Source organism: Suncus etruscus, chromosome 15, assembly GCF_024139225.1.
Source record: "Suncus etruscus isolate mSunEtr1 chromosome 15, mSunEtr1.pri.cur, whole genome shotgun sequence".
NCBI classification, from domain to species: Eukaryota; Metazoa; Chordata; class Mammalia; order Eulipotyphla; family Soricidae; genus Suncus; species Suncus etruscus.
In genome coordinates this window covers 41,367,719-41,656,076 of record NC_064862.1, presented here as the reverse complement: position 1 = coordinate 41,656,076, position 288,358 = coordinate 41,367,719, and the positions used below count along the sequence as shown (strand labels likewise).

The window sequence follows — 288,358 nt, the reverse complement described above, 5'->3', positions numbered from 1 at the left end:
CCTGAGAAGCCAGGTGGCAGATCCAAGGTCACTGCACCACTCCCACGTGCTAGCATCTTCCCTAGTGTGAACTCTCTTAGCAATTTCCCCTCGCCTCCACTGCAATTGTCCTATGCAAAAGATATTTGTGGTAGGAGGTAGCCCGTCCAGCTCCTCTGACAAGGATGAAAGTTTCATGAGGACAGAACTTGCCTTGTTCACAGATGTATACAGTGGCCAGCATGAAGACCTGAGCACAGTTTCACAGGAATCATTTGTCAAAGAAAGGAGTGAAATAGAAACTCCTGCCCCAAAGCAGAAAAGAAGGCAGAAAGAGTCGTGGCAACCTCAAATGTGCCAAATGAAACAAGATTCCTCTTCAAACCAATGGTGGGCCAGAGAGAGGGCTCAGGTGGTTAAACATAGGTTTAACATAGGTAAGGTTTGATCCCCAGCACCATGTAACCCAGAAAGCACCACTGTATATAATACTAGTGCCCCAGCACCTCCAGACCTGATCAGCACTACATGGCCAAATCCTAGCATGAAGCCTTCAGGCCTGTATTGTCCAGAGGAACATCACCAGAAGTGACCTCAGTTCCCGAGTTTCACTGGGTGTTGTCCCTATAAAAAAGCAAAACCTCAAACTGAGCAGACAGCTTGGTCCGGAGGGCTAGCAGTGAAATGACATCTGAATTTCCTATCAAGGAGAAGTGAATGTCGGGGTTTGTGTCTGCCACACACATAGCAGATGGAACCCTGGCTCCCCTTGGATGGGTACTCAGGAACTACTTACTCCCCTCGGTCACCCCTAGATTAAAGGAGCCATCTTGTTTGCAAAGCAATGGCAAAACTTGAAAAAAAATTCTTCCATTTTGCCTCACAAAGATTATACCCAGCTCCACAATTTAGGAGTCTGGACACTTAAATAGATTCCTTTCTCCCACCTGGCTTTCTGGCTCTCCTCCAAGATCCCAAGGTAGCCTCTGAAGACAAGGAGACTGAGGAGAAACAGAAAAAGGAGGGACCAGGGCCAGAGCAATAGCACAGGGGTAGGGCATTTTCCTTTCACACAACCAACCCAGGATCAACCTGGATTCAATTCCCAACATTTCATATGGCCCCCTGAACATTGCCAAGAGTGATTCCTGAGTGCAGAGCCAGGAGTAACCCCTGATCACCCAAAAACCAAAAAACTATATTAAAAAAAAAAAAAGAGGAATTACAAAGAGGTAGAGGGATGGAGAGTGGGGCAGGGGCTTTTCCTGGGCTGCTGACCCCATCTTACTTCAGGCTGATTGTGTTTTCATCTGCACATTTTACCAATCATCCTGATTTTAAGCACAAACCTTTGTAAGCAGTGATCCTGATCCCCACCTTGCCTTCAATTCCAACATTGCTGGGGCAAACCCAGGGCACTGTCCCAGGCAGGTTCTTGTTGTGGCATCTGTGAAAGAAGGTGAGAAAGGAGGCAAGCGGAGTGTCACCCCAGGTTCCACAAACTGGAGGTTTGTCAGGTTGTCACAGCCTCAACCAGGGGCAATTCCTCTCAAGTTCTGACTCTTCTGGGTCAAGGTTTGTGAGAATATCAATCCAGTCATTTCTAGGAGGAAACAAAAAGTACTAATGAAACACCCTTCATGAGACCACACTCTGCTCCCAGGTCACTGAGTAAATGCTAACTCCTCCACTTTGGCCAGCACCAAAGTTTCTGGGTACAAACCAAAGTTTCCTCTGAGAGGTGACCCTCTGGGACCACAACAGAGATATAGTCAAGACAGCTTATGAGCCCCGTGTGCATTGGGCACCAAAGACCCCAAACCTCTTGTGAAGGTACCTTCCCCCACATGCACACTCCCCCAAAGGCCATTTGGCTATCATGTCCCTTAGGAGCTACATTTAACTGACAGCCTGTAACAACAACAATGACTTATGGCCTTCTAAAATTGGCAGCAGAAAAATGAACAGAGGAAGTGATGGAAAAAAAAAAAAAACCAACACCAGTGAAGCAGCTCCATATTATGCACAATTTCTGGTGGGTGGATGTGTGTGTCCGTGTGAGCACACACACATCCTTCCAAACATTCATGTGTGTGTGTGTGTATATGTGTATGGTGATTTCGAATGGCAGAAAACATTTTCCAGATACACTATCCTGGCATTCCCAAGTACATATTTATGCCAAGTTTATAAAAAGCAGTTGCAGACAGAGTTGTCAGAAAGGATGGCCCTGCTGCTGTCTGGCTTCCAGAAAGTGCTTGGGTTCTCAGTCTATGGCCAGGCATGAACTCACGTCCTCAAACTCTCCAGCCTCTGCGTCATGTACCCAGAAGATGACATGTGCCACAGCTTTGGCTCCCAAGCACGATGTTCGCCTCTTGCTCTCCTGTGCTTTCACGTCACACTTTGGACTTGCAAGGTGTTTTGGTGGCATGTGCTACTGTCACTTTTAGTCATTCAACAGCCTCATACAGATATAAAAAGGAAAGTGTTCCGAGATTTATTTCACACATATCTGGATGGCTTGGAGGGACAGAGTGATCCTAGCTTAATTATACCCATTTTCTGAATTATTTAGAAGGTGTAGTGCATGTGGATAAGCCTGGGTTGAGCTTTTTTATGTTTGTTTTTTCATTTTCTCATTCTGAGTTCATTAGCAAGACAACATTTTCCACTGATCTATGGCTCTCCCTTCCCTTCCTTCCATCTCTCCCTGGTCTCCCCCAGCTGTGCCCCATGAAAAGCTACAACCTTATGACTCTGGTACCTTTCTGACTCCTTACCACCTGCTTTTCAGTATCTGGGACATCTTGAGTAGATGCTTCCCTACACCCAAATCCAGACTCTTGCTGGGTCTGGGGAGGAGACACTCCATCACCTCCCTTCCCTACCCCAAACTTTATCAAGACAATAATAAGCTGCTTTGTTGCTCTCTTGGGGGTGACTAATTGCTAAACTTGGGAACACTCTTGGAGACGAAAACCTGGGTGTTACTCATGGAGTTAAAGGCATGTCTCTGCCCCAGTTTGTGCCTGAGTCAGCAGAGATCACTGAGGTGCCACTCAGGGACAGACTTGGCCAACAGGAGAGTTTGAGCACCTAACAAGCACCTATCAAGGAGAAATTCAGAGGCCTGGGCAGCCCATACCATGAGGGTCACTCCAAGTTTGGGGCCTGCTCATTGAAATTTGTATCATTTCACACCCTACAGATAATTTTGCGAGATAGCAGTATTTATTAGAAATTATCAGCCAAGACTGTTTCCTAGTCATTTGTTGGAGAACATGCTTTTCTCACAAGTTAATTCTTCCCAAATGATGGCGTTCAGTCCTTCCTTGGGAGGAAGGGAGACAGGGAAGGCCATCTGGGAGTGGCCGGCTTTCTGTCGGGCCTGAGGTTTCTGGAACAAGGAAAAGACAACTCAGCTGTCTCCCCTCTCCAGTTCCTGGGGCCCCACTCACATCTCCCAGAAAAAGGAAGCAGCAGGCTGGGTTGGGAGCAAAGGCCAAAACAAGCAAGGGGTCCTTGTGACCATGCCCCACCCACCCCTGGTGGGGAGGGGGGCGGGTGCTGTGACCCCAGAGGCAGCTGGGAAGCCAAGAACAGAAAGGCTTTAAGCCATGCAACCTAATGCCAACATTCCTCCAGTTTCCTGCCCTCTCGGCACATTCCTCCAATTCCTCCCAGCGACCCTCTCCATGCTGCCTCTCCACTCTCCCTGTTGCTGTTTTTTTTTTTTCTTCTAGAAAACAAATCAAAGGATTTTGGGTTCTTTGTTTTCTTAGATCCCCAGGGTTTTGTTGAGTGTCTTGTGCCCCTTCTCTTCCTCTGTCTCTCTCTGTCTCTGTCTCTGTCTCTCTGTCTCTGTCTCTCTCTGTCTCTGTCTCTCTCTGTCTCTGTCTCTCTCTCTCTCTCTCTCTCACACACACACACACACACACACACACACACACACACACACACACACACACACACACACACACACACACACACCTGAAAGACAGAAAGGTGGAATGAGAGTAAAAAAGCAGGAAAGAAGCAGGAGAGCAGGAAAGAGAAGCTACTGAATCTTTGATCCCAGCCAGGGGCCAAGCTGCAGGGTTGGGGGACACAGCAGCAGCAGGAGACTTTGAAACGATTTTGTTCTGTTCTGTTTGGTTGGAGGTGGGTGGAAATGACAGTTTGGAGAGGTTCAGAAAGGGGAGAGGGGACTGTTTCAGGGGAAACAGCCTCGTTTCTCCAGTTCTAACAGTGCCATCAAGTGGCTCTAAGAGCAGACGCAGGGTCGGGCCTTCATGCCCAAGACAGAATCAACAGGGCATGGAACTGGAGAGAGTACAGCAGTTACAGCATTTGTCTTGCAGGCAGCCTATCTGAGTTTAACCCCAAGCACTGCAGATGGTCCTCAAGTATATTCAGGATTTATCTCTGAGCCCAGAGCCCAGGAGTGAGCCCTAAGCACTGTCAGTATAGCCAATAAATAAATAAGGTTTTTTGGGGGGCGTCACACTGGCAGATCTGCAATCAGAAGTCGCTCCCGGCTGGCTCAGGGGACCATATGGGGCGCCGAGATTCAAACCGGGGTCTGTTCTGTGTTGGCCACATGTAAGGCAAATGTCTTACTGCTGTGCTATTGCTCTGGCCCTATAAATAACTTTTGTTTTGTTTTGTTTTGGGGTCACACCCGGCAGCGCTCAGGGGTTACTCCTGGCTCTATGCTCAGAAATTGCTCCTGGCAGGCTCAGGGGACCATATGTGATGCCGGGATTCAAACCGATGACCTTCTGCATGCAAGGTAAACGCCTTACCTCCATGCTATCTCTCCAGCTCCAAATAACTCCTTTTAAAAGCCCGCTCTAGAGTGGAAAAAAAAAAGCTCAACCCGAGTTGAATTTATCCCAGCACCCTATATGGTCCCCCAAGCACCTCCAGGAGTGATCCCTAAGCAACAGAGTTAGTAGTAATCTCTGAGCACAGTCTGGTTTTGGCCTCAAAACCAAAAGCAAATAAATATATAAAGTAGGATAAAAGAATTAGATATCAGAGGCTAATAGGGCTTTTTCAGAGCTCCTCCTGCTAAGTGCCAAGTACAAGTTTCTCCTCATTCATCAATATAGCCAAAGTCCTTTTCTCTAGAATGGTCTACAGGATGGGGAAGCCGTCTGCCCCAAGTGTACCTACTAAGTCCTCCATGCTTACAAAGTGCATCTTGCTCACACACAAAGGCATAGCTATGCTATGAGGGCCAATTCCAGGCTGAGATGGATCTGGAGATCAGAGCAGCCTATTTGGTCCTCAGACTCAAAGGAGAACTAAGAATAAAATGAGGGGCCGGGCGGTGGCGCTGGAGGTAAGGTGCCTGCCTTGCCTGCGCTAGCCTAGGACGGACCGCGGTTCGATCCCCCGGCGTCCCATATGGTCCCCCAAGAAGCCAGGAGCAACTTCTGAGCGCATAGCCAGGAGTAACCCCTGAGCGTCACAGGGTGTGGCCCAAAAAACCAAAAAAAAAAAAAAAAAAGAATAAAATGAAAGGTGCAGCACTGGGGTCACTGAGCCACAGACGAACCTGACCCACAAACCTCGAGCTAAATTTCTGGCCTGCATACATCCACCTTTTCGGGTTGAAGCAATATTATAGCAGGTGACCTGGGTTTGATCCCAGCACCCCCATGTGGTCTCTTGAACTCCACCAGGACACTTAGCCCAGAGCCCTGAGCTATAAATATGCCCTGAAAATACCCTGAGCACATGTAGTTGTGGCCCCAAACAAATCATCAACAACACGCTGCTTTTATGCTTAGAACTTAGTGGCTCTCTTTTTTTCAGTGTACTCTAAAAATCAATTCACCTTAAAAATTAAAAATTGGTGTTCTTTCCAAAGAGAAGAATTTAGAAGAAAAAGAATTTTATGCAGCAATTATCTTTAGGTGAACACCTCATTGACAATAATTGAGTCAAAACTATGCTCTGCAGGGTTCAAGGAAGAGATGCCAATTTGGTGGGACTTTCCCAGAACAGCTCTATCTTTATCAATCTTTCATGTTTGGCCTTTAAGTTAGATTTGGGGGTCGGGGGGCACACCTGGCAGCGCTCAGGAGTTACTTTTGGCTCTGCGCTCAGAAATCACTCCTAGTTGGGGCCAGAGAGATAGCGCAGCAGTAGGGCATTTGCCTTGCACGCAGCCGATTCAGGACAGACAGCATTTCGAATCTCGGCATCCCATATGGTCCCGGAGCCTTCAAGGAGCAATTTCTGAGTGCAGAGTCAAAAGTAACCCCTGAGTTATTTATATACCATTACATACTTACATACCACTACATACCACTAGGTATGACCCAAAAATAAAATTAAATTTAAAAAAAGAAATCACTCCTAGCAGGCTCTGGAGACCATATGGCATGCCAGGGATTGAACCCAAGTATGTTATGGGTAGGCCACATACAAGGCAAACACTACTGCTGTGCTATCACTCTGGCCCCAGGTTAGATATTATTCAATTTGCTTTGTTCGGGCCAGGAGATAGACACCTGCTATGAACAGCATTTACTACTGAGTCTGAGTTGTGATGGGATGCCAGAGTTCAAATCTGCAAGGTAAGTGGCTTATCCCTAAGTATTCTCTCCATCCTCAAGATCTTATTTGAACAAAAAGAACTCTTCTTTGTTTTGGTGCCACAATCAGCAGGACTCAGGGCCTACTTACTTCTGGCTTATTGTTCACACAGGAGCCACTTCTACTGATACTCATGGATCATGTGATGCTGGGGACTAAATCTCCAGACCTTTGAGCTATCTCTGCGTTCCACTGCAGTCACATTTTTTGTCTGTTTTTGGGTCACACCTGGCAGTGCTCAGGGGTTACTCTTGGCTCTACTCTCAGAAATAGCTCCTGGCAGGCTCAGGGGACCATATGGGATGTCAGGATTCAAACCACCGTCCTTCTGCATGCAAGGCAAACATTCTGCCTCTATGCTATCTCTCCGGCCCTTCACTGCAGTCGCTTTTGAGGTATCTTCCCAGACTATGATTCACAGAACTGTCTGCTAAAGTGAAGTTGATACCCTAGCACTCTTTTACATCTTGACTGCAAACCCAAGACTACTATTGGCTGTCCAATAGAAGGATACTTGGCCCAAGTGAGTCATGCTGATTCTCCCTCCCCAGGTTCTAAAATTGGGTCAGACTGGGTCCAAATGAGTCTTCTGGGAAAGCCCCACCAGGAGAGCCATCTAGGACTGCCTGCTGGAAGTACCCAGAGCTTCTCACCCTTGAATCCCATGTTTGCCTACCCTAAATTTCCTCTCTTGTTAAAAGCTTTGAAAGGGGACCAGAGAGATAGTACAGCCAATAGGGTGCTTGCCTTACACACGACTGACCTGGATTCAATCCCTAGCATCCAATATGATCCCCCAAGCATCATCAGGAGTAATTCTTTTTTTTGGGGGGGGGGTCACACCCGGCGGTGCTCAGGGGTTACTCCTGGCAGGCTCGGGGGACCATATGGGATGCCAGGATTCAAACCACCGACCTTCTGCATAAAAGGCAAACGCCTTACTTCCATGCTATTTCTCCAAGGAGTAATTCTTTTTTTTTTTTTTTTTTTTTTTTTTTTTTTTGGTTTTTTGGGCCACACCCGTTTGATGCTCAGGGGTTACTCCTGGCTATGTGCTCAGAAATCGCCCCTGGCTTGGGGGGACCATATGGGACGCCGGGGGATCGAACCGCGGTCCTTCCTTGGCTAGCGCTTGCAAGGCAGACACCTTACCTCCAGCGCCACCTACCCGGCCCCTCCAAGGAGTAATTCTTGAGAACAGAGTTAGGAGTAACCCCTGAGACTGCTAGGTGTGGTCCAAAATAAACAAAAATTCTTATTAAATTAAAAAAATATAAAAGCAGGCCCGGAGAGATAGCACAGCAGCGTTTGCCTTGCAAGCAGCTGATCCAGGACCAATGGTGGTTGGTTTGAATCACGGTGTCCCATATGGTCCCCCGTGCCTGCCAGGAGCTATTTCTAAGCAGACAGCCAGGAGTAATCCTTGAGCACTGCCGGGTGTGGCCCAAAAACAAAAAAAAAAAAAGAATTAAAAAATATATAAAAGCGTTGAAAACCATAGCAAGATTATCTAAAAGCTTCTTCCCAGTTTTAAGAAACAATTATAATAGCCAAAATTGTACACCTAATCTACCCAGACCCATGTTCTGTCCTTGAAAATATAAGGATAGGGCCGGGCGGTGGCGCTAAAGGTAAGGTGCCTGCCTTGCCTGCGCTAGCCTTGGATGGACCGCGGTTCGATCCCCCGGTGTCCCATATGGTCCCCCGAGCCAGGAGCAACTTCTGAGCACATAGCCAGGAGTAACCCCTGAGCGTTACCGGGTGTGGCCCAAAAACAAAAAACAAAAAAAAGAAAAAAGAAAATATAAGGATAGTTGGTAGAGGATAATTTTCTTGTGCAGGGGCACACCTGGCAGTGCTCAGTGGTTACTCTTGGCTCCACACTCAGAAATTACTCCTGGTCATGGACAGGGGACCATGTAGGATGCTGTGGATCAAACCCGAGACAGTAGCACACAATGCAAGTGCCCTCAGCTATACTATAGTTATGGCCCCCAAAACAAGCTAGTACAGAAGGTTACACATGGCCAACCCAGGTTTGATCTCCAGAATCTCATATAGTCTCCTGAGCACTGCCCACAGTGATTCTTGAGTGCAGTGCCAGAAATAACCCCTGAGCACTGCCAAATGTGACTCAAAAGAAAAAAACAAATAAAAGATTTTCAGGGGGCCAGAGCAATAGCACAGAAGTAAGGCGTTTGCCTTGCTTGCAGCTGACCTAGGATAGACCTGAGTTCACTCTCCAGCATCCCATATGGTCTCCCCAGCCTGCCAGAAATAATTTCTGAGCACAGAGTCAGGAATAACCCCTGAGCATCACAGGGTGTGGCCCAAAATAAAACCAAAAATAAAATAAAATAAAATAAATAAAAGGTTCTCAGGTTTTCTAGAAAATAGACAACCTAAATTTACAGTCTCATTAAATACAGTACATGTATTTAAATATAAATTTGTAAATATGATTGATTATATTATTTAAATATAATATACTTTATTAATCATATAAGTATAATTTTATATAAATGTAATTTTTTGCCTCCTTATGATTTTGTGTATGTGATGGTGGGAATAGGTGTAATCTAGGATCTCACACATTCAAAATATGCTCAACCACTGAGCCATAACAGCCCTTCCTGATGATTCTCATTATCTTTCTCTAACTTAGATTATTGCAGAATAACTGATATAGGGCCAGAGCAGTGGCGGAAGCGGTAAGGTATCTGTCTTGCACATGCTAGCCTAGGACGGATCGTGGTTTGATCCCTCAGCGTCCCATATGGTCCCCCAAGCCAGGAGCGATTTCTGAGCGCATAGCCAGGAGTAACCCCTGAGCATCACCGAGTGTGGCCAAAAAAAAAGACTACCTGGTATAATTCACATGACATGCAAAATATATGTTCAAAAAATATTTTCATCCTCACTGACACTTTTTAGTCAGCAGATTATTAGTAGTTCAATTTTCAGAAATAAGTCATAGTCTGACTTTCAACTGCACAAAAGATGGGACCCTTAAACACTGAAAGATTCAAGGATCTACTATACCTATTTGTCAAACTCTGTACCACCACCCAAAGAGTGAGCCCTGAAATCAATTTAATAGCTAAGAGCCAGCATTTTAGAATGTCAAGGGATCAAATTATGTCACATACAGTAAGGCTAAGTTGCTGCAAGTGGAACCTGATCTTAGTTCTCTACACACATAGGGTGGGCAGGCTGAAGATGGCAAGCACACCTGTTCATGGGTCTCTGCTGAAATAGGACCTGAAAGCTCCAGCCCAAGTATTCCACCCTCTTTTTTCCTCGCCAAAACTGCCCATGTGCATGTGAATGTTAGCACTCAGGGGCACCCGCACAACCTCAGTATTGTGGCAGAAGAGCGGGAATCTTCATCGCAGAGTGCTACTTCCACCGTCAGACAGTTGTACCACATTGATTCCCAGAATAGATCTGTTTAGCACTCATTTTGGCCTTGGTTTCAGAGAGTGAGAAGCAAGGAGATGCCTAGTACAATCAGCAATGTCCAAGAAAAATTTTGAAAGGTCTGAAACCCCCAGTCACCTCTTTTTTGGGAGGGCAGGTAGAGGCCACACCTGGGGATGTTCTCAAAGTTTATCCTCACTTCAGTGTTCAGGGATCACACTTGGAGGTGCTGGGGATTAAACACTGGTCAGTCATGTGCAAAGCAAGTAACTTATGACTGTACTATCTCTGGCCCAGCCTGCTGGTCATTTTTTGCTAGTCCTCATGCTGCCCCTGGAAGAAAAGAAGAGCCCTTGATTCTGGGCTGGCTGTTCTTCTTTCAGGGAAAGCACAGGGCCAGCCATATCACTGCCTTGAACCCCTGGCAGCACTGCAACACTCTGACAATTACAGCTGTCTCCACACCCCAGCTGGGAATCTTAATTGTGGATAACAGATTTCATATGAAAAAAGTGATATTATTACTTATGGGACACAAAATAACCACTTTTTACCTACTAGATCTTGTATTTCATCCCCATGAGACTTAACCACCACATTAAAATAGGTTGTGCTTTAGGAAGTGAAAGGGATTGTGACTACGGGGGTATATTTTTGTTTTATTTCCTGCATTCAGTCGCAAAGTAAAACAGAGGTCAGTGTGTTTTCAACTAGAGTTCCTGAATCTAAAACCCTAGGAACACCTGATGAAGATGAAGTTGTAAAAGGGCAGGGACATGGTTCAAAGAGCTAGACCACCTGCCATACATGTGGGAGTTCTCGGTTCAATCCTGACCCAGACACTGTCAGAGCAATCCCTGAGCACTGAGCCAGGAGTAGCCACCAGCACTGTCATGTCTAGTTTAGCCGCCATTAGCAGCCCCCAAATAAAAAATAATTGGTTGGACTGAAGAGATAGTATGCAGATAAAATGCTTGTCTTGCACGTGCCCAACCAGGTTTAATCCTTGGCACCACATATGATCCCTGTACCCCACCAGGAGTGATGCCTGAGCACAGAGCAAGAAGTAAGCTCAACGCTGCCCAGTAAGGTCCCCAAAAAAACACTATTTAAAAAATCAAGAATCGGGCCTGGAGAGATAGCACAGTGGCGTTTGCTTTGCAAGCAGCTGATCCAGGACCAAAGGTGGTTGGTTCGAATCCTGGTGTCCCATATGGTCCCCCGTGCCTGCCAGGAGCTATTTATGAGCAGACAGCCAGGAGTAACCCCTGAGCACCGCCGGGAGTGGCCCAAAAACCAAAAAAAAAAAAAAAAAATCAAGAATCAGGATGTATATCTTGCCTTTCTCATTTTTGGACCATCCAAAGCCAAATTGAAAAGTGATGTTCCGGGGCCAGCAAGATAGCATGGAGGTAAGGCATTTGCCTTCCATGCAGAAGGACGGTGGTTTGAATCCCGGCATCCCATATGGTCCTCAATACCTGCTAGGGGCAATTTTTGAGAGTAGATTCAGGAATGATCCGTGAACACTGCAGAGTGTGACCCAAAAAAAAAAAAAAAAAAAGTAATGTTCCAATGTTAAGATTTGGAGCAAAGCAGTGTTTGTATCATTGTTCTAGCTCCAGAAACTCCACAGGTTGCCACTTTCTAAGGAGCACTCTGTGCTCGGAAATAGCCCCAGGAAAGCAACAGATTGGCTCAGATGTCGCCTTCCAAGTCCCAGCAGATTCCACAACAGCCCAGGCTTATCCGCCCCCATTCCATATCCCTGGCACAACCAGGGCTGTATGCTTGCAAAAATAGCACCTTTGGCCAAATGTGAAATCTCAGGCCCACCTAGCAACTGTAAGAAGCCAGTTTTTATGTCCAGGTCTATATCCTCTTCTGAAATAGAAGGCAGCTGTGACAGGAGCCACGATAAGGCAGTAGTATTGTGCCACGGCGTTCCAGAGAAAGATTTGCACAAATAAAGGCTGGGAGCCATTCTCTGATGCTTGGAAAGAACAAAAATGAGGCCCTGGCCTGGTGCAAACGCATGACATTCAAGAAGCGAGTGGCAGCCGGGTGTGGCCTGCTAAAAGACAGGAGACCACCCCACAGGTCCCCCCTAGCTTTGAAGCCATCTCCCCTACAGAGGTGCTAACCCTCTTCATCCCAAACACCCCATCTCCTGGGATTTTCAGCATCCTGAAGCTCAGTAGGTAGCAAAGTCTGTGTTTGTGGCATTTCAGAAGAGGCTTGGAAACTTTGAAATGTCAAGATGAATGATGTGGAAAGATGGAAAGACTTGTGGGAGCAGTGGCAAAGAGGCAGGATCTGAATGGGAAGGCAAGGGCACTGGGGACTGCTGGTTAGCATATCCATGGGGCTCCAGAGCCTTTGAATAAAAGAGAGACTCAGAAGCAGAAAAACATCTTGAGCTGCCACAAGAGCCAGTGATGTGGCAAAAAAATGTGAAGATTAATGTGGTCCCAGCGGGGAAAACTGGGGCACATGTTATTGATTTTATCAAGCTTCTCCTGTCTGTGCAGGGAAGCATTCTATTTGCACAAAGATGTCATAGAGCTGACAGTGCAGTTACTCAGCAAACCCAGCACCAAGCTCGCATCTAAGGATACTTGCAGCTTGACTTGCTGGGAGCAGGAATCCCCAGGGATGTGGACGTTTTCCACACTCAGGACCAGATTTGTCCTTAGACTCTTGCCTCTCAAGAGGAGGATGTCCTGGTGGTGGGAATGTTGCACTGGTGAAGGGGGGGGGGGTGTCCTTTTTATGACTGAAACCCAACTACAAACCTGTTTGTAATCATGGTAACTACAAACCTGTTTGTAATCATGGTGCTTAAATAAAGATATTATTTATTTTGTTGTTGTTTTTGTTTTGGGGCCACATCCGGTGGCGCTCAGGGATTACTCCTGGCTCTGTGCTCAGAAATTGCTCCTTGTGGCCAGAGAGATAGCACAGCAGTAGGGTGTTTGCCTTGCAAGCAGCTGACCAGGACCTATGTTGGTAGAATCCCGGCATCCCATATGATCCCCTGTGCCTGCCAGGAGCAATTTCTGAGCACAGAGCCGGAGTAAGCCCTGAGCACCACCGGGTGTGACAGAAAGAAAAGAGGTGGTTTGAATCCCGGCATCCCATATGGTCCCCTGAGCCTGCCAGGAGTGATTTCTGAGCATAGAGCCAGTAGTAACCCCTGAGCACTGCTGGGTGTGACCCCCCCCCCCAAAAAAAAGAAAAGAAAGGAAAGAAAGAAAGAAAGAAAGAAAGAAAGAAAGAAAGAAAGAAAGAAAGAGAGAGAGAGAGAGAGAGAGAGAGAGAGAGAGAGAAAGAAAGAAAGAAAGAAGAAAGAAAGAAAGAAAGAAAGAAAGAAAGAAAGAAAGGAAAGAAGAAAGAAAGGAAAGAAAGAAAGAAAGAAAGAAAGAAAGAAAGAAAGAAAGAAAGAGGGGCCGGGAAGGTGGCGCTAGAGGTAAGGTGTCTGCCTTGCAAGCGCTAGCTTAGGACGGACCGTGGTTCGATCCCCCGGCATCCCATATGGTCCCCCCAAGCCAGGAGTGACTTCTGAGCGCATAGCCAGGAGTAACCCCTGAGCATCAAGTGGGTGTGGCCCAAAAACCAAAAAAAAAAGAGAAAGAAAGAAAGAAAGAAAGAAAGAAAGAAAGAAAGAAAGAAAGAAAGAAAGAAAGAAAGAAAGAAAGAAAGAAAGAAAGAAAGAAAGAAAGAAAGAAAGAAAGAAAGAAAGAAAGAAAGAAAGAAAGAAAGAAAGAAAGAAGAAGAAGAAGAAAAAGAAAGAAGAAAGAAATCACTCTTGGCAGGCACCTGGGACCATATGGGATGCTGAGATTCGAATGAGTCAGTCACTTGCAAGGCAAATGCCCTTTCCAAAAGGAGGGCTCAGATAGGCCTTCAGTCCTCCTGCAAGAAAAGCTCTAACAATGGAAATGTACTACCCCTAGCCCCATCAAGGAGATTCTGGCAAGTGTTCTATTTTGGACCCTGTGACCTAGGGATATGGCTAAAAAGTAGGAAGGCTACACACAGACCTTGAGCTGAAGAAAACAGAAGCCTACTCAGAGGCCTTTCGTGGGCTTTCTATCCAGGGCAGACCCAACTGGGGAATGTTGGTCTCCTATTCAGCAGCTCCAAGCATTTCTCCCCAGGTCATATTCCAGCAAAGTCATTGAAAAGTCGTCTGATATTGGATTAAAAAAAGAGAGAGAGTTGAGGCTGGCGTGGTGGCACTAGAGGTAAGGTGTCTGCCTTGCCAGTGCTAGCCTAGGACGGACTGCGGTTCGATCCCCCGGGATTCCATATGGTCCCCCAAGCCAGGAGCGACTTCTGAGCGCATAGCCAGGAGGAATCCCTGAGCGTCAACAGGTGTGGCCCCAAAACCATGAGAGAGAGAGAGAGAGAGAGAGAGAGAGAGAGAGAGAGAGAGAGAGAGAGAGAGAGAGAGAGAGAGATCAGTTTTACTCTATTGGATCTGGTTTTTAGCAGGAAAACAGGGGACCATCAGGCTCCAACCTCCAGCTGGGTGTGAGAGCACTGACCTCCTCTTTCGCACCTCTCAGGGTTACCCCTGCTCCTGGAAGTCAAATCTGGGAAGCAGGAGGCAGCACAGTCTTCCTTCACTAGATCTGAAATTCATCAGGTGATTGGCCAAGCCAACCTGCCCCAGAAGGAACAAAGGCTGGCAGAGGACAACAGAATGACCTGTTCCACATATACATCTATGACGGAAGGCAGAGGAGGCTCTTCTCATGATGCCTGAACTCCTACCAGTGGTGAGATGTTGCCAGCAGTGGACAGAGGCGTGAGAAGAGCCTGCCCAGGTTGCTATCCGCTGCTTCATGCTCTGCCCTGCTGAGCCATTCCACAGTTACCCAATTTGGCAAACAGCACCTGACAAGAGTAAAGAGGGCTGGAGAATATGGAAAGCACCCAGAATATACCAGGATATGTGATAGTTACCACTGGCTGTGACTGCTTCTATAAACCAGTACCCACAGCTGGGGCTTTGAAAGAGCACCGAAGAGTCTCAGGGAACCTCTCAGGGCATGTAGTTTCAAAATAGTGTGTGTTGGGCCCGGAGAGATAGCACAGCGGCGTTTGCCTTGCAAGCAGCCGATCCAGGACCAAAGGTGGTTGGTTCGAATCCCGGTGTCCCATAGGGTCCCCCGTGCCTGCCAGGAGCTATTTCTGAGCAGACAGCCAGGAGTAACCCCTGAGCACCGCCGGGTGTGGCCCAAAAACAAAAAAAAAAAAAAAAAAAAAAAATTGTGTGTGTTGCGGCCAAAGCACTAGTATAAGGTGTTTGCCTTCCACAGAGCCAACCCAGGTTTGATCCTTGGCATCACATTTGGTTTCCCAAATCCTGCCAGAAGTGATCCCTAACCACATAGTCAAAAATAAGCCCTGCACATATGTGTGACCCTCACTCCTCCTGCCAAAAGTGTTTAATGGGAGAGAGAGGGAGAAAGAAGAAAAACTGTAAGTTCAGAGATGGGGATCCAATCAGAGAAACAAAGGACCCCAAAGACACCTTATTATTAATCCTCAGAGAGTAGCCCCTCATGTCTACTCACCCCTTTCCAGCAAGACAACTGCTCAGGGGTTGGCGGGGAGGCATGAGGGTTGCTAGGAACTTAAAAGATAGGATCTATTAATCTTTGAAAAATCCTTGCCACTCTCTGGGAAATACAAAGAATTTTCCCTGTGTTCAAATCTGAGCACAGGGCCAAATGACCTGCATTTCCAACAGGTCAAAGCCATACACAACAGGGGCTGGACCAATAACATCACAATAACATCTCCCCTGTGTGTGGCTCACTAGAGTTTGATTCCTGATACTCCATGTGTCTTGAGCCCACTAAGAATGATCCCTGAGTTCAAAGGCAGGAGAAAGCCTTTAGCATTATCTGTCATCACACACAAAAAAACAGAAAGGCCAAATCAAGGCTCCTGGTCTCAGTGCCCTGCTAAGGCTGCTAGAAAGAAGCAGCAGTCACCCCTTTAGATCCACAGCCAACACTGGGCCTACAACATAGTATAGAATGATCCAATGTAAAGACACTTTATTTGTACCTGAGGGTCTTCACATCGCCTGCAAAGCTTTGAGAACTAGCAGGGCCTCAGCAACTATTTGTTGAGTTAATACAAAAGTAAAAATTACACATAAGCATGAAGGTTTACTAATATTATGTGCAGAGAAAATGAACCAGCAATGGCAGTATATGACAGTATAGTAGTGAATGGGAGGATAAGCGTATGCAGTATAGGAATTCGACACTAGATGGCACCCAAGCACAGTAAGAAAATGCTCTCAGGCAAGCCGTGTATGATTTTTGCTTTGTTTTTTGTTTGTTGGTTTATCATAACATCGTGATTTAGCAAGTTGTTCATAATACAGCTGTCTGGGTCGTTAAAAATATTCTAATACCAATCCCACTACTGATGTCCCCACTCTCCTACATAACACCCTAACCTGCCCTCTTGCAGGCACAAACAATTTTACTTCATATTGTTTGTTACAACACAAAAGCAATGCAACTACCAAAACTTAGATCATAAGAATCAATTAGTAGGAGCCGGAGCAGTGGTGCAGGGCATAAGGCGTCTGCCTTTCACGGGCACTAGCCTGTTTCAAAGTTGGCTTATTTCAGAGAGCCAGTTGGCATTTCATACCCTTTCAGGAACCAGAAAGTACTCCCTGACCTCCACCCACCACTGCTACAGCCCTGATTCCTTGCAGGAGACCCCGAGTGCATAGCCAAAAATACATTCCCAAAAGTGAGTCCCTGGTAAAGTGAGTCTCAGGTAATGAGTTCAGGGTAACGAATTCTGAAAGGGGGAACTCCACTGAGAATACTCTAGGAACCCAGAGGTCATTTTGAATCTACAACACTGAAAATTCTGCTACCATCAGTTTTCACACTCAGAGCATACTTTCTGCGACTTCTCTATGATTTAAATTTTCCAGGAAGCAGAGAGATAGGTGAGGGGCTGGAGCTCTTGATTTGCATGTGGGAGGCCCAATATTATGGTAATCTAGAGAACGACTTGCAACACTGCAAGGTATGCCCCCAAAACAAAACAAAGTTTCAATTATACTAGATCAACACTAATAGAACAAGTAGGTACGGTGCTTGCCTTGCATGAGACCCATCCAGGTTCAATCTCCAGCATCCAAAGAGTGATGAGCACAAAGCCTGAGAAAAGAGCCAGGAGTAATCCCTGGGAACTGCTGCATGGGAGTCCAAAATGAAAAAAGTTTCAAACATGTAGAAAGAGTAAAACAAATCATGTAATTGGGCCTGAGCAATAGCACAGCAGACATGGCACTTGTCTGGCACTTGACTGACCTGCCTATGATCCCTGAGCACAAGCAGAAGTAAACCCTGAGAAACAAAAGGTGTGGTTTTTGGAAACAAACGGCTGTGCTATCGCTCTGGCATCATGCTGAAAAAAATTTTAAGTAAATTATGGGGACCAGAGCAATAACACAGTAGGTAAGGTGTTTGTCTTGAATGTTGTCAACCCAGGGCCAGTGAGATGGCATGGATGTAGGTCATTTGTCTTGCATGCAGAAGGATAGTAGTTCCTTAGTCAGAGGCAGGTCCAGGTCTCCAATTCCAGAAACAAAGTTTGTGCCACCACCCATAGTTGTTCTGTTTTTTTGTTTTGTTTTGTTTTGTTTTGTTTTGGTTTGGTTTGGTTTGGTTTTGGGTCACACCTGGCAGCGCTCAGGAGTTACTCCTGGCTCTATGCTCAGAAATTGCCCCTGGCAGGCACAGGGGACCATATGGGATGCCGGGATTTGAACCACCGTCCTTCTGCATGAAAGGCAGGCGCCTTACCTCCATGCTATCTCTCTGGCCCCTGTTCTGTTATTTTTAACACTGATAAAACAGAATTGGAAAGTTAAGAGATTAAATCCCAGACCAGAGAGATAGTACAGAAAACAAGATGCTTGCCTTATACACAGCCAACGGGGGTTCCATCCTTGGGCTGCATATGTTACCCCTGAGCACCAAGAGTAAGCCCTGAGCACTCTGGGTGTGGGAAAGAAGAAAAGAACAGGGCCCGGAGAGATAGCACAGTGGTGTTTGTCTTGCAAGCAGCCGATCTAGGACCAAAGGTGGTTGGTTGAAATCCCAGTGTCCCATATGGTCCCCCGTGCTTGCCAGGAGCTATTTCTGAGCAGACAGCCAGGAGTAACCCCTGAGCACCGCTGGGTGTGGCCCAAAAAAACAAAAAAACAAAAAAAAGAAGAAGAAGAAGGAGGAGGAAGAGGAGGAGGGGGGGGAGGAGGAGGAAGAAGAAGAAGAAGAAGAAGAAGAAGAAGAAGAAGAAGAAGAAGAAGAAGAAGAAGAAGAAGAAGAAGAAGAAGAAGAAGAAGAAGAAGAAGAAGAAGAAGAAGAAGAAGAAGAAGAAAAGAACAAGATAAAGAAAGGAAGGGGGGCAGAGCAGTGGCATTTTGTACGCCATTTGCCTTGCACTTGGCCGTTCTAGGATGGACCTTGGTTCAATCCCCAGGCTCAGGTGAAACCTGAGCGTCACTGGTTGTGGCCCAAAAACAAAAACAAAATGACAACAACAATAACAAAACAAAGAACAAGATAGAGGAGGAAAAAGGGGAGCAAGTCTTAAACCTGCACATTTTATTCTTTGCCTTTAATATAAAGCCTACATTGTTACTTTGAAGAATGTCTGATTAAGCTGGAATTATACCTCTCCTTTGACAACTCAACTGTCCTTCCAACTATTTCTGTATTCTATGCTTGCATTTGACACATTCTCTTGTAAAAATTGATTTTTATGCTGAAGAAATAGTACAGAAGGTAAGACACTTGCCTTGCACGCAATAAACTCCATTTCAATTCCCCAGCACTACATATAGTCCCTTAAATACCACCAGGGGTGGGCCCGGAGAGATAGCACAGCGGCATTTGCCTTGCAAGCAGCCGATCCAGGACCAAAGGTGGTTGGTTCGAATCCTGGTGTCCCATATGGTCCCCCGTGCCTGCCAGGAGCTATCTCTGAGCAGACAGCCAGGAGTAACCCCTGAGCACCGCCGGGTGTGGCCCAAAAACCAAAAAAAAAAAAAAAAAAAAAATACCACTGTAACTTCCTCTGCTCCTGCCCTTTGCTGGGAGAAAATTCCGGCCGGCAGCTTTCTCTCAACCGGGACAGAAGGCAAAAAGCAGCTACAAATAATTCGCGAGTGTTAAGCTCTTTTGTGAACACCTAAAAAATTAAGCTGTAGAAATTAGTAGAATGGCTCCTGGTGACGTAAGCCAGTCAAGAGGTTTATTGAGGGAGAGAGCAGGGCTTTTATGCCCTGCTTCAGTGGGAGGAGCAGCAACATAGGATTGAAACTTAAACCAATCAGATTTGTACAGGTACAACGATTTTAACCAATGGGAGCAAAAACACATTTTGATGGCGGGAAGGATAAAGAGGAACCTGGCAGGATGGGGGGGAGGGGAAGCAAATCCTTAAACAAATAGTTAATAGATCTTTCTTTTGTGCAAGCAATAAGGATTACAGTTTAAACCTTACAAAAACCTATCTATAATTACGTTTTTGAGAGCAGTTACAAAAACAGGTTCCATGGAAAGGTTAAGGAATCTGGTTTAAGCCAGATTCTGTGTGCCGGGCTAAATTTATTTGCAGAGTTTCTTTTTGGCTCGGGGCTAAGCAAACTTATGGCTTGAATCAGGCAGCAGTGAAAAATTCATTCAGAGTTCCATAGAATATGTGGGTGTACGGTCGCCCACATACCACCAGGCGTGACTTCAGAGCACAGACCCAGGATTATGTCCTGAGCATTACCAGTATAGTTCAAAGAAAGAGTAGGCTGGTCCGATGCAGTGGTTTATCAGAACTTATTAATGTTAGTATCACAAAAGTTGGTATATAACCCCCCCCACACACACACACTGCTCAATTTGACTGGCTTTAAAAAAAAGGGTAATTTTGGGAGACTTGAAACAAGACTTCACAGAATGTCAACGTGATATATTTTCCAGAACAAACTTTTTCTCCCTAAAGAAATAAATATTCGTGCTCGCCTCAGCAGCACATATACTAAAATTGGAACAATACAGAGAAGATTAGCATGGCCCCTGCGCAAGGATGACACGCAAATTCGTGAAGTGTTCCATATTTAAAAGAAAAAAGAAAAAAAAGAAAAGAAAGAAGCGTTCAGGGGCCCAAGAGGAGGTAGTACAATGTGCTTTGCATGCAGGATGGCTGGGTTCTATCCCTGATACCTGATGGTCCCTCGCCGCACCCTAGTCCCCAGCATAAAACTGGGAGTGACCCCTGAGCACTGCGGGAGGTGATCCAAAAAAAGAAATACTGAAGTATTTTTACTTTGCTATTAGCAATTTACAAATAATCACATTTTAGTGCTAGAGGACTGCTGAGTCTCTCATCTCTGAGACTCTCATGAATTTGCTCACACTTCACAGGTGTCCAAGTGCCCCACACTCCAACTCCAGGACATATTCAAACTGGGACAAAATCCCTGTTCAGAAAGACAGCTGGGTTCAGGGGCAGAGATGTTGCCACTAGATGGTGCCAGAGTCTTCCTTCCTTTCTGCTTCTTTGTAACGGTGGGAATTCTCAAAAACTTGACTGAAGGTATAAGTATATTATTATAATAAGTATATAGTATACTCTATGTTATATATATATATGTATGTATAGTATATAGTAAGCATATAGTACACTATATAGTGTGTATACATACATGTATGTATGTATTTTTAGTATATAGTAAGTACAGCCACTGTCATTGTTAGGTCTGCTAAGTGACTTGTTGCTAGTTGATTCCCTATTGTTTTGTTTCTGAACATTAGGTGGTTGTGAACCCATGCCAACACTTAAATTGGTGTATTTCTACTGGGATGGTAGTATTGAAAATATTGAGGAGTTGTCATGTGGACCAGGAATTTCAAGCTTGAGCCAATATTTTGGCTTTTGTGGGAGGTAGTTTCAGCTGCCAGAGCTTCCAAAAGTACGACAAAAGGCAGGTAGATAGTGCCTGCACTCACTCCAAAAAGTCCCAGAGATTTCAATCTCAATACTGGCACATCTGGAGTTTTCGTGGGTTTGATACCTCTGCAGAGATCAATGGTTAAGAGGTGAAATTAGGCCACTGGCGAAGCAGCAGTTGGTGGTGATTGGGTGCAGCTAGCATGGCTTCTAAGATTGCCATTTTCATTTATGTGACCTATGTGTTGGTTATCCCAAGAGAGAAGCAGGCAGAATGCATCCCACAATGACTACTATTTCTGAGAAATCACAATAACTATAACAAAGTCATTCTGTATAATAGAAAAATTACCCTATTTCATCTTTGTATTTTTTGCATCTTGCACATAGTAGAGGTCTTCCCAATTAGTTATTGATTAAATTAAAGTGAAAACTATCTTTGAAAATAACTGATATTGGGACCGGAGTGATAGCACAGCAGTAGGGCATTTGCCTTGCACGCAGCTGACTTGGGACGAGCCCAAGTTCAATTGCTGTCATATCATATGATCCCCTGAAGCCTGCCAGGAGTGACTTCTGAGTACCACTGGGTATGGCTTCCCCCCAAAATAATAGATGTGCATAAATTAGGCTCTTGGAATGTTTTACGCAATTTTTTCACAGTTTGGTATATATCTCTTTTGAGAATAGAGTCTATGGAGCTGGCTTTTTGGTTTGTTTGTTTTGTTTTGTTTTTGGGCCACACCCGGCAGTGCTCAGGGGTTACTCCTGGCTATCTGCTCAAAAATAGCTCCTGACAGGCATGGGAGACCACATGGAATGCCGGGATTTGAACCAACCACCTTAGGTCCTAGATCGACTGCTTGCAAGGCAAACACCGCTGTTATCTCTCTAGCCCCTGGGAGCTGGCTTTTTTATATGTGCAAATAATATATAATATATATAATTATATATATAGATTGGTTTGGGGCCACAACCAGCAGCGCTTAGGGGTTACTCCTGGCTCTGCACTCAGAAATTGCTCCTGGCAGGCTCAGGGGGACCATATGAGATGCTGGGAATTGAACCCGGGTCTGTCTGTCCTGGGTCAGCCGAATGCAAGACAAACGCCCTAATGCTGTGCTATCTCTCCGACCCCAATGCTTATACATTTTTAATGTTACTTACACAGCACTGAAAAACATCATAGTACCAAAGAGAGATTGTAAAGGGTTCACCTTGCAAGCAGCTGACTTAGATTGGGTCCCTGACACTGAATATGGTCTCCCAAAGTATAGTACACCTCCCAGAGCAACACATGAGCCCAGCACCAGAAGTAACCCGAGCACTGCTAAATGTGACTCCAACTCACACCCTTCCCTGCAATAACAACAAAAGAGCATAAAGAAGTTAAATTAGGGGGCTGGAGAAACCAGAAATGGTCAAGGAAAAGCAAAGGAAAGGAATTTTGCTGAGCTGAAAATCATATACCAGTGAAAGAAGTTTGCCCAAAAGAAGTTTCATAAAGAAGAAAACTTACAAGAGATAGCATGGAGGCAGGGCATTTGCCTTGCATGCAGGTCAGTGGTTCGAATCCCAGCAACCCATATGGTCCCCGTAGCCTGCCAGGAGCAATTTCTGAGCATAGTGCCAGGAGTAACCCCTGAGTGCTGCCGGGTGTGACCCAAAAGCCAAAAGAAGGAGGAAGAAGGAGGAGGAAGAGGAAGGAGGAGGAGGAAGAGGAGAAAGAAGAAGAGGAGAAGGAAAAGAGGAGAAAGAGAAGAAGAAGAAGAAGAAGAAGAAGAAGAAGAAGAAGAAGAAGAAGAAGAAGAAGAAGAAGAAGAGAAGAAGAAGAGGAGGAGGAGGAGAAGGAGAAGGAGAAGGAGAAGGAGAAGGAGAAGGAGAAGGAGAAGGAGAAGGAGAAGGAGTAGGAGGAGGAGAAGGAGAAGGAGAAGGAGGAGAAGGAGAAGGAGAAGGAGAAGAAGAAGAGAAGAAGAAGAAGAAGAAGAAGAAGAAGAAGAAGAGAAGAAGAAGAAGAAGAAGAAGAAGGAAGAAGAAGAAGAAGAAGAAGAAGAAGAAGAAGAAGAAGAAGAAGAAGAAGAAGAAATAATAAACTTACAAGCACTAGGACTATAGATGACAGAACAGATCAGAATGGTGGATAAAAAAGTTGGCCATACCTGAGAAACCCAAATTGGCACCAGGATCAAAAGTATCAATGCTGTTAACCCCCAAATACGAAAGTTATTGAAGCTTCTCTGCCTGTTCCCACATCTTTTATGGCATCTTTTTTAAGGCCTCAATGAACATGCTGAGAGTTGAAACTATATATGCATGGGGGTACCCAAACCTGAAGCCAGTTAATAACCAATCAACAAATTGTCCTAATAGATAGTTACATTGCTTATTTGTGTAGCAATTCAGCCCCTGAAGAGATTGATTGATCGTGGGATGGAGAATGAGGCCTTTTTCTTCCAGCTCGGAGCACACATCTGCCACCCTGTCTAGCCCACGGTTCTCAGGAGAAACGGCGGGTAAACAGCTCACAGACAGTCAGGCTCGTGGAAATATTCGCTTTATTCGGAGGACAAAACTGAAGTCCAAAGACTCAGCTTCAGTTCCAGCCAGCAAAAGCCCCCACCTTCCACAGACCCTTGCTCTTATACCCCAGAGTCAGGTACCACCCAATGGTGGGATCAGATACCAACCAATGGTGGAAGCAGAATCAGGTCCTACCCTAGGGTGGGGGCAGAATGCCAGGTCACACCCTAGGGTAGGGCACAATCACCTAATCAGTTAATCATGAAATTTTACAAATTAATTTAGTCAAGGTTCACCTGAAAGAGAAATTTCTCATCATATTAATGTTGTTTTTCTTTCTAGGTATACTCATTTAACGACTTTTATCTTTTTATTTTAACATCATTTCTTTATTTCCATCAATTTAGGTTTTAGGACGCTGACATAATGATAATTTTAGGTGGACTTTCTTCACAGTGCTTCTTGCCTATGATTGATTATCATAAAGTTACTGTTATACAATAACTTTGTATATATACTGATATACACTTATAGTAGAGTTTTCCATGTTTGTATTACGCATGAAATTCTCTTTCAGATCTGCTCTGTTCTGCCATAAAAAAAAAATTTTTTTTTGAATTTGAAACAATTGCCGGCTATTACATTTTAAGGCACTTTTAGTTGATTCAGCTGAATTCTCTTTTCTTTTGCTCTATTTTGGATCCTTTCCAACAAATATTTTTTAGTATGAGTGAGTGTTATGGCCATATTTTTTGTGAAGTCTGTATGTGTATGTCTTGTTTAGTGTCTGTCTGTTCTGCATATTTTGTATATAGTTCCCTTTTTCCTAACTTTATCTTCCCCAATTTAGTCTTCCTTATCCTTCCTTCTCTCTTCCTAGTCCTTAACATTTTAATTTTCAGGATTCCCTTCACATGTGCAACTCATCTCCTTCACCCACAACTACAAGCTTCCTGATCTCGGCTGGAAGAAGAAATCCGTGACTGTTGGAGTTTTACACCATATATGCTGCAAACTTGTTGGAAATGAAGCCACCTGGAATTTGTGTCACAATGTAACCCCAGAGAAAAGATCCATGGATAAGATCCACAGTCTCTGGATCCCAGTTAAACTGTGCTATCTGAATTTCTGGTTTTCCATCCACATACACAGTGCTATTGTTGACCATTTCTACAATGGCTACCCCAAGATTGCACCGATCCCAAAGGAAATGCAGAAGCCCAACCAACTCATGATGTAATAATGTAACGCTTGGGGATGCCCCAACACATGGATGACTGTACTGGCCTTCCTTCTTCATTCAGCTTGATGTTATCTCCTGTACAAGGCTTCAACCCGCTTTTCCAGACCCATCAAGTGTCTTCTGCCGGTCTTTTTGGAGTTCCAGACCCCTCATATTTACAGATTGGTATTGAACTCTGTAGAAATTTCATCTGTTGTTTTTCCTATAACTGTAATCCTTTGAAGTTATATTTGGTACTACACTTCTTTTGACTATCGTAATTAATGTTTTTCTATTTTAGTTTTTAATCTTAGGAATCGATGTTGTATTACATTAAGGTTTTGCTTTCTTGACTTTAGGTTTGTGAGTTAGATATTATTGTCTATAATTTCCTAAATATTTTTGTCTGTTCTCAGGGTTTTTTGCGTGGGCGCATCATAGGCAAAATACTAGGTTTATAGAAGGTTCCATCCATTTTGGATGGGCCCTCAAGTTGTTTATTTACACAGGGAGGGTCTCTGCCTTAAACATTTTGTTTTGGTTTGTGACTTAAGCTCCCATCTATAAATAATCGACATCAATTTCAGACATCTTATGAACTTCAGACTGGATTAAGAACTTGGACTAAGTTCAGATACCTATTGATCATCATTGCAGTGGCTCCCCACTGTGCAGAGGGTGTGCCTTTTCTTCCGAAATAAAGGTCTAGTTCATTGACCTCAAAGATGGGCTTTCTGGTCTACCTGAACTTGAATGAAAATGGGGCTGGAGAGATAGCATGGAGGTGAGGCGTTTGCCTTTCATGCAGAAGTTCATTGGTTCAAATGCTGGTATCTGCCAGGAGCGATTTCTGAACGTGGAGTCAGGAGTAACTCCTGAGCACTGCCAGGTGTGATCCAAAACCCAACAACAACAACAAATAAAGAAAAGGTGCTTCTTCTTGCCTGCTACACAACCTTTCTGGTGTCTCTTCGAAAGATCTATGTACGTCTTAGATTTATCTACTCAGGAGCTTGTAGTTGATTCCTTGATACATGTTTCTGGTTTTAGATACCCTGTGCTTAGGTTAGAAGTTTTTTTTTACATTTTCCTGTGATGCGCTTATGCAAACAGCCACTCTTTTATTATTGACTAATTTTTCTTTTAATAATTGTAGACAATATTGTTTGTTTACTAAAAACAAACGGGGGAATTGTTGTGTATGTAAATATTTTGGGGGATTACTATGTTGCTCACCCTAAACTGATTAGGTGATTGTGCCCTACCCTAGGGTGTGACCTGGCATTCTGGCCCCACCCTAGGGTAGGACCTGATTCTGCTTCCACCATTACTTGGTATCTGATCCCACCATTGGGTGGTACCTGACTCTGGGGTATAAGAGCAAGGGTCTGTGGAAGGCGGGGGCTTTTGGCTGGCTGGAACTGAAGCTGAGTCTTTGGACTTCAGTTTTGTCCTCCGAATAAAGCGAATATTTCCACGAGCCTGACTGTCTGTGAGCTGTTTACCAGCCGTTTCTCCTGAGAACCGTGGGCTAGACAGGGTGGCAGATGCGTGCTCCGAGCTGGAAGAAAAAGGCCTCATTCTCCATCCCACGATCAATCAATCTCTTCAGGGGCTGAATTGCTACAATTTGGACCAGACTTTCAATGTAGGGCACTTGCCATACATGCATGGATCCAGGTTCAATCCTCAGCATTCTATGTGATTCCCCTGAACATGATCAGAAATAGTTCCTGAGTATAGAGACAGAAATAATCTCTGGACATCACTGGGTATGGCCCCCAAAATAAAACAACCAAAAAAGGTACATTTTTTATTTAAAAGAAAAGTTATAAAATAATTAGATTCCAAGATTCAATGGGATGGAGTACAATCTTCACATGTGGGAGGCCTGGATTTGATATTCAGCAACTCATGCCAGTAGTCCCCAAATACCTACAATTGTGAAAAACCTCCCACAAAATAGCAACAAAAATTTAAGGCTGTATAGTACAGAAGAAAAATACTTGCTCTGCACAGACAACCCTAGTTCTTTTTTTTTTTTGGTTTTTGGGCCACACCGGTTTGACTCTCAGGGGTTACTCCTGGCTATGGCTATGCACTCAGAAATCGCCCCTGGCCTGGGGGGACCATATGGGATGCCAGGGGATTGAACCTCGGTCCGTCCTAGGCTAGCGCTTGCAAGGCAGACGCCTTACCTCTAGCACCACCTTCCCAGCCCCGACAACCCTAGTTCTATATGTCCCCTCACATTCCCTCTGAGCACCACCAGATTTGATCCCTGATCACAAAGCTAGCTGTAAGCCTCAGCACTGCTGAGTATGGCCCCTGAAACTCACAAAATTTCAAGATTAAGTTCTGGAAATGTGAAATGCATGGTAAGTATAATGTACTACACAGGGGGAACTTATGGACCATTTAAGTATTCTCATCCACACATACAAAAAATAAAAGGATAATCTGTAATAATCACTTCATAATGTATACTTATATCAAAAGACCATTTATAATATACACAACTTTTGTTGTTTGAGGGTCACACCTAAGCAGTGTTCAGAGGACCATACAGTGCCAGGTAGTAAATCTGGATCTCCTGCATGCAAAGCATATGCTCTAGTCCAGGGGTCTCAAACTCAATTTACCTGGGGGCCACAGGAGGCAAAGTCGGGGTGAGGCAGGGCCGCATAAGGGATTTTGCTTACCGAATATTCACAATAAAAAATCGTATTAGTGGTCCCAGAGAGATAGCATAGCGGCCTTTGCCTTGCAAGCAGCCGATCCAGGACCTAAGGTGGTCGGTTCGAATCCCGGTGTCCCATATGATCCCCCGTGCCTGCCAGGAGCTATTTCTGAGCAGACAGCCACGAGTAATCCCTGAGCATCACCGGGTGTGCCCCCCCCCCCAAAAAAAATCGCATTAGTAAGGAAAAAAAACGCAAAAAATCGCATTAAACATTTGCATACCCCGAACGGAACTGCTCGGGGTATGCGAATGTTTAATGCGATTTTTTTCTTACTCATGCGATTATTCGGTAAGCAAATAATCGCGAATACTGCGATATTTGAAGGCCGGCCGTGGGCCACAAAATGTTGTACGGAGGGCCGCAAACAGCCCGCGGGCCGCGAGTTTGAGACCCCTGCTCTAGCCCTTTAAGCTGTCTTCCTAGTCCAATACATACCATTTCTTTTGTTTTGTTTTTTTTGTTTGTTTGTTTTGGTTTTTGGGCCACACCCCGTGACGCTCAGGGGTTACTCCTGACTATGCGCTCAGAAGTCGCTCCTGGCTTGGGGGACCATATGGGACACCGGGGGATCGAACCACGGTCCGTCCTAGGCTAGCGCAGGCAAGGCAGGCACCTTACCTCTAACGCCACTGCCCGGCCTCCAATACATACCATTTGAGTAAATCAGACCTCAATGAGGCTGGAGAAAAAAGATCCTGTGTTTCTCCATTAACCATGCAACACTAGGAAGATTCTTTAAGCTATAAAAGGGTAATAATCAACCTCCAAGATTCTAAGGTGTCGATTAAAACACTTTACCAAGCTCAACAAGTTTGAGCTGTATATAAAATCAAAACAAACAGGGGCCAGAGAGGCAAGTAAGGAGCTTGCCTTGCACCTGGCTCACCTGGAGTGATCGCTGAGCACTGAGAACACCGGGGTGGTTTTACCCCCCAGTCAAACAAAACCAAAAATCAAACAAACAGTAAGTAACAAAGGAAGTGGGAGGGCATTTGGAGATGATTCTCTCATATGGGATAGGTTGAACTATCTAGGGAAACAAAAAATCTCTACTTCTCAGGTAGGGGAGACAGATCAGAGGTTAAGGCACTTGGTTACACATCGTTGACCCTGGTTCAATCTCCAATACTACATGAAACCTCCGCCCAGCACTGGCAGGTGTGACCCTAAAACCAAACAAAGCTTCTTTTTTTTTTTTTTTTTTTTTTTGGTTTTTGGGCCACACCCGTTTGATGCTCAGGGGTTACTCCTGGCTATGTGCTCAGAAATCGCCCCTGGCTTGGGGGGACCATATGGGACGCCGGGGGATCGAACCGTGGTCCGTTCCTTGGCTAGCGCTTGTAAGGCAGACACCTTACCTCTAGCGCCACCTTCCCGGCCCCCAAACAAAGCTTCTAAAATAAAAAAAATTACCAGGGTCAGAGCAATAGCATAGATAGGGCATTTGCCTCGGGTTTGATTCGCAGCATACTATAGGTTCCCCTACCCTGACAAGATTGATTTCAGAGTGCAGAGTGTTTGCCTTGCATGCAGGACGGTGGTTCGAATTCCAGCAACCCATATGCCCCCACCCCCCGCAAGCCTGCGAGGAGCGATTTGAGCATAGAGCCAGGAGTAACCATGACCCTGAGCACTGCTGGCTGTGGCCCAAAACCAACCAAACAAAAAACAACCCATTTAGGGGCCAGCGCCAAGGTGCTAGAGGTAAGGTGCCTGCCTTGCCAGCGCTAGCCTAGGACGGACCGCGGTTCGTCCCATATGGTCCCCCAAGCCAGGAGCGACATCTGAGCGCTTAGCCAGGAGTAACCCGAGCGTCACCGGGTGTGGCCCATAAACCAAACCAAACCAACCAACCCATTAAAATCACTTTCCAGAGCAGCATTCTTCCCATGTATACACTCTTAACATGCACACCTCAACCAGGTTCACATTTTTATTTTTTGGAGGGGGATGCTCACACACTGCAGTGCTGAGATTTGAAACCACGGTCACCTCTGCAGTTTCTGCCCCAACTCCAGGTGTGAAGAGGTCCGTGCAGTGCTGAGGACAGACCAAAGCAAACTCCTGATCCTAGTTTCAGATCAAACGTAAATTCCAGTTTAGTGACATGCTTACAGCACTGTTATAGACGGGTAAGCTATTTTAAATGTTCTTTAAGTACAGAATGTGAGACCAAAAAAACATCTTTGCCCAGGGTCAGATAGCATGGAGGTGGGGCATTTGCCTTGCATGCAGGACTGTGGTTTGAATCCTGGCATCCCACATGGTCACCTGAGCCTGTCAGGAATGATTTCTGAGCATAGAGCCAGGAGTAACCCCTAAGCGCTGCCGGGTATGACCCAAAAACAAAACAAACAAAAACAATCTTTGCCTAAAGAAGCCAGCCATCATGTATGCACTAATACACATACTTCAAGATATTTTCACAAATGTGTCCATGGTAAACAAAAATATGGCATGTAAGATTAAGATCAAGCTACTCTTGGGTTGGGGTTGCTTTCAAGACAGCCTGGTTTCATTACCAAACTTTAGGAAAGTTGCAGCTATGTGTTGGGGAGCTCTGTGCGTTTAAACACAGTGCAGCTAACTTTCAAAACAAAACCCAGTATCTTAAGTTTAAAGCACTAAAGCTTTAATTTCAGAAAGTGTTCATGATCAGCTTACAAGTGAAGGTACCATTCATTGCCTTGCTAGCAAAGTGGGCCACTGTTCAGTAAGCCATGTGACTCACAGCTGGGACTGTACTAGAGTTCTAAACCCTTACCCAAACTAGAATGACTGAGTCAGACCATAGATGCCTTTTTTTTTTTTTTTTTTTTTTTTTGCTGCTTTGGGGTCACACAAGGTGGTGCATAAGAGTTACTCCTGGCTCTATGCTCAGAAGTTGCTCAGAAGTTGCTCCTGGCAGGTTCGGGGCACCATGAGATTCGAACCACCATTCTTTCATTCTTTCTGTGTTGGCCATGTGCAAGGCACCTTACCACTGTGCTATCACTCCGGTCCCAGACCTTAGATTTGTTGTGTCCAGATATGGTGAAGATCTGAAGACCAGTTCCAGAGATCAATTGAATGCATAAACGGACACAAATTTGACTTGGGATCCTACTGGTCAAATTCAATAGCCCACGTTTGTTTATACTGTTCAGTCCACCCACGTGCAGGAAAGCAGGCTGGGTGTTACCAAATTAAAAAAAAAAAAAAAATCCAACCACCTACTCAATAGTCTCAAAGGTTCCTGAGGAAATCTTTAAACATCAATTGCCTAGTCTGAAAGTCGTTTTTTGTTTGTTTTTTTTTTGGGGGGGGGCACACCGGGCCGGTGCTCAGGAGTTACTCCTGGCTGTCTGCTCAGAAATAGCTCCTCGCAGGCACAGGGGACCATATGGGACGCCAGGATTAGAACCAACCACCTTTGGTCCTGGATCGGCTGCTTGCAAGGCAAACGCCGCTGTGCTATCTCTTCGGGCCCTGAAAGTCTAGTTTTGAAGATAAAATTTAGAAATAGATAAAGTAGGGGCCGGGCGGTGGCGCAAGAGGTAAGGTGCCTGCCTTGCCTGCGCTAGCCTTGGACGGACCGCGGTTCGATCCCCCGGTGTCCCATATGGTCCCCCAAGCCAGGAGCGACTTCTGAGCACATAGCCAGGAGTAACCCCTGAGCGTTACCGGGTGTGGCCCAAAAACCAAAAAAAAAAAAAAAAAAAAAGAAATAGATAAAGTATCTTCCTCAAAAAAATATAAAATGGGGCCGGGCGGTGGCGCTAAAGGTAAGGTGCCTGCCTTGCCTGCGCTAGCCTTGGACGGACCGCGGTTCGATCCCCCGGTGTCCCATATGGTCCCCCAAGCCAGGAGCAACTTCTGAGCACATAGCCAGGAGTAACCCCTGAGCGTTACCGGGTGTGGCCCAAAAACCAAAAAAAAAAAATATATATATATATATATATAAAATGGCTAAAAGGCACATAAAAAAATGCTCAGCACCTGGGCTAGAGAGAGCATAGAGGTAGGGCATTTGCCTTGCATGCAGGACAGGGGTTCAAATCCCGGCATCCCATATAGTCCCCCAAGCCTACCAGGAGTGATTTCTGAGCATAGAGCCAGGAGTAACCCGAGTGCTGCCAGGTATGACCCCAAAACCAAAAAATGCTCAGCATCACTGATCTCCAGAGATGCAAATCCAAACAAGATGTCATCTCATACCAGACTGTCACATCAAAAATCAGAAAAGGGGGGGGGAGGTATAGCATTTATTTGCCTTGCATGTAGTAGACCCAAATTCAACCCCCAGTATTCCCTATGGTCTCCAAGAGTAATTTGAGCATAGTCAGGAGTAACCTGAGCATCACCGGTAGTGTCCCCCATCAACTCAGACTCACAATCAGTGCTGGCATGTTTGCAGGGAGAAAGGGGCTTACTCACTGCTAGTGGGAATGTCAATTAGTCCAGCTTTCTGAAAAATAGTATTTTTAGGGAGGGGGTCACATCCAGCAGTGCTCAGGAGTTACTCCTGGCTCTGCGCCCAGAAGTAGCTCCTAACAGGCACAGGGGACCATATGGGATGCTGGGATTCAAACTAATGTCTGTTCGAATCAGCTTCATGCAAGGCAAACGCCCTACCGCTGTGCTCTCTAGCCCCTGGAAAGCAATATTCTTAAAAAGCCTAGGAAGTGGGGCTGGAGAGTAGTGGGGCCTAGAGGTAGGGCATCTACCTTACATCCAGAATGACAGTGGTTCGAATCCCGGCATCCCATATGGCTCCCCGTGCCTGCCAAGGGCGATTTCTGAGCACACAGCCAGGAGTAACAACAACCCCTGATCGCTGCTGGGTGTGACCCAAAAACAAACAAATAATAATAAAAAAAAAGCCTAGGAAGTGAGCTTTCATTTGACCCAGCAATTCCACTTCTTGAAATATATCCCAAAGGCCAAAAAGACAAATATTTGCACTTGTTTCTTGCAGCATCATCCACAATTGCCAAAATCTGTAAATAACCTTAGTGTCCAAGAATAGGTGACTGGATGAAGAAACTATGGTGTACACACTGAATGGAATACTATTCAGCCATTAGATAGTTATGCAATTTGCTGCTAAATGGAGGGTTCTAGTATTAGCTGAGAAGTCAGTCAGAGGGAAAGACACAGGATGTTGCTCATATGCCAGATATAAAGAAACATAACAGCAGAATAACCAACACCCAAAGACAACGGAAACAAAGGAGAGAATTGGTATTCATTAGGAAATAAACCCCTTGAAAAAAAAAAGGGGGGGGGGGCAGAGATAGCATGGAGGTAGGGCATTTGCTTTGCGTGCAGAAGGACGATGGTTTGAATCCCGGCATCCCATAAGATCCCCCAACCCTGCCAGGAGCGATTTCTGAGTGTAGAACCAGGAGTAATCCCTGAGTGCTGCCGGTGTGACCCAAAAACCAAACCCTGCCCCCAAAAAAAGGGCGGAAATAAAATCCTTGAATGAGCCAAGGTTTCCTGAGCCCTCCAGGAGCAGATTGTGCCCCCCCCCCCAAAAAAAAACAAGCTGCAAATAAGTCAGGCCTTCTCTTCAATCCTGTGTTCTCCTTGTATCCTGCCTGTTTCTTTCAAACTTACACTTTCTCCTCTCACTAGTCTTTCACATTTTTTCCAAATTTCAAGAAAACTACCTTGTTCCACCAAAATCAATGAATAAAAGGTCAAAGCACCGGAAGTCTTTCGAGTCTCCCAAAAGTTTAGTGTTTCATATTGTAAAGTCTAAAAAGAGTAATCTGTGCAATGAGAAATGCTGCTCAATTCAACAGAAGATACTAGAAGGGTCTTTATTCTCAGGTCTGATGCTGAATGTCAGTTGGAGAATCAGAGATCCATTAACTCCGTTCTCTTAAGTCTTCAGCTGCAAGCCTACACCTTGTTCCCATCAACAAGATAAAAGCAACAGAAAAAAAAAAAGATTAAGGAGGTACAGTGAATATAAATGCAAAGAAAAACATTGGTTACAAGTGTTATCATCCCAGTTAACCTAAAGGCAAAGTTCCAGATAAATTTACCAGAAGTTAAGAACCTTATGAACCTTGTACTCTCCCTCTGGCCCCCACTTGTCATACCTTTAAAATTAAGATCAACACAGAAATAGAAATCAGGCAAGTATGCAAGATTCAAAGCATTAAGAAAATGCAAGGCCAGGATGAAGCAGTAGTTCAGTGGGTAGAGTGCTTCCACACAACTGATCTCAGTTCCATCCTGGCATCTCTTATGGTCCCTCAGCACTGCCAGGAATTAATTCCTCAGTGCAGAGCCAAGAATAACCCCACAGCATAGGGAGTATTAAAAAAAAAAAAAGCAACCAAGCAAAACCACCCCTCCAGGACTAACTTCCCAATATGCCCCTTAGGAGAAGGTTGGATTTGAAGATGCCAAAACAGAACCAAATTAGAAATAGAAGCTAAGAGCACTTCTCTGAATCAGACTAATCTCATTTTATAAATGAGAAAAGTGGATAAACAGTAACTAGCAAAGCTCACAAGGCTAGACAGAAAGGTACATCGATCTAATTATAATGCTAATTTTTTAACTACACATATCCACCTAAAATGCAAGGGGATAGATATCCAGACCACTCTAAGAAAAGTCTAGGCCACTGATTTAAAGGAGTGAAGTTATAATCAACACAAGTAGCACACCTCACATATTTCAGAGATTAGATGGAAGAGATGACCTCAAATTTCACTGCTCAGTTCCAACATACCAAGTTCCCATCCATTTTTGGATACAGAGCAGAAAGTACTAGTTTGAAAAATTTGCATTCTTCAGCTTTCCTTTCTATTCTACTTCTTAATTTTCAAAACTAGTTATGCAAGTTATGAGGTTGTATGCGCACCTAATCAGGTATTTTAGGAATAAAGAAAATCCAGGGTTTTTCAGTAACTCATAGTGTATTTATAAAAAGAAAAGCTCTCTATCAAAATACACTTTTCACTGGGAAAAATAAATAAAACAGACAAATGGATCTACACAAAGTAACAATTAACTTTGGTAGATTTCAGTGTATGACAGTCCACAACAAGCTTATTTGCCGTTATTCCCCAGAGCCGTTCATCTTCCAAGTTAAAATTTTAAATTTTTTTAATTGAGATTAATAGTAAGTTGACATTTGTTTCTCATTCCACATCATCTTCAGCCAAGCTCTGAGCACTGACAATTCTCTGTGGAGGAGAAAAAAATAGAATTCATTTTAAAAGTTACCATCAAAGAAAATCAGAATTACAAAATCAACATAAAATTCTTTTCATATTCTGGGGTTGGAGCAAGAGCATAGTTTGCCTAGCACCTGGTCAACACAAGTTTGATCCCCGGTATCCCATATGGTTCTCTGACCCTGCCAGGAGTAATCCTGAACTCAGAGCCAGTAGTAACACTGGAGTACCACCTTATGGAGCCCAGTGGTCCCCACCTCTGGCATTCTTTCTGTATTCTGATCATACTACTGTAATTCCGTGCAAACATTTAATAAAGGAAGCAGAACATTGTGCTACCTGGTAATCAATTACATGTAAACAGTTTTATTATTCCTACATGTAAACTAACATACTGACTACTGGATTTATAATTTATTCATTTAAATAAATCCATGCTCCTTTCTCATTATCCTGGAAAAGCACATAATCATTACACACAAAAAAGAAAATAGTATTTTGAAAACATTTCTGGATAAAAATTGTGACAATTTAACTGAATATGGGGGACCTTTTAGGGGCTAGAGTATTAGTACAATGGGTAGGGTGCTTGCCTTACATACAGCCAACCCAGCATCCCATTTGATTCCCTGAGCTCGCCAGAAGTGATTCGTGAGCACAGAACCAGAAAACAAGCCCAAGCACTGTTCAGGTATGGCGCTCAGGGGTTACTTCTGGCTTGAGACCAGAAATCACTCCTAGCTCAGGGGACCATATAGGATGCAGGCATTTGAACCACCCTTCGCCCTGAACAGGCTACGTGCAAGACAAATACCCTACCACTGTGCTACCACTCCAGCCCTTAGAAAAACTATTTTAAAAGGTAAAAATTGAGCCTGGGGAGTTAAGGGGCTTGCTAGGCACCTTGCTGATCCTGGCCTGAATCCCCTCTATTACATATGGTCCATCAATCATTCCTGAGCACAAAATCAGGAGTCAGGGGCCAGTTAGGTGGCGCTAGAGTTAAGGTTTCTGCCTTGCAAGTGCTAACCAAGGAAGGACCACGGTCCAATCTCCCAGCGTCCCATATGGTTCCCCCAAGCCAGGGGCAATTTCTGAGTGCTTAGCCAGGAGTAACCCCTGAGCATCAAACGGTGTGGCCCAAAAAACCAACCAACCAACCAACAAAAAAACCCCAAAAACCAAACAAAAAAACAAAATCAGGAGTCTGATTGCTGAATATGCGTATTCCTACTCCCAAAGCAATTAAATGCATTTTAATAAGCTCTTTGAGGGTATAATCCAATAGTCCCAAAGAAAATCTATCCCAAAAGGAGTGGTATGGGGATTTTATTTATTTACTTTTGGTTTTGTTATACCTGACTCAGCGCTCAGAAATTACTCCTGGCAGGCTCTGCAGACTCTATGGGAAGCTGGGGATCAAACCTGGGTTGGCCCATGCAAGGCAAGTGCCCTCCCCGCTTTGTTATCACACTGCATCCCCGTCAGGCACGGGGATTTTTTATTTTAACAAGTTTAAATCAAGAAAACTTCTAGAGGGCCAGAGCATAACAAAGGAGTTAGGGTACATTCCATGTCAAGCAGCTGTTTCCAGATAACCTTGATTAAAGTACTGGTATCACACATTGTCCCCTGAGCACCACAAGGATGTAATTCAAAACCTCAAGGAGAACTGGCTCTTTATCACCCTGTTCTCTATTTCTGCTGTCTTGGCCCCTTTATTCTCTGCCTGGTAATGCCATCAAATGTATGTTCTCATAAACAGAAACCAGCTTTAGAAATAACTGGGATTGGAACCAGAGAGATAGCACAGCGGTAGGGTGTTTGCTTTGAACACGGCAACCCAGGATTGACCGTGATTCGATTCCCAGCATCCCACATGGTCCTCGCCCCCCTCCAGAGATAGCATGGAGATAAGGTGTTTGCCTTGCATGCAGAACAACAGTGGTTCGAATCCCAGCATCCCATACGGTCCCCCAAGCCTGCCAGGAGCAATTTCTTTTTTTTTTTGGTTTTTCGTCCTTCTGTATGCAAGGCAAACACCTTACCTCTGATGTTGTAACTCCAGCTACCATTCACATTAAACTAATAATAAAACGTTAAACTAGAGCCGGAGAGATAACATGGAGGTAAGCCGTTTGCCTAGCATGCAGAAGTATGATGGTTTGAATCCTGACATCCCATATGGTTCCCCCAGTCTGCCAGGAGTGATTTTTTTTGGGGGGCCACACCCGTTTGCTGCTCAGGGGTTACTCCTGGCTAAGTGCTCAGAAATCGCCCCTGGCTTGGGGGGACCATATGGGACAACGGGGGATCGAACCGCGGTCCTTCCTTGGCTAGCGCCTGCAAGGCAGACACCTTACCTCTAGCGCCACCTCACTGGCCCCACCAGGAGTGATTTCTGAGTGAAGAGCCAGAAGTAACCCCTGAGCACTGCTGGGTGTGACCAAAAAAAAAAAAAAAAAAAAAAAACCCACACACCCAAGGAGAGATAGCACAGCTGCGTTTGCCTTGCAAGCAGCCGATCCAGGACCAAAGGTGGTTGGTTCGAATCCCGGTGTCCCATATGGTCCCCCGTGCCTGCCAGGAGCTATTTCTGAGCAGCCAGCCAGGAGTGACCCTTGAGCACCGCCGGGTGTGGCCCAAAAACCAAAACCAAAACAAACAAAAAAAACACACCCAAAAGCAGTATACTATCAATAAATCAACAAACTATTGAATTAATAATCAACACATTAATAGATTTTTAGTTTTTTTTTTTTTTTTGGGGGGGGTGTTCACATCCAGCAGTGCTCAGGGGTTACTCCAGGCTCTATGCTCAGAAATATCTCCTGGCAGGCTTGAGGACCATATGGGATACAGGGATTCAAACCATCATCCTTCTGCTTCTAAACGCCCTACCACTGTACCACTGTGCTATCTCAGGCCCCATCAAATTAATAATAGTTAATAAATTCCTGTTATAACTAGTTAGCAGTCTTATCTAGCTTAGGGTTTTTTCAGCAGATTTGTATGCCTAAAATTTGGATGTTAAGAAAATTTCAGGCACTGCTATCTTCATTACTGCTTTTATTTTATGGATTACTTTTACGTTTTTATCATGTTCCCAAAACATGTTAATGTCTTCAAATCTTCAAATCTGAGTCTTCTCAGATTCCACTCATTTTTACTATACAACATTTAAATTCTTACCTGACTAATTGTTGGAAGCTTAGTCAGGAGCATCTGGAACACTGGTGGTGGAAGAGTTTGCTGCAACACTTGCAGTAACTGCTGTGGCTGCCCACACACAGCAATTGCATTTGTCAGATGGTCCACACCCTTCTCATATTCCCCTGTAAGATTTACAACAAAAGAAAATTTTACATCATCGTAAAAGCCTTCAACTCTGCCAACAACCAACTTGTAAGTCACCAGAGTGCCAAATGACACTGACTCAAATGCTATGGGAAAAATATCTGAATATATTCTATAGTATTCATAACTGATCATAAAAGCATTAAAACTAAATCATATTATAGACATCAAGGCATATTGTTTTTTGTTTGTTTTGTTTTGTTTTGGGGTCACATCTGGCAGCGCTCAGGGGTTGCTCCTGGCTCTATGCTCAGAAATCGCTCCTGGCTCAGGGGACTATATGGGATGCCGGGATTTGAACCACCGTCCTTCTGCATACAAGGCAAACACCTTACCTCCATGCTATCTCTTGGGCCCTAGGCATATAATTTTTGAAGTTTTAATTATTGTTGATACTTCTGTTAATACCCAGAACCTACAAAGAACCTTGTAATTATTAATTATCCTGTAGAGAACTTCTTTTTTTTTGGGGGGGGGGGGCACACCCAGTAACGCTCAGGGGTTACTCCTGGCTATGCGCTCAGAAGTTGCTCCTGGCTTGGGGGACCATATGGGACACCGGGGGATCGAACCGCGGTCCGTCCAAGGCTAGCGCAGGCAAGGCAGGCACCTTACCTTTAGCGCCACCGCCCGGCCCCCGTATAGAACTTTTAAGGGCCATGTAAGGGCCAGAGAGCTAGTATGAAGGTAGTATGTTCGCCTTGCATCCAGAAGAAAGGTGGTTCGAATCACGGCATTTCATATGGTCTCCCGAGCCTGGCAGGAGCAATTTCTGAGTGTAGAGCCAGGAGTAACCCCTGAGCGCTGCCGGGTGTGACCCAAACCCAAACCCAAAACCAACCAAACAAACAAACAATTAAAAGACCTTTCCCATGTAAGCAATCCTTTTTTGTTTTGGGGGCCACATATGTGATACCTGGAATTTGACTTAGGTTGGCCAGTAGCTGCTATACTATTTCTCTGGCCCCAGAATAATCCTTTAAAAGATCTGATCAGCGGGACCAAAGTGGTGGCGAAAGCGGTAAGGCGTTTTCCTTAAGTGTGCTAACCTAGGACGGACTACAGTTCAAACCCCTGGTGACCCATATGGTCTGCCAAGCCAGAGCGATTTCTGAGCTCATACAGGAACTCCTGAGCATCACTGAGTGTGCCTCTCCCCCCAAAAAAAAGATATGATCAGGAGCTGGAGAAATAGCACAATCGTAGGGCAGTTTGCCTTGCATGTGGCCGACCTGGGACAGACCAGGTTCGATTCCCGGCATCCCGTGTGGACCCCCAATCTGCCAGGGGTGATTTCTGAGTGCAGAACCCGGAGTAACCCCTGAGCACTGCTGGATGTGGCCCAATAACCAACCAATCAATAATAAATAAAGTTTAAAAACTATAAAATTGGGGCCGGAGCAGTGGTGCAAGTGGTAAGATGTCTGCTTTGCCTGCTAGCCTAGGAAGGACCATGGTTCAATCCATATGATCCCCCAAGCCAGGAGCAATTTCTGAGCACATAGCCAGGAGTAACCCCCAAGCGTCACAGGTGTGGCCCAAAAACAAAAAGAAGAAAAAAAGGGGGGTGGATATAAAATTACAAAAAAAAATCTTATCATAGAGAACCACTGAAAAAGTCACTCTTGGTGACTGGCATGATTTTATTGACAATAATTCTGAGTTAGAATATTTCACTACCAATCCTAACACCACTGTACTTTTGTTTTAATGTAAGCTTTTTTGTTTTCATATAAAAATAAGATCAATCACTTTATCTTTCTCATTCTTCACTAATTTAGATGCCTCAAGAGTCATCTACTATCAAAAGTCACAATTTCATTCTTTAAAAAAATCCAAAGACTGGTATTCATCTGTATGTGTATCTGCAGCCCACTGTATCTTTATATATGTGTGTGCCACTTTTTTTGTTCCACTTATCCATCAAATGGACATGTCTTGACTATAAACAATACTTTAGTGAATGCGAGAATTCAGTTATCTTTTCTAGTTAATGATTATCAGCAAATGTTTGATTTGTCTACCTATTTTATATACTTATAAACAAGGTCATGAGTAGAAAAGTATTCTAAAATAGCCAAAAACTCATTTTCCTCTCCATAGCAATAAAAACAATGAAGATCTCTTATAAAGAGTCACAGACAGACATGGGGGGGCGGTGGAAAAAAGAAAAAAAAAAAAGTCACAGACACACAAAAATAAATAAAATAAAAAAGAGCCACACACATCAGCATGAAGAAACGTATCCAGTTTTCTGAGTCTTGGAAAGACTCTTACCTTGTGCTAGTAACTCTTCACCAAGCTGTATTTCTTCAAGAAAGAATTTCTGAACAGCTTCAGCATCTTTAAGGTCAGGCAACTGTTTGGAAAAAGAATATTCAGTAACTAGTACAAAACTATGCCAGGATACAACGATGCCTCTAATCAAGAAATTAGGGGCCGGAGAGATAGCATGGAGGTAAAGCGTTTGCCTTGCATGCAGAAGGATGGTGGTTCGAATCCCGGCATCCCATATGGTCCCCCGAGCCTGCCAGAGACATTGTCTGAGCGTGGAGCCAGAAGTAACCCCTGAGCACTGCTGGGTTGACCCAAAAACTAAAAAAAAAAAAAAGAAAAAAAAAAAAGAAAGAAAAGAAAAGAAAGAAAAAAAGAAAAGGCTTCCAAAAAGGATCAGAGATATAGTACAGTAGGGAGGGATCTTGCCTTGCATGCAGCCAATCCAAGTTCAATTTCAAATTCAAATACCCCCAAGTCTACCAGGAGTAATTCCTGAGTGCAGTGCCAAAGTAACCTCTCAACACTGCTGAAATGTGGCTCCAAAATCTAAGGCTGCTTAAAACATAACAAATACATTTTAGAAAGATATTGGACCTAAAGTGTGCCTTCTCCCATATTAACTTCATCATGCTAGATATATTCTGCCCTTTAGCTTGTGTTGTTTACTCATCAACTGTTTTAAAATAATATAGGAAACTTTATTTGTGTATTTATTCAGTATCCTTTTTCCTTGTCTCAACTTTCTTTGCAAAGAACCACTATTGATCCAGTAATGGAAATCCTGACAATGGAACTATTTGAATGAAAGTCATATGCACAATGTCAACATTTACTTACTTAATTTACTTACACATCTCACAGAACATTTTTAACCAAGCAGATAAACCTATGTAGTCATTAAAAATAACCATGAACACAGGATCTATAAAAAGAAAAACATGAGTAAAAAGATTTGTATCTAAGTTTGCATAATACAACAAACAACAAAAAAATGTCAGCAGGCTCAGGGATGCTCAGTGATTGAGTACCTGACTTGCAGGCCACATGCTCAATTCCTGGCACCCACCCCACATGCAGAGTGAGATCCCAGCAGCTCTGCTGTGTGATCCTATCGCCAACACAAAGTGTGTGTGATCTGTGATTGCAGGCACACTGAAGCCAACTGCATCTAAGCAAACTGAGTGACTCTTGGCAAGCACCACAGCTGAGTGTGAGAATGGTCATAACTACCACCATAAAAAGGAGGAAATTTTATAAGGTGGAATTCTGGATCAGTAGATGTGTGTGAGTATTATAACTTTTGAAAGAATCTAATGTGGTTCTTATAAAGGAAGTTGGACAAAGGAAAATTAAAAAAAGTATTACTTTAAAGCAGTTGAGAAAGTTTGAACCTTTGAAAACTCATCTAATTACCCCTCAATTACTGTGCATACAATGAGTTACTCCCTGCTTGCAAAACAAAGGAAACCAACCAAGGAATAGACTGTGAATAAAATAAGTTAATTATTACTGAACAAATTGTATTTTAAAGCAGAGAGGTCTGATATAATCTAAACAAAAACATATTACCTTGGAAAGCCCAGCTCTCTCCTTGGCAAGCTTTTGTTTCTTTCTTCCTGAAAGAAATGGAATATTTTCATTTCATCATTACTGAACAGACAAAGGTAGTTAGCTCCAGAGACCATCATTATCAGTTTGCATAACATTGCAGCCCAGACTCTTGGGCTCACAGCTTCTCAGGCACTGATTCAGGGTCACATAAATCATAGACAATGAGGTTTGGGCAACATTTCTGGGCTATTTTTCCTCCCTGTAGAGCACTCAGTGGCAATTTACAGGATGGAAACAATTCCAACAACTGGGTCTCCAGAGAAATGAAATGACCCTAAACCCAGCAAGCTCACCCTCTACCCCTTCCAGCAACACAGGACAAGCACAGGCAAGAAATAAACATAAGGGGTCGAAGACACAGCACAGCGGTAGGGCGTTTTCCTTGCACACAGTTGATCCAGGACAGACGGTAGTTCTTTTTTTTTTTTTTTTTTTTTTTTTTGTGGTTTTTGGGTCACACCCGGCAGTGCTCAGGGGTTATTCCTGGCTCCAGACTCAGAAATTGCTCCTGGCAGGCACGGGAGGACCATATATGGGACGCCGGGATTCGAACCGATGACCTCCTGCATGAGAGGCAAACGCCTTACCTCCATGCTATCTCTCCGGCCCCGACAGACGGTAGTTCTAATCCCGGCATCTCATCTGGTCCCCCGTGACTGCCAGGAACGATTTCTGAGCGCAGAGCCAGAAGTAACCCCTGAGCGCCTTCAGGTGTGACCCAACCCCCCAAAAACAAAATAAACATTGGTGGTGGGGGACACACAGACAGAGGGACATGTGCACTGGTAAAGGATGTTGTACACTGTATGAATGAAATTCAAATCATGAACAACTTTGGATCTCAGTGATTCAAATTTATTTATTAAATAATTACTTTTAAAACTTTTTTTTTTTTTTTTTGGTTTTTGGGCCACACCCGGTGATGCTCTGGGGTTACTCCTTGCGCTCAGAAGTCGCTCCTAGCTTGGGGGACCATATGGGACACCGGGGGATCGAACCGCGGTCCATCCAAGGCTAGCGCAGGAAAGGCAGGCACCTTACTTCTAGCGCCACCACCCGGTCCCAAAACTTTTTTTTTTTTTTTTGGTTTTTGGGTCATACCCAGCAACACTCAGGGGTTACTCCTGGCTCTATGTTCAGAAATCACTCCTGGCAGGCTCAGGGACCATATGGGATGCCAGGATTCGAACCATCGTCCTTCTGCATGCTAGACAAATGCCCTAATACCTTCATGCTATCTCTCGGGCCCTAAATAATTTAAAAAAAAAAAACAAAACACTGTTATAGTTTTATTAACCAAAGTAAATTAAGACCAGGGGCCAGCAAGGTGGCGCTAGAGATAAGGTGTCTGCTTTGCAAGTGCTAGCCAAGGATCAGGACCGCGGTTCGATCCCCCGGTGTCCCTTATGGTCCCCCCAAGCTAGGGGCGACTTCTGAGCGCTTAGCCAGGAGTAACCCCTGAGCATTGAACGGGTGTGGCCCGAAAAACCCAAAGTAAATTAAGACGGGAGAAGGTGAGAAAAGGAGACATCCAGCAGTGTTCAGGGCCTATTTCCAGTTCACAGCTGAAAAATTATGGGGTGCCAGGAATTGAATTCAGGCCCCTGAAGGCAAAGCAAGGCCTCTAGACATCTGAGCTCTCTTTCAGAGACCAACAGGTTATCTTTATTGTGACTGTGGAAAATTAGCTAGGCATTCTTTAGCGTGAAAAAAGAGCCAAAAAAAAAAAAAAAGTTTTCTTTTTAAAAACAGGAAGATACTATTCAGAAATGCACTGCTTATGAACTAGCCTCTGTCTAGTGAAGAAAAAAAAATAAACCCATTTTGATCTGGTCACTAAAAGCACCAATGATTTGAATAACCAAGTGGTATAAACAAGAATAGTAAAAATCCAGGGCCGGAGAGATAGCATGGAGGTAAGGCGTTTGCCTTGTATGCAGAAGGATGGTGGCTCGAATCCCAGCATCCCCCATGGTTCTCCCGACCCTGACAGGAGCAATTTCTGAGCATAGAGCCAGGAGTAACCCCTGAACACTGCCGGGTGTGACCCAAAAACCCAACCCCCCCAAAAAAGAATAGTAAAAATCCAATATTCATTACTAAGGTAACCTTAGCAAATCTCTCATCTCTCAAAAAAATGCTTAATTTTATTATGGGAAATAAAAGCTATAATACAAGAAAATGTTCTCTGGGAACCTTAAAAACAAATGCAAGACTTCATAAAATAATTACAGGGGATGGAGTGATAGTACAGTGGCTAGGGTTGCTTGCTTTACATGCAGCCAACCTCGGTGCGGCCCCAGGATCTCATAAGATTACTCCAATCCCACCAGTAAGCCATGGGCACATATGGATGTGGCAAAAAAATAAGACCACCCAACAAAAAAATAAAACTCACCCAGTTACAGATGGAGGGAAGCAGAAATTTTGGTGAAGAGTGTGGTGTTGGAATGTTGTATGAGGGCCTATTTAAGAGTACTGTAAGTTAGTACTTTAAAAAATTGGAGATAGCAGTGATTTAGGGGCTTGCTCTGAACCCAATCAGCCCTGATTAGATCATCAAGATACATGAAACAAGGGCTGTCAAGATTACATTAGATATTAAGATTTTTAAAAACTCAAATGCTGGGGCAGAGCAATAGTACAAAGGGCGGGGTGTTTGCCTTGCATGCGGCAAACCTGGGTAAGATCCCCGGCATCCAGTATAGCCTTCCAGGAGTAATTTCTGAGCACAGTCAAGCAAGAGTAACCCTGAGGTTTGAGTCACACCCAGTGTGTTCTAGGCTTACTCTTGGTGGGCTCTGGAAACCATATGCAGTATCAGGCACTGACATCAGGTTGGCTGTGTGAAAACCAAGCACTCTGCCCTGTACCTTCTTGTCCCTCACCTAATTATATTTAAACAGAATGAAAATGAGAGCTTAGACTCAGAGGGTCATTCATTCCCTTTTGATAGCCTGTTGATCAGTACTAGGGCACAAGGGATCAAACCTACAGAGTATGCATGGCATGCACCCTACTTACCCTTGTTCTATTCCCCTTGTTCCCTATTTTTAAAGTCTCATTGCTAAAGAAAAAGATCTAGTAATAATTATCTCCATTAAAAAATCTTTAATCTTCATCACCAACCACTTATCATTTCATACCCTTTTATGAGCAGGAAGTTAATATATATTAGATGAAAAAAGGAAAAGCAACAAAATTTTCATTTATTTTCAAGACTTCCAACCAAAAATTCGATTTTTTTTCTCAACATCTTCAACAACAGAACTGCAATGCTTCTCAAAGGTTAATCCTGGGCCACAGTACAGTGGATTCACCTCCAACATCCCTATCGATGTCCTACTCGAGCCCCGCCAGGAGTAACTCAAAGAGCAGATCAATTTATTTTTAATTAAAAAACACGAAAACTGGGGCCGGAGAGTTAGCACAGTGGTGTTTGCCTTGCAAGCAGCCGATCCAGGACCTAAGGTGGTTGGTTCGAATCCCAGTGTCCCATATGGTCCCCCGTGCCTGCCAGGAGCTATTTCTGAGCAGACAGACAGGAGTAACCCCTGAGCACCGCCGGGTGAGCCCCCCCCCAAAAAAATATATATATAGATATATATTTCTATATTCCTTTGCTCCTAAAACATGAGGGAGCTAGAAAGAGATATCACACGTGGATCGCGAGATCCATGCAGTTCAACTTGATAGTCACTAAGTCACGTGGCTACTGAATACCTAAAAAGACTCAAAACCTAAATACTAACAGGAATATCCCTTTATTTGCATTTGGGCTTTTTCCATTAGACATTTTCCCAGTGAATAATCAAGCTGCAAAACAGTATACTTGAAGCAACAAATCATTCTATTCTTGGCAAAAGAGCGTGGTCCGAAACTCAAGAATAGTCATGGTGCTGGGGACACAAACTTCTCCCTTGAAAATCTTCTAAAATAATGTCGCAGGTATGAAATAAGACCGAGCCACAGGAAGAGCAAGGCCCTTTGGACTCCCTTGCGATTTCTATAGCATTCGCTCATATCTTGGGAGCAATGAGAGCCATGCTACCAAGAGGGTTTAAGAATGCACAAACACGGGGCGTTTCGTCTTGCACAAGGCCGACGGGGGTGGGGGTGGGGTGGGGGGTTTGATACCTCGCCATATTCTAGATAAGTCTTCCAAGAGTGATTTCGGGGTACAGAGCCAGGAGTGACCTCCCGAGTGACCCCAAAACAAACAGGCTAAAAAAGAATGCACAACAAGGAGCCAGAGAGATAGCATAGAAATAGGGCATTTGCCCTGCATGCAGAAGGACAGTGGTTCCCGGCATCCCATTGGATCCCCCGAGCCTGCCAGGAGTGATTTCTGAGAGTAGAGCCAAAATCCAAATAAAAAAATTAAAAAAAAAGAAAAGAAAAGAAAAGGGGCCAGAGAGATAGCATGGAGGTAAGGCATTTATTTGCCTTTCATGCAGGAGGTCATCGGTTCGAATCCCGGCGTCCCATATGGTCCCCCCCGTGCCTGCCAGGAGCAATTTCTGAGTCTGGAGCCAGGAATAAACCCTGAGCATTGCCGGGTGTGACCCAAAAACCAAAAAAAAAAAAAAAAGAAGAATGCAAAACAAGCTGGATCGGTGCATGTTGCAAAAAAAGACCCAGTCTCAAAGGGTAGAGGACAACACACCTGAAAATAAGTTAAAATGAGAAAAAATATATAAAACATATATGTAAAAATATAAAATAAAGTAAAAATAAAAATTGTATATAAAATAAAACGAAGAATTAAAAGTAAGCCCCGCGAGGCATTCCCAATCTTAGTCCCACTAAGAACTCTGAGCATGCACAAAGGGGAGGACAGAGCCAAGTGGGAAAAGGAAGGTCCGTTCTTCCAGAATGGAGGGCATTCCGGATTCGGGGACGCGAGGGCCGGGAGGGAGCAAAGAAAGGCGGGGAGCGGCCCGGGGCGCTCATGGCTCGGCTCCCCCCGGCCCAGCCTCCCGCGCCCGGAGACCCGGCCTGGCCTGGCCTGCTCTGCCCTGCTCTGCTCTGCTCTGCTCTGCTCTGCTCTGCTCTGCTGTGCCCCAGGGCCGCGCCGCGGGACCCGGTGCACCGCATGCTGCAAGCCCAGGCTGGAGCTCTGGGGAGGGGGCACACTCACGTTCTCGCAGCCTGTTCTTGAAATCGGGGTCACTCCGGCGCTTGCGGTCGAAGTAGATGCAGTAGCCGATGAACAGGGCTCCGCACACGCCCGCGGCGATGGCGCTGTTGCGACCGACCATCTTCCAGGCCCGTTGGCCGCCAACGCGCAACGCGGGACGAGCGGCCCACACCTCCGGCGCGCCGCTCGGGACGCGGAAAGGCCGCGCGCACGTCACTTCCGGTCCCCGGTAGCTGAGGACACCCCCGAAGGGTGTCCGCGTCGATGCCTGAGCGGGGACGCTCGCGACTCTGCGCCTGCGCAAGGGCTCTTGGAGGTGTGTGGGGGGAGGAGGACGTCGCCGGAGCTCGGCGGGTATTTGTTCCCTGGGTGTCAGGTTACGTGGCATTACATTGTTCCCTACATTAAAGATAGCCTAGGCCCAAGAGGCCCTAGACTAGGGAAAGGGGGAAATAAAAAAAAGAAAAAAAATGGGGAAAAAAATGAAGAAAAAAAAAGAAAACAAGATAAAGATAGCCTAGGGAGGGGAAAAAAAGAGAAATGAAAAAAGGGGAAAAATGGAGGGGAGAAATAAAAGATAGATAGCCTAGGGAGGGCGTTTGTCCTTGCACGCAGCCGACCTGGATTTGTTTCCAGGCATCCTATAACGGTTCCCAGAGCCTGCCAGGAGTAACCTGAGTGCCTCCGGGTGTGGCCCAAAAAAAAACAAAATAAAAAGGCTGCTGAGCCCAGGGGCTGGTGTCAGTCCAGGACAACAAACTCTAGGTGTTAACAAATGTTTCATTGTACTCTCTCGATTGAGTCAGGCGAGCTGACACCGAATTGAACAAATTTTCAAAGAGCACATGCAGACTATTTTGCAGCATGGTCTAGTAGTGATTCCATTGGTACAGTGCCGGATGGTAGAGCGGTTAAGGCCTTGCCCAAGGTCTATCAGGGTTCGATCTCTGGCATCACCTGTGGTTCCCTGCGTAGTACTAGGAGTAATTCCTGGTGCAGAGCCAGGAGTAACTCCTGAGCATCGCTGGGTGGTGGCCCCAAAACGAACAAACAAAACCCTGAAAATTAAAAGATAAAAGGAATGGTGCCAAAGCTAGAGATAGTTCAGTGGACTGAGCACATGCTTTACTTGCAGGATTTCTGGTGGACTCGTCTTTGGGGACACACACCTAGCAGTGCATAGGGATCACATAATTCCTGAAGGAGCAGATAGAAACTTACGAAGTTGGCAGAGTGCAAGGCAAGAACTTAGGGGACTATCACCAACCAGATACCCAGCACATCCTGGAGTAGCCCTGGAGCACCAATATGGCCCCAAAGCATATGCATATACAAATGCAATGATGTAGATAATTAGACGGCATTTGCCTTGCAAACAGCCGATCCAGGACCAAAGGTGGTTGGTTGGAATCCCGGTGTCCCATATGGTACTCCTGGTGCCTGCCAGGAGCTATTTCTGAGCAGACAGCCAGGAGAAACCCCTGAGCACCGCCGGGTGTGACCCAAAAACCAAAAACCAAACAAACAAACAATAAAAGGCCCAGTACTTGCCTTACAGGCCTGGGTTTGTTCCAAGGATCCTCACATGGTTCTGACATCTGTTCTAAGGAATACCAAAGAGCCAAGAGTAACCCGGGTGTAAGCACTGCCGGGTGTAGCCCCATACCAAAGAGCCAAGAGTAACCCGGGTGTAAGCACTGCCGGGTGTAGCCCCAAACACAAAACATAAAAGAAATGTGAGGGCGGGAGCAATAGCACAGCAGTAGGGCATTGGCCTTGCACAAGGCCAACCCCCGAAGGACCCCTGTTCTATTCCAGGTATTCCATGTGGTTCCCTGAGCCTTCCAGGAGCGATTTCTGAGCAGAGATAGGAGTAACCCCTGAGCGCTGCTGGGTGTGATCCAAAAAACCCTAAATAAATATTTAAATGTATTTTCATGGTGGACCCAGGTTTATACCAAAGGCTCGTGATGGGCTGACCAACCATGTGCTTAGATCATTGGCAGTATAATTCAGATGATAGTAGCAGAATTTCTTGAGGGAAAAGCTCTAGAGATTGTTCTTAATGTACCCTAAATGTACCTTTCCCCTTTCTCCTTCCAGTTGTTACTTCAGCAATGTAGTACTCATTTGGGCTGTTTCCAGTACATAGGGTAGCCTTGCATTCACTGACTCAGCCCTCTTTTTAGTTAAGCTCTCAGATGCTAGTCTGAGTTCATAATCCTGGTCCTGCTTCTGCTCATTTGCCAGGGATCATGCTTTAGTTGCTGTTTGCATGCAACTGGCTGTATTGGAGACACACTGTGGCATGTAGGCAATAGAATTCATGCCGCATTGCAAAGCAGAAACATCTAGTCCCACAAGCTAAGAAGCTGATACTGACAGGCAGGATTCCCAGTATATGCTCTACATTCGAGTGCAGCAGGTGATAGGAAGGGCGGAAGAAATGGTATTCTCCCAGTCCACTCCCTCTATGCCCTTATTTTGGGTATGGGAATCTCACAACCTATGACTCTCAGGAAATTATATGGGATGCTGATATCAAACCTGGGTTCTGGGTTGGTGCATGGAAGGCAAGTAGTACTAGTACTGACACCTCTGCATCTCCCTTTAACTTTCTGATTTGTATCCCATTCTAATTTGTCCTTTAATTTTCCTTTTTGAATCACACATGGTGGATGCTCAGAACTTATTTATAGCTGAATTCAGGGATCATTTTTGGTGAGGCTGGGAGGACATATGCAGTGCTGGGGACCGAACCTGATCAGTCACATGCAAGCCAAGGGCCCAATCTCTCCAGCTCCATCCTTTTGCTAAAATAAAATAATAATCATAAAGACGGAATAATCTCACTTGTGGGATATATATATAAAAAGTAGTATGCTAAAATATCCAGAAACAATAGAGATGAGGGCCAGGAGGGCCAGTCCATAGTAGGAAACTTCCCATAAACAGTAAAGCAGTGCAGTTAGGACAGAGAAGCGACCACTATGACAATGATAGTTGAAACGGACCACTCTGGACAAAAAAGAGGTATTGAAAGGGATAAATTTGGTCCCCTGTACCTGCCAGGGGCGACTTCTGAGCATAGAGCCAGGAGTAATCCCTGAGCACTGCCAGGTGTGACCCCCCCCCCCGAAAAAAGGGATAAATTTATATACATGATACATACCCCTTCATTAACAATAGTGCAAATCACTGGGGGAAAATGGGGGGAAAGAAAGAAAAAGTAAAATATCTGCCCAGAGAAAAGCAGATGGGAGGGAGGGAAACTGGGGATATTGGTGGCAGAAAATGTACACCAGTAAAGTGTGGTGGTGTACACAGTATGACTGAAACTCAATTATGAACAATTTCACAACTACAGAACATAAACTGTTTAAAAGAAATATATATATATATATATATATATATATATATAAAACTACATGTGAAAATATGGTTTTTATCATGTGGTTGTCACATCTTAATTGTGCTTGCTAAAAAAATAAAATCATATTTCTTAGCATTTTTGGCTTATGTTTGGGACACACCAGGCAATGTTCAGGGGTTATTTCTGGCTCTACTCCTTGCATTACTCAGGGGATCATCTACGGTGCCAGGGATTGAACCCAGGTTGGTCACATGCAAGTTGGTCACTTACCTTCTGTAGAATTACATGAACCCCTCATAATTTTCCTGGTTATTATAATGATGCAATAAAAACCCATAAACTTCATTTATCATAAATGTAAGGAGAAAAGAAGCAGATGAGCAGTTATTACATAATCTCCCTTAAGCCCTTTCTTTTGTGGCTGGGATGTAGGTCAGTGGTAGAGTGCTTGCTTTGTATGTGTAAGGGAGGCCTTGGTTTAATTCCCAACACATCAAAATTTCATCAAAATTTTCTTCCTGTATTTGAGTTATATCTGATGCTGAATTCTATACCTGCACCAGGCTTGAGGGTTTCTCCCAATGCTATTGGGGGATCGCATAGTGGTGGGACCTTCCCCCCATTCTAAGCAGATGCTCTAGCCCTTTGTGCTATCTTCATCCCAAGACCATCTTCTTAGGAATTATGATTAAACTGCAGGTCACCACTCTCACTTAAGTTGAGATACTTCAGTGTCAGAGCAGTGTTAATATGCTTGTCCTGCATCCCACCAATCCTACTTTGAGTATCCATGGCCATATATGATGCTCTAAACACCAAGCCAGGAAGAACCCCCGAGGTAAGACAGTTATGACCCAGGACTCATCCCCCTGAGTACTCTGTCTAGGTACCTTCTGCATGAAAGGCAAATGCCTTACCTCCATGCTATCTCTTCGGCCCTATTAATTTAGCTTTTACTTCAAGCATTTCTATAAAATGTTACTTATTTCTAACATATAATAAAATAATACAAAACCACTGAAATTCTAATTCACACTGGCCTACAGTCAGACCAAGTATCACCAGGAGTGGACCCCTGAACACTGCTTGTGAAAGGGTTGAAAAATTCTGTTCACTGAAAGTTTAAAATTATCTCAATAGCTTTAGCAGTGTTTTTCTTTTTTTTTAATTTTTTTTGTTGATCACATCTGGCTTCACATCTGGCAGTACTCAGGGATTACTCCTGGTTCTATGCTCAGGGGTTACTATAGGCAGTGCATGGGGAACCAATTGTGATTGAACTCAGGTTGGTCTCATGCCCTACCCATTGAACTATCATTCTAGCCTGCAAAATATTTTATTTAAAGGAATTTAGAGAAATGTGAGGTGAGAGAAAGAGGCAGATACTTGGGTCAAAAAAGAACATAGGGGCCGGAGAGACAGCATGGAGGTAAGGCGTTTGCCTTTCATGCGTGAGGTCATCGGTTCGAATCCTGGCATCCCATATGGTCCCCCGTGCCTGCCAGGAGCAATTTCTGAGCCTGGAGCCAGGAATAACCCCTGAGCACTGCGGGTGTGACCCAAAAACCACCAAAAAAAAAAAAAAAAAAAGAACATAGGGGGCTGGAGCTGTGGCACTAGTGGTAAGGTGTCTGCATTGCCTGCGCTAGCCTAGGACGGACTAAGGTTCGATCCCCCAGGGTCCCATATGGTCCCCCAAGCCAGAAGCGATTTCTGAGTGCATAGCCAGGAGTAACTCCTGAGCATCACCCAAAAGACAAAAAAAAAGAACATAGGCTTCTACAGAGTGGAAAAAAAGCCAACAGGAGGTTTCTAATATTGGTTTCTTGCCAGACCTCCAATAAGTTATTGCAAGTTAACTTACAGTGGTTTTTAGCTCTTGTTCCAATGCCAGTCCAAGGGTTGAAAGCCACTGAGCTATTGCAATCCATCACTACTGATCTGCATACTTTTAATGCTCCAAAAGCAAAGGTACAGTTACAAACTTACAAATTTTTACAGATACTATCCATACAAATTTCTGAAATTCCACACAGGACTTTATACACTTTAATTACTAATACGCAGGATGAAAAACCTTCTGCCTATTTCTGTTTTGACTGTTTCTTAACTTGTCCACTTTTCTTCTGTCCTTTCTTTTTCTTCTTAGTAGGAACAGCTTTTTCTCCAATAAACAAACCTTTAGGGTGTCTCTTATCTTTTGAAGTAAAATTCAAACCCTGCTTAGGTTTACTGACATTTTTCAAATTGTGATTTGAATCTTGTTTTACTTTTTCCTTATTAACAGAACGCATGACTCTGAGTTTTCTTCCCATCAGTTCAGAATTATTTAATTTCAGAGCAAGGTGCACAGCATCTGTATTCTGCAATAGAAATTAGTGTCAATTTTCATGAGAAATATATTTGCATCAACAAATAAAATAGCAAACTTAAAAGATCAGAAGTTTTCGGGAGCCCAGAGAGATAGCATGGAGGTAAGGCATTTGGCTTGCATGCAAAAAAATGGTGGTTCGAATTCCAGCATCCTATATGGTCCCCTGAGCCTGCTGGGGGCGATTTCTTTTTTCTTTTTGGTTTCCGGGTCACATCCGGCAGCACTCAGGGGTCACTCCTGGCTCTACTCAGAAATCGCTCCTTGCAGGCTCGGGAGACCATATGGGATTCAAACCACCAACCTTCTGCATGCAAGGCAAACGCCTTAACACCATGCTATCTCTTCAGCCTGCCAGGGGCAATTTCTGAACATAAGAGCCAGGAGTAACCCCTGAGCACTGCCAGGTGTGGACCCCCCCAAAAAAAAGGATCAGAAGTTTTTAAGCTTGTATGCAGACCTTGTCCATTTCCACAGCCAAAATTTCAAGTCTAAATGTGTCAGCAGCTATGCTTATATTCTAGTTTTATTTTAGTCATGTCCCCAAATGTTTCCCTAGCATGCTAAGCTAATAATCAGATAATCAGATAATCAAATAATCAGATAGATCACAATCCAATAGGCTTTATTTTTCACACTGTAAAATGAGGTTTCGACTAACTGGATTAGTCAAAGGCAATATTTTCTACCTTATTCTCCACTAAGGTTTTTTTGGTTTTTTTTTTGTGGTTTTTGGGTCACACCCGGCAGTGCTCAGGGGTTATTCCTGGCTCCAGGCTCAGAAATTGCTCCTGGCAGGAGGGACCATATGGGGCACCAGGATTCTAACCGATGACCTCCTGCATGAAAGGCAAACGCCTTACCTCCATGCTATCTCTCCGGCCCCTCCACTAAGGTTTTTTTTGCCAATATCCTACTGTACTAGTGAACTGAGAACAAGGAACCTTCTGTTATTGTCCCTGAAACTGCTGGACTGAATACTGTAGGGATTTGATTATATCTCAAATTCTAGTATCCTTTTATTCATATACCGAACTATTAAATACTAATATTCCACAATATTCATGAGCAGTCTGTTAAGGAATTTAACAAATTTATCAAGTTTAACTAATTTATCAAGTAAAGGCCAAAGGAACAGTAAGAGAGCTATAATACAGTAGTGTTGAGGTATCAGGTTCTGTCACCCCTTCTTTACGGCTGTTAGTACATATCAAGTTTGGGGATTTTTATTTGGTTTCTAGGTCACACCCAGCAGTATGTGGGGTTTACTCTTGGCTTTGTGATTCAGTATTATTTCTCACAGAGCTCAAAAGACTACATTCTGGGATTGAATCTAGACTGGCTGTAAGCAAGGCAAGCATCTTAACTAATATATTATCTCTTTAGCCTCCATATGAAGAATTTTAAAAGTTGAGACTGGGGCCCGGAGAGATAGAGCAGAGGCGTTTTCCTTGCAAGCAGCTGATCCAGGACCAAAGGTGGTTGGTTCGAATCCCGGTGTCCCAAATGGTCCTCCGTGCCTGCCAGGAGCTATTTCTGAGCAGACAGCCAGGAGCCAGGAGTAACCCCTGAGCACTGCTAAGTGTGACCCAAAAACCAAAAAAAAAAAAAAAAAAAAAAAAAGTTGAGACTGGAATTAGTAGAGCAGAGTAGAGAACTTCTGCCTTGCACATGGCTGGCCCAGGTTTTACTCAGTACTACATATGTTCCTCTGAGCCTGGTCAGAAGTGATCCCTGAGTGTAGAATACGGAGTAAGCCTGAGCAATGACAGGTGCAACAACATTCAAGTCTTAAGAAAGATCACATTAAAAAATATCACATTAGGGCCCGGAGAGATAGCACAGCGGCGTTTGCCTTGCAAGCAGCCAATCCAGGACCAAAGGTGGTTGGTTCGAATCCCGGTGTCCCACATGGTCCTCCGTGCCTGCCAGGAGCTATTTCTGAACAAGACAGCCAGGAGTAATCCCTGAGCAACGCCGGGTGTGACCCAAAAACAAACAAACAAACGAAAAAACCTAAATGAATAAATGAATGAATAGGGGTTGGACAATATAAATTATTTCGTGCCTGCCAAAGGGAAAGACGTGGGGATGAGTGGGAAAATGGGGACAATGGTGGAGAGAATGCCACACTGGTGGTGCAATTGGTTTTGGGACACTGAATACAAAAACAAGTGGATTTTGTTTTTTTATTTTTTGGTTTTTGGTTTTCGGGCCACACTTGGCCGTACTCAAGGGTTACTTCTGGCTCTGCACTCAGAAATTGCTCCTGGCAGGCTCGTGGAACCATATGGAATACCACATAGCAAATCCGGGTCCTTCAGAATCAGCTACATACAAGGCAAATGCCCTACCACTGTGCTATCACTTTGACCCCAAACTATATTATGAACAACTTTGTAAATCATATTTGAAAATATAATGGTGTTTAAGTAATAAAAAAATACATAATATGGGATCCTTTTCTGGTTCATAAGCATGATGATCGGATTTTCACACGCCTGTGTGATATGTGCCTCCCTTCAACCTTGTTATGACGTCGGCACATGAGCCTTCTGACATGGAAAAAAATATCTATATATATATGTAATATTTATATATTATATAATTATTATATTATACATTATATAATATGTATTATTACATTATATAAATATACATATATAGGGACTTGGAGACACTATCATGGTTAAGGCACATGACTCGCATGTCTCTCTGATCTGGGTTCAACTCCTGGTACCTCATAGTCCCTAACTATTAACTGGATGCAGTCCTGGAGGCTTAGAGTACTGCAGAGTATGAGTTGGGAGGCTCCCGGCACTGCCAAAGTGGCCTGGATATTCCCAGCACTATAAAGGGACAGAGCAGAATTGTATCCTCAGGCTCTTGGATTAAGTCAATGGCCTGGTTGTCCAAAACTCCCAGAGGGGACCCTGAACCTCCTGAGTATCTCATAAACAAACAAACAAACAAATAAATAAATATCAAGGGCCTGAGATAAATATGGAGGTAAGGCACTTGCCTTAGCAGGCTGAAGACTCCCAGCACTACATACGATTCTCAACCACCATGATGGATCACTCTGTAGAGTAGAGCCTACAACTCACATTAATTTAATTTTTGGGTCTTTTTCGGGGGGAAGGCCACACGTGGCTGTGCATAGGGATCATTTCTGGCAGAAGAGACTATCTGGAGGTGACAGTAATCAAAGCCTTACCTATTATACCATCTCTCTAACAACAAAAAAGGTAACATGGGGACAGATACTAGCTGTAATGCATGCTTTGCAACAGGATGCCCAAATTTGATCCCTGGCACATTGTCCCTAGAGTACACCAGGAGGGGTCACCAAAAGCTGAGCAAGGAGTAGCTCTGGGACCTGATGGATGTTACATAAAAAATAAATAAAATGGGGCCGGCGAGGTGGTGCTAGAGGTAAGGTGTCTGCCTTGCAAGCGCTAGCCAAGGAAGGACCGCAGTTTGATTCCCCCGCGTCCCATATGGTCCCCCCAAGCCAGGGGAGATTTCTGAGTGCTTAGCCAGGAGTAACCCCTGAGCATCAAATGGGTGTGGCCCCCCCCCCAAAAAAAAAAAAAAAAACAAAAAACAAAAAATAAAATAAAATAGGGGCTGGAGAGATAGCATGGAGGTAAGGCATTTGCCTTGCATGCAGAAAGACGGTGGTTCAAATCCCGGCATCCCATATAGTCCCCCGAGCCTGCCGGGAGTGATTTCTGAGCATAGTGCCAGGAGTAACCCTTAGGCGCTGCCAGGTGTGACCCAAACATCAAAATAAATAAATAGGGGCCGGGAAGGTGGCGCTAGAGGTAAGGTGTCTGCCTTGCAAGCGCTAGCTGGCATAGGATGGACCGCGGTTCGATCCCCCGGCATCCCATATGGTCCCCCCAAGCCAGGGGCGATTTCTGAGCGCATAGCCAGGAGTAACCCCTGAACGTCACCGGGTGTGGCCCAAAAACCATTAAAAAAAAAAAAGCTTAAAATTCAGTGAATTTGGGGCCGGGCGGTGGCGCTGGAGGTAAGGTGCCTGCCTTGCCTGCGCTAGCCTAGGACGGACCGCGGTTCGATCCCCCGGCGTCCCATATGGTCCCCCAAGAAGCCAGGAGCAACTTCTGAGCGCATAGCCAGGAGTAACCCCTGAGCCTCACAGGGTGTGGCCCAAAAACAAACAAACAAAAAAAAATTCAGTGAATTTAAGATACAAAAACCACCCACTTTCGTGGAAGATACCATTCACCTAATACCCATCAGATAAGGAGCTAATATCTAAGATATACAAGGTACTGACAGAACTAGAAGAAAAGAACTAGCAAGAAAAAAAACATCTAACGCCATCAAAAAATAGGCAGAAGGCCCAAAAAGCAATAAATAAATAAATAAACAAACAAACAAATAAATAAATAAATAGGGAGAAGAAATGAACAGACACTTCCTCAAAGAAGAAATACAAATGGCCAAAAGACACATGAAAAAATACTCCACATCACTAATCATCAGGGAGATGCAAATCAAAACAACAATGAGGTAGTACCGTCTCACACCACAGAGACTGGCACATATCACAAATAACAAGAACAATCAGTGCTGGTGGGGATGTGGAGAGAAAGGAACTCTCATTCACTGCTGGTGGGAATGCTGTCTAGTCCAGCCCTTGTGGAAAACAATATGGAGATTCCTCAAACACTGGAAATTGAGCTCCCATATGATCCAGCTATACCACTCCTAGGAAAACAAAAATGCAATACAAAAATACCTTTCTCACACCTATATTCATTGCAGCGCTGTTTACAATAGCCAGACCCTGGAAACAACCAAGATGGCCTTCAACAGATGAATGGCTAAAGAAACTGTTTCGTATATGTAATATTATGCAGCCATCAGAAGAGATGAAGTCATGAAATTTTCCTATACATGGATGTACATGGAATCTATTATACTGAGTGAAATAAGCTAGAGGAAGAGAGAGAGATACAGAATAGTCTCACTCATCTATCGGTTTTAAAAATAAAAGACATTAGGGGCCTGCAAGATAGCATGGAGGTAAGGCATTTGTCTTCCATGCAGAAGGACAGTGGTTCAAATCCCGGTATCCCATATGGTCTTCTGTGCCTGCCAGGGGCGATTTCTGAGCAAAGAGCCAGGAGTACCCCCTGAGCATGCTGGGTGTGGCCCAAAAAAAAAACAAAAAGAAATAAAAGACATTATTTTAATAATGCCCAAAAATGAAGGCCGTAAGGATCAGCTTACCACAAAGTGGTGAATGCAGTTAGAGAAATAACTACACTAACAACTGCCATGACAATGTTAATGAGTGAGAGAAGTAGAATGCCTGTCTCGAATACAGGCAAGAATACAGGTAGAGGGGGAGAGAGATAGGAGGCATTGGTGGTGGGAATATTGACCTGGTGAAGGGGGGTGTTCTTTTTATGACTGACACCAAACTACAATCATGTTTGTAGTCATGGTGCTTAAATAAAGATATTATTTTAGGGCCCGGAGAGATAGTACAGTGGTGTTTGCCTTGCAAGCAGCCGATCCAGGACCAAAGGTGGTTGGTTCGAATCCCAGTGTCCCATATGGTCCCCTGTGCCTGCCAGGAGCTATTTCTGAGCAGACAGCCAGAAGTAACCCCTGAGCAACGCCGGGTGTGGCCCAAAAACTAAAAAAAAAAAAAAAAAAGATATTATTTAAAAAGGGGGGAGGGGGCGGGGCCGGGCGGTGGCGCTAAAGGTAAGGTGCCTGCCTTGCCAGCGCTAGCCTTGGACGAACCGCGGTTCGATCCCCTGGTGTCCCATATGGTCCTCCAAGCCAGGAGCAACTTCTGAGCGCATAGCCAGGAGTAACCCCTGAGCGTTACTGGGTGTGGCCCAAAAACCAAAAAAAAAAAAAAAGGGGGGGAGGGGCCAGAACGATGGCGTCTGCCTTGCATGAGCTAACCTAGGATGGACCATGGTTCGATCCCCCAAGCCAGGAGCAATTTCTGAGCGCATAGCCAGGAGTAATCCCTGAGCATCACCGGGTGTGCCACCACCCCCCCCCCAAAAAAAAATTGAGTGAACTAAACACAATTTTGCACAATCAAGTCAATTCTTGAAGGAACAGATTCAGAGATTTAACTTTTTTCTAGATTTATCTAGAATATTAGCAATAGTATGAAGAAAGAGAAAGTCAAATTCTGACGAGGTTCAATTAATTACAGGAATGTATTCTATTAAAGCTGATTAAAAATTTATAGTTTGTTTTGTTTTGGGATCACATTTAGCAGGGCTCAAGTGCCTCTCATGGCTGTATGCTTGAGGTCATTACTGGCAGTGTTTACAAATTCTGAGGTGCTGAGGCTAAGCCCTGTCCTCAAGCTTGCATGGCATGCATTCCAGTACATTGAGCTATCTCTCCAGCCCCAAATTTAATTTTCTGAAGGAAAAACTCAAGGGTGTGAGTAAAAATTATGTCTGAATGAGTAACAATGATCAATTCTTCCAGTGTATTTTAAAGGACAATGAGTGCACTTGATTCCCATACCTCAAAGAGCACATAGCCAAACCCTCTGCCGACTCCTGTGACTTTGTCTCTCACGATCCTTACAGCAACAATGCTGCCACAATCCAAAAAGTGCTCTTCAACGGTAGATTCTTCAACTTCTACAAATTCAAGCAAAGTGGAAATAAAGACTTGGAATCACTCTAGAAAACTGGTGATATTTAATAAAATAAGGAGTCTGGCATATCTCTATGAAGATTACCGTATTTTCTAGCATAAAAGACGACTTTTGAAACAAAATGTCTACCAAAAATCGGGGGGGTCGTCTTATACACCGAGTATATCCCGAAAAATGTTTCAATATGCTGCTAAACAAAAATTGTCTGAATATTGACACAAAATGAATTTTCCGGGCCCGGAGAGATAGCACAGCGGCGTTTGCCTTGCAAGTAGCCGATCCAGGACCAAAGGTGGTTGGTTCAAATCCCGGTGTCCCATATGGTCCCCCGTGCCTGCCAGGCACTATTTCTGAGCAGACAGCCAGGAGTAACCCCTGAGCACCACCGGGTGTGGCCCAAAAACCAAAAAAAAAAAAAAAAATGAATTTTCCAACTTGATCCTGCACCAATCACTACAAGGCTGCTCGGACTGCCTCTCTAACTCAGCCAATCCAAGTAGGCTTTTGATGCATGCAAATTAGACAACGTTCTGGACCCGAATCTACACTGTAAAAAGCCTGCTCAAATGGGCCAGAGTCAGAGAGGAAGTCTATTCCAGTAGAACCTTTGAACCTTTACTTGTTGTGATTGGCTCACTGTGGTACATACAGTTGCAACACAGGAACGTTCTGTCTCATACAGCGAATATAGGCCTAAACCTATGTTTTAACTGCAAAATTAGGGGGTCGTCTTATACGCCCAGTCATCTTATACGCCGGAAAATACAGTAGTCAAGTTATGATCAATGATTTTCAAACAGTCTCAAAGCAAATCTTAAATATTCAGTTGGTATTTCCCCATGAGTATAATGAGAAGTACTTGATTAAAATAAACTTACTGTATGGAAGATTCCCCACAAATACTGATCTCTTGTCTCTCTAAAACACAAGGAACATTAATTAAAATTACTGGAGCAGAAAAAAAAAGGTTAGACTAAAAATCAGCCCTTTCCCTCACTCTACTATGCACCAGCATTGTGCTTTCCTTCTAACTCTCCCACTGAAATGAGAGTACCCCAAAAAGGAGGGTTTTTTTTCTCTTCACAGATGGCACTAACACATGGCATGACTTAAGAAAGACAGACAACAGGGCTGAACACAGCAGGTAGGGTGTTTAATTTTCACATGTCTGATCCGAGTTTGATTTCCGGCATCCTATATGATCCCTCAAGTATTGTCAGGAGTAATTCCTGAGTGCAGAGCCAAGAGCAACCCGAGCATTGTTGGATGTCACCCAGAAACAAAAAGAAAAACAGGTCACAGGAACTGTGGCAAAATCTTCGAGCGTGCCAAACAACAAATATTTGAGATTTTGCTTGCCATGTGGTCTCGTTACAACACTTCACCTCTGTGACATGTGTTATAGTACAATAATACATAACCTAGCGGGTACGATTAGAACCAATAAAACTTCATTTATTACATCAGGCGGCCAGTAGATTTGGCCCCCAGGACAGTTTGCTGATTCTGTGCTCACAAGACAACCTAAGCCTGGGCTGCTGATCAGGTCTGTTATTTCTCAATGAGGCTGATGTGACACAGAAAAATGCAGCACTCCATGTGTGTATATTGTGAGTTCTTACAATCCATCCTTCATTGATCTCAGGAGGACCTATTAAAACCATATCTGGTCACATCCCTTAAGCTTATGAAGCAGCTTCTGGAAAAAATTCATATTTAATATGGCAGACCAGGATCTTCATGATTTGGCCTCTATTTCTCCATAGTAAACTTTTCTGTCTCTTGTCACACGATCCCAGTAGCAGCCTTTCAAGTTATTTTGTCCTTCACGAAGCAAAGTCAACCCTCTTCTTAGCTAGGAACTGTTTTTGCCTATGTAACAAATGCATGTCTCTTTATTTCCTTTTTTATATTTATGATTTTGGGTCACATCTGGCAATGTTCAGAGGCTACTCCTGGAACAGTGCTCAGGTGCTGGTGGATCATGTAGCCAGGATCAAACCTAGGCATCCAGCATGTGCACCAACCTCAAGCTATCAATCTAGCCCCCAGACTCATCTTTCAAGTCTGCTTTAGTGTCTGTCTTCTAGGTAACCCTTTGTCCCTTTCTTTTTGCTTTGGAGCTATACTCATTGAACCTCGAACCTTACTCCTGGTTCTGCTCTCAGGAATTATTCCAGTGATGCTCAGAGACCATATGGGAGACTGGAGATTGAATCCAGGCCAGCCGCATGCAAGGCAGGTACACTATCTGCTGTATTATTTCTCCAACCCATACTTTCTTGCTGCCATTTCCCCAGTGCCCTGTTCCTGAGTTGACAAAGGACCTTGGGTATATATGATGGTATTTATCATAAAAATAGTGCAGTGATCAATCCATCTACTCTTACTTAGCTTTACACGGTAAAGTCCTGAAAAACTCAAACTATATATTGGTATTATATTGCCTAACATAGAAAAACTATTTAACAAATAATTTAACTTTTTAATTTTTGAAATTTTATTAAAAGAGATTCTGTGGTTTACAATACTTTTTATAACATATTCCATGTTTAATACTATAATATTACTAATGATTTCTCATACTCTCTAGGAAATTGACCAAAAAGGTATCTTCAATGAGATGAGCATAGAGGCAGACAATAATTTAACTTTCTTGTCCTCAGACCCTAAAATGATCATTACCCCAATAATCTCTAATCTATGTTTCAGCCTAACTCTCCATGATCACTGAACTCAGAGAGAAGACCACATTCATTTTTTGTTTGTTTCTGGGCCATACCAGGCAGTACTCAGGGCTTACTCTAAACTCTATACTCAGAGGTTACCACTGGTGTTGTTTGGGGAGTGATGGGAGGCATGGGGGACAAATATGGGAACATTTGTAGTGCTGGAGATTGAATAGGTTGGCTGCATGCAAGGCAAATGCCTATCCATTATACTATCTCTCCAGCCCTAGAAGGCCATTCTTGAGGTTGATATACACTCCTGAATACAGGAGCAAAGGCAGTTCCTTTTGTGCTTTCTTTCTTTATATTCATCACTAATTTCACTTCTCTCCTAGCAGAATCTCAGAAGAAATATATTTTTCCTACATAACCTTAGTATCTTGAAACAGTTCAAATATTACTCACAGATGAGGTTTCAGATGCTAAATCCACTCTGATACGAAATCCATCTGCAATTTGGGCTCCATTTCTGTTTAAAAATGTGAAGGAAATGGCTATTAAAAATGAGCATGAGTTAACATGACATAACTTATTAACATAATATTTGCTCTGAAGTGAAACACAAAAGCAAAATATTTTTACTTTACACATAATAATAATAAGTATAATAATCTTGTTAAGCCTCAAAAAGAAAATTACCTTTTCAATGCTTTTGCAGCAGAACTCTCATCCTTAAAAACAACATAAGCGTGGATATTTTTCTGATCAGGATGAATTTTACGTCTATGGTCAAAAAAAGTAAGACAGTGTAAAAATAGGTTATTCTTAGAGTGACAAAGTTTCTTTTTATACCCATTCGACATATGTGATAATAAATTCCAGGCCCAATGAGACAGTACAGAAGGAAAGGTGCTTGCCTGTCAAATGCCCACCTGAGTTTGATGCCCAGCACCACATATGGTTCCCAAAACACTACCAGGAGTAACTCTTGAGCACAGAGCTAGTAGAAAGTTTTGAACACATTTGGAATGACCCAAAAACAAAATAAACAAAAGAAATCCTGGGAGAAATGTTTCAGGTTTTTGGTATTTTTTTTAATTATTATTTTGTTGGTTATTGGATTACTTTTGTTTTGGTTGGGGGGCCCACACCCGGTGACGTTCAGGGGTTACTCCTGGCTATGTGCTCAGAAGTTGCTCCTGGTTTGGGGGACCATATGGGATGCCGGGGGATCAAACCGAAGTCCGTCCTAGGCTAGCGCTGGCAAGGCAGATATCTTACCTCTAGTGCCACCGTGCTGGCCCCTATTGGATTACTTTTAGTGGTACTCAGAGATCACATCTAGTGGGGTCAGGGAACCATAATAGGTATGCTGAGAATTGAACCCCAATTGGTGGTATACAAAGCAAATGCCCTACCCATTGTATTATTGCTATTGATAGATGACCCCGAAGTATCATCTTTTTTATACTTAAACATATAAGTACTTATAAGTGTTTCACTATAATACTTTTTTTGAGTTGACAATATATTAAGGACAAAATTAAAATAAATATCACAAGGTACAGATCCCACAAGCTATTGCATTAACATCCAATGAGCTCCAAGGCTGAAAATGTGGTAGCAACAAAGCCAAGTATATAAAATTCCCTTGTCAACACTATACCATCGCCAACAATAACAAAGGGAAGGGGTAGAGAAAACTGAAAAACAAGAGACTACTTTCCTTCTCTCATAAACTTACTTTATTGCTGCCAACTTTTTGGAAATCATTCCCTCTGCTGGAATCTTTTAAGAGTAAAAAAATATTATTTGAAATAACATATCACATTAATTAAACATTATGTAATTCTCTTTTTTGCTTTGTTTTTGGGCCATTCCTGGCAATACTCAGGGCTTACTCAATGCAGGCTTGGGGAATCATGTGGGGTGTTAGAGATTGAACCTGGGTCAGCTGCATATAAGTGCCCTCCCTGCTGTCCTATAGCTCCAGCCCCTAATTAATTGACTTTTATATATCTAACTTTAATATATGACTAAAACATTCTTTTTTTTTTTTTTTGGTTTTTGGGTCACACCCTGTGACGCTCAGGGGTTACTCCTGGCTATGCGCTCAGAAGTTGCTCCTGGCTTCTTGGGGGACCATATGGGACGCCGGGGGATCGAACCGCGGTCCGTCCTAGGCTAGCGCAGGCAAGGCAGGCACCTTACCTCCAGCGCCACCGCCCGGCCCCGACTAAAACATTCTAACACGTTTTTGTTAGTGCTGAAGACTGAACTCTCAAGACCTTACCCAGGCACAGCAAGTGCTCCATCACCGACCTTACCCCCAACATCACTTTGGTCCCAAATAGAGCATCCTTATATTTTAGGAAATACTAGATCAGAAATAACTGTTCTAATACTATGTGACTATAACACAGTGGCTTTGGAAAAAAAACAGGAAATGATCACCAATCTAGACGAAAGTAGACATACTGTCTCCAAATGCAGAACTTGAAACTAGGTCTCTAACCATGAGGGGACACTGAGGATGCCCATGAATGAAAGTACAAAAAACTATTTCATAAAATGAGCAAAAAAATAAAGCAGCATTTATATATAGATACTTAAGAAAATATCCTATTTAAAGTATGATTTACTAGGAGCTGGAAAAAGAATTCAAAGAACTGGAAGACATGCAGGAGCCCAGGTTCATTCCCAAGTCTGATACCCTAAGCACTGCTGTGAGTGGCTTCTGAATACCACCAGGTAGCCCAAACACAAGCATACACAACATATGCACACACAAGCACACAGTTAGGTATAGATAGAAAATTTGATCCATAATAGCCCTTTGTAGGGGTAAGAGTAAGAACTCAGATGAGGGAGGAGGAGGAGGAGAAGAAAAAAAAAAAGAAGTCAAGTGAAACAAAATAAAAAGACAAATTCCAAAGAATAAATTAAGAACTGAAAGCAGGAAGGGATAACAGTAAGTTGCAGGGTCCAAGAAATGAGTCCAAGAATTGCAATCTAGGGAGCATCAATGATACATATCAGGAGGCAACCCAGACTGTGTAAAGAATAGTCACATGCTGAAATTAAGGTACTAACTAGCAAGATGGCAAAGTAAATGTGATGTATAAAGAACAGATCTGGGGGCCGGGCGGTGGCACTAAAGGTAAGGTGCCTGCCTTGCCTGCGCTAGCCTTGGACGGACCGCGGTTCGATTCCCCCGGTGTCCCATATGGTCCCCCAAGCCAGGAGCAACTTCTGAGCACATAGCCAGGAGTAACCCCTGAGCGTTACCGGGTGTGGCCCAAAAACCAAAAAAAAAAAAAAAAAAAAAAAGAACAGATCTGGGGAAAAGGCTGAAGATAGATATACGTGTTAAAAATAGAGAAAACACAATATAAAGAAAATTATTAAGACTGAAAATAATCTTAGAAAATGTGGTGCTGGGCCTGGAGAGATAGCACAGCGGTGTTTGCCTTGCAAGCAGCCGATCCAGGACCTAAGGTGGTCAGTTCGAATCCCGGTGTCCCATATGATCCCCTGCACCTGCCAGGAGCTATTTCTGAGCAGACAGCCAGGAGTAACCACTGAGCACTGTGGGTGTGGCCCAAAAACAAAAAACAAAAACAAAAAAAAACAGAAAATGTGGTGCTTGGGCTCAGATAGCATGGAGGGAGGGCATTTGCCTTGCATGCAGGACGGTGGCTCGAATCCCGGTATCCCATATGGTCCCCTGAGCATAGATCCAGAAGTAACCCCTGAGTGCTGCTGGGTGTGACCCAAAACCCAAAACCTCAAAAAAAAAAAAGAAAAAGAAAAAAAGAAAATGTGGTACTTTTAGAAATGCAACAAATTTTGCCTTTTGGAAATAAGCATATGGCAATGGTTGAAGAGATTTTTTTGTTATTACAACTGGGGAGTGGAGGGTACTATCTGAATCCAGCAGGCAGAGAGCAAGAATGCAACTGAAAACATTCTACAGTGTACAGGGTCTCCTTCAAGGATGTAGACTTATCTAGCACAAAATTTTCCTAGTGGCAAGATTGAAAATTACAATGAACGAACGGTAGGGTGTTCGTTCACCTTGCACGCAGCTGACCCAGGGAGAACCTGGGTTCAAGCCCCGGTGCCCGATATGGTCCCCCAGGCCAGGAGCAATTTCTGAGCTCATAACCAGGAGTAACCCCTGCGCGTCACTGGGTGTGGCCCAAAACCAAAAAACAACAACAAAAGTAATATTAATGATATCAAGGTTGAAAAGCTCCATTTTAGAAACTACTGGATGTGGCCCCCTCAAAATAAAAAAGAATTAAAAAATAAAAATTTTCCATATGCTTGCACATTATTTTACACACACACACACACACACACACACACACACACACACACACACACACACACACACACACACACACACACACCCCTTAGATATTTAAAATACAAATAATGCTGGATCGGCGGGAAAAAAAGATACAAATAATGCTTATTTGTATCAACTTACAGTTGATCTAGATAGTGTTCAGTTTGTGAAATCAGATATTATTTACTTTTATAAAGTTCAGTTATAAGTTAGTTTTGGGCCACACTAGTCGTGCTCAGGGATCACTCCTGGCCATGCTTGGGAAACCATACGGGATGCCGGGGATTCGAAATCTAGGTCACCGCATAAAAGGCATATGCCCTCAAGCTGTACTATTGCTCCAGCCTGATAAATACATTAAGTTTTCCTATGAGATTTTGAAGATGAAGAAAACATAACGTACCAGAGAACGAAATCGTACAGATTCTATTTGTCCATACTCTTTAAAAAGTGACTTCAGCTTCTAAAAGAAGAAAATATATTTTCAGTATAGTGTCAGAACATCAGATATGTACTACAAGTATATAATTGTCTGATAATCTTTTATTGTGAAGTTTAATTTTAGTAATGTTTCAAAAAAATAAACTAAGTCAAAAACAATAGTTAAAACTTGAAATAGGGGCCAGAGAGATAGCACAGTGGTAGGAAATTTGCCTTGCATACAGCCAATTCAGGACAGACAGTGGGTTCGAATCCCAGCATCCATCCCATATGGTCCTGAGTCTGCCAGAAGCAACTTCTGAGCAGAGTCAGGTATAACCCCTTAGCACCGCCAAGTGTGACCCAAAAACAAACAAGCAAAAATACCCTTAAAATAAAATAAACATGATTTAAAAAAAAACATAATCAAGTTCATGTTAAGAATAAGAAAGTGGGGGCCCGGAGGGATAGCACAGCAGCATTTGCCTTGCAAGCAGCCGATCCAGGACCAAAGGTGGTTCAAATCCCGGTGTCCCATATGGTCCCCCGTGTCTGCCAGGAGCTATTTCTGAGCAGACAGCCAGGAGTAACCCCTGAGCAACGCTGGGTGTGGCCCAAAAACCAAAAACCAAAAAAAAAAAAAAAGAATAAGAAAGTGGGGCTGGCTCGGTGGCGCTAGATGTAAGGTGTCTGCCTTGCCAGCGCTAGCCTAGGATGACCCCCAGCGTCCCATATGGTCCTCCAAGCCAGGAGTGACTTCTGAGTGCATAGCCATGAGTAACCCCTGAGCGTTTCTGGGTGTACCCTCCCCAAAATAAGAAAGTACATATTTTTGTAATGCAATCTTCTAATTTTTATCACTTTAAAACTAAAATTATATACCGTATTTTCCGGCGTATAAGACGACTTTTGAAACAAAAAAAAAAAAGTCAACCGAAAATCGGGGATCGTCTTATACACCAAGTATATCCCCAAAAATGTTTCAATATGCCGCTAAACAAAACAAAACAAAACAAAAATCAGGCTGCAGAGTTTCCAAATCTCTTTCTTGGGGGCTCCCAAACAGTACTCAGGAGTTCTGGGGGCCTCTTCTGGCAAAACCCAGCTAACCGTGTTGGTGGTTCAGAGCTAGGGTCCAAGGATGGGGTGTTGTTTGGTTCAAGTAGTGGGGGAGATTAGCTGATGCCACTGGGGAATTGCCAGAAAAGGTGCCTATGATAAGGGACCAATCACTGCAAGGCTGCTCGGACCACCTCTCTAACTCAGCCAATCCAAGCAGGCTTTTAATGCATGCAAATTAGACAATGTTCTGGACCCGAATCTACACTGTCAAAAGCCTGCTCAGATTGGCCAGAGTCAGAGAGGAAGTCTATGACAGTATAACCTTTGCTTGTTGTGATTGGCTCACTGTGGTACATACCGTTGCAGCACAGGAACGTTCTGTCTGATACAGCGAATATAGGCCTAAACCTATGTATTAACTGCAAAATTAGGGGGTCATCTTATACGCCCAGTCGTCTTATACGCCAGAAAATACGGTACCAAAAATCACATTGGCTGAAACCAGAAATAAATTAATCTCTTTTGTTTTGGGGCCACACCTGGTGACGCTCAGGGCTTACTCCTGGCGCTGCACTCAGGAATGGCTCCTAGTGAACTTGGGAGAACCATATGGGGTACTGAGAATTTAACTGGGGTGGGCTGCGTGCAAGGCAAGCCCTACCCACTGTACTACTCTACCCACTATACCCATTATCACTTCAGCCCCAGAAATGAATTTTCAGAGTCCCAGGTGAGAAATATCACAACTGTTCAGAAGGAGAATCATCAGATGGGAGACCAGAGGAAGACTGAAGGGACTTAGCTTGTCTTGGTGTTATGTTAGTATAGCCTTGCATGTGGTTGACCTAGATTCAATCCCTGTTACCCCATATAGTCCCCAATGGCGAGGAGTGAAGCTTGAGCGCAGAGTCAGGAGTAAGCCTGGAATAAGCACAGCCACAATCCATTACAAAATAATTGCTTCCAGGAGCAATTTCTGAGCGCAGAGCCAGGACCAGCCCCATGAGCGCCGCCACGTGTGACCCAAAAACCAAAAAAGTCAAACCCAAAAGAGCACAAGTGCCCAACTAAAAGAGAGCAAACCTCAGGAGGAAGCGTGACTGAGCGTGTGAACGCCACCACCTGATTCGTGATCTACAACCATAACTTAGTACTTAGAGCTCAGTGAGCTTCACTGTAGAGCGCGCGGACCTCACAAGCTAATGTGTAACCCCACACACCTACGTGTGGCAGGCATTACAGCTGAAATAAAACAGACATGGACCACAGCCATGTGTGTACAATTCCCTGGTCTTTGCAATAGCAATGAATGAGAGGGTGGAGGAGGGGGGTAGAAGAAAGAATCAACATCTTGTCTTTGCAACTCAAGAAAAATATATGTCACTTGGAGGTGGGATTTCCTTGGGCTTACCCAGCAATTTTCAGAGGCTCTGTGCTCAGGGGTCCTAGCAGTGCTGGGGAGACAGGGAACACCTTATGTGGTACTGGATACTGAACAAGGACCAATTTCATGCAAGGTAATCACACAAAAGATGGGAATCTCTCTGGCTTTCTTACAAACTATTCTTTTTTTTTTTCCCCTTGGGTTTGGTCCACACCCAGTGATGCTTAGGAGTTACTCCTGGTGCTGCACTCAGGAATTACTCCTGGTGGGCTTCAGAAGACCATAAAGGATGCCAGGGAATTGAACCCAGGTCAGCTGTATGCAAGGAAAGTACTATCAGCTGTGCTATCTTTTCAGTTCCATATTCTGGCTCAAGATGTGAAGATAGTGTTAGAATGAAAGGTAGAATAATAATAATATCCAAGGCAATTCTAACATAGAAATAATTTCTTGGGTAATATACCATATACACTCACTTCCTTTGAAAGAAGTTTATCCTAAAAGATAAATAACCAAAGCTAGCTACAAAATAAAATGACATGTCTTATTCTGCAAAATACACAAATTAAATACTGGGACAAAAGGTAAGGAGAAAACCAGAAAACCTTTGGTATTTTTTTGTTTCAAAGGAATAAAATGTAAAATTTTCATAAAGAGATGGGAAGAATTATGACCCTAAGTACCCTCAACAGTGGGAATACCACATAAATAACATATGTTTTGGGTTTAGTGAACATTAAATAATTGAATAAACTTAAGATGAATTCATAAACAAGTATTTACTGTGCCTGTGCTACAGATTAGGAGGTTTCAGGAATAGAGCAGTAAAAATAAATATTTCTTTACATATAGTGTGCTCTACAGGCATGCAAGGAAAATAAGGCTAAAGAAAATAATCTCAGGTAGGAAATCATGTGCAAAATCCAAAGATTAGCAAAGTCAGAATTAGGGCAGTGACTGATTATAAGAATGGAAAAGAGAGGGGGCGGAGAGATAGCATAGAGGTAGGGCATTTGCTTTGCATGCAGGACAGTAGTTCAAATCCCAGCATCCCAAATGGTCCCCCGAGCCTGCCAGGGGCAATTTCTGAGAGTAGAGCCAGGAGTGATTCCTGAGCACTGCTGGGTGTGACCCAAAAAAAAAAGGGGGGGGGCCGGAGAGATAGCATGGAGGTAAGGCGTTTGCCTTTCATGCAGAAGGTCATAGGTTCAAATCCTGGCGTCCCATATGGTCCCCTGTGCCTGCCAGGAGCAATTTCTGAGCCTGGAGCCAGGAATAACCCCTGAGCACTGCCAGGTGTGACCCAAAAACCACAAAAAAAAAAAAAAAAAAAAAGAATGGAAAAGAGAAAGGGGCCAGAGAGACAGCATGGAGGCAGGGCATTTGCCTTGCATTCAGAAGGACAGTGGTTCAAATCCTGGTATCCCATATGGTCCCCTGAGCCTGCCAGGAGCAATTCCTGAATGTAGAGCCAGGAATGATTCCTGAGCACTGCCGAGAGTGACCCAAAAACAAAAACAAACAAACAAACAAACAAAAAGGATGGAAAAGAGAAAGTAGATACTAAAATTAATTTATAAAGGAATTTATAAGAAATTATGTATTAATAATTTCTTTATTGGATTATTCAATAGATAACAAATCAATAATAAACTTATGAAACAGAAACAAAGTCATGAGTTAAATTCTCTAACTCTTTGCAATACAGTTCACAAACTTACCTTTTTATTAAACGTGACAGGCAAATTTCCAACAAAAATTGTTCTCTCATTCTTTAATTTCTCCTCTTCTTGGTTGATTTTAATTTTCTTTCTTTGATTTACAACTGTTTGCTCTGCATCGTCATGTACCTCTTCATCTGTTACTTTAATACCCGATTGAGAGGTTTTCCTTTTCTGTCCCCTTTTCTGGTTAAATTCTTCTTCTAAATCAGCATTTGCTAGAGCATTTTCTCTTTTTAGGGCAAAGATAAAAAAAATTCAGAAAAATCAGATCTAGTATTTGGCAAAATATTGACTAGAATTATATCTCTCCTACTTTTAGTTTTTCTAAACACAAACTTACATTCATAAATAAACTCAAAATTAAAAAACATTATCAAAAAGTGAATGAGGGGCCGGAGCAGTGGCGTAAGAGGTAAGGTGTCTGCCTTGTGCACACTAGCCTAGGAATAACCACAGTTCGATCCCCCAGCGTCCCATGTGGTCCCCAAGCCAGGATCGATTTCTGAGCACATAGCCAGGAGTGACCCCTGAGTGTCACCGGGTGTGATCCAAAAAACAAAAAAGAAAATAAAACCAATGTGGTCAGTATAAAAATCCACATTTCCTAATTCAATAGTTCTGTCATATTAAGAGGACAGCTTGTGAACAGTACATCCTAAATGGCAAAAGCAATAAAAAATAAATAAATAGAAAACATGGGGCCAGAGTGGTGGTGCAAGCAGTAGGTATTTGCCTTGCACTAACCTAGGACGGACCACAGTCCAGTCCCCTGGTGTTTCATATGGTCCCCAAGCCAGGAGTGATTTCTGAATGCATAGCCAGGAGTGACCCCTAAGCGTCACCAGGTGTGGTCCAAAAAAACTAACTAAATAAATAAATAAACATGATGCAAATGTCTGAGTGATCTCTGAACAGTGATCCAAAAGTAGATGGGCTGGTTTTTTGGTTTTTGGGTCACACCTGGCAGTGCTCAGGGATTACTCCTGGCCGGGTCAGAGAGATAGCATGGAGGTAAGGCATTTGCCTTGCATGTAGAATGTTGGTGGTTCAAATCCCGGCATCCCATATGGTTCCCCGAACCTGCCAGGAGCGATTTCTGAGCATCTGAGTAACCCGAGCCAGGTGTGAGCCAAAAAACAAACAACAAACAAACAAACAAAACAATAAATAAATAAACAAATAAATTTAAAAAAACTCTTCACCATCTCCTAGAATTTAATCATCAAATAACACATTTCTACCAACCTGTTGGCCAATTTTTTGTCTGCATTAGAAAGTTTCTTCTTCACTTTTACTTTCTGGGTAGGTTCCTGCAAATGTGGTTTTTGATTTGGGGATGTATTTTCTTCCTTCTCATCCTGTTTCTTTTGGCAGGTCTTTTCCTTGAAAAGTTCAAAGTCATCTTTGGAAATCCAATCTCATCCGTTTTAATCTAGTCTTCCTAAATTAACACCTCCCCCCCCCCAAATACTGGTATATTCGGTAACAAAAGATGACTTAAAAATGAATCCGATCTTTCCCAATTCAGAATACACAACCTGCAAACAGACCGCTAGGTTTGATTTCTATTTTTGTGGGCGGAGTAGAGATTGCTCAGCCAGGTTGGAAGGCCAAAAGACAGCTTTCAGGAGGCCGGGTTGGATGCCAGTATCTCATCCAGATGCCAGAGCACAGCTGGGAATGGTCCCCATCATCACCATATTATCATGATCAAAGTCATCATCAGAAATCAGGTCAAGGATTTTTTTCCATTTTCCCCATTTTTCTGGACCTATGCAAACAATGGCGATTGCTACTATCACACCTTTACTTTTATTTTTACTTTTATCCTTTAAGGAAAAAAAATACAACTCACTGAGCTTAAAAACAATTGTAGTAGAATGCCTGTCTCGAATACAGGCAGGGGATGGGAAGGGGGAAGGGGGTAATGTTACACTGGTGAAGGGGGGTGTTCTGGTTATGACTGTAACCCAAATATGATCATGTTACTTAAAAAAAAATCATCTGCTGCAGCAGCAATTCAGAACAGAACATAGTGACTTACTTTAGGCACGGGCACGTAAATGGGCTGAAGCTGAGGCTCCCAGCTGCTGAAGAGGGTCGCCAGGCGCCCAGTGCTGCTGCCTTTGGAAGGAGGCTGGCCTGGGAATAAGCTGTCAGCGACTTGTCCCACCAGATAATCCCCGGCCACGTTCTCTCCAAGGCCCTGCTCCGGCTTCTCCCTGGATAACACCAAAGTGGCATCACCAAGCAAGCTCCCCCAAAACCCTGGATCCACCGAGCATTGGGTGCCATTCACTCACCGCTTCTGGGGCCTTTTCTGTTTCTTGCATTTGCCCTTCCCTTCTAAAACCATCTTATTTTTATGATTGGGGGGTTGTTGGGCCACACCAGGGGGTGCTCAGGGGTTACTCCTAGCTCTGCGCTCAGCAATCACTGCAGGCAGGCCCGGGGGATTCCAAAGGCTGCCGAAGCTCGAACACGCGTCAGCCGCGTGCAAGGCCAACACTCTCCCCGCAGTGCTAGCGGCTCGGCCCCCACCCTTGCAAGACCATCTTGGACCCCCAGGTCGCCTGGAGACGCAGCACGTGAGCCCGTTTCCGGATCGCGGCTGCTTCCGCTCCCAAGCCACGCCCCTTCCGCTAGACGCTGATTGGCTGAGTTTGGCTGGCCCTGCATACTTAGTCAAATTTTTTCCTTACGACAGCCGCTGCCCTAGCACAGAGGAGACGGTGTTGGCCTGGACCCGGTGGTCGTGGGTTCGATCTCCGGTATCCCTAGGGTTCCCTCTTCCTCCTCCCCTGGGAGCCTGTCAGGAGTAAGCCTTAGCGTTGCTGGATGTGGCCCCAAAACAGAAATAAATACATAAATAAATAAAATAAATAAGAATGGGAAGAGTTTGGATAAAAAAAATTTTTTTTCTAAGAATTAGAGATACAAAGAATTAGAGATGCATGGTGTTCTTTGCTTGACTGAAACCCAACTACAATCATATTTGTAATCAAGCAGTTTAAATATATATATATATATTAAAAAAAAGAATTAGAGATACAAGGGCCAGAGAGATAGCACAGCAGTAGGGCGTTTGCCTTGCATGCAGAAGGATAGTGTTCAAATCCCGGCATCTCATATGGTCCCCCGAGCCTGCCAGGAGCAATTTCTGAGCATAGAGCCAGGAGTAACCCCTGAGCGCTGCTGGGTGTGACCCAAAAACAACAAACAAACAAACAAAAAAGAAGGTTAAGTAAATTATTACATTTTCAAAGCTAACAAGAAGTGGGGTTAGAAGCTTCACCCTCGAATACTATACTGTATTGTTTGTATACTTCAAAAAGCTTGAATGTCTATCATTTGAGGTCCATGTTGAAACACTTTGCAATGGGAGATTCTGGCCCCAGCATGCTGGTTTAATAAACCTCGCTGTGTGACTTGCATTACTGTGTGCTCTCTGTTTCTTTCCTCCCCCCCCCACCCTACTTTATCTCTTTTTTATTAATTATGTGAACAATGATGCAAAGAAAGAGGACAAGGTAAAGTTACAGTGGAAGGACAATCACCCAAGCTCTCGGATTCTTTTGGGGTAAAGCCAAGATTGAACGCTAACAGAACCATGCCCCGGTTGTAATTTGTTGCCAGGGTAGCACAAAGTTTGCCTTTGGTTCCCTCATTGTCAGGGTGACTTGAAACCTGCCTGTTCTGATGATGGAACTCAAAGTTTGGATGTGTAAGGCCACTCTCAGAGCAACTGAAGCTTAAGTCAAGCCAACATGACAAATGTTAAGGGCTTAGGGCCCACCTGCAACATATATAGTTTGGAGGGGTTTTTTTTTGGGGGGGTGGGGAGCCACACCCAGCTGTGCTCAGGAGTTATTTCTGGCTCTACGCTCAGAAATAGCTTCTGGCAGGCTCAGGGGAACATAGAGGATGGCGGGGATAGAACCTGGGTCTGTCTCAGGTTGGTCGCATGCAAGGCAAACACCCTACCACTGTGTTATTGCTCCAGCCCCAAAGTTTGGAGTTTTTATTCCTGATAGAAAGGAACACCTCTCTTTCTTAAGATATCCCCATTTTACTGGTTCTATGGAAAAAAGAATAAAGGATATAGCCATGAGGTAATATTGAGGCACCAGGGGACTATGCTTATACTATTTATCCGTCAGAAGATTTCATACTCTATAATCCCTGATACATATGTATAATAACACTTTTCTCAGAAAATACATATAAAGAAATACACATATCCCCCTTTTTCTGCTGAACAAGTTCAAAGCAACAACAATGCTCCCCAATAAAGAAATACCATATACATATCCCCTCCAGTCTGTTGATCAAGTCCAAGGTGGATGGGGTCTGAATACTGCTTCAGCTAATGAAGTGATCTGTCAGTTGAAGCCAGGCAGGGAAGTGGTGGATGTGATCTGCAGCTGCTGGGTGGAGACACAGGCTGAGATCAGTCCCTCAGCCAGAGCCCACTTGAAAAGCCAATTTTGGTCGTGGACAGCAATCCACGGTGACACAAGATTGAAAGGGTTTGTGGCTCTATGGTAGTGGGGCGGTACTCCAGAGCATAAGGGGTGCTGAGCTGTAGAGGTAATATGATTTAATAGGGAAAGCAACAAATCTGGGATAGGTAAGCACAGTGAAACATAGGGAAAGTTTGCTGAGTGGCAGGTGTGGAGGGGGAAGGTAGCAGGGCTATGTACAATACAGACATGTTAGTTGACATCAGATATTACCCAAAGCAAAGGCATTCCCCAATTTCCTCTTTCTTTTCACCAAGCCCTTTGACTGGTACAAGTCCACCTGGATAGAACCTTTTGTTTCTCATTCAACCTTCCCCCTCTTGGTGAAATGTATGCTGGTTTAATAAAAAAGGATCAGTCTGGCTTGGTGCACAGAAAGACCATGAGTTGAGAAGCAAACTCACTCCATGATTCTCTTGTGACTGGCTTGGTTTAATAAAAAAGGATCAGTCTGGCTTGGTGCACAGAAAGACCATGAGTTGAGAAGCAAACTCACTCCATGATTCTCTTGTGACTGGCTTGGTTTATTAATTCTTCACGGCTACTCTTCTTCAGACCTGTTCACCTGGGGTTGAAAATATGGTTCGTGGAGTGACTTTACAATGTGGGATGATTTACACAGATGGACATTATGTACAACACAGACTAAGACTAACATAAAGGTGTCTACCACACATACACACATGAACACACATACATAATTAATCGAACAATATGTTACAGCTGTATAAGCCATCTAGGATGGTAAATGGGAATGGTTCAAAGCACTTCAAAAATATAAAGTCGGGGGCCGGAGAGATAGCATGGAGGTAAGGCGTTTGCCTTTCATGCAGGAGGTCATCGGTTTGAATCCCGGCGTCCCATATGGTCCCCCGTGCCTGCCAGGAGCAATTTCTGAGCATGGAGCCAGGAATAACCCCTGAGCACTGCCGGGTATGACCCAAAAACCACAAAATAAATAAATAAATAAATAAATAAATAAATAAATAAAGTCGGGCCCGGAGAGATAGCACAGCGGTGTTTGCCTTGCAAGCAGCCGATCCAGGACCAAAGGTGGTTGGTTCGAATCCCGGTGTCCCATATGGTCCCCCGTGCCTGCCAGGAGCTATTTCTGAGCAGACAGCCAGGAGTAACCCCTGAGCACCGCCGGGTGTGGCCCAAAAACAAAACAAAACAAAACAAAAATATATGTATATATATATATATAAAGTCAGCAATCAAGGTGATAGGAAATGTTAAGCCACTTACTGTAGTAGCTAATTCCTAGGAATCACTAATGAAGGTAGACTTGGCTGTAAATACATCATAGGTTAGATTGTGTATACATAGTTCTCAAACCAATAGGCTTTCCCCTAAACTTCTGTGAACAAAAACATTAGCACATTTCCGCAGATACATTTAAATTGAAAATAAGTTGCTAAGTGGTCAGAGGGATAGCACAGCATGAAGGACATGTTCCTTGTACATGGATGACCTGGGCTTGATCCCCAGCATCCCACATGGTCCCCCAAGCCGGCCAGGAGTGATGTCTGATTCAGGAGTAATCTCTGAACACTGCCAGGTATGGCTCCAAAACCAAGGTGCTTAAATAAATTATTATTAAAAATAATATAAATAGGGGCCCAGAGAGATAGCTCAGTGGCGTTTGCCTTGAAAGCAGCCGATCCAGGACCAAAGGTGGTTGGTTCGAATCCCGGTGTCCCATATGGTCCCCCGAGCCTGCCAGGAGCTATTTCTGAGCAGACAGCCAGGAATAACCCCTGAGCACTGCCGGGTGTGGCCCAAAAACCAAAAAATAATAAATAAATAAAAATAAAAAATAAATAGGGGCCAGAGAGAGAGCACAGCGGTAAAGCATTTGCCTTGCATGTGGCTGACCAAGGACTAACAGTGGTTCGATTCCCAGCATCCCATGTGGTGCCCTGAACCTGCCATGAGCAATTTCTGAGTGCAGAGCCAGGAGTAACTCCTGAGTGCAGCCGGGTATGACCCAAAAACCAAAATATATATATATATATATATATATTATATTATCATATATTATATAAATAAATAAATTTTAATTAATTTTCACTTGTTTTCAAGTGTAAAAAGAAAAACTACAAGGTCAGGGAAGCAAATAGCTAACATTCTAAATTGATAGTGTTATCAGAAACATTAAAGGGGCCAGAGAGATAGCACAGTGGTAGGGCTTTTGCCTTGCATGCAGTCAGTTCAGGACTGACGGTGGTTCAAATTCCTGCATTCCATATGGTCCCTGAGACTGCCAGGAGCGATTTCTGAGTACAGAGCCAGGAGTAATCCCTGAGCGCCACTGGGTGTGATTCAAAAAAGAAAAAAAAAGAAACGATAAAGAAGAAATTTTCCAGGGCCTACCTTTCCTAAAAAAAGAAAAAAGTTACTAAAACTTTCTTTTTTTGTTTTTGGGTCACACCTGGTGGCACTCAGGAGTTACTCTTGGCTCTGTGCTCAGAAGTTGCTCCTGGCAGGCTCGGGGGATCATATGGGATGCTGGGATTTGAACCGGGGTCCATCCTGTGATGGCCACATACAAGGCAAATATCTTACCGCTGTGCTATTACTTCGGCCCCCTAAAACATTCTTATAATGAGCACTATGATGAGTTTAGAGCACTGAACACTAATATGAATCTAAAGTATCCAAGTTCCTTTCCAATAGACTTCTGTGAACAAAAACGTTAGGACATCATTGCAGACATATTTAAATAGAAAATAAATTGCTAAAACAGTTTTATACTGAGCACTGTAATAAGAGTTTGGAGCAATGAGCATTGTAAATCTGAGACTAGAACATCCAAGATCCCTTTTCATGGACATCTGTGAACAAAAACATTAGGACATTTTAAAATAAAAAGCTCATGCCTCATCCTCAAAGTGAGGAATTAAGAGGCAACAATCTCCAGTCCAATGATTTCCTCTGCCACACCTTGGACAAAGTTCAGGTAGTCCCCTAGAAGGGGGAATATTGAGAGAGGCTCTGTATTCCCCGTGGAAATTGCCTGATCTATTCCAATTATCCTTAGCTTGCCTCCATACTGAAAAGGCTTTAATAGCATGAATTTGTGCCTGACCCAATGATTCGACACACTTTCAGTACCCCATGATGTCATCTCTCTCTGATAGGGCGCAAGATCATCTGACAATCTTCATTGACATTCTAAAAGCTAATTGTCTTAATTGGTGCTACTGCGTTTCTTTACCCCCTAATCTGTCTCTGAATTGCATGAATTCGTGCCTGACCCAATGATTCGACACACTTTCAGTACCCCATGATGTCATCTCTCTCTGATAGGGCGCAAGATCATCTGACAATCTTCATTGACATTCTAAAAGCTAATTGTCTTAATTGGTGCTACTGCGTTTCTTTACCCCCTAATCTGTCTCTGAATTGCATCCATCAGAAATTTCACATATGGTTTAGAAACTCCTTAAAAAATCCTTGCATAGGGGCCAGAAAGATAGCATGGAGGTAAGGCATTTGCCTTTCATGCAGGACAGTGGTTCAAATCACAGCATCCCGTATGGTCCCCTGAGCCTGCCAGGAGCGATTTCTGAGCATAGAGCCAGGAGTAACCCCTGAGCACTGCTGGGTGTAAACCCCCCCCCCAAATAATAAAGAAAAAATAAAAAAGAAGAAAAAGAAAAAAGAAAAATTCTTGTATAATTACCTGTATATTCAGCATCAGCATCAATTTTTTCTCAGTGGTGATGGTAGCCACAATGCTACCTCACAGACCTATGCTAAAATAGCATAAGGCAGGGCAGCCTGTAATGGTGTAGGGTATGGAGTTTTGTCTTAGCTTCATCACTAAACTATATTTTCCACTGCATATATTACAAAGGGCTTAGGCTGGTTTAAGCAATCACACGAAAATCCTGAGGAGTCCAAAGTTCCATTCCATTCTGTAAGGTATTCATTACAGTATGGAGATGTTGGTCCATATGAGGCACAGGCCTTTTTAAAGTGTATGTGTAGTTTATATTCAAGATGGAGGATCTTGATTTTAAAGATCGCCTTCCAGATGGGCGAGGAAGGAATGGTGAAGTTCATGGGGGCTAGGTGGTAATGGTGAGCTTTGCCTGCAACTACATCTCGGATGATCTCTATTGATGGGAAAGAGTTGGGGTAAGAGAAAAAGATATTTCTACTGATTCATTTTCAGACTCTGAGAAGAGGTAGTAGCTGCTTGTCATAAGCATCTTTCCCATCTGATGTACTAGGCCTGGCAGATTGATGTCTGTTTTTTTGCCAGTAGTGAATAATAAATTATTGGCCTTGGGATGACTTTTATTTGAACGAGCATCACCACTGGGAAGATGCCTTGCACGGGAGAAATTTCAGAGAGCATAGCATGTATATTTAGTTGCGAGAGATGTGAAAGCACCCGAATAACATAAAGCCACCCAGCATGTATGTTACCACTCAGGTAAAGGACATGGCACTTTCACTCCAGTACAAGGGGAAAGGGGACCATTATGGCCTTAATCCATCAAGGGATCCACTCACTGTTCATGGTGACGATCTGCCAGAGGGTCATGTCCACTCACTGTTTTATTAAGGTCTCTTTTCTCAGGTACCTATTTGGGGCACCAAATAAGGGCTCCACATACTGTAATCCAACCCTGTGAAAAATGTGTCTAGAACAGAGATCACCGCAGGAAATAAATCCCAACAAGCTGAGGAGGGTGAAACATGTGAGGAGAGCATTGCCCACCAAAATCGCATTTTTTGTTTTTTTGGGTCAAACCCAACAGCACAGGGGTTATTTCTGATTCTACGCTCAGAAATCGCTCCTGGCACGCTCAGGGGACCATATGGGATGCCGGGATTCAAATCACCATCCTTCTGCATGCAAGGCAAATGCCCTACTGCTGTGCTATCTCTCCAACCCCAAGAAAATGTTTTTCTTACCCTCACCCCACAGTGCTCACAGGCAATGCAAGGATCTAACCAGTTCGTCCACCTCTTCTCCAAATGGAGTCAATTTCAGAGATTGCTGAGTACTTGCTTTTCCTACGGCAGGCTTGGGCTTGATTTGGGTACCAGTGGTATTCTGAGTATTGCTTGGTATGCTCCTTCTGGAAATATGTGTTTCTATATGGCATTTCAAAAATATATTAATAATAAATTGTCAGGGTATTTCTAGGGACCAGAACATTTACTGTATTGTAAACTTATCATAAATCAACAAAATTTGCTTGAATAATTAGGAGCTCAGAATGTGGCCCAGTGGCAGCACAGTATTTACACATTTGAGGGCTGGGAGAGTGCTCAGTGCCCAGAAGTCATACCTTACATGGACTCAAATGAGTCACAGCATTACATGCACACCCCCACCTTTTCTGGTTTATTTGGGCAATGTCTCCAGGAGTAGTTTCACTCTAGATATGAGTATTGCTTTAGGTCTAAAATGTTTTACAGGACAAATAAAAAGGCCCAGAAAGACAGTACAAGGCTTTCCTTACATGTGGTTATCTAGATTCAATATACGACAACATGGTAACCAAAGACTCACCAGGAACCATCTCTAAGCTGAGCCAAAAACAAGACTTGAGCACCACTGGGTGTGGCCCTCAAACAAAAAAAACAAGCCATAAAAGCAAAACCAAAACAAAACAAAAAGCCAAAAAATATTTTTTATAAAAAAAATATAAAAATAAAAATAAATTTTAGATCTGAGAGATAATCTCAAATAGCTGGACTGCAATGCTTCTTTTTCTCTCTTTCTTATGACCACACCCAGTGGTGCTCAGTGGTTATTCCTTGCTCTGTACTCAGGAATTACTCCTTGAAGTGTTTAGGGACCATAAGGGATGCCAAGGATCAAACTTTTGGCAGGCTTACTGGAGTGCATGCTTAGTTCCTTTGAGTATAGTTAGAAATTTCCCTGAGGCAAAAGTCAGGAATAAATTCCCAAGCATGCTTGATATGGAATCACCCCTCTTCCACCCCCTGCCAGTCCCATAATAAAAGAATTTTCTTTTGGTGGAAAACTCACTACAATGGATACAAAATTGTCATTATTGACTTTAAAGGGTTTGATAAAGCAGTGGTTTTAACCCATATGCAACATATATATGTATATGTATATATGGTTGGAGAAATCATTTTAGAAAATGGTCACTTCTAGGTCAGGAAGTGATTTACTGTAGATAGTCTTTACACACATGAGCCCCTGAATTCAGTTCCTGGCACAGCAAAAATAAGTACAAAATCAAAAACATTAAAAAAAAATTAAACATAAGATTCACCAACTAGGAGAGTGACTATGGTGTAATGGGTAGGGTGACTGCCTTGAATGAGGCTGACCCGAGACAGACAGAGGTTGGAATTCCGACCTCCCACATGGTCCCAGGAGCCTGCCAGGAGGACTTCTGGCTGCAGAACCAGGAGGAACCCCTGAGCGCCGCCTAGTGTGACCCCTAAACAAACAACAAAAAGACAAAAAAAATTTCACCAACTAGGTATTATCCAGATCAGGTGTCCTTAAGGGAAAGGAACTGACCACTATTATTAAAACTGACCACTGTTTAACAATAATGTCCAGATGATTTCAATAATGCATGAAGCAGAGTGCACTAAAAGTATGGGACCACAAAAGTTCAATTAAGACAAAAAAGAAAGAAATGAAGCTGCTGCCATTAATGGTTTCAAGTGTTGTAAAATCAAACTTATTTTTTAGACAAACCCCTCAGTCATAAGTACTCATGCATTCAGGATAAGAAAATTAGTATATGTGAAAAGATAGAAATGCCTAAATTCCTTGTATCTGGTTGAGGCCTTTTAAATTATTACAAGCAGAATATTCCCTTTTTCGTATGTCAATTAACCACTAGTGATAGAACATGCTGGAGATAGATTATGTTCCAGTCAGCCATCACATACAGAAGTGAACTAAAAATTACTTAATCTTTTAGAAACAAAATCAAGGATTCACAAACTATGGCATTTTATTTCAGAGCCTTTGCTTACATTTGTACAATATATTACATAATTCATTGTTTGCAGATCCTAATATATACTTTATAGCTTTTATTCTATAAGCTTTTCTTCAATGTTTTGTTGTCAACAAATCTTTACAATCCTGTACAAATTTGAGTAACTTGAAACCATTTTCAACAAAATTAGTTATCATAAGCACACACTACAAGACTGGAAATGCTTTTCTTAGAAAAGTTGAATGTAAAGGATTCTGACAAGTTAGCATCTACAACAACACGCTTTGAATTTCTCAAGTCGTATTGTCAGAAAACAAATAAAACATGCCAGTCCCATCCAAAAGAACTACACAGAACTACAATTAAAACAGTAAAACAGTCTGTACAGTAAAGTACTGTGTATTAACAGTGCCAGGTATTAAATAGCTTAAATGAACACATCCACAATATACAAATGCCTTACAAAGGTGTAGAATTAAATACAAGTGCCAAACAGAACAGATTGGAATCATACAACATAAAGTCAATACAAGTGAAAACAATTTTGCGTTCATTTTGGATTTTATACAAGGCATTTAATTTATAGGCCTATCACCCCAATTAGCTATTAAAATTTAAAATAACAACCATCCTTTCAGACAGTTCTTATCAACAAACTTGAAGCATACTAATACAGTTTACTTGTTCCTGAAGTCCTCTTGTTGTAGCTCATAATAAAATAAGCAATACAAATGAATTATCTGTAGTTAAGGAAAAAGAAACATTTACAAGAAAACACAAAAATATAACTGTTATAATTCATTATGAATAAATATACACTTTGAACTGGCTAAGTACAATCTTTATACATTGTTTAAGATTTAATACAGTTTTTAGCCATTTTCTTTTTCACACAATGTATATATCAAAATTAAAAAAAAATACTGATTTATAGAAAAATGGCAAAGTACAGTAGTTCCATTCCAATTTGAAGGGGCACGAAAAGCCACTGTAAGACCTTTTAGCCTAATTCAAACCTGTAAACATTTTCAGTCTTTTTTAAAGAGAATCTTTAATATTTGGTTACCAGGACTGATGTCCAATATCCTGTTAACTGCAGGTTTTGAATTTATTACATGTGCTTGACTTATACAATTAAGGCCACCCTAAGGTGACTTGCTTTAAAAAACAATTAGCTTGTACAAATGAAAATAGGTTCATATTTTTTTCATAAATAAATGGAAAAATATCAAATGTTCCAGCTTTAACAAAATACAAGGGAATACATATACAGTAAGTTATCTTAACATGTTCTGGCCCACCCAATAACTATGCTTACTGTATTGTCTTTACAGGCAGTGAAAAGCCTCCGTTTGCCACAGTGGAAGGCCTTCAAGTTACCAGTCACACAATTCCCAGACAAGTTGGAAACAATTATTGCTCGAGGAAAAGCAGTTCATTGTACTTTTTCTTCATAAAAAAAAGTGCACTTAAGTGCCAAGTCAGCTTGTCAAGAAACAACTTTTAAATATAAAATAGTGCTTGTCTGATTTTTTTTTTTGTGCCACTGTGCAGTATAAAAAAAGACGTGGCCCTCAATAGCCATTAAGTGCAAAGTGCTTTAGCAAGTCCTGCTGTCACCTGCACTCAACTGACATTCCATTCTGTGATGCGCTAGACATTGATGGTTCAGCTAAAGTTAACATAACAGCAGCTGTTATGGAACTCGATGAAGGTGAAGACGAGGATGAGGATGTAGCAGCACCTAAGTAACAGAGAAATCAAATCAGTAACAGATTTAAAGTATATCCAACAATAGAAAGAAATAGCACAGTAGTCTCTAAAATTTCTGGGATCCAGAGATATAAGGATTAAGGCTCCTATCTTGCATCCTGCCAATCCTTATTAAAATCCCTTGTACTACATACGGTCCTTTGAGCATCACTAGAGGTCATGTCCAAGCAAAGATCCAGGACTAGCCTAAGCACTGCTAGGTATGGCCCAAAATAAACACAATAAACAAATTCTGAAGCCAGAGTAAGTTGTAGAGCATATGTCTTGGTTTCAACTACCTGTACTAGCATTAGCTTTGACAGTACATTTATCAACCACCTGTACCATCAAAAATTTAAAAAAATTCTCTCCTTTAAGTAATTAATATGCCAAGTTATATAGGTAATGAAAAAGGACAGTTTAAAGGAGTGATTGCAATGTCTGGACTGAGGATTAGTGATGGTTTCAGATATAAAATGATTTTAAAAGCCCAAATTTCATGTAGTAATTAACTGCTGGTCAGGGTTAGTACAAACAGGATGCTTGATCCTTAGAATGTAAAAAAACAACGGGCTAGAGAATACTTCTGCTGCAAGATTTAAAGAGATGAAGAAATGTTGAGCTCAGTATATTCAGAAATGAAAATAAAATAGAATTCTGAAATAAAACAAACATTAAAAAGAGCTTTAGGGATCTGGAGAGATAGCATGGATGTAAGGCATCTGCCTTGCATGCAGAAGGACGGTAGTTCGAATCCCAGTATCCCATATGGTCCCCCCGAGCCTGCCAGGAGAGATTTCTGAGCATAGAGTCAGGAGTAACCCCTGAGTGCTGCCAGGTGTGACCCCAAACCAAAAACCAAAAACCAAACAAACAAAAAAACTTTAAATCCAGTAATAAGAATCTGTAACCCAATGCCCACCGTCTTCCTGGCAAAAAAATGACCCAGTTCCAAGGTCCAAAAGAAAATGGATGCCCATCCTTTCCAAGTAGTCTGGTCCTAGAAGATATCTCTACAACACTCTCAAAGAGAGTGAGACAGATTCCCCTTTCTACACTGTCCTTATGTCACATCCTATATCTTCTGACAGTAATGGCCCAGCTCCATGGCTCAATCTTATCAAATTTCTGAAGTTATCTATAAATCCTGGACACCCTTACATAGTCTTATCAGCTCAGTAGTATCACAGAAATTGGATGGGAAAGTTACATAAAAATCTACCAATCTCAGTGGGCATAAACAGTAACATAGAAGGCTCAACAAGTACCAACCACAGCTCAGTAAGTTATTAAGACATTGAATTTATTAACACCATGAAGAGATACAATAATCACTTCAAATTCACCTGTGGTGATCTAAGTTTTGATAATTTCATTTTCCTTTGCATTGTAACAAGCAATATGAAATAAATTTGTTTGTGCTTGATTGGAGGCAAGCTGTGGTGGGTAAAAAATTGGGGACACTGGTTAAGAGGTCACACTGGTGGTAGTGGGATTAGTGTTTGAACATTTAATATTTGTAATAACTATATTAGAAACAATTTGGTAAATCACAGTGTTATATAAATTAGGGGGAAAAAGACCCTATAACCTATCTAAAGATCTTCTGCTCCCTCCTATTAACCTTTAGTGTTTAGAGTTTCTTTCTTTCTTTCTTTTTTTTTTTTTTTTTTTTTGGGGGGTCACACCCAGCATTGCTCAGGGGTTACTTCTGGCTGTCTGCTCAGAAATAGCTCCTGGCAGGCACGGGGGACCATATGGGACACCGGGATTCGAACCAACCACCTTTGGTCCTGGATCGGCTGCTTGCAAGGCAAACGCCACTGTGCTATCTCTCCGGGCCCGTGCTTGGAGTTTCTAAGGAATTTAAATGATGACGAGATTGGAAGGCTAATTATTTATCTAACTTGGGCGTTTTTAGTATTTGGGTCAAGCCAGCTGTGCTCATGGTTTTGCTCCTCACACTGCATGGGGATCACTCCTGATACTGCTCAGCAGACCATACAGTGCCACAGATTGAACCCTGTTAACTTTATCTCTGTACTATCTCTCCCGTTCCTTTTCTGAAAGATTGAGTAAGAGTCTGCTGACACTCTGACTCCACCATAGCCAAGAGGCCCAGCTCCACAACTCCAGAAACACAGAAACCTGCACAACACCCCACTACTTTAAGTAGGTCAATAGTCTGACAACTCTGGTCTTTTCGAAAGAGAAACAGGTGAACTGCCCTCCCTAGGGCCAGCAGATCCCACACCTGAATTCCACTATAGAAAGGGGCCCTACTCCACAATGCCTAGAGCAGCACAATAACTCACCCTAATTTCTTAGTACTCATAGCACATTAGCATAGTAAACCCAAAGTGAAGATGCACAGAGTCAGCAGTGCAGACAAAAGATAGTGCTAAAACAAAAAAACTATGAAAATGAAGAGCATGGTAGATGATTTAAAACAATATATGCTCAAGAGACTGGAGTAATAGTACTGTAGGTAGGGCGCTTGTCTTGCATGTGAACAATTCAGGTTCTATCCCTGGCACCCCATATGGTCTCCCAACACTGTCAGAGTTGGCCCAAAAGCAAAACCAATGAAAACAGTAGACACTCTCTAACAGAAAAATTAACAATAGTTAAGCAAAGATCAAGAAGCTATAAGATAAAGGAAACTGCTAAATAAACAACAGGAGGTGAAAAATAGTCTAAAAAAGAAATAAACAGCAGGGGTCAGAGAGACAGGACCAGGTAGAATACTTGTCTTGCACAAAGGCAACCTGGATTTGATCCCCAGCATCCCATAAGGATCCAGAGTCTTCCAGGAGTGATTCCTAAGTGCTGAGTCAGGAGTAACCCCTGAGCACCACTGAGTGTTCCCCAAAGCAAAACAAATAAAGAAATGAATATACCAGAGAACTCTAAGATGAGCTCAAGAGGAACAGTATAGGGACTGGTGGGGTTTTTGAAGAACAGTACAGTAAACTCAATGAAAAGTTCTTCCATTGTTATACACTGGGGTTCAAGGAAACTTATTTTGGTGTCACTTCTGGCAAGGTTTTAAATTTTTTTGTTTTGGGGGAGCCACACCCGGTAGTGCTCAGGGGACCATATGGGATGCCAGGAATCAAACTGCATCTGTCCTGGGTTAGCCGCGTGCAAGGCAAACGTTATATCGCTGCGCTACTACTCCAACCCCACATCTGGCAATATTTAGGGGCAATTTCCAACAAGAGGCTGCTACCTGCAAGGCTTGTGGGATCATATGATGCCCAGGAGCAAACCTAGACCTCCTGCATGCAAAACATAAACTCTAACAGATGAGCTATATCCCTGATCCCAGGAATACATTTAAATTTTTTTTCCCTTTTTCTTTTTTTTGGAAGGCCACACTGACTGTGCTCAGGAATCACTCTTGGTGGGTGTGGAAGACCAAATGCAGTGCCTGGGATCAAAGCCCGGTTGCTCATATGCAAGAGAAGCACCTTACTCACTGTACCAATTCTCTGGTTGTTTTTTTGTTTTTGGGTCACACCTGGCAGTTCGTGATACTCCTGGCTCTGTGCTCAGAAATTACTCCTGGCAGGCTCAGGAAACCATTTGGGATGCCAGAGATTGAACCTGGGTCAGGCATGGGAAAACAAATGCCTTACCCACTGTGCTTCAGATCTGGCCTCTCAGGGGATCCTCTTCACTCATGAGTTCAGAAATTTCTCCTGGCAGTGGTTGGGGACCATATAGGATGTCAGGGATTGAACCTAGGTCAGCAGTGTGCAAGACAAGCACCTTCCCATTGTAAGATACCACCAACTTCCTCTATCTCTCCAGCCTCTAATAGACACTACCATTGGCTCTCTACAGTCTGTTTCCACATGGAAGACATCTTTTTTTTTTTTTTTGGGCCACACCTGGTAACACTCAGGGGTTACTCTTGGCTATGCGCTCAGAAGTTGCTCTTGGCTTGGGGGACCATATGGGACACCGGGGATCGAACCGCGGTCCGTCCAAGGCTAGCGCAGGCAAGGCAGGCACCTTACCCCTAGCGCCACCGCCTGGCCCCGGAAGACATCAATCTTATTAAAACTATAAATGGATGATGTCAATTCCCTGTTAAAAATTTAGAAATGGGGCCCGGAGAGATAGCATGAAGGTAGGGCGTTTGCCTTGCATGCAGAAGAACGGTGGTTCGAATTCCGGCATCCCACATGGTCCCCCGAGCCTGCCGGGAGCAATTTCTGAGCATAGAGCCAGGAGTAACCCCTGAGTGCTACCGGGTGTGACCCAAAACCCAAAAACCAAACAAACAAAAACCTTAAAAATGAGGCCGGAGTGGTGGCACAAGTGGTAAGGAATCTGCTTTGCCCACGCTAGCCTAGGAAGGACCCTGGTTCAATCCCCCGGTGTACCACATGTTCCCCCAAGCCAGGAGCGATTTCTGAGCGCATAGCTAGGAATAACCCGAGCATCATGGGGTATGGCCGGAAAACAAAACAAAACAAAAAACAGAACTATGGCTGGATGGTTCAAAGTGTTGGAGTTCATGCTTTGCATGTGGAAGTCCCAGATTTAACTGAGACTAATATTCTTAATACTTTTCCACCACAATTTTATTTCCTGCTTATAAAAGGCACCAAGTGCATTTCAATCTTAAGAAGTAGCTGGGCCAGAGCAATAGCACAGCAGTAGGAAATTGCCTTGCATGCAGCCAACCCGAAACAGATCCATGTTCAATTACTGGGATCCTATATGGTCCCCTGAGCCTGCCAGGAGCAATTCTAAGCACAGAGCTAGGAGTAACCCAAGCACCGAGTGGTCCATAAACGGGGGGAAAAAAAAAGTAGCTACTCTCAATCTAGTGATTTTGCACCTCTATGGGATAGTTAGAAATGTCTGGAATCACTTTAGGTTGTCATAACTAGGATGTGCATTCAGTGGTAAGAGCCAGAAATATTCATTATTTACACATTTGAGAATAGTTCTCTAGAGCAAAGAACTGACCCTAGTTCAAAAGTTTCATTTAGGGGCCGGTGAGGTGGCACTAGAGGTAAGGTGTCTGCCTTGCAAGCACTAGCCAAGGAAGGACCGTGTTTCGATCCACCAGCGTCCCATACGGCACCCCCAAGCCAGGGGCAATTTCTGAACGCTTAGCCAGGAGTAATCCCTGAGCATCAAACGGGTGTGGCCGAAAAAAAATTTTTTTTTCCATTTAAAAAGCTCTATCCTGGGGCTGGAGAGATGGCATGAAGTTAGGGGGTTTGCCTTGCATGCAGAAGAACAGTGGTTCGAATCCCGGCATCCCATATGGTTCCCCGAGCCTGCTAGGAACGATTTCTGAGTGTAGAGCCAGCAGTAACCCCTGAGAGCTGCCGGGTGTGACCCAACTCCCCCCACCCAAATAAAATAAAAAGTTCTATCTTACCAAACTGTCTCTTCAAAATTCTTTGTTGAAGTTCTGAATGCAATGCTATGTATTTGGAGAGGGTTTTTAAGTAGGTAATTAAGTTTAAATGAGATCTATGGATGGGATCCTAATCCAATAGGGACAAATGTCCTTATAAGAAGAGAAAAAAAGACACCAGAGATTCTCTCTTCGGAGAAGAAAGGACACCTAAAGAAGACTGCCAACTAGAACACGAGAAAACAAGCCTCAGAGGAAAGCAAAACCTATCTGCTGCTTAGACTTTGAAACCTTACAAATGTGAGGAAATAACACTTTCATGGTTTTAAATTTCCTACTTGGTAGCATTTTGTTTTTGTAAAAGAAGACTAGAAGTAGTCTCTTTCTTCAAAAATTTTTCTTGCACTATACAATTTTATTACTATTGTGATTTCATCTTCAAAATTTAGGACCTTTGGGGCCAGAGAGATAGCATGGCAACAGGGCATTTGCCTTGCATGCAACTGACCCGGTATCCCATATGATCCTAGAGCTTGCCAGGGGCGATTTCTGAGCGCAGAGCCAGGAGTAATCCCTGAGCGCCAGCAGGTGTAACCCAAAATCAAACAAACATAAAAAAAAAAATTAACTTAGGATCTTTGTTTTGGTCTTTGCTTCTTACATTTCTATATGATCAAAAGAGAGACACAGGCTATTTTAACAACCTTAAAGCAGTCTCTGGGAATGTTACCTACCAAGAGAATATGCAACCAGAATTTCATCCTTTTCTTTAATAAGTTCAAGCAGGGCCGGGAAGGTGGCGCTAGAGGTAAGGTGTCTGCCTTGCAAGCGCTAGCGTAGGACGGACCGCGGTTCGATCCCCCGGTGTCCCATATGGTCCCCCCAAGCCAGGAGTGACTTCTGAGCGTATAGCCAGGAGTAACCCCTGAGCATCAAATGGGTGTGGCCCAAAAACCAAAAATAAATAAATAAATAAATAAGTTCAAGCAGCCATCATTGGGTATAATTTTATTTTCTGGTTGATCTTGTTCACCTGAACTCAGACATACTTCCAAATATCAGAATCTGTCTGTTTGGCCTCAAGTCTAACTTTCTCCAGCACAATGCCCTGTGCATGAGAACTGCCTTGGAAATAGTTGGCTTTGAGGCTACCCAAAGGCACTTTATTGTACTGCTTGATGTACACACTTCTAATATCACAGGAGGCTGTGGGGCTTCCAGGCAGTACAAAAACTAGACACTTACCCATCCTAGTGGCAGAACAGGTCCAAGCAGAAGAGCTCTTGCTTCAAATTATAACTTCTTTTATTAACAATGGTCATTCAAGTCCCAATGAAAATGATCCTCAACCACTTGTAATCAAATATTATCAAATTACCTTTAACTCACTCTACACAATTAACCTCATTGTAATCTCTTCATAGTGTCTTTCACCACCTGACATGTTGATTAGTTTTTTTTTATTCTTTTTTGAATATATTAGAAGCTCTATGAAGATGAGCATTATGATTTCAGATAATTCTTCAGATATGCTAGAAAAAAATTTTTTTTGTTTTTGTTTTTGGGTCATACCCAGCAGCGCTCAGGGGTTACTCCAGGCTCTACACTCAGAAACTGCTCCTGGCAGGCTCGGGGGACCATATGGGATGCTGGGATTCAAACCACTGTCCTTCTGCATGCAAGGCAAATGCCCTATCTCCACGCGATCTCTCCGGTCCCTAGAAATTTTGTTTTTGAGCTACACCCAGCAATGCTACCTCTGTGTTAGGGATAAAACTTGGTGTGGTTTAAAGAACCATGTAGGGTACCAGGGATTGAATTTGAGTTGATCACAATGCAAGGAAAGTATCCTACCTACTGTATTATTTACCTCCCAAGTCTCAAATGTTAAATGTTATAATAAAAATAAAGCAGAGGAATTGAGAGAGAGAGAGAGAGAGAGAGAGAGAGAGAGAGAGAGAGAGAGAGAGAGAGAGAGAGAGAGAGAGAGAGAGAGAGAGAGAGTGTGTGTATGTGTATGTGTATGTGTATGTATTATATATTTTGGGTTTTTTGGGGCCATACCCAGCTGGTACTCAAGAGCTTACTCCTGGTAGGCTTAGGTAATGAGATGGGGCACCTGGGATCTAACCCACATGTAAGGCAAGTGCCCTACCTGCCACACTTATTCCATAAATGCTTTATGCTTAAGTAAAGTAAAAGACTTACTTTCTCTCTCTTTCTTCTTTAAACGCTTTCTCCTCCGGTCAATTGAAGCTACTTCAGATTTTAATGATAGATAATGTTTTCTGATTTCTTGCAATTTTTCTTGAAGAATTGTGATTCGTTCAGCACTTGTCATATTTTCCAGATCCGCTGTGAATTTAAAGCTATCATTATTAACATATTTGGATGAAATGTTAATGCATGAAAGAACTATAGAAATTAAAATTGTTTATTGACTAAGAATATAGAAATAAAGAAAATATGTATGCAAATATCCACATCCACACACAATATCTCCACAGCATATTGTTTAAAAAAATCATACCTAGAAATAAGATCTGAAGGGCACAAAAAGTTATATTATACTTTTTCTTTCTTGGTTTGTTTTTGTGCCACTCTCAGCAGTGCTCAGAGTGTATATTCTTGGCTCTGAACTCAGGGATCACTGTGAGCTCAGGGGACCATAAGGAGTGCTAGAAATCAAAGACAAGTCAGCAGTATGCAAGGCAAACGCCCTACTTACTGAAGCAGCTCTCTGGCCTTAGTGTCTTCATTTTGTTTTTGCTTTTGGGTCACACCCAGTGGCACCAGGGGTTACTCCTGGCTCTGTGCTCAGAAATCACTCCTGGCTTGGGGGACCATATGGGACGCCAGAGGATAGAACCACAGTCCATCCCAGGTTAGTGCGTGCAAAGCAAATGCCCTACTGCTTGCACCACCGCACCTACTCGGAGGCAAATTTTTGTTGTATTTTTTTTGAGGGGGGTCACACCCAGCAGTGCTCAGGTATTATTCCTGGCTTTGTACTCAAGAATCACTCCTGGTGGGCTCAAGGCGCCATATGAGATGCTGGGTATAGAACTAGTTTGGCCACATGCAAGCATTTTATCTACTGTACTCAATCTCAGCATACACCCAACCCCTGTACTACTTCTCTGGCCCCCCCCCTTTTTTTTTTTTATGGTTTTTGGGTCACACCCGGCAGTGCTCAGGGGTTACTCCTGGCTCCATGCTCAGAAATTGCTCCTGGCAGGCACAGGGGACCATATGGAACGCTGGGATTCGAACCGATGACTTCTTGCATGAAAGGCAAACGCCTTACCTCCATGCTATCTCTCCAGCCCCCCCCCCTTTTTTTTTTTTGGTTTTTGGGCCACACCCGTTTGACGCTCAGGGGTTACTCCTGGCTATGAGCTCAGAAATCGCCCCTGGCTTGGGAAGACCATATGGGACGCCGGGGGATCGAACCGCGGTCAGGCCTACGCTAGCGCTTATAAGGCAGACACCTTACCTCTAGCGCCACCTTCCCGGCCCCTCTCTGGCCCCTTTTGAGGCAAGCTTTTGATTTAAAAATATTTTATGAAGGGCTAGCTAGATAGTACAGCAGGCATGGTGCTTACAGATCAGAGATCTATATTGGGCATCCTACATCAAACCCCAAGATCCATCAGAAGTAATCTTGGAGCTCTTTCGCATGTGAACCCAAAAACAAAAGTTTGGGAATTTTCCATGTATACAAAAGTATACATAATTCAGCAATTTATATCATCATTCAGTACCAATAATAATAAAAAATTCTGACAAGTACTGGCTCATATTCTTTACTTTTTTGGGGGGTTTTCGGCCACACGCAGTAACGGGATACTCCTGGCTATATGCTCAGAAATTGCTCCTAGCTTGGAGGACCACATGGGAACCCAGGGGATCAAACTGGAGTCCATTCTAGGCTACCACATGCAAGGCAGACACCTTACAGCTCACACCATTGCTCCGGCTCATATTCTATTCCCATCTACTTTTTATCTAAATCATTATTATTATTTTACTATTTTTGATTCTAAATACAAAATTATTTTAAAGTAATTTTTTCAGGGAGTGGGGATTTTAGCCACACCTGGGATTGCTCAAGGACTCTGCCCAGTATGCTACTTAGGGAATCATCTAGTGCTGTTACTAAACTTTAGGTTTCCAGCAAGCAAAGTATTTAGATTAACCCTTTTAACTCTCTGGCCTCTATATCAATCTCACGCGATCACATCAAGTATATAATCAGGGGCCGGAGAGATAGCATGGAGGTAAGGCATTTGCCTTGCATGCAGAAGGTCGGTGGTTCGAATCCCGGCATCCCATATGGTCCCCCAGCCTGCCAAGAGCGATTTCTGAGCGTAAAGCTAGGAGTAACCCGAGTGCTGCCGGGTGTGACCCAAAATCCAAAAAAAGTATATAATCAGTGCTAAAACTTGCTTAGACTGCCTTAAAAAATTTTTTTAGCACTTTGTTTATTCAAATTAAGATCAAATTAATTCTTGCGCAGGGGCCATGCTAATCTTCTCTGTATCGTTCCAATTTTAGTATATATGCTGCCAAAGCAAGCACAAGATCAAATTAATTCTTTACATAACAATTGGTCATTACAGTAGATCCTTCTTACTGGCAGGAGATATGCGTAAAGATCCGAGAGGATGTTGAACCCGGCATGTTCATTTTTCTACACATTTACTTATAATACCCATATTAAAGCTTAATTTATAAATTAGGCACAGAAAAATAAAATGAGACACTGTCATGAAAATTAATGTGGCATATCTCCCTCAAGGTGTTTTATTATATGTAGTATTTCCTGATTGTAGTTCACTATGGAGAAGATAATAAAAGGATGTCTGTGAACAAGGAGGGTCTCTGGATTTAGGGACTCTTTCAACAATAGCAGCAAGAGCTATTGGAATAGTTTCTATTTAACTATTGACTATATATATATCACTTTTGGAGAAATACTATGTTCACATAAAAAATTTTCAGTCTTTGGGAAAAAAATTTATCACTTACACATCTGAAAACTCCATTTGTAAACTTTGGGTAATCTATTACTGGGTTCCTTGAGATCAGGATCTTTCTCACCATTCTTTCCACATTTTCCTGGAGATTGTGTCCTCGCAGGAGACTTGGTACTGTGAGACTTCATTCCAGTGGAAACTGACTTGACTGGCTGAGTCTTAGTTACACTTTCACCAGCAGAAAGTTCTTCACTATCACTACTGTTTGCTGAAAAAATTTTAATAGAACTAATAAGCATAAAAGTAACAGAAAATTTTCCGTAGTGAAAAATTTTGAATTAATCATTATAGAAGACTTATTTTTCATAACTCCTTTCTAGAAATCTGAAAATCATCACAGACAAATGCAATAGCATCTCAGTTAAAGAAAAATAAAAACAAAAACTCTTATCTGAATTGCCAATTCAGTTATTTTTTTTTAAAACCACATCTAGTTTGGTGTTACTCCTGGTGGGAATTCAGGGACATGGGAATGCTAGGGATAGAATAAAGGTTGGAAACTTGCCTTACCCTCTGTACTATCACTCTGATCACCAATACATTTATTTTTATTTTTTATTTTTGGGCTACACCTGGAGGTGCTTAGGGGGTCATTTCTGGCTCAGTGCTCCCTGCTCAGAAATTACTACTGGCAGGCTCAGGAGACATATGGAACGCTGAGGATCCTGGGTTGGTCTTGTGAAGGCAAACACCTTGTTCAGGGCCCAACCAATAATAGTTTTAAAATGCGACTCAAATTAATCTTCCAGTATATCTTGTAGAATGCCAAATATAGTTATTATTTGAATAGTTTCCTATTATATGTAAATAACTATACAATAGAATATAGAATCTTTAGAAAATTTTAAATTAGTAAGGGGCCGAAGAGATAGCATGGAGGTAGGGTGTTTGCCTTGCATGCAGAAGGACGGTGGTTCGAATCCCGGCATCCCATATGGTCCCCCAAGCCAGCCAGGAGTGGTTTCTGAGCGTAGAGCCAGGAACTCCTGAGCGCTGCTGGGTGTGACCCAAAAACCAACCCTCCCCCAAAAGGGGGGGGCAAAGCGACAGTACAGCAGTAAGGCTTTGCCTTGCACACAGTCAACAACAGGATGGACCCCGGCAACCCATATGGTCCCCTGAGCCTGCCAGGAGTGACATCTGAGCGCAAGTCAGGAGTAACCTGAGAGCCAAGTGTGACTACCCCCAAAACAAAAAATATAGATTAAAATAAATTGGAAAAATTTCAATTTTGGATTACTTACATATTGTGTACATGCAATACATTCCTATCCTTTTGGTCACAGTGATGTATAATCATATAATGAAGTCTTTGAGAATAAACTAAACTTTTATATGTATAACATGTTTCTCAGGGCCAGAAAGATAGCACAGTGGTAGGGTGTTTGCTTTGCAAACCCAGGAAGGACCTGGGTTCGATTCTCGCATTCCATATGGTCTCCCGAGTCTGCAAGGAACGATTTCTGAGCACAGAGCCAGGAGTAACCCGAATGTCACAGGTGTGGCCCAAAAACCAAACCAAAACAAAAAACCAAAAAGACCCCATGTTTCTCCCTAGCATTATAGCTACTTGACTACAATAATTTTGTTCTGTTTTGGGGCAACTCAGGGTCCTCAGGGATTACTCCTGGGATCATCTGGGATGCCATGATAGAATCCAGGTCAGCAGCATGCCCCTACTATCTCTCTGGACCCTAAAATAAATTAATTCTTGCTCATTTTGCAGGACATATGCTCAAAACTTTTTTTGGTCTTTTGATTTTTGTTGTTGTGCCTTAGATCATACTTTGGCTTTCCTTTGGGACTGTTGTTAGTGTGATGCTTGGGGGGAAACATGAAGTGCTGCAGACCATACCCAGAGTCTCATATATTTCATTGAGACACTTTCCCAGCCCCTAAATCATCAATTTATACTGGAAATACATTCAATCAATACTGGTGAAGAAGTCCAAAGCCTATGTGGTAATTATGTTAGATCTGTCTTTACTGATTAAAGCCAGGATTAAAATACTTAAACTTCAAGTTTATCATGAGAATATCATCATATTTCATAAAATATTTAATGGAATATCATGAGAAAATATCATGAATATTTCCAAAAATTACTTCTGTCTATAGTATTCTTTCAGAAATTAGTGCACAGAGGTAGCCACCATGTCTACATTAGGACAACTCCATAGACTCTCTATCCTCAAAAGAGATGTATACCAAGCCATGAAAAATCATGGGTATACTAGCAATGCAGCTGAAAATGGCAATCTCAGGAGAAGACAATGAGCCAGGTCCCTGCCCTGACAAAGCTAGCCCACAACCGCAGCTCCACGACTTAACAACTGATCTCTGTAGAGAATGTCAGACTGACCAAAACTTCAGATATACTAGTACCTGGGCTGACAAGATTTTAAAGAATGAGCACACGCACACTCCCATTCCCTTGTATTTCTGGAAGCCCTGACAGCTGAAACCACACCCCACGAATGCAGTAGCTATGTTTGTGTTTGGCCAGCTCCATAGACACACTCTATTTTCAAAAGAAATGTATACCAACCTGTAAAAAATCATAGGTACAGGGCCGAAGAGATAGCATGGAGGTAAGGCGTTTGCCTTGCCCCCCCCCACCCCAACATAGGTACACTGGCCGACAGCTAAAATGACAATCTTGGGAAAAGAGGGCAGAATAAGCCCTGCCCTTCTAAAGCCACAACCAGCTGCACTCACCACCCATGACTTCCACTTAGCCAATGGCCTAACATCATAACCTAACCACTGATCTCTACAGACACCCAAATCCACCCAAATTCCAGATATGTCAGTATTTGGGCTGACATTACTAGGACATTTTTGGAATGAGTATGGGCATGACCCTGTCCACCTATCAAATTTCTGGAAGCCCAGGGAACCAAACTATGTCCCAAAAAAACCAAAATATCAGCCACAGAGCTTGGAATTCCTGGACCATGTGGCTAAATATGGGACCAGGCAACAATTCCAACTTTTTTCAATACTATCACCCAGTAGGAATACACCAATTTAGATGTCAACATAGATTCAAAGTCACCTTTGAAACAAAACAAAAATATGTTCTTTAAATAAAGCAATTTATAATAAGAGGGAGTTAAAACCAATTAGATTAGATAGTACAGGAATTAAATTGATTGCCTCACATGTGGCAGACCACAGTTTGATTTGTGACACTTAAGATAAGTCAGCAGAAAATTGCTGGGAGCATAGAGCTAGGATTAAACCCTGAGAATTGTTAGACGTAACCCACCCAAAAAAGAATATGAGTTGGGCCCGGAGAGATAGCACAGCGGTGTTTGCCTTGCAAGCAGTCGATCCAGGACCAAAGGTGGTTGGTTCGAATCCCGGTGTCCCATATGGTCCCCCGTGCCTGCCAGGAACTATTTCTGAGCAGACAGCCAGGAGTAACCCCTGAGCATCGCCGGGTGTGGCCCAAAAAAACCCAAACAAACAAACAAACAAAAAATATGAGTTAATCCATTATACTAAATTTTCAGAGAATAGTTTCATTATTCTGATTTACTAATCATAAGCTCAACAATTAAAATAGAGCATTGATAACACTGCATTTCTTTTTTATTCTGTTTTTGTTTTTTTCGGCCACACCCGGTGACATTCAGGGGTTACTCCTGGCTATGTGCTCAGAAATTGCTCCTGGCTTGGGGGACTGTACAGGATGCCAGGGGAGCCAGTCTGTCCTAGGTTAGCGCATGCAAGGCAAATACCCTTCCGCTTGCACCACTTCTCAGGCACCAATATTGCATTTCTAAATTGATTTTGTTTGGTTTCTTTGTTTTTAGGAGCCACACCCAGCGGCACTCAGGGGTTATACTCCTGGCTCTGTGCTCAGAAATCGCTCCTGGAAGGCTGGGGGGACCATATGGATGCTAAGAATCGAATTAGGGTCTGCCCAAGTAAGTCACATGCAAGGCAAAGGACCTATCGCTGTGCTATCTCTCTAGCCCTGTATTTCTAAATTAGGGCCTGAGCCATTACACCACCCCAACCATGGTCAACCTGGGTTCGATCCCTGGCATCCAATGTGGTCCCTGAGACCACCAGGAGTGATTCCTAAGCACAAAGTGAAGAGTAACACCTGAGCATTGCTGGGTGTGACCTCCAAACCTTCCCCCTCTATTTTTTTCTTTTTCTTTCTTTTTGTTTTTTGGGTCACACCCAGCAGTGCTCAGGGGTTACTCCTGGCTCTCCGCTCAGAAATCTCTCCTGGCAGGCTCGGGGGACCATATGGGATGCCGGGATTTGAACCACCGTCCTTATGCATGCAAGGCAAATGACTTACCTCCATCTACCTCTTTGACCCCACCCCCCACCTATTTCTACAGGCTGGAGTGATAGCACAGCTGGTGCTTTCCTTATAAGGGCCAACTAGGACTGATCTGGGTTCGATCATTCCATATGGTTCCTCGAATCAGCCAGGAGCAAATTCTGAGCACAGAGCCAGGAGTAACCCAAGCGCTGCTGGGTGTGGCTCCCCCCAAAAATCGCTTTCTAAATTATGTATATATTAACTAAAAGTAAGAAAATCCACTTAAGGAAATGTCATTCAACTTACTGAGAGAATTGTATTTATTTATTGGAACTTTTGAGGTCAAACTCAATGGTGTTTGGAGGATGCTCCCAGTGGTGTTCAGAGGACCATCACCAATGCTGGAGATCAAAGAGACTCAAATCTTTTATTTTTATTTTTTTGGCTTTTTTTTAGTCACACTCAAGGGTTACTCCTGGCTCTGTACTCAGAAATCGAACCCAGGTCTTTCCAGGGACAGCAGCGTTCAAGGTAAATGCCCTAAAGCTGTGCCATCTCTTCAGCCCCTGAAAGAGACTCAATCTTGCACTTTCTGTCTCGTCCAAATCATTTAAGCTTGGTAAAGTTTTGAAGACATATTATTATTAAATATTACATAGTTCAAGAAAAAAAATTTTTTTGGGTCATGCCTGGTGGTGCTCCACGGTTACTCCCAGCTCTGCATTCAGGAATCATTTCTGACAGTGCTCAGGTACCATATAGGATGCTAGGGATTGAACCCTGGTCAGCCACATGCAAGGAAAGAACCTACCTGCTGTGCTATCACTCTGGGGCCCAAGAAATGTTTTTAGATATCCTGAAGTTATACCAAATAAGTAACCAATTTACTGATTTTTTTTCATTTAATAATTGTTACCCCCATAAAACATATAGACTCTCAAAACCTAAAAAATTACTCCAGGTAAGAAAGATACAGTAAGTCCCTCCACATAGCTATTTCAGGAATAAAAACCTCCAATAATCTTTAATCCATATTATAAATAAATCTCTTTACAGTCCCCCTCCCTGCTGCTCCTGAATCCCTGACAACTACTAGTGAGGCCCCACTGTGATGCAGAGATGTTTGAGAGAGCCAGGCTTTTCATGACGACCTTGCTGAGCAACAGTTGCCCGGGGCCCAAGGGACACCATATTCACCTCCTGGAAGTCATGGGCTCAGCAGAACCTCAGGTAGCTGGCCAAATGACTCTTTTCTGCACTGAAGTGCAGCCAAGTTGGCCGAAAGCAAAGGTCAGGCAGTGGAGGTGGCAGGAGTCTCCTGGAAGAGCAGCAGGAGACCAATGTGGGAAACCTGAAAAAAAATTCTTTACATATTTTCTGCTTCTCACTTTGTCTACAAATGAGAGATAAAATGTGTATCTCTCAGGAGAAATATATATGTAATGTATATACTACAAATTCCAGTAAATATAGAAATATATGTATATATTCCTGCAGATGGGTGAATAGTCATTGCTGAAGTTAAATTTTTAGTTGGTACATACTTAAACAAAATGTTGCTTCTATCAGATCATAGGGTACATATTTTAGTATATTAGATAAGAATTATTGTAAATATAATTCTTAAAAACTTTCATCTTGATTATTTCATTTATTTATTCACTTATTTTTGGGGGTCATATCTGGCAATGCTCAGGGATTATTCCTGTTACCTGGCCTCCGGCATGCAAGGAATGTACTTGCATTTTGAGTTAATCTGACTCTTGTTTAACTTTTCGATAGTAGAGACAAAAATCAAAATAATGAACTATCTCATATCTAATGGTAAAACAAAAATGTATATGGCATTATGTTTACATTTAAAATATTAGAACGTTCAAACTTACTGCCTTTCCCCTTCTTTTTGTTGTTTACCACTGTTGGCTTCTGGCTTCGTTTCTGCTTTTTCGATGAACTTCCTCCTCCCTGAGTTTCTTTCACTCTTTTCTGACCTGTACAGGCTATGATGGGGGAAAAATATTAAGTAACAAAATAAAACCAAGCTTTCCCTCGGTATAAATTAAATATACATTTCAGAAGCATACAATAATTATTAATCTATATATTTTTATTATCATAGAATTTATAATGTATGAAAGTCATTAATGAGTTAAATTATTGAATATGATATTTTTTGGAGGGTGTCTCTGGAATGGGTGATCAAGGGACTTGGAATCATGCAAGAATTCCTCAGCCCTCTAGGCTGGGAGTTCAATAATAAGCAGCTGGCTCAGGATCCGCAATGCATCTCAATTACCTTGCTGCCTGGCAGTGGGGGACCTCCAGGATTAAAATCGTGATGTTCAGGAGACCATGTGGTAAAGAAATTAGAGTTGGCTGTATATGAATTAATGTCTTTAGCACACCCCTTCACTCCTGGAGGGGCTTTAGGGGACCCTAAGAGATACAAGGAATCAAACCCATGTCTGCTGCATACAAGACAAGCACCCTACTATAGTCCAGCACAGGTTTTGTTGCTTTTTATTTTGGTTTTGGGCTACACCCATTTGCATACTCAGAGGTTACTACTGGCTCTGCGCTCAGAAATTACTCCTGGCAAGCACAGGGGACTATATGTGATGCCAGAGTTTGAACCAGGTTGGCCACATGCAAGGCAAATGCCTTATGTTCTATTGCTCCAGCCACCAGTAAATTATTTATTTTTGGTTTTTGGGTCACACCAAGCAGCGCTCAGGTGTTACTCCTGGCTCTACGCTCAGAAATAGCTCCTGGCAGGCTCAGGGGACCATATGGTATGCTGGGATTCAAACCACCATCCTTCATGCAAGGCAAATGCCCTACCTCCATGCTATCTCTACGGCCCTGTAAAGTTTTTTTGTTGTTGTTTTTGGGCCACAACCGGTGATGCTCAGGGTTACTCCTGGCTATGCGCTCAGAAGTCGCTCCTGGCTTGGGGGACCATATGGGACACTGGGGGATTGAACCGCGGTCCGTCCTAGGCTAACACAGGCAAGGCAGGCACCTTACCTCTGGCACCACCGCCCGACCCCGTAAAGTATTTTTTTTAAAAGCAAGTAAGACATCTTTCTTTTAAAAAGTCAGCTATAAATGAAAATATGGTTCTTAGAATTTATGAGAATTGAAAAATGGCAAATGCTGAAAAAAGAAGCAAAACATATCTTTATTGGTTAAAATAGTAATGATATATTCCTATAATTATATTTCTCTCTCTGTTTTTGTTTTGTTTTTGAACCACTCCTAGCAGTGCAGGTTTTGAAAACCAGGTCAGCCATAGGCAAGGCAGCTAAACTATTGTTCTGAACCCATCTATATAATATTAATATAATTTTAAGTGATTTTAATAAGATCAATTTTGGAAGAAATTCAGCTATTTTATCAATTTAGCTCAACAATAATTTAGCATACATGGTACCAATTAATACACGTACCATTTACAAATTGAGCATAAATAACAGGCTTTGTCTCTTTGGGTGGGAGAGTCTTGGACCACACCTGGATTTGCTCAGGGCAACTGTCAGAGCTTCACGGGCCAGATGTGGTGCTGGCATTGAACCCACGTTGCTGGCTACATAACAAGGAAAGTGCTCTACCACTGGCAATCAGCAAATTAGCTTTTTTGATTTGTTTTTAGGCCACACTCAGAGGTGTTCAGGGCTTACTCCTAACTCTGGGTTGAAACATGGCTCCTGGTAGTGTTCAGAGAACCATATGATCTATCAGGGATTGAATTCAGATCAGCCACGTGCACGACATGTGCCTTATTTGTTTTCATATCACTCTAGTCCCCTAGCATATTTATTTGGGGTGGGGGGAGGCACAGCAGGTGGCGCTTATTTATTACTTCTGGATCTGTGCTTAGGATTCACTCTTGGCAGGCTCAGGAAACCATATGGGATGCTAGGGACCTAATCCTGGTCGGCCTGTGCAAGGCAAATGCCCTTATCTACTATGCTATCACTACGGCCCCATCACCTTACCTTTAAGAAATATCATCTTTGTAGAAATTACCTCCCAAATAACAGAGATATTTTCATTTTCTTTATAACTAGCTCAAGTTCAGCCCCTCTCTACTTCCTTTTCTGGGGGAAGGGGAGAGAGACCACACCCAGGGATGCTCGGGCTCTGCACTTACGAATTACTCCTGGTGTTGTTCAGGGGACCTTGCTTATAGGATGCTGAAAATCGAACTTCAGGTAGAAACATGCAAAACAAGCACCTACCTGCTATACTATCTCTCTGACCCATAATATATTTTTCTTTATATATATGTAATATATAGTTTTATATATAAAACATTTATAATATCTAGTTTCCCAAACTATCCCATAAAGTTATTCCTAACCCTGTACTCAGAAATTGCTGCTGGCTTGGGGGACCATATGGACTGCTGGGGATCGAACCCATGTCTGTCCTGGGTCAGCCACTTGCAAGGCAAAGGCCCTACCACTGTGCTACAAATCTGGCCCAATCTTTTTTTTTTGGGGGGGGGGGGGTTTGGGCCACACCCAGCAGCAGCACTCAGGGGTTACTCCTGGCAGGCATGGGGGATCATATGGGATGCCGGGATTCGATCCACCATCAGTCCTGGATTGGCCACTTGCAAGGCAAATAAATGCCCTACCACTGTGCAATCTCTCTGGCTCTGACTCTGGCCCAATCTTAATTAATTCTAAAGTTTGTTTATGCTTTGATAATTCAGTTACATGAGACAGAAAGGTACAAAAATATGATCATAATATCTGGGCATGATTGTAAAAGAAAGAAAACACATTTCCAATTAATTCAACTATTTATATTTTTAAAGATATAATAAGTCGGGGAGAAAAAAGTAAAGATGTAATAAGTCAAGATTTGTGTGACAATGTTATATAAGTTACCTTAATAAAGCTGAAAAAGAAACAAAAAAATTTGAGTGAGAAACCTTAAATTCTGATCTAAAATTTGTATCCCTTAAGTTTAGCTAAAAGCCTAAAACTAGAACAATATAATCAAGTCAGTCATATAAAATATATACTCTATAATACTCTATTTACAAAGGAAAAGTCTGTTTCAAAGCCAAGTGTCAGTCAAGATTATACCAATGTAATATACAGGAATACAGTAGCTTTTAAGAAAAGTTATGACTAAATTATAGCTCTAATAAAAAAGGCGAAAATTAATACTTTTGAAAAGTACTAATTTGAATTTCCACTTTTAATAACTCCACAGAAAATCAAGAAGTATTACTGTAGTTCAAATTATACATTGGTTTGTCAATTTGGAAGCTATGCATCTAAGAAAGCATCAAATTCCTTTACAAACTCACACAAAGTTAGTGAGGCTTGAAAATCTGTTAGACATGATTGTCTGAGGAAAGCAGTGCCTGGACAGTTGGTTGCTCCAAACCCCTACTTACAGTATTTGGTTAAGGTGAAGGGGTCTGTCAACAAATCAAAATGTTTGTGAGAAACTGCACATTACAATAGCAAAAACAATGTTACAGAAATATATTTAATCTGCTCATGCTAGATAGTGAACTGGTGTGTAATTTTCAATAGGTTTGGATTTGGGTCTGGGTACAATGTCTGGCATGTGTTCTGTCTGCTCGAAAAGACGGATGCCTCACATAAAAGAAATTAAAGCCTTTTTAAGCTTTTAAAAATGTGTTTCAGGGCCCAGAGAGATAGCACAGTGGCGTTTGCCTTGCAAGCAGCCAATCCAGGACCAAAGGTGGCTGGTTCGAATTCCGGTGTCCCATATGGTCCCCCGAGCCTGCCAGGAGCTATTTCTGAGCAGACAGCCAGGAGTAATCCCTGAGCACCGCCGGGTGTGGCCCAAAAACCAAAAAAAAAAAAAAAAAAAAAAGTGTTTCAATATTTGTTACTCAAATCATCTTTAAAATTTTAATTTTTCCATGTCCACACAAGTACTTCACTTAAACACCTCATAAGGTAACCAAAGATATTGTGAAACCACTGAATTGTGAGGGGGAAATCCAAAACCACGCAACGTCTATTTTTTACTTCTCACCTTTTTCAAGGTGCTCGGGTTCCGGCTGATTACTGCTGCTGGAACTCACACTTGCATCAAAGCCTGCTGGGGAGCTGTTTCCTTCAGACTGTATGTCTTGGAGTTCCCCTGCAACACTATCCACCTCAATTGTGCTATCAGTCTCACTCTTGATACTTCGCACCTCCTCTTGGTTTGGAGCAAGTGGTTCTGATACTGTGACAGAGGACTGCTGCCGACTGGCTTCTGTTACAGTGACTGAGGAAGGCGATTCAGGTGTAGTAGGGGGGGTATTTAGCACTGAATTACTGCCACTACTTGGGAATTCTGCTTTTTTGTCAATGACTTCCACTGGTTTCTCTTCGGCAGGTTTAATATCGGCACTAGGTGGTGGTATCAGTGTTTCTAGCTCAGCACTAGGAGAGCAGCTTTCCTCCTCTGCCACAGTTTGCAGGGAGCTTTCTGTTGGTCCCTCCTCGGGTGCAGGATGAGGTGGAGAAGTCGCAGCCTCAGTATCTGAGTCTGAGAAAAGCTCCTTCAGCGTTTTTTTAGGCCACTGTCCCTGAATACTTGACCATACATCTTTCCGGTCTTTAGCTCTACTGTTCTGAAGTCTTTCATCAGAGTTATTTAGAAGTTTAATTCTTTTTTCTGCCACTTCGGAAAATCCCGAATAAAAACCAGTTGTCCGTAGAGATTTTCTTTTTTCTTCTAAACCATTGTATTTCTTAGTTGGTGTCATCTTTGCTTTTGACTTTTCTTCATCATCATCTGAAGAACTGTTACTGCTGTTTTCTATACAAAGTGACTCCTTGTTCTTGGCTTTCTCTTCCTTCTTGCCAGGTGACCCTGTTTTTAAACATTCCTCAGTGTTGCAATACCTTCTTTTACCACGCTTTACCTGTGGTTTTGAAGACTTGTCAGTGATGTCCTTCTTGACATCCTTTCTCTTTTTTGTGACTTCATCATCATCTTCATAATCAGTATCTTCAGATAATCCATCTACATCTTTTCTTAACCTTTCAGGAGATTTTGAGACTGTTTTGGATATTACTAAATCTCCATGAACTTTGTTTTCTTCAAGCAAAGAACTATTTTGCTCTTCTTTTGAAATGAGATCGTTCCTTGTATGGGTCAAATGATCAATCTTGGATTCTTCTTTGCCATTATTATCGATGTCTTGAGCACTGGTTTCATCCTCCTGCTCACTGTCTTCAGCAGAACTTTCAGAAGCTAGAAAAGAATAAACACTGAAAGTAAGAACATGAGGTACTGCTTTCTCTTCCCAGACATTTATTTATTAGGCGCTATTTCTTTTTTTTTTTTTGGTTTTTGGGCCACACCCGGTGACGCTCAGGGGTTACTCCTGGCTATGTGCTCAGAAGTCGCTCCTGGCTTGGGGGACCATATGGGACGCCGGGGGATCGAACCGCGGTCCGTCCTAGGCTAGCGCAGGTAAGGCAGGCACCTTACCTTTAGCGCCACCGCCCGGCCCCTGGGCGCTATTTCTTATCCTCATCTAAAAGTTTAATATGCTGGGCTTTGGAAACTTAGGTATCCATCTAATGATGAGTAGTAGTAGTTATGCAACTGTATACACTAGCCAAAAGTGAACTAGTTGTAAATATGAAAGCTATTAATTTATTTTTATTGTTTTTGGACCACACCTGGTGTGTGCCTCCCCCCAAAAAAAAGAAATCGCTCCTGGCAGGCTCAGGGGACCATATGGGATGCCAAGGATCAAATCCAGGTCTGCCCTGGGTTGGTAGCATGCATGGTAAACGGTCTACTGCTGTGCTATCTCTCCGACCAAAAGCTATTGCTACGTGTACTCCTGGTGTGTTTGGGATAACATGTGAAATACCAGGAATCAAACCCAAGTCATATACACAAAAGGAAAGTGCCTTACCTACTATACTATCTCTCCAGGCCCTATTTTTAAAGTGGAAATATGAATATCTTGCATTTGATTTATAAGTCAAAACTAAAACAAAATTCAGATAAAGTATTAAATACGGAAAATGTTAAACATGTGGCAATATGATGCTCACTGCTGAACTATTTGCAGCAGGAATAAAAACACTGAAGGACTCTTTTTCTAGAATCATCTGTCTAAGAAAACATGAACTGGTTGGAGCAATAGACTGGATGCCTTGCATGTGACCAAACTAGATTCATCTCCAGGATCTCATCTGGTTCCCTTAGTACTGGCAAAAGTGATCCCTTAATGCAGAACCAGGAGTAGACCTGGAACACCGCTGGGTGTTCACACCCTAGCACTACAATTAAAAAATAAAGAAAAAGAGGGCCCGGAGAGATAGCACAGTGGTGTTTGCCTTGCAAGCAGCCGATCCAGGACCAAAGGTGGTTGGTTCAAATCCCGGTGTCCCATATGGTCCCCCGTGCCTACCAGGAGCTATTTCTGAGCAGACGGCCAGGAGTAACCGCTGAGCATCGCTGGGTGTGGCCCAAAAACCCAAAAACCCAAAAAAAAAAAAAAAAAATAAAGAAAGAAAGAAAAAGACCTGATAGTGAGGTTTAGAAAGATGGCAGAAAATAAAGATCTTTTAAAAAGTGAAATCATAAAAAAAAGTGAAATCATTTCAGAAGTCAATAACCAATCCAGCAAAAAATTAAACAGTGAAAGATTTAGACTTGTCCATACTTAGGGTTTAGTGATAAAAACATCCATGGAAATATTCGAATTTCAATCCCAGTACCACTCCACATCATCATGTGACCACAGGCTCTTGTGAATAGAATCCTAAGTGCCACAATCAAGAGTACAAAATTTGGGGACGGGCAGTGGCGCTAGAGGTAAGGTGCCTGCCTTGCCTGCACTAGCCTTGGATGGACCACAGTTCGATCCCCCGGTGTCCCATATGGTCCCCCAAGCCAGGAGCAACTTCTGAGTGCATAGCCAGGAGTAACCAGGTGTGGCCCAAAAACCAAAAACCAAAAAAAAAAAAAAAAAAAAGTACAAAATTCAGCATGATGTAATAAAGTGAACAATTACAATACTAGCAAGAAAAAGGAATACAAATGAATACTAAAAAAAAGATAAAGTTGAGATAATTTCTTCTCTTTTTTTTTTTTTTTTGTTTTTCTTTTGGTTTTTGGGCCACACCCTGTGACGCTCAGGGGTTACTCCTGGCTATGCGCTCAGAAGTTGCTCCTGGCTTCTTGGGGGACCATATGGGACGCCGGGGGATCGACCCGCGGTCTGTCCTAGGCTAGCGCAGGCAAGGCAGGCACCTTACCTCCAGCGCCACCGCCCGGCCCCTGTTTTTTGTTTTTCAGCTACACCTGGAAATGATCAGGATTTAATCTTGGCTGGGTAATCCGAGTTCACTCCTGATGGTGCTTGGGAGACCACATGAGGTACCAGAAATCAAACCTGGGTTGACCGCATGCAAAGCAAGCATCCTACCCACTGTTCTATCTCTCCAGCCCCTGAAGTTGAGATAATTTCTAAAACCTACAGGGAAAAGACAAAAAGAGGGCTGAAAAGATAATGCATTTCATATTGTCCCCTAAGTACCACCAGGAGTGATTCCTGAATAGTCAAAATTAAGCCCTGAGCACTGCTGGGTGTGACCCCAAAACAAAACAAAGAAAAACCAAAAGGAATAAAATCATACTGAGTATACTGCAGAAATTAGAATGCTGACATAATGTCAACCCCACAGTCCCAGACCCTATATCCCCAAATCAACAGCAAACTATAGAGGAGGAAATAATAAAACAATCAAGTAATGCTATCCAGAGCCAGATAGCTTAAGGGTCTAGAAAAGATACCAGTCATGAACAATTCTCCAAATTCAATCCCCAATATTCATCCTCTTATTATAGTTCAGATGGCTCCTAGAGTCAAATAGTACTATGTTGCTGGATCTGAGTCCTAAACTGTCAGGCCAGCACAGTCAAGCAGAGCATCACTAGGAGTAGCGTTGTTTTAAGCACTGCTTAGGAAACCCCTTGGGGTCCCCCACAAAAGAGCATTCAGAACAGAAAGCTAGGAGTTTCTAAAATATAAGTACACAAATAGACATAGAACAGGGGGCTTAATCTTCACACATATAAGGAATTTACTCTAACATCTAAATCATCTTTAGTATTTAGTATTTAGTATTCTTTCTTTTCTTTATCCTTTTAATGGGGGATGGACTTAAGGTGAGAGCACTACCAGAGCAGCTCTAGTGGCTACTCTAGGCTTTGTGGTAAGCACTCTGGGGAACATTTGGAGATACAAATCAAGCCCAGACTTACCACATGGAAAGAATACACTGTTATTGAGCCCCCCACTGAGCTGTCTCTATAGAATCTCTCAGGCTCCCACTGAGTTATTTTTTTATAGAATTAAATTTATAAAAAGAAAAACCAAATACTTGCAAGCAAAACAATGTTATGTTTACCTTGAAGTCCATTAAGAATAGAAGTAATTTCTATGGATTTAATATGAGCTGTTTCTGAGATCTTGGCATCAGTGAGATCCAGTTTGGATACCATTTCTGGAGATGGATTAGTCTGAAATGGTGGTTTTGACAAGCGGCGAAGTTTACAGCTTTTAGGAGAATACTTTTCATCTTTGTCTTTTTCTTTGTCTATTTTATGCTAGATTAAGGGAAAGAAAGTGTCTTATTAGCCATTATTAATCAGAAGTTATATATTTATAATACTGTTAATAACTAATTTTTTGGCCACACCCAGTGACACTCAGGGGTTATTCCTGGCTATGCGCTCAGAAATCGCTCCTCACTTGGGGGGCCATATGGGACGCTGAGGATTAAACCGAGGTCTGTTCTGGGTCAGCCATGTGAAAGGCAAAGACCCTACCGCTGCACTATCGCTCTGGCTCTAAAAACTAATTTCCTTTTTCTTTCTTTTTCTTTTTTTTTTTTGGTCACATCTGGCAGCGCTCAGGGGTTACTCCTGGCTCTACGCTCAGAAATCACTCCTAGCACGCACAGGGGACCATATGGGATGCAGGGATTCGAACCACCATCCTTCTGCATGCAAGGCAAATGCGCTACCTCCATGCTATCTCTCCGGTCCCTCTAATAACTAATTTCTTAACACTAAAGTTACAGACTACAATATAAAAATAGCAACTTTGAGGGTCAGAGCGATATATAGCAGGTAGGGTATTTGCCTTACATGTGGCTGACCTAGGTTCAATCCCTGGCATCTCATATGGTCCCCAGAGACTGTCTGGAGTGCTTTCTGAGCACAAAACCATGAACAATTCCTGACAGTAGCAGGTATGCCCTCCCAACCCCCACCAAATAATTTCTCTTTTGGTGGTACAAGAAATAAAATCTATCTATTTAGGGCCTGTGCCATGCAAAACAAGATTAATACTACCAAGCTTTAAGCCCCAATTAAATATTTTAATATAAACTTCTTCCATCCCTACCTTATTATCAACTTTAGATATATTCTAAAACTTGCTTCCAAAACTAGGTGTAGCCTGATTACATTAATTCCATATATACAAAAATTCTAGTAACTATAAAAAATACTAAATCTAGTATGATTTCTGTACTTTCCAAAACAGACTTCAAAGTTAGGGTGAACATGTGCTTGAAAAGTCCTGAGCTGTAAAGGTAACCGACAATGTTACCAACACAATCTTAAAGACATCCTGTTCTATAGAAAGAATAGAATAATCACTATTTGAGCCCACAAAGTTATCATCTCATAGGAATGTAAATCATACCTCCCTTTATATAAAATAAAACATATATACCGGGGCCGGGCGGTGGCGCTGGAGGTAAGGTGCCTGCCTTGCCTGCGCTAACCTAGGACGGACCGCGGTTCGATCCCCCGGCGTCCCATATGGTCCCCCAAGAAGCCAGGAGCAACTTCTGAGCGCATAGCCAGGAGTAACCCCTGAGCGTCACAGGGTGTGGCCCAAAAACCAAAAAAAAAAAAAAAAAAAAAAAAAAAAAAAAAAAAAACATATATACCATTCAAAAAATAAAAATCAATTGAGGAAAATAGTATTCTAAAATTCTATTAATGGTTTACTTCCCAATAAAACAAAATATTAGAACAAAAATAAATTTTTTTTGTTTGTTTTTGGGCCACACCCGGTGGTACTCAGGGGTTACTTCTGGCTGTCTGCCCAGAAATAGCTCCCAGCAGGCACGGGGGACCATAATGGGACGCTGGGATTTTGAACCAACCACTGTAGGTCTTGGATCTTCTGCTTGCAAGGCAAACATCGCTGTGCTATCTCTCCGGCCCCATGAACAAAACTAATTATACATAAAACTAGGACCCGGAGAGATAGCACAGCGGTGTTTGCCTTGCAAGCAGCCGATCCAGGACCAAAGGTGGTTGATTCGAATCCCGGTGTCCCATATGGTCCCCTGTGCCTGCCAGGAGCTATTTCTGAGCAGACAGCCAGGAGTAACCCCTGAGCAAAGCCGGGTGTGGCCCAAAAACAAACAAACAAAAAAAACTAACATTAATTTCCATAGGAATTCATTAATATATCATCCTGACATGTAGCTTGGCAAATAGGATCTTGTAAAAAATATCCTAAGATACTACATACATAATTGGATAAAAAGAAAGAAAAGTTGCAGATAAACAGTTTTTGCTTTCAGATACTTCCCGTTCTTCCTCTATGTAGTTCATAGTTATTGTAATAACTCATGGCCCCCAGCACATCCTTTCTTAACTCCTGAATACCGGAGGATGTGGAATAGTTTGAAATGAGTTAAGTAAAACATAAATAGGGGGTTTTATAAAAAGCCGGAACTAAAAAAAGTCTCAAAGATATTATTTTAAAAAACCTGACAGCTTTCTAACTCTATTAATATTAAAATCCACTTATCAAATCAACTAGGAGGGAACTATTTTTAATTAAGAGTAATGATATATAGCTCCAAAGCATTTACCTTTATTTTCTTCCGATGTTTTATTTTGGGAACATTTTTATCAGCAGGTCTTACTATTTTATCTGCTTTAATCCATTCATCATATCTAAAATTAAAGAAAATCAACATAAATATGCAAATATATACCACAGAAGCAACCACCAATTAAAAAAAATGCTATACTCATTTTAGAATTGGAAAGGGCTTGGAAATTTGAAGTTGGAAAGTTGGATATCCTTTAGTCCAACTTCCTGATTTAATGAAAAGAGCTAGCTACCCATGTTCAAAGAGAAAAAGCTATGAACTTGTCCAAGGAAAGAAGTCAGCTATTGGTTGAGTCAAAATTAAAACAGCAAGTTGGGGCGAGAGTGATGGTGCAGCGGTAGGGTGTTTGCCTTGCACGCAGCTGACCCATGTTCAAACCCATTGCCCCATATGGTCCCCCAACCCAGGAGCAATTTCTGAAAGCACAGCCAGGACTAAACCCTGATCATCACCAGGTGTGGCCCCAAAACAAAACAAAACAAACAAACAAACAAAAAAACAGAATAGCAAGCTCTCTGGAATCCAAAATCAGTACTTTCTATTGAGTAAACTGAAGAGAAATCATGTACAATAACTATTAAAAGAAATACTTTTTTCCATACTTTTCTATACAATGCTCAGGACTTACTTTTAGCTCTGTACTCAGGAATTTGTCCTGGTGGTTCTGGGGGACACTCTGGGATACTGGGGACTGAATCCAGGTTGGCTGCATACAAGGCCAATTCATGTAGTATTTTTTTTCTTTTGGTTTTGGGGTCACACCCAGCAGTGTTCAGGGGTTACTCCGGGCTCTACGTTCAGAAATATTTCCTGGCAGGCTCAGGGGACCATATGGGATACCGGGATTCGAACCACCGACCTTCTGCATGCAAGGCAAAAGCCTTACCTCCATGCTATCTCTCCGGCCCCAATTCATGTTGTATTGCTCCAGTCCCATATTTAGTCTCTATATTTCTAAAATTTACCTTTTGTTAAAAGCTGCCAAGTGTCACTTATTTTCTATAGACCCATTAGGAACTCTAGGTAATAAACATTGATTTTAAGTGGCATTGTATAATATAAAAAAAATAGTATATAACTATGGCAAAAGTGCTTAGAAAAAAAACAATACCTTCACAATACAAAAATAACCATTACAGGACCGGAGTGATATGATAACACAGTGGTAGGGTGTTTGCCTTGCATTGCTGACCCAGAAAGGACCCTAGCATCCCCCAGCCTGCCAGGAATGATTTCTTAGCACAGAGCCAGGAATAACCCGAGCGCCGCTGGGTGTAGCCCAAAAGCCAAAAACAAAACAAAACAAACAAACAAACAAACAAACAAAAAAACCCTCAAAAATAACCATTACAATATCAAGTTTTTCAGTATTCTAAAATATTTCCCCACATGTACACACAGCTGAGAGCAGATGGTTTTGATGGCATTTCTACTTCAACACTGACAAGCTTCCATGATTTTCATGGTCTAATTTACTACGAATGCAATAAAGCTATTCATTTGAGAGAAAAAAAAGACACAATTTATCTTTGTAAAACTCAGCTGGAGGAAACTGAAGCAATAATATAACAAGTATTGTGCTTGCCTTGCAAGTGGCAAAACCAAGTTCAATCCCTGGTATTTCATATGGTCCTCTGAGCATCCACAAGAGTGATTCATGAACAGGGTTCGGAATAACTCCTTAGTATCACCAAGTGTGGAGTGTCACCAAGTGTGACCCCAAAACAAACACTCACCTTAAGAAATACAAAACATAAATTAATGTGTTTTTGTTGTTGTTTTTGTTTTTTTTTTGTTTGGTTTTTGGGTCACACCCAGCGGTGCTCAGGGGTGACTCCTGGCTGTCTGCTCAGAAATAGCTCCTGGCAGGCACGGGGGACCATATGAGACACCGGGATTCGAACCAACCACCTTTGGTCCTGGATCGGCTGCTTGCAAGGCAAACGCTGCTGTGCTATCTCTCCGGGCCCCAAATTAAGTTTTTAATATTGAAAATTTCTATGTACTTATGAAAAATGAAAATTATCTAAAATTTCCACTCTAAAGCAGTGTTTCCCAACTCTTTTCCAACCACGCAAGCCCCTTCCCAGTTTGTTTCTTTCCTATGGGCTCCCTAGTCTTATGTCCTGCCTCTTCCATTGTTACAATTTTCATCTGTGGTCCCACTGTTAATACCCTGAAGACTCACAGGGAATCATATGGCCCCTAGCTGAGAAACAGTGCTAAAGAACATGAATTTAAAAAAAGTTAAATTAAAATAACATTATTAGAGACACTTAATGAATAAAGGCCCTAAGTCAGGAAGTAAATGACCTGGGTTATTACCCTATTATACCATTACCTTAATGTTAACCTTAAAATATGTGACAACTCCTAGGCATAGTGGTACTGCTAGTGTAAACTGGGTGCAGTAAAAGAAAGCTATGGGTTCAATTCCAGGAAAGGGGTTATATCTTTATGGGCTGGATGTTGCTGAAGGCCACCATGATAATTAGAGAAGAGGAAGGAATGGAATGAATTCTAGCAATGTCTTTACACAATCTCAGGTATATGGTTCTACTCAAGTCATTTGCAAACACAGGCTTAGTTTATTCTGTATAAAGACTGCACATCATATTTAGCTTTTTAGGAATTAAGTAACTACTTAAAACGTAAAAAGCAAAAATTCTGCCAAATACATTTTTGAGTATTTATACTGGCACAGTAGGCCAAGATACAGTGTTTTTTCTCCACTAGCAATGAAAACTGCATTCAATTTATATCCTTCCAAAAATGAGGAAATCAACAGAAAATATTTCCATCCTCAATAAAGTTGAATGTGAATCACTAGAAGTTGCTCCTACTATTTGAATAAAAGTCAAATATAAACAGAGAAAATAGATGCTGCTTAAATTCTCTGAGGAACAAAGTACACAGAACAAATGTATACTATCAATGTAACACAAATATACTCAGAAAGATATAAGCTGACATTCACTGCCTGAACAAGTATCACCACCTGGTAAGTACTTTTTCTGTCACTCAATAGTAAAATATGGATGGAGAAAAATGGTTATCAGAAGAACAGAAGTAATGATTTTGAATGGGATGCAGAAAGAATATTGATCAGGCAGATGACAAAATTCTTTGTTTACTATGGCACAACTACATGATAACATGATTTTTATATATATATTGCTTTTTGGGTCACACCTGGCAGCGCTCAGGGTGATCCTGGCTCTACACTCAGAAATTGCCCCCGGCAGGCTTGGGGGACCATACGGAATGCCAAGATTTGAACCACTGACCTTCCGCATGCAAGGCAAACGCCTTACCTCCATGCTATCTCTCTGGCCCTGGATTCTATAATTAGCTAATTTTATAACTTATCATTTGCTTATTTTATTTATTACACTTTTTTTTTTTTGGTGGCTTTTTTTGGGTCACACCCGGCAGTGCTCAGGGGTTACTCCTGGCTCCATGCTCAGAAATTGCTCCTGGCAGGCACAGGGGACCATATGGGACACCGGGATTCGAACCGATGACCTTCTGCATGAAAGGCAAACACCTTACCTCCATGCTATCTCTCCGGCCCCATTTATTACACTTTTTAAGTATTATTAGTTTGCTCAGGTATTCCCTTATTTCATTTTCAGTTTCTTTAAGCATTCTTTTTAGTTCGTTAAAATATTTGAGATATAGAATCCTCTTCATGACCGGGGATGGCCCCTGGCTGGCCAGGCTGGGGAATCAGTTGGCAGATGGATTAAAGTGTTAAAAACTTGAAAAAAGGGCCGGAGAGATAGCATGGAGGTAAGGCGTTTGCCTTTCATGCAGGAGGTCATCGGTTCGAATCCCGGCGCCCCATATGGTCCCCTGTGCCTGCCAGGAGCAATTTCTGAGCCTGGAGCCAGGAATAACCCCTGAGCACTGCCGGGTGTGACCCAAAAACCAAAAAAAAAAAAAAAAAAAACTTGAAAAAAGGGGCTGGAGAGATAGCATGGAGGTAAGGCGTTTGCCTTTCATGCAAGAGGTCATCGGTTCGAATCCCAGCGTCCCATATGGTCCCCCGTGCCTGCCAGGAGCAATTTCTGAGCATGGAGCCAGGAATAACCCCTGAGCACTGCCGGGAGTGACCCAAAAACCACAAAAAAAAAAAAAAAAAAAAAGAAAAACTTGAAAAAAAAAATTTGATAACTTTTAGAAGCAGAATATGTGTAGGACAAGAGAGATTGTACACTGCATTGGGTGTTTGCCCTGCATGAGGCCAACCTGGGTTTGATCCTTGGTACCACATATGGTCCTTGAGCAAACCAGGAGTGATTCCTGAATTCATAAATGCATAGCAAGGACTAGGCCCTGATAACTGCTGGGTGTGAGAAAAAAAAGAATTAGAATATGCATTATACAACTATAAAAATCTATTTCACAAGAGAAACTAAAAACATGGATGCAAACTGGTCTTGCAAGCATCAGTCTTCAGAAATGCACTGTGCATGAATACAGAGTTGAGAGAGATCGTCATAGATGCCATGGCAAGTCTTATTCACAGTGAATAAAGACAAGAGTAACAGACCAACAACTGAAAAACCTCACTGAAAATGCACAATATGAACCAAAGTACAATGAGGCAGAGAATGAGATGTAAAAATTTTGGTGAAGGAAATTTTTTTTTCAAATTATAAGTACTTTACAAAATAAGGTTAGCTGGCTAAAAGTTAACAGCAAAAAGTTACAGAACATGGGGCCATGGAGAAAGTATAGGACATTTCCCTTGCATCCTATACCTAATTCAATCATTGGCATCACATAGTACACTGAACTTTACCAAGAATGACCTGAGCACACAGAGCCATAAGTAACTGTGGAGAGCTGCTAGGTGTGGCCCAACTCCTCTCCCTGATTAATAAAGTTCAAAATAACACTTTAAATTCTGTGATTAATCTTGCAAGAAACAAAAAAAATAGGAAATGAAATGCTGGGGCCAAAGAGATAATATAAAAGGTAAAGCAATTTCCTTGTATGTGGTTGACTTGGTTTCGATACCTGGTAACCATGTGGTGCCCCAAGTTGTACAATGAATGATACCTGAGTGCACAAAGCCAGTAATAATTCATGAGCACAGTCAGGTATGGCCAACCCTTGACCCCAAATAAAACAAACTGACAACTATTAACTAATCACTGCATTTTTTTTGAGAAAGGATTTATACCAAGAGATGCTTAGGGGTAACTCCTGGCTCTACACTCATGAATTACTCTTGGCAGTGCTCAGAGAACCATACAGGATGCCAGTGATAGAAGCCAGGTCATTTACAAGCAGGGCACACATCCTCTTTGCCTTACTATCTCTCCAATGAGGATCACAGCTCTTAAAAATAGAATAGTTTTTCCTTTATGTGTAACTCATGAGAATTTTATTCAAGTGTTCTAATTTCTTTATATTTTGTTTTGGGCCATATACAGTGATGCTCAGAGGTTACTTCTGGCCCTGTACTTATGAATCACTCCCGGTGGTGCTTGGTGGACCAAAGAAGATATTAAGGATTGATCCAGGTCAGCTGTGTATAGGGCAAGCAAGTTTTCTAATTTCTCCAGCCCCAAGGATTCTAGTACTTTCCAAAAAAACAGGAAGAGCAATAATTCATATGAAAATATCCACAATCTTCTGCCCCTTTCCAAATCAGCAAGCTATAAAAAGACAAAGGCCCATTTCATTTTGATTTTACTAACATCATTTGATTTGTGCCCTAAACCTATATATACAAAGGAGTTGAACAAGATAATCCCTAAAATAAAAAATGAAATAAAAGTACATAAGGGGCATACTCCTTTGACAAATAAATACTTCTTATGTACCTATTATGATAAAGAGGCTCAGCACTTGACAGCACTGAAATTCAACAATGAATGTTAATGGCTCCTTACCCCAGGAGATTATAACTTAACAGAGAAGGCAGCATTAAACAGTAATTAAAAAGTGACAGTACAAACCTTTGGACTTTACAGAAAAAAAGTCACGTTTCAATTTTAAAATGTATTTACACAATCTCAAAAAACCATTCAGAGACCATTACATACTTGCTCTCACCAGAGAAAAATTCAGTTCTAAAAGGAAAGCTTTATGGTTTGCTATAAATATGTTGGCAACTCATCTAATAATCATCTAGTAATAAAAAAGGAAAAGAATGTTAGTTAACTAGATAAAATAGACAAGAGATCACTGTGCTTAGTTTAATTCAAATTGATTCTTAAATCCAACTAAGCCCCTTTCAAAAAAAATCTTGGCATGTATTAACATATATGATACAAAATTAGAACTTCAAAATAATTAATGCAGAATAAAACAAAACATATAATTAAAACCTATTGAAAATATGCATATTATAAAAAATAATGAACATTAACTTAATATACTAAATCACTCATATTTCTATAATAAAATTATCTATCAATTGTTGAACAATATGTATTTTATATCTTAATGAATGTCATAGAACTAATCTAATTAAATTTTTTTTCTACCTTTCTTTCCCTTTGTTGTTTCTGTAATGACAGGAGTCATACATTGAGTTGCAGTGCTCACATACTTTCAACTGTGGTGCCTCCTAAACTGCATTCATTCTGCGAGACAGTATCAGAAATAGAATTCATTGGCTCAAACCTAATGGAACTTCTTTTTTTAAATCTTACATACTTTTTAAATTTATATTTATATATTTTATTTCTGTTTTTGGTGGCACTCAAGGGTTACTCCTGGCTTCAAAAGTTACTCTTGGCAGATTCAGGGGACCATAAGTTATGTTAGGGATCGACCCTGGGTTGGCTGTGCGCAAGGCAAATGACATACCCACTGTGCTCTTGCTCTGAGCCAAATTTATATTTTTAAATATCATAATGAGGGAAGAAATGTTTCCCTGTTATTATATTTATATTATTGGGGTTTATTCCACACACATCTGCTCACAGATACTCCATGTTCAGGATACCTGAGTCTCCTGAGGGCTGGCACAATAACTTGCATGCAGTTAATCAAAGTTCAATCCCTAGCATCGCATATGGGCTCCTGAGCCAGCAAATGCAAAGCCAGGAGTGGCCCCAAATAACATCCCCACATACCAAAAAAAGAAAACCCTGAACCTGAGTGACCTGAGAATAAAGCATGTGGTCCAGTCTTTGAACCATCTCCCCAGCTCTACTGTGCCATTTCAAATGAATAAGAAAATATAGAATAAAAAATATGGTACTTTATTAGCTATTAATTTTAAAATGTCATAAGCAATTCTACTGGAACCTACTTTGTAAAATTTCCTTAATAATCTCAATTTATACATTGTATTTATCTAAATAAAAATTCATGAAATGTTCCTAAAACATAACAACATTAGTCATGTACTTAATATAAAACAAAAATATACTGATGAAAATCATAAGAATGCTACATTTTGTATTTTCACTTAAAGTAACACTATTATTTCCAGACATGGGAATGGCATTCGTCATAATAAAGAAAAATACTTAGAAAGATGAATATTACAGCAAATTATTCAAATAACCAAGAAAATGGCCTATCAATAGTAAGTTGCCCCAAATAAGTTAATTCTAAAATGAACCAAACATGTAGATCCATAGGCAGAGGCAATATGTAATATTAAAAACAGTTCCATACAGCAATAATTACCAGGTTTATTAAAGGGTCTCCTACACCAAGGTTCAACAACTTTGGGAGGACACAGTATATTGTGATGCAAATAGTGACTTTAAAAACAATCCTGGAATTGTACTACTGAAACACAATCATGAACACCTTTTTAACTGTATGCCATGGTGATTCAATAAAAAAATTATTAAAAATAAATAATAAAAACGGGCCTGGAGCAATAGTACAGCGGTAAGGCATTTTGCCTTGCATATGACCAAACACAGGACAGACCACAGTTCAAATCCCGACATCCTATATAGTTGCCTTGAGCCTGCCAGAAGCGACTTCTGAGCACAGAGCCAGGAGTAACCCAAGCCCCGCTGGTTGTGACACCCCCCCCCAATAAATAAAAACTTCCCTGGATCCAACCTCTACTTTGCATCAACAGTACCACAGGATGTGGTGCTAATAGACCCCCTTTGCCACCCACTACTCCTAAATGCCCAGTACTGCAAAGCCCAAGCACTGCTAGAATCAATATGCCAGGAATAGACACTGAGAACTACTGGATGACCCCCACCATATGTAAATTAATCCAAAAATTTACTTTACTGATATTTGGTATATTTATAGAAATTAGAAGTATATATTCCACATTCAAAAATATATACTGAGGTACCTGTCAACCTACAGAACTATCAAGTGGAACAGGTTTAAGTTTATATTAAATGTACTAACAATCTATAAAACAACAGAGTGGAATAGGTCCAGTTTAGCAACCATTCTTTTGGAAGGGTGGGGCACACTGGGTGACAGGGGTTACTTCTGGTTCTGCACAGGCTCGAGGGACTATATAGGATGTCGGGGATCAAATCTGGATAGGCCACATGCAAGGCAAATGCTCTACCTGCTGTAAGCCCTAGTTTAGTAAATACTACATTCTTTTTTTGGAGGGAAGGAGGGGCCCACACCCGGTGACGCTCAGGGGTTACTCCTGGCTATGAGCTCAGAAATCGTGCCTAGCTTGGGAGACCATATGGGACGCCGGGGGATCGAACCGCGGTCCGTCCTAGGATAGTGCAGGCACCTTACCTCTAGGCCACCACGCCGGCTCCTAGTAAACATTCTTAAGAGAATATTCAAAGAGACTGGAGAGATGGTATTCAGGGGACCATATGGGATGCTGGGCATCAAACTGGGGATGACAGACAAATGCTCTACCCACTATATACCCACAATCCTTTTAAATATTCTCATAAGAATGCTTACTGTGGGCCCGGAGAGATAGCACAGCGGTGTTTGCCTTGCAAGCAGCCGATCCAGGACCAAAGGTGGTTGGTTCAAATCCCGGTGTCCCACATGGTCCCCCGTGCCTGCCAGGAGCTATTTCTGAGCAGACAGCCAGGAGTAACCCCTGAGCACTGCCTGGTGTGGCCCAAAAACCAAAAAAAAAAAAAAAGAATGCTTACTGTGTCCCCTGAACACCACCAGAAGTAATTCAAATTTTGTGTAAAAATAGTTTACTAATCTTGTCCCCTCATCATTCCCCCCAAAGAAGTATTTGTTTTTGGGCTAGAGAAATAGTACAGTGGGTAGAATACTTCCCTTGCATGCCTCTGACCTGGGATCAATTCATGGCATCACACATGGCCCCCAGAATCATTAGGAGTGATCCTTGAGAAGAGCCAGAGATAAGCCTTATGAATCACACTGGGTGTGCACAGCCCAAAAGCCAGAAACAAAACAAAAATTAAAAATACAGTCAACTTCCTTCTACCCCTTCCTTTTAGTGCTCAGGTCTTGTTAAGCTACTTCAAGCTCTATGCTCAAGGACTGCCCTTGGAGGTGTCCAGAAGAGATTCAGCAGATATAAGAGGGGTAAGTCACATATAAAGTAAGCACTTAACCTCTGCACTATTTCTTCTATCACCCTATTTCCCATCAACCCATCTTTACAAACTTTGTTTTAAATTTCTCATTACAACATAGGATTGTGGGGCCAGATTGATAGTACAGTGGTGGGCCTTGCACACGGAACCTGGGTTTGATTCCTGGCATCCACATGATCCTCTGAGCCTGTCAGGAGTAATTCCTAAGCACAGAGCCAGAAGTAACCCCTTGGGCCCGGAGAGATAGCACAGCGGTGTTTGCCTTGCAAGCAGCCAATCCAGGACCAAAGGTGGTTGGTTCAAATCCCGGTGTCCCATATGGTCCCCCGTGCCTGGCAGGAGTTACTTCTGAGCAGACAGCCAGGAGTAACCCCCGAGCACCGCCAGGTGTGGCCCAAAAACCAAAACCAAAACCAAAAACAAACAAACAAACAAAAAAAAAACAGAAGTAACCCCTTAGCACTGCCAGATGTGGCCCAAATACCAAAAACACAAACAAAACCCAAAACAGGATTGAGAACTGAGATTCAAAGCACTTATGCTGCAGAAGAATTTTTCAGATGAGCTATAACACACAAACATTTTGTTGCCATAGTACCTTTTAATTCTAGTATGATTTATATATTATAAACATTTTATTAATAGCTTGATATAAGAGTTTACGTGGGCAAGTGCTTGAAGATGACGATGAAAAGGTTTCATGAAAAAGAAAATTGCAACAAGAAGAGGCGAATACAGAGGGAACAGAAAGGTTTGGTGAACTAGTCTTGGAAATGTTCACGTTCTTCCCCCTAAAACAAGTATTTACGTGGAAAGTATTATTAAATGGCCTTCTTTTTTTTTTTTTGGTTTTTGGGTCACACCCAGCTGTGCTCAGGGGACCATATGGGATGCCAGGATTCGAACCACCGACCTTCTGCATGCAATGCAAACACTTTACTTCCATGCTATCTCTCCGGCCCCGAAATGGCCTTCATTTATAGTTCAACTTTCACGTAACAGAAATAAAGCAATTTGCTAGAGTACCTTGTTTTTCAATCATCATTAACACAAAGCTCATGGGTAGAAAAATGTCATATTTTGTGTTACTATTTATGATATGACAGCAACCAAATTACATGATATGAAGAAGAAAAAGCAAAGATACAACTCCCTCCCAAAGATATAAGCTAAAAGGTGAGTTTTTTTTTTTTTGTTTTTTTTTTTGGTTTTTGGGCCACACCCGGCAGTGCTCAGGAGTTACTCCTGGCTGTCTGCTCAGAAATAGCTCCTGGCAGGCACGGGGGACCATATGGGACACCGGGATTCGAACCAGCCACCTTTGGTCCTGAATCGGTTGCTTGCAAGGCAAACACCGCTGTGCTATCTCTCCGGGCCCTAAAAGGTGAGTTTTTAAAAAGTACAATAGAGGCCAGAGTGACAGCAGAGGGGAGGGCGTTTGCTTGCACATTGCTGACCTGGATTCTATCCCTGGCATCCCAAATGGAGTGTTTTCTTAGTACAGAGCCAGGACAAATCCCTGAGCGCTTGCCTGGTGAGGCCTTAAAACCAACTAACCAACCAACCAAAAAGTACAAATAGAAAATGCATAATTAAAAAGTTACTGAATATAAACATTTATAATAGGATTCATTCTAATCTCACACACTCTCAACCTCTGTAAGACCCAAAGAAGTCTTAACATTTTTGACTACTGAGGACATGAGGGCAATCTAGCTGTGACATTGGCTACCCCATGATCGCCAGGATTGAGTCAGTTAATCTGGCTAGTGGGATGGTGTCCCCTTCCTCTCTCACTATTCCATGTGCATCCCTCCCAAATTTTCACACTCAAAGAGAACAGATAGATACAAGTGGGACAGCACATACTTAGCAGGTGAGAGATCCTGAGAAAGTACAACATGGAACCTTTAGACTGTTGGGTATAGCTCTGGTGGCCCCAAGCACTAGGGATGGCTTCTGCACCTTTTTAAAAATTGACTATGAGTCACATGAATCAATGAAGTAAAATATTAAAATAACAAAGAGTATAGTTAAAGCCATGAGTCTATAAATACATGGCTGAAATTATTTATAACCTTTGATTTAAAAATATTTTCTAGGGGCCAGAGAGATAGCATGGAGGTAGGGCGTTTGCCTTTCATGCAGAAGGACGGTGGTTTGAATCCCGGCATTCCATATGATCTCCTGTGCCTGCCAGAGGTGATTTCTTTTTTTTCTTCTTTTTTTTTTTTTTTTTTTGGTTTTTGGGCCACACCCGGCGGTACTCAGGGGTTACTCCTGGTTGTCTACTCAGAAATAGCTCCTGGCAGGCACAGGGGAGTAACCCTGGGCACTGCTGGGAGTGACCCCCCCCCCAAAAAAAAAAAAGAAAAAAAAAATTCCCCCTGGCAGTCTTGGGGGAACATATGGCATGCCAGATTCTAACCACCATCCGCCCTGGATTTGCTGTGTGCAAGGCAAATTTCCTACCACTGTGCTATCTCTCCGACCCTAAAAATGGACAAAGTGTTTAAACATGCATCCACCCCCAACACCAATATACAAATGTCCAATAAGTACATGAAATATTCAACAAACACTGTTAAAGAAATACAAATCAAAATCATACAGAGGGCCAGAGAGACAGAACATCAGGTAGGGCATCTTATACATCTTTCATAAGGCACACTGGTGGTCCCTGTACCATCAGGAATAATCTATTTGAGTGTAGAACCCTGCAGGAGTAAGCCCTGAGCACAGATGGTGTGGTTCCCTGACATCACCCTCAGGCAAAAAAAGAGCAAAATAAAACCAAAGAATTGCAAAATCACCGAGTTCACTACTTAATAGATTAACTGTACTAAACTTACTACATTAATTAGAATAAACTTTTCAGTTATTTGATTTTCAAAGAGGATATAAAAAAGATAGGAAGAAATATGAAACTATTATTTTAATGAATGCAAAATGGTCCAGTGTCTGTGGAACATCATTTCACAGAAAATTTAATGAAAGAGTTTCACAGTATCAAAAAAAACTAAAAAGAGATTCCAATAGAGGTCAGACACATCTATCCCACTTGTCCACTACTAACTCATTTGATACAGGTATGACTTTTACAAACCAATTCCTTTTGTTTGGATATCTAGTTCTGCTCTGTTGGGGCCAGAGCACAGTACAATGGACAGGGCATTTGCCTTGCACGTGGCTGACCTGGGCTATATCTCTGGCATACCATATGGTCCTTCAAGTACTGTCAGGAATAATTCCTGAGTACAGAGCCAAGAGTGACCCTGAGCACTGATGGGTGTGCCCCAACACCCTGCTAAAAGAAAACCCCTCTGCTCTGCCTCCATTTTGTTGCCCAAAGTCCCAGTGTAGGGCTGGGTAGATGGTTCAAAGAGCCTTGAGTGTACGCTTTGCATGTGAAATATAATTGCTGAGGTGACATGGTCCCCCCAAAAATCATTATAGTGGGCTGGAGAGATAGTACAGCGGTAGGGCGTTTGCCTTGCAAGTGGCTGACCCAGGACCAAAGTTGGTTCAAATTCCTATATCCCATATGGTCCCCCATGCCTGTCAGGAGTGATTTCTGAGCAGAGAGCTAGGAGTAACCCCTGCGCACTGCCGGGTGTGGCCCCAAAACAAAACGAAACAACAAAAAATAATTATAGTAATGAACTTCAAGCACTGTAGGGTGGGCCTGAGGAGGCCTGAAGAGGCCCACTGTAGTTCTATACTCATTAGTACTTAACATATTATCAAGTATGAAATGTTCTTGATGTTGGAGCCAGAGCAGTATAGCAAAGTGGTAGGGAATTTATTTGTCTGACAAGTGGTCAACCCAGAATGGACCCATCCGGGTTTAATCCCCAGCATCACATATGGTCCCCCAAGCTTGCTAGGAACAACTTCTGAAAGAAGAGCCAGAACTAACCCCTGAGCGACGCCGGGTGAGGCCCAAAAACCAAAACAAAAACAACAAAACGAAAAAGAGATGTTCTTGGGGCTGAAAGATAGCATGAAGGTAAGCCGCTTGCCTTGCATGTAGAAGGGCAGTGGTTTAAATCCTGACATCCCATATGGTCTCCTGAGCCTGCCAGGAGCAATTTCTGAGCATAGAGTCAGGAGTAACCCCTGAGCGCTGCCGGACATGACCCAAAAACCAAAAAAAAAAAAAAAACCAGTTAAATGGAAGGAATAGTCAACTCAGTTAATTGCCACTGAAGGCAAGTAACAAAAGATTGAGAAATAAGAAAGAAATTTCACTATATGAATTTACTGATAATAGTTTGTAGAGTTAAGTCAGGTTGAATTGTTTTTTTTTTTTTTTTTAAAGGCCACACCCAGAAGCGCTTAGGAGTCTCCTGGCTCTACACTCAGAAATCATTCCTGGAAGGTTCGGCGAACCATATGGGATATGGGGATCAAACTTGGATAGACAGCATGCAAGGCAAACACCCTACCCACAATGCTATCATTCTAGTGATTTTTTTTTTTTTTGGTTTCTGGGTCACACCCAGCAGCACTCGGGTTACTCCTGGCTCTACGTTCAGAAATCGCTCCTGGCAGGCTTGAGGGACCATATGGGATGTTAGGATTCGAACCACCATCCTTCTGTATGCAAAACAAATGCCCTACCTCCTTGCTATCTCTCCGCCCCATCCCTATTGAATTCTTAACTAGACATCAAAAAGGTAAAAAAAAAAGTTACATGAAGTATTTTGTAAATAATTGTAAGAGAGACTGGGTAACAAGAGAATGTTAATAATTTTCCTTGGTGGAAATGAAGCAAAGAAATGATACATAAGAGGAAAACTCAAGTGGGCTTTAATATTAGAGTGATAACTACAGGACTACTTAGAGAAAGGGGGAGGGGATTTAATTATTTTGGGCCACACCCGGTGGCTTTCCTAGCTCTGCACTCAGAAACTGCTCCTGGCAGGCTCGGAGGACCTGGGATGCTGGGGATTGAACTCAGGTCTGTCCTGGGTCGGCCACATGCAATACAAAAGCCCTACCGCTGGGCTATCACTCTGGCCCCTGAAGTCAGTAGTATAAACTAATATAAAGAAGGGGGGAAAAAATGAAAGACTTTTAGACAAGGAGAATGGCAATCTGAAGAATGGATTTGCATAGAATCATGCTTATTGATCTGTCTAAAAAAAAGAAGAAAGGAAAGAAAGGAAAGAAAGGAGAGAAAGGGGAGAAAGAGAGAAAGAAAAGAAAGAAAAGAAAGAAAAGAAAGAAAAGAAAGAAAAGAAAGAAAAGAAAGAAGAAAGAAAGAAAGAAAGAAAGAAAGAAAGAAAGAAAGAAAGAAAGAAAGAAAGAAAGAAAGAAAGAAAGAAAGAAAGAAAGAAAGAAAGAAAGAAAGAAAGAAAGAAAGAAAGAAAGAAAGAAAGAAAGAAAGAAAGAAAGAAAGAAAGAAAGAAAGAAAGAAAGAAAGAAAGAAAGAAAGAAAGAAAGAAAGAAAGAAAGAAAGAAAGAAAGAAAGAAAGAAAGAAAGAAAGAAAGAAAGAAAGAAAGAGGTGGTAGATGCAGAGAAGGGAGATTTAAAGGAAGTCTGTTGAGGGGCCGGAGAGATAGCATGGAGGTAAGGCGTTTGCCTTTCTTGCAGAAGGTCATCAGTTCGAATCCGGCTTCCCATATGGTCCCCTGTGCCTGCCAGGAGCTATTTCTGAGCATGGAGCCAGGAGTTTCCTCTGAGCACTGCCGGATGTGACCCAAAAACCACACCAAAAAAAGCAAAACATAAAGGAAGTCTGTTGAAATTATTTTGTTTCATTTGTTCAATGAGATAAGGGCACTAGCTAAAGTGATGGAGGGGGAGAAATTGAGGATATGAAGAGAGAAGAAACATTATAAAATATTATTCTAAGAAAGTAGATGAGTAACCTTACTTTAGCCCTCTTATTAAAGTTTATTCATGAATTTAAAACAAGACCAATTCAATGAGGTTGTAAACTTTTCTGCTGTCAAGATCAGATGCCCAGGTACAGGCAAGGGATACAAGTATTAGGTATTAGCTGAGTCCATTTTTGGTCTTGTTTTGTATAATATTTGACAGGATTCTACAGACCATGTAGAGCAGGGGTCTTCCAATTTTTCAAACAGGGGGCCAGTCACTGTCCCTCAGACAGATGGGGGGGGTTAAACTGTAGTTTAAAAAATATGAACTATAGTGGCACAGGGTTGTAGTCTGAGGGGATGGGAGAGAGGGAGAGGAAAAGGGAAAGAAAAAGGGCAGGAGGGAGGAAGAGAGAGTAAGAGAGAGAGAGAGAGAGAGAAGGGGGGAGGAAGGAAAGAAGGGAAGTAGGGGGAGAGAGAGAGGTAGAGAGAGAATGGACTTTTATAAAGATGGAGAATGCCCCAATATACACCTGAAAGTGAAAACCTGATGTAGAGCAAGAGATTGAGCCAAAGTTTCTTCTCTCCGCAATGCATTCACTCTATTCAGCATCAACTCCCACCCTTAAGTATCCCTCGACCCACCCTATTCTTGTGATTTTTTTGTTTAGCAAGTACTACAAAGCTCTTAAGAGGAGTCCAAGATGTAAAAAAGAAGTGACTACAGCAGTGAGGTAGGAGACAGTACAGGGAGTTAAGTGCTTGCTTTAAAAGTGGCTGACCCAGATTCAATTCCTGACTCTGAACCCCTGATCCCCAATTAACATGACTAAGAAAAATTAAAACAGGGCCTAGTAATAGCACTGTGGGTAGAGGTAGGAATGCATTGGCTGCCCACCTGGGCAACCCATATGGTCCTCCCGCCTGCTAGGAGCAATTTCTGAGTGCAGAGCCAGGGGTTTGAGCGCCGTCAGATGTGGCCCAAAAACAAGCAAAGCAAACAAACAAAAAACAAAACCAAATAACAAAAACCAGTCTAGGGATTGAAGTGATAGTATAGGACTTGGCATCCCATAAGGTTCCTGAGCTCTCGAGGAGTAATCCCAGAGCAGTGCCAGGTAACAAAAACAAAAAAGAGTTTATTAATAAAATACACTGAATTATCACTACAAACTTAAAAGAAATTGGGGAAAAGGGTCATTCCTAGCTCAGTGTTTGAGGTTGACTCCTGGCCAGGAACAAGAGACGATTCAGTATTGGGGATCAAGCAAAAGCATCTTTCATGCTAAGCACACATCCAGCTGACTCAACTCTTTCCATAGTAAAATTTGAGGCTTCCCTCAAAGGTAAATGACACCAGTTTTAATATATGGTCACCATATCTTAACAATGTTGTGGATATAATATATATAATATTTATAAACCATTTTGTAACTTAGGATCAAGAAATTTATTTCCAATAAGTGCTTTAATGGGGAGGGTTTTTCCAATAGTTTACTTGCACTTAGGAATAAAGCAAAATGTAGACAAGAACTTACAAGAAAAATCACTTTGTAACTACAAAAGACATCATCATTATAAGAAAAATTAATTTGCTATTAAATGTTTAGATCAACCAATCAAAAATAGGTCCACACAAAATTTTGTAAAATGCTATAATGAATGATAGCACTGAAGACAAAATTATTTTCATAAACTTTCATATGTAAACCTTCATTTCTAATTTTACATTTAAGTATAAATTGAGAGATTAATAAGCACAGGGTCTCCTAAACAACAGAAACACAGTTGGAAAGCTGATGAGGATACATTGTAATCCTCTTTAGGTTAGCTTCACATAGAAGGAACAGTAAAAGTCATCACTACTGCCTCTTATTCATCAGTAATACAGACTCATCATTATTGCAGAGGAAAATGGAAATATGTTTTGTTGACTACTAGAAAATTAAATGCTTAATTTACAGGAGTTGTTTTCTCTATGATGCTGGAGTGTGTAGAGATCCACCCTATAGGTCTTCATCAAGATGTTAAGTTTTCTTCTTTTGTGAAAGTTCTTATATTAAAACTTGACTTGTCAGGAGTAGATGACATCCTTCTCAGACACATAAGCAAGTCTTGATGAACTAGGTTTCATTTTTCTGTCTATGTTACTTACACTTGAATATTTCACTCTAAAATCTTCCCTTACTATACTTAATCTATCAGAATCAAAGCTAAAATCTAGGTATTCTTTCCACCCTCTAAAATTAAGTGCTCTTAGAATATTACTCACTTTTCCCTTAATCTTTTAATAACACAAAGTATATCTAACTTGCAGAATAATTTTATAAATATCTCAATTCTTACACCTACTAAGAGTCTTTTATCTAATGAGTTTCATTTTGTTAATGTTAATTAGAAAATAATCAAGCTCTGATTATGGGAAAGTTATAGTGAAAATAAAGTTCTACCCTAAGGACAGAATGGGGAAAAACTGCCTTATTATAAACCTAGAAAAATAACAGTGAAGAAAGGAAAGGAAGGTAAAAGATTTGACTGTTTATCGATCTTAATGGTTACTAAGTAAATGATTAAATATCAATGATTAAATGATAAATGATTAAATACTTTTATAGCAGCTATATCAAATATCAAGAACCTTTCTCTGAAGACTATCATTAATAGCCAGGCTTTGAGATTAAAGAAAAGAAAGCCCTAGAGAAGCAACATAAGAACCAATAGCTGAAAGAATAAACAGTATTAAAAGTGATCTGAAAAAGCTTATAATCTAGGAAAACTACCACATCTAAACACTGATGCTAACTGGTATTCTTAAAATCGAAAACCTTGTTAATCTTATTGAACAGTGAGAAATTATAAAGAATGAGTTCAAACAAAACTCAGAATCACCTTACAACTTTAGCTACTAGCTAACATGTACTTTTAAGGAATAGAGAATTTTAAGAAATAGAGAATTTTAGATGTTTTTTAATATCATTTCAAATCTCAGAATACAAAGAATAAGAAATGTAGTCTTCCTTAAAAGATACTAGGCACACATTAGGCATGCTATGAAACAACCACTTAGAACTTCTAACTTCTATAGAAAACTTTTCAAGACCTTCAACTGTAATCAGAGGCTACAATATATAGACTGATGTCTATTCAAATATAGTATCAAATATTCCAAAATGAAATTTTTACTGTTTTAAAAGTTATCTGCCAGTTCAGACAAAATTTAAATATAAAATTTCTTTAGGAAAAAAAAACCATATACAATTGAAATATATTTTAAAAACCCAAATCTTAACTCATTGAACAAACATAAAAACAAACTTTGGCTTTGCCTTTCAGTTCTCAAGTTTGTGCCAGTCACAAAGTAAACTATTTTAGTCAAACTGACTTGCTTGTTTTCAAACATACTGCCTTGAACATACAACCACCCGAGACTTATGAACAAGACTATAATGCAAGGACTGTTGATGAGAAGATGTCTCATCTTGAAAATTCTTGAGAAAACACAACTTAAAAACTGCTGCCTACTGAAGAAACACTTAAGATGACTTAAGAAGATTACAAAGAAGAAGTAATGTCACAAAATAGTTGAAGAGACTAAGAAGCCCAATAATAGGCTTATAGATACCAAGAAGCGCAAATATTTTTACCTTACTTATAATTTTTTCTACCATTTAACCAATAATATTGCCTCTATAAATCTACACGTGATACATAAAATTAAATCACTAGAACTTAAGTTTTCTGGAAACTAAGGAGATCTCTAAGTATTTAAAACAGTTAGGAAGTCACTAAGTGAAGCATTTACATGCTAAAAACTACATATTTTTAATATGGTACTATGACTCAATTAGAACACTAACACGTCTGTTAATTAATTTCAATATAGAAATTATTTTGTAAGTGTGTTCAGGTAGTAATCACTAGCTAAAACTCAAGTTACCTCACATTCCATCCGCAGTAATGCACCAAGTAAAGGACCTCTCCACCTTCGACATCAGAATCTTTAATACTAGCTTCATACATTTTTTGATTTTTCCCTCGTCCATACCGCACTTGGACTTTCATGCCTGGCGGATAGCATTCAAACTCCTCTTCCTCATTGTTGTCATCATCTTCATCCTCCTCTTCCTCCTCCTCCTCTTCTTCTGCTTCTTCATCATCTTCATCTTCCTCTTTATTCGTTTCATCTCTTGAAAGGTTTAAAAAATCGCAGTTAATAAAAGACACTTCATAAGTTTTTCAGTTCCAAACCACATATATTGATAAAAATCGTGGCTGTGATTGTTCCAGGAACAGCAGGTTCCATGTGTAAGAAATTCTGAGTTTCAATTTAGTATTAAAAGCTAAAACTGTATGAGACGACCAAGGTTACAGAAATGAAGACTGAAAAAAGTAAGTGCGTTAAAGGAAATTTTCCAACAGCCAGAAGAACAGACATCATGCTGAATAGCAAGAAACTAGTACGGTCGGCTAATCATTTTCTCATATTTTATTATAGAAATGTTTTACATCTCAGTTGACGCAAACAAAATCATTACAACTTAAAAGCCATTCTGACTATAAATTATTGTCATTCAAATGTTTTCAGTCTAAGGCTTAAAACAAAACACTTTACTATCCAATGACTAGTCTAACTGTACAGTTACTTCAACCAAAATTTCCATAATACTAACTGAAATTACTTTATCTTACATAAAAATATTCTAACAACCATGCCAAATCAAGTTAATTTTTATATCTTTGTACAAATTTATTGAAAATTATCTACTACCAATCCCCTCAAATTTGAAGTTTCAAAGTAATAGGTAAGACAATTCCAAATAGTACAAAATAACAAATCATTCTAGCAGCAACACTGCAACAATTCTAAACTTCACAACTCATGTCCCAGATTAGAGCATTCTATTCAGTTTATATTAGTCACAAATCTATATTCAAGTTAGGGAAAATAATAAATTACAATCATTCCAAGCACTACACTTATAAAAATTACCCTCAACATAAAATTCTCAAGTTTATTTAATTTTTATCTGTTCTACGGTATGTCTATACTATTACAATTGTTTTCTCCCTAAAATAATGAATCATTATACATCTGACAAATGAATATAAAACAGAACCAACTAACATATAATTCTAACATATATAGCTAACATATAATGCTAAAGTTAACGAGTAGGATGTTAACAAAAATGTCTTCCTCTATTGATATCAATTTTACATTTTTATATACAATCTTTTTAGAAATAACATACTTTTCCTATCATTCCCATCATGCAATGATAAGGCAACAAAAAAAAATCAGTAATACAAAGTGTAGTATAGTGCTTTTTTAAACATTCCCCGTTCTCACTATTAAATAGATGAGTGGAAGCAATGAAAGGGAGTTTAATAAATTAGTAGAATTAAGTATGAGAATTCACAAATATATCAATGGAACCAATTTTCTCTGAAATATATCAAAGTGTACAAAGATTCTCAATTATTCCATTTAAATGTATATAATTTACAAAGGAATATGTTCTCAAAAACTAAAAATGACATGAAATCAGCTGTAATCTGATACTTTCAGAAAATATGAACTTTTAGGGGCCAGAGATATAGAACAGGAACTAAGGTGCTTGCCTTCATGTGGCCACCACTGGTTTGATCCCAGGACCCCTAAGCACCACCAAGAACACAAAAAACTTGGAATATCCCTAAACACTGCTGGGTTTGCAGTGCTTTTTATTTTGTTCCAAGAAACCAATAAAGGAAAAAAAAAAAAAAAGAACTTATTGAAAACTTAACTAAATACATAACAAAGAAATAAATGCAAAATAGGTAAGAAACTATCAGAAAGGTTGCTATGGATGCTGAACAAACAATTTAAATGTTATATATAAACAAAGGTTCAGACCTTTAAAAATGTATACTTTTCTAAATCACAAACTTATTAGAAAGGAGAAGTATATTCTGATGGGTACAACAAAAGAGTTATAATACGCCTCAGAATTATCATATATGAGATAAAGAGTAATAATCAAAAAGTTTTTAAAGGAAAATAAATTCTAAACTTAAGATTATATAATGCACTAAAAGCACAACCAGGAAATGGAAATGATATCAAGCATAATTCTGTATAATAGTAGTCAGAGCAAACACATTTAATCAGGAATGAAAAGCTAATATTCTGTATGAGTAAAAACAAAAAAAATGCACTTAATATCAAGCTTAGGCACAAACCATAAAATTCACTTAAATAATGAAGTATAAATTAGTAAATAACAGAGGCCAGAGAGATAGTACAGCAGGTAAGGTGCTTGCCTTGCACACAGCTGACCTGGTTAAATTTTTTGCATTCTATATTGTCCCTAGCACATTGATAGGAGTGATTCCTGAGTGCAGAGCCAAGATTGACCCCCAAAACAAACAAAACAAAAAACAAGAAGCAAACAACAAAATCACTGGCTATTAGACAAAGAAAATATTCCAACTCTCTTCATAAATATGCGGAGATAAAATAGAGGCAATGAACTAAACCAGACAGAACACCAAATGCCAAGAAAGATAACCTCTGAGGGAAAAAGAATTAAGCTAATATCCAACACACACACGTAAACACATGTGCGCACACACACACACACACACACACACAATCATTTTATACTCTCTTAGAAAACTAAATTATGCTAATGTTCATACAATACATAATCATTGTGTTATCTTTCAGAGAACTACATTTTAGGAAATGAATGTATTTGTAAAGATTTTTCATTTGAAACAAATACACGCCAAATTTTCTCAGCTTGATGCCACACTCTTAACAATGAAACAAGCTGATCTAATTGTTTTGTCCTGGACCTGAAACAAGACATGCTACATAAATTATTTTATCTCCTATACTGAAATATAGAAGAACACAAACACAAAAATATTCTTTCTATTAGCTACTTAGAGGAAGTCTAGATACTAAAAACATCTACTTATTATTCTTTGTAATTATAAAATTTTCCTTCTAAATTTTTTCTTTACAATTATAAAATTTTCAACTGAACTTATTTGATAAAATTCAGAGATTAATTTTGGGTATATATAACATATAACACTTCCAAAGAACACCTACAAATTAACCTAGTAACACCAAAAAAAATTTAAGTGTGGTTATGATACATTTATAAATATAATAAATTTAAGAACACATATAGCTGATTAAAGGAATAAATCAACATAATTTACTAAGGTAAATTCTGTATTATAAGCTTAATACTAGCAAAAAGAAATTACAAACTCATCACAGTGCCTTTCATCTGGAACAGATGCTCCAGAAATATCTGTAAATTTAAAAATCAAGTTTTCAGACAAAAAGCTGAATCTTAACTAAGTTTAAGTTGAAACAGTCTAATGTAGCAGCAAGGAATATTTTAACATACAAGCATATGCACATAAAAATAAACAGGTATAATGAACAAACACTTTTACTATTTTATTCCGATTTTTCTTCCAGATTTATCATACACCGTGGTCAAAATTTTCAGACTACGATATTAAATGAACAGAAAATTTGCAAATGCAAATATTTACTAAAGTTGAAAGTCCTTTCAACAGTAAAAAGTACCTGGGATACACAATTGTACACAGATGTGAACAAAAGGGAATAAACACACCTTTTACTCTATTTATGTAAGGATTATTTTCCTCTTCACTGCTTGCCTGCATGCTGTGGCCAAAATTTAGAAAACACTAATATAAAATTTGACTGTACTTATTTTATATGGACCATTAACAATAAAGTGTTTAGGTTTACACATCAATAATCCATAGAATTCAGAGTGGTCTAATGGCAATACATAAAACCCATCATACCAAACTGACCAAAACAAATATATACTACTGTCACATAAAATACAACATAACAACTCTGGCCTTTAAAAAACAATTATTATTACTTTTCCATTCTTATATTTGGTTAAGAAATAAATAAAACTCTCAAAATCTGTATCCAACATAACATTTACAAAATAGAGGCAACCAAATTATATTATCTGGTTGGTTATCAACAAAGAAGTTCTCTTCTCTAACTCAAAATTTTAAATTTCTATGATGAGAGCAAGAAAAATGGATCAAATAAAGATCACTGCTACAAATTAATTTTAGTAGGGTCTCTGAAGGAAGAAAATGCTATTTTCTTAAATTCCAATCATTCCAGTATTCTACACTTTATCAAATTTAGATTTACGTGTACATTAACATAAAAAAGCACGCACAAGAATTAATTTAGTAAAATGCATCTAGACCAAGAACATATTTCTTACCCAGATTTTGCTTTTTCTTCTTCAGCTTCTACCTTTATATTGAGGGATTCATCTATCCTACTTGTCTCATCATCTTTGTCTTGTAGATCTTCATTTTCTTCTGGAGTTTTCATGTTAACTTCTTTTTCCTGATCAGACTGTTTAGGCATAGATTCGATTAAGTTCTTTTTACTTCCCTAGAAAAAGATCAGAGGAACTAAACTAACAAAAGTAAAAATGGCAACCTAAATCCGTAACTTAACCCGCAGGAGTTACTAATCAATACTAAGAAAGTTTTAAGTTATTTTACAAACTACTGGCCAAAGAGAATGAGTATCTTGTATGCACTCATATTCAGCTCCACATGGTTCTGAGTGTTGTAGGAAGCCTCTAGGAAGCATAAAATGTGACTCTAGAGGTCCATGAATACTGTGGTGTGGCCAGGGTAATCCCAGAATTCCAAGATCCTTACAGCAACAAATCTACATTGACTTGCCAGCCCAGTGGTGACCAGTCACTGAGTGGGGCCCCCAAGACTGCTTACAGTTTGGGAGACCCCTTCATCCCCCCACCAAAGTAAAAATCCTGCCATTCCTAAAATTACTAGGATAGTAGATTAACAGCTATTTTAAATAGTAAATATGCATTTAATAAAGAAATAAACTTATAAAATTCTAAAGTGTTTATTATTAGAGGATGTAGAAAATGTACCAAAGCAGCTAAGACCAATAACTAATTTACCATAGAGGGTTTAATATTTTCTTTTCTTTCATTATCATCCTCATTAGGCTTTTCCTCTTTTGGTACTGTGTTCTCTTCTTCTTCATTCTTTATTTCTTTGACCTCTCCTTCATTTTCTTCCTTAACTTTTATTTCTTTTACATTTTCACACTCCTTACATGGCTTGTTAACAACTTTCTCTGGTAATGCCATCTGAAATTCAATATTGGCCGACCTACAGTACTCTTCAAAACCATATAAATATCTGGAAACATGAAGAGAAATTACATTTGGGAAAACAATTCAAAATAGTATCAGTTATAGTTTGTAAATATGTGTTCATTTCTTTTAAGTTATTAGTAAACCATGCTCACGTTTTAATTAACCATAGAGTTCGGTTCTTTTCAATTTTTTAAAACACATAAAAAAGCATTTTCAAACAAAAAATACTTTGGTGAAAAAAATTTAATAATAGTAACTATTAAAAGCACTAAAATTAGCACCTATTTATTGAGCATTTTGGAGGTGAGGGGGTTTTGGTCCACACCTAGTGGCAGTCAGAGGTTACTCCTGGCGGGCTTGGGAGACCATATGGATACTAGGAATCAAACCCAGGACAGCCACATGCAAGGCCAATGCCCTACCTGCTGTGCTATCGCTCAAGCCCCAGAGTGCTTCTTATATGCTAGGATTTGGGGTCTTTTAGTACATGTAAAATCTTACTTAAACATTAGAGCAATCCTCTCAGGATAGTAGAATTACCACATTTATAACTGAAGTTTCAGAGAATAAGTGTACTAAGGACATAAACAGCTAATAACTAAGAAAGTAAGGATTCAAACGTAGGTTTACACGACTTTAAAACTCTTGACATCAGAAGTGATACTTAAGAGCTTACAGGACTAAACTGAGCAGAACTGGAGTTTATTCCCAAAACCTAGAGAAATAACTAAATAAATAAAAAAATAAAACTCATCCATTTTTTTTTTTTTTTTTTTTTTTTGGATTTTGGGCCACACCCGGCGGTGCTCAGGGGTTACTCCTGGCTGTCTGTTCAGAAATAGCTCCTGGCAGGCACAGGGGCCCATACGGGACACCGGGATTCGAACCAACCACCTTTGGTCCTGGATCGGCTGCTTGCAAGGCAAATGCCACTGTGCTATCTCTCCAGGCCCAATAAAACTCATCTTAATCTCTTCACAGAACTTTCTAAGTTTACTTGACTACGAGAATTTTCTTCAATATATCTCACAGGTCTAGTATTAATGGAATGTTCTCTAGAAAAGCTTATTATAAAATGACTGCTCAAATAAAAATGTCCAATTTTGTTCTTGGAAATAATTAACCTCAGTTACAGATAAATTCCAATCTGCTTCTTATTAAATAAAATACTGAACACAACTTTATTAATATGCTAACTTACTTTTTATAAGCACATTTAACATTGTATCCTGCAGCTGAATTTAAGACAGGAATTCCAAGATCTTGGTAGACTTGTTTCCAAACAGCTCCACTTTCAATCTAATGAACGAAAGAAAAATGAAAATTCTAAAACTAAAAGATAGGAATATAATAAAAATTTGACAAGTATAAAATACGTATAAAAGTTTACATTTACAGGCTCAGTCTCTAGGGTGAAAAATATTAATCTCAATAAAGCATGAATAAAAAATTTGGTTTATGGCATATTTTACAGTTAGTACTCTAACAAGACTCAAAAGTTAGCAAATGTTGAAATACTCCTGACTTAAATAAACCTTGTTGTGATATGCAGAAAATACTGAGTTACTTATAATTTTCTTATGACGAAACAAAGATGATTATTTTAAAACATATTGTTTCTCATAAAACTTTAAGATAAGGAGCAGAAATATATTTTAAAAAGCTGTGGGGGCTAGAGTGGTAGCTCAGTGGTAGGGTGTTTGCCTTGCACACGGCTGACCCAAGATAGACACAGGTTCTATCCCCGGCATCCCTTATGGTCCCAAGCCAGGAGTGATTTCTGAGCCAGGAGTAACCCCTGAGCACTGCTGGGTGTGGCTTTAAAAAAAAAAAAAAAAGGCTGTAGTTCTGGAGCCGGAGAGATAGCACAATAGTGGGGCACTTTGGCTTGCACAGAGCCAACCCAGGATGGATAGTGGTTCGAATCCTGACACCCCATAAGGTCCCCCAAGCCAGGAGCAATTTTTGAGTACCGAGTGACTCCTGAGAGCCGTGGGGTGTGACCAAAAAAAAAAAAAAAGCTGTAGTTCTTTTTGCATATGGAGCTCCTGGGTTTGATTCCAGCATAGCAAGATCCTGTGTACTGCCAGCATGGTCCCTAATGGCCACCTTTACTGCTGGTTCTGAGCAACACCAGATGAATATTCTTGTGAATGGTCCCAGAGCACAGAGGTACTGCTTGAGAAACCTAATCTCACACCTCTCCCCACAAAAAGCAAATCAAAATCATGGGCCAAAGTGATAATACAGTGACTATGGTGTTAACCTTGCACGTGGTCAATCCGAGTTCGATTCCTGGCACCCCATATATATAGTCCCCTCAGCACCATCAGGAATAATTCCTGGGCATACAACCAGAAAGCCCTGAACACCACTGGTAAGGCCCCAAAACAAAAACAAGAGGCTAGAGAGAGAGCACAGTGGAAGGGCATTTGCCTTGCTCACACCATCCAGGATGGATGTGGTTTGAGTCCCGGAATCCCATATGGTCCCCCAAGCCTGCCAGGAGCGATTTCTGAGCAGGGCCAGGAGTAACCAGAGCAACACAGGGTGTGACTCAAAAATCAAAACCAAAACCAAACCAAACAAAACCCCCTGAAGAAAATCCCACCAAAAAAATCCCAAAAACAAATCCATGAACCCAGTATAAACACTTAATTCTACAGAACATTCTTTTTTTTTAAATATAGAACGCTTCATAAATTTGCGTGTCATCCTTACGCAGGGGCCATGCTAATCTTCTCTGTAACATTCCAATTTTAGTATATATGCTGCTGAAGCGAGCACCAGAACATTCATTTTTAAAGAAAACTCTAAAATAACCTAATACCTTCAGATCATATAAAGGTCTACATGTGTGTATGTATGAAAGTATTCCTGAGGCCAGAGAGATAACATGGAAGTAAAATGTTTGACTTGGATGCAGGAGGACAGTGGTTCGAATCCCGGCATGTCATATGGTCCCCCCATCCTGCCAGGAGAGATTTCTGAGCAGAGCCAGGAGTGACCCCTGAGCACTGCAGGATGTGACCCAAAAACCAAAAAAAAAAAAAAAAAAAAAGTATTCCTGTGTGGATATATGATTATTTAGAGCACTCAGTCTCAAACAAGAGACAAAGAATTTCTACCAACATGGTTATAGGGTGACTCAATTATATGTGAAATATGTGAAAGTTTAAAAAACTAAGCTAAACACAAAGCTCATTTAAAAAATCTTAACTTGGGGCCGGGCGGTGGCGCTCGAGGTAAGGTGCCTGCCTTACCTGCGCTAGCCTAGGAGACGGACCACGGTTCGATCCCCCGGCGTCCCATATGGTCCCCCAAGCCAGGAGCGACTTCTGAGCGCATAGCCAGGAGTAACCCCTGAGCGTCACCGGGTGTGGCCCAAAAAAAAATCTTAACTTGGGTGGTATAGTGGAAAAGGTGCTTGCCTTCTGAACCGGGTTTAATCCCCAATATTCCATACAGCCTACCACGCCAGGAGTGATTCCTGAGTGCACAGCCAGGAGTAACCTGAGCATAGTTGGCTGTGATTCAAAACTCAAAAATAAATAAGTAGTGCTTGCTTTGGCAGCACATCTACTAAAACTGGAATGATACAGAAAAATAAAAAAATAAAAGTTTTAACTTGGATCTGAAGAAGCTGCTTGTTTCAGTCTTTTTAATTTTTATTTTGATCATATTGGCTTACATATCTTTCACAGTAGTATTTTAGGTACATAATAACATTGAATCAGGAGAATACCCATCACCAAATTTGTCCTCCCCTCCATCCCCATTCCCTTCCTGCAACCCTTATCTCCCACCATCACCCCCCGGGCTACTAGAGTAGGTGGTCCCCTCTTTGTCTAGCTTACTATTAGTGATCATATATCTGTTTGGTCCTGGTACCCTCCCTTGTTTCTCCCTCTATTTTAGAGGTGGAGCTAGATAATTCGAGTTATGTGGTTTTGTTTGAAGGAAAGAAAAGCAACAAAATGGGGTAAATAAATAAATAAATAAAAGATTAAATAAGCTGAAAATGGGTGGAGTCCTGAGGCTTTCAACCTCAGTTTGAGAGAGGACATGAAAAAGGTAATTGAAACACCACAACAATACAGAAAGAAATACCAAATTAAATATCCAGTGAGCACTACAGCAATAAAGACAAACACCACACAATAGTCTCGGTCCTGAAATCAAACCATGGCAGAGTGCAAAAAGAAAGAGAAAGAGAAATTAAAATAAAATGAAATAAAATTGGAGACATCAACTTCAGTATCTATACCAAAATAAAGTAAAAAAAAAAATCAATCGATAAATAAATATATATGTGGATAAAATGATTATTTTGTGCTCTTATTTTTTCCCCCTGAATAGGCACAGTAACTATTGGGGATATTATAGAGGGATTGTTTCAATTTTTTTTTCTTTTCTGTTCATTTCAAAGTCGCCTGAGATAATTTTTTGTTTATTTTCTTTTTTGGTTTTTCGGGCCACACCCGTTTGATAATCAGGGGTTACTCCTGGCTAAGTGCTCAGAAATTGCCCCTGGCTTGGGGGGACCATATGGGACGCCGGGGGATCAAACCGCGGTCGGGATCTTTCCTTGGCTAGCGCTTGCAAGGCAGACACTTTACCTCTAGCACCACCTCGCCAGCCTCACCTTAGATAATTTTTAGAAAATAAAATGTTGGGGCCGACGAGGTGGCGCTAGAGGTAAGGTGTCTGCCTTGCAAGCGCTAGCCAAGGAAAGATCGCGACTGCGGTTTGATCCCCCGGCGTCGCGTCCCATATGGTCCCCCCAAGCCAGGGGCAATTTCTGAGCACTTAGCCAGGAGTAACCCCTGAGCATCAAACGGGTGTGGCCCGAAAAACCAAAAAAAAAAAAAAGAAAAAGAAAAGAAAATGTTACATAAAAATATTTCACTTCTCTGTAACTTTGCATCAATGTTCACATGATTAAAAGTAAAAAATTAAATTAAAAAATTTCACTTCTCAATTATAATACTTACATTATCAAATCCTCCAAGTTTATGTACAAGCCTGAATAACTTAAAGAGATTCAAATTTCGATATCCAAGTACAGGTCGTTTGTTGATAGGTGTACCTTTTAAAAACAAAACATATTAGAACCTGGCAACATTATTTTAATTTTAAAGGTAAAAAAGATTTCAATACCATCAAATAAATATATAATACAAGATATCCATGTATGAGATCTAAAAAAATTGACAAAGAAAAAGCTCACCGCCCCCCCCACCCCACCAAGAAAAAAACAATCTTGGAAGAGAAAGGAGAGATCTTGGGCCAGACCTTTCAGAGCTCAGAAGCTATTCTTTTTTTTTTTTTTTTTTTTTGGTTTTGGTTTTGGTTTTGGTTTTTGGGCCACACCCAGTAGTGTTCAGTGGTTACTCCTGCTCTGTGCTCAGAATCGTTCCTGGCAGGCTCAGGGGGTCTATATAGGATGCCAGGGATGGAACCTGTGTCTGTTCCAGGTCAGCTGCGTGAAAGGCAAATGCCCTACCACTATTACTGCTATTGCTCCAGCCTCTCAGAAGCTATTCTTCTCAGGGGTGCTCAGGGGTTACTCCTGGCTGTCTGCTCAGAAATAGCTCCTGGCAGTCACGGGGGACCATATGGGACACCGGGATTCGAACCAACCACCTTTGGTCCTGGATCGGCTGCTTGCAAGGCAAATGCCGCTGTGCTATCTCTCCGGGACCCCAGAAGCTATTCTTGACTGTGCTCAGGAATAACTTCTGGCAGTGCTTTGGGGAATCACATATGGTACCAGGAATCAAACCAGGGTCAACTTTATCTAAGTCACACTATAGTAGTAGCTATACTACTTCTCTGGCCCCAATCATAAACAATCTTGGTTTTTATTTTGTTTCCAAATGGGATGTTTGCAGGGTGGAGCGGTGGCGCGGAGCGGTTAAGCATCTGCCTTGCTGGCGCTAGCCTAGGATGGACCTCAATTAGATCCCCCGGCGTCCCATATGGTCCCCCCAAGCAGGAGCGATTTCTGAGCACATAGCCAGAGTAACCCCTGAACGTCACCAGGTGTGGCCCAAAAAAAAATAAAAAAAATAAAAATAAATAAAATAAAATAAAATGGGATGTTTCTATTTTGCACTTAGTCAACCTGGGTTTAACCCTAGGTTTAACCTTAGGTCAACCCTAGCATCAGATATGGTAGCTTGAGTCCTGTCAGGAGTAATTCTTTTTTTGTTGTTGTTTTGGGTCACACCCAGCAGAACTCAGGGGTTCCTCATGGCTTTGTGGTCAGAAATCACCCCTGGCAGGCAGGGGGGACCATATGGGATGCCGGGATTCGAACCACCGTCTGTCCTGTGTTGGTCACCCGTGTTGATTGTGTGCAAGGCAAGCGCCTTACCACTGTGCTATCTCTTAGCCCCCAGAAATAATACTTAAGCAGTCAGGAGTAAACCTTGAGCACTGCTGTGTGCCCCCATCCCCAAAAAAACCAAATAAGGCCTGTTTCATTAATTATTTTCTTATGTAAAACATTTTATTTTTGTTTTTGTGTCATACCCGGAAGCATTCAGAAATCACTCCTGGCAGGCACGGGGACCATATGGGATGACACGATTAGAACCACTGTCCAGCATGGGTTGGCTGTGTGCAAGGCAAATGCGCCCTACCACTGTGCTATCTCTCCAGCCCTGTTGCAAGTCAGCCCCTGAAGAGGTTGACTGATGGAGGGATGGAGCTGAGGTCTTTCCCCTCCAGCTCAGAGCATGCGTCTGCCACCCTGTCCAGCCCACGGTTCTGAGGTGAAACGGCAGGTAAACAGCTCGCAGACAGTCAGGCATGTGGAAATACTAGTTTTATTCGGTGGACAAGACTGAAGTCCAAAGCCTCAGCATCAGTTCCAGCCAAAAAGCCCCTCGCCTTCCACAGACCCTTGTTTTTATCCCCCAGAATCAGGTACCACCCAATGGTGGGATCAGATACCACCCAATGGTGGAAGCAGAATCAGGTACCACCCTAGGGTGGGAGCAGAATGCCAGGTCAACCCTAGGGTAGGGCACAATCACCAATCAGGGTAGGGTCAGTACATAATAATCCCATAAAATGTTTACAAACACAACACAGCCCTTTTCTTGATTTTTTTTCCTTTGGGTCATACCTGGCAGTACTCAGGGGTTTACTCCTAGCTCTGTGCTCAGAAATCGCTCTTGGTAGTCACGGGGGCCATATGGGATGCCGGGATTCAAACCACTGTCCCTCCTGGATTGGCTGCATTAAAGGCAAACACCTACCACTGAGCGCAGAGCCAGGAGTAACCCTTGAGCGACACTGGGTGTGGCCCAAAACAAAAACAAAACAGCCTTAAATCTGAAACTTTATTTCATTTTCCAGATAAACTACTAAATAAAGTAAAATTCAAACTAAAAACACACGTTAGAAATTCGGAGCAATAGCACAATGATAGTAGGACATTTTGCCTTGCATGCTGCCAACCCGGGATGGATCTGGGTTCAATCCCTGGCATCCCATATGGCCCCCCAAGCCTGATAGGAAAAATTTCTGAGCGCAGAGCACCACCGGGAGTGGTTCAGCACCCCTGCCCAGAAAATGAAAAATAAAATAATTAAGGAAACTAGATTTGCTACAATGAAATAATTGTTAAACTGATTGAGGGTCAAGTGCTTCATGACACGCTTGAGAGATTGAATCTCCAAGCTACACACAGCAAATTAGATTCTTTATCTACATTAGCAACCTGAAGATTATTTTTGATTAATATTAAAAAAAATAGCAATCTAGAGAGTTTTTATGATGCAATGCTATACATTAATTTTAGAGTAAAGCTACAGTTTAATTTCATTTATTCAGGAGAGTGGAAAGAGTTGATCATATTACCCGAGTGTAATCAGGGCTTATTCGTGGCTCAGCACTCAGGAATCTCTCCTGTCAGGGCTTAGGAACTGATTATATATCTGGAATGCTGGGGACTGAAATTAGGTAAACCACGTGCAAGGCAAATACTTTACCCTCTGTACTGTTTCTAACTCCAGTTTCAACTTAATATGTAAAACATAGAGCAGAGTCACTAATCAAATTACCAAATACTTAGAAAAGGATAGAGAAAATAAAAAGAGAAATAACAGCCAATATAACACATTCCAAAAACTACATGATGGGTGTGATCATCGCACTTTTCTTCTTCTTTTTTTTTTTTTTGGTTTTTGGTTTTTGGTTTTTGGGTCACGCCCGGCAGTGCTCAGTGGTTACTCCTGGCTGTCTGCTCAGAAATAGCTCTTGGCAGGCACGGGGGACCATATGAGACACCGGGATTCGAACCAACCACCTTTGGTCCTGGATCGGCTGCTTGCAAGGCAAACACTGCTGTGCTATCTCTCCGGGCCCCTCATCACACTTTTCTAATAGTAAGTTAAAAAGTGAAAAAAATAAAACCCTATAAATATGTATTATATGAAAATCTAAAAAAAAAAAAATAGCATCTATTTTGTCAGTAAAACAAAGGTTTAAGAAAAATTAATCCCTAGACTATAATGATACTTTCTAAATAGCATTCATTTACTTTACCTTCTTCTTACTACAATTTTTTTCACATCCTTCTACACTCTTTCTAGCAACTTACCAGGAAAAGAGAAACTAAAAGATTAAAAGCAAAAGTAACAAGAGTCATAGGGTAATAGTAACTACAGGTTAGCAATTACTCTTTCTCCCAGAGAAATCAAAGTTCATCTTTTTTTTGGGGGGTTGGGTCACACCCAGCAACGCTCAGGGATTACTCCTGGCTCTACACTTAGATATCGCTCCTGGCAGGCTCAGGGGACCATGTGGGATGCAGGGATTCAAACCACCAGCCTTCTGCATGCAAGACAAACATATTACCTCCATGCTATCTCTCCGGCCTTCAAAGTTCATCTTAATAGTCTGACTTCTCTACTTCTGCCTTACTATAGATGACTTAATTCTCAATTAACCTACAGTACTATGATTGTATCATAAGTTTCTGGTCATTTCATAAATCTGTTGTATATATGTATGCAATTCTCTCACAATCTATTAAACACACCTAAATATAATAGATAATACATCTTATAATTGTATAAAGTAATTCTGGTGAAAGCTTTAACTAGCAACATCTATGTAAGTACCAATAAAATGGTATCATAATTATCACTCTGCTACTGTCCCCTAAGTAATAGGGTTCTCTTTTGGAGGGGGTCCACACTTGGCGATGCTCAGAGGATATTCTGAACTCAGAAATTATTACTCCTGGTGGTCTTGAGTGGTAATATGAGATGCCAGGGATCAAATGCAGGTCAATCGTGGGCAAACACCCTACCTGCTGTGCTACTGCTCTGGTCCCAGTAATAGGGTTCCACTTAGTGTCTTATGGAATGATAAGGGAAATAGGCAGAATAGAAAACACTGTCAAATTCATCATTCCACCTAGTATACAACAAATATGATGCTAAATATTGATGATACTAGCTGTGAAAATAACAGCATTATACAAATGCTTAATCAGACTATATAACTAAACTATTATATATTACATAGATTACATATCAATCATGTTTCTATTCATGTATTTATTTTTTTTAAAAAGTCAGGAATACCAGTAACATGAGTTTAAATAACAGAATACCTGTTTTGTTTTCATTTCTTTTATTTGATCGTACTATTACTGGCTGTGCTCAGAGGTTATTCATCGCTTTGTGCTCAAGAATTACTCCTCGTGTACTTAGTGGCCATAAGGGATGTTGAGGACTGAACCTGGGTAAATTCAATGCATGCAAGGCAAGCACCCTACCCACTGGATTATCATTCCAGCCCCCAGAATCTGTTTGTTAAATATTTTCAATTTACTTTTTATTTTAAAGATGAATAAAGGAAAATAAAATACTCACCTCTATCTTCCATAAATTTGTATAACTGCTGAAGAAAGCTCTCTCTTTCTTCTGGAAATGGTTCTATTTCTTCCTAATTTTAGTCAAAGAAAAGTATTATTTTCACCAGTAAGCATTTAAATAATACAACAAAAATTTCTACCAACAATGAAGATGTATACACTAAATATTCTAGAGGCTTTTTAACAAATATTTCTTAATACTAAGATGTTTCAAACCTTCATTATATATATGAAGTAGCATACTATTTCACAGTGTTTCCTAAAGTGTATTTCAATAATGAAAATTCCTCATATATAAATTTTCATATAACAAATGAGAATACCAAGATAGTCTCTGAATTTTGTTTTATCATATAAGATATCTATATTTAATTCAGGGTCAAAGGATCAAGAAAAGCTAATCTCATGTATCAGACTGGGTCTCAAAATGGACTATTATTGCTCCTCCATGAATTATACAAATTTAGGTCCCATTAGCTATAACTACAAGCATCCTTCATTATATTCAGCCCCACTCTATTGTATATCAAGCTTATAAAAAAACAATGAAGTGGGGAACAAACTTGATCTACAATACCTGAAGATTCAGACTTATGGAAATCTTCAAGTAATAAAATAGTTCCCCGTATTATCAATTACAAGGGAGGGACTAGCTTCTTGCTGCTGTGGCCAAGGGCTGTGGCAGTAGGGAGCTGGTCCTGAAGCAACCTGCAAGGAGCAGGGTAGTGGTGAGATTAAGGAACTATCATCCATTCAACAAGCATTTAATGAGCGCCTATAAATATAAGGCTATTGTATGCTAGGTGCTGAATCAGAAAAAAAAATTAGGAAAAATAAACTTACAAAGCATGCCATTATAGGACATGATTAGGAGTAACTAGTGATTTAAAATGTATCTTTTCACTTTAAAACTTACATGTCTAATACTCTTGAGTGAGATTTGTCCCTATATTTTATTTTTTATAACCATATATTACAGGGGTCATAATCAACAGAGTGTAGCAGGGTATGCTGTACTAGGAATCAAAATTAAGGTCTCAAGATATATGGTCCTGTGCTTTACTACCTGAGCTATCTCCTGAACCCTGGCCCTTTATTTCAAAAGCCATTGGAGGAAAGAAGGCTAAGTTAAAAACAAAAATCAAAATTTCATGTTGATAAACTATTATATATGCAATTTGGAAAAGAAAGAAATGAAAACGATTAAATTGCTGATGCAACATATCTATTTTTTGTTTAACAGTCCACATTGGTGGTTTTTGGAGTTAGATATGGTCTAAGAAAATCTATTTCCCAGATATTATCCTAAAAGACATTATGTTTCCATTTTTTATTTCAATAAACTAAAAAAATATCCGATACAAAAATGTAGCATATATTTAAGAAAATGTTTAAGATGGAAATCAAATCTGGTTCCACAAAAACATTTGTTAAACAAATTTAAGTAACAAAAGTGTGGCTAACTAAAACAGTAATGACCATCTACTACACACATCACACACTGTAACAAACACACTAGAAATGCAAGGAGCTTAAGCTTATACACAATGAATATGTGTCTATAACATACAACAAAAATATGAAACATTAGTAATTTAGATTAGGAGATAGAATGACTAATTTTCCTGAGGCGAGGGAGTATGGAACCATTTATTTTTTCTATAGGTGAGAAATAAGCCTGGTTTTGAAAACTAAACAGAAATGTACACGGGTAAATGGGAGAAAACAGAATGAACCAACAGTCAAAAAGCTAGTGCAGCTGCATGCAAAGCAAGCATCCTGCCCACTGTATTCTCTCCATTCCCCAAAATTCAACTATTAACCCATAAAAATTCACAGGTGGGACCAGACAGATGCTACAGAGAATAGGGCACTTGCCTTGCACATGACCGAGTTCCATCATTGGCTACCCATATGGACCCCCTGAGCACCATCAGGAGTAATCCCTGAGTGCAGAGCCAGGAATAAAGCCCGAGCATCACTGGATATATCCCCTCCAGAAAAAAATTTATATGTCTTCTTAATGATATAATTAGATCTACTCATGTGTACCATAAAATTGAATCAGCACTAAAAACATTCATCTTTACTTATGTCATAATTATTCCTTTGATACTAGAAAAGATATATATTTCAGTATTTTAATAAAATATGCAAATGTAAGCATTTGTATGAAGCAGCCCTTAGCTAGAAGATAGATGGTAGATATCATGTGAAAGCAAAATTTTGCTATAAGGCAGGTATTTTTGTTTCTAGTTTTGCTGTGCAGACAATCCTGTGGGTACATGGAGGTTACTCTCAGATCAGTGAATTGGGTAGAGGGAGTCATTCCCCTCTTCCTAAATTGTACTAGAGATACCATATAGTTTTGGGTCCCAAACGCAATATGCCATCTATCCTCCAGAGTTATCTATCTTTTTTATTCTGAGCAGGTACTTTTAAATCAGATAATAGAACAAAAGCATGTCAAGAATAAGAACATAAAAAGTCGTAATAGGAGCCCGGAGAGATAGCACAGCGGCGTTTGCCTTGCAAGCAGCCGATCCAGGACCAAAGGTGGCTGGTTCGAATCCCGGTGTCCTGTATGGTCCCCCCATGCCTGCCAGGAGCTATTTCTGAGCAGACAGCCAGGAGTAATCCCTGAGCAATGCCGGGTGTGGCCCAAAAACAAAAACAAAAAAAATCTTAATAGAAGAAGTGAACTTAATGTTTTTAATTTCCAAGACTGTATTAGCTTTTACTTTAGAAACACACCAAGGGATTCTTTTTTTTTTTTTTTTTGGTTTTTGGGCCACACCCTGTGACGCTCAGGGGTTACTCCTGGCTATGCGCTCAGAAGTTGCTCCTGGCTTCTTGGGGGACCATATGGGACGCCGGGGGATCGAACCACGGTCCGTCCTAGGCTAGCGCAGGCAAGGCAGGCACCTTACCTCCAGCGCCACCGCCCGCCCCTACCAAGGGATTCTTAAGGGTTACTCCTGGAATGGTTTAGAGGAGGTTATCCTGCAAGTGCCCAGGTGATTCCAGGCATCCCAACTGCAAAGCAAATGGTTCAGTTCTATAAAGCATCCCCCTTGGGAATGGGGGATAGGAGTAATAGCTCAGTGGTAGGGTTTTTGCCTTGAATGCGGCTGATCCAGGACAGACCTGTATTTGATCCCCCGGCGGTCCCATATGGTCCCCCAAGCCAGGAGCAATTTCTGAGTGCACAGCTGGGAGTAGCCCCTGCGTGTCACCGGGTGTGGTCCAAAACAAACAAAGTATAGAACTTGTCTTGCACACAACGGACCTGGTTTCACTCCCCAGCCTTCCATATGGTCCCAAAAGGAACCCCACCTCCCCCAGGAATAAGCCTGAAAATTGTTTTTTATGCTCCTCCTCCCCCTGCTAAAAACAAAACAAAAAATATCTCTATCTGAACCAGTACAGGACACAAAGCATTGACTGGGCCTTGCCTATAGTTGACTACAGTTCAAATCCCATGCACCACTGATCACTCCTGAGCTCCAAGTCTGATTGTAATCAGGGATTGCTCCTGGCTTTGCATTCAGGAAGCTAAATGTGGTGCTTGGGACCAAATCCAGGAAAGCCACCTACAAGCCAAGTAATATCTATCTGTCCCCAGATTATATTTTAATTTGACGGAGGGACACACACAGCAGCGTGCAGGTTCTACTTCCAACTCTACACTCAGAAATTGCTCCTGGCAAGGGCCAGAGCAACAGCACAGTGGTAGGGCCTTTGCCTTGCATGTGGCTGACCCAGAATAAACCTGGGCTCGATCCCCAGTGTCCCATATGGTCCCCAAGCCAGGAGCGATTTCTTAACGCATATCCAGGAGTAACCCCTGAGCTTCACTGGGTGTGGCCCAAAAACAAAACAAAATCCCAGAAATTGTTCCTGGCAGGCTTGGGGAACCATATGGTATACTGGAGATTCAGCCCAGGTCGTGTACAAGGCAAACACCCTACCTGCTATGCTACTGCTCTGACCCAAGACCATATTTTTAAAATAAGCAAACTACAAGATTATGATATCATAAATGCAATTTTAAGGAAAACATATCTCATATAAAACAATTAAGTGAATATGCCAAATAAAATCAATTTAAATGTGATTTTTACTTTAAAAGGCATCACCTGTTTCTACTTACCTCTTCTTCACTATTATCCTCCTTTTCTTTTTCATCATCATCTTCCTCTTCCTCCTCTTCTGCTTCACTGCTGGAACTATCTTCTTTCAATTCAGTCTTCCAGTTAATGGGAATAGTTTTACTTTTGTGAAATTCAAGTGCCTGATCGAAGGCTAGAAAGAGACCAAAAGCAATATGAAGTGAAACTTGACAACTAACTTGTCCAAAAACACAAAACTTTAAGACACCAATGCACTCATTATTCATACCGCTAATATTTTTGAGGTATTTAATACCTGCCAGGCATATATGTGTTAATGCTATTATTTCTGAGCAAAGCCAGGAGTAACCCCTGAGCACCATTGGGTGTATCCCCCCTCAAAAATAAAAATAATAGGCTGGAGGGGGGGGCCATATTAATATAAGAAGACAGATTTCAAGCTCAAAAAGAGAACAGCAAAATACTTAAAACAACCGCTAATAAAAATCAAGGAAGATAATATACATAATAGTAGTTTTCAACACCACTCTTTTTTTGTTGCTGTTGTTGTTATTTTGGGTCACACCCCAGCAGTGCTCAGGCTGCTTCTGGCTGAGTGTAGGCTCAGAAATCACTCCTGACACGCTCAGGGGACCTTATGAGATGCCGGGATTTGAACCACTATCCATCTGCATGCAAGACAAACGCCTTACCTCCATGCTATCTCTCCGGCCCCTCAACACCACTCTTAAGTCTTGAAAGATCAACCAGACTAAAACTTAGAAAGACTTGAAACCAAAATTCAACCCCTAGACCCCAAAAAAGATTCTTGGAAACAAATGTTAATGAGGACATAAGCTTCCAGAGCTGCAGAACACAGCAGAAACACTGTTAAGTGGAAAGCATATAGCTTTGCAAGTATTCATAAGGAAGAAAGAATAAGCACACATAAATGACTTGACTGAACAACTTAAATTAAAAAAATGTCCTACAAAAATAGCTCAAAGCAGGCAGGAGGAAGGAACAAAAAAAAAAATTTTTTTTTAATTTTATTTATTTATTTTTGGTTTTGGGGCCACACCCGGCAGTGCTCAGGGTTTACTCCTGGCTGTCTGCTCAGAAATAGCTCCTGGCAGGCACGGGGGATCATATGGGACACCGGGATTCGAACACACCACCTTTGGTCCTGGATCAGCTGCTTGCAAGGCAAACGCCGCTGTGCTATCTCCCGGGCCCGAACAAAAAAATTTTAGTGAAGGAATTGAAAATTTTTTAATAAACTGAAACCCCCAGAAACACAACCTTAAAGATCAATGAGACTAGGGCAGGAGCAATAGTACAGTGGGTAGGGCGCTTGCCTTGCACAGAGTTGACCTGGGACTGTCCAAGATTCAATTTCTAGCAACCCACAAATACAGGAATTATGACATTCTGGCAAGCATATGTGTGAACACTACAACAACCTGATAAACACAGTCATTAATTTTTTGTGCCCCAAGTGAAGAGTGTGGTATTAGGTAAGTAAGCACATGTTCTTAAAGTACAAAACTTGATAAATACGGAGACCAAGGTGCAAGCAACCTGAATTACAAACTTAAGAGAGCACAACAGCTAAAGAATTATGAGTACTAAAGCCTAGTGCATCTGTTTAACCCACAGTTAAACTGTTTCAACAGTAGTAGGTGTAGCATCCACCTGACATCACTGACAAAGGGAGAGAGAATGACAAAGGAAGAGAGAAGGGAATCTTTTTAAATAAGAGGGGGGCTTGAGAGAATAGCATGCAACTACTCTCCTCCACGCCCATGAGGAGAAAAGGAGGGAGGGAAAGAAGGAGAAAGGAAGAGAGAAACAGAAACAGAAAGAAAAAATGATGTAAAGAATTTTAAAAGGAGAGATTTAAAATTGACAGTTTATTTCAAAATCATTCTTACCTTGTTTTAATATAGCATCAGGTTTTGGTGCAGTATCACTAGTAATTTCGTGGACATCTTTTCTTGGTACTGAAGTACTATAGTTTTTTAATTTTAAAGAAAGAAACACAAACATTGACAAGATGAATCAAGTATAAAGTACAACTATATACAAAGAACATGAGAATACTGATAATTACAATAGAAGAAAATGCACACAGGATTTCAAGACCCTCCAAATAAAGTAGGTATTTACTTATTTATTTTAACTGCTTCAAACAAACCATATCCAGAACTGTTATCAGGTCATAATCTGGACCTCACTTTAATGGTCTTTTGTTTATTTGTTTTGTTTTGTTTTGTTTTGGTTTTTGGTTTTTGGGCCACACCCGGCATTGCTCAGGGGTTACTCCTGGCTGTCTGCTCAGAAATAGCTCCTGGCAGGCACGGGGGACCATATGGGAAACCGAGATTCGAACCAACCACCTTAGGTCCTGGATTGGCTGCTTGCAAGGCAAACACTGCTGTGCTATCTCTCCGGGCCCTCTTTTGTTTATTTTGTTTACAGACAAAACCCACAGTGCTCAGGGGTTACTCCTGGCTGTGTGCTCAAAAATCTCTCCAGGAAAGCTCAGGGGACCCTATGAGATGCAGGGGATCAAGGTCTGTCCTGTGCTGGATCGGCCTGTGCAAGGCAAATGGCCTATCACTGTGCTATCTCTCCAGCACAGGACCCCACTTTAATTAATAGATGAAATTATAGACAAGATGATCTCAAATATGAGTTCCTGCCAATGGAAAAAAACCCACCCCAGAAATAATGAAAATAATAAGATAACTGGTAGGCAGAATACATTAATCAATAATAAAACTGAATTCACATAGTTAGAATCTGCCAATAAATATGCCATTAATCACTGAATGAGAATTGCTGTTTCTATTGTACACCCACTTCCCACCCTGACAAGATTATATTAGAGCATATCTCAAATATCATAAATTTGGGGGCCAGAGAGATAGCATGGAGGTAAGGCGTTTGCCTTGCTTGCAGAAGTTTGGTGGTTCAAATTCCAGCATCCCATATGGTCCCCTGAGCCTGCCAGGAGTGATTTCTGAGCATAGAGCCAGGAGTAACCCCCTAAACACTGCCAGGTGTGACCCAAAAACCAAAAAGAAAAAAAAAAAGCATAAATTTATATCTCATTTTGTATCTTTGAAAACATTAAGATACAATCAATCATATCCAAACATTACTAATTTCACACTATCATAAATCAGTAATCTCAACGCTAAAATTGCCAAGAGCTCCATTTTGATTACTTTTGGTGGGGCTCTTCTGGTTTGTTTTTAGAGTACATCTAACAGTGCTCTGGAACTATACAGTGCTAGGGAATTAACCAATTAACTCAAGCCTACCATATGCAAAGCGTGTACTCCAGCCGGTTAAACTCTCTCCAGCCCTTTTTCTCTCCAAGCCTTTCTAAAAAATGATTCAATTGAAGTGACATATGATTGTCACTTGCTGTTACACTGTGATTCATGGCCCAGTGTGATAATTTGGTATTGTAACCTAGATGTAGTGCTGCTAGGCAGTGCCAACAAGCCACCAGAGCCATAATCAATTATGGGTAATCAGTAGTGCTGGGAATTTAACTCAGCAACTAGTGTTTACAAGACAAGTGCTCTAGCCCCATCCTCTGTGACTAGTCATTTGTTTGGCTTTACTTAAGTTTGGTTTGTAGGCCACATCCCACCATGTTCAATCAGAGGCTACTCTCAGCTTGATGCTCAAGGGTCACCTCTGATGGTGTTCAGGTCAGGGATTAAACAGGAGCCTTCTATATGCAAAGTAGTTAGCTATCTCTCTGGCCCCATATATTGTTTTTTTGTTTGCTTGTTTTTGGGTCACACTCGGAGGAGCTCAGGGAATAATACTCCTGGCTCTGCGCTCAAAAGTCACTCTTGGCAGGATCAGGGGACCATATGGAATGCCAGGATTCAAACCACTGTCCATCCTGGATTGGCTGCGTGAGAGGCAAACACCCTACTACTGTGCTATCTCTCTGGCCCCCATACATTGTTTTTAAAAATTACTTTTAGACCTTGAAAACTAACACCAAACTTTAAATATTTTATTATTTTAAGATAGGGCCGGAGAGATCGTATGGAGGTAGGGCATTTGTCTTGCATGCAGAAGGATGGCGATTCGAATCTTGGCATCTCATAAGGTCCCCAGAGCCTGACAGGAGCGATTTCTGAGCATAGAGCCAGGAGTAACCCTTGAGTGCTGCCTGGTGTGACCCAAAAACCAACCCCCCCCCCCAAAAAAAAAGGATAGTCACACAATTCTATAAGAATACTATCTCGGGGGCCAGGCGGTGGCGCTAGAGGTAAGGTGCCTACCTTGCCTGTGCTAGCCTAGGACGGACCGTGGTTTGATCCCCTGGCATCCCATATGGTCCCCCAAGCCAGGAGCAACTTCTGAGTGCATAGCCAGGAGTAACCTGAGTGTCACCGGGTGTGGCCCAAAAACAAACAAACAAACAAAAAAAAAGAATACTATCTCAGAAGATTACTATCCTTAATGATAAAAAAAATGGTCATACTTTGAAACTTATATAAGGGGAAAAAGTCTAAGTACCTATGGTCAGCAGAATAACCTAAGTTACACTTAGCATCAGATTTAGAAAAAATTTTCCATACCACATGAAGTATACTCACAATTTGCCATCTTTGAAAGAACGAACAAGAATATTGTCTTTTTTGACAGCTATTTCATCATTACAATCAGGACAAACCACCTTTAAAGAAAAGCAAACATTATTATAACTTAAAGCATATAATTTTAATAGTTATTTATCTGCTATTAAAATTCTTTTGTGTGTGTGTGTGTGTGGTTTTTGGGTCACAACCGGCAGTGCTCAGGGGTTACTCCTGGCTCCATGCCCAGAAATTGCTCCTGGCAGGCATGGGGGACCATATGGGATGCTGGGATTCGAACCAATGACCTCCTGCATGAAAGGCAAACGCCTTACCTCCATGCTATCTCTCCAGCCCCGCTATTCAAATTCTTTAAGGAATAGTTGCAGGTTAATTTCAAAAGTAATTTTAGTTTGATAATAAATTAGTATACCTAGAAACATACAAGAAAATTAGAGAAGGGAGGGAGAGAAACAGGTGGATTTGAGGTAGTTCAGGGGCTGAAACTACAAATATTATCAGACCCAGTAGTGTGGGCCCAAGAGTTCCTTGCTTAGGCCTGTGATACAATGCTGCTTGGGCCTGGTGGGCGACACCAGACAGTGTTTAGTTGGTCATGCAGCTCTGGTAACTGAAATAGGAAGTAAGGCATGTGCTACAGTCTTCTGAGCTATCTCCATGACCTATATAGTAATTTCAAATTTATATCCGATGTCTTTCCAAAATCTCTGGATTATGCACATTGCTTTCTGGCACAGTTGAAGGCAGAAGTATGGTTATGAATGTATTGAAATTGTGGCTCAAGCTTTCATCAGGAATAGGAAGAGTTGAAAAAGTAGCTTACCAGAAGGTATACATCTGTTTCTAAACCTTTTTCCAATCATATCCTAATTCTAACCTTTCTACATGCACCTCTCTACTTCCTATTAGTTGGGCCACCAGTCTCATTCCATGCCCCCAACCAATTACACAATTTCAAATGTTCTCTTGAAATATCCCCAGGGCACACACGCCAAATGGTCCCTGATTAAGAAATGCTGGACTACTCCATGACCAAAAGAGGGACAAGGACAAAACTAGAATTAGATAACACAAAATTAACCAGAGCATTTCCTATCTTAAAATGACAAAAATGGGTTTCTATTTAGAATTTGCATTCTTTATAATTCTACCAATCTAAAAAATAAAAATTTAAAAAGGGGTACTTCACTAGTCTGTATAGAATTTATACTTACATTATGAGTCTTATTTAAAGACATTGCAGCTGTGTAAAGAGAGGATAATTGTCTCTTTCCAATATAATGCTCATATAAGATGTCTATGAATTTTTACTATTTTAATTCCAAAAGTCCACAGTGTATGGAAAAGTATAGTTGATTATGTGAGTGCATATATTTAAGATGACCTAAATAAGTATGACAGATATAATTTACTGTTATTTGGTTTGGAGGCCATACCCAGCAGAGTGCAGGGGTCAGCCCCACACAGCTTTGTGCTCTGGGATCACTCCTAGTGGTGACTGTGAGATTATGTCATGCCGGAGACTCAACACATGTAGATCACTGGCATAAAGAGTATTTACACCAGCATGTTGGATTATCTCTCCAGCCCAGGATTATTTGAATTTTCTAAAAAACAACTGGATAGTATATAAAAGCCATAGTTAAGAGATTTGAATCGGTTGGTGTAATTTAATTTGAAACATATTAACATTTCCATAACTACAGTTGCACTGTTTAAATGTTAATGGTATTAAAGTCGTTTTGTAACATGTCTGAAGATCTAAGAAACCTTTACTGTTATTTTAGAAAAAACAAGGTAAATGCTTATTTAGTTTTTCAACCCTTTTATGAAATATTACTTACTACATGAAGATACTCTGAGATGATGGAGAACATCATCTCAAAGAACAGCAAGAAAAAATATCATTTGTTCTCCACTGCAGTCGAAAATGCAAACACTAATAAAGTATGTATCTAACGTTATTGTGTTAGGGCTGAAGTATAATATAGTGGGTAAAACTGTACTACCACTACATAGGGTCAAAACAAAATAAAATTATTAAATTAAAAAACTAAAGAGGGGCCAGAGAGAGAGCACAGTGGTGGGGCATGTACCTTGCATGTGGCCAACCTAGGTGGGACCTGGTTGGATTGCCAGCATCCCATATGGTCCCCCAGCCTGCCAGGAGGCAATTTCGAACCAGGAGTAGCCCGAGCACCGCTGGGTGTGGCCCCAAAACCAATCAATCAATCAATCAAGTTAAAATATTTAAAAAATTTAAATAAATGACATGTGTAAAGTCTGGGATTGCTTTCTTTTTTTTTTTTTTTTTTTTTTTTTTGGTTTTTGGGCCACACCCGGCAGTGCTCAGGGGTTACTCCTGGCTGTCTGCTCAGAAATAGCTCCTGACAGGCACGGGGGACCATATGGGACACCGGGATTCGAACCAACCACCTTTGGTCCTGGATCGGCTGTTTGCAAGGCAAATGCCGCTGTGCTATCTCTCCGGGCCCTGGGATTGCTTTCTTGATACAACTTTTAAGCTCAGTTTTGAAAACTGCATAGGATACATGTATATGTTGAATAGTCTAGCAGGGGTCCTCAAACTTTTTAAACAGGGGGCCAGTTCACTGTCCCTCAGACCACTGGAGGGTCTGACTATAGTAAAAACAAAACTTATGAACGAATTCTTATGCATACTGCATATATCTTATTTTGCAATGAAGAAACAAAACAGATACAAATGCAATATGTGGCCCGCTGGCCATAGTTTGAGGACCACTGGTACAGGATGAACCTGAAAGCAAAGAAATACAATAGAATAGAAAGTACCTAAAAAAGCAAGAGGTAGAACCCATTCCATGAATCAAAAGAATGTCAATGTGATTAAACTTTCTTCTTGAGTTAAATAAGAAGAAAAATCCAGATACAAATAATAACTTTTGAGTGGAGGAGCTGGGAATGTAGGGTAGAAGGGACTAGGGAAAACTTAACTAACTGTGCTTAGGGCTTACTTCTGTTCCGTACATAAGGATTCCCTCTGGCAGTCCTTGGGAGAATTATATGGCATTAGTGATTGACCAGGGACTGCTGTATACAAAGCAATAGCATTAATACCTCTACCTACTGTTTTTCTGGCCCCCAAATTCTAATTTTCCAGTTTTATGTTCAGTTTGGCCATGTTAATTACAGGGGGGAAAATCTAAAATCTTTAATTAAATTTTTATTTTAATATTTATTATATTTATTAATTCATTGCTTTTCTGGCTTAATCCCGGTATTTGGGGATCACTTACTGGCATGTGCTGGGAAACATACGGGGTACTGAGGATGCAACCTGGGTCTGTTGCAGATACAGCAAGCACCCTTCCACCATTTGCTCCAGTCCCTAAAATCTTTTTTGTGGGGTTTTGAGTTACATCTGGTGGCACTTGGGTTACTCCTGGCTCCGCGCTCAGAAATTACTTTGGATGCTGGGAATCAAACCAGGGTCCATCCTGGGTTGACGGCGTGCAAGGCAAACACCCTACTGCTATGTTATCACTTCAGCCCCTAAAATATAACATTTTTAAAGAAAGGGGCTGAAGCTGATAGTGTCATAATAAACCTCTTTAAAATTTCCTTTGGGGACAAGGATTGTGGCTTAGCAGTAGAGCACTTCTTTCCCATATGTGAGGCCCTGGTTTGATTCTCAGAATGGCAAATTTACATAAATAATACTTCAGCTGCTATGAAGAAAATAGACCAGAGAAGGGCAAGTGTTCAAAGAAACTAAATGACGATACCACAGTCAAAAAGTTCACATTTAGGGGCCGGAGAGATAGCATGGTGATAGGGCGTTTGCCTTTCATGCAGAAGGTCATTGGTTCGAATCCCGGCATCCCATATGGTCCCCTGAGCCTGCCAGGAGGTATTTCTGAGCATGGAGCCAGGAGTAATCCCTGAGCGCTGCTGGGTGTGACCCCAAAACCAAAAACCAAAAACCAAAAGCCAAAAAAAAAAAGTTCACATTTAAGCATGAATGAGAAAATAGCTTTAGGGTTATTATGTTTGGAAGTGTCTAATTAAAGACATGTAATTGGGGCCGGGAAGGTGGCGCTAGAGGTAAGGTGTCTACCTTGCAAGCACTAGCGTAGGACGGACCGCGGTTTGATCCCCTGGCATCCCATATGGTCCCCCCCAAGCCAGGGGCGATTTCTTTTTTTTTTTTTTTTTTTGGTTTTTGGGTCACACCCGGCAGTGCTCAGGGGTTATTCCTGGCTCCAGGCTCAGAAATTGCTCCTGGCAGGCACGGGGGACCATATGGGACACCGGAATTCGAACCGATGACCTCCTGCATGAAAGGCAAACGCTTTACCTCCATGCTATCTCTCCGGCCCCAGGGGCGATTTCTGAGCGCATCGTCAGGAGTAACCCCTGAGCCTCAAATGGGTGTGGACCAAAAACCAAAAACCAAAAAAAAAAAAAAAAAAAAAAAAAAAAAGACATGTAATTGGAGATAATGAGTGAAAAGATACACAGGAACTGGAGAGTATAGGTATAAAATCAGAAATTTGAAAGTTCACATTTAGGCATAAATGAGAAAGATTAATTTGGTTTTAGACTTATTATGTTTGGAGGTATTAAAAGACATATAATTGGGGATAACATATCCATCACTTCCTGTAATTTAAAATTTGAGATTTTTTTGTGGTGAGAATGCACATCCAGTAGTGCCTGGAACTTACTCCAGGCTCTGCATTCAGTGTTACTCTTTGTAAGGTTTAGGGTACCAGGGACTAAACCCAGATTGCTTGTGAGCAAGGCAAACAGCCTACCTGCTGTACTACTGCTCCAAGCCTCACACTATTAATTTTTTATTCAAAATAGTTTAGGTGTGGTAACTAGTGGTGCTTTAAGAACAAGTACTGGTAGTAATTGGCAGTACTGGAGTAGTAGAAGGAGAAAGTGGTACCAGGAATCAAACCTAGGGGCTCACACATGCTAGATGTGCACTATTCTTGAAATACATACACAGCTCGCATGTATGTTATCTTGACCTTAAAGGCATCTCAATTTATCTCTGCAAACAATACTCTATCATCCTATAAAGAATATAGACCCAGAAAAATGGTACAGTGGGGAGGGCACTTATTTAACATATGATCCTGAGCACAAAATATGACCCTTGAGCACATTGCCAGGAGTAAATTCTGAGCACAATCAGGGTGTGGCCCAAATGCCAAACATATGTGTATATATAGACACATAAATACCATAAATGGAGAAAGAAGAGAGTGAGAGATAACTGAAAATCAAATGTTCAAAGTTTGGTTAGAGGGGTTGCAGCAAAAGTACAGTGGGCAGTGTATTTGCCTTGCAAATGGCCAACCTGGGTTTGATCCCTGGTATCCCATATGGTCCCTGAGCCCACCAGGAGTAATTCCAGTGCAGAGAAAGGAGTAACCCCTGAGCATTGCTAGGTTTGGCCCCCAAACAACAAAACAAGGTTTGGTGATAGAATAGTGAAAAAAAAAATTTTTTTTTTTCCTTTTTGGTTTTTGGGTCACACCTGCCAGTGCTCAGGGGTTAATTCTGGCTCTAGACTCAGAAATTCCCCCTGGCAGGCACAGGGGACCATATGGGATGCTGGGATTCGAACCACCATCCTTCTGCATGAAAGACAAATGCCTTACCTCCATGCTATCCCTCCAGCCCCGTGAAAAAATTTTAAAATGAAGCTGTGTAGTCATGAAAGCTAAAATCTCCTCTTAAAATGGGAGTGAACAGGGCCTGGAGAGATAGCACAGCAGCGTTTGCCTTGCAAGCAGCCGATCCAGGACCAAAGGTGGTTGGTTGGAATCCAGTGTCCCATATGGTGCCCACCATGCCTGCCAGGAGCTATTTCTGAGCAGACAGCCAGGAGTAACCCCTGAGCACCACCAGGTGTGTCCCAAAAACCAAAAGGAAGTGAATAGCACTAATTTTCTGTCTTAATACTATTGAAATGATGCTGCCTTTTTTTTTTTTTAAACTCCGAATGCTACTTTTTTAAATTAAGAAACACAGTACCTATCTAGGGAGAATGTGCAAGAGTAGTTATTTATGTAGTTTCTAGGAATATGCAATTTTTCTTCTGTTGAGAAAACACCTAAAAAATGTATTGCTTATATGGGACCCGAGTGATAGCACAGTGGGTAGGGTATTTGCCTTGCACATGGCTGATCTGGGTTCAATCCCTGGCAACCTATAGGTCTCTTGAGCATGCCAAGGTATGGGCTCCACTACCCCCCCCCCCCAAATCCTCCTAATGTGTACCAACAGAAACCACTAGTAAGATAATCTATTGTTTTCTTCAAATCAAAGTTCTGTAATACTTTAGGTACTCACCAGTGCAGGAAACCAGAGTGTTTTCTTTTTATCCAGACTAACGTAATCTACACATACAACTTTTCCTAGTAGCTCGTCAATCTGTTTCCTATCATCCTCATCTTCATCACTGGAGGATGAAGAAGATTCTTCCTCTGGTCTAGGAGGGGGGAAAAGATATTTCCATTTATCTTCACCAAGATAAAATTACAAAGTTGATAAATACAGTTATTCTAGAAATGCTATTTCCTTGTTCAAGCTAGCAAAATGACTAGGTCATTTTTTTTTTTTTTTTGCTTTTTGGGCCACACCCGGTGATGCTCAGGGGTTACTCCTGGCTATGTGCTCAGAAGTCGCTCCTGGCTTGGGGGACCATATGGGGCGCCGGGGGATCGAACCACGGTCCGTCCTAGGCTAGTGCAGGCAAGGCAGGCACCTTACCTCTAGCGCCACTGCCCAGCCCCTGCATTCTACATTTCTTTTTTTTTTTTTTTTTTTTTTTTTGGTGGTTTTTGGGTCACATCCGGCAGTGCTCAGGGGTTTTTCCTGGCTCCGTGCTCAGAAATTGCTCCTGGCATGCACGGGGGGACCATATGGGACGCCGGGATTTGAACTGATAACCTTCTGCATGAAAGGTAAACGCCTTACCTCCATGCTATCTCTCCGGCCCCGCATTCTACATTTTTTTTTTTTGGTTTTTGGTTTTTGGGTCACACCCAGCGGTGCTCAGGGGTTACTCCTGGCTTTCTGCTCAGAAATAGCTCCTGGCAGGCACGGGGGACCACATGGGACACCGGGATTCGAACCAACCACCTTTGGTCCTGGATCGGCTGCTTGCAAGGCAAACGCCGCTGTGCTATCTCTCCGGGCCCAAGACAGTAATTTTTTACTTCTGGTACAAAACTAATTTTAAAGGGGGAAGACACTTCTTAACCAAGGACCAACTCTTCTGAGTATCCTTATTAGCAAATAACACATATTCAAATAGCAAACTGAACACCACTCTATGTGGTGAGCTTCACATCTCTATTGTCTCTGGGCATTATTACAATAATGTTCTTAATTTTTCTTAGAACCCATAGATGAGTGAGACTATTCTGTGTCTATCTCTCTCCCTCTGATTTATTTCACTCAGCATAATAGATTCCATGTACATATACATACGAAAGAATTTCATGACTTCATCTCTCCTGATGGCTGCAGAATATTCCATTGTGTGTATATACCAGTTTCTTTAGCCATTCATCTGTTGAAGGGCATCTTGGTTATTTCCAGAGTCTGGCTATTGTAAATAGCAATGCAATGAATAGAGGTGTGAAGAAGGCATTTTTGTATTGTGTTTTTGTGTTCCTAGGGTATATTCCTAAGAGTGGTATAGCTGGATCATATGGGAGCTCCATTTCCAGTCTTTTTTTGTTTTGTTTTGTTTTTGGGTCACACCCAACAACGCTCAGGGGTTACTCCTGGCTCTATGCTCAGAAATCGCTCCTGGCAGGCTCGGGGGACTATATATGAAGCCGGGATTCAAACCGATGACCTTCTGCATGAAAGGCAAATGCCTTACCCTCCATGCTATCTCTCCAGTCTTTTGAGGAATCGCCATATTGTTTTCCATAAAGGCTGGACTAGGTGGCATTCCCACTAACAGTGAATGAGAGTTCCTGTCTCCTCACATCCCCACCAGCACTGATTGTTCTTTTTCTTTCTGATGTGTGCCAGTCTCTGTGGTGTGAGATGTTACCTCAATGTTGTTTTGATTTGCATCTCCCTGATGATTAGTTATGTGGAGCATTTTTTTCATGTGCCTTTTGGCCATTTGTATTTCTTCTTTGACAAAGTATTCATTCCTTCTCCCATTTTTTCTTGTTAAATTCTGTCAGTACCTTGTCTTTTTTCTTTTGTGGGGGGGGGGGCACACCTAGTGAGGCTTAGGGGTTACACTTGGCTATGTGCTCAGAAATCACTCCTGGCTTGGGGGACCATAAGGACTCCAGGGATTGAATCAAAGTCCATCATGGATTAGGTGCGTAAAAGGCAAATGCCCTACCACTGTGCTATCACTCTGGCCCCTGTACCTTGTCTATTTTTGATATTAGCTCTACCTTTATCTGATGGGTTTTGGGTGAAAAGTTTCTCCCATTCTGTGGGTGGCTTTTGTATCCTAGGCATTATTTCCTTTGAGGTGCAGAAGCTCTCAGCTTAATATATTCCCATCAGTTTATTCTGCTTCAATTTGTTTGGAGTTTACTGTTTCCTCCTTGAAGATGTCTTTAGTCTCAATGTCATGGTGTGTGTTACCTATGTGTTGTTCTATATACCTTATGGTTTAGGGCCTGATATCAAGGTCTTTAATTCATTTGGATTTGACCTTTGTATATAGTGGGTTGTTGTTTGTGTGTTTTTTGGGCCACACCCAGCGTCGTTCAGAAATCACTCCAGGCAGGCACATGGGACAAAATGGGATGCCCGGATTCGAATCACCCGCCTAATCACCCTCCATTCTGAATCAGCTAACTTGCAAGGCAAATGCCCTACAGCTGTGCTATCACTGCGGCCCTGTGCACCGTGTTAGATGGAGGTTGGAATTCACTGTTTTGCAAGAGGCTGACCAGTTGTGCCAACACCACTTGTAGAAGAGGCTTTCCTTGCTCCATTTTGTATTTCTTGCCCCTTTATCAAAAATTAACTGATTGTATGTCTGGGGCTACTAAGCTGTATTTTGATAACCTTACTTAGTATTTTATTGTTACAAGAGTATAAAAATAAATTATTTTGTGCCTGCCAAGGAGAAAGATTTGGGGTTGGGTGGAAAAACATGGAAGGAATGTCATACTGGTAGTATTCAAAACATACATACATGTGTTTGAAAAAGTTTTATGTGTTTTTTTTTATTAATTCTAGACCACATCTGACAGTCCTCAGGGAACATTCCTGCCAGTACTCAGGAAATCATATGGGGTGTCAGAGACCAAACCTGCATCAGTTGCATGCAAGGCAAAAGTTCAAATCACTGTCGCTCCAATCTCCAATTACCATTTTTTTGGGGGGGATTGGCTTTTGGGCTATACCCATTAGTATTTATGGCATATTACTGTCTCTGCACTCAGGAATCACTCTGGTGAGCTTGGGGCACCACATAAGATGCTTGGGGATAGAATCCAGATAGGCTGCGTTTGATGTACTATCATTCTGGCCAATGAGAGATTATTTCAAAACTTTTTTATTTTAGGTATCTCCCAAGCCATGATAGTAGGGACAATGGCTGGCAATGATTGGTCAGGAAGTCTATCCCAGAAATCAGTACTTGAGCTGGTGTTGCAGTGATGCCAAAGGTATCAGAGAATGAAAGTATGTATAGAGAGGGGCTGGAGAGATAGCACAGCAGTAGAGCGTTTGCTTTGCATGCAGACAACCTGTGACTGACCCGGGTTTGATCCCCGGCATCCCCATATAGTCCCCCCAACCTGCCAGGATCAATTTCTGAGCACAGAGCAAGGAGTAATTTCTGAAAGTCATCAGGTGTGACCAAAAGCAAAACAAACAAAAAATGTACCGTATTTTCCAACGGATAAGATGATCCCCCTACTTTTACTCTTTTTTTTTTTTTTTTGGTTTTTGGTTTTTGGGCCACACCCGGTAACGCTCAGGGGTTACTCCTGGCTATGTGCTCAGAAGTTGCTCCTGGCTTGGGGGACCATATGGGACACAGGGGGATCGAACCACGGTCCGTCCAAGGCTAGCGCAGGCAAGGCAGGCACCTTACCTTTAGCGCCACCGCCCGGCCCCTACTTTTACTCTTAAAATATAAAGTTCAGGCTATATTCACCATGTAAGACTACCTCTCTTTTAATGTACACCAAATAAAAATAAAAAAAAAAAAACCTACTGACACCCTACAACTGTGCTGACAAGATAGAAATGGGATATAGATAAAAAGCTATTATAGTTGGTTGAATACTCATTCTAAGAAAACCCAGAAGTACAACTATTAAATTCATTTGGCATTTTACAAATTACAATTTAAAAGGAACAATAATAAAAACAATATTAGAAGAAATGAGTTTAGATTCAATTATGAAATGGACTTACATATGATTAGATCTTCTTCCTCTATTTGTTTTCTTTCCTATGACGGGAGTGCCAAAGTGTTCTGGGTTGGTGAGTGGGAGCTGGTCTAATGTCTGTGGATAAGAACAGAAACCCATCAAAAGTTATTATGCTACAGTCTTTTATCCTTTTTAAATCAAATCAGTTTTAAGAATATGTTTAGAGAGAAAAGACTTCCCCAGGAAAATTAAAATAAACTTTACAAAAAAGATTAAAATGAAAGCAGCACTAGTTTACAAGTATATTAGAATAAAGATGTATAAGACCATTATCATCCAAAAAGAGTGGGAAAAATAGCTGTATTCTTCAGGTAATTTTATTATTAATTTGAAATTGACAGTCCTCTAAGAATAATTAAAATATAAAACTGCTCAGGAGAAAATATACTTGAGAAAAATATGGTAAATATCTTTATCATACTTAAAGAACCAACTCTTAGACAAGGGCCAACAATAACAATAATAAAATGATTATTTCTTTTGTTTGTTTTTTTGTTTTTGTTTTTGTTTTGGGGATCAAACCCGGCAGAGCTCAGGGGTTACTCCTGGCTGTCTGCTCAGAAATAGCTCCTGGCAGGCACAGGAGACCATATGGGACACCGGGATTCGAACCAACCACCTTTGGTCCTGGATCGGCTGCTTGCAAGGCAAACGCCACTGTGCTATCTCTCCGGGCCCTAAAATGATTATTAAAAAAATAAAATGCTGGGGCCAGAGAGATAGCATGGAGGTAAGGCGCTTGCCTTTCATGCAGAAGGACGGTGGTACGAATCCCGGCATCCCATATGGTCTCCCGTGCATGCCAGGGGTAATAGTCTGAGCATAGAGCCAGGAGTAACCCGAGCGCTGCCGGATGTGACCCAAAAACAAAAAACAAAACAAAACAAACAAAAAAAAAATGCTGGGGCCGGAAAGATAACATAGAGGTAAAGCATTTGCCTTGCATACAGAAGGATGGTGGTTCGAATCCTGGCATCTTATATGGTCCCCCAAGCTGCCAGAAATGATTTCTGAGCAGAGCCAGGAGTATCCCCTGAATGCTGCTGAATGTGACCCCCCCAAAAAAACAAAACCCCCAAAATAAAAAATTTAAAATAAAATTCTGGGGCCGAAGCGTTGGCGCAAGCGGTAAGACATCTGCCTTGGTTCGATCCCCCAAGTCCCATATGGTCCCCAACCCAGGAGCAATTTCTGAGTGCATAGCCAAGAGTAGCCCCTAAGCATCACCAGATGTGGCCCAAAAACCAAATAATAATAATAATAATAATAATAATAATAATAATAATAAAAAAAAAAAAAATAAAATGCCTAACATCTTCCAAAAGACATGGCCCAGCTTCACATCTGAATACCAAAAATTTGATAAGCAGCAAAATTTTCTGTGATGGGACCAGTTATAGGCTGAAAACTCTGGGAGTATTTTTGGAATGGAAATGAACCAAGTCTCACCACACTCACCTAATATGCACCATCAGAAAATCCAGCAGCCCCCACCAATACCCACCATCTTTCAAGCAGAACATCAGCCCACATCTACTACTGAGCTGTGGACATTAAAACTGTAGATACTGGGGCCCGGAGAGATAGCACAGCGGCGTTTGCCTTGCAAGCAGCCGATCCAGGACCAAAGGTGGTTGGTTCGAATCCCGGTGTCCCATATGGTCCCCTGTGCCTGCCAGGAGCTATTTCTGAGCAGCCAGCCAGGAATAACCCCTGAGCACCACCGGGTGTGGCCCAAAAACCAAAAAAAAAAAAAAAAAAAAAAACTGTAGATACTGGTGAGTGGAAAACTAGGGACACTGGTAGGAACTGGTGGGTTTGGTGTTTGAACACTTAATGTCTGAAACAACGGCATAATGAACAGCTGGTAATCATAAAAAAATGTAATAAAAATATTTTTTAATCAAATGCAAGGAAAGGACCACTGTTCGATCCCCCAGCATCCCATATGGTCCCCCCAAGCCAGGGGCAATTTCTGAGCACATAGCCAAGAGTAAACCCTGAGCATCAAACCAACTGTGGCTCGAAAAACAAACAAACAAAAAATTAATTCCCCAACTACAATCATGCTTGTAATCATGGTGTTTAAATAAAGATTTATATATATTTTAAAAAATCTAAGAGAAACAAAAAATAAAAAAGACCATTAAAAAAAGAGAGAAGTGGGTCAGAGCAATAGCAGAGCAGGTGGAACGTTGTATTGGACATGGCCTATCAGGATTCAACACTCAGCATCCTATATACTCCCCTGAGCCTGCTAGGAGTGACATTCTGAGTGATGAGCCAGGTGTAACCTGAGAGCCACTGAGTTAGGGCCAAAAACCAAAAACGAGAGGATAGAGGTGAGAGAAGAGGAGAGAGGGAGAAAGAGAAGAGTCAATGATAAATAAGATCTAATTTAATAAAATAGAAGACAACATGCAAGAACAAACATATCTACTGGCCTTAAGAGAAGATGAAGCAGAAATTAAGAAAGTAAGTTATGAACTATAATATGGAAATAAATATGAGCCTAAAACACAGACCATAATCATAATATGAAGACCATGCTTCAGATTTTTGAATTGAAATAGAATCCAATCACTTAAAGGAAAGAAAAATATTTTTCAAACCATAAAAATAAAAAGTCTGAGGCCAGAGAGATAGTACAAGGACAAGTGACAAGTGACAAGTGACAGATCAAGACGCTGCCTAGATCCCATGTACTGAGGAGTGATCCCTAAACACAGTTCATTGTGGCCCAAAACATTCACAAAATCTTAAAATTACTAAACTATTCCTAAGACACTATCCTATATTGTCTTAAAAAGAGAAATGAGGGCCCGGAGAGATAGCACAGCGGCGTTTGCCTAGCAAGCAGCCGATCCAGGACCAAAGGTGGTTGGTTCGAATCCCGGTGTCCCATATGGTCACCCGTGCCTGCCAGGAGCTATTTCTGAGCAGACAGCCAGGAGTAACCCCTGAGCACTGCCGGGTGTGACCCAAAAACCAAAAAAAAAAAAAAGAGAAATGATAGTTTGATCATACTGTATACTTTTTAGTGCTTATAAAGTGGGATAGTAAATATAGTATCTATAACAATATATCCATTGGGGCCAGAGCAATAGTACAGTGGGTAGGGCATTTGCCTTGCACTTGGTCAACATGGGTTTGATACCTGACATCCCATATGGTCCCCAGAACTCGCCAAGAGTGATTCCTGAATGCAGAGCGAGGAGTAACCCCTGAGCACCACTGGGTGTAACCAAAAGAAAAACAAACAATAGGGCCCGGAGAGATAGCACAGCTGTGTTTGCCTTGAAGCAGCCGATCCAGGACCTAAGGTGGTTGGTTCGAATCCCGGTGTCCCATATGGTCCCCTGTGCCTGCCAAGAGCTATTTTTGAGCAGACAGCCAGGAGTAACCCCTGAGCGCTGCCGGGTGTGGCCCAAAAACCAAAAAGAAAAAAGAAAAACAACAATAGCAAAAAACCCAACAGTATGTCCATTTAGTATTCTGAATTACAAGCTATTAATTTACAAATTTTTTTATATCCTCTATTCTTTTTTTTTTTTTTTTTTGGTTTTTAGGTCACACCCGGCGGTGCTCAGGGGTTACTCCTGGCTGTCTGTTCAGAAATAGCTCCTGGCAGGCACGGGGGACCATATGGGACACCGGGATTCGAACCACCCACCTTTGGTCCTGGATCGGCTGCTTGCAAGGCAAACGCCGCTGTGCTATCTCCCCGGGCCCCTATATCCTCTATTCTTAGTGATGGTACTTTTCAATTTTAGAATATAGCTTTGGTGCAAGGAAGTGCTACAAAGCTCATTCCATTTTCTGTAAATTAAACAATATTTATGCAATAAAATAATAGATATGAAGACATGTGAAATACTTAATAAAGACAATGGTGAATAAGTACTAAATTAATTTATTTAACTAACATTTACTTTAAAAATATAACATTTACTTACTTCCTGCATTGTGCTGGGCACTGTTCTAGAAACAAGTAGCAAAGTGAAGATACATAAAAGACCTATTCTTGTGATACAGTCTGTTTAATGAGGAAAGCAGACAATTAAAAAGTCAAGATTCTGGGGCCGGCGAGGTGGCACTAGAGGTAAGGTGTCTGCCTTGCAAGCACTAGCCAAGGAAGGATTGCGGTTCGATCCCCCAGCATCCCATATGGTCCCCCTAAGCCAGGGGCAATTTCTGAGCGCTTAGCCAGGAGTAACCCCTGAGCATCAAATGGGTGTGGCCAAAACAACAACAACAACAACAACAACAACAACAACAACAAAAAGTTATGATTCTGGGCCCGGAGAGAGCACAGCGGCGTTTGCCTTGCAAGCAGCCGATCCAGGACCAGGTTCGATCCAGGTTGGTTCGAATCCCGGTGTCCCATATGGTCCCCCGTGCCTGCCAGGAGCTATTTCTGAGCAGACAGCCAGGAGTAACCCCTGAGCAATGCCAGGTGTGGCCCAAAAACCAAAAAAAAAAAAAAGTAAGATTCTGATGTAAAGAAATGAGAACTATAATTAAAATTCATCAACCTGAAAAAGTAAGGAGACTAGAAAGGACTGTTTAGATTGAGCAGTCAGCAAGGGCTTTGCTGCATATTAGCTAAAATTAGTGGTTAGAGACCATTTATAACATCTATGTGACCTTTCATAATGACGGGGTTCGAGTAGATATAATCAGGTATATTTTCTACAAGTACTAACACTAATTAAAAGAATCAATATACAATTTACCTAGAGACAATGACTAAATAAGATCATTATATTTTTCTTTGTGGATAATTAAAAAATACTTGTAGACAAAATAATGACAGTCTCACATATTAAGGGCTTAAATAGAAGCCTTTAAAATGTTTCATAGATTACACTGTTCTTGTTTTTGTGTACTAATCAATTGTCTTGATTAACAACTAAGCTTCTTTAGTTACCAAAGCAAAAATCAGGGGCCAGAGAGATAGCATGAAGGTAGGGCTTTGCATGCTTTGCATGCAGAAAGACGGTGATAGATGGTGATTTGAATCCCGGCATCCCACGTGGCCCTCGAGCCTGCCAGGAGCAATTTCTGAGCATAGAGCCAGGAGTAACCCCTGAGCGCCACCGAATGTGACCCAAAAACCAAAACCAAAACCAATAACAAAAAAAGCAAAAATTAACCATGAAATTCAAAATAACAGGATATAGTCATTCATTAAATGATAACTTACTTCACTTTCGGCAAAATGTCTCTCTCCTTTTAAGCACAGTGAAGATCGTCTCAGTGTCTTCTCATCTCCATCATCAAATACTAAGAGAGAAGGAAAAATAGAAACTACTGAAGAAAAGGTTTCTCACAATTAGTTAAGATTATAGAAATTATCATTAAGTGCAAGTACAGCTATTATTTTATATCATACTTGATGCTGTTCACGTGTTATGTTTTCAAAAGGACAACTTCAGAGAAATAGTATAGAGTAATAAGGTTACTTGTCTTATATGTGGCCAACCTGGTTTATAACTACTATCATATGGTTCTCTGAGCCCCATCATAAGTGACCCCTAAAACAGAACCAGAAATAAGCTCAGGGCAAAGCCAAACGTGGCTCTAATAACAAAAGACAATTACAAATAATTAGCATCTTTCCAAATTTCTAGGGAAAATTTACCTAAAAAGCAAGTTCTGTTCTTGTTTTTTTTTTTGGGCCATACACAGTGGTGCTCAAGAGTTACTGCTGGTTCTGCACTCAGGAATTACTCCTGATGTACTCAGAGGACCATAAGGGATACCAGGGATGGACCCTGCGCTATGCAAGTACAAGGCAAATAAATGCATTACTTGCTGTAGTATCTCTGCAGCCCCACAAAATACTGTAAAATGAGAACAAAAATTAGTGTTTCAGTAAAAAAATAATTTTAACGATACTTTTCATAAAATCATTTACTGATAGGTTTACCTAAGAAACAGGAAAATTAATTAGCAATGTATTCATTAAGTCAATTAGCAACTAATATATTTGAATAATTAAGATAACTTTAAAGTAGGGTTTCTCAACCTCAGATATACTCCTATTTTGAGCCAGATAATTCTTCGCTGGGAGGCCTGTCCTATGCACTCTTGGATTTTAATTAGCCATATGTGGGTTCTTGTCATTTGATGATGGTAGCACCCCTACCCTACAACTGATGATCAACAGTCTCTGACCACTACGAAAAATATTTCCTGGGTAACAAAACTTACTCAACCGAAAACTTCTGCTTTATAGAGTAGGAGAGGATCATCAAACACTAGTGGAGGGAAACTAATACTGGTGGATAGTATGGTGTTAGAATTTTGTATACCTAAAATGTTACTAATAAATATTATAAATCATAGTGCTTAAATAAAAACTAAAATATTAAATTATCCTGGCAGGCTGGAGTAATAGCACAGTGGGGAGGGCATTTATTTGCCTTGCACAAGGCCAACCTGGGATTGATCCCTGGCATTTAATATGGTACTCTTACTTAGCCTTCCAGGAGTGATTTCTGAGAGCAGAGCCAGGAGTAACCTAACCCCTGAGCACTGCCAGATGTGACTCCAAAACAACAATAAAAATATTAAATTATTTTGGGCCCAGAGAGATAGCACAGCAGTGTTTGCTTTGCAAGCAGCCGATCCAGGACCAAAGGTGGTTGGTTCGAATCCCGGTGTCCCATATGGTCCCCTGAGCCTGCCAGGAGCTATTTCTGAGCAGACAGCTAGGAATAACCCCTGAGCACCACCGGGTGTGGCCCAAAAACCAAAATAATAATAATAATAATAATAATAATAATAATAATAAATAAATAAATTATTTTATTAAACTAAAATATATCCAGAGTGATAGTATGCAAAGAAGGCACTTGCCTTTTGTGGAAAATAATCTCAGAACTACATAATACCCTGACAATTGTAAGGGGAGGGAGTAAGGCCACACTTAGTGGAACTCAAGAGGCTAATCCTGGCTTTGTGGTCACAAGTGACAATATATGTTGTATGAGGAGTTCTAACCAGGATCAGCAGGATAAAAGACAAGTACCTTAACCTCTATATTTTCTCTTTGGTCCTCTACTGACTTGTTTGTTTGGTGTTTGTTTTGAGCCAGAGTTAACTATGACCAGAATTACCAAATGGGTCGCCAGGGTTTGAACCCAGGTAGGTTGCATACAAGGTGAACATCTACCCAGAGTACTATCCTCGGAGTACCTCTATTGATATTTTAAAGTTATACTTCCCTTCGATCTCTATTTCTCAATGTAAATACTAAAACACACATGCATAGACAAAGATTAGATCTACAATTAAAGAGCAAGAAAACTGGAAATACCATTTAAAAATATATACTGTGGCCTATCAAGTATTATAAAATATACTAGTTAGAAATTTCTCTTAAAAAAAAAACACTAATACCAGTGAAATGTACACTAAAATGGGTAAGATGTAAATACATTTCTGTGACCTCAAGCTCTACACCAAGGTCACACTAGCTGTGCTCAATGGTTACTCCTGGCTCCATGCTCAGGAATCACTCCTGACAATATTCAAATAATGAATATATAGTGCTGGGAATCAAACCCAGGACAGATGCATGTAATGCAAGTAATTTCTACTCACTGTACTATCTGGCTAGCACCACAAATTTAAGATATAGTTTAAAGTGAAAACAAATACTATAAATTTAATTTGTAATAAAAACAAATAATTTCAAATTGCTATATGAAATATTCATGAATAAAAAAGTCTATTTTGATTTTGGGCAATATCAAGGGTGTCTGGTGATGTTTCTGGCAATGTTAGGAGACCACACAGCACCAGGATAAAACCTGGCTCCAGTCCATAAATAAGTTTTCTTTTTTTCTTCTTTTTGGGCCAAACCCAGTAGTGCTCAGAAATCACTCCTGGAAGGTTCAGGGGACACAGGTTGGCTGCATGCAAAGGCAAACACCCTACCCACTGTGCTATCACTCAGGCTCCAATCATAAATAAATTGTTAAGATAAAAATAATTACCATGGGATTGGAGCAACAGTAGAGCAGTAAGGGTGCTGGCATTGCATGCAGCCAAAATGTGTTTGATTCCTAGAATTCCATATGGTCCTCGGGCACTGCCAGGAGTAATTCCTGAGTGCAGATCCAGCAGTAACTCCTGAGCATCAAGAGCGTGGCTCAAAACCAAATCAAACCAAAACAAAGACCATAGTAATATTAGGGGAAGAAGTAAGACAATTTTATTTAAAAACTTTGTGGGTCGGAGAGATAGCATGGAGGTAGGGCATTTGCCTTGCACACAGAAGAACAGTGGTTCAAATCCCGGCATCCCATATGATCACCCGAGCCTGCCAGGCGTGATTTCTGAGCATAGAGCCAGGAGTAACCCCTGAGCGCTACCGGGTATAACCCAAAAACAAAAATAAACAAACAAAAACAAAAACAAAAACAAAAAAAGAAAGAAAAATAATTTTGTTTTAGAGATACATAAAGAAGGTTGGGAGGAGGAGGAGGAGACAAATCTCCTGAGCAATGTTCTCACACTCAGAAAGCCAGGGGCCCTAATGGAGATGCTTGTCTAATCAGGCAGACAGTTCAATGCAAGAACTAGGATGCATTGGATGCCTGTGATGCTGGGAAATATTTGAGTCAGTCAGCGGCATCAATGGCCTCCAAAACTGCACCTAGTGATTCTTGAAGACCATTTAGTGCTGGGGACCAAAATTGGGTGAAGTGTTTGCTAGGCATGCTTAACTGGCATAGTACCAACAATCCAAAGTATGTAAATTTTGAAAATTTTCTTACCAACAGTGTACCAACTCGCATCTGTTAATTTATTGATAACAGCTTCTTGATATGCACCATCGAGATTCTTCACTTCCACAATAGCTCCAACCTAAATTATTAAAAAGAAGTTAAAAAGGTTTTAGAAAATATATTAACCAAACTCAAATTGGCTTTTAAAAAAAGTTGATTACATGGCAATAAAGAATAAAATCTCTGCTTTCTTTGGTATTAAGTGTCAGCAATTTTCTCCATCAGTTTTAATACCATATGTGAAGTGTTAACATAAAAGAAAATATTTAAGCGTAGTTATAAAAATGAGTTTTATCCTTACAATCCCCTTAAAAGAGAAATGGGGGCACTCAGGGTTCTTTTTTGGGGTGAGCCACATCCAGTGGCACTCAGGGGTTACTTCTGGCAGACTCGGGGGGGGGGGGGGGCACATGGGGTGCTGGGGATCGAACCTGGGCTGGCAGCATGCAAGGCAAATGCCCTACCTGCTGTGCTATCACTTGGACCCCATCCCAGGGATTCTTAAAACATGCTGAGGACAATTGTCTTTGAAATCGACTCTCCTTTCCTCCTTTTACCACTCTTTGTCAAAAAGTCTATGGTGTAAAAGGTAGAAACACAAGGTCTTCAAAGTTAGAAGGAGGTTATAGAGACAGAAAGAGGAGAGGACAGGGGTTTAGGCACTTGCCCTGCACACAGCTAACATCTGTTCAAATCCTGACCTAACATAATATAGTCCCCAGAACACCATCAGGAGTGATGCTGAACACCCCACACATAATGAATGGGGTTACAGTAATAAAGCACGTTCCTGTCATATTTGAGGCCTGTTCAGTTCCTCCACAGCTGAGCACAATCAAACATGGCCCTGATAGAATCTATGCACGGCTGGGAGTAACCCACAGGGTGTCTTAAAGAAGTTGAAATGTGGGGCCAGAGATAGCATGGAGGTAAGGTGTTTGCCTTGCATGCAGAAAGTTGGTGGTTCGAATCCTGGCATCCCATATGGTCACCTGAGCGTGCCAGGAGCGATTTCTGAGCATAGAGCCAAGAGTAACCCGAGTGCTGCCAGATGTGACCCAAAAAACAAAAAACAACAACAACAAAAAGTTGAAATGTAGAGCACAGGGGCTGGAATGACTATTAATAGGGTGGGGAAGCCTTGCACACGACTGACCCAGGTTAAATTCCAGGCATCCCATATGGCCCTCCAAATTCTTTATGAGTAATCCATGAACACAGATCCAGGAATAAATCCTTAGCACTTCCAGGTATGGCCCCAAACAAAAACTATAGAACATACTTTCACCTATGAGGACCTGAGTTGTTCCTTAACACTCATCACCCACCCACAGTAGAACTAAATATACTAATAACAATAACAATCTATGGGCCCAGAGAGAGAGCACAGCGGCGTTTGCCTTGCAAGCAGCCGATGCAGGACCAAAGGTGGTTGGTTCAAATCCCGGTGTCCCATATGGTCCCCCGTGCCTGCCAGGAGCTATTTCTGAGCAGACAGCCAGGAGTAACCCCTGAGCAACACCGGGTGTGACCCAAAAACCAAAAAAAAAAAAAAAAAAAACAGTAACCATCTATTTTTAGCTGATCAGAAATTTGTTTTGGGAGTGGGGCACACCACACCCAGCAGAGCTCAAGGGTTACTCCTGGCTCTGAGCTCAGAAATGGCTCCTGGAAGGGCCAGAATAATAGCACAGTGGTAAGGCAGTTGCCTTGCAAGTGGCCAACAGAGGACAGACCCCAATTCAAATCCTGACATCCCATAGGGTCCCCGAGCCTGCTAGGAGTGACTTCTGAACACAGAGCCAGGAGTAACACCTCTGATCGGCACCAGGTGTGACTCAAAAAAAAAAAAAAAAAAAAAACAAACAAAAAAAGAAATTGCTACTGGCAGGCTCTGGGGACTACATGGGATGGGGAGGATTGAACCAGGGTCCATCCCAGGTGGAACTTGTGCAAGACAAATACCTTACCGCTGTGCTATCTCTCCAGCCCCTTGTGCTCCACATTATTAATCATCATGAAAATGCAAATGAAAACAACAATGTGCTATCATCTCACACCACTGAGATTGGCACACATCACAAAGAACAAGAATAAAATACTGGAGTGGATGTAGGGTGTAGGGAGAATGGGACTCACATTCACTGCGGGTGGGAATGCTGGTCCAGCATTTGTGAAAAACAATACAGATATTCCTCAAAAATCTAGAAATTGAGGGGCCAGAGAGATAGCACAGCAGTAGGGCATTTGCCGTAGAGCAGCTGACCCAGGTCTGACAGTGGTTCAAATCCCAGAATCCCATATGCCTCACAGGAGCAATTTCTGAGCGCAGAGCTAGGAATAAGCCCTGAGCGGCCTGGGTGTGGTCCCAAAAAAATACCCACAAACAAAAAACACAACAACAACAACAACAACAAAACCTAGAAATTGAGTTTCCATATGATCCAGTAATATCACCCCTAAGAATATGGGACTGGAGCGATAGTGCAGCAGTAGGGCATTTGCCTTGCACGTGGCTGACCCAGGTTGGACCTGGGTTCGATCTCCGGCGTCCCATATGGTCCCCCAAGCCAGGAGCAATTTCTGAGTGCATAGCCAGGAGTAACCCCTGAGCATCACTGGGTATGACCCAAATAAAACAAAAAAAGAAAAGAAAATATATCCTAGGAATATCCTAGGAGTCCAAAAACACAATGCAGTAAAGCCCTCTGTATTTCTATATTCAACGCAACACTAGCCTGGATCTGGAAACAACCCAAGTGGACAAGCAGAAGAGTGGATAGAGAAATAGTGATACATCTACACATTGGAATACTATGCAGCTGATAAGAACAATGAAATCATGGAATGTGCTTATATGTGGATGAATATGAAGAGTATTGTGCAGAGAAAAATGCATCATTTTGGGGATTAAAAATAAAAGATAGTGGGGCCGGAGAGATAGCATGGAGGTAAGGCGTTTGCCTTTCATGCAGGAGGTCATCGGTTTGAATCCCGGCATCCCATATGGTCCCCTGTGCCTGCCAGGAGCAATTTCTGAGCCTGGAGCCAGGAATAACCCGAGCACTGCCGGGTGTGACCCAAAAACCAAAAAAAAAAAATAATAATAATAAAAAAAAATAAAAGATAGTATGGTAATAAGTCTCCAGAGACAATACAGACGGGCCAGGAGGACCAGTCCATGGTAGAAAGCTTCCACAAATAACATGAGAGTTCAATTAGGGTAGAGAATGAACGATTATGACAATGAGAGCTAGGACTGAATGCCGACAGGAGATAAAGTGACAGGCATGATAACTCTTCAGTAACAATACTGCAAACCGCAGAGTCTAAAAGAAAAAAAGGGGGGGAGAGGGAGAGGGAGGGAGAGGGGGGTGGAGAAGAAAATGTGTAACTGATAGAAAGGCAGGGGGAGGGAAAATGAGGACATTGGTGGTGGGAAATGAGCACTGTGGGCAGGACATTTGCCTTGTATGTGGCCGACTGGGGTTCAATCCCTGGCATCTTCTATGATCTCCCGAGTCTGCCAGGTGTGATTTCTGAGTGCAGATCCAAAAATAACCTGAGTACTTCTAATTGTGGGGAGGAGAGGGGAGGAGCGTAGAGGAAAGAGGAAGGGAGGGGGAAGGAAAGGACTTGGAGAAGCCAATAAACCAAAACAAAGAACCAAGTATAATTTTTAATAATTAGTGCTCCTATATTTAATATTTAATACTCCTATAATAATGAATACAATAAATTGATTACCTTTAGTGGGCCCTTTATGTGGTCATCCTGAACTTCCACTGTTGAAGAATCATGCCGAAATGTCACCTAGATATAACAAATTTAATTAGCCACCAAAATAAATCATCAAGTAAAACAGACCTAGCAATACATTTTGTTTTTTTATTAGTTGTTTTACAACTAAACAAAACTAACAGGTACTCAGCTTACACAGAATCCAATCCCTATCTGTACTAAGTGAAAAATTTATTTAAACAAGTTCCAAGACTAAATTACTTGATGTTTCTCATCTAATATTTTATTCAATATTATAAATAATTGTTTTAGTTGAGTAGTTTTGAGAGAGGAGGGTGAGAGAGGGAGAAAGGGAGAGGGGGGAGAGGGGAAGAACAGAGGGGGAAAGGGGAAGTAGAAGGGAAGAAGGGGAGAGAGGGGGAAAGATAGGTCAGAGAAAAAGATGAAAGAATCAAAATGTACTTTGTGTGCAAGAACCATGGCTTCCCAAGGAAGACATAACATCAGGTGTTACCTCCACCCCAAAGTAACATGGGTAGGTGGAGATAAGAGCTCTCAGGTTATTAGGTACGACATCATTTTGTCAAAGTCTAAGAAGCTTAAAGCTTATATAGCTCCTTAAAGAAGCACCAACAAACATTTATTTAGTATAAATGAGCATTAGGTTTTATATGTGGTGTTTGAACCTAACTAAATAATTTCATTTCACTGGAAAGAAGACTGAGGAATAACAATTAGAAATAACTGGTCCAAAATCAAAGAATCTGAGAGAACTGAGATTTTAGCCTCAAGTAATTAATTTCTTGATTTTTTTTTATTTTATTTTATTTTTTTGGTTTTTAGATCACACTGGCAGCGCTCAGGGGTTACTTCTGGCTCTACATTCAGAAATCGCTCCTTGAAGGCTCTGGGGACCACATTGGATGCCAGGGTTCAAACCACCATCCTTCTGCATACAAGGCAAATGCCCTACCTCCATGCTATCTCTCCGGCCCCCAATCTCTTGATACTTAACAAACGTTAGCCACATAAACATCAAAAACGGTGTTAAGAAAGTTAAAGGTTTCAAGTTTAAATACCAGTTGGCACAAAACAAGATAGCTTCCTGTATGCAGTACAATACAATTTATTTTCTCTATATAAAACATTTTCCTTATACAAAACTTTCCCTATATAAAGTTCTAATAGGGAAAACATGCTCTTACTAATCCTCAATTTAGGAAATGAGCTCACAGATTAGCTAATGAGATGTGTCCTGAACTCAACATACCACGTCTTATCTGACACAAAAACAAGTTATTATCTTCTATTCAAACTATGTATTTAGTTATATGTGTTATTCACTGAGTCCATAAGCTACTTACAGATGAGAAACATAGCTTAACATTATACTCTCAATACTTAATAGTACAAAAATAAAGTAAGGAGCCAGAATAATATTACAGCGGGTAGGGTGTTTGCCTTGATGCAGCCAAGCTGGGTTCCATCCTTGGCATCCCATATAGTCCCCCAAGCCTGCCAGGTGTGCTTTCTGAGCGCAGAACCAGGAGTAAACCATGAGTGTTGCTGGGTGTAGTTCAAAAATGAAACAAAACAAGAAAGTAAAGTAAAAAAGCTCAGTAGTAAAGTAAAAGCTCAATAAATAAAAACTAGTGGGAATAATTTATACCAAAAAACTTGAAAATTTATTAACCTAAAAATATAAATAAGCTGGCATAGAAAAACCACCACTGAGGAAAATTAATTTTGAATTAGTTTTGTTGTTGTTGTTTTGGGCAAAACCCAGTGGTGCTCAAACCAGTGGGATGCCAGGGATTGAACTCAGGTAAGCCAATTGCAAGGCAAATACCCCACAGTTGTTACTGCTTCAGCTCTATAAAAATATTTTTAGGGCCCGGCGAGATAGCACAGCAGCGTTTGCCTTGCAAGCAGCCAATCCAGGACCAAAGGTGGTTGGTTCGAATCCCGGTGTCCCATATGGTCCCCCGTGCCTGCCAGGAGCTATTTCTGAGCAGACAGCCAGGAGTAACCCCTGAGCCCCGCCGGGTGTGACCCCCCAAAAAAAGTATATATATATTTTTAGAACAAAAATATCACCAATAGATATTCAATATTTATATATCCATTATTTTTAAGGTATAAGACACCACTATTAACAGTTTTCTTCATTTCTTTATCAAGGAAAGAATGAATTTTCCTAATTTATTCATTATACAGGGAATCTCCTCTGAGATTTGATTTCAGAGTTAAAAGCCAGTCTAGGGGCTGGAGAGATAGCAAAGTGGTAAGGTGTTTGCCTTGCATGCAGCTGGTTCAAAAAAACAGTGGTTCGAATCCAGACATCCCATGGTCTCCCAAGACTTCCAGGAACGACTTCTGAGGGCAAAGCCAAGAGTAATCCCAGAGGGGCCGGAGAGATAGCATGGAGGTAAGGTGTTTGCCTTTCATGCAGAAGGTCGGTGGTTCGAAGAGCCAGGAGTAACCCCTGAGCACTGCTGGATGTGACCCAAAAACAAAAACAAAAACCAAATGTATTTATCTGTATTTCAGGCTATGCTTGGGAGGTCCCCACTGGGAGGGATGGTTTTTATCTAACTTAGAGAAAGTGCTATGGTGTTATAGCAGTAACCCTACCTGAAAAAGTGAGACAAATTATTAGTTCTTGGGGAACAGAAAAGGAAATGTTGCTATAACAGAATTTTAAGATTCTGTGCAATACTAGCATAAATAAAACCACAAAGAAGCTCATTATCATTAGTAAGTGAAGACAAAAAGTAGGATGGGACCAAGACTAGCAAAAACAGTTTACATTATTCTTTAAATAAAGAAATAAAATTAAGTTTTTAGACTAAACAATAGTTCTTGATTAGGAGTAATAATTAAAATTAACCAGGAAACTTTTTCAAGCTATACACCAAAAAAAAAAAAAGCTATACATGTAGACATGGGAAAAGATCCAGTATACACACTGGTACTCTTCACTGAAGTATATATTTGTTAATCATCAACTGGTGACAATTTAGAAGGTATCTGGCTTATCTGGATTATAAACCCGTTGAAATAAAAAATCAGATCGCATCCTCATATCCCCAACACACTAAACCGCGTAACATAATATCCTGCAGTTTGCCATTCAATAGTAATGATGACCTTTAAATATTTCACTTGATACTTTATGGTTTTAATAATTTATTATAAGGTAAATAATTTTTTTATATTATATGACACAAAACATAACTTTGTAGAGGAAAATATTTCAAAGGAGTACAGAATACAGCATCAATCACTAAATCTATCATATTTCATTTTTATCTAAGACACCATCATTATAATCATCTCCGATATAAAATGTGTCTAACTGATAAGCTATTATAATTCCCATTCGAACACTAACTTTTTTTTTTTTTTTTTTTTTGGTTTTTGGGCCCCACCCGGTGGTGCTCAGGGGTTACTCCTGGCTGTCTGCTCAGAAATAGCTCCTGGCAGGCACGGGGGACCATATGGGACACCGGGATTCGAACCACCCACCTTTGGTCCTGGATCGGCTGCTTGCAAGGCAAACGCCGCTGTGCTATCCCTCCGGGCCCTCGAACACTAACTTTAAATTTAATTTTTGATACAGTAATTTACTACTAATACTCTGAGGCTTATCTGTATTAAAACTAAATTTGGAGATGGCTCAAGGGGTAAAGCATATGTTTTGCATTTTTTTCCCCAAAAATCCAACCTCAACATTGCATATGGTCTCCCAAGCAGCATCACGAGCCTCTGAGCACCATCATAATAACCCAAAAGCAAAAAAATAAATAAAAATTAAAACTATAGGGCCCGGAGAGATAGCACAGCGGCATTTGCCTTGCAAGCAGCCGATCCAGGAACAAAGGTGGTTGTTTCAAATCCCGGTGTCCCACGTGGTCCCCCGTGCCTGCCAGGAGCTATTTCTGAGCAGACAGCCAGGAGTAACCCCTGAGCAATGCTGGGTGTAACCCAAAAACCAAAAAAAAAAAAAAAAAAAAAAAATTAAAACTATAGGGCCAGAGCAATACAACAGCAGACAGGGTGCTTGACTTGCATGCTGCCAATCTGGGTTCAATGCCCAGCATCCCTTATGCATAGTCCTCTCAAGACTGCCTGAAGTAATCTCTGAGTGCAGAGCAGGAGTAACCGCTGAGCATTGTTGGGTGTGGCCAAAAACAAACACAAAGAATTAAAGATCAATGAAACAGCAAGTCTACAGTAAAATTCAGATCATCTGTTATCTTGACTTCCTTACATAGACTAACCTAGATTAGGTCCTTCAAACCATATATCGTCCACTGAGTATCCTCATTTTTGATCCCTAGGCAAACTCACTAGGAAGTTCTGAGCACCACAAACAAAAACCATCCAAAGAAAAACCCAAAAAGCCAAGAGCCAACACCTCACCCCACCCCGCAAAAAACCTCCAGTTGTGAGCTAAATTTATTCCTTAGAATCTTTTAAAATGACAAAGAATGCCCTTTCCACCCCATCCAGTCCCCATATATGTTTTTTAACTATTACTACTTAGGGCATGAGATATAGCTCAGTGGTAGAATGACATATGAGGCCTATCTGATTTCCAGACCAAAATTAAATACATTAAAATCATTCTTCTGGTCCTTGATACTAGGACGAGGAGTAGAACAAGGAGGGCTTGCCTTGTATATAGCCAAACTGCCAGGAGTGATCCTTGAGCACAAAGCCAGAGTAAGTAAGCCCTGCGCACTGCCAAGTATGACCCCAAAATTAAAATATAAATCAAATCATTCTTTTTAAAAACTAAACTCATCTTGGGGCTGGAGCAGTGGCGTAGCAATAGGGCATTTGCCTTACATGACGCTGACCTAGGACAGACCATGGTTCAATCCCCCATTCCCTAAGCCAGGAGCGATTTCTGAGCTCATAGCCAGGAGTAACCCCTAAACACCACCGGGTGTGGCCCAAAGATCCCACCCCCCAACAAACAACTAAACTCATCTTGCATGTTGCAAATACAAAAAAAAGCACTAACAGTTCAATATCAAATTTAATTTGTTCAATGCCAAATTTAAATTACATTATCAAATTTAATTTGTCTGTGTATACAATACCTTAACTTTGACAAGTCTCTTTGCTGTCTTGATCTTTGCTTCACAAAAGGCTCCTCTGTATTTAGCACTAACATCAGTGCCCACTGTCAAATAGGGAGGCTCATCAAGGGCCTAAAAATAGAAAGAAAAATAATTATATTCTATCTCACAATCAGAATTATAAATATAGTATATTAAAGCTATAATTGCTGGACTAGTTGAATGAATTTATAAGAAATATTTATAAAATATTCTAATAAGCATATTATCAGAAAAACTACTGAAGGTTCATAAATATGGAATGTATCTCTTCTTTTTGAGATGCTATATTTGTCCATTGATTTTACATATGGTCATTCACTAGTATAACATTCTTAACTCCCATTCATTCAAATACTATTTGCTATATTACCACTGAAAAGGTGAATTTAAATTTACTAAAAAGAGGGGCTGGAGAGATAGCATGGAGGTAAAGCGTTTGCCTTTCATGCAAGAGGTCATCGGTTCGAATCCCAGCATCCCATATGGTCCCCTGTGCCTGCCAGGAGCAATTTCTGAGCATGGAGCCAGGAGTAACCCCTGAGCACTGCCGGGTGTGACCCAAAAACCACAAAAAAAATAAAAAAAAAAAAAAAAAAAAAAAAAAAATTTACTAAAAAGAAAATTCCTAAACTTCAAAGTATAAGAAAATTCCTTTTAGGGCAGGAGCAATAGCACAGCGGTAGGCGTTTCTGCCTTGCACACGACCAACACATGTCAGACCCTGATTCAAATCCCGGCATCCCATATGGTCCCCCAAGCATGCCAGGAGAGATTTCTGAGTGCAGAGCCAGTAGTAACTCCTGAGCATCGCTAGATGTGACCCCCCCCAAAAAAAAGTTCCTTCTAATATTTAGTCACCTAAATACAGAATAGGTTTGTTAAATTTCTAGAGATAATTCTATAGAAAAATGGCTCAAAAGAGGATAGTTCTTAATGTAGTATAGCTGGCATTATAATCACATACATTTCTGGAGAGGACATAGATTTCTTTAAAATTATGTTTATATTATGTACAGGCTGCTAAGACCAACCCCATTAGATCATTGACACCACATGGTAGTCCCCTAGCATCTCCAGGCGCAGCAAGCCCCGACAATAAACTATGATATGAGACAAGTTAGTTGAGAGTTGCTTTAGACCTCCTGAACAACCCTCCAAAAACACACCCCTTTTCATAAGATTAATCAATAGATTGAATTAATTCTCACTCTGATACTTTCACTGTCTACTTGCCCAGAGAATACTGTTTTCTAAAATAATATATTAACATTCTGCATGAAGTCCATAGAATGAACATGAGGTGGAATGGCAATATGTAACAATAATAAAAATAACAATTTAACTGACTTATTAATATAAATTAATTAACATAAATTGATCTTCCTTTGGGGGGGAATATTGGGCCACACCCAGTGATGCTCAGGGTTTTTTTCCGCTGTTTTCTCTGGCTATGCGCTCAGAAATCTCTCCTGGCTTGGGGGAACCATATGGGACCCTGGGGCATTGAACTGAGGTCCATCCTGGGTCAGCCACGTGCAAGGCAAACGCCCTATCACTGCGCCACATTCCGCCACTCTTTCCTTTCCCTTTTTTGAAAAAAACTTTCTTTTCTCTCTCTCTCTCTTTTTTTTTTTTTGGTTTTTGGTTTTTGGTTTTTGGGCCACACCCAGCGGTACTCAGAGGTTACTCCTGGCTGTCTGCTCAGAAATAGCTCCTGGCAGGCACGGTGGACCATATGGGACACCAGGATTCGAACCAACCACCTTTGTTCCTGGATCGGCTGCTTGCAAGGCAAACGCCGCTGTGCTAGCTGTGCTATCTCTCTGGGCCCTCTTCTCCTCATCTTTATGTTCAAACAGAGCTTCAACTATATCTGCTATGAGAGTATCAGCATAGACATTATTATCATCACTGAGTTCACAGTTATCATCATCAGTGCTGTGGGTCTCATACGAAGCACAGAATATTGTGGGTTAAATAGTTCAGTGGCATACAGTTCAGTTCAGCCGCCTACCTCTTCAGTTTGTGACTGAGCCGAAGCACTGCCCCTTCCAGCAGAGGGCAGAAGACGACTGAACACTACGTGCACACAGAATCAAATAACCTGTATAACCGAGTATAAACCAAGAAAAGTCGGCTTATACTCGAGTATATAGATACCTAATTTACAAAGTAATAACCCAACATAGCATATGAATTTACCAGAAAAAAGTATTATTACTTATAGCAACTGGCACTGTGGGGTATTTAAGTTTACATATATTTAGTGTTTTCCGTGTTTTATAAAGTGATTATACTGTTTATAGTAATTTACAGAATAGTAGTTTAAAACACAGACTCTTAGCCAGGGATGTGGCTCAGTAGTGAAAAGCATACTTCTTATGTATTAGGTATTATACTCTGTACAAAACAGAAGTATACAATATACTAATATCAAATAAGTGCAATATAACATGTTAACGATTAATAACCAAGATTCCTTTAACTAAGCCTAAGACATACATGTATACAACTTTTAGTTCTTCCTCCCAATTTTAGAAAATAGTATGGATCATTTCACAGGCTCAAATAATTTTGCCCCAGTTTTTGGGCACATCAGCCAGTATTCAAGGCTTACTTCTGGGTCTATGCTCAGGTATCAAATCTGGTGATACAGGGGACTATTATAGGGTACCAGGGATTGAGTTCAAGTCAACTACATTTAAGGCAAGTGCCCTATCCACTGTACTATCACTATAACCCTAAAATGTTTTTATGCTAAAAACAAAACGAAACTACTGAATTACCACCTCTATATTTAGCAAAAAAACTAGTTTTCTAGATGTCACGTGACAACTCAGTTATTCAGTATTGTAAACTAAGTGAGCTAACTAGTAATTGAAAGCTCTAAAACATGGCAACATTACACTAAGAAGCATAAGCTTTTTTTTTTTTGCTTTTTTTTTTTGGTTTTTGGGTCACACCTAGCCACACTCAGGGGTTACTCCAGGCTCTATGCTCAGAAGTCTCTCCTGGCAGGCTCAGGGGAACATATGGGATGCCAGGATTCGAACCACCAACCTTCTGCATGCAAGGCAAATAAATGCTTTACCTCCATGCTCTCTCTGGCCCGCATAAGCAATTTTCAAATTAGCTATCATTGGCTGAAATCCTTCAAGAAACCAACATGCACGGGGAAACAAACCAGGAGTCCAATGAATCCACTGTAATTTCTAATGTGCCTTGGGGCTTTCATTTACCAAATATATAAAGTTTCAGAAAGAGAATAATTTAATCAGTTCTCCTAATGGCTGGGTAATGTTGATACTATCTACAAGAAACACTTTTTTTTTTTTTAAGGCAAAGCCTCTAAATGTTTCTTTTGTTTGTTTGCTTTTGTTTTGGGGCACACCCAAAAGTGCTCAGAGGCAGGCTCAAGGGGCCATATGGGATGCCAGTAAGCAAGACAAACACCTTACCAGCTGTGCTATCACAATGGCCCCTAAATAATGGTTCTTAAAAACACTTGGCTTTTTCCCAATCTGGAGAAGTTTATGTTCACATATAGCCTTCTCTCTCTCATATCTCTCTAAATTTCTTTTTTAAAAAAAGTAGTTCATTTAAAAAAAAAAAAAGTAAACACTGATTACTAAGACTGTGCCAATGCAATCAGGAGAATCAGATGGGGGAAAAATTCAAGTTTACCATAGCAATAGGCAACAAAAAGATATCAAGGGCATCTAGATAAGAAAAAGTCAAGCTACTATTCACAGATGACATTTTACTATAAAGACTCTACATAAAGTTTCTAAAAACATAAAAATTTATAGTAGGGGCTGGTGAGGTGGCGCTAGAAGTAAGGTGTCTGCCTTGCAAGCGTTAGCCAAGGAAGGACGGGGGTTCCACCCCCCAGCATCCCATATGGTCCCCCCAAGCCAGGGGCAATTTCTGAGCGCTTAGCCAGGAGTAACCCCTGAGCAAACGGGTGTGCCCCCCCCCCCAAAAAAAAGAAAATTTATAGTAAAGTAGCTGGCTAAAGAATTATATGTAGGGCTGGAGAGATAGCACAGCGGCATTTGCCTTACAAGCAGCGAACCCAGGACATTAGGTAGTTGGTTCAAATCCTGGTGTCCCATATGGTCCCCCGAGCCTGCCAGGAGCTATTTCTGAGCAGATAAACCAGGAGTAACCCCTGAGCACTGCAGGATGTGGTCAAAAAAAAAAAAAAAAAGAATTATATGTAGAAGTCTATGGCTTTCCTATATGTAAATAATGAAAAAGGAGGAAGATATTTTTTTTTTTTTTGGTTTTTTTTTTGGGTCACACCCAGCGGTGCTCAGGGGTTACTCCTGGCTGTCTGCTCAGAAATAGCTCCTGGGAGGCACGGGGGACCATATGGGACACCGGGATTCGAACCAACCACCTTTGGTCCTGGATCGGCTGCTTGCAAGGCAAACACCGCTGTGCTATCTCTCCGGGCCCTGGAAGATATTTTTTAAAAACTCAATTCATGTCAGGAGATATGTGTTGTATAACATCCCTGGATGGGGCTGGATGATGGTGAGATGGATGGAGAGGCCTTTCTCCTCCAGCCCCTTCTGCCTAAGGGTTCAGAGTAGGTGGGAGGAAATGACCCACAGCAGTCAGAAGTTTCAGGAGACATCCAGCTTTATTCAAGGCCCTAGCCAACAGGTGTGGCTTCTATCATAACCTTTTACTCTGAATATAATCAGCCCTGACATCTCAACCTCTTTCAGCCATCTCTCCTCCAGCTGCTCCTTCCTTGCTGAATCTCTCTCAATCTCCCAATCCATCCCCTTCCTGCCCCTGAGGAAATCCTTCTGATACCTCCCAAAGATCCCTGCCAGAAATGGGCAGGTCTTACCATCAGGTAAGGATATGCAGAAGATGGGGGTGGAGTGACATCTATCCCTCTCTGAATATTAATGAAGGGTAATAAACTTTTGTAATTCCTGACTTACACCAGCCAAAGGTAGGAACCTTAATATTCCCTAAAGCCATGAAGTCTAAAGTGAAAATTAACATATCAGCCTTTCCATAAATATAACTTTCCTGCAAAATATATCTGTAATTTAAAATTTTCTTTTCTTTCTTTTCTTTTTTTCTTTTCTTTTTGTGGTTTTTGGGTCACACCTGGCAGTGCTCAGGGGTTATTCCTGGCTCCAGGCTCAGAAATTGCTCCTGGCAGGCACGGGAGACCATATGGGACAACGGGATAAGGCAAACGCCTTACCTCCATGCTATCTCTCCAGCCCCTTAAAATTTTCTTAATGCTTATTTACCAAGCATTATCCTAGAACTTCCTTGTTCCTATACTTTTTTTATTGTTGTTTTTTGTTTTGTTTCGTTTTTAGATCACACCAGACAGTTCAGGGGTTACTCCTGGCTCTATGCTCAGAAATCGCTCCTGGCAGGCTCCGGGAACCATATGGGATGTAGGGATTCAAACCACCATCCTTCTGCATGAAAGGCAAACGCCTACCCTCCACGCTATCTCTTAAACTTCTTAATGCTATTTAACCAAGCATTTTTTTCCTGGAACTTTCTTGTTCCTATTAACCTTTCCCTAAACCAAATTACAAGAACATTTATACAGAAAATACATTTTGAAAACAGGCTACTACATTAAAATACACAGTAAAACATTATGCAATTGGGAACACTAATTATGGGGGAAACTCTTGGTTCCATCCCCAGTCTCTTACTACTGTCCCCTCACAAGCATTGCCAGCAGCCACTGACCTTAAACACCAAGCTCAAAGATGCCTCAGAGGGGCCGGGCGGTGGCGCTAAAGGTAAGGTGCCTGCCTTGCCTGCGCTAGCCTTGGACGGACCGCGGTTCGATCCCCCGGTGTCCCATATGGTCCCCCAAGCCAGGAGCAACTTCTGAGCGCATAGCCAGGAGTAACCCCTGAGCGTTACCGGGTGTGGCCCAAAAACCAAAAAAAAAAAGATGCCTCAGAACCTGTAGTGGCCCCAAAACTAAAGAAATGAAAGAGGGAAAGTTATAACATACTAGAGCAGGGGTGGCAAACAAGTTCGACACAAAGAGCCAAAATTTTAAACTGTGAGAGTCAGAGAGCCACACCATGCAGTGACCTGCCAAAACTGACAAACACTCACACAAAAGCATATAATTTTAACAATAGTATATTAAACACATTGCATTTTGCCATTTTGAGTGAAGGTAAAAATTCTGTTCGCCACCCCTGTTCTAGAGAAATATTAAATCACAAGACTAACATAAATGTAAACAAGACAACCTAAAGGAGATGGATCAACTTTTAGAATCATACAACCTTCTAGATCTGAAACCAGAATAGAAAACTTGGAACTCAATCCCAAGTACAAAAATCAAAACAGTAACTAAGTCTTTCTGAAAACCAAAGACCAGGACTAAGCAAATTTATTAAGCGAATCTGCCACAACACTTTTATTAAACTTTTATTAAAAACTAATACTAGGAGCCAAGCACAGCGTTTTGCCTTGCACATGAATGACCTGGGCAGGACCAGGGTTCGATTCCCTGAAATCCCATATGGTCCCCCAAGCATGCCAGGAGTGATTTCTTTTTTTTTTTTTTTTTTTTTTGGTTTTTGGGCCACACCCGGTAACGCTCAGGGGTTACTCCTGGCTATTCGCTCAGAAGTTGCTCCTGGCTTGGGGGACCACATGGGATGCCGGGGGATCGAACCGTGGTCCATCCAAGGCTAGCGCAGGCAAGGCAGGCACCTTGCTTCTGGCGCCACTGCCCGGCCCCAGGAGTGATTTCTTAGCACAGAGCCAGGAGTAACCCCTGAGCGCTGCCAGATGAGGCCAAAAACAAAAACAAAACAAATAAAAAAACTAATACTGGACCAGAGCAATAGCTCAGTGGTAGGGCTACCATGCACGCAGCTGATTCAGGACGGACCTTGGTTTGATCCACAGTGTCCCATATGGTCCCCCAAGCCAGGAGCAATTTCTGAGCGTTATAGCCCGGAGTAACCCCTGAGCATTACCGGGTGTGGCCCAACCCCCCCCCTCAAAAAAAACCCTAATACTAATGCTGTTCAAACTTTCCCAAATTTCAGAAAGGAGTTAATACTCCCTAAAAACATACAGTCCACCAAATCAAATATCTCTTATTTCTAAATCAAATAGTAACAGCACAGACACAAAAGAAAACTAGAAAACACTACCTCAAGTGACTATTATTATTATTTTTATTATTATTTTGGTTTTTGGGCCACACCCAGCGGTGCTCAGGGGTTACTCCTGGCTGTCTGCTCAGAAATAGCTCCTGGCAGGCACGGACCATATGGGACACCAGGATTCGAGCCAACCACCTTAGGTCCTGGATAGACTGCTTGCAAGGCAAACACGGCTGTGCTATCTCTCCAGGCCCGACTATTATTATTCTTAATATTTATTTATTTATTTTTATTTATTTTTGGGTCACACGTGGTGGCACTTCTGACTCTGTGCTCAGAAATCACTCCTGGTAGGCTCAGGAGACCATATGGGATACCAGGAATCAAATCACTATCAGTCCTGGGTTGGCCGCATGTAAGGCAAATGCCCTACTGCTGTGCTATCTCTCCAGCCCCATAATCTTTATTTTTTTAAACTTGATTGATTGATTGATTGGTTTGGGGGCTCACTCCTGGCTCTGCACTCAAAAATCGCCCTGGCAGGCTAAAAGACCATATGGGATGCCAGAACCAAACCAGGTCCCTCCCCGGTCGGCAACATGCAAGGCAAATGCCCCCACTGCTATGATATCTCTCTCGCCCCTCAGATTATTATAGTAAAAATTCTCAACAAAATCTTGGGAAAAAATATAAACAATATATCAAGACAATCATTCAGATCAGAGAGAGAAAGAATACATTCAACAATGTGCTTGCCTTCCATGCAGTCAATCTTTGGCACAGTATTCTTTTTTTTTTTTTTTTTTTTGGTTTTTGGGCCACACCCTGTGACGCTCAGGGGTTACTCCTGGCTATGCGCTCAGAAGTTGCTCCTGGCTTCTTGGGGGACCATATGAGACGCCGGGGGATCGAACCGCGGTCCGTGTGCAGGCAAGGCAGGCACCTTAGCTCCAGCGCCACCGCCCGGCCCCTTTTTTTTTTTTTTTTTTTTTTTTTGGGGCACAGTATTCTTTCCCAACTACTGCCAGGTGTGATCTCTGAGCACAGAATCAGCAGTTAGCCCTGAATTCAACTAGGTGTAGACAGACAGACAGACAGACAGACAGACAGACAGACAGACACACACACACACACACACACACACACACACACACACTCATTCATCATGACCAAGTAGAATTCATCCTGAAGATGGAAGGATGATTCAATAGCAAATCAATTCATGTAATAGACACCAGTATCAAATAAAGATTGAAGTGTCCTGATTATATAAATAGATGCTTTAAAAGTCTTGACAAGATCATCACTCATTTATGATATAACCAGGTAATAAAAGTCTTGACAAAATCACTCATTTATGATATAAACATTTAGAACTATACACCTCGGCCTAAACAGGTCACAAATGACAAACACACAGCAAATATATTCAATGGTAAGAGACTGAAATATTTTCCCTTAAGACCAGAAATCTAATAATAATGCCTTCTCTCAATGCCACTCTAAAAAAACATTTATTATTTTTTAAATATTTGATTTTAATTTTTTACTATCCATCTCTTTGTTGTTTCTTTGGTTGCAGGGGTCACACACACTTGATTCCAATACTTGCTTGGTGCTGGATGGAGTTACAATTTTAGTTACCGTGTGTACTCACAATAGAGTGCTTAACCATTTTAGTTTAAGTGGTAGAAGTGGTAGTAAACTTGTTTGTGGTGTATCCTCAAGAGATAGTACACTTTCTTGTGGTGTTAAGAAGCCAAATAGCAGAGATCCTGGCATAATTAGTCAGGTATATAGTGTTCCATGTAGATACTACAAACGGAACTCACAGCTTCACCTGCTTCAAGCTTGTAAGGTATTTAGGTACTCTACAACTAGGTATTCCTGAGGTCCTCAGCAGTTTTAGAAATCCTTGCCAGAGGGGCCGGATGATAGCATGGGACTGGCCAAATCTTGGTTCAAATCCCTGGCATCCCATATGGTGGTCTCCTGAGCCTACCAGGAGCGAATTCTGAGCGCAGAGCCAGGAATAACTGGTGAGTGCTGCCAGGTGTGGCCACAAAAACAAACAGGGCCTGCAGAGATAGAACAGCGGTGTTTGCCTTGCAAGCAGCCGATCCAGGACCAAAGGTGGTTGGGTTCGAATCCCGGTGTCCCATAAGGTCCCCCGTGCCTGCCAGGAGCTATTTCTGAGCAGACAGCCAGGAGTAACCTCTGAGCACCGCTGGGTGTGGCCCAAAAACCAAAAAAAAAAAGAAAGAAAGAAATCAGATAAGAGGCCTTCCAGAACTGTGTTTAAAATTGTATATATATTTGGGGCCGGTGTGGTGGCTTCAGGGTTCTCAAACTCATTTACCTGCGGGCCGCAGGAGGCAAAGTCAGGGTGATCCTTGAGTGCAAAGTCAGTAGTAAGCCTTGAACATTAGGGTGTGACCCAAACAACTAAAACAAAACAAAACAAAAAAAGATTCCTCTAGGGCAGGGCCACAAAATGTTGTGTGGAGGGCCACAAAGGGCCCGCGGGCCTCGAGTTTGAGACCCCTGAAAAGGTAAGGTGTCTGCCTTGCCAGCGTTAGCCTAGAACGGACAGCAGTTTGATCCCCCGGCATCCCAAATGGTCCCCCAAGCCAGGAGCGACTTCTGAGCACATAGCTAGGAGTAACCCCTGAGCATTACCGGGTGTGGCCCAAAAATCAAAACAAAAAAAAAAACCCTATATTTATATATTTGGCTTTTCTTTGGGGGAGGGTTACACCCAGCAGCACTCAGGGGTTACTCCTGGCTCTACGCTCAGAATTGCTCCTGGCATGCTCAGGGGACCATATGGGATGCCAGGATTCAAACCACCGACCTTCTGCATGAAAGGCAAATGTCTTACCTCCATACTATCTCTCCAGTTCTATATTTGGCTTTTAATTACTAATGCATACATGAGGTACATATTCCAAACCAAAGACTCAAACTTTTTTGCTTATATGGCTGGCTCTTCAGAAAAGATTACTCAGTGCTTCCTGGAAATCTATTTTTTTATTTTTTTTTTTTTTTTTTTTTTTTTTTTTTTTTTTTTTTTTTGGTTTTGGTGTTTGGGCTACACCCAGCGGTGCTCAGGAGTTACTCCTGGCTGTCTGCTCAGAAACAGCTCCTGGCAGTCACGGGGGACCATATGGGACACCGGGATTCGAACCAACCACCTTTGGTCCTGGATGGGCTGCTTGCAAGGCAAACGCCACTGTGCTATCTCTCCGGGCCCTATTTTTTTATTTTTATTTTTATTTTTTTAATATTTAAATGATAGACATTTATTAGAATATATAACGGCAAATCTTACACAGTGATATTTAAGGTACACGGTGACAATAAATGAGGGCCTTTCCATCAGCAGTGTTGTCCTCCCTTCATCCCTGTCCCCAATCCCTTATCTCCCTCCTTTATCCCACAGAATGCTAGTGCATCTAAAAGCATATATGTTAACACTAATGTAAACCTTTTTTTTGGTTTTTGGTTTTTGGGCCACACCCGGTAACGCTCAGGGGTTACTCCTGGCTATGTGCTCAGAAGTTGCTCCTGGCTTGGGGGACCATATGGGACACCGGGGGATCGAACCACGGTCCATCCAAGGCTAGCGCAGGCAAGGCAGACACCTTACCTTTAGCGCCACCGCCTGGCCCCACCTTTTTTTTTTTTTTTTGCAGTTCCAGATATTTTTACTAGTGGTTTCTTAAAGGTTTGGAGTCAAAGGAGCACTGCAAAAACAATGTTAGTGTGGCAATTATCGTTTGCATGGGCCCACCAAAGTATGGGGGTCATGGAAAGGAAAAACTTTGGCCTAAGTACAAGGAGACTCTACCCCTGAAGTTTCCTGACGTAAGACCATTTCTAGGCTCCAGGCAAACTAGTCTGTCCAATCCAGGTCTTTGTCTGTAGTACCCATACAGTTATATTTTTCACAGTCTCTGTTGTTGATCTCACGTTTCTGTATTGAAGGTCCTGGAATCTATATATCCTACATTGAAGTCAGGATGGTGCAGAGCGGAGTCTAATTGCAACTCGCAATTAACGGGCAATGCAGAAAGCCCTGTCCAGTACGTAGGTCGTTGTTGTTTAAATTTTCTGTGTTAAGGGAAGACTCTTTTGAGTAAATCGATGTCAGAGCAGCAGTAGGGTCTTCCCTGGTAGAGGATTGCTTCTACGTGATGTCATAAATAACGCTGGATGTTTCATAGATGGCTTCCCTGGTTCAGGGGTGACTGGAAAATACCCAAACCTCTGAGGCCTGTGCCAGGTCATCATGTCAATGTTCAGGGTTTGTAAGATTCCATTGCACCACAAGATTTGTGTGTTCCTATCTCTACTAGATAAGAAAATTTTTGTATGTATAGTATTTTCCATTTTAATGTGCCCATGCAAACAAGGAATAATGCCACCTGGCACTAAGGGGGCCGCAAAAACAAGTCCAACAATCCCCATGACCTGGTTCAAACGTAAGAATTAAACTGAGAGACTCTATTTTTTTTAAAACAAGCAAACAGGGGCCAGAGCAATAGCATACAGTAGGGTATTTGCTTTGCATGCAGCTGATCAAAATCGACCCGGGTTTGATCCCTGGCATCCCATATGGTCCCCCAGCCTACCAGGATCAATTTCTGAGTAGAGTCCGGAGTAAGCCCCGAGCGCTGCTGGGTGTGACCCAAAACCAATGAATGAATGAGAACAAGTAAATAGGGGCCGGAGATATAGCATGGAGGTTAAGGCGGTTTGCCTTGCATGCAGAAGGACGGTGGTTTGAATCCTGGCATCCCATATGCTCAGAAATCGCTCCTGACAGGCTCTGGGGACCATATGGGATGCTGGGATTCGAACCACCATCCTTCTGCGTCTATGGCAAACGCCTTACTGCTGTGCTATCTCTCTGACCCTCCAGGAGCGATTTCTGAGCACATAGCCACGAGTAAACCCTGAGAGTCACTGGGTATGGCCAAAATTAAAAAATTAAATTAGGTATTGATATTTAATTTTTCAGTTAGACTATGATCAAAGTGTCAGTCAGGTCATTCATTTATCTACATTCAAACACTACATTATTTTTTTAATTCAAGGCTTCATACATGCTATAAATGCCTATGTCCCACCACTTAAGTTATCTCCCTGATCTTGTACAGACACACATTTAATAAGCAACATGCAGGCCAGAGAGATAGCACAGCGGTAGGATGTTTGCCTTGCATGCGACTGACCTAGGACCAACCCAGGTTCGATTCCTGGCATCCCATATGGTCCCACGAGCCTGCCATGAGAAACTTCTGAGTGCAGAGCCAGGAAACCTGAGTGCCGCTGGGTATGGCCCAAAACCAAAAATGAAACAAACAAACAAAAAAGAACACGCAATGTGGGACAGGAGCAATGGTATAACAGGTACAGGTAGGGCACTTGCCTTGCGAGCAACCAACTCAGGTTTGATGCCTGGATCCAATATGGTTCCCAGAGCACCATTAGGAGTGATTCCTAAATGTAAAACGAGGAGTATAATACTGAGCACCATTCAAAAAGAAACAAAGATGGGGCCAAAGAGATAGCCTGGAGGTAGGGCGTTTGCCTTACATGCAGGACTGTGGTTCTAATCCCATATGGTCCCCTGAGCCTCCCAGAAGCCATTTCTGGGCGTGGGGCCAGGAGTGACCCCTAAGCGCTGCCGGGTGTGACCCAAAAACCAAAAAAAAAAAAAAAAAAAAGAAAAGAAAAGAACCAAAGATATATATGAACTGCAAGTGTACACACTATAAATGTAGTCCTGGTGGCCACAGAAGATCACTAGAACAATTATGAAAGACCAGATCATCTAGCACTGCTAAATTCGGTTTTTAATCTTTTAAAAAAACGGGTTGAGGGGGGCTGGAGAGATAGCATGGAGGTAGGCCATTTGCCTTGCATGCATCCCATATGGTCCCCTGAGCCTGCCAGGAGCGATTTCTGAGTGTAGAGCCAGGAATAAACCCCTGAGTGCTGCTGGGTGTGATCCAAAACCAAAAAACAAGAAAAAAGAAAAAGAAAAAGAAAAACAAAGAACCCTATAAGCTACTGAGATTATGTTTGACCACAGAATAATAGATGTTCTGATAAATGTTTCTTTCTTTTCTTTTTTTTTTTTTTCTCGTTTTTGGGTCACACCTGGCAGCGCTCAGGGGTTGCTCCTAGCTCTATGCTCAGAAATCGCTCCTGGCAGGCTCAAGGGACTATATGGGATGCCGGGACTTGAACTACCGTTCTTCTGCATGCAAGGCAGATGGTCTGCCTCCATGCTATCTCTCCAGCCCCTGATAAATGTTTCTTATAGTCAAACGGCATCAACTTCTTTAGAAGCAGTTTTTGACCACTGCCAAGTTTTAAAATGAAACTCCTTCACTAATCCTCACTGCAAATCTTTAATGGCAATTACATAGTTAGATTTAATTGACAGCAGCTATAATATACATACAGAAACATTTGTCTCAAATAAAAAAATGAGGGGCTGAAGTGACAGTACAACGATAGGACGTTTGCCTTGCACGCAGCTGACCCAGGACAGACCTCAGTTTGATCCTTGGCATCCCATATGGTCCCCAAGTCAGGAGCAATTTCTGAGTGCATAGCCAGAAGTAACCTCTGAGCATCACCAGGTGTGACTCAAAAAAAACAAAAATAAATAAATAAATACAAAGTGAAGTACCCACTAACACTAATTTGTTGGGATTTTTTTTTTGTATTTCCAACTTTAAATATTTCAGCATCACGGTTTACAAAGTTATTCACATATAGTTGTTTCACTGTTCCAACACCTATCTCACCACCATTTCCCTTCAACACTGTCTCCCACCCATCCTAGAAACCAGTCCCCTTAGCAGGCATAAATATTTATTTTATGAGGCCGGAATGGTGGTGCAGCAGTAGGGCATTTGCCTTGCATGCGGCTCACCTAGGATGGACTGTGGTTTGATCCCCAGGCATCCCATAGGTTCCCAAGCCAGGAGCAATTTTTTTTGTTTTGTTTTGTTTTGTTTTTAGGTCACACCCGGCAGTGCTCAAGGGTTACTCCAGGCTCTGCTCAGAAATTGACCCCGGGAGGCTCAGAGGACTATATGGAAATGCCTTAACGCTGTGCTGCTGTGCTAACTCTAGGGGCCCCAGGAGCAATTTCTGAGTGCAAAGCCAGGAGTGGCCCCTGAGCATCACTGGGTGTGGCCCAAAAACAAAACAAAAAAAAATGTTTTATTTTATATTCCTTCTTACAACAAGAAGGCTAAAATAATTAATAAAAAAAATACTTCAGTAAAAGAAAATTTATGAAAATTGTCGTATCTCACAATGGGATTTGCAGAAAAGTTTGTTGCTAGTGGAGCCTTCTGTGTTGTTTACTGAGCCTAGCTGGCTTCTATGCTACTTGCCCATTTAATTTGCTGTGCTTCCACTGAGCTGTGAGTATTGTAGAATTTGGAGGAGTCACTCTATGATCTGTAGAACTGGGATAACTCCTGGTAACACACCCATCCTGCCGGCACCCCAGTTTTCTGTTTGCCTTACTCAGAAGGATGGTGGTTCAAATCCCAACATCCCATATGGTCCCCTGAGCCTGCCAGGAGTGATTTCTGAGCATAGAGCCACGAGTAACCCGAGCGCTGCCGGGTGTGACCCAAAAACCAAAACCCTGTGTATCTTTGAGTTTCAGTGGCTTGGCTTGTATCTCTTCAGAGATTAGTCATGAAGCTATGAAGCTGGGCCATTATCTACACAGCTGTGGCTATGGGATGTGGCTGGAATACTTTTAAATATGAATGGTGGAGCATGTTCCCATTTCCTACATACTGACATACAGTCATCCTGCTAATAGTTCAATGATGAAAGAGACGATCTTATAATATATAATTATATTATATAGTATATATGATACCTTCTAATAATAGTGCCATGTTATAGTTATTATAGTCCTAATAAGGACTTGTTTCTGACCAGAGCCAGTACAATGAGCTATTTCCTTTCTTAATATCATAACAGTCTAATTTCTTATTTATCTTGTAACAAATCTGTAAAACATTATCAGATTAAGTAGCTCAAAACCAGGGCTGTGTAGAAGCCCTAGTATTCAAATGTATTACCAATGCTGAAATAATGTATAGAATGGCAAAACAAAATATATCCAGGTACGGGTTGCCTGCTGGTCAAGATAATACAGGTTCCAAGACACAGATTTGTAGCTCTTATTCTGCTCAGTGAAGACAGAGGCATAGGGGCCAAGGGGTCCAGTTCTGCACCAACTCATTCTTCCATTCTATTGAAGTGGTCACAGCCAGTCAGGGAGGACAGGACTGAGCCCTAAACAGGGCTCCACTATCCTTTTCCCCACTGAGCCTTCTCCACACCACCTGACAGTCTCAATAGATGAGATGGGACAGCAGGAGCCAACCATGCCTGGCAGAGGCAGTCATGTTGAAGGCAAAGGAGGAAGCCTTACAGCGACTCCCTAAGTCAATATTCAGCAGCCCAACAGCCCACTGGAAAGATTGAAGGGAGAGCACTGCTGCCACTACCATCCAGGCTACCTGAGAAAAGCCACAGATGCTGCTGGCTCTGATTTTTTTTTGTTTTGGGGAGGAAGGGTCACATCCAACAATGTTCAGGGGTTATCCTGGCTCTAAGCTCAGGGATCACTCCTGGCAATAGTCAGGGGACCACATATGGTATCAAATCCAGGTTGGCCACACGCAAGATAAGCACCCTAACCGCTTGCTGTTCTGTTGTTCTGATTTCCTTCTTCCATAAACATATGGGGTTTCTTATGGCTGAAGTATAGAAGATAATATACTTTCTTCATATGCACCTGCTTCAGCCATGATCCGGGGTTTGATTCCCCAGCATTGATATTGTCCTTCAAGCATGACTAGGAGTCTCTCCTGACAACAAAGCCGGGAATAAATCCAAGTACCACCAAGTTTGGCCCAACTCTCCTTACCCTCCAGTCCCCCCCTCCCCTGCCAAATATGGGTATGTTAGAAATCCTTTTTTGGATTTTGGTTTTTGGGTCACACCTGGCAGCCCTCAGGGGTTACTCCTGGCTCTATGCTCAGAAATCACCCCTGGCATGCTCGGGGAACCATATGGATGCCAGGATTCGAACCATCTTCTGCATGCAAGTGCGCCTTACCACTGTGTTCTCTGGCCACCATAAATCTTAAATCAGGGGTCGGAGTGATAGCGCAGTGGTAGGAGTTTTGCATTGCAGGCAGCTGACCCAGGCTCAATCCCTGGCATCCCATATGGTCCCCAGAGCCTACCAAAGGGATTTCTCAGTGCAGAGCCAGGAGTAACCTGAGCACTACCAAGTGAGGCAGAAAACAAAACAAACAAAAAAACTTAGTAAAATTCATGTTTGAAAATTGAAATATTAGTTGTACATCCTCCAGGGGTCTCAAACTCGCGGCTCGCGTTTGTGGCCCTCCATACGTGTTTGTGGCCCGTGTTTGTGGCCCTCCGTACATTTTGTGGCCCTGCCCTAGAGGAATCTTTTTTGTTTTGTTTTGTTTTAGTTCTTTGGGTCACATACCCCAATGTTCAAGGCTTACTACTGACTTTGCACTCAAGGGTAACCCCGACTTTGCCTCCTGCGGCCCACAGGAAAATTGAGTTTGAGAACTCTGTAACTATCTTTCTTTCAGTATCTGTTACAATGCTCACTACATCCGTTTCAAAATTCCATTAAAGTTTTGGTGTGGTTTCTTTTGGGGGGTGGGGCAACACCCGGCAGTGCTCAGAGATTACTCCTGGCTCTGCGCTCAGAAATCACCCCTAGTAGGCTCAGGAGACTATATGGGATGCTGGGAATCGAACCCGGATCCATCCTGGGTTGGCTATATACAAGGCAAATGCCCTACCACTGTGCTACCACTCCAGCCCCTAAAGATTTATTAGAGAAATTATTTTATTATTAGAAAACCTGACAGTTGCTGAAGGCCACTAGGGCCCCATCCAGCAGTGCTTAAAAGTCACCAGATAGTAGTCTCAGGTAGTAGAGGCATGTACAAAGCCAGGGATTGAGCTCAGAAACATTTGAGTTCTTTTCCGGCCTACGAAATGCTTCATTTATTATTGTTTAGGGGGTTTTGGTTTTGAGGACATAACCAAAGACATGGCTTTTACTTTTTCTTTGTTTGATTTTGGTTTTTTATTTGGCTTGGTTTCTAATTTTAGGCCAAAACCAGAGCGACCCTAGCATAGTTATTATTGGATCTATATATTCAGGGTGCCATGTGGTGCCAAAGATAGAATTAGAGCCTCCTAAATGTAAAGTATGTACTCAGGCTGTTGAGCTCACACTGCAGATCAAACTTTGTTCTTTCACAGCTAAAAAAATATTCCATTATTTAAGTGTACAATATCTCCTTTAACCAATCATCTATCAACAGGCAATTCAGTTGCTTCATATTTTAACTTCTATAAAAATCACTATAGGATGGGGCCAGAGAGATAGCATGAAGGTAGGACGTTTGCCTTGCATGCAAAAGGAAGGTGGTTTGAACCCCAGCATCCCATATGGTCCCCCGAGCCTGCCAGAAGCAATTTCTGATCATAGAGCCAGGAGTAACCACTGAGCACTGCTTGTGTTGAAGCAAATGATAAAGTATGATTTGCAGGGGCCCGGAGAGATAGCACAGTGCCGTTTGCCTTGCAAGCAGCAGATCCAGGACCAAAGGTGGTTGGTTCAAATCCCATATGGTCCCGTGCCACCCCTACCCCACCCCACCCCCCACCCCACCCCCTGCCTGCCAGGAGCTATTTCTGAACAGACAGCCAGGAGTAACCCCTGAGCATCGCCGGGTGTGGCCCAAAAACCAAAGAAAAAAAAAGTATGATTTGCAGTGATACTTTTAAGCCATTATTACTGACTATGCTGTCACGAATATGCCTTATAAGAGTATCAAATTAAGAGATAGTATCCTGGGCCCGGAGAGATAGCACAGCTGCGTTTGCCTTGCAAGCAGCCGATCCAGGACCAAAGGTAGTTGGTTCGAATCCCGGTGTCCCATATGGTCCCCCGTACCTGCCAGGAGCTATTTCTGAGCAGACAGCCAGGAGTAACCCCTGAGCATCGCCGGGTGTGGCCCAAAAACCAAAAAAAAAAAAAGAGATAGTATCCTGGGGCCGGCAAGGAGCTAGAGGTAAAGTGTCTGCCCTGCAAGTGCTAGCCAAGGAAGGACCGCAGTTCTATCTCCCCCCCTCCACCCCGTCCCATATGGTCCCCCCAAGCCAGGGGCAATTTCTGAGCGCTTAGCCAGGAGTAACCCCTGAGCATCAAATGGGTGTGGCCCGAAAAAAACAAACAAAAACAAAAAAAAAGAGATAGTATCCTGTTACTTGTAAAAACTGAAGATAGCATAATGGGTAGGGGAATTGCTTTGTACAAAGCCAGTACAGGTTTGATCTCAGCACCAACTATGGTCCCCCAACACCTACCAGGAAGTTATCCCAGACTTCATATGAGATAATAGATGACTTCAGACAGAATAAGCCTGAGTGGCTTAGAAATATAAAAAGGGGGAACCAGAGAGATAGCATGGAGGTAGGGTGTTTGCCTTGCATGCAGAAGGATGGTGGTTCGAATCCCGGCATCCCATATGGTCCTCCTAGCCTGCCAGGAGTGATTTCTGAGCATTGCCGGGTGTGACCCCTGCAAAAAAATCCTTTGACCCAAACTTAATATATTATTTTGTGAAATGGCATTGAAATAGTATCTTTGAAAATGAATTTCAAGGGAGCAGTACAATAGTACAGTGGGTGGGGAACTTGCCTATCAAAACCAAAACACACACACACACACACACACATATATATATATATATATGGCAACATGCACACACACACACACACACACACACACACATATACACGGCACCTCAAAAGGTGTGAAAAGTCCACAGCCAAGTACTGCAACTTCTAGAAAACAAGTATGAGAACTGCAGCAAATTTAAGCAGGCCGGAGAGATAGCATGGAGGTAAGGCGTTTGCCTTTCATGCAGGAGGTCATCGGTTCGAATCCCGGCGTCCCATATGGTCCCCCGTGCCTGCCAGGAACAATTTCTGAGCCTGGAGCCAGGAATAATCTCTGAGCACTGCCGGGTGTGACCCAAAAACCACAAAAAAAAAAAAAAAAAAAAAAAAAAGAGAAAATATGAAAAAAGGGGGGGCGGAAAAAAAGGGGGGGGCGGAGAGAGAGCGTGGAGGTAGGGCATTTGCCTTGCTTGCAGAAGGACAGTGGTTCGAATTCCAGCATCCCATATGCTCCCCCAGCCTGCAAGGAGCAACTTCTAAAGGTAGAGCCAGGATTAACGCCTGAGCGCTGGCGGGTTTGACCCAAAAACGAAACAAAAAAAAGGGTTCAACTTCCAGAAAGCACCACACCAGAGGAGTATAACCTGTGGTGAGTATTGTGGCAGAGTACATTAAGGCAAACACAATCAGATCTGCGACCCCCAGCAAACACAACAAAATATGGCAGGCCCCGAATCATTATGACTACAGGAAGAGGAAAGAGAAAAAAAGAATTTTGACAAATCATAATAATGAGGCAGAGCAGCATATCTCAATATGGGACAATAGAACCCCTCCCAGGATATTCCAAGGAGTACAGAGGTAAAAATCACAGGGGGTATCACAGAATGAGAAAAGGTGCCAAGTCAAGAAGAGGGGTGTCAAAGGAAGATTGGAAGGGGGCCAGAGAAAAACAATGAGAAATACTAGCCTAGAGATACCTATATAAGATTAATAGAATTTGAAAATGTATCTGGCTAATCAACTATATTCTTAGATAGATAGATATATACTTATATACATATATATACTTATTCTTTTTATTTTTAATATATATACTTATTGTTAGTTGTGGGCCACACCCAGTGACGCTCGGGGCTATACTCCTGGCTATGTGCTCAGAAATTGCTCTTGGCTTGGGGGACTATATAAGACGCGGGGGGTTCAAACCGACGTCAGTTCTGAGTCAGCCACATGCAAGGACCCCTACCTCTGCATCGATGCCACCGCTCGGGCCCCTCTATTATATACATTTTTTTGGCTCCACCCAGTGATGCTCAGGGGTTACTCCTGGCTATGTACTCAGAAATCACTGCTGGCTTGGGGGACTATATGGGATGCCAGGGAATCAAACTGAGGTTCGTCCAGAATCAGCCGAGTGCAAGGCAAACACCCTACCACTGCTCTGACACCTATCATATACTTTTTAATAGAGATGACTCCATTAATCAACTAATTAAAGGGTTGAAGATATAGTAGTGAATAGAGAACTTCCTTGCATGCAGTCAACCATGTTTTGATCCCCTACATCCCATGTGGTTCCCCAAGCATGCCAGGAGTAATTCCTGAGTGCAGAGCAAAAGTAAGCTTTGAGCATTTCCACACAATGGCCTCCCCACTCAAAAAAAAAAAAAAAAAAAAAAAAAGGAGACAACTGAGGGAGGGCCAGAGAGATAGGGCATTTACTTTGTGGGCAGCTGACCCAGCGGACCTGGGTTCGATTCCCAGCATTCCATATGGTCCCCGGAGGCTGCCAGGAGTGATTTCTTTTTTCTTTTTTTTTTTTTCTTTTGGTTTTTGGGCCACACCTGGTGTTGCTCAGGGGTTACTCCTGGCTGTCTGCTCAGAAATAGCTCCTGGCAGGCACAGGGAACCATATGGGACACCAGGATTCGAACCAACCACCTTTGGTCCTGGATCAGCTGCTTGCAAGGCAAACGCCGCTGTGCTGCTATCTCTCCGGGCCCCAGGAGTGATTTCTAAGCAGAGCCAGGAGTAACAACTGAGCACCACTGGTTGTGGCCCAAAAAAGCAAAAACAACAAAAATAGACAACTAAATATGGAAAAGGTAAGATCAAATATACATTAACTTTTATAACTTTCATAAATGATAATTCAATATATTAACACTACATCCCGATTTCCAGAGCAAACTGTCATTACTGAAAATAATTTAGCCTTAAATATTCAAATTCAAAATAAAATGTCCAAAACTATATACATTTTTTTTTGTTTTGGGGTCACACCTAGCGGTGCTCATGGGTTACTCCTGGCTCTGTGCTCAGAAATCGGTCCTGGCAGGCTCAGGGAACCATGTGGGATGCCAGGAATCACACCCAGGTACGTCTCAGTCAGCCACATGCAAGGCAAACACCCTGCCGCTGTACTATTGCTCTGGCTCCATACCTGATCACCTTATTTAATAATATTACTTACCCTAACCTCCATTTTCTACTCAATTATTTTCGTAGTACCACCTTGTGCTAACTTCTCAATCTTCTAAGTTTACTATTTCTAAATAGTAAATAAGCTATTTACTACCCTATATAATATAAAAAATACTATAACTATTTAGTATAAAAATACCTGTGTGGGCTGGAGAGATAGCATGGAGGTAAGGCATTTTGCCTTGCATGCAGAAGGACAGTGGTTTGACTCCTGGCATCCCATTTGGTCCCCCGAGCCTGCCAGGAGTGATTTTCTGAGCATAGAGCCAGAAGTAACCCCTGAGCGCTGCCAAGTATGACTCAAAAGCAAACAAACAAACAACAAAAAAAAAAAAACCAAAAAAATATAGTATAAACATACTACATAGCTAACAGTCTATTATCTGTGCCCTAGTAAATTAAATACTTATGCTTGTTCTTAGTTTGTCTATTCAACTTAAAATGCAATCTCTCTTGTTCAATTAAATCCAGTGTATTTTCTATATAATATATATATATATATATAGTATTGTGCTAATTAAATGATGAATGCATTTTTGTTTGTTTTTGAGGATCACTCCCATATTTATGTTTATGGCTTACCCCGGCTCTGCACTCAGGGATCACTTCTGGTGGGCTTGGGAGACCACTTGGGGATTGGGGGTCAAACCCAGACCTGATGCATACAAGACAAGCACTCTACCCACTGTACTCTCTCTGATAATGAATGCGTTTTTTAAATGGCTAACTACTTGGTGGTCACCTGCCACAATAACAAAACATCTGAATCAACCCTCAATCTAATTATCAACAGCAACCCAAAAGCTAGCACACATATATATCAGACATTATTCAATTCTCCATTATATAGCAAAAGTAAAAATAATCCACATATCCAACATTTAACAAATAAAGTAACAAATGTAGTATAGTCATAAGATGCAATTTCATTTTGCAACAAAAGTACTAACACATGCTATAAATGAATCTTGAAAAGCAGTTAGCTAAGGGATAAAAGTCAGACGAAAAAGGCCACATATATGATTCCACTGATAGGAAGTAGTGATTGCCAAAGAAGGGAAACAGGGAAGAGAGAAGATGGAATGACTGGCAATAGGAAAAAGGTTTCTTCTTGAAAAAATGAAAATATTGTGGAATTAAACAGTATGAAGAGATGCAAATTCTTCTAAGACATACTGCACTGTGTACCTTTGAAGGCTAGTGGAGTGGGGACCACACTCGATAATGCTCAGGGGTCACTCCTGGTGCTGCGCTCAGTAAATACTCAGGGTAATGCTCAGAGGACCATATGGAATGCCAAAGATAAAACCTGGGTAAGGCCAGGTACAAGGCAAGTGTTCTATCTGCTGTACTACCTTCTCAGTCCCTGAACTGAATATTTTATTTTATTTTATTTGGTTTTTGGGTCACACCCGGTGTTACTCCTGGCTGTCTGCTCAGAAATAGCTCCTGGCAGGCACAGGGGACCATATGGGACACCGGGATTCGAACCAACCACCTTTGGTCCTGGATTGGCTGCTTGCAAGACAAATGCCACTGTGCTATTTTCTCCAGTCCGCTGAACTGAATATTTTAAAAGAATAAATTTTATCATTTTTTAAATTAAAAAACTAAATTTTAAGTTAAAGTGGTATATCTATCTCCTTTTATTCCCAAAAAACTTGTTAAAATAAATAAATGGAAATACAGAAAGATGGAGCCAGAGAGATAGCCTGGAGGTAAGGTGTTTGTCTTGCATGCAGAAGGTTGGTGGTTCGAATCCTGGTATCCCATATGGTCCCGAGTCAGCCAGGAGCGATTCCCGAGCATAGAGCCAGGAGTAACCCGTGAGTGCTGCCGGGTGTGACCCAAAAACCAAGAGAAAAAAAAAAAAAGAAAGAAAATACAGAAAGGGGTGAGTGCAAAGTGCTAGACTGTAACTGGCATTAACAAAGATTAATAAGGCCCTGAGCTCAAGTTACAGCAAAGGAAAAAACCTGATGATCTCCCAGCACTTCTAGGTATGGTAAGGCCCTGAACACCTCCAGACTGACTCTGGTGTCTCCTAGCACCACCAGACCCCAGCATTGAACCATGCACCCTGCACAGTCAAGCTGGATATAACTGGGTTCTGAACAATGCTTTGGAAGACCTCCAAAATTCACAGAGAAAGGTACTGCCAAACTCAATATTCAAACTCATGGGGTCCTAGAATCCAAACCAATAAGTAAATTAGTAACCAACAAGTAAGTTAGTAAGTATAGTTAGTAAGCAGCAGGAAGTGCACTGTTTCCACCAATCCATTCAAATCTTAAAACTTTAACTTTCAGGGGCTGGAGAGATAGCATGGAGGTAAGGCATTTGCCTTTCATGCAGGAGGTCATCGGTTGGAATCCCGGTGTCCCATATGGTCCCCCGTGCCTGCCAGGAGCAATTTCTGAGCCTGGAGCCAGGAATAACCCCTGAGCACTGCCAGGTGTGACCCAAAAACCACACACACACACACAAAAAAAACCTTTTACTTTCAATACAAATCCCTTCTCATGGGCCCGGAGAGATAGCACAGCGTTATTTGCCTTGCAAGCAGCCAATCCAGGACCTAAGGTGGTTGGTTCTAATCCCGGTGTCCCATATGGTCCCCCGTGCCTGCCAGGAGCTATTTCTGAGCAAGACAGCCAGGAGTAACCCCTGAGCAATGGTGGGTGTGGCCCAAAAACAAAACATAAAAAGAAAACAAAAACAAAAACAAACAAAAAAAAAAACAAATCCCTTCTCATAGCTGGCCCAATAACATCATTCAACAGAACTTTAGAACCTTGTGATCATTCTACCTACTTCCACTCTACAATTCCTCTATGTTATATTCTCCATATAGCAGCATATATATATATATATATATGTATGTATGCTCCATATAGCATTTTTTGTTCCTTGTATGCAAGTGATTTATCACTGAGCTACTTCTCCAGCCCCCAAAAGACATTCCTTCCTTCCTTCCTTCCTTCCTTCCTTCCTTACTTCCTTCCTTCCTTCCTTCCTTCCTACCTTCATTCCACCCTCCCTCCCTCCTTCCTTTCTTTTTTTTTTTTTTTTTTTTTGGGCTCTACTCAGTGATGCTCAGGGGTTACTCCTAGCTATGTGCTCAGAAATCACCTCCAGCTAGGAGTACCATATGGTACACCAGGGGATCTAACCGCAGTCTGTCCCAGATTAGTGTGTGCAAGGCAAACGTCCTACCACTTGTGCCACCACTCCAGCTCCAAAAGTTATACTTTTATTGAAGTATTTTTGGAAAAAAAAATCACATCACCTAGGTCTCTTAAAATCCTTCAATGTGTTTCTTGTTTGCATAGGCACATTAAAATGGGAAAATACTATACATACAAATAAGATCTTATCTAATAGAGATTGGAACACACAAAAAAATCTTGTAGTGCAACGGGACCTTACACCCTGAACATTGACATAATGACCTGGCACATGCCTCAGAAGAATGGGCATTCTCCATTCACCCCTGAACTAGGGAAGCCATCCACAAACATCCAAGTTTGTCTATAACATCACCTGTAAGCAATCCTCTACCAGGGAAGATCCTACCGCTGCTCTGACTTCGACCTGCTCAAAAGAGACTTCCCTTAACACTGAGAAGACTTAACAACAACAACGACCCGCTTACATGACAGTGCTCTCTGCATTGCCCTTTAATTGTGAGGTGAAACTAGAGGACTCTCTACATCCTGACTTCAATGTAGGATATGCAGATTCCAGGATCTTTAATACAGAAGCATGATACCAACAACAGAGACTGTATGAAAAATAAAAGTGTGTTGGCACTACAAACAATGTCTTAGATTGGCCAGGAAACTTCAGGAGTAGGGTCTCCTTGTATTTAGGCCAAGGTTTTTCCTTTCTATGTCCCTCATATTTTGGTGGGCCTATGCAGACAATAATTGCCACTCTAACACCGTTTTTACTGTGCTCCTTTGACTCTAATCCTTAAAAAAAACCCACTTAAACTTTTTAGGTTAACTTAAGCTAATATGCATGTGCACAGGAATGTAAAAAAAAATACTATGCCTTTAATGTTTAAGGAGTTACATAAGTTTTATGGCTTTAGATTGCTTTGTGTGCTGCTCAGAAATATTATAATGTATTACAATCTGAGGACTTGAGGTACAAAGTTATAGTACATGGATTCTGTTTTATTTATCTTAATGTTCTTTGGCTAAAAGTCCATAGTTAAGATATCAAAGGGGACTTCTTCTGAGAATTCTGTGTATGGGTGATTATCCTTCCACTGTAACTTTACCTTGTCCTCTTTCTTTGCATCTTTGGTCTCATAATTAAAAATTAAAAATTAAAAAAAATATCCTTCAATGCCTGACTTACTCAGACTTTAAGATCTTATAATTTAGTAGGGGCCTTTTAATCTCTCTAGCTTTCTTTTCTACCATTCCTGTCTTAAAGTTCATCTTCCAGAAGCCAGAGCGGTGGTAGGGCATTTGCCTTACATGCAGCTGACCCAGGATGGACCAGGTTCGATCCTCAGCATCCCATAAGATCCCCCAAGCCAGGAGCAATTTCTGAGCGCATAACCAGGAGTAACCCCTGAGTAGCACCGTGTGTGCCCACTACCAAAAAAAGTTCATCTTCCAAACATATCAATGTTATGTTCTGAAAAAGTCCATTCCCTCAGACTTTAAGTACGACCATATAAATATCACTCACAATCCTAGAGATTTGAAATTTTTATCCAGTCCATTTAACTTGGAAATTTACTTCAAAGTAATTAAATTTTAGTAATGCAAAATACAAAAGCAGGAAAAGTTTAATTTAGGGGGGAAAAAGTAAAACATGGGGCAAAGAAAATGTCTCAAAGAGTTGAAGCATGGTCCGCCTTCAAGAGGTCAAATTCAATCCTGGGACATGGTAACCTTGAGCACTATTAGGAATATCCCTAAGTACTAAGCAGGAGATAGTTCCTAAGCACACACCACACCACACCACACCACACCACACACTACACACACACACATACACCCCCCACACACACATAGCTCCTAAGCACACCACACACACACACACACACACACACACACACACACACATACCCCACACACACATGGAAAGAACAAGGTTCTTAGAAGTTTTATCAATTTTCCTTTCTCTTTTTTTCCTTTTTCCCAACAGAACCACAGGGCTTGAATAATCTTGTTTTCCCTCATAAATTGAGGAGAAAAAAAAAGTAGATGGTACTAGGAGCAAACAGTAGCATGAACATTGAGTGGAAATAAAAAAAATGATCAGGGGCCAGAGCAGTGACTCAGGGTGTTAGGCATCTGCCATGTGCGAGCTATCTTAGGACGAACTGTGGTTCGATCCCCCGGAGTAAGTCAGGGGCGATTTCTGAGCCTATAGTAACCTCTGAGCTGAGGCCACCGGGTGTGGCCCAAACACCAAAAACAAAACAAAACAAAACAAACAAACAAACAAAAAGATAGATGATCACATTTGGGGCCAGAGAGATAGCATGGAGGTAAGGCGTTTGCCTTTCATGCAGGACAGTGGTTCGAATCCCGGCATCCCATATGGTCCCCCAAGACTGCCAGGAGCGATTTCTGAGTATAGAGCCAGGAGTAACCCCTGAGCTGCCGGGTATGGCCCAAAAACCAAAAAAAAAAAAAGATCAGACCCAAATATAAAACCCAAAGTCATCAACAATAGAATCAAGATACCCAATCTACAAGTTATAAACAAAAGGGACCGGCTACACTAGCAGTACAGGGTGCAAAGCGGGGAGGTATGGGGATGCATGCTGGGAACAGGAGTGGAGGGAGAAGTTTTATAAATTTTAATATTATTATTAGGGTCAGAAAGAGTAGAGCAGGAAAAAGCTTGCCTATAGCAGAGTTGGTGGGTACCATCTCCAGCACCACATAAAGTCAACCCCCAGGCATGAGTGATTCCTGAATGTAGTGTTGGAAAATAATTCAGCATAGCCTGGTATGGCCCAAAAACATAATAATCATCATTATTTATCATTTAAATGCTCATGTGCTGTAATTAAAACTAAAAGATCTATCAGAAGTATGAAAAGTAAGGACCAGGGCGACAGTAGAGTAGGTAAGGCGCCTGCCTTGCATTCGACTGACCCAGGTTCAATTTCTACTGTCCCATATGAAACTGGCTTGCCCCACCAGAAGTGATCCCTGACCTGCGCACAAAGTCAGGAATAAGGACTACCCTTACTGTACCACTCTACCAAATGTGGTCCCCAAACCAAATTTTAAAAAAGCCAAAATAACAACATCCTGATCTATATTAAAACAAAATATTGCAGGCCCGTCCCAGAGGCCTTCTCCCTAGCCTGGGGAGTTCTGGGAGGCTTGGCAGGACCCCAGCCGTCCCCCTCTTGTTCCCCTGAACTCTGGGCCTTCCCTGGGCCCCGGTCCAGGTGGACTCTATAGGGGTCATCAGGTTTTCCCCCTACCTCTCCACTAATGGGAATGCGCAGGAGGAGGAGGGCAGGCTGTTCTAGCACTGGTTTATGTTGGGACAGTCACTGGGAATTTTTTCTCCTTGGTCTCCTATTGAAAGTACTGTATGCATATAGTTTATATATGCATAATATCCATCTTGTATTGTGACCTTGATACTGCCCTACAAAGCTCATTTCTAATCTTTTACTGCCTAGTCCCAACCCTTATTTCCCCCAATCTACCCATGTAGGTGCAGCTCATGACATGAAACTCACCACATAGAGTGATGAGTGCAGTTAGAGAAATAACTACACTGAAAACTATCATAACAATGTGAATGAATGAGGAAAATAGAAAGCCTGTGTCAAGTACAGGTGTGGGTGGGGTGGGGAGGAAGGAGATCTGGGAAATTGGTGGTGGGAATGTTGCACTGGTGAAGGGGGGGTATTCTTTACATGACTGTATTCATACAACTACAATCATATTTGTAATCACAGTGTTTAAAGATAATTTAAAAAATTGCTTTTTAGTTATTTCTCAAAAGCATGTTAGGCAAAAATAGCACAATATAGAGTTTACTATTCAATAAAGGGATTCTATTTAAATTCTATCTCAAAGGTATTTTATTGTATATTTTTGGGGTTTTTTTTTTTTGGGGGGGTCACACCTGGCAGTGCTCAAGGGTTACTGGCAGGCTCGGGAACCATATGGGATGCCGGGATTCGAACCGACATCCTTCTGCATGCAAGGCAAACACCATACCTCCATGCTATCTCTCTGGCCCCCGGGAAGGATTTTTAAAACTTTTGCTTGTTCTTGGAGGCCACACCCAGCGGTGCTTAGGGGTTATTCCTGACTCTGTGCTTAGGAGTTATTCTGACACAGTGACATGGTGCTCAGGTGACCACATAGAATGCTGGTGAATTGAACCCGGGTCAGGTCAGCTGTGTGCAAAGCAAATGCTCTCCCTGCAGTGTTATCACTCTAGCACCTTAAAACTGTTTATACTGAAAATGATATATATATGTATATTTTGCCAGTGATTTGGGGAGTAGCAGAGGACTGGGGTTTGAGTCACACCCAGTTGTGCTTCGGGCTACTTCCATGGGTATTCCAGGACCTTGTGTTGCTGGATTATAACTGAAGTCTGTGTCATGCAAGATGGTCTTAATCATGCTATAAATAGTTTATCTGCTATATTTTTAAAGCAATAATTAGAGAAAAGCATCTGTAGGGCTAGAGAATAGAAAAGCAGATGGGATGTTTGAAAAGTAGGTAGGGTGTTTGATTTGCAGATTTGCAACTCAGTTCTATCCCCAGCACCAGAGCCAAAAAGAAGTAACACAAGGGGGCCTGAGTGGTAGCGCAGGCTGTAGGGCATTTGCCTTGCTCGAACTCACCTAGGACAGACTGCGGTTTGGTCCCCTAAGCCAGGAGTAACCCCTGAGTATCACCAGGTGTAACCCAAAAAACAAAAAACAAACAAAAAGAGTAAGTCCTGAGCACTTCAGTAACCCAAGATCAAAGCAAAGAATAAGATCTGAGCACAACTAGGTGTGGTCAAAAAGCCAAAAAATATTTTTTTAATTTCAAAATAAAAGTTTTACATCAGGGGTGTGGGGAAATAAAAAAGTTTTACATCAGAGTTCAGAAAGAGTACAGCAGATAGGGTATTTGCCTATCAAGCACCCAATAAAATCCCTCAAGCTCTACCACAAGGAGTTATAACTAAGCATAAAGTCAGAAGTAAGCCTTGAGCACCAGCAAGTGAGGACCCTAAACAAAATTTACCTCAAAATACAAGTATGTGGTAAAATCTGATAAACATTATTAGAACAGAAAAAAAAGAACACTGGGACCTGAGCGTTAGCACAGCAAGTAGGGCATATTTGCCCACCTGGGTTAGATTCCTAGCATCTTTATAAGGCTCCCTAAGCCTGTCAAGAGTAATAACTAAGCACAGAGCCAAAAGTAACCCAAGTGCCACCAAGTACACTAGTAGAGTAGGCACTTGCCTTGCATGCAATCAGTTGGATCCCCAGCACCATGTATGATCCCCAGAGAACACCAGGAATGATTCCTGAGCACCAAAGGATATTGCCCAAACACCCTTAAAGGCCTCCCCCAAGAGAGAAAGAAAATGAGAAAACAAAAAGGAAACAAATTCAATACAACACAATTAATACTTAATTTTTTAGACTACAGGTCTGTTAAAGCAAAATATCAATCCTGGGCAGAACTTAACTTTAACACAAGATATTAAGATGTAAGAAATAGGCTAGGCCTGGGGAGATAGCACAGCGGCGTTTGCCTTGCAAGCAGCCGATCCAGGACCAAAGGTGGTTGGTTCGAATCCCGGTGTCCCATATGGTCCCCCGTTCCTACCAGGAGCTATTTCTGAGCAGACAGCCAGGAGTAACCCCTGAACATCGCCGGTGTGGCCCAAAAACCATTAAAAAAAAAAAAAAAGAAATAGGCTAAGGGAAAGAAAGTCAAGACAGCTGGCAGAAAAGCCTGCTTTGCACACCAAATACCTGGGTATGGTTCCCTATACTCCATCTACAAGTCCCAATAGGACTTGAGCACACAGCTATGAGTAAGCCCCAAGCCCCTAGCGAGTGTAGCCAAAAAATATGAAAGAAAAAATAGGCTGTGCTTTTTTGAACTTACGATTACTGGTATATACCCAAAGAGAAGATTTAAGCTTTTGTTGGAAGTTCTTATATAAAATTAGGAAATTTTACAGTAATTATTTTCCTCTTTAAAGGCACTAGTAATTTTGTTAAAGGCAGGAATAATGGAATAATGGAAATGCTGAACACTTAAAACTAGCAGTTCTAGGGGCCGGAGAGATAGCATGGAGGTAAGGCGTTTGCCTTTCATGCATGAGGTCATCGGTTCAAATCCCGGCACCCCATATGGTCCCCTGTGCCTGCCAGGAGCAATTTCTGAGCCTGGAGCCAGAAATAACCCCTGAGCACTGCCGGGTGTGACCCAAAAAAACACAAAAAAACACACACACAAAAAAAAAACTAGCAGTTCTAAAATGATCCCCCAAAATTTGCATTTTCCTAATAGGTACTACAAAACTTTTAAACTAAAGTTTCCAATATACTTTCATTTCTCAGACCCAGTTGGGTTAAAGGAAAGTAAATAAAAGAAGAAATGGAACAAAGAACATTAAAATCTAAAAGACCTCCAATTTATTATGGTTCCTTTAACCAAGCATTAACAGAGTACCTAAGATGTGTCTGTCAGGCATTATATATTAGAATGCAATGTATGTAATGTAATATGGCCACAGCTCCCACAGATAAAAGCATTTATTCCAAACAAAATGCTGTATTATTCAACTTCAGATCACATTAAATATTATTCAAATCAAAACTTTCCTTAAGGATCGTCATCCAACATCAAGAAAGATAACATGGTTTTTCCTAATGAAGTCACTTGTTGCTGTTCTATAACCGTTACAAGAAGTGCAGCTAGCTAGCTTCTGAGTGACTAACAAAAGGAATTCCTGGATCTTACTGTTTATTTTTTCATTTACATGACAGTGAAAGAAAAGTCAGCAAATAAACTTTCATAAAACTTAACTACTTTATATAGCTGACAAATATTTTATGTACCCAGTTTTTACTTTCTTCCATAAATATTTAATATAAATCTTAGTGTAGATGCACTTAGTGTAGATGAAGTACCTGTTTTTATTCTAAGCGAAGATTTTTTTACAATTAATCATAATAAGTGTTTTTCAAGGAGTGTTTGTCAAAGGAAATCACAGGTAAAAAAAATCTATTAAGTGAGGGGCTACAGCAGGAGCCTAGAGGACCCAAGAAGGGTGACAGGGTCACACAAGAAAGAAACAAGGTCAGAAAAGGGCTGTGGTAGGGAAAATGATTGAGAAACTGTGATTTAAAAGAACTGCTCAAAGGTAGATACCATCTATATTTAACTCATTTTCTTATAGTGAACACATTCTCTTTTTTTCAAGAACTTTTAAATTTCTAATGAGAAAAAATCTGCTAGTCTATAAATTCCTCCAGTCTACTATGTATAGTTCAACTGAATAAGGCTTTTTATCCTAAAGGCCATCAAAAACATATAATAGCATTCAATTACTCTCTAATGTAAAAAGTGAGTACTTTTACCGCTATAATTTCTTCCAACAATTAAGCAAATTGCACTTTGGGGACATGTTTACATTTAAAAGGAACCCAGCCAACCATCTTCCACATCGGGTTTTATCACAAGACGAAAATAACATCTGACAATTCACAGGATCAATAAAGGAAAACAAATCATCAGACCCGAAATCCCTGGAAATCCCAGAACTGCTTGCTCCGGAATTGCGTTCAAGATCACCAAGGTTCTCTTTCAGAACCTCTCCATTGCCAAGCATTTTCCTACTTAATCAAATGTTGCTAAAATTCGCAAGTCCTGGAGACAACAAATCAATGAAGATTCTCTTTCACCAACTAGAGCCGAGAGAAACCCCCAATATACAGTTCGGCTTCTAGAAATCAGGTTATTTAACCTGCTCTTTTTGTTTGTTTTTTTCCTGTTAAACCTTCTAAGAGCCATTCTCTTGCAGTCATTCCGATCAATCCTGTACCTTCCCCCCCCCTAACGCCCCAGAAATAAAAAGAAAACACGTTTCTCCAAGGGCGAAAAGAGCCTCATCAGCCAGACATCATCTTTCAACTGGCTGCAAGTCAATAAAGAGAGAGAACGAGCAAGGCCCAGAGACACCCACAACCAGCAGCGGATCCCTGCGTGTCGTGTCCCCCCCAGATCCACGACGGAGGGGCCGAACCCCCCCCCCAGCAGCACACCTTGCATGCAGGGGCTCACGACGACCCGGGGGGGGGGTGTCCACCCCCGCAACTTGCTGATGCTGACTCTCCCAACGAACGCCCCAGGGCTTGGGTGCACCGGTGCCATCATCAAGCCATCTATCTATCTATCTTACCTTCATGATGATTCGGGGCCGCTGCTCCCCAGGAAAACACCAGCTTCACCGGCACCTGAAGCGGAGAGAAAAGAAAGACCCCGCAGTCAAAAAAACCAGGGGCCGAGGGGGACGAAAAGAGAGAGGGAGAGAGAGAGAAAGGGAGAGAGCGTGCAGAAAGCAGCACCGACGATGCAATCGAGTCCCCCCCAACCCTAAGACCGAATCGGGGCTCCTTCCCCCCCCACCCGGGGCCTCGCCATCCCCACCCACCCGGCCTCCTACAGACACCCCAGTGCAGCTCGGCGGCTTCCCGTCCCCATTGTCGGTCGGTGGGGCCGCCACGGAGTTGGTCGCCTCGGACGGTGACGCCATTTCTGTCCGAGAAGAAACTCGCAAGCTAGCAAGCGAGCAAGCAACCACCAGGCCAGGAGGGAGGGGGGGGACCGCCGTCAGTCGTCCGAGATCTCAGGCCTGAACCCCCAAAACCTGCACCACGACGACGCCGATGAGGTCGGGGGCATCGTCAGAAGCAGCAAATTACAAACCAGGGCCACAGGTCCGGGGCGATGGGCCTTGCAGGCATGCATGCCACTGCTGAGGGCCTCGGAGCGAGCGTGCAAGCGATCACTCGGACCTTGCAAGGCGGGGTGGGCTGGGGGGTGCTTCCAGGACGCCGAGGCCCCCGGATCCATCTCCCCCTAGGCCCTGAGGGGTTGCAAGGGCGCCCCAAAAGCCCCCCAAAGAGGAGGCGAGCGAGCTGAGGCCTGGGCAAAGCAAAGCAAAGCAAAGGCCCGACTTACCTTCCTGCAAGCGAGGCGAGGCGAGCCGCGTCCCCTCTCGTCCTCCTGCTCCCCCCAACCCAGCTAGGCCAGGGGGAGAGCGAGCGAGCGAGCGAGATGGGGGGCCGAAGGGCGGCCGGAAGGGTCCAGCAGCAGAAGCTCGAAGCTGCGGCTCCTCCTCCTCCTCCGCCTCCTCCTCCTCCTCCTCCTCCCGCGGCGGCGACTGGTACCTTTGTTTGGCGGCCGCTCGGGCTCCCTCGCAGGGGGCGGGGGGACGACGGAAAAGAAGAAAAAAAAAAAATCCCTGCTCCCGGGCTGGAGGTGCAAGGCCTCCCCCTCGCTCTCTCTCCCAATGGCGCTGCTGCTGCTGCTGCTGCTGCCCTTCTTCCTCCAGAGGACGGCGGCGGCGGCGGACCCTCCCCTCGGAGGCTCCAAACCACCGTGGCTGCAAGCCCGAAGCTGAAAGCTGAAGCGTCGCCTCCTCTTCCTGCCTCCCAGCTCCTTCTCACTCCGGCCGACTCCACTCGACTGACTGACGGGCAAACATCGCTCTGCACTGCGCCCCCCTCCCCTACCTACTCCCGGGTTCTCCTTACCCCTCTCTCTCTCTCTCTTTCTCTCTCTCTCTTCCCCCCCCCCTCCTTGCCGTCCGCTGATTGGCCAGTATCCTCTAAGTCCCGCCCTCTCTGTAATCTGATTGGTCCTCGCCATACAAACAACGCCGCCATCTTGCCCACCCGTTCTATGGCAACAAAGTTAACGCCTCCAAAGCTTCCCGGGAAATGTAGTCCGGGTTATTTCAGGGAAGCCGGTTTAAGCTTTCAGGAGCTAAGCGGAAGAGAACTACAAGACCCGAAATGCTCTGCGCCTAATATAAGCACGGGGAGGCAGCCAGGGAAGGTGGGGGTGGGGGTGGTTTAAGGAGGGAGGCGGGGCGGGGAGGCAGCTTGTGGGAGGCGGCGACGGCGCGTGCGCAGTAGGAGCGGGATGGCGCATTTTCTCGCGCCGGCCCGGGATTGCGGCGATGCTGGCTGGCGGCGGCGGCGGCGTCGGAGGCGGCGGAGGCGGACCGTGGTGCGGACGGCGAAGGGGCGGGATTCCCGGGCTGAAGTATTAAAATGACACGCTTGGGGTGAACGCTAAGAGTGAGACTCTGAGGCGAGCGACTGCGACTCTCTTCCGCAGCGGCGTGCAAGGCGTGAGCGAGCGAGCTCCTCGTTGAACCGTGAGTGCCCGCGGCGGCCCACTGCGGGTAACCCGGATGGGGAGGCGGCCGGGTCGGGGCGGCCGAAAGACGAAGGCGGGGCCCGGAGCGGGAGCGAGAGGGAGAAAAAGAAAGGAGGCGAAGGACCCGGATGCTGAACCGGGGAGCGTCTGGAATTTCCTCCCAGCTCAAGTAGGGAGGAGTAGCGGAGGGACCTGCCGGCCAAACCTCATGCAAAACCGGCCCCACTCTTTTTGCCCCATAAATCTCCCATCTCTGGCAATTTTATTTATTTATTTTTTACCAGACTCTCCGTTCCTGGAGTTGGAGCAGGAAGATGAGCTTGGGGACCGGAGTGGTAGTTCGATCTGAGTTCGATCCCCGGCATCCCACATGATCTCACTCTCCTCTCCAAAAGCCTGCCAGGAGTGATTACTTTTTTTTTCTTTTTTTTTTTTTTTTTTTTTTTGGTTTTTGGTTTTTGGGTCACACCCGCAGCGCTCAGGGGTTACTCTGGTTCTGTGCTCAGAAATCGCTCCTGGCAGGCTCGGGGATTCGAACCACCGAGCTTCTGCATGCAAGGCAAACGCCTTGCCGCCATGCTATCTCTCCGGCCCCCAGGAGTGATTTCTGAGCACAGAGCCGGGTACTACAAAAAAAAAAGAGAGAGAGAGAGGAGAGGAGAGGAGAGATTAGAGACAGACAGACAGAGAGAGAGAGAGAGAGAGAGAGAGAGAGAGAGAGAGAGAGAGAGAGAGAGAGAGAGAGAGAGAGAGAGAGGAGAGAGAGAGAAAGAGAGAGAGAGAACACTAACTGAGAGGAGAGGAGAGAGAGAGAGAGAGAGAGAGAGAGAGAGAGAGAGAGAGAGAGAACACTAACTGAGCACCGGGCACTGCAAAAAAAGAGAGAGGAGAGGAGAGGAGAGACCGTCAGAGACTGAGAGAAAAGAGAGAACTGAGCACCCATTTGCATGTTGGGCGAGTTTGGAAGCTGGAAGCTGACTGCCGTTTGCAAGATAACTGGGTGGTAGCTGCACTTCCTCCCTGCAGGGTTCTCTGCCCTCACTCTCGAACTTGTTGGAATGCACTCGGCGTCTCTTCTAGTTCCGTCCTTTCTGCTGCTTAGGGTGCCCCTTGCAGGAACACTGCTGTGGCTCTAGCCGAGCCAATCCAACCCGGTGAGAAAAACTCCAAAGCGGTGGACGCACTCGTGTGTGCTAGAGGAGTTAGGAGAAGTGTTGTTGCCCTGCAAACTTGCATTGAGAGATGAAGAGGCTAATGAATGGCAAGAGTTACTATTTACGGAAGGAACATTCCAGAAAGAATAACTCATTAGGAAACCTAGAGTCTAGAGCGAGTTTACTTTTTCTTTACGGGGAGGGTTGTTGGGCTACACCCGGGCGGCACTCAGGGGTTACTCCTGGTTCTACGCTCAGATATGGCTCCTGGCAGACTTGGAGGACCTTATGAGATGCTAGGGATCAAACCCCGGTTGGTCATATGCAAGACAAATGTTCTACCCTCTGTGCTATCGCCCTAGAGCGAGTTTTCTAAGCCCCTACTCATACATGTCCCGGGCCTAACCCAAATCATATTGATTGATGGAGACTGAGAAAGAAAAGTCTTGATTTATGCACTCAGCCTACTTGGGAATGATGTTTATGAATCTGTTTAAATAAAGAAGCATCTTAAACAGGGGTCTTCAAACTACGGCCCGCGGGCCACATATTGTATTTATTCCCATTTTGTTTCTTCGCTTCTAAATAAGATATATGCAGTGTGCATAGAAATTTGTTCATAATTTTTGTTTTTACTATAATCTGGCCCTCCAACAGTCTGAAAGACAGTGAACTGGCCCCCTGTTTAAAAAGTTTGAGGACCCCTGATCTTAAATGTATGTTCGGTTCTGTCTGAGTAGCCTTTTAGCTAAAAGGATTCTCTTTTTTCCTCCATAACTGCTTTTAAACGTGAGGTAATGGGACCGGAGAGATAGCTTGGAGATACGGTGTTTGCCTTGCATACAGAAGGACAGTGGTTCGAATCCCAGCATCCTGTATGGTCCCCCAAGCCTGCCAGGAATGATTTCTGAGCATAGAGCCAGGAGTAACCCCTGAGCGCTGCCAGGTGTGGCCCCAAAACCAAAAACGAAAAATAAAAAAAGTCAGGTAATGAGGGGCCGAAGAGATAGCACAGCAGTAGGGCGTTTGCCTTGCTGCGCAGATGGATGGTAGTTCGAATCCTGGCTTCCCATATGATCCCCCAAGCCTGCCAGAAGTGATTTCTGAGCTCACAGCCAGGAGTAACCCCTGAGCCCTGCCGGTTGTGACCCAAAAACTAAAAAAAAAAGTGAGGTAATGGACTGAGCAACTAAACAGTGGGAGGGGAACTTATTGGTTATTAAGTTGGCATTTTGATTAAAGGGAGGTGCTTTACATGTGTGAAGCCCTGGATTTGATTCCTGTCACACATCTATAGCAAAAACCACCTAGTCACTTCAGAGTAAACTACAAAAAAGACTTTCAGTTTTTTAGGCTCAGGATTATAGAGACTACTAAATCATTGTCCTAGGAAGCAAAAGGGTACACCAGAGTTTGCCGAGCACCTGGCCAACCCAGATTCAGTACCAGGCACCTCAAATGGTCCCCACCGCATCACCAGAAATAACTTTTTTATATGTTATCCAGGGTTGTTTGTTTTTTTAATTTATTTAAAGAAAATGCATCACATAATTGACATAGTTGATTATAATACATTTGTTTCCAGGTAAGTAAAAGCAAAGTTACTGGGAACAAATGAAAGAAAAAATATAAAGGAAGAGAAGAAAGTTTCAAAAATAGAAAGAAGGGGGCTGGAGAGATAGATAGCATGGAGGTAAGGTGTTTGCCTTTCATGCAGAAGGTCATCGGTTCGAATTCCGGCATCCCATATGGAGCCTGCCAGGCGTGATTTCTGAGCATAGAGCCAGGAGTACCCCTGAGCGCTGCCGGGTGTGACCCGAAAACCGAAAGAAAAAAAAGAAAGAAAATTATTTTATGTCCAATGAAATCATTAAGACAGTGGAAGAAAGTTTAGTGAGCTCTTGTTAGTTGTCCATTCTGTAAAATCAGGTTGTTTCTATAGAGATGACAATATCAAATAAATGGAGTTGTCCCAAGATTGAAACAATATTACTGATACTACAAAAGTTTATGGGCATGTACTCAGCTGCCAGGCCTCCTGGAAGAAGGGAGATGTGGGAGCAGATATCACCCCCCAAACCTCTGTACGTGAAGATCGGTCAAATTCCGAAGGGAATCATGGAGGGTCAATGATGAGACAGGGCCATCTGGAAAATGCTGATTGTGGTGATGAAGGCAGCTGACTTGGTTTCAGTAGGGCAGGGGCTGACCTGCCCTTTTCCTCCAGATGGGGCCAACTTGCTACTGTGTGGGCCGGTGAACTCAGAAATGACACTTGAGTGCAGAACCAGGCCTACTCATGAGCCCGAGGGTAAGGTCTGACAACATAAAAAGAAATTGAGGCAACAGAGCTAAAGCTATAGCACATTTGCCTTTTTCACGCAGCCAACACAGAAGGGACCCCAGTTCAAATTCCAGCATCCCATATGGTCCCCCGGGCCTGCCAGGAGTAACCCCTGAACTCCGCCAGATGTGACACAACCCCCCCCCCCCAAAAAAAAAAAAAAAACAAGAAGAAAAAAGAAATTGAGGTAAGAGCCCCGAGGTAGTACATAGGAAGTGAGATTACATTATCATCCTTTGTTCTCCTGTATCCCTGTGAAACTCTTGCAGCAGCCACATTCCCACACACTTAAACAACCTGGGGCCCAACTCTGAAAGTTCCCAAGTAAAAATGAAGTAAGCAGGATGTTTATGAGCCAATTTAAATATTGAAGAATCTGAGATGCAAGTTTGGTTCTACCTGTGATTTTGTTCACTGACCTTTTATCTAAGAAATTATTTCTCTTTATTTCCCCCATTACTGCACAGTAAATTGGCATTTTGATTTGAAGGGGAGTGCTTTACATATGTGAGGCCCTGGATTTGATTCCTGTACACACACACATACACACAGAACAAAAACCACTTAGCTACTTCAGAGTAAACTACAAAAAGACATACTTTCAGTTCTTAGGCTCAAGATTCTAGAAACCACCACCTCATTGTCCTAGGAAGGAAAAGGGTACATCGAGTGTAGCACCGGCCTTGCTTGTGTGAGGCCTTGATTTCCCTACCAGTGTTCTCAAGCCGCAAGCCGCTTACGGCTCTTTACACTTTTTAATACCCTCTTCTGTGTGTCAGGCGGCCGCTCCAGGAGTCAGGACTCTGCTCCTAGCCTCTGTCGCTGCTAAGGAGCAGAGTCCTGTCTCCTGGAGCGGCCGCCCAGCACACAAAAGAGCCACATTAAAAAGTGTAAAGAGCCACAGCTTGCCGACCACTGCCCTACACCACAAAGTCCACTCATTGAGCACAGTCAGTGCAAACTAAAAACAAATAAGACAGTAAATCTGAGATACCTATACTGTTCTAAATGTATCAGAGCAATTAGTAAAAAAAAAAATGATATGAGGGCAAATAAAGCTAGTATCAGAGGGGCCAGAGAGATGGCATGGAGGTAGGGTGCTTGCCTTGCATGAAGAAGGATGGTGGTTCGAATCCCGGCATCCCATATGGTCCCCTGAGTATGCCAGGAGTAACCCGAGCGCCACCAGGTGTGACCCAAAAACCAAAAAAAAAAAAAAAAATTACAGCAGAGAGTCAGGAGTTACCGGTGGTAAAGGCATTTGTCTTGCACAATCTATGTCATTGCATGTGGTCCCCAAGCACCACCAGAGGTGATATTTGAGCAACGAACCAGAACAAAATCCCTGAGCACCTCCAGTGTGTCCTAAAAAACAAAAACAAAAAAAAAAAACACACACACACACACACACACACACAAAAAAAGCAAAAACTTAACTGGGCCACAGTTTCAACTTAAAGGCCAGGGAGGATGCATTGCTGCATTGAGACCTCATTGCAATACCTCAAGGAACACAGAGTGATTAATATATAACTATTGTGTAGCTTGTGCCCTGATTGCTGTCCTGATGGTTATTGTTGCAAATACTTGCAACAGAATAATAAAGTACTGATGGTACTGATACAGTAGGTAGACATATGCCTTGCACACAGCCAATCCAGGTTTCATCCGGCACCTTATATTTCCCCAAGCGGTGCCAAGAGTTAAGCTGGGGCCCGGAGAGATAGCACAGCGGTGTTTGCCTTGCAAGCAGCCAATCCAGGACCAAAGGTGGTTGGTTCGAATCCCGGTGTCCCATATGGTCCCCCTTGCCTGCTAGGAGCTATTTCTGAGCAGACAGCCACAAGAAAAAATAAAAAGTAAAGATTCAACCATAAAGAAGGACCCAGGGGGAAATTTTCTTGTATAGTTTGCAATTAGTAATAGTAATAAGCTGCCAGGGGCCGGAGCGGTCAGTGCATAGTGGTAAGGCGTCTGCCTTGCACATACTTGCTTAGACCGAAGTTCGATCCCCCAGCGTCCCATATGGTCCCTCGAGCCAGGAGCGATTTTGAATGCATGGCCAGGAGTAACCCCTGAGCGTCACCAGGTGTGACCCAAAAACCATGTGGTCCCCTGACCCTGCCAGGGGCAATTTCTGAGTGCAGAGCCAGGAGTAACCTCTGAGCACTGTCAGGTGTGACCCAGATAATAAGCTGTTACTTTAGATATCCCAAAGCTGTAAGATTTAGGAACACCCAGTACCTTCCTACACACATCACAATCCCTCTGCACCCCATCCCTATCAAGATAGTAACTGAATGGAAAAAAAGATAAAGGTAACTGAATGGGAAGGGGAAAGTAGGCAGGTATCTTTAATATATGTGCTTAATGGGGGAAAAAAAACATTCACGTGAAAGCTGGCACTCAGTTGAAAAGTAGCCAAGGGCACAGAAACAGGCACTGATTAGTTACATAATGCCTTAACCCTGACTATCCCTTCTATGAAATCTCCAGCCCTTAGCTCCTTAGAACCTATAACCCAAGAGGGGAGGGAAAAAAATAAAACCCTGATTCCAGTATAATAGTTGAACCAACTTCTGAAGAAAAAAAATCTCAAAAGCACACCTTAGTTGATTCACTTCATAATGTAATTACTCACATAATCACTATATATTTTTGAGAAATTTTCATCTAAACGCTCCAATTAAATCTTGAGAAGTTGGAAACTAGTGTTTCATAACAATTTTGAATCTTCCATCTTAATTTATTAAACGAAACTTTGAAATCATGAGTAGTGGGGCTGGAGTGATAGCACAATGATAGAGCATTTACCGTGCATGCTGCCAACCCAGAATGGACCCGGGTTTGATTCCTGGCATCCCACATGTCTCCACACCTGCCTGGAGCGATTTCTGAGCACACAGCCTGAAATAACCCCTGAGCGACACCAGGTATGGCCCAAAACCAAAAAATAAATCATGAGTGGTGCTACACTGGAAATGGGTATATTCTGGAATATACTGAGGTACAAAAATTCAGAGTGAATCACTCCAGCATTCTAGACTGCCAGTAATTCACTCACTTTCTCTTTCTCCTCCCCTTCCTCTCTAGTATTCTTGTCCACGTTTGTTAAAGAATGGGTATCGTCCTTCAATATAACTTTTAGTATCTGTTTTTGATCATTGGGGGGCAGCCAAGGACATTAAATCCTGGTTTAATTGAGAGATTTGGATTCATTTGAGAGATTTGGATTATTTTATAACACTTCATCCTGGAAGTCTCACTATAATACTTTAGGGTGTGTAGAATATGCATTTCCTTTCCTTTCCTTCTTGTTTTGTTTTGGGATCCACACCTGACTATGATCAGGGCTTATTACTCTCCCCACTTTTCCTCATATTCTCCTTAGAATTACTTTCTTTGTTCTTTCTGACAAATCACAATTTTCTTAGTACAGCGGTAGGGCATTTGCTTTGAACATTGCCAACCCAGGATGAAGCCTGCTTCGATTCCTGGCATCCAATATGGTCCCCGAGCCTGCCAGGAGCGACTTCTGAGCGTAGAGTCAGGAGTAAAACCTGAGCACTGCCAGGTGTGGCCCAGAAACACACATACACACACACATACACACACACACAAAGAATTTTTCTTCACACACACACACACACACACAAAGAATTTTTCTTAGAATTGCTCCATTGGGCGTGGCCCCTCCACAAAAAAGTATTAAATGTGTAGACCTGTTAGTAAGCTCTAGGTCAGGTATGCATGTACTACATATAGAAGTCTTATCTCCTATAATACAAAAGAGGGGAATGAAGGAGGGTAAAAGGGAAACTGAAAATGTCTCTTTTCAAAAAAGTTTTATTTGTATCTCCTTTGACACTCAAGATAACTAAGTTAGGGCCCGGAGAGATAGCACAGCGGCGTTTGCCTTGCAAGCAGCCGATCCAGGACCAAAGGTGGTTGGTTCGAATCCCAGTGTCCCATATGGTCCCCCTGCCTGCCAGGAGCTATTTCTGAGCAGACAGCCAGGAGTAACCCCTGAGCACCGCTGGGTGTGGCCCAAAAACCAAAAAAAAAAAAACAAAACAAAACAAGATAACTAAGTTAATGACACAATTTTTATGTTTCTCCTTTCTAACAGGTCAGCTTTGAAGTTTAAAAGCAATGGAGAAGACTCAAGAAAGAACTCAAAATATTCTTCTAGAACCCTACAAATACTTACTTCAGTTACCAGGTAACAGTTCAGTTATGCCTTGTAACTAGTCATTCAAATACTAGCAGCCAGAAAAGGCTAGATTTGCTAGCTCTGGATTTTTTTGTATGTTTGTTTGTTTGGGGGCCACACCTGGCTCTGTGCTCAGGAATTGATTCTGACAGACTCAGGGGGGCCCTATTGCATATAGGGGATTGGCTGGGGAGGAGGGTCTTGAACCTAGGTTGGCCATGTGCAAATAAAAATACTATAATCTGGGGTCAAAGCGGTAGGGCATTTGCCTTGCATGCATTAACCTAGGACTGACCATGTTCGATCCCCTGGAGCCCCATATGGTCCCCCAAGCTAGGAGCTATTTCTGAACACATAGCCAGGAGTAACCCCGGAGCATCACTGGGTGGGCCCCTCCCCCCCCAAAAAAAGGGGGGGCAAGAAAATACTATAATCTGAGGCCAGATCAATAGCACAGCAGGGGGGCATTTGTTTTTGTGTGTGTGTGTGTGTGTGTGTGTGTGTGTGTGTGTGTGTGTGGTTTTTGGGTCACACCCAGCAGTGCTCAGGGGAAACTCCTGGCTCCGTGCTCAGAAATTGCTCCTGGCAGGCACGGGGACCATATGGGAAGCCGGATTCGAACTGATGACCTTCTGCATGAAAGGCAAACACCTTACCTCCATGCTATCTCTCCAGCCCCAGGAAGGACATTTGTCTTGTATGTAGCTGACCCAGATTCTATCCCAGCATCTCATATGGTCTGTCTCCCACACCTTCCTGGAGTGATTTCTGTGTGCAGAGCCAGGAGTAACTCCTGAGCGCCAATGGATGTGGCAAAAAAAAATCTATAATTGGGGCCCGGAGAGATAGCACAGCGGTGTTTGCCTTGCAAGCAGCCGATCCAGGACCAAAGGTGGTTGGTTCAAATCCCGGTGTCCCATATGGTCCCCCGTGCCTGCCAGGAGCTATTTCTGAGCAGACAGCCAGGAGTAACCTCTGGGCACCGCCGGGTGTGGCCCAAAAACCAAAAAAAAAAAAAAAAAAAAAATCTATAATTGAGGGCTGGATATATAGCACAGAGGTAGGGCGTTTGCCTTGCATGCAGCCGATTCAGGATGGATGGTGGCATCCCATATGGCTCCATGATTCTGCCAGGAATGATTTCTGAGCACAGAGCCAGGAGTAACCCCTGAGCGCCGCCAGGTGTGGCCCAAAAACCAAAAACGAACAAAAAAAAAAATCTATAATCAGGCCAGAGCATATAAATTGCTTGCTTTGCATGGAGCCAACTCTGGTTTGATCTCTGTCACCTCTTTGCTCCTCAATTCCACCTGGAGTGATCTCTAAGAGCAGAGTGAGGAGTAACCCCTGAGTACCTCTAGGTCTAACCAAACAATAACAACAAAATCAATCAAACTGGAGCATTAGTTCAGTAGATAGGGCCTTGCACATACTCTGGATTCAATCCCCAGTATTCCCATCTTCTCCTGTGAGCCCTATGAGGAGTAATCCTTATGGACGAAGCTAGGAATGCGCCCTAAACATTGTCAGGTGTATTCCAATGACCAGCAACAAAAAAATTCAGTTATATACCTTATAAAACAAAAATACTAAAACAGTTTTCTACCTTAGTCATTTTGTTCTTTGAGGGAGAAAGAAGGCAGCATGGTCCACACATGCAGATACTCAGGGCCTATTCCTATCTCTGTAATCAGGACTGATGTTCGTGATGCTCAGGGGACCACATGCAGTAGTAGCAGGGATTTGACTGAGTCTTCTGTGTACAGGACAAGGCCTTATCTCCTGTACCATTTCCCTGATCGCAAGTTGTTTTCTTTGTGAATGCATGAATTCCTATTCCTTACTGTTCAGTTAGTAAAGGTAAATCATACCAATTATACCAATTTGTATAACAACAAAAACCTTTTCTTTTTTTTTTTTTTTTTTTTTTTTTGGTTTTTGGTTTTTGGTTTTTGGTTTTTGGTTTTTGGGTCACACCTGGCAGCGCTCAGGGGTTACCCCTGGCTCTAATGCTTTACCTCCATGCTATCGCTCCAGCCCCAACAAAAACCTTTTCGTACTCAAATTTTACTTCCCATGGTCATATATTGCACTGGAGCTTTATTCTTTTTTTTTTTTTTTTTTTTTTTAATGGCTTTAGGGCCACACCTGTTGGCAGGAAGGATTTATTCTTGGCTCTTTGCTCAGAAATCGCTCTGGACAGGCTTGGGGGACTATCTCGAATGCCACAAACCATACCTGGGTCCATCCCAGGTTGGCCACGCAAGGCAAATGCCCTACCACTGTGCTATCTCTCTGGCCCATGGTGCTTTATTTTATATATTTTTTACTTTTCACTTGATTTTTGTATTGGTACTAGGGATAAACTCAGGTGTTCACTAATAAGTTTAGACTTTGGGTTTTCTTTGTTTTTTGAGGGGGGGGGGGTCACACCCAGCGGCCCTCAGGGGTTATTCCTGGCTCTGTGCTCAGAAATTACTCCTGGCAGTCTCAAGGGACCATATTGGATGCAGGGATTCTAACCACAATTCATCTTGAGTCGGCTGCATACAAGGCAAACACCCTACCATTGTGCTATCTCTCTGGCCTCAACTTTGGGTTTTCTATTGTTGCTTTGGATTTGGGGCCACTCATGACAGTGTGCTCAGGTGCTCATCCAGTTTGCTGCTCAAGAATTTCTGGCAAGAATCATATAATGCTGGGGATCAAACCCATGCTTTCTGCATACAAAACATGTACTCTGCCATTTGAACTCTCTCTTGCCTTAAATGTGGGTTGTGTGTAAGTTCAACTATAAATCTATAACTTGAGACCACAGAAAGAATTCAATGGGTTAGACTGTTTGCTTTGCATGCAGGAGGCCTGAGTTCAATTCCTGGTACCACCTGGCCTCCCAGGCTACTTTATTGCTCCTTGCAGGCTCAGGGGGCCATGTGGGATGCTGGGGGTCAAACCCAGGTTTGTCCTGGGTCAGCCGCATGCAAAGCAAACACCCACTGTGCTATCGCTCAAGCCCCTGAAATACATTTTTATTAGAAAAGGTATTAATATATAAACCATCAAACTCTATGATATGACAAGAGTATAATGATGCATTCAACTCATTCAAAATAAACGCTATTTCTGTTTTAGAATGCACATTTTTCTTTATGAGTGCACATACTTCAGTGGCAATTTATTTAGTGTCTGTGGTTTGAGGAAGTGCCACCAGTCCCAGTCATGCGTACCATATGTTTATAAAGACCATATTCAGGACTCCCACTTGGAAAGCATGCATCTCTGGCACCAAGGCATTTTCTATTTTTCATGAGGCTTTAAAGGATAAATAGTTAACAAAATTCACAGAGTGATAGCTCTATAATGTGTATGTTCTTGGTGGTAGGTTGCTTCCTTCCATATATGAGACTCTGGGTTTATTCTGCAAAACACATAAGAGGGCTAGCTTCCTAGCTATACCTTGGAAACCATCATGATTAGATTCATTTCTATTCTAGCAGGCTCTAAGAGAGTAGACCTGCTAATGTCATTGCTTCTGAAGATTTGAAGGAAGATAAAAATGGAGAATGTGGGACCGGAGTAATAATACAGCATTAAGGCGTTTGCCTTGCATGTAACCAACATAGGACGGAACCAGGTTCGAATCCTGGCATCCCATATGGTCCCCAAGCCTGCCAGGAGCGATTTCTGAGCACAGATCCAAGAGTAACCCCTGAGCACTGTTGGGTGTGACCCAAAAACAAAAACAAAAAAATGGAAAATGAAAGGAAAAGTTCCTTTTAAATAATCCAATAGTAAAATTTGTTCATCAACTAGTAACTCTTTATTTCAGGAAATTCTGTTGAGAAATAAGGCACTATTTCTCCTGCACTCTGCTCATCAATTGCTGGACTTCTTTTGTAACAAATTAACAAGCACTGGCTGAAACTGGGCAGTCATAAAACATTTCTGTTTTTTTGCCAGTGATTGTAAGGACCTATTATTCTACAAAAACAAGAACTGTAAGGGATGAGGGAGCACATCTAGCACCAATCAGGGCTTGATCCTGACTGTACTCAGGGACCACTATCTCTTCAACCCTTATATTACTTTTTATTTTTTGCTCTTTGGGCCACACCTGGTAACGCTCAAGGGTCACTCCTGGCTATGGGCTCAGAAATCGCTCCTGGCTTGGGGGACCATATGGGACGCCAGGGGATTGAACCTCAATCTGTCCTAGGTTAGCGCTTGCACAAACGCTTTACTGCTTTTGCCACTGCTCTGGCCCCAGCCTTATAGTTACATTTTAATCATAAAGTTTATCTACATCATAAATTTCTGTAATATTTTTGTTCGATTTTTGGTCACACCCAGCGGCGTTCAGGGGTTACTCATGGTTCTGCACTCAGACGTCGATCCTGGCAGACTGGGGGGACCAACTGGGGTGCCAGGAATCGAACCAGAGTCCGTCCAGGGTTGGCCACCTACAAGACAAACATTCTACCATAGCTGTGCTAATCATTCTGGCCCCAAAATTTCTGTAATTTTCTTAACTGCTTTTTATCTAGTGGTAATGTTTTGTTTTGTTTTTCATTTTATTTTAGTGTTTTTGGGGGTCACACCCGGCAACGCTCAAAGCTTATTCCTGGCTTTGCTCTCAGAAATTGCTCCTAGCAGGCTCAGGGGACTAGCTGGGATGCCTGGAATTGAACCACTACCTGTCCTGGGTCCACCGTGTGCTATCACTTCAGCCCCAGGTAATGTTTTTTTCGGAGCGAAGAGCCAGGAGTAACCCCTGAGCACTGCCAGATGTGGCCCAAAAAAAAAGACAAAAATTTATCTATAGGGCCTGGAACAGTAGCATGAGACCAACCTGGTTTTGTTCTCAGCATTCCCATAGGTCCCTGAGCCTGTTAGGAGTAATTTCTGAATGCAGAGCGAAAAATATTATCTGAATGTTGCCGGGTGTGACCCAAAAGCAAAACAAAACAAAAATTACTTATAATTCTTTGAAAGAGACCATGTTAATTACCTATAACTAGAATAAATTCCTTTTTACTTTGTTGATAAAATTCAATGAAAAGTGAGAACCTGGTGCCAAAGAGATAGTAGGTAGGATTCTTGCCTTGTGCATGACTGACCCAGGTTTGATCTCTGCACCCTATCTAGTCCCCCATATAAGAGTTATCCCCCAAAAAAAGAGTTATCCACTAGGAGTAAGTCCTGGGCATCTCCACATATGGTCCCAAAACCCCACCCCCCAAAAAGGAAAAATGAGAGCATAATACTGGTAGAGTCACTAATGTGTTTCAGAATCTTACTTGGCTTCCTAAATTTCAAAAGTTTGTAAATTTTGGATGTGAATTTTGGCAAAGAGTTCCAGCAGTAGAATGTAGGCCTTGGGCCTGGAGAGATAGCACAGCGGCATTTGCCTTGCAAGCAGCCGATCCAGGACCTAAGGTGGTTGGTTCAAATCCCGGTGTCCCATATGCTCCCCCGAGCCTGCCAGGAGCTATTTCTGAGCAGACAGCCAGGAGTAACCCCTGAGCACCGCCCAGTGTGGCCCAAAAACAAAAAAAAAAAAAAAAAAGAAAGTAGGCCCTGCAAGGAATCAGTGGGCTGGAATTAGTAGCTGATGAGTTTTAGAGAAAGTTTCTGAATTTTATTATCAAATTTTTATTATTTAATTTCAGGTAAACAAGTGAGAACCAAGCTTTCACAGGCATTTAATTATTGGCTCAAGGTTCCTCAAGACAAACTACAGGTATTGAAGCAATTCTTTTTTTTGTTTGTTTTTTTGTTTGTTTTTTCAGGCCACACCCATTTGATGCTCAGGGGTTACTCCTGGCTAATTCCTCGCCTAGCACTTGCAAGGCAGACACCTTACCTCTAGCGCCACCTCGCCAGCCCCTATTGAAGCAATTCTAATCTTGTTAATTAGCCCATGAGAATTTAATAAATGCCATGTAAAAATATTCTTAGCTAACTTAGTATCTAACTAATATCTAACTTAATATTTAGGTATTGTTTTATTTTGAAGTATCCAAATAATTATAAAAACCAAGACTCTTGGGCCAGAGAAATAAGAACTTGCCTTGTATGTGGCTTTGACAGCCACAACTCTTACTCAGATCCCTGGCACCACATATGGTTCCCTGAGCATCTCTCCTCACGAACCTACTCCCAGGGAAAAAATACAGATTGTCATAAGCTGCTAATTATAGTATTTGTAAGATGTGTTTAGTAGTTCAAATGTAATGAAAATTTTAATTGTCTCTTGTTAGATTATCATTGAAGTGACGGAAATGTTGCATAATGCCAGTTTACTTATTGATGATATAGAAGACAACTCAAAACTTCGACGTGGCTTTCCAGTGGCACACAGCATCTATGGAGTTCCTTCTGTCATTAATTCTGCAAATTATGTGTACTTCCTTGGTCTAGAGAAAGTCTTAACTCTTGATCACCCAGATGCAGTCAAACTTTTTACTCGCCAACTTTTGGAACTTCATCTAGGGCAAGGCCTAGATATTTATTGGAGGGATAATTACATTTGTCCTACTGAAGAAGAATATAAAAGTATGGTGCTACAAAAGACAGGTGGACTATTTGGATTAGCAGTAGGTCTCATGCAGTTGTTTTCTGATTACAAAGAAGATTTAAAGCCTTTACTTGATACACTTGGTCTCTTTTTCCAAATTAGAGATGATTATGCTAATCTACACTCCAAAGAATATAGTGAAAACAAAAGCTTTTGTGAAGATCTAACAGAAGGAAAATTCTCATTCCCTACTATTCATGCTATTTGGTCAAGACCTGAAAGCACCCAGGTGCAGAGTATCTTACGCCAGAGAACCGAAAACATAGATATTAAAAAGTACTGTGTACATTATCTGGAGAATGTAGGTTCTTTTGAATACACTCGGAATATTCTTAAAGAGCTTGAATCTAAAGCCTTTAAACAAATCGATGAATGTGGTGGAAACCCTGAACTGGTAACTCTAGTAAAGCACTTGAGTAAAATGTTCAAAGAAGAAAGTGAATAATAGGCCATTTTTTTAATCACTTCTAAAAATTTTGGGGCTTTTGTTCTTCAAAATTTGAATGAATAGGGCAAATGCGAGTGAGATGGTTTCAATTTAGAATCCTACTATACAGATAATCATAGTACAAAGTTGAAAGAATCAAACTACATTTAAATAGATCTAATTTAAATTTTCTAATGTGATTTGTTGGGACTGTGTAGCCAACTCTGCTACAAATTGAACTATAGATTCTGTCAGTAAAGACTTCTAGGAATTTTTACTCAGACAACATCTAGCTTTTCAATTACCCCAGTGACTACTAGAATCAATTTCGTAGTTCCCTGGCCCAAAGACCATAGGACCTGCTCTTTCTTTCTAATGTTGCTATTTAAAATATCTTAGTTCACTCACTCCCTTGAAACTTTCTTACTCAAAGAGTCCATGTGAAGGCTGATAGTGATAAGCATTAAGCATTCCTGGCCTTTCCCCCCTTTTTCCTTCTTCCCTACTAAGCAAATTCTGGTTTTGAAGGAGTCTCCTGATGAAATTAACATGCAAAAAAACATCTTTTTTTTTCCTTTCTAAAGTTACTGTACCAAAACCAGTGTATGTCTGGTCCCCGTTAGGAAAGGGGGAAAAAACTATTGAAAATGTACAATTTATTGGAAAGGCACTTTTCAATTCTTACGTAGTTTGCAATCAGTAATAGTAATAAGCTGTTGCTTAGTTCAGATATACCAAAGCTGTAAAATTTAGGAAGCCCTTCCTACCCACATCACAATCCCTCTGCACCCCATCCTTACTATCAAGATAATTGGTTACTGAATGGAAAAGGAAAAGTAGGCAGATATATTTAATGTCTGTGCTTACTGGGAAAAAAGCATTAACATGTAAGCTGGCACTCAGTTGAAAAGTAGCCAATGGGGCCAGAGAGATAGCATGGAGGTAGGGTGTTAGCCTTTCATGCAGAAGATCATTGGTTTGAATCTCGGCATCCCATATGGTCCCCCGAGCATATTGCCAGGAGCAATTTCTGAGTGTGGAGCCAGGAGTAACCCCTGAGCAATGCTGGGTGTGACCCAAAAACCAAAAAAAGAAAAGTAGCCAAGGCCACAGAAACAGGCACTGATTAGTTACTACTATCCCATCTATGAAATCTCCAGCCCTTAGCTTCTTAGAACCATATAACCCAAGAGGAGAGAAAAATGGGACCCTGATTCCTGTATAATAGTTTAACCAACTTCTGAAGAAAAAAAATCTCAAAAGCACATCTTAGTTGATTCACTTTATAATGTAATTACTCAGATATAATCACTATATTTTTGAGAAATTTTCATCTAAACATCCATTTAAATCTTAAGTTGGAAACCAGCGTTTCATAACAATTTGAATCTTCCATTTTAATTTATGAAATGAAACCTTAAAATCATGAGTAGTGCTACACTAGAAATTTGAACTATTTGTTTATGAACTCAAAAAAACAAGCATCAAGAATATATCATTCTAATTATATAGATTAAGTATAAAAATGCTTAAGTGGATTTATCCTTATCTAATCAAATTAATCTTGGCCTGGTGCTATTCTTGGTTCTTTTTCATTTTACCTTCTCTTAGAGATCGAAATGCTTAACACTGGGAACTTATGAAAAGTCATTTTACATTTTGTTAATTAAGTTTTTTCTTTGAACATACAAATGAAAATAGTTTGAATCAATAAAATAATTTATCTACATAAATTTAAGTTGTTTGGGTTTTTTTATCTTTTCCTGTATAAAGGAATAAAAGCCTGGTAGATGACTCAAAGGCTGTGACACTGAATTCTTCCCAGATACCTTCACGTGAAGCTCTGGTGGCTTCCCAGGATTAGTAGGGATCCCCACAATTACCTCATGCTGGCCATGGATCTCGCTAAGTGTAAAACACTTGGATATGTCAGGTCCTGGGTTCAGAGAAATAATACAACAGAGAGTGCTTGTCATGTATGTAACCAAGTCTGGTCCAATTCTTGGCACACTGTTACACTACGTATCCCCAAGCCTGCCAAGAGTAATTCCTGATTACAGAGCCAGGAGTAAACCCTGAACATCACTGAGCATTGCCCAAAAACAAAAAGTGTATAATTCTAAAATACTTGCTTTCACATTATTCAATCTGAAGCTTAGAAAGAGAAATTAGCCAACTTTTGCTTTGTATGCAAAACTGATTCAAACTCTCGGGCATCACATATCAGACTTCCAGGAATGACCCAACTTTCTCTCCCTCACATTGAAATATCTACCAAAATGAAAAATAATACTTTCTGACCTCAACAAGATTTTTTTTTTTTTTTTTGTGGTGTTTGGGTCACACCCGGCAGTGTTCAGGGGTTATTCCTGGCTCCAGGCTCAGAAATTGCTCCTGGCAGGCCCCGGGGACCATATGGGACAATCGGGATTCAAACCGATGACATACTGCATGAAAGGCAAACGCCTTACCTCCATGCTCTCTCTCCGGCCCCTATTTTTTAACAAGATTTTTAAGCAGCTATTTTGTTCTTCTTTATCCCTTACTGACTTGATTATCTTTTTTTCTTTTTTTTTTTTTTTTTTTTTTTTTTTTGGCCACATTCATTGATGCTCAGGAATTACTCCTGGCAGTGCTCAGGGGACAATATGGAATGCCAGCGATCAAACCTAGTTATAATTTTTCTTTAAATGAAACTTGCTTCACTAATGTGAATTCAGTTACAAAACATTGAGCTACCCAAAACCTCCAGTCAGCTAAACTGCAGAGTTGCTCTGATTGGTTTTATTAATCTTTTTTGTTTTGTTTTTTTGGGTCACATTCAGTGGTGCTCAGGGTTACTCCTGTCTCTGCACTCAGAAATCACTCCTGACATGCATGGGACCATATGGGATGCTGGGATTCCAACCACCGTTCCATCCTGGATCTGCTGTGTGCTAGGCAAACTCCCTAGCGCCGTGCTATCTCTCTGGCCCAGGCTTTATTAATGTTATAGTAATGCAATGTCATGTGATTACCTATATTAGGCCTTACCCCTTGAAAGTTTTAGGCAGAATATAGTATATTCACAGGCTGGAAAAGTAGTACAGGAGTTCAGTTGCTTGCCTTGGATAAAGCTAACCCCAGCTTGATTGCTGAGCACAGAGCCAACAGTATGACCTGAGTACACCCATGTGTGACTTACTGACTTAGTAAAAACAAAAAACATACTGCACTCCATCCTGGTAAAGAATATAATAGCACAGCAGGCAGTGATATACCGTATATACTCAACTATAAGCCAAGTTTGTCCAGCACAAAATTTGTGACCAAAAATCCTGAACTTGGCTTATACTCCAAGTCATACAGGTTATTTGATTGGGTGCGTGCATAGTCTCCAGTCATCATCTGCCATCTGCGGAGGGGACAGTGCTTCAGCTCAGTCCACACGTCGCAGCTGAGCTGAAGAGGTAAGCGGCTGAACCGAACTGTATGCCACTAAACTATTTAAACCACAATATTCTGCACATTTTATGAGACCGACAGTAGCGATGATATCCTCGAACTCAGTGATGATGATAATGTCTATGCTGATAGCCTCACATCAGATACAGCTGAAGCTCCGGACTTACAGATGAAGAGGAAGAATCCATTTTCCAAGGATTTTAACCTTTGTGATTTAGCTTGATGTATCTGTTAAGCTCTGGTTTTCTGCACTTTAAAGTTTTAAAGTGATTGTTGTTAGTTTACAGTTTTTCTTTAGCAATAAATATTTGAAAAACATTTAACCTACTGATTCCTCAATTATTGTAATTGTTATATATATTTTTGAAATTTACCAGTGGCTGCTGCATTTCCCACCTTGGCTTATACTCGAGTCATTAAATTTTCGGGTGGGGAGGAGGGAGACTTGGGACATTGGTGATGGGAATGTTGCACTGGTGATGGGTGGTGTTAAGAAAAAAAAAATATTGTTATTAAAAAAAAAAAAACGAAGAAAAGAGTAGCCAATACAATAAAAAAAAAAAAAAAAAAAAAGAACGGGGCCGGGCGGTGGCGCTAAAGGTAAGGTGCCTGCCTTGCCTGCACTAGCCTTGGACGGACCGCGGTTCGATCCCCCGGTGTCCCATATGGTCCCCCAAGCCAGGGGCAACTTCTGAGCGCATAGCCAGGAGTAACCCCTGAGCGTTACCGGGTGTGGCCCAAAAACCAAAAAAAAAAAAAGAACTACTTTGGATTACAAATCAGTAAAAAGACTTGATTGGATAGCCTGTTGGTGACAAATAGCCTGCAAAAAAAAAAAAAAAAAGTTGTCTTCTATGTTGTTATTCTGTATTCTAGCAAACTGGTCAAAGAACACCTAGGAGAAGAGTAAGCATTTTTATGGACATTTAGTCATAGTCACCTCTTGATTTTCTTCCAATAGATTACTAGTTTCCCCCAAAAAAAAAAAATTTTCCCAGCTTTTAGGATAAAATTAGGGGAGGTTGGCTTATATTCGGGTTGGCTTATACTCTAGTATATATGGTAATTTATATGTCCAACACAGTAATAAGTTAATTGTGCAGAATGTTTCATTATTCTGAACGGAGCATCTTGATAGATATATCTGGGAGACATTGGCCACATTGGCTGTTGTATTATATGTACGATGTTTATTATTTATTTTATTTATTTATTTATTTATTATTTATTTTAGTTTCAGAACATTAACTGGCTATTATATTCTGGGATTACTTTGTGTTCAGGGATGATTCTGGCAACGTTCAAGGGTCCATGTGGGATGCCAGTGCTTTATATATATTTATATTAGATGTTTATATATATACCTGCTGTATATTCATCCAGCCATTACACAGTGGCTTTTTCTTTCCATTTGTTAAAATTGAATCACAATGAGTTACAAAATTACAAAGATATTTTGATTGAGTAATATACATACAAAGTTTCAACACCAATCTTTTCACCAATGTCCAGTACTCTCCACTAATATCCCTTCCCCTGACAGCCTGCCTCTGTGATAGGCACTTTTTTCCCCCTCCACCATTTTTTCTAGTGTTCCCCTGTCCCTCAACACTATATGCATGCTTCCTGCTGAAGACCAGTTATGCTCTTGCCTTTTCTATTGACTTTGGGTATTGTATATGCCTCTACAAAATGTCTTTACATCCATATATGAGAGCTATCATTCTGAATCTGTTCCTCTCTCTACACAAGACTTTTCAAGTACTCTAATTTTTTTTTTTGGTTCTGGTTTTTGGGCTACATCCAGTGATGCTCAGGGGTTACTCCTGGCTATGCACTCAGAAATTGCTCCTGGCTTGGGGGACCATATGGGACACTGGGGGTCGAACAGCGGTCCATCCTAGGTTAGTGTGTGCAAGGCAAATGCCCTACTGCTGTGCTACCGCCTTGGCCCCGTATTCTACTCTTCTTAACAAAAAATGGAGATCTAGACCAAGATGATTTTAAATTAGTTAAGAAAGAGATGGGGCCGGTGTGGTGGCGTTAGAGGTAAGGTGCCTGCCTTGCCTGCACTAGCCTAGGACGGACCATGGTTCGATCCCTCTGTGTCCCATATGGTCCCCCAAGTCAGGAGCGACTTCTGAGCGCATAGCCAAGAGTAACCCCTGAGCGTCACCGGGTGTGCCCCCCCCAAAAAAAAAAGAGAGAAGACCTGGGCCAGAGCACTGGCACAGTAGTAGGGTGTTTGCCTTGCATGCAGCCAACCTGAGACGGATCCGAGTTCAATACAGGCATCCCATATGGTCCCCTGAGCCTGACAGGAACGATTTCTGAATTCAGAGCCAGGAGTAACCCCTGAGTGCCGCTGGTGTGGCCCAAAAAGCAAAAATAAAGAGAAGACCTTTGGAAATGGGAAATATTTCATGTTCAGATTGGAAAAAATCAATATTGTTAAAAATTACTATGCGGGCCCGGAGAGATAGCACAGCGGCGTTTGCCTTGCAAGCAGCTGATCCAGGACCGAAGGTGGTTGGTTCGAGTCCCGGTGTCCCATATGGTCCCCTGTGCCTGCCAGGAGCTATTTCTGAGCAGATAGCCAGGAGTAACCCCTGAGCACCGCCGGGTGTGGCCCAAAAACCAAAAGAAAAAAAAAAAGAAAAAATTACTATGCTCCATAACTTATTACATAGATTCAATCCCTATCCAAATTCTAATGACATTCTTGAAGGACCTAGGAAAGTCAACACTAAAGTTTATGTGAACAAGAAGAGACCACAATAACACAGCAGGTAGGGCATTTGCCTTGTACATGACTGACCTGCATTCAATCCCTGGCATCCCATATATCTCCCTAGACTGCCAGGAGTAATTTCTGCATGAGCACAGAGCCAAAAGTAACCTCTCAGCACCACTATCGTGGCCCCCTCCACCCAATAAATTAAAATAAAAATAAATGCAAAGGCTATACCACTCCTAGAGATATACCCTAGGAACATAAAAACATAATACAAAAATGCCTTATTCACACCTGTATACATTGCAGCACTATTTACAATAGCCAGAATCTGGAAAACAGATGCCCGACAACAAATGAGTGGCTAAAGAAATTGTAGTACATATACACAATGGAATACTATGGAGCCATCAGGAAAAATGAAGTCATGAAATTTTCCTATACATGGATGGACTCGAACCAACTATTATGCTGTGTGAAATAAGACAGAAGGAGAGAGATAGACACAGAATAGTCTCACTCATCTATGGAATTTAACAAAAATAAAAGACATCATTGTAATAATACCCAGAATAGAGATGAGGGCTGGAAGGACCAGCCCAGGGTATGAAGCTTACCACAAAGAATGGTGAGTTCAGTTAGACGAATAACTACACTGACAACTATCATGACAATGGTAGCAAGTGAGAGAAATAGAATACCTGTCTTGAAGACAGGCAGGGGGTTGGGGAGGAGGGTGATGGGTTCATTGATGGTGGGAATGTGGCACTGGTGAAGGGGGTGTTCTTTTTTTATAACTGAAACCCAACTACAAGCATGTTGTAATCATGGTGCTTAAATAAAGATATTCATCATAAAAAAAGAAAAAGAAAAATGCAAAGGTATCTATTACTAATTTGAAAGTGTATTATAAAGTGATCATAACTTTTTGTGATCAAAATAAAGATTGGTTCTCTGATCAATGAGCTAGGTATAGACTAGAATAATAATACAAGTATTATATAGTATAATATCTCTCCAGCCATATATGATTTTTTGAGATGCCAGATTAAGTCAACTAAGAGAATTGGGCATATAAAAGAAACTGAAAATGAAAGCTATTGAAACAAATAACGATATGCTTTTTAAATTTTTGTTAATTTGTTTTGGTTTTGGGGGGCCAACCCAGCGGCGTTCAGGGATTACTCTTGGCTCTGCACTCAGAAATCACTCCTGGCAGGCTCGGGAGACCTTATGGGGTGCTGGGAATCAAACCGGGGTCCATCTGGGGTTGGTCTGAGGTTGGGCTCCTGGCAAACACTCTACAGCTGTACTCTAGCTCCAAGCCTGATATGCTTTCTAAATGAGAATGACTATACCAATAGTCACATATATTTTTAACAAGTTTTATGAAAATGATTTTTTTTGTTTTTTTTTGTTGTTGTTGGTTTTTTTTTTTTTTTTGGTTTTTGGGTCACACCCGACAGTGTTCAGGGGTTACTCCTGGCTTATGCTCAGAAATTGCTCCTGGCAGGCTTGGGGGACCATATGGGATGCCAGAATTCGAACCACCGTTCTCCTACATGCAAGGCAAATGCCTTACCTCCATGCTATCTCTCCGGCCCCCTGAAAGTGATTTTGTAAAAAACTAAAATAAAATGATTTTGTGCTTTGATAAATTTATAAATCATTAATATGAAGACTTCCTTTAATATTAAAAGACAATTTTAGGGCCGGAGAGATAGCATGGAGGTAAAGCGTTTGCCTTGCATACAGAAGGACGGTGGTTTGAATCTCGGCATCCCATATGGTCCCCCGAGCCTGCCAGGAGCGATTTCTGAGTGGAAAGCCAGGAGTAACCCGAGTGCTGCCAGGAGTGGCTCAAATACAAAAGAAAAATTTCTCATGGGGGTCAGAAGCAATAGCACAGTGGATAGGGCATATGCCTTTTACACAGAGACTAGGTTCAATCCCCGGCATCCCCTAAGGTCCCTGGAGCCTGCCAGGAGTACTGTATTTTTCGTATCAAAAGACGCACTCCACCCACCTCAAGATGGGGAAAAGTGTCTGTGTATCTTTTTTTTTTTTTGGGGGGGGGGCACACCCGGCGGTGCTCAGGGGTTACTCCTGGCTGTCTGCTCAGAAATAGCTCCTGGCAGGCACGGGGGACCATATGGGACACTGGGATTCGAACCAACCACCTTTGGTCCTGGATCGGTTGCTTGCAAGGCAAACACCACTGTGCTATCTCTCCGGGCCCGTGTCTGTGTATCTTATGGAGCGAATGCCGCCTGGAGCTGAAGCCAGAGTGCAGGGGAGGATAGCATAACCACTTGACATCAGCAGTGTTACTCCCTTTGTTGCACAGACATACCACATAAGACGAGCAATCAGGTTAATGCACTTCCACCATCACATATAGAGGTTTTATTTAAGACTATTTGATCACTGCTGCAACTTTTATTTGTTTATATTAACAAAAAATATTTTAAATGTTTTTTTTATATTTTCTGATGTAAAAAAATAGTTAGGTAAATTGTGTTTAATCAGCTATACACCAGTGTATTTTAAACATATTCAGCCTCACAGACTGGTTGTTTCCAACTGCCAGAGACAGCATCTCACATTGCACCATTTGCTTTAGATTATTTTTTTCTTGTTTTCCTCATCTAAGAACTATGTGCATCTTATAGTCAAGTGTGTCTTACAGAGTGAAAAATCCAATAATTTCTGAGTGGAGACCAGGAGTTGTCTCAAACTTCCCCGCAAAAAATATCCCTTATGGAAAACTTAACTTCATAGTCAGAATTCACTAAATCTGCTTCCTGCCTTGGCTCCCATCATTCCTTTCCTTCACATATTCATTTTCACTAAAAATTATTGAAATCATCCTGTTTTCAGACCTGTACTCAAGCCTGCTTTTGAAATATTCCCATACTACCCACCAAATGACTCATCTTTCAAGTCTAAGCTTTATTTCTTTCATTCCTTCCTTCTTTCTTTCTTTCCTTCTTTCTCTCTTTATTTCTTTTTCTCTTCTTTCTTTTTTTTTTGAATTTTTTTTAATTTTGAATTATGAGAACAAAGATGCAAAGAAAGAGGACAAGGTAAAGTTACAGTGGAAGGACAATCACTCATAACATAATTCTCAGAAGAAGTCCCCTTGCTGATATCTTCAGCCAAAGAACATTAAGATAAATAAAACAGAATCCATGTACAATTACTTTGTCCCTCAAGTCCCCAGATTGTAACACATTATAATATTTTTTAACAGCACACAAGGCAATCTAAAGCCATAAAACTTACATAACTCCTTAAACATTACAGGCATAGTATTTTTTACATTTCCATGTACATGCATATTAGCTTAAGTTAACCTCAAATTTTAAGTGGGTTCTTTTTAAGGATTAGAGTCAAAGGAGCACAGTAAAAACGGTGTTAGAGTGGCAATTGTTGTTTGCATAGGCCCACCAAAATATGAGAGGCATGGAAAGGAATAACCTTGGCCTAAATACAAAGAAATCCTACCCCTGAAGTTTCCTGGCATAAGACCAACTCTAGGCTCCAGGCAAGTTATCGTCTAATCCAAGACATTGTCTGTAGTGCCAACACATTTTTCACACAGTCTCTGTTGTTGGTATCATGTTTCTGTATTAAAGATCCTGGAATCTGCATATCCTACATTGAAGTCATGATGTGGAGCGTCTTCTCATTTCACCTCACCATTACAGGGCAATGCAGGAAGCCCTGTCCTGTAAGCAGGTCATTGTTGTTAAGTCTTCTCAGTGTTAAGGGAAGTCTCTTTTGAGCAGGTCGATGTCTGAGCAGTGGTAGGGTCTTCCGTGGTAGAGGATTGCTTCCAGGTGATGTTATAGACAAACCTGGATGTTTCATGGATGGCTTCACTGGTTCAGGGGTAAATGGAAAATGCCCTTTCTTCTGAGGCCTGTGCCAGGTCATTATGTCAATGTTCAGGGTGTAAGGTCCCTTTGCACTACAAGATTTGTGTATTCCAATCTCTATTAGATAGGATCTTATTTGTATGTATAGTATTTTCTCATTTTAATGTGCCTATGCAAAAAAGGAGCAATGCCACGTGGCGTTATTGGTGCATATGGGGGACATAAGAATAAGTCCAATAATCCCCATGACATGGTTCAATCATAAGCATTAAACTGGGGGACTCTTTCACCAAAATTCCTTGTTGAACAGCTCATAAAGAGAAGATAAAAAGTGGTTAGATGTCATTGTATAAGAGAATATTTAGTAAGACTTATAGTTGTCAGGGAAAAACAAAATATTCTAAAGACATACGTGTTCATTTTATGTCTTTTGAAACAGTTCAGGGTTGTTACACATAATTCACGGCTTAGATCTGTGAGTAGGATTTGCAATACTGAAGTTAAAAAGAGTAATGTGGGTTAGTGATGTTTGGTTGAGAGTTAAGGAGTAAAAATGAGCTTTGAAGGGGTATGGAAAAGGGCAGAATACAAAATGGACATTCTGGATACGCAAAACATAACAAAGATAAGGAATACTCAATACAAGCAGTGCCCCCCCCCCCCCACGCGGTTTTCCATATGCAGAGTGGTCAGAAATTGCCAGTGACAAACTTAGCGCAACCGAGCAAATCTCAGCACACTCCAAGTTAGGACAAACCATTTCTGCCAGGGGCAGAAGAGGGGAAGGCTGGGAACCTATCAAGGCTCCCAGCGCACCCAAGTTAGGGAGAAGGCCTTCCACATGAAGTTTCCCCCAACCCCATGCCGGCTAGAGCTAGCCTCCAGCTCAAGAGAGGATTGAGAGAGAGCCGGAAGCCTGGATCTGCCCGCCCTACACCCTGTGCCCTTCCCTCCCTAGAGCTGAGGGAAGGGCGGGGAAAGCCGGGACCCCATACAGGAGGGACCCCGACACCCACCTTGTCTGGCCGCCTGGGCTGCCACCCCAGAAGGCCTGGAGGCCGGGAGCAGAAGAAGGGAAGGCTGGGAGCCTATCAAGGCTCCCAGCGCACCCAAGTTAGGGAGAAGGCCTTCCACATGGGGTCCCCCCAACCCCATGCCGGCTAGAGCTAGCCTCCACCTCCTTTCTCTTCTTTCTTTCTCTTTTCTCTTTTTCTTCCTTCCTTTTCTTCCTTCCTTTCTTTGTTCTTTCTCCTTCCTTCCTTCCTTCCTTCCTTCCTTCCTTCCTTCCTTCCTTCCTTCCTTCCTTCCTTCCTTCCTTCCTTCCTTCCTTCCTTCCTTCCTCCCTCCCTCCCTCCCTTCCTCCTTTCTTCTTTCTTTCTTTCTTTCTTTCTTTCTTTCTTTCTTTCTTTCTTTCTTTCTTTCTTTCTTTCTTTCTTTCTTTCTTTCTTTCTTTCTTTCTTTCTTTCTTTCTTTCTTTCTTTCTTTCTTTCTTTCTTTCTCTTTCTTTCTTTCTTTCTTTCTTTCTTTCTTTCTTTCTTTCTTTCTTTCTTTCTTTCTTTCTTTCTTTCTTTCTTTCTCTCTCTCTCTCTCTCTCTCTCTCTCTCTTTCTTTCTTTCTTTCTTTCTTTCTTTCTTTCTTTCTTTCTTTCTTTCTTTCTTTCTTTCTTTCTTTCTTTCTTTCTTTCTTTCTTCTTTCTTCTTTTTCTTCCTTCCTTTCTTTCTTTTCTTCTTATGCTGCATCCTCTCCCGCTAACCCATCTAAGGAAGGGAAGAACTATCATCAATGGCAAAAGCAACACCTAGAACCAGCTTCACACTCAGAAGAGGATCATCTAACTCTTCATGGTTTCAGGTGCTCTACATGCTCTACTTCTTTAGTAACACACTATAGAAATGATCCTTGTTGGGCCGGAGTGATAGCACAGCAGCAGGGCATTTGCCTTGCATGCTGCCAACCCGGGATAGATCTGGGTTTGATCCCTGGCATCCCATATGGTTCCCTTAGCCTGTCAGGAGCGAACTCTGAGTGCACAGCTAGGAGTAGCCCCTGAGCGCTGCTGGGTGTGACCCAAAAACCTAAATTAATTTAAAAAAAGAAATGACCCTTAAAAGTATAGCCTTAAGCAGCACTCAGGGGTTACTTCTGGCTCTGCAGTCAGAAATATCACCCATGAGGCTCAGAGAATTGAACCATTGTTGGTCCTGGGTCAGCCGCATGTAACGCAAGCACCCTACATCTGTGCTATCTCTCCAGCCATTTAAGCTGTATTTCTTGAAGAGTGCTTACTAAATAAAAAAAACTTTGTGGGGGGCTGGAGTGATAGCACAGTGGTAAGGCGTTTGCCTTACATGCAACTGACCCAGGACATACCAGGATTCAATTCCTGGCATCCCATATGGTTCCCCATACCTGCAAGGAGTGATTTCTGAATAAAGAGCCAAGAGTAACCCCTGAGCGCTACCAGGTGTGGCCCAAAAACAAAAACAAAAAGCTTTATAGGGCTGGAATGATAGCACAGCAGTAAGGCATTTGCCTTGCAAGTAAGCAACCTCGGATGGACCCAGGTTTGATCCACGGCATCCCGTATGGTTCCTCAAGTCTGCCAGGAGTGATTTCTGAGCACTGCCGGGTGTGGTACAAAATCATAGATAGGTAGATAGATAGATAGATAGATAGATAGATAGATAGATAGATAGATAGGTAGGTAGGTAGGTAGGTAGATAGATAGATAGATAGACAGACAGACAGATAGATAGATAGGTGGATGGATGGATGGATGGATAGACACAGACACAGATAGATAGATAAAATAACTATAATAATGTTGTAACTAAAAGAAACAATTTCTTCCATCTAGATATAAATTAGCAAGAAAATGGCCTTGAGTTAAATATTTAGTAGTGACCTTTCAAAGCAAAGCATAATATGACCTTTAGTTAACTAAGAAAGTAACTAACCACTAAAAGGTATATGAGTAAACCAAGGAAACAGTAGAGTACTTGCTTTCAAATATGAGGCCCTATGATCAATACCTATACCACATTAAAAAAAAAGGCACTTTAGAGAATCTTTTTGTTATTCTCTTTTTGTTTTGTTTGTTTTTGGGTCACACCCAGGGGTACTCAGGGTTACTCCTAGCTATGCGGGGGGGGGTAGGGAGAGGGGAGAGAGAGAGAGAGAGAGAGAGAGAGAGAGAGAGAGAGAGAGAGAGAGAGAGAGAGAGAGAGAGAGAGAGAGAGAGAGAGAGAGAGAGAGAAGAAAAGAAAAGAAAAGAGAGAGAAGAGAGGGGAGAGAGAGAGGACCATATGGGACACCAGGGGATCAAACCACAGTCCCTCCTAGGCTAGCACAGGCAAGGCAAAAATACAGCTTGTGCCACCGCTCCAGCCCCTAGAAATATTTTGTTTTGTTTTGTGTCACACCCGGTGGTGCTCAGCTCAGAAGTAACCCCTGGCAGGCTCAGGAGACCATACAGGATGCCGGGATTCGAACCGGCATTTGCCTTGCATGCAAAAGGACAGTGGTTCGAATCTCGGCATCCCATATGGCCCCCTCCCCCCCCCCAGCCTACTAGGAGCGATTTCTGAGCGTAGAGCCAGGAGTACCCCTGAGCGCTGCCAGGTGTGACCAAAAACAAAAAACAAAAACAAAAACAAAATTTATTAATGCCTAGAAATTTTATATTACAATTTTTTTTGGGTCACACCCATTTGACGCTCAGGGGTTCTCCTGGCTATGTGCTCAGAAATCGCCCCTGGCTTGGGGGGACCATATGGGACGCTGGGGGATCGAACCGCGGTCCTTCCTTGGCTAGCACTTACAAGGCAGACACCTTACCTCTAGCGCCACCTTCCCAGCCCCTTATATTACAATTTTATATATAAATTTTATATTCTAAAACCAAAAGCCATTTAAAAAAGAAGAAAATGGAAGATAATAAAAACAGGTAAAGTGTATTGCATATGTCTAAACACTTGAATCTCTGGTAGCAGAGTCTTCTTGGGCACCAGGTCTCTTCCCTGAGCCCATAGGAAGGTAGCATTGCATTGGGTCATTCCAGGTCTGGGGTTGGGGCTCATTTGTGCAACACACTAGGGCAGTCAACCTCCTAGGCCTAACCCGCAGAGCCAACTAAGCCAGCCTTCCAGCTCCCAGGCCTCTCTGATAACCTGGGCCCCACTAACCAAACCCATCGCGGTCCTTCCGGAGGCGGGACTTCCGGTCTGATGAGGGATTACTTCCTGCCGGGACCGGAAGTTCGGCGCCGGGACGGGGGGCGCGCTGGGTTCTGCAGTTTAGGCCGCCCTGCCGAGTCAGCCGTGGGCAGGTGAGAGCTGTCAGGGTCTGGGGACTGAGCTCGCCGGGGTGCCACGGGACGGGTGCTCACGTTGCGGTGCTCGCGGGCAGTTTGTTTTCCTTTCCTGGCATGTGACCAGGTTGCCTGCCCGGATTGCACCTTGTGTGCGTGTGCCCGGAGAGCGGAACGAGTGGGCCGTAGTGCAAAGCGTGTGTGTGTGTGTGTGTGTGTGTGTGTGTGTGTGTGTGTGTGTATGTGTGTATGTTTTGCTTGAGTCTGCATGCACGAGGGCGTGTGTTTGCTTGTGTGTGTGTGTGTGTGTGTGTGTGTGTGTGTGTGTGTGTAGGTCGACCTGGCGCCGCCTCCATTCATCCTTTGACAAGCCTTGCCCGGGGCAGTGACGTGGCTGGGTCCAGGCGACCTGTGACTTTGCGTCCCGTCAAGATCAGCTCTGCTCTGCCGAGTCCTTGAACGTGTGTGTGCGCGAAAGAAAATGACTGTCTTGGAGCCGGAGCGATGGTAGCACAGCGATTGGGTGTTTGCCTTGCAAACCCAGGACGGACCTGGGTTCGATCCCCCACCCCACCCCGGCATCCCATATGATCCCCCGACCGACCCAAGAGCGATTTCTGAGCGCATGGCCAGGAGTAACCAACCCCTGAGTGTCACCGGGTGTGGTCCAAAACACAAACGAAAAAACAAAAATAGAAAAAGAACCTCTTAAACATACGTAGTGCTTGGTAGCAGCCGAGAGCTGTTCTGAATTGCGGGAGATCCAAAATTGAGAGTGGATCCAAAAGGTGGTGTGACATTTCTCCGGGAAATAACAGCCCTGTCGGAATGAAAGTTGGTTGGCAGACACCAAAGAGGTAGAGAAGCAGCAGAATTTTGTTTGCTCTGATGTTCATAGAGCCATGGCCGTTTCATTGGACTCAACTTTAGTTTTGGGTGCCTTATATATTATATATATTATATACATGGGGGAATTTTTGTTTTGTTTTGTTTTGGGGCCACACCCAGTGATGCTCAGGGGTTACTCCTGGCTGTCTGCTCAGAAATAGCTCCTGGCAGGCACGGGGGACCATATGGGACACCGGGATTCGAACCAACCACCTTTGGTCCTGGATCAGCTGCTTGCAAGGCAAACACCGCTGTGCTATCTCTCCGGGCCCCCTCGGTGACTTTTTTTTTTTAAAGATTTTGTTTGTTGTCCAGGTTTTGTGTGTGTGTGTGTGTGTGTGTGTGTGTGTGTGTGTGTGTGTGTGTGTGTGTGTCTGTGTGCGCGCCCCACTCCTTGAAGTACTCAGGGACTGCTCCTCGCCGTTTGTTCAGGAGTGAGTTTTTGTTTTGTTTTTATTTTAGTTTTTGGGTCATACCCAGTGATGCTTGAGTTACTTCTCCCTGTACACTCCCCTAGCGGTGTTTAGGGGACCATATGGGATATTGGGATCAAACCCAGCTCAGTTGTGTACAAGGTAATAGCTTTACCTACTGTACTATCTTTGACCCAGTGCTTAGAGAACTATATCTGGTACCTGGGATTTGAACCAGAGTATAGCAGCCATATGCAAGGCATATTTTTTATCTCATATATCATCTCTCTCTTCACCCTCCATGAATTTTAGTTACTTTAGACCTCCTAAATATTAAACTTGTGAAAACCATGTGAAGATAGTGGACTAAAGATTTAGAATTGATATAGTCTAAACAAATGTTGAATTTCCCCATTTTGGGGAAGGGGCCCATATCTTGCCATTAGATATGTATATTCTTTATTTTATTTAATTGTTTTTGGGCCAGACCTAGCAGCACTCGGGTTACTCCTGGCTCTGCACTCAGAAATTGCTCCTGACTTTTGGGGGACTATATGGGATGGGGGAGATTGATCCCAGGTCAGCTGCATGCATATGCCCTATCTGCTGTGCTTTTACTCTGACCCACAAACATATTTATTAATGCCTAGATATTCTGGCTAACTTCAAGAATAAGGCCTTAAGTTTGATTCCCAGTGCTATCACATGTAACTAGTCCAGTTTTGGCACCTCTGCTGTTTGTGTCTGCCAGCTGTCTAGCTCATCAGTTCTTTTTTTTTTTTTTTTTTTTTTTTTTTTTTGGTTTTTGGGCCACACTCGGCGGTGCTCAGGGGTTACTCCTGGCAGGCAAGGGGGACCATATGGGACACCAGGATTCGAACCAACCACCTTTGGTCCTGGATCAGCTGCTTGCAAGGCAAACACCGCTGTGCTATCTCTCCGGGCCCCTTGCTCATCAGTTCTACCAGTGATTTCCAGTTGCATTGTAGCCAGGTATTCGCAAACATCTTAACTCTAGTATGTAAACCTTACCTAGCGTAAGCAACTGAAAACAGATGTGTAAGCACAGTAGTCAGGAAGAAAACCCTCGTGAGCACTTACATGAGTACCATAGCAACTCCCTGTGAGTAATAGAATAACAGTCTGCAGAGGCTGGAGTAATAGCATAGCAGTAGGGCATTTGCACATGGCCAACACAGGATGGATCCTGGTTTGAATCCCAGCATCCCATATGATCCCCTGCCTGCCAGGAGCAACAAAGGATGATGATAATGTAATCCCACTTGCTGTGTACTACTTCCGGTCTGTTTCTTCAATTTCTTTCTTTTTTTACCCCCCCCAAAAAATACCCCAAAAGAATAATAATATAAGTTAAGTGAGTACAGTCCCAACAATTATCAGTATATGCATCACCCACGAAAGGTATCTGAGGGGCCGGGAAGGTGGCACTAGAGGTAAGGTGTCTGCCTTGCAAGCGGACAGACCGCGGTTTGATCCCCCGGTGTCCCATATGGTCCCCCCAAGCCAGGGGCGATTTCTGAGCGCATAGCCAGGAGTAACCCCTGAGCGTCAAACGGGTGTGGCCCAAAAACCAAAAAAAAAAAAAAAAAAAAAAAAGAAAGAAAGGTATCTGAGGGGCCGGAGAGATAGCATGGAGGTAAAGGTTTGCCTTTCATGCAGGAGGTCATCGGTTCAAATCCCAGCGTCCCATATGGTCCCCCGTGCCTGCCAGGAGCAATTCCTGAGCCTGGAGCCAGGAATAACCCCTGAGCACTGCCAGGTGTGACCCAAAAACCAAAAAAAAAAAAAAAAAGAAAGGTATCTGAGCCTTGTTTTTTTTGTTTTTTTTTTGTTTTTTTTTTGTTTTTTGTTTTTTGTTTTTGGGGCACACCTGGTGGCACTTGAGTTAGTCCTGGCTCTGAGCTCAGAAATCGCTTCTGGCAGTCTCGGGGGACCTTACGGAATGTTGAGGATTGAACCTGTGTCTGTCCCAGATTGTCCGTGAGCAAGGCAAATGTCCTACCACTGCACTATAGTTCTAGTACTCTAATGGTTCTTATCTAATGGTCTATCTGTCTTAGGTCTTTTGGCACTGAATTTAGTTAGGAATGAAAAGAATGATTAGTGTCAGTGTGTGAAGGATCTTGAAAATCATTAAGTTATACATGTTAAAAGAGTTATGAGCGGGCCAGAGAGATAGCATGGAGGCATGGCATTTGCCCTGCATGCAGAAGGACGGTGGTTCGAATCCCGGCATCCCATATGGTCCCCTGAGCCTGCCAGGAGTGACTTCTGAGCGTAGAGCCAGGATTAACCCCTGAGCACTGCAGGTGTGACCCAAAAACAAAAAATAAATAAATAAAGATTTATAAGCGGGGCCAGAGCTGTGGCGCAAGTGGTAGTAGGGTGTCTGCCTTGCATGTGCTAACGTAGGACAGACAGTTCTATCCCCCAGAGTTGTGGCGTAAGCGGTAGTAGGGTATCTGCCTTGCATGTGCTAATGTAGGACGGACAGTTCTATCCCAAGGTGGCGTCCCATATGGTCCCCCAAGCCAGAAGCGATTTTTGAGCGTCACTGGGTGTGGCCTAGAAAACCAAAAAAAAAAAAAAAAAAAGAAGATTTATGATGGGGGAGCAGATCACTTGCCTTGCACACTGCTGGGGAGGGTGCTTACCTTGCAAATTGCTGTTTGGCGCTCCATATAGTCACCTGAGCACTGATAGGAATGATCCCTAAATATACTCAATACTAAGTGATCCCTGAAAGCAGAGCCAACAATAAGCCCTGAGCACCTCTTGGTGTGGCCCCCAAATAAAAAAACATTGATAAGGGGCCAGAGAGATAGTAGAATGGGTAATGAAGGCATGTACCTTGAATGTGGCTGACCTGAATTCAGTCTCCAGCAGCCCATATAGTTCCCTGAGCAGCATCAGAAATGATCCTTGAGTGCAGAACTAGGGATCACCGAAGACTAAAACAAAAGAAGGTTTATATGAGAATGAATTCTCCTAATTTCTTCCCTCATTTCTGCTATTTCCCTCATTTCTGGTATTGCCTCCATACCAGTTCACACCAAATCAGTCTCACTTACCGCTGACCTCATCTGCAATACCCTTGGACTGACTGAGATCGGACCAATTTTACACTAATTGTAGGTTCTAATTATGAGACTCTTGGCTTAGATAACTTCCTTGTTGTTCAGTTCCTATTGTGCAATCTTTGTTGCAGTGCTTGTGCACATTCCCACTGGGGAATCCACACTAATTTTGCTCTTGTTTGCATGCATTTTATTGTGCTGGTATCCCAGTGGCAGTCCTGCAAGGCTGGGTTCATGGTATGACATGTGGGGTTGGTGTTAGGGATCAATTTACAGGTTTTTGCTTGCAAAGTTGGTGTTTTACCTTGAGCATGTTGCTTTGTAGTAAATCCTATAACTTCTCACCTAAACTCAGACTTATGAGTGGAACCCCACCCATCTATCAACTAGCCTTTTCTGTTTTTTTGTTTTGTTTTGTTTTGTTTTTTTAATTTTTTTGTTTTGTTTAGGAGCCACAGCCAGCTATGCTCAGGGATTACTGTTGGCTCTGCATTCAGGGATCACTCATTGTGAGTATTGCTGGAACCACATGGCTGTTACTGCTGGTGATTGAACCAGGATCTCCTTCATACCAGACAAATGCCTTCTACCTGCTATACTCTCTCCAGCTACTTGACTAGGATTGCTTACTGTCTTTTTTTTTTTTAATTTTTAAAATTTATTTAAAGAAAATATATCAAATAGTGGACACAATTGATCATAATACATTGCTTACTATCTTTGTGTGTGTCTCCACTTCTAAAACATGCTTTTTCTTTTCTATCAGCTACTTGCAAGGCAAACGCCGCTGTGCTATCTCTCCGGGCCCAAAACATGCTTTTTCTAAGCAGGACTTGCCAGTCAGTTGATTTTGTCATAAATCATATGATCTGATTTGAATTTTCCCAGCAAGTTCATAATCTGAAATGTTTTCTCTATTGTTCTCCAACTCTGCAGGATCTAGACATTTAGATCTTAGCCTCCTCCCATATCTATTTATTTATTCATTCTTTTACTTATATTCTCTTTACTCTCCCACTAATCACACACTCCTGACTATGATAGACTCATGTTTAGGTGAGAGTTGGGGCATTGAGGTGAGGGTTGGGGCATCACTCCCACCAGTGATTAGGGGTGACCCCTTGTGATGGTTAGAGGATCATATGTAGTGCTGGGAATAGAATTGAGGTTGACAACAGGCACTTGTTCACCCCCTGAACTCCCTGGTCTCTGACTGTTTTATTTTGGCTTGAGGAACCATAAGGGATGATGGGAATTGAACTCAAGTTGGCTGTGTGCAAGGTGAGCTTCTTACCTGTTGTGCTATTATCCCAGTCTCTGGCCTTAAACATTTTATTGATTTATTTTGATTTTTGGACCACACCCGGCAGTGCTCAAGAATTACTCCTGGCTCTGCTCTGAAATCGCTCCTGAGATACAGCGGTAGGGCATTTGCCTTGCATATGGCCTACACAGAATGGACCTGAGTTAGATTCCCAGCATCCCATATGGTCCCCCGAGCCTGCCAGGAGTGATTTCTGAGTGCAGAGCCAGGAGTAACCCCTGAGCGGTGCTGGGTATGACCTTCTCCCCCCAAAAAAAATTTTGTTCAGGGGACCATATGGGATGCCAGGGATCAAAACCGGGTCTGTCCAGGTCTGCTACGTACAAGGCAAACACCCTACTACAGTGATATCGTTCCAGCACTATGGCCTTAAACATAACTTAACTCTGGTGGCAATGTACCCGCATGTGGTGCTTGCAAATTTGGCCACAGAAGTCACAAAGGTTGCACTCCTTTACTTGGCCTTCACACTAGTAGTTATCCAGAGTTGCCTTTTTGTGGGGGAGAAGGGGTACCATCTGATTGATGGTGCTCATGGGCTACACCTGGCTCTGTGCTTAGTGGCCATACCTGGTGCTTCTCTGGGGTTCAAATATGTTAAGATTTGAATCCAGGTCATTCAATGTAAGTAAAAGCTAATTAACTTTTGTACTACCTCTTTGTCCCCTACAGTAATAATTCAATAAAGATAAAAAATATACATCTTATTTTTGGTGTTGGGGATGAATTCAGGACCTTACACATGCTGGGCATATGATTTATTACTGAACCACACCCTTGGTCCTAAGATACAACTTTTTTTTTTTTTTTTTTTTTTTTTTGGTTTTTGGTTTTTGGGTCATATCCAGCAGTGCTCAAGGGTTACTCAGAAATCACTTCTGGCAGGCTCAGGGGACCATATGGGATGCTGGGATTCAAACCACTAGAGGCCAGCACACTAAGGAATTCATTGTTCTGGAATATAGGGATCTGTGTACCACACTTTTTGTTGTTTGGTTTTTGGTTTCTAGTTTTTGGTTTTGGGCCACACCTGGTGGCACCCAGGGGTTACTCCTGACTCTGTACTCAAAAAATTGCTCCAGGCAGGCTTGGGGGACCATATGGGATGCCAGGGATCAAGACTGGGTCCATCCTGGGTTGGCTGCTTGTAAGGCCCCTTTTTCTTTTCTTATTTAGAAAACAAAACAAAACAAAACAAAACAAAAATCCAACACAATAAAACAAACCACAAGGGAGCTGTGTACAGCAGATTGGGTGCTTGCCTTGCACACAGCCGACCCAGGTTCCATTCTGGCACCCCATGTGGTTCCCCAAGCACCAGCACGAGTGATTCTTGAATTCAGAGATGTGGCCCAAAAGCCAAAAAGAAAATGCAAACAAAAAAGAAAACCCTCTACAAAACCTTATAGAAAAGATGGTTGTTTTTGAAGACTTGAGTGTACTGTCTTCCAAACTGAAGGCATATTGTCAATACAGTTCCTTTCAACATGCCACATGTCTCTTTATGCTTGGCTCTCAGTGGGAGCAGAATGGAACCTTCACTCTCTGAACCGGCATTATTATTTTCTTCCTAGATTTCTTTATACTCTGGATTCTGACTATTTATAATGAATGATACATTGAATTCAGATATCATTGGTCGAAGAGTTGAAGTTAATGGAGAACGAGCAACTGTACGCTTTTCTGGCATTGTCCCTCCCGTGGCAGGTAATTATTTATTTTGTCTGTACCTATTTATTATTATATTGTTTTCTTGTATCAGATTCTAAATAGTGATTTATAAAACCAGTTTCAAGGAACTTAACCAGTTTCTTAGATGTCTCCTATATATAGTCTTATTTGTGTGATAATATTTTATGTTTATTGTGATTTTACTTATACTATTTTTATTTGTTTTGAGCTCCTGGCAGAGCTCGAGGGACCGTATGGGGATTGCCCAGCCTGGATTGACTATTTGCACATCATATGCTTTACCCACTGGACTATTACTCCGGCCCTATATATTTATTATTTAGTGTTGCTATTTTATATTAAATTAACCTTAGAATATCTTCTTTTGGGGGCATACCTGGTTGTTTTTCAGAGGTCTGCTCCCAACTCTTTATTTTTTTTTTTGGTTGTGGGGTCACACCGGTGGCGCTCAGGGTTTACTCCTGGCTCTAGGCTCAGAAAAACGCTCCAGGAAGGCGCGAGGGACCATATGGGATGCTGCAGTTTGAACCACCGTCCTTCTGCATGCAAGGCAAATGCCCCACCTTCATGCTGTCTCTCTGGCCCCCTGCTCCCAACCCTTGAGAAAATATTCTGTGCTGAGATTAAACCTGGGACTCCATGTGCTCAGTTTATTGAGTTATCTCTCTAGCTCCTTTAATATCTTTCAAGCAAACTTTGATTCTTAAGTTTTAAGAACCAAAGCATCATAATTTCTACTTTTGGGGGCTGGAAAGATAGTACAGCAGGTAGGGCACTTGCCTTGCACTAGGTTTGATGCGATCCTTTGCACTGCATATTGACACCCAGGCACTGCCAGGAGAAAGCCCTGGTGTGACCCCCTACCTCCAAAAATAAATAAAAATACAATCGAGAGTTTATATACATACATACATACATACATACATACATACATACATATATATATATATATATATATAATTTTTTTTTTTTTAAATTGTTGACCATACCCAGTGATGCTGAGGGGTTACTCCTGGTTCTGCACTCAGGAATCAATCCTGGCAGTGCTCAGGGAGCCTTATGGAGTGCCAGGGATTGAGGCCAAATTGTTCATGTGCAAAGCACCGCCTTACCTGCTGTACTGGTCCAGAGAGTTGATACTCTTTTTCTAAAAAATTACTTTATTTAAACACCATGGTTACAGAGTTGTTCATTATACAGTTTTTTTCCCCACAGATACAAAGTTGTTCATGACTGAGTTTCAGTCATAATTGTATCACACCTTTCACCAGTGCACATTTCCTGCCACCAGTTTCCCTCCCACCCTACTCCTCCATGTGTGCCTCTGGGGAGACATTTCCCCAATGTCCCATATTGTCCCCCAAGCCAGGAGCGATTTCTTTTTCTTTTCTTTCCTTTTTTTTGGCCACACTCAGTGACACTCAGGTGTTATTCCTGGCTATGCGCTCAGAAATCGCTCCTGGCTTGGGGGGACCATATGGGACACGGGGGAATAGAACCTCTGTCTATTCTTGGTCACTGCTTGTAAGGCAAACACCCTACCGCTGTACCACCAGGAGCGATTTCTGAGCACATAGCCTGTAGTAACCCCTGAGCGTCACAGGTTGTAGCACGAAAATCAAAAAACAAGCAAAAAAAAAAAAAAAAAAAGATTCTTGGTCCTGCAGACATGTAGAACCCCATGCCAAGCTGTGGATCTCTTTGTACTTAAAAAATATTTCTCGGGCCCGGAGAGATAGCACAGCGGTGTTTGCCTTGCAAGCAGCTGATCCAGGACCAAAGGTGGTTGGTTCGGATCCCGGTGTCCCATATGGTCCCCCGTGCCTGCCAGGAGCTATTTCTGAGTAGACAGCCAGGAGTAACCCCTGAGCACCTCCGGGTGTGACCCAAAAAACCAAAAAAAAAAAAAAAATTTCTCTTGGGGCCGGTGAGGTGGCGCTAGAGGTAAGGTGTCTGCCTTGCAAGCGCTAGCCAAGGAAGGACCGCTGTTCGATCCCCGGCATCCCATATGGTCCCCCCAAGCCAGGGGCAATTTCTGAACGCTTAGCCAAGAGTAACCCCTGAGCATCAAATGGGTGTGGCCAGAAAAAAACAAAAGAAACAAACAAACAAAAAAAATATTTCTCCTGGGGCTGGAGAGGTAGCACAGCAGTAGTTGCATTTGCCTTGCACGCAATCGATCCAGGATGGAAGATGGTTCAAATCCTGGCATCCCACATGGTCCCCTGTGCCTGCCAGAAGTAACCCCTGAGCACCGCTGGGTATGACCCAAAAAGCCAAAAAAAAAAAAAAAAATCCTCCCTTCCATCTCTTCATTATTGTAGTTATTATGTTGCCTATTTGTGGCAAGCTATGATGCTTGCCAAGGATTGATTGTGGTGTTGCATAGTCAACTACAGTGCTCATGGAGATTTGTACTTTTAGTCGTGTATGGCAGGCCTCACTCTTTTAGTTGGAGTGTACAGTTATAGTTGTGGTGTTTGCTGGTGGTTATACTTATCTTTAGCTCCATACCTTTGGCTGCAGTAGTGCTAGAAATTGCTTGTAGGTGTTGTTAGTAGTCGCAAATGTAAGAGCTTGGGCTGGAGCTATCTATGGAATAGAGGATGAGCTCTGACCTCATACGGTTCCCTGAGCACTATCAGGAGTAGTCCTTAAAAAAAAAATCCAAAAACCCCAAACCCCAACAAAAATACAGTGGTAGAGCTTCCAGGCTTAAATAGCAGAAAAATGGGACAAAATGGAGATTTTAACTCATGGCTAGGCACTCCAAATTATTGCATTATTCCTCTGAGCCCTACTTGTAATTTGATTTATGGAATTCAAAAGTTCTAAATATGGGGCCAAAGCCATAGCACAGTGGGTAGGGCATTTGCCTTGTACGTGGCAACATACCCTGGCATCTCATATACGGATCCCCTGACCCTGTAAGGAGTGATTTTTTTGAATGCAGAGCCAGCCAGGAGTAACTCCTGAGTGCTGCTGGGTATGGTCCAAAACTCAACAAACAAACAAAAAAAGAAAACAGTAATCCTAAAGGGAAAATTCTTAGTGCTTAATTCAACTGTTAGGGTTGCCTTTTTAGCTTTTAGTTCTTGTTATCTAGCTGCTCAAAAGCTGTTTGATTCTTTCACTTTTCTTTTTTGTTTATTTGTCTTCTGGCAACACTGATGGTTCTCAGGGCTCATTCCTGGTAAACTCGGGATCATATGTGGTATAGGAATCAAACTGTTTATCTCTCTGGACCCTAAATTATTTCTCTGAAAGAATAAAGAAAAAAAATATTTTATACATCTGCAGATTTCCTCAACTGTAAATATGCACAACTAAACTGATAATTGCCAAAGATTTTACTGTTTTGGTGGGGGGCTTTAGACAGTCTTTAGGATCCCTGAACCCTTTTAGAGCATTTTAGGGGTCCCTGAGTTTCTTTTACCATCCCCACTAGCTTGTACAGAGCTGGGAATAGTACCTAAGCATGTCAGGTATGACCCCCAAATTAAAGAAAATAGCAGCGGCCGGAGCGGTGGTGCAAGTGGTAGGGGGTCTGCCTTTCACGAGCTAACCTAGGATGGACCTCGATTGGTTCCCCAGGAGTCCCATAAGGTCCCCCAGGCTAGGAGCACTTTCTGAGCATATAGCCAGGAGTAACCCCTGAGCGTCACTGGGTGTGGCCCAAAAACCAAAAACCAAAAAAAAAAAAAAAAAAAGAGCAGCTAGCTTTCTGTTGTCCCTAGTAAGAGGGGAGATCCAGAACTAGAATTCCACAATTAATTTCTTTTTATACCTAGCACTATACTGTATATATCGTAGTCACTTGATAAATACAGGTGAGACAGAAGATAGAGATTAAGAAAATATTCTGGGGCCGGAGAGATAGCATGGAGGTAAGGCATTTGCCTTTCATGCAGAAGGTCATCGGTTCGAATCCCGGCGTCCCATATGGTCCCCTGTGCCTGCCAGGAACAATTTCTGAGCATGGAGCCAGGAGTAACCCCTGAGCACTGCCGGGTGTGACCCAAAAACCACCAAAAAAAAAAATTCTGAAAATTATAAGATTTATCTGTAATTTATACAAGTTATATATAGGTGTGAGAAAATCTTGGCTTCTGATTTGAAACTGTATAATTTTGGACAATATTGTTTTTCTTTTGGGTCACACCCGGCAGTGCTCAGGAGTTACTTCTGGCTCTGCCCTCAGAAATCACTCCTGGCAGGCTCAGGGGACCATATGAGATGCCGGGATTCGAACCACCATCCTTCTGCATGCAAGGCAAACTCCCTACCTCCATGCTATTTCTCCAGCCCCTGTATAGATTTTTTTTTTTAATGTTATAGAGAGAACAGGATTAAGAAAACATTTATTTGTGTGAACTGGTAACAATTGTAAAAATGCTTCACAGAGAGAAATTTCTGTTGTGAGGTTACATATGCTAACGTAAGTGCCAGAAATTTTAGCCTATGTTGTTTTCTGCAGTTGTGGCTTTTGTTGAGGCTAAAATAAACATGTTGGACTTTCTGATTGAAGCCTTGAATCTAAGATTAATTTCTTTCTCAAGATTCTTTTCTCTCCCATTGGTTCCTCTGTGATGTGGTTTCTATCCCATAACATTTCTTCCAAAATGGAACATTTTAGGGGTCATTATTTTGTGGCTCATTGTTTTTTCTTTTCTTTTCTTTTTTTTGCTAGGACTCTGGTTAGGAATAGAATGGGATAATCCAGAGAGAGGAAAGCATGATGGAAGCCACGAAGGGACTGTATATTTTAAATGCAGGTAATTTTTTTCCTATGAGCTGGTATGACTATTTAAATCAGCATTTTGTTATTGTGGTTGTTTTTAGTTATGGGGTCACACCTCGCAGTGCTCAAGTGGTGCTGGGGATTAATCCAAAGTTGACTGCATGCAAGTGTCACCTGCTGTACTATCACTCTAGTCTCAATTTAGATTAGTAGCTGAATAAAGAGGGATGTTTTCCAATACTCCATTTCTTTTTTTCGTTGTTTTTTGTTTGTTTGTTTGTTTGTTTTTGAGTCACAGTCAGCAATGCTTAGGGGTTACTCCTGGCTCTGTGCTCAGAAATCATTTCTGGTAGTGCTGAGAGGACAATATGGGATGTCAGAGATTGAACCTGGGTCAGCCACACATGCAAAGCAAATGCCCTACCTGCTATCTCTCTGGCAGTATTCCAACATTTTTTGTTTGCTTTTAGGCTGCTAGCGGCAGCACTCAGGGGTTATTTCTAGCTCTGTGTTCAGAAATTGCTCCTGGCAGGCTCAGGGGACCATATAAGATGCTGGGGATTGAATCCAGGTCCGTCCCAGATAACAGAGTGTAAGGCAAATGCCCTACTGCTGTGCTATTGCTTCGACCCCCAGTATTCCAATTTTTAACCATGTAAGTGGAGTTACTAATTTTTTTTGTTTTGTATAAACATTTATGTTGGTTTTATTTTTATTTTATTTTATTTTTTTTTGGTTTTTGGGCCACACCAGGTGGTGCTCAGGGGTTACTCCTGGCTGTCTGCTCAGAAATACTCACGGCAGGCATGGGGGACCATATGGGACACCGGGATTCGAACCAACAACCTTAGGTCCTGGGTTGGCTGCTTGCAAGGCAAATGCCGCTGTGCTATCTCTCCTGCCCTGAAGGTTTTCTTTTGAAGTAAAAGCAATTTCTCAGTTTGCATTCTCATTTTTCTACTCTAAAATTTGTTTTTGTTTTTGTTTTTGTTTTTGGGCCACACCCGGCGATGCTCAGGGGTTACTCCTGGCTGTCTGCTCAGAAATAGCTCCTAGCAGGCATGGGGGACCATATGGGACACCGGGTTTCGAACCAACCACCTTTGGTCCTGGATCGGCTGCTTGCAAGGCAAACGCCGCTGTGTTATCTCTCTGGGCCCTATGTTGGTTTTATTTGTTTGCTTTTAGTTTTTGTTTTGAGCTACATCTGACTACACTTAAGATTTACTACTGGTTTTGTGCTCAGGATTTGGAAGGGATTGGGAGACCATTTGCAGTGCTAAGGATAAAACTGGAATAACAAGTGCAATGTCAGTGTCTTACACTCTGTACTACCTCTCAGACCCCTGTTTGTTTGTTTGGTTGATTTTTGGGCCATACCCAGTGGCACTCCAAGGTTACTGCTGGCTCTATGCTCAGAAATTGCTTCTGGCAGGCTGTGTGCAAGACAAATGAGCTACTTCTGTGCTATCACTCTGCTCCCCCATTTTTTCTGACCTGCACCAGCTGTACTTATTGAAATACTCAACTCTCTTCTAGAGATTACATCTGGCAGTGCTCAGGTACCATGCAGTGCTTTGGCTTGAGCTTGGGTCTCCTACATGCAAAGCATGCACTCCAGCCTGTTAAGTTTTCTCTTTGGCCCAATAGCATAAATGTTTATATGCCTCAGGTCTACAATACGTACATTTTATCTACTATTGAAATACTATTATCTTTCTACATAATTGGATTCTTTCAACCAATTCCTCTCTACCCTATTGATAATTTCAATTATGTGGTTAGAATGATGCCTGTTTCCTTGCCATATATGAGTGATACTATCCAGTATTTGTCTTTTTCCTTATGATGCATTTAACTTAGCAAGATGTCCTGTAGAACTATCCATATTCTATCTGTATTGCAGCAAAAGACAAGATTTCATCTTTTCTTACAGCTGAATAAATTTCTGTGTGTATGTATACCACTTTCTTTCCTAGCAATACTTAGGGACCATATGCCGGGCTGCCGTAATGCCGGGAATTGAACTGGAATTGGTTGTATATAAGGCAAGTGTCTTACCCCCTGTGCTATTTTTCTGGATGTTTATTTATTTTCCCTATAGTTTCAGAGAAAGTTGTTTTATTTTGTTTTGTTTTGTTTTTTTTTTTGGCCACATCCGGTGATGCTCAGGGGTTACTCCTGGCTATGCATTCAAAAATCGCTCCTGGCTTGGGGGACGATAGGGGATGCCGGGTGATCGAACCATGGTCTGTCCTAGGTTAGTGTGTGCAAGGCAAATGCCCTACCGCTGTGCCACTGCTCCGGCCTCTTCATAAAGTTTCAAAAAAAGATGATGGCTTGGGGCCAGAGCGGTGGTGCAAGTAGTAGGGCATTTGCCTTGCATGCACAGACCTAGGATCGACCGGGTTCGATCACCGGGGTCCCATATGGTCTCCCAAGCCAGGAGCAATTTCTTAGAGTTTACCAGAAGTAACCTCTGAGCATCACTGGGTGTGGCCCCAAAACAAAAACAAACAAACAAACAAACAAACAAAAAGATGATGGCTATTTTTCAGGCAGGGTCTAGTATTTAGTGAAGCAAGGCAGTTTTTATTTTTTATTTTTATCTATTTTTGTTTTTTTTTTTCCGGCCACACCCAGTGACGCCCAGGGGTTATTCCTGGCTTTGCACTCAGAAATCACTCCTAGCTTGGGGGACCATATGGGACGCTGAGGGATCAAACTGTGGTTTGGCCTAGGCTAGCACATGCAAGGCAGACACCTTACCTCCTGAGCCACCACTCTGGCCCCCAAGGTAGTTTTTATTGACAAAACTTGCTTAGAAAGATGTGAGAGGAGGGCTGGAGCAATAGCACAGCAGGTAGGGCAGTTGTCTTGCTCATGGCTGACCCAAATGGGTTCTACCCCTGGTGCCATTTATATCCCCAGAGCTTCACCAGAAGTGACTTCTAAACATATAATCCTGGACCGGAGATATAGCATGGAGGTAGGACATTTGCATGCAGAAGGATGGTGGTTCGAATCCCGGCATTCCATATGGTCCACCGAGTCTGCCAGGAGCGACTTCTGAGCGTAGAGCCAGGAGGAACCCCTGAGCGCTGCTGGGTGTGACCCAAAAACAAAAACAAAAACAAAAATGAATACATGATCCTAACTCACCAGGTATGGCCTCTGAGTCAAGAACAACAAAACATAATAGAAAGTGTACTTTATCCCTGGGAATAATAACTAGTTTACAGTGTTTCTGTATTTTATCATATATCTTCCTTATTCACATTGAGATATTATGACAGATACAATTAATGTCTTTCACTGATGAATAAACTAAGCAGCGATTATGAGGATAGTATTAGTCAAACAGAAGTCTTGGGCACACTTCATTGTATACCTCAGAAAATAGTGTAATGGTGTCAGAAGAGGATTAGGGAGTTGACCATATCACCATATTCACAAGGACCCTTCGAAGTGTGAATTTTAATAATTTTCTGATCCTATTTAAGTTTCAGTTTGATATCTTTTATATAACCCAAGTTAAAATGGTAATTGCCTGAGCTGTTATTACCCATAATTAATATTTGTGATTCCATCAATTAATAGTAGTGTATAGGTTTATGTAAAATTATTTATGGTTGTGAACTAGTTCTTAGTATTTTTCTCAGGTGCTTCTCTTCTCTTTTGGGGGTTGAAGGAGTCAGTTAGGATAATTAACCTTAGTTCTCTCTGCCTCTTCCCTGGAAGGCAGAGAGTTTCTGTGTTACTCTATGAAACTACACTGGAGAGGAGCCTCTAAATGGGGCTCTTTGTGGGTATTGCCCCCATTCTGCTTAGACTTGTTTGATTCAAGAATGATTCCTGTACACCAAGTTGGAAGTAGCTCTAAACTGCTTGGTTCTGAAACAAACAATAGAATAAATGTGAGGCAGACATATAAAAAATGTTATTTATTTATATATTTTTGTTGTTATTGTTAGATTACACCCAGTAATGCTAAAATTTTTTTTTTGTTTGGTTTTTGGATCACACCTGGCGGTACTCAGGGGTTACTTCTGACTCTGTGCTTAGAATTTGCTCCTGGCAGGTTCGGGGGACCATATGGGATACTGGGATTCGAATTGGGGTCCTTCCTGTGTTGGCCGCATGCAAGGCAAACTCCCTATTGCTGTACTATCACTCTGGCCCCTTAGCCAGAGATTAAACCTAGGTTTTCTGCATGTTTGCACACAGCGTACATTCAGTCCAGTGAGCTCCCTCTCTAGCCCCTACCTGACTTTTTATATAGCTGAAGTGCACATTGAATGGGCATCCAGAACTCTGTCCTTTTGGGGATTTAGAGCAAAGAATCTTGTGGACAGAACTTTAGGAGAGATTCATGTTTCTCTAAGGGTCAAAATGTTGATTTTACTAGTATCATATATAATTGATTGGGAGAGGAAGTGATTCAACAAGAGGAGTGCAGAAGAAAAAAAAAAGTTGGATTCTCCATCCTCTATTGCTGGCTTCCCTCTCCAATTTTTTTTTTTCCTTTGAGGCAGTACACAGAATTTCAGCATTTTGTTGTAATATTTTGGTATTAGTATAGAATCTCAGTGGAGCCTGTGTAAAATTCCTAGTTTCCCTACCACCCTCCCCTCTGCCTTACTCTGGGGCAGATGCTTTGCTTCTCTCTGACACTTGCTCTCTTCCTTTTTTTTTTTTTCCTTTTTGGCACTGTGATTTGCACTATTGTTAATAAAGTGGTACCATGCATATCTCTTTATCCCCTTTTAACACTCAATTAGTGTCCAGAGTGATCATTTCCAACTATCATGATCATATGGAACTTTCTCTACACTAACTGCACTGTTCCACTACTGTGTCAACCTCCCTACCATGGACTGGACCTCCTGACTCTTATCTCTATTGTCTCTGGGTATTATTATCATATTATCTTTTATTTTTCTTATATCCCACAAATGAGTGAAATTATTCTTTGTCTATCCCTCTCCCTCTGACTTATTTTTAAGACCTCCCTCAGAGTCATTTAACTCAGCTTAATAATCTCAATATTTATCCATGTATAAGCAAACTTCATGACTTCATTTTTTCCTCAAAGCTGCATAGTATTCCATTGTGTAGCTGTACAACAGTTTTGTTAGCCACTCATTGGGTTGTTTCTAGATTCTGGCTATTCTGGATGAATTTAGGAATACAGAGGGCTTTTCTGCATGGTGTTTTGAGTTTCTAGGGTATATCCCTAGGAGTAGTTTTGCTTATTTTCTAGGTTATTTTTTGAGGAATATCCATGTTGTTTTCCAAAAGTGCTAGACCAGTTGACATTCCCACCAGTGAATGAGAGTCTCATTCTCTCTGCACTGGTTATTCTTTTTATTTGTAATGTGTGCCAGTCTTTGTGGTGTGAGATGATATCTCATTGTTGTTTTGATTTGCATCTCCCTGGGAATTAGTGATGTGGAACCTGTTTTTGGCTAATTTTCTTGGTCATTTTCTAATTTCTTTTAATTTTTAAAAAAATTTTTTGGATCACACCCAGTAGTGTTCAAGGGTTCCTCCTGGCTCCATGCTCAGAAATCGCTCCTGGTGGACTCTGGGGACCATATGGGATGCCGGGATTCAAATCACCGTCCTTCTGCATGGAAGGCAACACCATGCTATCTCTCCAGCCCCATCATTTTCCAATTTTTGGGGGGGAGACCATACCCGGCGGTGCTCAGGGTTACTTACTCCTGGCTATCTGCTCTGAAATAGCTCCTGGCAGGCACAGGGAACCATATGGGACTCCAGGATTTGAACCAACCTCCTTAGGTTCTGGGTCAGCTGCTTGCAAGGCAAACGCTGCCTTTGCTATCTCTCCAGCCCCATCTTCCAAATTTTTAAGCTGTGATATTAAATTATTTATGTTGGCTCTTTCTTCCTGATAAAATTATAACATTTCCTCTTAATACCACTTTTGCTGTGTTCCACAAATTCTTTTTTTTTTTTTTTTTTTTTTTTTTTGGTGTTTGGTGTTTGGCAGCACTCAGGGGTTACTTCTGGCTTTACACTCAGAAATCGCTCCTGGCAGGCTTGGGGGACCATATGGGGTGCCAGGATTCGAACCACCAACCTTCTGCAGGCAAGGGAAACACCTTACCTCCATGCTCTCTCTCCAGCCCCGTTCCACAAATTCTTAAAATTTGTATTTTCTATTTCTCTTTTTTTAGGATGGGAGGGGGAGAGGAGCGGGGAGAGGAGAGGGGAAAGGAGAAAGTAGAGAGGAGAGGGGAAAGGAGAAAGTAGAGAGGAGAGGGGAAAGGAGAAAGTTGAGAGGAGAGGGGAGAGGAGAGGGGAGAGGGGAGAGGGGAGAGGATGGGAGAGGGGAGAGAAGAGAGGAAAGAAGGGAGAGGAAATGAGAAAGGGGAGAGGATGGGAGAGGGGAGAGAGAAGAGAGGAAAGAAGGGAGAGAAAATGGGAAAAGGGAGAGGATGGGAGAGGGGAGAGGGGAAAAGAGAGAGGAGAGGGATGAAAGAAGGAGAGAGAAGAGGGGAGAGAGAGGAGAGAATGCAAAATTTGTATTTTCATTCTCATTTTTTATTCTGGGAATGATTTCTTCTTTGATTTTATAATTATCCGACTGGTTGTTTAGTAGTTAGCTGTTTACTTTCTAGATGTTAAAGTTATTTTTCCATTTCTGTTTGTAATTATTACTTTTTTGTTTTGTTTTGTTTTTGGGTCACACCAGTATATGTGCTGCCGAAGCGAGCACTTTGGGTCACACCAGGCAGTACTCAGGAGTTACTCCTGGCTCTTGCTCAGAAATCTCCCTTGGCAGGCAGAGGGGACTATATGGGATACCGGGATTTGAACCACTGTCCTTCTTCATGAAAGGCAAATGTCTTACCTCCAATGCTATCTCTCCAGTCCCGTAATTATTATTATTTCCAGTGCATCATGGTTAGAGAAGAGAGTTGATATAATTTCTTTTGTTTCCTTGTTTTTTTTTTTTTTTTTTGCTTTTGTTTTTTTGGGTTACACTCAGCAGCGCTCAGGAGTTATTTATTCCTGGTTCTGTTCCCAGTAATAGCTCCTGCCAGGCGCAGGGGACCATATGAGATGTCAGAGATCAAACCCAGGTCGGCTGCATGCAAGGCAAATGCTCTACCCGCTGTGCTATCGCTCCAGCAGTTTCTATCCTCTTGATTTTATGGAGGTATGTTTTATGGCTTTGTGTATTCTGTCTGGAGAATCTTCTATGTGATTGCAGAAGAAATTGTGCTCAGTTTTGTGAAGATGAAAAGCTCTTCTTTATATGTCTACTAAGCCACTGTCTTCCATTTCTTCCTTCAGTGTCAGTATATCTTTGTTAAATTTTAGTCTGGTTGATCTATTAAGGAGGGACAGTGGTGTTGAAGTCTCCCACTACTATTTTTTTTTGTTTTGTTTTGTTTTGGGCCACACTCGTTTGATGCTCAGGGGTTACTCCTGGCTAAACACTCAGAAATTGCCCCTGGCTTGGGGGACCATATGGGACCCCGGGGGATCGAACCGCTGGCTTGGACTTGCAAGGCAGACAGACACCTTACCTCTAGGGCCACCTCACTGGCCCCACCCACTACTATTGTGTTGCTATTATTGTCATTCTTCAAGTCTAAAGCACTTGTTTTAAGTATTATCCTGACCCCTTACTGATTTCATATGTTTAACAATGTGATTTCTTCCTGATGTATACATTTCTCGATTATTAATTATAATCATCTCTCTCTTAGAACCTTTATAAGCCTAAATTCTGTATGGCCACCCCAGCCTTTTTGGCTTTTTTTGTTTTGTTTTGTTTTTGTTTTTGGGCCACACCCAATGACACTCAGGGGTTACTCCTGGCTGTCTGCTCAGAAATAGCTCCTGGCAGGCACGGGGGACCACATGGGACACCGGGATTCGAATCAACCACCTTTGGTCCTGGATCTGCTGCTTGCAAGGCAAACACCCTGCTACTCCTGACTCTGCATTTAGAAATCATTCTTGGTAGAATTGGGGGACCATATGGATGCTGGGGGATCTAACCTGGGTCAGCTGTGTGCAAGGGAAACCCCCTACTTGCTATAACATCACTTGGGTTGCCATGTCCCAGCCTTTTTAAGGGAATGGTTACTTACAGAATTATCCTCTAATTTTTGACTTGGAATTTGTCTGTGCTCGGAATATTCAGTGTGTTTCTTGCACAAAATCTTGAATTCAATTTTTTGATCCATTTTTTTTTTTTTTTTGCCATTCTGTGTCATCTGGTGGATTTAGTTCATTAACATGGAGAGATTATTGCCATGAGTTTTTTTTTTCCATCTTTTTGTAGAAGTTTTGTGTGTTTGTGGGGTCTGTCTTGCCTTAAAGAAGATCCTTCAGGGCCCGGAGAGATAGCACAGCGGCGTTTGCCTTGCAAGCAGCCGATCCAGGACCAAAGGTGGTTGGTTCGAATCCCGGTGTCCCATATGGTCCCCCGTGCCTGCCAGGAGCTATTTCTGAGCAGACAGCCAGGAGTAACCCCTGAGCACCACCGGGTGTGGCCCAAAAACCAGAAAGAAAAAAAAAAGAAGATCCTTCAGTACTTATTTTTTTTTTTTTGGTTTTTGGTTTTTGGGCCACACCCGATGACGCTCAGGGGTTACTCCTGGCTTGGGGGTCCATATGGGATGCCGGGGGATCAAACGACGGTCAGTCCAAGGCTAGCGCAGGCAGGCTCCTTACCTCTAGTGCCACCGCCCGGCCCCTTCCTTTTAATGTTGGCTTTTAGTCTGTAAAGTTCCTGAGCCATTGTGTATCCATACAGTGAAGCAATGTATCCCTCCTTCAAACCTGAATGAAAGTCTGGCTGGGTGAAGTATTTGTGGTGAGGCTTTCAATTCATTGAGTTTTTCATTATATCCTACCACTGCCTTTGATCCTGGAGGGTTGCTTGTGATAAGTCTGCTATGAGTCTCAAGGATGCTTCTTTGTTTATTTATTTTATCTAAATGAAATCACCACTCTTTGTGGTAAGCTTCATATTGTGGGCCAGTCCTTCCAGATTAGTAAGACTATTCTATGTCTCTGTCTCTCTGTCTCTCTGTCTCTTTCTCTCTCTCTCCTCCTTTGACTTTATTTGTGAATTATCTTAAGGGCTGCATTTGTAAGTTACCTTCTGATAATTTCTTATAGTTCTGTGTGTTCATCTGTGCAAGGATGGCTGGTGTTGCTACGTGTTGACTGGGCTCTTGACCCAGAGAGTTCTTGTGCTTCTTGCATGATGACTGGCTTCCAAAAGTAAAATAGTAACTGCAGAGCCCCTGAATGCCTAGACCAGAACTAATATAGCATCACTTCTGCCACTTGTCGAAGTCAGTCACAGGTGGGTCTAGATTCAGGGAAGGGAAATGAGCATTCATCTCTTAATATATGCATAAAGAGTGGGAAAAAGGGGGCTAGAGAGAAAGTACAGAGGATAGGACACTTGCCTTGCATGTAGTAAACTGGGTTCAATCTCCAGAAATCCCTAAGGCCCACCAGGAATGATCCCTGAGTACAGAGCTAAGAGTAATCTCTGAGAGCCACCTAGTGTAGTACAAAGGGGGCAGAGGTGGAAAATGGGAAGGACAGGTTGCCAAGTTTATTCTTCCATCAAAAAATTTGCTACACTAAGTTCTGTGTTGATGTTGTTGTTGTTGTTATTGTTATTGTTTTTGCGAGGAGCACACCTCCATCACTGTTTAGTGGTTACCCCTGGCTCTGCACTCACAAATTACTCTTGGCAGTGTTCGGGGAACCATATAGGATGCCAGGGTTCAAACCCATTTTGAACCAGTTTGAAGCAGTTTCCTTCTCTCTACAGCTTCCAGAACTGCTATACTACATTGAGATATGACCATCTAACCATAATAGATTTTTAAATCCATGAACATAACACTACTGAGTATGGGGAAAAGCAAAAGACACTTCTGCAATATGCAGACTGGGATTGGAGGCCCCTAGAATGACCAAACATGATCAAAGAACATTACTTTTATATCCCCAACATAGAACCTGCCTCCTATATAACTGGAGATCAAAACTACACAGATGAGACAATAAAAAAAAATGGGAGAAGTTACACCCAGTGATGCTCAGGGGACCGTATAGGATGCTAAGAATGAAACCTACCTAGGTAGCTAACTGCAAGGCAACTGCATTACCTCTCTACTCCTAAGACAGTCAAATCTTTTTTTTTTTTTTTTTTTGTGGTTTTTGGGTCACACCCGGCAGTGCTCAGGTTATTCCTGGCTCCAGGCTCAGAAATTGCTCCTGGCAGGCACGGTGGACCATATTGGATGCCAGGACTTGAACTGATGACCTCCTGCATGAAAGGCAAATGCCTTATCTCCATGCTATATCTCCGGGCCCTCAAATCTTTTTTTTTTTTTTTTTTTGGTTTTTGGGCCACACCCGGTAACGCTCAGGGGTTACTTCTGGCTATGTGCTCAGAAGTTGCTCCTGGCTTGGGGGACCATATGGGACACTGGGGGATCGAACCGCGGTCCGTCCAAGGCTAGCGCAGGCAAGGCAGGCACCTTACCTTTAGCGCCACCGCCCGGCCCCTCAAATCTTAATTGTTTCAAATCATAGACTTTTTTTTTTAATGAGAAATGGCAAAACAAAATGTTATTATTAAAAAGTTGTGGGGAAAGGGCCCGGCGGTGGCGCTAAAGGTAAGGTGCCTGCCTTGCCAGTGCTGCCTTGGACGGACCGCAGTTCGATCCCCCGGTGTCCCATATGGTCCCCCAAGCCAGGAGCAACTTCTGAGCACATAGCCAGGAGTAACCCCTGAGCGTTACCGGGTGTGGCCCAAAAACCAAAAAAAAAAAAAAAAAAAAGTTGTGGGGAAAAAATAAAATAAAATAAAAAGTTGTGGGGGTTGATGAGGTGGCGCTAGAGGTAAGGTGTCTGCCTTGCAAATGCTAGCCAAGGAAGGACCGCGGCTCGATCCCCCAGCATCCCATATGGTCCCCCCAAGCCAGGAGCAACTTCTGAGTGCTTAGCCAGGAGTAACCCTTGAGCATCAAACAAGTGTGGCCAGAAAAACCAAAAAAAAAAAAAAAAAAGTCGTGCACAACTTCTAAAAGCCCTTCAATTCCTAGCACTGTCTGATTCCCTGAGCAATAGCAGGAGTGAAACCCAAAGACAAATACCTCCATGTGTGGCCCCAAAACACACACACACAGGGGCCGGGAAGGTGGCGCTAGAGCTAAGGTGTCTGCCTTACAAGCGCTAGCCAAGGAACGGACCGCGGTTCGATCCCCCGGCGTCCCATATGGTCCCCCCAAGCCAGGGGCGATTTCTGAGCACATAGCCAGGAGTAACCCCTGAGCGTCAAACGGGTGTGGCCCAAAAACCAAAAAAAAAAAAAAAAAAAACACACACACAAAGTATATGACCTATTTTTTTTGTCTTCATGGATGTTACTATGTTCTGTTTTTCTCTTTACAGGCATCCAACAGGAGGATCCTTTATTCGTCCAAACAAGGTGAATTTTGGAGTAGACTTTCTTACTGCAGTTAAGAATCGCTATGGTTTAGAAGATGGACCAGAGGAAGATGGAAAGTCACACACTATTACCATTGGGAAGAAACCAGTGGAAACTGTTGGTTTTGACTCTGTTAAAAAATTACAAAGGTATGTAGAAATTGATCTTGGATGAGATGACTTTAAAGTTTTCAGGATTTATGTTCACCTTACTGAATAGTCAAAATTTGTTCCTATACTTTTAGCATAAAAAGCCAATTGAAATGGGAGCATTTGAGACTTGAGTATTTAGAGAAATTAAAAGCCTTATTTTATCACAGGGTTGAAAATAAAACATTGATTTGCCTAGTCTTGATGCTTGTGCTATTTGATCTTGTATTAATTTTTCCCCTTCCTCCACCCTGTATTAATTGTTAAGTAAGTAAAGCTGAAACTTTCATCCTTTTTTCTTTTTCTTTTTTTTTTTTTTTTGGTTTTTGGGCCACACCTGGTAACGCTCAGGGGTTATTCCTGGCTATGCGCTCAGAAGTTGCTCCTGGCTTGGGGGACCATATGGGACAACGGGGGATCGAACCGTGGTCCGTCCAAGGCTAGCGCAGGCAAGGCAGGCACCTTACCTTTAGCGCCACCGCCCGGCCCCCCTTTTTTCTTTTTCACATGACATTTCTAGCTGAATGATGGCAGGAGTGGCGACTGAAGTCCAGATCTTTGCTTGTGCTATGTAACATGATGGTACTCTTTAGTAACGAGTGGTTCCATCTCTAATTACACACACCTTTATCCCTTGGACACTTAGGAAATATGCAGAAGCTACCCTAGACTCACAAGTAATAATTCAAATTAGTTAATCGGTTAATTTGGTTATTTCAAATTAATTCAAATTTTAATGCAAAAATTTAAAATTGCTAAACTTTGGGGCCAGAGCAATAACACAGCAGGTAGGGCATTTGCGTAGCCATGTGGCCATCATCCCATATGGTCCCCTTAGCATGCCAGGAGTAATTTCTGACAGCCACTGGGTGTGCCCTTCCCCCCAAAAGGTTAAACCCTAATGTTCTCTTTTCTTGAAAACTCAGTGATACACTCTGATCCTCTGAGTGAACTGTCTGAATCAGACATGGAAACTGATATTAATACGGAATGTACAACAGCTCAAGAGATTTCTAGATTGTGTTTAATAGTGATGTTATTTGATATTAACCCCAATGAGGTATCCTAATAGTGATCTCACATAGCCGTTATTGAGAATTTGGACTATGAATTTAGTTAACATAGTTACTTCTTTATGATTCTGTTTTTCTTTTCTTTTTTTTGGGGGGGCGGGCACATCTGGCTATGCTCAGGGCAGGGTTGGGAACCATATGAATGCTGGGGATTGAACCTAGGCCAGCTGCATGCAAGGCAAAAGCCCTACCTGCTGTGCCCTCTATTATTATTCTTTTTTGGGGGGCCATACCCGGCGGCACTCAGGGGTTACTCCTGGCTTTGTGCTCAGAAATTGCTCCTGGCAGGCATGGGGTACCATATAGGATGCCGGGATTCGAACCACCATTGGTCCTGGGTCGGCAGCTTGCAAGGCATATGCCCTACCACTGTGCTATTCTCTGGCCCCCTATTATTCTTAAAGTTTAACATAATACAGAATTTAAAGTGCTTATGGCCAGTGTTGAAGAATCAATTTCTTGGTTCTGGTTTTTAATTTAAGTATAAATCATAAGCATTAAGCAGAACAATACTTTTTTAAAATAACTTGACTGTTAATTCAAAACATGCTTTTATCATTGAAAATTCAGAAAGTACACATTGAGTTAAAGGAAGTCATGTTTAATGCCAACATTGAGGGTCAGCTATTATGAATTATTTTTCTATTTATCCTTTTGATTTACTTGCCTTTTTTTTTCTCTTTTTTTGTTTTTTCGGACCACACCCGTTTGATGCTCAGGGGTTACTTCTGGCTAAGGGCTCAGAAATTGCCCCGGGCTTGGGGGGACCATATGGGACACCGGGGGATTGAACCATGGTCCTTCCTTGGCTAGCACTTGCAAGGCAGATACCTTACCTCTAGCGCCACCTTGCTGGCTCCTGATTAACTTGCTTTTAAAGAACCACATACTTAGAATATTAGAGTACTCTGCCTTTATTTTTCATTAAAATGCAAATACTGGGCCTGGAGAGATAGCACAGCGGTGTTTGCCTTGCAAGCAGCCGATCCAGGACCAAAGATGGTTGGTTCGAATCCCGGTGTCCCATATGATCCCCTGTGCCTGCCAGGAGCTATTTCTGAGCAGACAGCCAGGAGTAACCCCTGAGCACCACTGGGTGTGGCCCCCCCAACCCCCTCCCCAAATGCAGATACTGGGACCACAGCAGTAGTACAATGGGTAGGGCACTTGCTTTATACCCCTGAATCCATCAGGAGTTATTCTTTTTTTGTTTGTTTGTTTTTGTTTTTGTTTTGGGGTCACACCCGGTGGTGCTCAGGGTTCACTCCTGGCTCTCTGCTCAGAAATAGCTCTTGGCAGGCTCGGGGGACCGTATGGGATCCCCGGATTTGAACCACCATCTTTCTACATGCAAGGCAAATGCCTTATCTCCATGCTATTTCTTCGGCCCCCAGGAGTTATTCTTGAGTGTAGAGCCAGGAACAATTCCTGAGCACTCCCAACCTTGAGTAGGTTGTGGCCCAACCCATATGCCCCCACTCCTACAAAAAAAAAAAAAAAAAAAAAAAAAAAGCAAATTAGAATATACTCCAAGAGAGATCCATCAGTTAGCATTATTTTTTCCTCCCAGAATAATTACCATGGGCTCTGAATAGTAACGAATTGCTAACAGATTTTCTTCCTTCAGATTGTGAATGATTGGGGCCCGAAGAGATAGCATGGATGTAAGGTGTTTGCCTTACATGCAGAAGGTCGATGGTTCAAATCCCAGCATCCCATATGGTCCCCTGAGCCTACCAGGAGCGATTTCTGAGCATAGAGCCAGAAGTAACCCCTGAGCACTGCCAGGTGTGACCCATAATCCAAGAAACAAAGAAACAAACAAACAAAAAACAGATTGTGAATGACTGCACAACTCATGAATATCTCTGGTGAATGAGTCTACTATTTGAATATTAGAATATTTAATAATTAGCTAGTATTATACTTGGAATAAAACCACTTGTGTGAGCTGCCCTGGATTTGATTCTTGGCATCCCATATGGTCACTGGCCATTGCCAGGAGTAATTCCTGATTACAGAACTGAAAGTGATTCCTAAGCACCAGCATGTGCGTGGCCCTGGAATAAACAAAAAAGATAAAATAAACCATTATGTATGAGTTTGCTTAGAGATGCCTTTAGCTCTATGTGACGGTGGTACTAAAACATCGGAGTCCATGGAGCCAGAGCCGGTAGGGCATATGTCTTGCTCAGGGCCTACGGGTGTAGACCAAAAATAAACAGTAAAAAAAAAAAAAAAAAACCGGGGCCGGGCGGTGGCGCTGGAGGTAAGGTGCCTGCCTTGCCTGCGCTAACCTAGGACGGACCGCGGTTTGATCCCCTGGCGTCCCATATGGTCCCCCAAGAAGCCAGGAGCAACTTCTGAGCGCATAGCCAGGAGTAACCCCTGAGCGTCACAGGGTGTGGCCCAAAAACCAAAAAAAAAAAAAAAAAACCCAAAAAAACAAATAAACAAAAACACCCCACCAATGTCCTGATATTTTGTATTTAAGTCCAGGTACCTCATATGGGTATTTTTTAATTTTAGAAGGAAACAGGGACATTTGTTGGATATGGTGCAAACTACCAGTTTCAAGACATTCTTACATTTCCCTTTTTTTTTGGGGGGGGGGGAGGAGGCCACACCCAGTGACACTCAGGGCTTACTCCTGGTTATGTGCTCAAAAATAGCTCCTGGCTTGGGGGACTATATGGAACACTGGGATCTAACCGAGGTTTGTCGTGGGTCAACCGTGTTCAAGTCAAATGCCCTACCACTGTGCTATTGCTCAGCCCCACTTTTTTTTTGGGGGGGGGCGTGTCACACCAGGCAGCACTCAGGGGTTCCTCGAATTTTGTTTATTTTTATAAATACTTATATGTATGTCAGGCAGTACACTGAGCTTAATAAATATGAACCCACTAAATTAATGCAGCATTAAAATAATAAAATATACACAGTGCAGATTAAAACATACACCACATGTATACTTGTTATGTCTAGGGAAAGGAGAAGGGATATAAAAGGCTTCACTTATATATTTTTTGTTTGTGTGTTTGGATCATACCTGGCAGCGCTCAGGGGTTACTCCTGGCTCTGTGCTCAGAAATCACCCCTGACAGGCATGGGGTGGGAGGGGGGTACCATATGGGATGCCGGGATTCGAACCACCATCCTTCTGCATGAAAGGCAAATGCCTTACCTCCATGCTATCTCTCCGGCCCCAGGCTTCACTTATATTTATAATGTGTTAAATGATTGTTTTTATTTTATTTGTCTTTAGTAATACTTAATTTGTAAAGTTGAATACTGCTACTTTTTTATGCCTGAAATGCTTTGTAATTTTCAAAGGGCAAATCAGTGGAAAGCATTAATGTCTATATGTTCTTTTGCATCATGTGTTTCTTGCAGTCAGCTGAGCAAGTTGCAAGAAATTTCTCTGGAGAACTGTAGAGTAAATTGTGCAGGAGACAAAGGAGAAATCGCCAAAACATGTCCTAGTATCCTTTACAATGATAACTCTTTTTTTGTTTTTGTTATTTTGGGTCACATCCGGTGGTGCTTAGGGGTTACTCCTGGCTCTGTGCTAAGAAATTACTCCTGGCAGACATGGGGACCATATGGGATGCTGGGATTTGAACCATCGTCCATCCTGAATTGGCTGCGTGCAAGGCCCTACTGCTGTACTATCTATCCAACCCCTGAGAACTCAATTTTTTTAAAGCTGAAAAAAACTTTAATCCATCTACCAACAGCTCCAAGTTGACTGTCAATTGGTTGTGAGTTGTCTCTAGTGGGAAATGAACCCTACCCAAGGTCATGAATTGGATTATATAAGAGGGGGATATAGAGAGGGTTTAGCTTTATCTTTTTTTTTTTTTTTTGGTTTTTGAGTCACACCCAGCAGCACTCAGGGGTTACTCCTGGCTCTACACTCAGAAATCGATCGCTCCTGGCAGGCTCGGAGGAACATATAGGATGCTGGAATTCGAACCACTGACCTTCTGCATGCAAGGCAAACACCTTACCTCCATACTATCTCTTTGGCCTCATGATTTTAGCTCTTTGATGATCTTTGAAATGATTGGCTATGGTCTAAAGTACCTTTCTACTGTTCCCTATGTCCTTTCCTGATGGGTTACCTGGTATGGCCAGCTAGCTTGGGGTGGTGTTAATGGAAATAGGCTTAATGAAAATGAGGAAACCTCACATGTGGTTTATAGCATGTGGTCCTTACAAAATGGCATCCCTCCTTGTTCAGAACCAGGACCCCACATTCCCTGCTCCTCTTAAGAACCTGACTCAAATCCTTGACTTTCCTTGAGGTTCCTTGTCAACGTTCCTGCTTATGGGCACATTCTGGGGACCTTAGCACAGCATCTTAACTGCACCTATGTGTGCCTGAATAAAGTGGATGAAGAAATTAATTATGCAAGGACCTATTGAGGTTATCATAAAAATAATAAACTGTGGCCTAGCCAGGCAGTTATCCAGGGTGATTGAGTCTTACCAGGAGGTAATAGGTCATACCCGGAGGAAGAATCTTTCTGCTCCTGCTGGAAATTTGCCTCCACCTACTTCCGCATCCCCCAGATAACCTCCAATCTGTTCCCTTTGACCTATACATGGTCCACCTTGTTTTTAGGTCCAAACTCCTTCTGTTTTGTAGGCCCACTTTTGTTAGGAAGTCCAGAGAGTGCTCTAGATATATGCTGGCAGATTCTAGGGAAGTCTGATCCTAGGCTCTCTTCTACTTCATGCTTGATGGTGGGGCTTACACTGTCACCTTAAGGCAGTGTTGAGTTGCTGGCTCCCTCCTATTTGCCTTACTGATGCTTCCCTATTAGGAAGTTAGTTTGGGCACATTCTCTTAAAGGCCCTACTGATATTGGGCCAGTAAGCTCTGGTTATCAATCAGCACTTCTAAAACTTTGCCTGAGACCTCCAGCCTTAGCCTCAGGGTCTTGCTCCCTCTGTGCTGCCAGCTGGTTTCCCTGACACATTCCTATACCTTCAAGAGAACCCCCCCCACACACACATTTTGGGGGGTCTCCATTTTGGACAAGCATAACATGAGTATACTCTCAGGGAAACTTCCCTATCCTGGGTTGGCATCCAAGTACCCACCTCTTTATTTTTTTAACACTTATACCTCAGCAAGTCTTTTTTTTTTTTTTGAGGGGGCACACCTGGTGATGCTCAGGGGTTACTCCTGGCTATGCACTCAGAAATCGCTGCTGGCTTGGGGGATGATATGGGATGCCGGGGGCTCGAACCAAGGTCCATCCTAGGCTAGTGCGCACAAGGCAGATGCCTTACTGCTTGCACCATTGCTCCGGCCCCATCAGTGGAAGATCTTACAGAGCATAACCAGAAACCCCAAACAAATTACATGAGTCAAAGTTTAAGGGAGGGATCCCCAAGGTTTGACCCACAAACCCACCCCATCCACAATCTGGGTAAGAGGGTGTTCATTCTTGTTGGTAGTCCCACAGTCATCTTGCAGTCTCTGCCACAGTCACCAGGAGCACTACTACTATCTGCATTCCAGCCTGGTCCTGGGAGATGAGTCAGCTGGATCTGCAGGGGGTCCTCATTCACATTGTGACTCTCCACTGTGAAGAGAAAGGAGGTTCCTGCTGCTTCTTCAGTCCTACAATTTAAACAGCTGTTGGGGTGGAGAGAACAACATAGGACCCTAAAATCCAGTTGCCTTTCCTGCACTTCAAAAAGAAATGAAGAGGGGCCGGAGAGATAGCATGGAGGTAAGGCATTTATTTGCCTTTCATGCAGAAGGTCATTGGTTCAAATTCTGGCATCCCATATGGTCCCCCGAGCATGCCAGGAGGAATTGCTGGGTGTGGAGCCAGGATTAACCCCTGAGCGCTGCCGGGTGTGACCCCCCCCCAAAAAAAAAAAAAACCAAAAAAAAAAAAAAAAAAAGAAGATGAAGAGATGCCTCTCATACCTAATGCTAATACTTTTACCCTTATTACCAGGGGAAGCAACAATCTTTGCTTTTTCTTTCCTTATACCACTCATTCTCTTTGAATGTTAATTCAAAAATGGTTAATTCTCTCTATTTGCCCTGACCTCTGGGGTAGATAGGCATAATGTAATTTCCAATTGATGTCAATGGCCTTAGTTAGTTGAGTTTCCATGGCCCTTCTTGCCCTATTTCCCTGGCAGCTTTCCTGCAGACCTTCTGTTTCACATTTCCCCTAGAGATTTCACCACTGTAGAAACTATTAAGGGTGAGTGTGGGCAAAGGTCTATCTTCTATAACTTCTTCAGGCAGGCAAAGGACTGTAGGTTTTACCCCTAAGAAGGGATGAAATCTCATGCTGCCTTAATGAGGCAATTGACTGGTTTGATTCTGCAGTTTCAACATCTGAAAAAGGTCAGATCATTTAGATGGGAATATTACTTAAGCCTATCAGGCCCTGGAACAGGGTCCTCTCTTATCTTTGAGAGGTCAGTGCAGTAGAAGTTGCTTCCTCTGGGATGATGATACAGAAGTTAACAACAGAAACCAAAACATTATGCCTGTTTACTGAGTATTTTTGACATCTGTGTGAGGTCATGTTGCCCGTCTTCCTCAGGATTTGTTCTCTAGTGGTACAGATGTTGCCTGGAGAGGAGACCCAGACTCCCACTAGGTTCTGTGACAGCAATTAACACACAACTCTAAGTTAATTCTCCTACTGTCCTATTCAGCACAAGTTCTCCCTGGTAAAGTTCTGGGCAGACTAGTGATCTCATGTACAGCTTTCAGTTGCTTTGACCAGTCTGTTACAGCCAGGATGTACACTTTCATATAGTTTACCAATGAGGAGTGGTGGTACCTCATTTTTATGACAGACTTGAGACATCCCTCTTTTCTGGACACTGTCAGTTGCCTCTTCAGTTCCCATTCTCCCCAATTTCCTAACAGCAATTTAGTTTCATGTGAGCTATTCACTGTCCGGCTAAATGATTTGCTCCTCAAACTTCTTTGTCTTCAGGGGAGACAATGTGAGAGTTTGTTTTTTGGGCTATGCCCAGTGGTGCTCAGAGGTTACTCCTGGCTCTGTGCTCAGAAGTTACTCTTGACAGGCTTGGGGCACCATATGGGATGCTGGGGATGGAACTGAGTTAGCTGCATGCAAGGCGAACGCCCTACTCTCTGTGCTATCACTTCAGCCCTGAGTATTAAAAGTGTCCTTGACTGGGGCCGGAGAGATAGCACAGCGGTGGTAGCCTTGCAAAGCAGCCCATCCAGGACCAAAGGTGGTTGGTTCGAATCCCAGTGTCCCATATGGTCCCCCGTGCCTGCCAGGAGTTATTTCTGAGCAGACAGCCAGGAGTAACCCCTGAGCACAGCCGGGTGTGGCCCCTCCCCCCCCAAAAAATAAAAAGTGTCCTTGACAATGTGGCATTCTGTAGCAGGCTTGACATCCTCTGATCATTGTCTGTTATACTGCTCCTGGGCTAAGCACAGAGAACTTCCAGCATGTGTCTGTAGAACTGGAGAGGGAGTGTACTCAGTTCTCCTGAAGCTTCTTCCTTGCTCAGGTTCTTCAGCTATCAAGAGTGTACTTGTGGTGTGCCAAGGCTAAACCAGGGGCCTCAGACTGAGTGAGATGCACATGCTCTCCCATGGAGCCTCTCATCCTGCCTCCAGATGTAATCTTGTTAGAGTACCTCCACAGGCTTTACTGAAATGGCCAGTGATAACGTAACAGGTAGGATGCTTGCCTTGTATGCAGCTGACCAGGGTTCAGTTCTTGATATCTTGTATAGACTTCTCTAGGAGTGAGCCCTGAGTAAAGAGTAAGTCCTGATGGGGCCAGGGCGGTGGCACAGGTGGTAGTGCGTTTGTCTTGCACACGCTAACCTAGGATGGGCTGAGATACGATTCCCCGGCATCCCATATGGTCGCCAAGCCAGGAGCAATTTCTGATCGTCACCGGGGTGTGCCCCCCCCTAAAAAAAAAGTTCTGATCACTGCAGTGTGTGGCCCAAAACCAAAAGCAACAAAGAAATAACTTGGGCCTCTCTTTGGGGGCTGAAGTGATGTACAACAGGTTGGGTATTTGCCTTGCATATGGCCAACCCAGGTTCAGACTCCAGCATACCATATCCCCAGGCCTGCCAGGACTAACGTCAGAACACCACTGGGTATGGCCCCCTCAAGAAAGGTGCCTTTCTTACTAGTACTATGTTTTTTCCTTATTTTTTAAAATAAATACACAATCAGAGCTTTCATGCCAGAAACTAAAATTATAGGTGGAGAGCTTAACAAAATTCCCAATGGGAAACCACATTTACATTATCCAATCTTCAAAGGTATCCCAGTTCCTTGAACCTACCTGATGCCTACATAGTAAGGTATGCAAAAGTGGTTCATGGCCCTTTTCTTCAGTGCAAAGAGATGGGAGGTGAGGAACTAGGATGCACAGCTCCGTCCACCATGAGTATAGACTTGATAGTGATGGGAATTAGATCAGGACTTCCGAGTCATATGCCTTTGGTGTAGGTCCACTCAGCTGTGTGATGTGTCTGGACTCTATTGTCTCTGCCCATGAACAGCCCTAAGTGTTGTTCTAGCTGAGCAGACATGATAGATTTTTAATTTCCTCCATAGGTTTGTTGAGGTTTGTGGAGTTTGCAGAATTCAAGCAGAGGTGGGACAGTTTAGTAAGGAGCACAGTGCCACCAAGTGTCTGGAGTATTCTTAACCTGTCTTATTTTGTCCTTGATGATTTCAGAATCTTGTGTGACTCTAGCATATCAGCCAAAATCTGGGTGGTAGATGGGTTTTGGGGTCACACTGGTCAGTGCTTAGGGCTTACTCCTTGCAGTCTGCTCAGGGATTACTTCCTTTAGAGCTCAGGGAACCATACGGAATACCAGGGATCAAATGTAGATTTGCTATGTACATAGCAAGTGCACTACCTAATGTATGATCTGACTTCCTTTTTATGATTTTAAATTGTAATGGAATTTGCTTAATTAATCACACAGAAACCATGTAACTAAGTTAATATCAAAGCTGACCACAACTAGACAGTCATCTGAAACTGTGTCCTCAGTGGGCGTGAGGGGCTATTTGGGTTGGTCAAATGCAAGGCTAATATCCTACCCATTGTACTGTTGTTCTGCATTTACCCCCAACACTTTTTGGGAGGGGGAGGGATGGCTACATCTGGCAAATTCAAGGGCTACTTACTCCTGGCTATGTGCTCAGAAATTGCTCCTGGCTTGGGGGACCATATGGGATGCCAGGGGTGGGGGGGGGGTCGAACCACAGTTTGTCCTAGGCTAGTGCGCATAAGGCAGATAGATGGCTTACTGCTTGTGCCATCACTCCGGCCCCTTCAACAGGAGATCTTATGGAGAATAATCAGAAACTCCAAACAAATCACATGAATTAAAGTTTAGGGGAGGGAGGGATCCCCAGGGTTACAGTTTGACCCACAAACCCACCACATCCAGTCTGGGTAAGAGGGTATTCATTCTTGCTGGTAGTCCCACAGTCACCATGCAGTCTCCGCCACAGTCAGTAGGAGCACTAGTACTATTTGCATTCTGTCCTGGTCCTGGGAGATGAGTTCATAGTTGGATCTGCAGGGGGTCCTCATTCAGTTTGTGACTCTCCACTGTGAGGAGAAAGGAGGTTCCTGCTGCTTCAGTCCTACAAATTAAACAGCTATTGGGGTTCAGAGAACATAGGGCCCTAAAATCCAGTTGCCTTTCCTGTATTTCAAAAAGAAATGAAGAGATGCCTCCCATACCTGGTGCTAATTCTTTTACCCTTAACTTTACCAGGGGAAGCCGCACTCTTTGCTTCTTTCTTATACCACCCATCCTCTTTGAATGTTGTATCTGGTTAATTCTCTTTACTTGCCCTGACCTCTGGGGTAGATAGGCATAATGTAATTTCCAATTGATGTCAGTGGCCTTAGGTAGTTGACTTTCCATGGCCCTTCTTGCCCTTAATTCCCTTGCAGCTTTCCTGCAGGCCTTCCTGTTTCACATTTCCAGTAGAGATTTCACCACTGTAGAAGCTATTAAGGGGGAGTGTGGGCAAAGGTCTATCTTCTATAACTTCTTCAGGCAGGCAAAGGACTGTAGGTTTCACCCCTAAGAAGGGGTGAAATCTCATGCTGCCTTAATGAGGCAATTGACTGGTTTGATTCTGCAGTTTCAACATCTGAAAAAGGTCAGATCATTTAGATGGGAATATTACTTAAGTCTATCAGGTCCTGGAGCAGGGTCCTCTCTTACCTTTGAGAGGTCAGTGCAGTAGAAGTTGCTTCCTCTGGGATGATGATACAGAAGTTAACAACAGAAACCAAAACATTATGCCTGTTTACTGAGTATTTTTGACATCTGTGTGAGGTCATGTTGCCCGTCTTCCTCAGGATTTGTTCTCTAGTGGTACAGATGTTGCCTGGAGAGGAGACCCAGGACTCCCACTAAGGTCTGTGACAGCAATTAACACACAACTCTAAGTTAATTCTCCTACTATCCTATTCAGAAGAAGTTCTCCCTGGTAAAGTTCTGGGCAGACTAGTGATCTCATGTACAGCTTTCAGTTGCTATGACCAGTCTGTAACAGCCAGGATGTACACTTTCATATAGTTTACCAATGAGGAGTGGTGGTACCTCATTTTTATGACAGACTTGAGACATCCCTCTTTTCTGGACACTGTCAGTTGCCTCTCCAGTTCCCATTCTCCCCAATTTCCTAACAGCAATTTAGTTTCATGTGAGCTATTCACTGTCCGGCTAAATGATTTGCTCCTCAAACTTCTTTGTCTTCAGGGGAGACAATGTGAGAGTTTGTTTTTTGGGCTATGCCCAGTGGTGCTCAGAGGTTACTCCTGGCTCTGTGCTCAGAAGTTACTCTTGACAGGCTTGGGGCACCATATGGGATGCTGGGGATGGAACTGAGTCAGCTGCATGCAAGGCGAACGCCCTACCCACTGTGCTATCACTTCAGCCCTGAGTATTAAAAGTGTCCTTGACAATGTGGCATTCTGTAGCAGGCTTGACATCCTTTGATCATTGTCTGTTATACTGCTCCTGGGCTAAGCACAGAGAACTTCCAGCATGTGTCTGTAGAACTGGAGAGGGAGTGTACTCAGTTCTCCTGAAGCTTCTTCCTTGCTCAGGTTCTTCAGCTATCAAGAGTGTACTTGTGGTGTGCCAAGGCTAAACCAGGGGCCTCAGACTGAGTGAGATGCACATGCTCTCCCATGGAGCCTCTCATCCTGCCTCCAGATGTAATCTTGTTAGAGTACCTCCACAGGCTTTACTGAAATGGCCAGTGATAACGTAACAGGTAGGATGCTTGCCTTGTATGCAGCTGACCAGGGTTCAGTTCTTGATATCTTGTATAGACTTCTCTAGGAGTGAGCCCTGAGTAAAGAGTAAATCCTGATGGGGCCAGGGAGGTGGCACAGGTGGTAGTGCGTTTGTCTTGCACACGCTAACCTAGGATGGGCTGAGATTCGATTCCCCGGCATCCCATATGGTCCCCAAGCCAGGAGCGATTTCTGATCGTCACCCGGGTGTGTCCCCCACCCTAAAAAAAAAGTTCTGATCACTGCAGTGTGTGGCCCAAAACCAAAAGCAACAAAGAAATAACTTGGGCCTCTCTTTGGGGGCTGAAGTGATGTACAACAGGTTGGATATTTGCCTTGCATATGGCCAACCCAGGTTCAGATTCCAGCATACCATATCCCCAGGCCTGCCAGGACTAACGTCAGAACACCACTGGGTATGGCCCCCTCAAGAAAGGTGCCTTTCTTACTAGTACTATGTTTTTTCCTTATTTTTTAAAATAAATACACAATCAGAGCTTTCATGCCAGAAACTAAAATTATAGGTAGAGAGCTTAAAAAATTTCCCAATGGCAAACCACATTTGCATTATCTAATCCTCAAAGGTATCACAGTTCCTTGAACCTACCTGATGCCTACATAGTAAGGTATGCAAAAGTGGTTCATGGCCCTTTTCTTCAGTGCAAAGAGATGGGAGGTGAGGAACTAGGATGCACAGCTCCGTCCACCATGAGTATAGACTTGATAGTGATGGGAATTAGATCAGGACTTCCGAGTCATATGCCTTTGGTGTAGGTCCACTCAGCTGTGTGATGTGTCTGGACTCTATTGTCTCTGCCCATGAACAGCCCTAAGTGTTGCTCTAGCTGAGCAGACATGATAGATTTTTAATTTCCTCCATAGGTTTGTTGAGGTTTGTGGAGTTTGCAGAATTCAAGCAGAGGTGGGACAGTTTAGTAAGGAGCACAGTGCCACCAAGTGTCTGGAGTATTCTTAACCTGTCTTATTTTGTCCTTGATGATTTCAGAATCTTGTGTGACTCTAGCATATCAGCCAAAATCTGGGTGGTAGATGGGTTTTGGGGTCACACTGGTCAGTGCTTAGGGCTTACTCCTTGCAGTCTGCTCAGGGATTACTTCCTTTAGTGCTCAGGGAACCATACTGGATACCGGGGATCAAATGTAGATTGGCTATGTACATAGCAAGTGCCCTACCTGCTGTATGATCTGACTTCCATTTTATGATTTTAACTTGTAATGGAGTTTGCTTAATTAATCACACAGAAACCATGTAACTAAGTTAATATCAAAGCTGACCACAACTAGACAGTCATCTGAAACAGTGTCTTCAGTGGGCTTGAGGGGCTACTTGGGTTGGTCAAATGCAAGGCAAATACTCTACCCATTGTATTGTTGTTCTGCATTTACCCCCAACAATTTTTGGGAGAGGGAGGGATGGCTACACCTGGCAAATTCAAGGGCTACTTACTCCTGGCTATGTGCTCAGAAATTGCTCCTGGCTTGGGAGACCATATGGGATGCCAGGGGCGGGGGTGGGGTGGGGGTCCGAACCATAGTTTGTCCTAGGCTAGTGCGCACAAGGCAGATAGATGGCTTACTGCTTGTGCCATCACTTTGGCCCCTTCAACGCGAGATCTTATGAAGAATAACCAGAAACTTCAAACAAATCACATGAATTAAATTTAGGGGAGGGAGGGATTTCCAAGGTTACAGTTTGACCCACAAACCTACCCCATCCACAGTCTGGGTAAAAGGGTGTTCATTCTTGCTGGTAGTCCCACAGTCACCATGCAGTCTCTGCCACAGTCAGTAGGAGCACTAGTACTATTTGCATTCTGTCCTGGTCTTGGGAGATGAGTTCATAGTTGGATCTGCAGGGGGTCCTCATTCAGTTTGTGACTCTCCACTGTGAGGAGAAAGGAGGTTCCTGCTGCTTCAGTCCTACAAATTAAACAGCTATTAGAGTTCAGTGAACATAGGGCCCTAAAATCCAGTTGCCTTTCCTGTATTTCAAAAAGAAATGAAGAGATGCCTCCCATACCTGGTGCTAATTCTTTTACCCTTAACTTTACCAGGGGAAGCCGCACTCTTTGCTTCTTTCTTATACCACCCATCCTCTTTGAATGTTGTATCTGGTTAATTCTCTTTACTTGCCCTGACCTCTGGGGTAGATAGGCATAATGTAATTTCCAATTGATGTCAGTGGCCTTAGGTAGTTGAGTTTCCATGGCCCTTCTTGCCCTTATTTCCCTGGCAGCTTTCCTGCAGGCCTTCCTGTTTCACATTTCCCCTAGAGATTTCACCACTGTAGAAGCTATTAAGGTGGAGTGTGGGCAAAGGTCTATCTTCTATAACTTCTTCAGGCAGGCAAAGGACTGTAGGTTCTACCCCTAAGAAGGGGTGAAATCTCATGCTGCCTTAATGAGTCAATTGACTGGTTTGATTCTGCAGTTTCAACATCTGAAAAAGGTCAGATCATTTAGATGGGAATATTACTTAAGTCTATCAGGTCCTGGAGCAGGGTCCTCTCTTACCTTTGAGAGGTCAGTGCAGTAGAAGTTGCTTCCTCTGGGATGATGATACAGAAGTTAACAACAGAAACCAAAATATTATGCCTGTTTACTGAGGATTTTTGGCATCTGTGTGAGGTTATGCTGCCTGTCTTCCTTAGGATTTGTTCGCTAGTGGTACAGATGTTGCCTGGAGAGGAGCTCCAGGACTCCCACTAAGGTCTGTGACAGCAATTAACACACAACTCTAAGTTAATTCTCCTACTATCCTATTCAGCAGAAGTTCTCCCTGGTAAAGTTCTGGGCAGACTAGTGATCTCATGTACAGCTTTCAGTTGCTATGACCAGTCTGTTACAGCCAGGATGTACACTTTCATATAGTTTACCAATGAGGAGTGGTGGTACCTCATTTTTATGACACACTTGAGACATCTCCCTTTTCTGGACACTGTCAGTTGCCTCTCCAGTTCCCATTCTCCCCAATTTCCTAACAGCAATTTAGTTTCATGTGAGCTATTCACTGTCTGGCTAAATGATTTGCTCCTCAAACTTCTTTGTCTTCAGGGGAGACAATGTGAGAGTTTGTTTTTTGGGCTATGCCCAGTGGTGCTCAGAGGTTACTCCTGGCTCTGTGCTCAGAAGTTACTCTTGACAGGCTTGGGGCACCATATGGGATGCTGGGGATGGAACTGAGTCAGCTGCATGCAAGGCGAACGCCCTACCCACTGTGCTATCACTTCAGCCCTGAGTATTAAAAGTGTCCTTGACAATGTGGCATTCTGTAGCAGGCTTGACATCCTTTGATCATTGTCTGTTATACTGCTCCTGGGCTAAGCACAGAGAACTTCCAGCATGTGTCTGTAGAACTGGAGAGGGAGTGTACTCAGTTCTCCTGAAGCTTCTTCCTTGCTCAGGTTCTTCAGCTATCAAGAGTATGCTTGTGGTGGTGCCAAGGCTAAACCAGGGGCCTCAGAGTGAGTGAGATGCACATGCTCTCCCATGGAGCCTCTCATCCTGCCTCAGATGTAATCTTGTTAGAGTACCTCCACAGGCTTTACTGAAATGGCCAGTGATAACGTAACAGGTAGGATGCTTGCCTTGTATGCAGCTGACCAGGGTTCAGTTCTTGATATCTTGTATAGACTTCTCTAGGAGTGAGCCCTGAGTAAAGAGTAAGTCCTGATGGGGCCAGGGCGGTGGCACAGGTGGTAGTGCGATTGTCTTGCACACGCTAACCTAGGATGGGCTGAGATACGATTCCCCGGCATCCCATATGTTCCCCAATCCAGGAGCGATTTCTGATCGTCACCGGGGTATGCCCCCTCCCCGAAAAAAAAAGTTATAATCGCTGCAGTGTCTGGCCCAAAACCAAAAGCAACAAAGAAATAACTTGGGCCTCTCTTTGGGGGCTGAAGTGATGTACAACAGGTTGGGTATTTGCCTTGCATATGGCCAACCCAGGTTCAGATTCCAGCATACCATATCCCCAGGCCTGCCAGGACTAACCTCAGAACACCACTGGGTATGGCCCCCTCAAGAAAGGTGCCTTTTTTACTAGTACTATGTTTTTTCCTTATTTTATTTATTTATTTATTTTTTTTTTGTTGTGGTTTTTGGGTCACACCCAGCAATGCTCAGGGGTTATTCCTTGCTCCAGGCTCAGAAATTGCTCCTGGCAGGCACGGGGAACCATATGGGACGCCGGGATTCGAACCGATGACCTCCTGTATGAAAGGCAAACGCGTTACCTCCATGCTATCTCTCCGGCCCCTTTTTCCTTATTTTTTAAAATAAATACACAATCAGAGCTTTCATGCCAGAAACTAAAATTATAGGTGGAGAGCTTAACAAAATTCCCAATGGGAAACCACATTTACATTATCCAATCTTCAAAGGTATCCCAGTTCCTTGAACCTACCTGATGCCTACATAGTAAGGTATGCAAAAGTGGTTCATGGCCCTTTTCTTCAGTGCAAAGAGATGGGAGGTGAGGAACTAGGATGCACAGCTCCGTCCACCATGAGTATAGACTTGATAGTGATGGGAACTAGATCAGGACTTCCGAGTCATATGCCTTTGGTGTAGGTCCACTCAGCTGTGTGATGTGTCTGGATTCTATTGTCTCTGCCCATGAACAGCTCTACGTGTTGTTCTAGCTGAGCAGACATGATAGATTTTTAATTTCCTCCATAGGTTTGTTGAGGTTTGTGGAGTTTGCAGAATTCAAGCAGAGGTGGGACAGTTTAGTAAGGAGCACAGTGCCACCAAGTGTCTGGAGTATTCTAAACCTGTCTTATTTTGTCCTTGATGATTTCAGAATCTTGTGTGACTCTAGCATATCAGCCAAAATCTGGGTGGTAGATGGGTTTTGGGGTCACACTGGTCAGTGCTTAGGGCTTACTCCTTGCAGTCTGCTCAGGGATTAC

At 42.3% G+C, this 288,358-nt stretch overlaps 5 protein-coding genes, 5 non-coding genes and 1 pseudogene across 10 annotated transcripts in view; 4 read left to right on the top strand and 7 right to left on the bottom strand.

The window, feature by feature from the left end:
- Window positions 1–20,076: 20,076 nt before the first annotated feature.
- LOC126031572 (U6 spliceosomal RNA) lies at window positions 20,077–20,183 on the top strand. Its single transcript, XR_007503404.1, has one exon. It is a non-coding gene; the product is annotated as a U6 spliceosomal RNA (small nuclear RNA).
- Window positions 20,184–34,399: 14,216 nt separating this feature from the next.
- Window positions 34,400–47,277, bottom strand: TOMM20 (translocase of outer mitochondrial membrane 20). The gene is made up of 5 exons (XM_049789025.1): window positions 47,065–47,277; window positions 41,883–41,929; window positions 40,314–40,395; window positions 37,872–38,014; window positions 34,400–34,688 (listed from the first exon to the last, which is right to left on the bottom strand). The coding sequence occupies exons 1-5, from the start codon at window positions 47,183–47,185 to the stop codon at window positions 34,644–34,646; spliced, it is 438 nt and encodes a 145-aa protein (XP_049644982.1). The 5' UTR covers window positions 47,186–47,277; the 3' UTR covers window positions 34,400–34,643.
- Window positions 45,862–45,996, bottom strand: LOC126031890 (small nucleolar RNA SNORA14). Its single transcript, XR_007503698.1, has one exon. It is a non-coding gene; the product is annotated as a small nucleolar RNA SNORA14 (small nucleolar RNA).
- A 5,094-nt stretch (window positions 47,278–52,371) lies between the features above and the next one.
- RBM34 (RNA binding motif protein 34) lies at window positions 52,372–73,470 on the bottom strand. The gene is made up of 11 exons (XM_049789002.1): window positions 73,401–73,470; window positions 73,142–73,319; window positions 72,343–72,479; window positions 71,095–71,326; window positions 66,911–66,970; window positions 63,898–63,941; window positions 62,853–62,936; window positions 62,619–62,682; window positions 60,363–60,402; window positions 59,349–59,467; window positions 52,372–52,800 (listed from the first exon to the last, which is right to left on the bottom strand). The coding sequence occupies exons 1-11, from the start codon at window positions 73,451–73,453 to the stop codon at window positions 52,522–52,524; spliced, it is 1,290 nt and encodes a 429-aa protein (XP_049644959.1). The 5' UTR covers window positions 73,454–73,470; the 3' UTR covers window positions 52,372–52,521.
- LOC126031445 (small nucleolar RNA U13) lies at window positions 55,266–55,369 on the top strand. The gene has a single exon (XR_007503320.1). It is a non-coding gene; the product is annotated as a small nucleolar RNA U13 (small nucleolar RNA).
- A 9,098-nt stretch (window positions 73,471–82,568) lies between the features above and the next one.
- ARID4B (AT-rich interaction domain 4B) lies at window positions 82,569–216,193 on the bottom strand. The gene is made up of 23 exons (XM_049788918.1): window positions 216,136–216,193; window positions 183,269–183,379; window positions 178,164–178,229; window positions 174,405–174,495; window positions 170,822–170,901; window positions 165,599–165,690; window positions 161,531–161,669; window positions 155,180–155,259; window positions 152,480–152,556; window positions 150,587–150,738; window positions 146,432–146,504; window positions 141,530–141,624; window positions 137,737–137,834; window positions 136,335–136,578; window positions 135,615–135,790; window positions 131,261–131,509; window positions 111,962–112,046; window positions 109,469–109,667; window positions 105,075–106,286; window positions 100,931–101,044; window positions 94,749–94,964; window positions 91,926–92,072; window positions 82,569–84,323 (listed from the first exon to the last, which is right to left on the bottom strand). The coding sequence occupies exons 1-23, from the start codon at window positions 216,139–216,141 to the stop codon at window positions 84,196–84,198; spliced, it is 3,930 nt and encodes a 1,309-aa protein (XP_049644875.1). The 5' UTR covers window positions 216,142–216,193; the 3' UTR covers window positions 82,569–84,195.
- Window positions 94,192–94,298, bottom strand: LOC126031806 (U6 spliceosomal RNA). Its single transcript, XR_007503631.1, has one exon. It is a non-coding gene; the product is annotated as a U6 spliceosomal RNA (small nuclear RNA).
- Window positions 139,216–139,322, bottom strand: LOC126031653 (U6 spliceosomal RNA). The gene has a single exon (XR_007503486.1). It is a non-coding gene; the product is annotated as a U6 spliceosomal RNA (small nuclear RNA).
- Window positions 216,194–225,750: 9,557 nt separating the features above from the next.
- GGPS1 (geranylgeranyl diphosphate synthase 1) lies at window positions 225,751–232,862 on the top strand. Its single transcript, XM_049789014.1, has 3 exons — window positions 225,751–225,843; window positions 231,504–231,574; window positions 232,095–232,862. Exons 1-3 carry the CDS (start codon window positions 225,774–225,776, stop codon window positions 232,854–232,856), a joined length of 903 nt encoding a protein of 300 aa, XP_049644971.1. The 5' UTR covers window positions 225,751–225,773; the 3' UTR covers window positions 232,857–232,862.
- An 11,758-nt stretch (window positions 232,863–244,620) lies between these two features.
- LOC126031518 (uncharacterized) lies at window positions 244,621–244,808 on the bottom strand (annotated as a pseudogene).
- A 2,357-nt stretch (window positions 244,809–247,165) lies between these two features.
- The window catches only part of TBCE (tubulin folding cofactor E), a 77,637-nt gene continuing 36,444 nt past the window's right edge, over window positions 247,166–288,358 (top strand). The window contains exons 1-5 of the mRNA XM_049788997.1: window positions 247,166–247,224; window positions 254,504–254,636; window positions 259,312–259,396; window positions 270,832–271,017; window positions 275,484–275,572. Of these exons, the coding sequence (XP_049644954.1) occupies window positions 254,537–254,636; window positions 259,312–259,396; window positions 270,832–271,017; window positions 275,484–275,572 (460 nt within the window). The 5' untranslated portion in view covers window positions 247,166–247,224; window positions 254,504–254,536. The remainder of the gene's footprint in view (window positions 247,225–254,503; window positions 254,637–259,311; window positions 259,397–270,831; window positions 271,018–275,483; window positions 275,573–288,358) is intronic.

Coding starts and splice junctions, on each gene's coding strand:
- ARID4B (XM_049788918.1), bottom strand. Junction 112,047..131,260: donor TACTGCGGATGGAATGTGAG/GTAACTTGAGTT, acceptor CTTTAATTTTAG/ATATGATGAATGGATTAAAG. Junction 92,073..94,748: donor CAAATGGAGTTTTCAGATGT/GTAAGTGATAAA, acceptor TTAAATTCACAG/CGGATCTGGAAAATATGACA.
- GGPS1 (XM_049789014.1), top strand. CDS start 225,774: ATGGAGAAGACTCAAGAAAGAACTCAAAATATTCTTCTAGAACCCTAC. Junction 225,844..231,503: donor ATACTTACTTCAGTTACCAG/GTAACAGTTCAG, acceptor ATTTAATTTCAG/GTAAACAAGTGAGAACCAAG. Junction 231,575..232,094: donor TTCCTCAAGACAAACTACAG/GTATTGAAGCAA, acceptor GTCTCTTGTTAG/ATTATCATTGAAGTGACGGA.
- RBM34 (XM_049789002.1), bottom strand. CDS start 73,453: ATGGTTTTAGAAGGGAAGGGCAAATGCAAGAAACAGAAAAGGCCCCAG. Junction 72,480..73,141: donor TTTACGTGCCCGTGCCTAAA/GTAAGTCACTAT, acceptor GAACTTTTCAAG/GAAAAGACCTGCCAAAAGAA. Junction 62,937..63,897: donor AAAAAGTTGGCAGCAATAAA/GTAAGTTTATGA, acceptor TTTTGACCATAG/ACGTAAAATTCATCCTGATC.
- TOMM20 (XM_049789025.1), bottom strand. CDS start 47,185: ATGGTCGGTCGCAACAGCGCCATCGCCGCGGGCGTGTGCGGAGCCCTG. Junction 38,015..40,313: donor TGAAGAGTTACTAGCACAAG/GTAAGAGTCTTT, acceptor TAAATCTTACAG/GGGAATATGAGAAGGGTGTG. Junction 34,689..37,871: donor AGCTTCCAACAATTAGTCAG/GTAAGAATTTAA, acceptor TCTCCTCCACAG/AGAATTGTCAGTGCTCAGAG.